The sequence below is a fragment of the Manis pentadactyla genome, chromosome 1 (genome assembly GCF_030020395.1).
Source record: "Manis pentadactyla isolate mManPen7 chromosome 1, mManPen7.hap1, whole genome shotgun sequence".
In the NCBI taxonomy this organism is placed as follows: Eukaryota; Metazoa; Chordata; class Mammalia; order Pholidota; family Manidae; genus Manis; species Manis pentadactyla.
In genome coordinates this window covers 217,296,283-217,584,640 of record NC_080019.1, presented here as the reverse complement: position 1 = coordinate 217,584,640, position 288,358 = coordinate 217,296,283, and the positions used below count along the sequence as shown (strand labels likewise).

Sequence of the window (288,358 nt, the reverse complement as noted above, 5' to 3'; positions counted from 1 at the left end):
TGACAAAACTTTCTTTCTAGGGAGGATTACAAGAAAAAGGCCTTTTGGAGCAGGGTTAAGAGCATGGCGGACCAAACTCTTCACCTATATCATAGGGTGGCCTGGGGCCTCCTGCTTCCAGGCTGAGGCTGGTGAAGATTGATTGATAAGAAAATCCCAGAGAGATGACAGAATGGTCAGAGAGGATTAACTCAGGGACACAGTGACAAGAGGAAAAACAAGGATCACCCATTAGTGACAAGACAGCCTTGGCAAAAGGCTAGCAGAAATTGGCGGCCAAAGGATGGAGAACTTGGAAGCCAGAGATGGAGCTCTCATACCCGGGAGGTGCAGCCCAAGGCAACCACCGGAGCCCTGACCTCTGGGTGCTCACATGGGGCAAGAGACTCGCTTCGGAAAAGTGGTGTGCAAATCAAACACTGGAAAATGGAGGCGTGTTATCAACCCAAAGCTAGGGATCACTGCACTGGTGTGGGTTCCCTGAGAAGCAGCCCCTGAGACAAGGATTCCCCTGGAAATGGGGTTTTAAAGGGGGGGGATATTTCTGCATTTCTAGTTACAGCCAGTGCACCTCTACCTGTAACCTGACGAAGCCAGATGTTTGCTGGGTCCCACAGACACATAGCCCATCTAAGTGCTCTCCGGGCCACCTGTTGTCACTCCAGGATGAGGGGCATCCTCTTGGTGTACCCCAGTCTATGCGTGGTATCTGGAGAGTCAGTCTGAGGCCATCGTGCCTTTCCCATCAGGCTGCAGTTTGGGGCCAAGCCTGGCAAGCTGAAGCCCTTTTGCCAAAGCCTAGTCAGGTGGAAACCTGGGTGACTGAGAGACTGTGGCAGATCCTATTGGGCAGGACCAACCTGATGGGCAGCCTGCTCAGTGTCAGTGAGGGGGCAGACACTCCCTCCTGAGAAACCCAAGCTGAGTACCCCCTGGGAGTTAGGGAAACGCCCGCTCCTTCACCATCCGGGGATGTAAAGTTCTTTCTTATTGGGTGGTGGCCATGGTGCTTTTGAATATTCCTACACAACCTGGGGGCTTGAATCATTTGAGGATCTTGGATGGTGAATTTGGAAGATGCAATATCCATTCCATGTGCACAAGCTACAAAGACTGAGGCGTACCCAGAAAGCAGGTCCAGTGCTCCTTGGCTCTTCTCCCACTAGGCCAAAGGTATCTTCCTTCATCCAGGTACCAGCCTCCTTGCTCCTTGGTCCCCTCCTCTCCCTCAGTGGCCAGTCCTACCTATCCCTTCTCCTCTTCATACAAATGCATCATCTCTTTCTCTTCTATAAAGCTTTGCAGCAGAGTTCACACTTTCTCAGTGCCTAGGATTTAGCTTGGCATTCATAGAAGAAAATGATCCAATCAACCAATTCATACTAAGTATTAATGAATAAGAACACCTTAATGTATTCAGCCAAAGGAATGAATCTCTAACAGCTGAGTTTTACCATTTGGTGGCAGGCCAGTAGGCCAGGTTTCTTTTGTTTTGCTTAATACCTGCCCAGAGAAAAAAATCCCAAACTAGATCACCTCACAGCTGGGAACGGAGTTCTCACCAACAAACTGCCAACCAGAATCTCATAGACATACAATCTACTCGAACTTTAAGGGAACTTCGAGACTACATAATAATAAAAGGAAACATGCACTGAGTAATTTTTATGCTATACAAAAATATGTTATCTTATTCAATCCATGCAACAACCTTACGAAGTAGCACTATTATAATCATTCCCACTTTATGGATGAAGAAACTGTGCTTGGAGAAGTTAAGTAATTTTCCTAAGGCTGCATTACAACAAAGGAAGCTAAGGTTTGAATCCTGAACTTCTGGCTTCAGGGTCTAAACTATTAAGCATTACTGTTTTCCACCTACTTTTTACAGACTAGGAAACCTGAGAGTGGAAAGGGGTTTGGGGGAAAAAGACCAATGAGTGAATGGCCAAGCTCAGAGCCTTGCCCCTTCCTGGTACTAGTCCTCTTTCGCCAGAAGCAGGAGGTGCAATTCTATGAGTCACAGAGGGCAGAAGAAGGCAGTGGAGACCCTGACAATTACTTCTAAACTAATTGGTACTCAAATATCTTTTAACCATGACAACCTTTGTTCAAATGAGATGCTACTTGCAAGTACAATATATCCTGCAGCTAAAAGTGAGCTGCTTTGCTTGAAGGTGGAAGGAGGGAGGCCCAATTCAAATCCTGACCCTATGGTGGCCCCTGAGGCTCTTCCAGGGAAGCCCTAGGCCTTGAAAAGCACTTTTAAAAATCACTCCCTGTTGTAGTCGACAAAAATGGCCAGAACTCTTCACAGACTTCCCATGAAGAGGTAAAGCCCATTTCTCTGCTCCTAGCACTAGAGCTAGACTTCTGACTTGCTTTGACCCATACGATGCTGTGGAAGTAAGGCCATGCCGATCCGGAGTCTAGGCCTCAGGAGACTGCACTCTGCTGCCCTTGCTCTTAGAATCCTTCCACCACCACGTGAGCAAGTTCCGGCTAGCCTGCTGGATGACAAGAGCCCACGGAGCCCCAGTCATCCCCGCTGAGACCATTCTAACCCAACCACCCACTGACTGTGCCCATCCAAGATCAGCCCGGCCCAGAAGGAGCACCCAGCTAAGGCATCCCAGATGGCTGACCTGCAAAATTGTGAGCTAAGTAAATGGTCTTGTGTTAAGCTACTGAGTTTTGGAGTGGTTTGGTACGCAGCACTAACTAATGGAGAGTTCCCTTTAGAAAAGTCTTTAAAGGATACCATGGCCTTCTACCCAGGCCTCAAACGTGGGGAAAGGGCACAATAAGTCGGCCCTCCCCAGAGCACACTCCACCTCTGGTCCTTCCCAAAGCCCTCACCAACCCACTGTGCCTTATGATGCAGTCGGCAAACAAGACACACGTCCCCGTCTGCCCTAATTTCAAACAGAATTACAATCAGAGAGAGAGGAGGAAAAGGACTCCATTATTGGACCCCAAGAGGGCCATACTTCCATCTGGAGAATTCCATTCAGAATCCACTGGTGTGGAGAGAGGGCCTGTTCCCGTTCCCCGCAGGCACCTCTGCCCAAGTGTTCTCAGGTGTGAGAAGAAGTGGCAGTGAGAAGAGAAGGTCTTAAAGGTTAAACCTAGCGCACTAGAGCTGCTCAGAAAATGACAAAAAATGTAAATGAAAATTCTCAGTCGCAGTGGGAGAAATCCAGGCCCAAGGCCCTGGGCTGATCTTTCGGGCTGCCGGGCACACGGCAAAGCTGCCTCCGTTTATTTCCTTCTAATTGAAAGCTGGCATGCCAAGGGTTACTCCACCCAGGCATGAAGTGTAGCCATCTGTGACAGATTTCCCAAGACCTCTCCCTTTGCAGAAGCATCCTTCATGGGCTTGAAAGGGAAAATGTCACAGGGACACTAAATTAAAACTCAGTTTTGTCTTTGAAAAATAGATGCAGTCCTCAGGAGGATGTGGTTGGAGAGATACCAGCATTAGCATAATTCATCAGTGCACTTTATAGGCCAATCGGGAAAAAAGGATGTTCAGAAATCTGCCAGCAAAAAGGTCTCTTGGGGGCCACACATGCTCATCCTAACAGACAGAGATGCTTGGGACTCAGAATTGACAATGGATGGTGCTCTCAGGGAGGTTTTACCTCTTATAGGGGTGGTTTTAACACAATTAGTCAGCTGGTGGTAAACACCGTCCAGGAAAAACAAACTGACTTGCTTTCAGATCGCTGGCTGTGGGCAGGTTCATTAGTTCACTCACTCACTCCCCTTGTTTATCCAACGAATGCTTATTGGGTCTCTTGGGTGAGTGAGGCATGGGGTTGGCTACTGGGCATACAACTGTGAACGAGATAGGCCCCCTAAAGCCTAGAGTGTGTCAGGAAAGAGAGACGGGCAAACAAGTCAGGACAGTCCTGCATTTACGTAAGGGCTCCCTCTGGATAACCTTCCATGAGTCATGTTTGGACACACACCAGAATCGCTTATAACCCTGGACCTTCTCAACAGGCGTCCATATGGCAGGAGTGGAGATATCCGAGCACACACAGGGCTGCCTGCTTAGGCTTCTGCCTTTCTTCTTAGGCAGACTTTACCATTGGCATTATAGAGGCAAAGAATGTGGGCACTGGAGTCAGGTTGACTGCAATGGGGTGTGGGGGGGACTCAATAATCAGGGTGAATGTAATAACCATATTATTCTTCTTGTGAAACCTTCATAAGAGTGTATATCAATAATACCTCAATAAAAATTTTAAAAATAAAAATAAATATATTTATAGAACATAAAAAAAAATGAGGACAACAGTGGCATTAGAGTGGAAACACCCACCTCATGGTCATTCACCACTTGTTTCTTAGTAACAGAGTCCTGGCATTACTGAGGGCTGCCATGAGCCCCGCTGAAAGACCACCTTGACCAGCCGTCCTTGCAGCTGGGTATGGCCACAGGAGCAATCTCTGGCCCATGAGATGTAATTGGAAGTTGGCAGGTGGGCTTTCCAGGAAAGTGCTGTAAAGCAAGGGCACAAAATGGGCTGGCACTTAAAATATATATATATCTTGGCTTTCCTTCTTTCTCTCACTGTCAGAAATGTAGACATAATGGCTGGAGCTACAGCAGCCATATTGGACCATGAGGTAACCTTGAAGCTGGAATTCCTGAACTAGGAAAGACAGAAGGGGCCTGAGACTCTGATGACCATGGAGCTCCTTCTAAGCCCATGGCTGCCAAGTTTTAGGCTTCTTTTAATGTGAGAAAAATTGTACCTTTTAAAATCACTGTTATTTCTGGTCTCTTTCTAGAAACTGAAGGCAATTCCTAATACAGGTAGCCATAAGTGTTATCATAAGAATTGAATGAGGCCATTCATTCTATAGAGCACTTAGAGTGTGGGCCATAGTGAGCTCTCAGTGAGCTCACACTGCCATTTCATATATGAAATATTTATATTGTCTTAGCTCAGGCTTCTATAGCAAAATACCATAGACTGGCTGGCTTAAACAACAGACATGAATTTGTCCCAGTGCTGGAGCCTGGGAAGTCCAAAGTCAAGGTGCTGACCAATCTGATTCTTGGTGAGGGTTTTTTCCTGGCTTGATGATGGCCAACTTTTCACTGTGTCCTCACATAGTAGAGAGAGGGAAAGAACGCTCCTCTTCTTCTTATATAGACACCATTCTCCAATCCCATCACAGGGGGCTCCACCCCATGACCCCATCTAAAACTAATTATTTCCCAAAGGCCTCAGGTCCAAATGCCATTACACTGGGAGTTAAGGCTTCAACATCAACATATGAATTTGGTGGATGTCAGTTCATAACCTACACACACACTAGTCCATGACATACACAGACCCTACTAGAAGCTTTCCTTACAGTTGGTTTGCATGAGTTAGATGAGCCAAGTAGAAAAACCTCCTCCATCATAGAGTCCTGAGGGTTATGAGAAGGGGAGGTCAGGATACCAGAGACACGCCAAGTCCAGTGTGATGACTGGGTATTGAAGAACCACGTCCATAAGCCATTCTTCCTAGCACCACTTAGATGGGAGGGCCAGTCATTCATCAAGGCCACTTGAAATTCATGAGAGTAAAACCACATCATCAGATTAAGAAAAGAAGACCTCAAACAATGAAATCAATGGCCAAACCACACATCCATCCTGTGTTTCACTCTTCGGTTCACAGATGAAGAAATACCAGCAGGCCGAGTGGAGGGCTTGCTGTGTGTCAGGCTCTGTCCCAAGCCTTGCCCTGGAGGGAATCAGCCAGGGCCAGCAGAAGCAGAGGGCGTGCCCAAACGGGGAGCTGGGAGGAGAGCTTAACACAGGAACAGTTCGCAAAGGCATGGGCAAGATGGAGACAAACCTCAGGGAGAGCGCAGCTCCTGGGCACCAGCAAGGCGGGGCTGCCACCCCGGGGCCTGGAGCCAGGAAGAGTTACCCAACTCTGTAGAAAAGGCCACTCAGGAAGAGCCAGGGCCTCTGATGGCAGCCCACAGCCAGCTCGCGCCGACCCTACGGGAGTGAGCCTGAACTCATTCCCCTCCTGCTCCAACCTCATGTTCCCCAGGGGCAGAAACCTTCCAGAAACCAGAAACCGGAAACCAGTACTGCCCACTAGGTCAGCCTCCAAGACACAGCAGGGTGGAGAACGGTGGAGAATGAATCTGGGAGGGTAATGGAAGGGCTGATTCTTTGAATCTTCCATAACCATCTTATGAGCCAGATTCATTCATCACCTCCATTTTACTGATGAGGAAACTGAAGCCCAGAGAGCAAGAGAGATTAAAGCATTCATATATTTATAAATATATATTTAAAACATGTAATTGTGTAAAGATGTACAATTCCAGATTCTCTGGAATGAGATGGTGAACTCCTGTTACCCAAGCTATTCAATGTAAGGTATGTCTGTTGAAATGCACACAGGTCTGTGTGAGAATTTAACAGAAATGATAGCTCCCACCCATATGATCATCTGATTATCTCTATTTTATTTTGAAGAAGCAGAAATGCAATGAAGTGGAACCAGGTAACCTTTAGGATCCTTTGAAACCAAAACAGTCTCTAATTTGGTGACTACTTAAACCATCATTCTTGATTTGTAAGAAGAAAACCACCAATTTCCCCACTGCCAGCAACAAAGATGTGTGCTGAAATTATAAAACTCCCTCCAGTAGAGTGTACCATTCCAGTAAATCCTTCTATTCAGGGACTGAGAAGTGGTGCACAGTGAGAATAGCACAGATGATCTAAATTCATGGGCAACTGTATTCTACTGCTCCCAGTTGTGTTTCTGGCCATTATGTCCATATTCCTTCTTGCATCCCTCTGCAGTCCACGACTTGTACTTGAGGAAAAAAAGGTTTCCCTAGAGCCACAAATTTCACAGTACCTTTGGCCATTGTTTTAGCTGGGATTTTACTGCTACAAATTAGACAAAATCCAAATCAAACTGCTAAAAAGGAAATCTATTGGCTCATCCCTAGGATAAGGCTGGCTTCAGGTATAGACTGATTCAGGGGTCAAAGGATGTCCCTAGGAACTGGCCTCCCTCTCTGTGTCTTGACCCTACTCCTTAGGGTGGGCCCTATTCCAAGCTGTGTGTACTTATAAAGTGACTGCCAACAGCTCCTCGGATGATACCCTTCCAGCACCAAATCCAACAGAAAAGCAGAATTCCTCTTCTTTAGTAAATCAAATGAAAATGCTAGAGTTGAGTCTTTTGGGCCCTGATTGGCATGGTTTGCATCATATCGTCACTGTGATGTAGCAGTTGGTCAGAGGTGGGTGGCCCCACCTACAATATGTGGGCTGAGGCCGGGCAGAGGATGACCCCATAGAAGCATCAGGGCTGCTGCTCAAAGAACGGGGAAAGGATGCAGCGGAAAGCAGTCCCTGGCCCCCAGAACCATCAATGCCATCACCAGCAAGATGGCTCAGGGAACTTCCGCAGCCCAGAAACTGGCTGCAGAAATCCCGAAGTTCTCCAAGCCACAGCGGGACTTGAGCACCTGTCTGTAAGCTCCTCTCTGCACCTCCCCCAGCTGTCCCCGCCTATCCCAACCTTCCTTCTAACTTGGGAAAGGGGCACAATGGTGGACTAAGTGCCTCCCAACACAATTGACTTCAGCTTTTCACTTGGTTCCTGGAGAATGCCTCCCCTTGTCCCTCAAGGCTGAGCCTTCTCCCTGAAGCCATCTCCAGTGAAATCCACCTTCCCCAAGAGTAAAACTCCTTTCTTCTAGGCCCTCGCAATAGTTTATACACACGTGACCTTCATTAGAGTGTTCTTCATATACTGAAATGATTTAGGTAGACACCAGTCCCTCATTTTCTACCCACATCCACACCACACTCACACCTAACCAGACAAGAAGCTGTTTGAGAGCAGAAATTTGCTTTTGTTCATTCTGAGTCTCTCACATGCTGCACACCATCTGGGATGGTCTTCAGAAAGGCTGGGTGAATGAATGAAAGGGTTCTCCACCTCCTGACCTTGGAATAGAAGTGGCAGCAGTCACTAGGCATTCAGCCAATCAACGGTATTTCATAAACTCTTGCTGCGTATACAGTAGGCACAAGCAAATTGTTGAAAACAAAATTAAATCGGTAAAGAGAAAAACAATAATATGCTTATTCTGCTTGCTTCAAAATAGAAAAAGCCTGAAATAAAAGTCAAGTGCATTGTCTATAGATTCCTGAAAGGAAGTCATATCACCAGGCAAGGAAAATTGACCCAAAAGCACTGGGAAGCCACAGTGCTTTCTGGGAATATATGTGCTGAGCTTTGTTCCTGCCGGAGCCAATGCCCAGCTGGTTAGAGAGCATACCTTAGAAAGGAGGCATCACGGAGCAGATCTAAGAGACAGAAAGCCCCAGGCTTGAGTCTTGACTCTACCCCTTCCGATGAGACCTCAGGCAGGTGATTTAAATCCTCTGGGCCTTTGTTTCTCAAGCTCTGTCCTTGTGGTCCTTCAGGTGTCAGCTCCCTGACCATCCATGCAGACTGAACAGGACTCAAGTCACCCTGCCACCTGTCTGTTTTATTGTCTTCATAACACTGATCACTACTTAAAACTATCTTCTTTGTTTGCTTAATTGCACATAAGCTAGAATGCGTGCTCCACAAATGGCGGGCTGTAATTTGTCGTAGTCACTACTGTGTCTCCAGATCCTAGAATAGTGCCTGACACATAATAAACAGTCAGTAAATGACTGATGAAGGAAAGGAGGGATGGATGGAGGGAGAGAGAGAAGGACCCTGTCCCTCAAAGGCTGATGATAAAGATGTCATAAATCGCTTGGTGCAACTACTTAGTACACGGTGATTATCACGCACTTATTAGCATAGAAAGACAGGCAACACACACACACACACGTGAGAAAGGAAAGCAACTTCCCCTCACTTTGCCTGGATTCACCTGGCTTCTGAGGAGAATATTCAAGGCCTCTGACTAAGTAACATCCACCCCCACTGGCTCCCCAGGAACTCATGCCTGAACCCAGGTCAGGCCCCAGGGGTTGGAGTTCATTTTCTTTTGGTGGACCGTCAGCTCTCCTCCGAGGGGAAAAAACAAAATACAGAAAGACACATAACATCTTGGAGATCCAACAGCTCTTGGAAAACTGCACTTTGATGAATGAGGGAATCAAAACCATATGGATTAAATTCCCCTCAACTCTCCTGAGGGGAAATGGGAGCAGGAGCAGAGTAAGGGCGGGGGTGGAGGCAAAATCCAGCACGGATTCTGCCGAACACAAAGCTAGTTCCTGAAGGACAGTCTGAGATGTATCAGGCCTGCGGAGCAGTTGGTTGGCCACGTGCCAGCTGACTCACAAGAGAAGGAAGTGGGAAAGTTTTTTTTTTACCACCCCTGTTTCTTCTGGTTTCTCCTCCCCGACGGGGCTGACGTCGGGGACTTGCCAGTGACCGGGAAAGGGTAGTGGCTGGATGCACCGTGTGTGTCACTTCTCCCAGAAAGCGAACTCCAAGGCCCTCCCTGAGGAAAGGGCCTGAGATATCGGCTGAAGCCCAGTATTTGTAATCAGGTACTTAGATGAGTGTCGTTCATTTTTTTTACGGTCCTGTATCTGCATTTTGCTGACATGGGCAAGTCACACAAGGCAGCCTCTGAAGAGACTGCATACAGCGGGATTCACACTGTCATTTGCTGTGAGAGGAAACCAAGGGGAACAAGTGCTTCCAACTTTTTGACCTAAAGCACAGAGAAACCTCAAAGGCTGTTTCCTCTCTCTCCTCCTCCTTGTCTCCTGAGAGCAGGTGGCACTGCTGGTCATCAGCCTGCCAGGTACACTGGCCATAGGCCACACATAGTATACACCCTGCCCGAGACCTAGAGCATCAGCTCATTTCATCCTCCCAAACCACTTCACAGGAGGTGCTCTTACAGTTCTCATTTTACAAATGAGGCGAGTGAGGCACAGAGAGGTTAAGCAACGTAACCAAGGTCACACAGCTCGTAATCAGCAAAGCTGCCATTTGAACCAAGGTTTTGGCAGTACCAGAGCCTCTACTTCTATTATTTCCCTCAAAACTTCCCACACTTTTGGAATTTGTCTCTTTGCTTTTGTTGTTTCACTCATTCATAAAGCCTTTCTCCCTACCCCTCCCTTTCCTCCCAGCAACCTGACAAAAGTCTTCCCACCCTCCAAGCTGTGTCTCAGATGTCCACGAAATCTTTCTGGAAACCCCCAAGTTGGCTGGGACTTCTCCCACCTCTGAACTCCAGGACACCTGGTGCCTCCGGGGCTGTCCAGCCCATTCTATGTCATAACACCAGTTCAGCATGACAATGGGTAGACACCCCAGCTTTAACTGAGACACACCTGCAGTTAATCCCCTGCTGGGACACTATAAACTTACAGACCACTCCAAGACTCAGATTCTTCACCTACAAAAGGGGGAAAATGAAGCTACCTGGTGTGAGTAGGCAACGAGCTGATATGTGCCAAGCGCACAGCAAGCACAAGAGCCACGGGGGCTACTATTTTCTAGTTCCGGGCCGCTGGTTCAAGCACCCCCACCTGACCGTAAATTCTCCAAGGAAATGTAATAGTCACTGATTTAGGCAGTGATTGGATTAGGCATTTCACTAACTGAGTTTGAAAAAGAAAGAAGGAGAGGGGGGCTGGAGGGGGCAGCAGATGGAAGCATGGCTCAGAGGGAAGGAGGGCAGCCGGTGCAGAGCGAGAGCCTGTCAGGTGACAGGGCTTCCAGAATTAATTCATTTAATCCTCACAGGCACCCTGGGAGGCAAATGCTGTTATAGTAACATCCTTTTATAAGATGAAGAAACTGAGGCCCAGGGAGGTTGCATGACCTGCCCACAGCCATATATTTGGTACGTCACAGAGTCAGTGCTCAAATCTGACGTTCTGGGGTCCAGAGTCCAAGGTCTTATCTGCTAAACTCAGCTGCCCCGTAAAAAAAGGGGATTGTAAAGCTTTCAAATAGCAATAAAACAAAAAGGCTGGGAGCATCCAAGCATCCAGTCTGTATTGGTGGGCATTTAACGGGTACAAATGTTGGGACAAACTCACCAGCACTTTCCTGGAAGTTTATCTAATGGAGAGAAGTGTTGGGACTTTTTGTTTGCACGTGGGCTTGATAATAAAACAGGGAGAATGCTGACTGAGGTGAGGAGCTTTTGGGAGGGATCCATATACCCATTTTTCCATGCTGTATATAATTTCATGTTTTTTCTTGAAGAACTTGATTTAACATATATTTCAAGTTAAGGTTCAGCACAGAAACTCAAGACTAGGGAAATGTTGAGAAATCAATATGATGGTGAAACATTTAAATTAGTCCTAAACAGGTGAGGATCAAGGAAGGCTTCTAGGAGGAAGAGGCGGCTAGACTCAGAGCAGTGGCTGAGTCAGTTGGTTTAATGAGGAAGACACTGAGGGTGGGCTCACTTAAGAGCCATTTGTGAACCTTTCTCCTTTATTGTCCTCCACTATAGAGGCTTGCAGAGCTAACAGATTCCCAGCCTCTCCTGCAAAAGGGTCTTCGTGACCAAGCTCAGCCAAAGAAACTCCAACAGAAATCTGCTAGAGGGTTTTCTGGGACAGAACTTTACTTTTCTCAAGAAAGGGACAGACATGGCAAGTTTAGCCCTTTCCCATTCTTCCTGCCACGAACAAGGATGTGATACCTGGAGCTGCAGTAGCTATCTTATGACCATGAGGCAGCAAGGCTGAGATATAAGTGAAGAAAATAGCACAGAACCAGTCTTATTATCTTCATGCTGCTGATGCAGTGCTAGCTGCTAGCTGCCTCTACATTTCTTGTTACGTGAACAAAATGAGCCATTATTTGAATCACGCTAAGTCCAAGTTTTTATTTTATTACTTGCAATGAAAAGCATTTCTAACTCATACACTAGGCAAAGTGGGAAAATAATTAGGAAAAAGAGACAAAAAAAAAAAAGGCCGAGGGTCTGATATGTGTAAAATCTGGAGGGGAGACCAACTGTAGCACATGTGAAGATGAGCGATTCAGTATAAGTGAAGCCCATGTTTCTGGGGCTCATCCTGGTAGCGGGTAGAGGTGGTAGGAGATGGCTGTGGTGAACAGTGAGACCGGAGAATCACCCAGGCTATAAGATGTAGTGCCTTGTATAGCTTGTAAGTTTAGAATTTGGACATTAAGATATTGGAGCGCCATAAAAAGCCCCATGTGTGTGCGTGTGCGTGTGTGTGTGTGTGTGTGTGTGTGTAATTAGGGGAGAAGCATGGATAAAGTTAAGTTCTAAAAAGACCCTCGTGGCCTGAGTTCACTCAATCAGTAAATACCTTAGGAGCATGGGAAAGTAAATTGGAGAACTGCAAGGATCTACTGAAACGAACCATCCACAACCCTAAAACCCAGCAATGCCACAGTGAAGTATACCCCCAAGAGAAATGAATGCACATGTCCACCAGAAGACAAGGCCAGGCATGTTCATAGCAGCTTTACCCACAACAGCCGCAAAGAGGTAGCACCCCTAAGTAATTTGTAGGCATCCTCTTCCAGTGGAATACTATGCAGCAATAAAGAAAAAGGATGAACTGCTGCCACATGCAACATAGAATCACAGACCTAGTTATGAGCAAAAGAAGCCTATACAGATGAAGAGACATTTGACTTAGTCTGTGTCCTCCAGGAAGGAGACACCATGGTTTAATGTCCACAAAATGATTAATGTCCCTCTGAGGGAAAACAGGGAGGTAGCCAGGAGAGGCTGGGATCCCTCAAAAATGCAGTGCCATCTGCTGCTTGTGAAGGAGGGCAGGAAGGAAGGAAGGACAGAAGGAAGGGAGGGAGGGAACATCTGAGCCCACTGTGCAGTTCCAACGAGCCCGGCAAAGCCAGTGGGGAGCCCTTGAGCAGTCACTGCCAGTCAGAGGAATTCCGCATCTCCCAGGAATGAGCCTGCACTAGTGTCCGGGCCATGCCCAGTCAAAGGCAGCCTCTGGGAAGCACAAAGCCGAGGCCCTCACACAGACGAGGCAATGGATTCAGAGCCCAGCAGAACTGGCTGGAAGTCAATCCCCACGGCCAGAGATCTAAGAGCTGTGTTTTCATGGCCACAACATGGAACAATGCCATAGAGGAAGGTCAAGAACAGGCATAGTCCATGTTCAGTGATAAAAGTCAGAATGGCGGTTACTTCCAGAACAGGCAGGGTTGGGGGTGTGACTGAGAAAGGGCCTGAGGAAGCCTCCCACTGTGGCTGGAAATGTTCGTTATCTTGATGGGAAGTGGGGATTGCATGGGTAAAAATCTTACAAAATACCACTTAGGGTTTGTACTCTTTGTGGAAAAAGTTAGTAAGTTCTTACTGAACAAGTGCTCTTTATAGAAGCTGTGTCCAGCCCTGGGCACAGGAGGGCCTAGAGCAGGGGGCTGCTGTCCCTAAGGGGCACGCAGCCAGAGGCATGGTCTGGGACATGACCAGGGCACTGGAGGGGGGGGTGCATCAGGAAGCCGGGTAGTGTCCCCTGAGGAGGCCAGTGGCAGTGAGCAGGGGCCATGCCAGACTGCATAGTCAAGCCCAAGAAGCATTTCGTCAAAGACTGTCCGAAAGCAAGCGTAAAGCAAAATGACTGACTTGCAAGAAACAGGACCTAGAGATATAAAAGCAAGTCAGGAACCATCAGAAGCGCTTACAAAGGGAAGTGCTTTTGGAGAGATCAGTGACAGGAACATTTGGTGTGACTGTCACCACTGGGACCTCAGGGAGCCCCGAGCCCGGGGAATGGCATCTCTCCTGCAGTCACTCATCCCCCTGTGCCCAGCAGTCAGTTCCCTTTGGTTTACAGAGATCCTCTGGGAAATTATGTCTGATATTTTTCAAAGCCAGGAAAGGATTTCACACCTTTGTGAGGACTGCTGGGAGGCAGGTAAGACGATGTAGCCCTGGGGGGGAAGGGTGCCAATTAGAGCCAATTAGAACTAAATCGACTTGTCATTTGGCAGAAATGCATAATGAAACTCACCCTGTTCTGGAAAACTGAGGATTTCTCTGGTGAGTTCATTTGCTCAGAGAAGTTCTCTATGGAAGAGGGTGTGTATTGATTATTCCTTAAGAAAAAAATTTTTTTAAAGCAAACTCATCCTAAGTGACCCATGTTTTCCCAGTGCTTCTATGATCAGTACTTAATTTCTGACTGTTTTCAACCTGAATCAGTGATGCCGACTGTCAGGCTCTGAAATAACACATATATGTGTGTGTGTGTTTGTATATTTACATATGTATATGCATATACATTTCATATATATATATATATATGTATATATACACGTGCACATTTCAAACCAGCATGCCCTCAAAATGTGAGCTTTCTATAGTTTTCCAGAAGGAAGAACTATAAATAGAGTATTTACACTTGTCCAACTTTTCTGAGGCTTTTTTTTTAAACTGTTCTATCTTTTCAGTCTGTGATAAATATCAAAAAAGAGTATTTATCCAATAATTTACTGTGCCGAGATGGCAGCATAATCAAGTCACCCAAGCCAAGCACTGTAAGAAAATTTCCATCCGGTGCCATCATGTTCTCTGGCCTAAGCTTTATTTAAACTCACTGGATCAATCTGAATCAATTTGACATGTACACACTTCAGGGCATGGTTAGTTTGAAATAAATCAAGCGCCTTATGACTTTATGATTAAGAATCCAAGGTTATAAAACATTAATGTAAAAATCACAAATTACAAAGTGAAAAGTAAAATCTCCACCTAATGTTTCATAGAAACCACCAGAATCATTATGTAAGCTTCATTAAACAAACAAGGTAAGAGTAATTAGGTGGTAAATTGAGTATAGTAGTTTCCAAAGGCTCTAATTGGGCCGGACCAACAGTTTAATGAAATGAGGAGGCCGGGATCTGGGGCAGCCTTGGGCGGCCTTGGAATCCAAAAGGACTCCTCAGAGGTCTGGTGTCCTTTGCAGGAGGAGCACAAAGTGCTGAGAAGAGGAGAGGGGCCTCTCGCCCTTCCTTCTCTGACCTTAGCAGCCTGCCGTGCGCACGGACACAAGATAAGGACCCACTCTGGGCAGGAGCCAGCAGGCAGCCACGAGAAAGCATTTTAAGGACTGTGATGAAATGTGACTCCCGACTTCTAGGCTTATGTGGAATTTTTCTCTCCTGTGTGGGGCTCCGGGAAAAGCAGCAAGGAGGAGCTGGAATTTACATTCAAAAAATAATACCGGCTTCCCAAGTGCCAGGCCCTTTGATAAGTCTCGTCTTCATCATTTGTCTTTACAACTTCCCATGAGGCTGAGGTGGGTTCTCTTCATTCTCAGCCTGCTTCAGAGACTGAAGCATAGAGAAGTTAGGTAACTTCCCTGATGGTCACACAGCAAGGAAGCCACAGAACCCAGGCCTGTGTGATTGGGAAGGGTGCATTCTTCACCTCCATGGGGTGGGGAGGCCTCCTGCTTCCATTGATTCCAAACCTACTGACTGGGGAGCCTTTGCTTCCTTTGTACCAAGTGTTCTAGGGGCTAAAGGCACAGTGTGAACCCAACAGCCAGGTCCCTGCCCTCATGGGGCTTTCATTCCAGTACTGAGAGACAAATGAGAAGCAAACAGTTAAACTAACAGCCAGAGAGGGACAATGCTCTGCAGAGAATGTTCAAAGGGGAATGTGGTAATGACTGGTGGCATATTCCATTGGATGCTCGCCTCTTACAGAAACGGCATATGAGCAAGATTTGAATGACAAGGTGCCAGCTGTCCCAAGATCAGGGAGAAGGGCATCCAGAGGAGGTGCAGAGACCCCAAGCGATGAATGAGCTGGTCACGTGTCAGTAACAGCAAGAAGGCAAGGGCCACGGATTCAAGATGGCCACAAATTCTTCGTCTGTTTTCCTCTCTGTGAATCTGAGTACATCTGTGACTTGCTTGAGCCTGTAGAATGTGAATCAAGTGACAAAGTTTCAGTTCTGGGCCTAGGATTCTGGCAATTTCCTATTTTACTCTCTTGGAGCCCTGAACTAACACATAAAGGAATCCAGTTACACGGCTGGAGAGTCTAGGTGGAGAAATAGATGCCCCGTAGCCCCCAGCTGAGGAGCCAGCTATGTGAACCATAAAGGCTCCAGCCCCAGCAGAGATCCCAGCCAAATGGGGCCGCACGAGGATCCCCAACTGACCCCCTAGTGGGACAGAGATGAGCCTCCCGGCTTAGGCCAGCTAACCCACAGAACTGTGAGACGTAACCCGTGGCTGCTCTTTGAAGCCATCAGGTTTCAGGCTGGTTGGTTTGGCAGCAATGGATCGTGGAAGCAGCTAACCGGACCTGAGGCAAGGGGAGCAAAGGGGAGTGGCAGAGAATGAAGCTGGAGATGATTCTCCAGCAAGGGCTAGATCAGGGAGGAGCCGCAGGCCAGGATTGAGCCGTTGAGATTTCATTGGAAGCAAGGTCAGGAGCCATCAGAAGGTTTAAGTGGCATAACATGATCGGATGATTTATGTATTTTTTAAACTTATTCTGGCTGTTGTGTGGGCAAGGAACTGTGGGAAGGGGTGGGGAGAGCAAGGAAGAAGCAGGGAGCATCAGGTAAGTGTCGGTAGTGGGAATGCTGGCCCAAGACGATGCAAACTGAGCCTCAGTGGCAGAAGGGGAAATTCAGGGCGCTGGTGTACGTTGCGTGTCGCAAACAGAGTCAGCAGTACAGGCCACAGGATGGAGTGTGTGGGTCTGACTGGGGATACCTGCTTGATCTTTGGCTTGAAGAACTCAGCTGATGGTGCACCGCTCTCAGACGGAGAAGACCAGGGAGCAGGAGCAGGTTTAGAGAAAGAAGACCAAGAGTTGTCTTAGCACACTGAGTCGGAGGCATCAGGAAGGTGCCCCAGTGGAAACATCAAACGGACAGCTGACTACAGGGACACGGTATTCGAAGGCAAGGCCACCCCTGCAGACCTTTGGGGATCATGGGCAATCATGGTATTCGAAGCAATGGGTCTACAGAGAATGTTTATACAGGCAAAAAAGCGGGGCTCTGGATTGAGCCCCAGGGCTCTTTGACATTTGGAGATGAGAGGAACAAAGGATTTAGCCACAGAGGCAAAGAAGGAGGAAAACCCAGAGCCTATGGGGTCAAAGGAGCCGGGAGAAGGAAGTTGTTAGGGGAGGAGGGAGTGAAGTCAAGTAGGAACAGGCAGGAGCATTGCTTCATGGGACCCAGAGAAGCCACTGCGGCTCATAAAGGACCCATCCAGAAGATAATGGCACAGAACAGACACTGGCTCCCACCTCCCAGTCAATGCCATGATAGTACTTAAACCCCTAAATCTTTGATCAGGGGAAGAAAGAGAATAAAAGAATCCTCAATTGACTAAGTTTAAACTTAATAAAGGAGTTTTCCCACAGAGGTGATCAGGAAGAATGAAAGCTCAAGCGGGAATATATAGAAACGAGTTATAAGAATAGGGAATATAAATATAAAGTAAGTTAAATTTGATATGCAGCTTAAATACATAGCTCAAAAAAATAATGCCTGCTCTAGCAGTACCCAGACCCTCCCAAGAGAAGGACCACCTTGGGTTTTGTAGGGTCAACAGCAGAGAAGGTCAGCTGGGGGCAATTCCCCCAAAAGATGTTTGGTAAAGTCTAGAGATGTTTGGGATTGTCACATTTAGTGGGGGGTGGGGTGTTACTTACATCTACTGGGTGGAGGCCAGGCAAGCTCTGACCACCTTACAATGTCCAGGATGGATTCCCCCCAACACAGAATCCTCTAGCCCCAAATGTCCATAGTGTTGATGTTGAGAGACCCTGGCCTATAGGAAGTTCTAGTTGTTCAGAAAAGAAGGAACCTATCACAGGTGCTAGTAAAGAAAAATAAGAGCTTGAATGCCCCCCTCATCGAGCTGACCACGTCCAGCTTGCCTCACCGTATTGGCTGGACTATGGAGTCAGGAGGCCAGGGGTCTGGTTCAGCCTCTTTCTGACCATCCACCTGTGTTCTCTCTGGGACCACAGCCTACACCCCAGGCTCAACAGACCTCACCCAGCACTAGAGGAGGCTGCGACCGTATTTCCAGTACCACTTCTAAAATGACTGTGAAAGAATTATCATTGCACCTTGTTAAAATGTCACAAGATAGTGTTAATGGTTAATGGAGTTTTTCCTGTTCTCTGAAATTTTTGCTAAGGCCCAAAGCTGAGGACCAAGGATATTAATGCCCATCTTCCAAGTTCAGACCTGACCTTTGAGAATCCACAGGACCGGCCACCTCCCATCAGGGCTTTCTTTGGGGTAACTGTTCAGCAAAATCACCATCTCCATCACTACCATTTCTACCATCATCTCAGCCATCACCACCACCTACAGCCACTGAGGAGAGAGGATGCCCCTTTGGGGGCAGTGCAGCATTTTTAAAGAAAGTTCCTTTTCTTTTCTTGTTTACCCTTGATGAGGAAGTGTGTTCCCACCTCCAAAGTCAGGAGAGGGAGACCCAGAGAGCTTTATCTCCTGGTGACTGGGGGTACCTGCAGGCAAGAGAGACTGGAATTCCATTTCTAAGTAGAGGACCTGCTGACATTGTTTAGTGAGACCAGAAAGCGGATGATAGAATTGGGGTCAGGTGCTTGGTGGAGTCTACCAGGAAGGAAAGGGGCTAGGAGAACTCCACTCCAAGTCCCTAGTTCTTGAGAAGCACAGAGGTTGGATTTCATCTGTGACCAGAGGCCCTGAAGTTAGCTGTGGAAGGTAGATGAGTGGCGACCCTTTGCCATCAGGACCAAGGGGTCCACACAGAAAGGATTATGGGGTCAGCTAGAAGGTGTGGCCAGGTGCAGGAAGGGGCCAACAGCACCCAGGGAGGTGCTTGGAAACAAGCCTTTGCAAGGCCCACTGCACAAAGCCCACAGAACTGCAGGGCCAACGGCAGCGCTGGGCCACCAGGAAGAAGTCTGCAAGCTCCCCAGGGCCAGGCAGGGGGCACAGCTGTGCTTCCTGTCCTTCCTGCTGCCCCTCTCCCTACCAGAGCCAATGCTGGGATGGGGTGTGGAGGGCAAAGGCACAAGAAAACATCCTTGCTTCCCCTCCAGGCCCTTAGAATCTTAGTTCAAGCCTCATCCAGGGCAAGAACAGGAGAAGAGCTTTTAATCTAAAATGAGACTCAAGCTTTAAAATGAGCAGGACAGAGCCTAAAACAAAAGCACTGGTGTTAGTAAGGGAATTGGTACACCACAGCATCGCACTCAACTTCTGAGGATGGGTTTCTGGATAGAAAATGTCATGTAGCTGGGTTGGGGGCAATGATTAGAAACAATGAAGTCATTTCCTATTTGCTCTGCCAATGAATGGAGACAACTTGAGAAAATAGGTTACAATGTACAGAGGAACAGCCCTGTGCCAGGCCGCAGCTGGGCATCTGGCGTGCATTGTCTTATGTCAGTCTTACGCCACCTCATATGGGAGGTGCCGTCAGTACAGGGCCAGTCAGCATCCATTAGCATTCTCATCCCTGTTTTACTGATAAGAAATTGAGGCTCACACCAAAGCCACAGAGCACCTAAATGGCAGAGTTAGGGTTCAAACCCAGGGTAGTGGGACTTGGAAATCTAATATTTTACCCAGGCCCCGATTCCTTCAGAATGCCTTGTTTAATCACAACAGCAGAATCCGGGCCAGTTATGCATGTAAATTTACAGACTGCAAACTCAACTGCAAAGGAATATTTCTCCATTGTTTTGTTTTGTTTTTTGACAACTAAAGTGCATTTGTCAGATCTCCGATCCTGGAGGTAGCAGAAACAAAATCTCTCTCTTTGGGGAATTTCTCAGACTCTCTCCCAGGCTGAATCCTAGTTCTGCGGGTCCTCAGGAGCGCCAAGGCACAGGCGGCAGGGGACATCACAGCCTCCTGGGGGCTTCCATGTCCTGTTCACACTCTCCCTGCCACCCTGACCCTTTCTCAGGTCCTTTCTGCCTGAGCTCACTGATTTACACCTAACTGGCCCCCGGGAAGCTGGGTATGGGAACCCTGGGGTCTGCCCACATCTACCCCGGAAATGACTGGACACCCAGGCTCTGGAGTCAGAGTAGTTATGTGACTCTGGACATATTACTTACGCAGTTTGTGCCTCAGTTTCCCTATTTGTAAAGTCAATGGTGTCATAGGGATGTTAGCAGATTAAAAAGGAGAATTCTGGTACAATGCTTACAACAGTGCCTGGCACGTCTTCAATACCTGACTGAAGTTAACAGTCATTATCTGGGGGCGGGGCAGAGGGAAACAATAATGCTCACTAAACAAGTCTTTTTCTTATGCTTGAACAGTAGCTTTAAAATTCAAATGCCAAAACTTAAACCTTTTGTTCCCTGGATTCCATAGCATCCTTTCTTTGCCTAGATAATAAAGGCACATAGTCTGGCTTCACAAAGTGGGATGTGGCTAATATCTCAAAATCCCTCCCTGCCCACTCCCAAGGGAGCCAGTTCTGTTAAGACGCTCTGAGTTGTCCAGCAGTAACTCTGCTATTCGCACCCACCCTCCCCACACACGCCCAGGGCCACCTCCATCAGCATTACCTACAGGCAGAATTCTCTTTCCTACAACAACTCACATGGTTTATCCTTAAGCCACATCCATTCAATGGACCCTTATCATGACCTTTGACAACAAAGTAAAAGCAGATTCAGACTCACGGACACAGAGGACAGACTGGTGGTTGCCAAGGGGCTGGGGAGAAGTGGATAAAGAAGTACAGTCTTCCAATTACAGTATAAACTAGCCACAGGGATGAAAGGACAGCATACAGAATACAGTCAACAATATTGTAATAACTTTGTATGGTGACAGAAGGTAACTACACTTAGCAAAGTGAGCATTTACTAATGTATATGGCTGTTAAGTCACTATGTTGTACACCTGGAACCAATATAATATTGTATATCAATGATACTTCAATTAAGAGAAAAGAAAAAGGAAAGTAGATTTGGTTCTCAGCCACCCTCTTTAACAAAAATGTTTGCATACTCACAAATTTGGTCATAACAGTAACACCTGATTATCCACCCTACAGAGGGATGTTAACAGATCAGAACAGAGTTCTGTCATGAATATCTCTTAGCCTCGTGTCTAACCCATAGACATACTACCACCATAATCAAATATGCTAACAAAAAAAGATTTTTTTTTGCATTTTGGAAAACCTCAAACAGGTACAGAAGTGGACTGGACAGGACCACAAATGCCCATCCCTCATCATTCTCAACTGGCGGCCAATCGGCTTCCTCTATCCATATATACCTGGAAGCAAATCCCAGAGATGGTGTCATTTCATCTGTAAATACCAGTATGTGTTTCTAAAGGCTCACAATGCTTCTTAAAAACACAACAGTATTGTTATCACAACTTTCTAAAAAACTAACAATGATGCGTCAGTATCATCAAAAAGCCCATCAGCGTGCAAAATTTTTAGCAGCATCCAATTTGATATGTCAGGGCTGGGGCGTACACCTAGCAAATTGTTTTAGGAAACAGCCTGAGGCTGTCCAGAATAATCCCATCCCTTCATTTCCTTCAGAGACACGAATGTCACAGCCAGATCCACTGCTGGTTTTGCCAAGAACTCCAAAAAGATAATCACATGTCCAATAACCATGGAGACGTAGTGACAAAAGGAACGTGTTTCTTGCTCCCCAGTTGAGACAGAGCAGTAGGAGAGGCTGGGTGTGGAGGGGGGAGGCAGGTGCTGCCTGGGGCACACAGCTGGCAGCCCCGCGGTGTGCAGGGTCAGCTGGCTCCCCGGCGGCCCGGAGTGCCCTCCGGGGCTCATCCAGGGCTCTCAGTGCTGGGGCTCAGCCTGTGCTTCGCTGCTCGGGAAGAACTGCGATCACCAGACCCTCCCTGTTAGTTTCTTCCAATGATTCAGCAGCACTTTTAACCTGAATCCAGCACAGAACTCATCTGAGTTGTTATTATTATTATTACTATTACGGTGGTGTCCCCGGGTTCCAATGCTGGCCATGTACATGATGAGCCTTGTGATATCATTGAACTAAGGCCAGCTCCAAGCCTGGTCTCTTGAAGTGACTGCAGTATTAGATTTGTGGCCCATCGCGGCTTTTTCCTGTAGACACTTTCCATAAATCAAGCTGCCAGGAAATCAAGAATGGAGTGGTACTATTTTTACTTTTAAAATATATATGCACAAAAATAGTCCCACGGCAGGAGCCCTAGCCTTGTTCCCCCGCGGAGCGTCTCTCTGCTCCAGGCCTTTCCAGGGCTGCAGGAGGTGGGCAGGCCTGGAGTCAGAAAGGTAGTGCCCTCAGTGTCACCAGTGAGAAGGTTAAAAGCCTGAGCTGGTGGACTGCGGGCCCCCGGGAATGTCCAGGGGGAACCCTGAGTGGCGGTCTGCAGCGCCCCCCGGAGGGCCCGACAGGCAGAGCCCCAGCGTCGGCAGAGCTAACCTGCTCACCGTCCGCTGCCCTCCTTGGCCCATCTCATTTCCCCATTCTTCGGGCAGTGCCCCTTGGTATCACTTCCCAACACAGGGTGACCAGCTTCATCCTGGGAAACACCCCAGTCCCAGACGAACCAGGGCAGTTGGTCACCTCACCTCCCAAACAAAACGCTTGTACTCAAATCCTAGCCTCAGGGTTGGCTCTGGCGTGCCTCAGCCCGAGGCAATCCATACGCGCAGAAGAGTCTGGAATGAGATGTGACTCTTAACTGGGCATCTTTTGTGCACACGGCCCTCTGGAGCTGGGCGGTGGGGCCGCGCTGGGCTCCTGGGTATTTGGGGATGGGAGGAAATGATGATGGGTTTCTCCCAAATCTGTATTTGATGTTTTTACAAAGAACATGCATCATTTGTCTATTTTGTTAAAAATGCATAACAAAAACTTGGGTTTAACATGAGCAGATATTTGTTTTATAATTTTTAAGGGGTCATTTTCATTTAAATTTTTTAAAAAGGAGGAGACTAGGTTCAAAAAAAAATTCTTTTTATGGTGTCTTAGACAATATGGTTTTCAAATTTTTTAAGCTTCCAAATCTTTCTGGAATCCTACATGGCTCCTCCAGTTACAACCAGATAGAAGGGAAGCTGCTGTGACTAAAACAAGGTCCTGGGGTACAAAGCCTCATCCATTCACCAGCCCCTGCAGCCTCCCGGCCGCTTCCCAGCTTTAGGTAACCACTAAGCACCCCCTGGGAACCCTGAGGTTTTCATTGGACCTAGTGTGGAAACTAGTGTTGTACCAGATCATTTAATGGTGTGAAATAATGTGAACTTTTTCCTTTAAAACATGTTAAAAAAAAGAAAAAGGGCAGCTCACAAACCAGCATGTACTATGCTATCTTGATTTTGTAGAGAAAAAAATAAATAACACCTGCATTCATGTATATTGAATAAAGACTGGAAGGAAATACATCAAAGATATTCATGGAGATTATCTCAGGAGGGCTGGACCCCCAGTGTCATTTTACTTCCTTTCTGTGCCCATGCTTTACTACCTCCATTTTTTAGACTAAATAGGAATTGTGTTTTCGGCAAATAAAAGCACAACACATGATCTTAAGGAGGGAAAAGGCAGGACACATTATTCCAAAGTCCCATGCAGACAACAGCAGCCTTGGCCTAGATTTTCATTGTTATTAGATACAGATCAGAAGAGCAGGGCCTCACTCACGGTTAGTGGGTTTAGCCACTGAAGACTGCATAACTCAAGTTCTAGCCTGTCATTTCTATGCTCAGTGAGGTCTTTGAAGTTTCCGATAATGATATATGAGCATCGCCTATAAAATAAGCAAAACAAGGGGTAACTCTGCCTCTGTTGCAGTTGACTGGTTCTGGCTGTTGATGTACGCAGTGCCTCCCACAAAAGTGGGTGCAGTTGGCCCAGACTCACGGCCAAGCGAGTCTCTGACGGGAGACTGAAGCTTTGCCAAACCTGAGGCTATAGAAGGCAATCACCGTGTTTCAGTCAGTCATTTCCCAACCTGGCTGCCCATCAGAGTTACCTGGGGAGCTTCTGGAAATTTGGTTCCGGGCCATACCCAGGATTCTGTGATCCTGTGATTCAGGAGGCATGGACTATACGCAGCCCCTGCGATTTTAACAGACATGCCAGGGGATTCTCATGAGATGACCTCATGAAGTCTATCACCACTGCTAGGCTGTAAGCTTTAAGAAATCTATATGCGCATTTGCTGCCCTAACCCGGACTCCCTGTGCAGAGCCCCTGACGCCCTGCAGATATTCAGGGAGGCAACTACTTATTGAAGGCCCGCTCAGTGCCCAGCATTTTGTTAAGAGGTTTTGAGTCCGTTCACCTCAATAACAATTCAAATGAAAATATTCTTACATCCATTTTGTAGATGATGAAACAGATTCAGAGAAGTTAAGAAAGTTGCCCAAGATCACTTAGAAGGAGAGGCAGCATTAGAATCCTGGTCTGAGGCTCAAACTCTAGCTCAGTCCATCTAGCCATGACACTTCTAGAAAGTTCCTTGGCTTTTCCTTTCTTTTCCTGGGAGAAAAATGGTAGCAGAATTCTCTACTTCCCTTCTTCATCTCCTATCCTCTACCTGCTCCTCTATTCATCTACACACACACACACACGTACCTTCTAAGTCTGACCTGCATCTAAGAGCACCAGAATTCCACCCAGGACATTTTACACAGAGCTTTATCCTTACACTTTTCTGACTTCCTGTCATAACACATCTTTCTTAAGCTAGAGGAAACCAGTGATTTCTTGATTCCATTGTAATTATCTTATTATTGAAAGCAGTTGTTGCAAACTTCCTAAGCAATTTGACTATTCAAATTACAAGGTGTTTGATAGTGGCTTTCTCATCCTCTAATCGTTAGAAGTCCATGAAGGCTACAGATTTTCACCTCTGACCTCCTCACCAGATGGTATGACACAAAGAGCCCATCTCGAACTCAATCCCACCAATAAGGAAACCGTTATTAGCAAGCAGGCACATACACGGCCCCACAACCCATTTTGTGAGCCTGGGGACATCTCATTTATCTGTCCTTTTAGACAATTTGACAGCATCTTCTGTGAAAAGTTCATTTGAAGCAGATATGGCAATACTGTCAGTGCAGTATTTAGCTAACCTAGCCAGGCAGGTGATAAAACCAACCCTTTCCTATCCAGATACAAGATGGGTGGGACTTCTGAGCTAAGAGCCTTTCCAAGAGAACAAGTAACTGGTCTCATCCAATTCATTTGCAAAGTTCATGCAAGGCAGACACATCCTGAAACATCCCTAGCCCTCTACCTTTCTTGAACGCCATTATTTTCATCAATGAAAAACCATTTTAGAAATCCATTACGTTAATTAACTCACCCGCGGGTGCTGAGCTAAGACAGATAATTGAAGCACTTAGGGTAACTTCCCCTGGAGTGCGGGGCTGTGACCTCTCAAGTGCTGTAGCTAACTGCCCCTACAATGTAGACAGAAGCTAACACACACACACACACAGCATATTATCTATATGTTAGCTTTGGAAGTAAATTATACACAACACATCAGCATAGCCGCCACCATTTAATGAGAACTTAATATATGCCAGGTACTGTGCTAAATGTCTGTCTAGAAAGAAAATTGATTTTATTTAATCCTCACTAAGGAAACTGAGGCCCCAGGAAACACAGCTAAGAAGGATGGGCTAGACTCTGGCTGACTTGAAAACTATAAATCTTAACCACTCTGGGAGACTGGTTGCCTGTAAGTTCTTCGAGGCCTCCTGGAATTCCCTGGTCATCATCAACCATAATTTTTCACTTTTGGTTCAAAACTTTGAACAGTAAATAAAACCCTGATCCCCAGAAATTATTCCACAGCATGACATCAGAGCAAAATTGGTTCTGAAGCAGGCTTGGGAAGTCCTCTGGGGTGACAACTGTGTTCTACCCAGAAACAAGCAGGGCAACTGGCTCCAAGAACTCCCAAGGCCAAGGGAGGCAGGAGCCTCAATTTCCCCCCATTCCTGGTTAGGCCTCTGTATGGAAGCTCCCTCTTCTGCCACCCTCTGCTTGATGGCTGCGTTTGAATAGATCGGTGGCCCAAGGGGTACGGGTATGGAAGCAAGAGGAGGCAGCCATCACAGCCCAGGAGCACCCTGCCTGGGAGGTGCAGGTGCCCTGATCACTTTAATCAACTACATGAGCTACCAGTGCAGAAAGGAAAAGGGATGACATGGTCAAAGTCTGGACACATTATGACGGAGAGTTGAAAGAATTTGCTGATGGATCAACATAGGGTCCACAAGGAGGAGCTGAGACTAACTTTGACATTTTCGACCAGAACCAAGAAATGGGCTGTCATTCAACAGATGGGGAAGACTGTGAGGAATGGGTTTTGGGGGAATAGCTGGTCATGTTAGGTTTGCGATGACTAGTAGGTAAGCACCTTGGAAACCCAGTAGGTAGGCGTCTTGGATCCCTAGCAGGTATCCAAGGTGCATTTGTTTTCTATTGCTGTGCAATAAATTGCCACTAATTTAGCAGCTTGAAACACCACCCATTAGCTCAGTTCTGCAGAGCGCAGTCCAGGCTAATTCAGCTGGGCTCTCTGCTCAGGGTATCAGAAAGCTAAAGTCAAGATGCTTACTGACCTGAGGTCTTGTCTGAGGCTCCAAGGAAGAATCCACTTGCAAGATCATTTTGCTGTTGGGAGAATTCAGTCACTGTGTCCTTGCCTCTGGTCCTGTGTCCTTGCTGCCTGACAGCTGATGGCCACTCTTAGCTTTAAGAAGCTGCCTGCATTCCTTGCTGAAGGATCCCGCCACCTTCAAGCAACAACAGCTGGGTCAACTCCTCCTACTTTGAATCTCTGGCTCGTTCTTCTGCCACCAGTCAGAGAAAACTGCCTTTAAAGGGCTCTTGTTATTAGATCAGGCCCACCTGGCTTCTCTCCCTTTCTGAAGGTCAGCTGTATCTATAACATAACCTAATCATGGGCGTAAAATCCATCATATTCTCAGTCCCAGGGATTCTGTGAGGAGTGCACCCTGGGGTGGCAGAGGGGGGCACCCACCCACTTGGGGGCTTTCTTAGAATCCTGCCTGGCACCCGAGTGGGAATGTGAAGGAGACAGTCTCCTTCAGGAACTTGCATGGCTGAAGGATGGGACAGGAGGGAGGCCATCTGGATCTCTTTAGCCCCTGGAACCTGAAGTGTTCAGGAAAGAGGGCTTGGCCCTTGGAGGCTGCCCCACAGAGCCACCCCCCCAGGGCCCCACAGCAGGCCTGCTCTGCCAAAGCCCCGGCACGGGCCCTGAGGCATCTTGGCTGCAGCGTCCCCGTGTCTGGCAGGTGAGTCAACATTTGGCTTCTCTCCTGGGCTTTCTTGGAAAGGGCTGTGTTCCAGGCTGGCAGCTGTGCTGGCTAGGAAGGATGCAGGAGAAAAGCCAAGTTCTGGGGGCCTTGCTGCCAGGCAGGACACCTGGGCCTTCTTCCCCTCTGCCACCGAAATGATGGGAGGAAATATTACTGTCACTCCAGGGAAGCCAAAGCAATAGTAAAGCAGGATGGTAAACTCTCAGGCAATGGAGTCCGATGGGTGACTTGGCTTCTCAATTTCCCCATAATGTAAAATGGGGAGAATCATGGAGATTTGTGGCAATTAAAGAGCACAATATATGTAAATCATTTAGTGCAGTGGGTGCCACATCGACAGCACAGATAAAGCCCACACAATGCATACTGTTAACTGAAGGAAAAAGAACTGGAAGATAGAGGTTGTTCCACCAGATGGAATTGAAAAGGAGGCAGAGATCAGATAAAGAGGTCAAGGGGATGGCCAACCCTTTTTATAAGAGACACTCATAATATTGGAAGGCAAGTTGGTTTCTGTTAAGATCTATGAGCACACGAAGGACAGCTGCTGACCCCAAAGCATGACATTTTGATTGGGCCACATGGTCCATCTGGGTATGATGTTCCCAAGACTCCTGGGTAGCCAGACATGGTTTCTACTTCCTGCGGAAATCCAGGGGGGAAGGAAGGGACAAGCGAGGGCAGACTACTGTGTTGGTACATTGCATGCCACATTTGGTTGTAAGGAACAGAAAGCCACCCAAGCTAGCAGGGTGGTGTAACCCAAGACTTCTGCATTCACCACAGTTCCTGACTGCACCCTGGGAACTTTTCCCCCCACCCCCACCCCCAATATAATTCAACAGGAATTATGGTGACTACTCCATAGGGGAACAAAGCAAATACCACTTATGCTCAGGACAGCACCGTGGGAGAAGGAAGAGGCCGGCCTCCACCAGCTTTGCCCCAAAGAACTGGGAGCTCCTTGAGCTGACATCAAGGCACCTCTTTTATTTGGCAACGGCCACCAAGCTCCACCCATTGTCCAATGTGCAGTAATGTGTCTCATGGAGAACACCCCTCTCCCACCCAGTGGCCAGAACAAAATGCTCTCAGGACAGAGGGACCCACCGGACACCACTGGACCCACTGAGGGCAGATGGTAGCATAAAAATAAGGCCTCATTCCTGACCAAGATACCTAAGCTAAGGTCAGTTTGGAATTCCCACTGTGTGGAAACTTCGAACATGCTTATTTAATAGGCAATTCCTTGGACATCTGTCAATAGGTAATCAAGGTAGCCAGGCCCTGCCCTGCTTGATTGCTACCTCACAACCCTTGCCACTCTCCAGACTGGCATGCTCTCTCTAAGCCTTGTTAAGAGAGTGTACGCTGCATTAGAGTCTCTGCCCCAACCTGGCTCTACATGTTGCAGCTCCAGCTGAGCTCTACATAATCAGTGTTATGTGTCTCTTAGCTCACATGTTCAACAGGTGGAAGCTGGTTGGCTCGTGGATCGAGCCTATGGATTGATACTTGGGTCAGGAGTTTACCTTTGATCCATCAGTGGTATAGGGGCATAGGAATGGCTGCTTAGACCCACCTTTTTCTTCCAGTGGGATTGTAGATGACTAGATTCTCGGAGGAGACACAGGGCTCGGCAGGCACTCCAAATGCATCCACCACAAGCCACCCCCAACCGGGTCAGATTTCACAAGTTCTCTCTGACACATCATTACAGAGTTCTTGATAGTTAATCTATTCCAGAACATTCCCAGATGGACCAGGAGGGGACTGATGCATCTTTGTGGCCCCCCCTTTCTTCCAGCATCAAATTTTCAGCGTTACTTTGAAACTATCTACAGAAACCCTATTTTGCCAAACAAAATCACTTGTGGTTAATGACATAATGATCTCCCATTTATCTTCTCAACAAGTCTCAGTTTTCACCGAGTGGGCCTGTTTAATGTGGGGGACACCCATAGGGGTATTTCTGGGGCAGCAGTGTGTCCAGGAACAAGCCAATTAATTACAGGAGAATTAATGACCTCGTCCAGGGTGATAGTAAAGCCGAGTGCCTCTTGTTCGGTCTTCAACTCTTCATTAACCCAAATCCCAGCTGTGACTTTCTGCAAGGGCTGTGAGTTCCGACTTCCCTTAATCCACCGGCTAGAAGCAGAGAATCAGCAGAGGCTGTAAATACTCTGTCAGCGCATGAAGAATAACAACAATAAGGCATTCATATTAGGAGAGGAGATGCATGCATCACGGTTTGTTTGCCCTCTCGACAATGCAGTAGATTTGGTGTCACTGTCTCCGGGGAAGCAGCTGGTGTAAGGCGATCAGATGGCAATGGAAAGAATGGGAGCTTTGCAGTTTATAGGGGCCTCATTTCAGATCCTGGCCAAGGCCCATCACTTCTCTGAGAGGGGCAAACCTGTATGGCAGCTCAGACTGGTCAGTGTCCACGGCCTACCCCTAGTTACTGAGTCGGAATGTCAACCTGCTTCTCTGGTCCTTCCTTTTACTGAAAAAATGGGGGAATAATGCCTACTTCATAGGCTGATGGTGAATATTCCATGAGATCACGTATCTGAAAGTACCTCCTGTCTAGTAGGTCCTTCCTGTATTTACCTCTTTCCCTTTATAACTGACTTTTCCAGGTTTGGGCTAATCTTCTATTGAGGTTTCTGAAAGCTTTCTTCTATGAAAGTTTCAGGACCGACTAACGCAAAACAAAGAAAACTAATGAGAAAAGCCAGCCTTGCTTCATTCTTATGAGAAAAAAAAAATCTCTCGCAGGTCAGTCCTGCCCTTAGCTTTGAATCCCATCCTCTTTTCCAGACCCTTCCTTCACTGGGGCAGCGGCTTCCCACTGTTCCCTAAAATCAGTCCTTCCTTAATTCTACAGTAATGGAATTCTCACACACACGCAAAGTTTAAGCTGAACATATGGCCAGAGAGAGAGAGAGAGGAGACAGACAGGCAGACAGACTGACATTTCCCTGCATCCTTTGAAGCTAGACATGACCATGTGACTAAGTTCTCATGAAACGGATGTGAGAGGAAGTGAACTGCACCATTATCATGCCTGATGGAGCCTCTCTTTCCCCTTTTCTACCAGCTGGAATGTGGATAAGGAGCTGGTGAACCAGCCTTGCCCACATGGATGAAGACAACACTCTGTGCGACAAGATAGAAGGAACCTGGGTCCCTGGACAAACTCATTCAGCAGAGCCGTCCTGAACCATTCACTTACCTCCAGACTGTTACATGAGAAAGACATGTGCTTCCACCTGGCTGTCAACACTGTTTTAGGGGGAGGGGTCTCTTTATTACATCAATGCCATCTACGCCTTAACGAATACATCCACCTTCCCTTATCAGAATTCATCTTTGGAGCTTACCTTGAGCAAGAATGGACTGGAGTCAAGATCAGATTTCATAATCTGGCTGCTTATAAACCAGATCCAGCCCACAGACATGCTTTGGTTGGCTCCTACTGCGTATTTAAAATTTTTTAGGTTTCTTGTCAACATTTACAAACTGAGAAATTTTACATAAAACTCTAAAAGTCCAGCCTTTCTTGAGGAATGAGATGGTCTGGCAACCCTGAGCCCACATTCTTGCTTGACGAAAGGCCTGCAAGCCTGCTTCAGTTCGCTATGGTCAATGCCCATAGCAGAAGCTCTTGTGTCCTCTCGTCTTGCCAATTTTGGGTCTAATGGCCTGACTTCCAGCCCCCAGAACCTATCCCCCTTTGCCTAAGGGCCTTCCCTGGCCTCCTGGAGCCTGCTCAGCCACAGAATTAAAGCATGACCACCAGTAAGAGCCCCCAACCAACAGCTGATGGAAGCTGATGTACAAATATCTCAGCTCCCCATTCATCCCATGGGATAGCTGAAGGGCACCTTTTTCACTGGCTCCCAGGTCCGAGTCCCGGCTGTCCCCACAGTGGTAACTCACTCCTCAATGCACCTTTGGTTGGCTGGCTGTCTTCCCTCCTCTGTCCTGGTTCCCAGTTCCCTCCCCAAATTTCCCAGATCACCTTCCAAATAAACTACTTACCCTCAAACCCAACTCCCAGAGTTTGCGGCTGTGGCAGCTAAGTCACCGTCCCCTTAGCTTTCCACGTGGCAGTTTTCCATTTATCATCATGCCACACTGCTGTTTTTCTCCTGGTAGAGAAAGATTTATCTGTGTTTGGACTTTATTAAAAATGAAAAGAAAAAGGAAAGATTGTTCGAGAAGACAATGTGTCTGAAAGAAACAGGTGAGAGTATATCTTTATGGGAGTAAGGAATAGCCCTGCAAGTTTAATGTGAAAATACTGGCCTGCTTGATGCACTGACATTATCTGCCTGACCCGCAGCCATTCATGTTTGTGATCCCCGGTTTAAGGCATTGAAAACTCTCACTAAAATCCAGGAGTCATTAACCCCTGACTTTGAATGGGGCTCTGAGGTTAGCTAGGCAGCTGACTGGGAGCATACTGAGGGAGGAGGAAGAAGACACGTAAGTTTCAGGAGGGGAAGGACCAGAGGAAATCTTGCAAGCTGGGAGCTCAAGGTGGCATCAGGGTAGGAGGCCTGAGGGAGCTGAAGAAGTTTCCTGATCTTGTGAAAATTCCTTCCCCCTTGCCAGTGTCAACGGGGGCTCTGTGTCCACTTTCCACGCAAGTTTGATTTTGCTTATACTCACACCCCTATGGCTGTGTCTCTCCAGACTTCACAGGAATTCCTCGTGGGTGGAAGCTATATAATCCCCAGTGCCTAGCAGAGGGTTTGCTGCATTGTGGGTGCCTAATAAAGGTTCGCCCTAAATTTCTGTGGGCCAGCTTGCCCTAGAGTGAGTGATCAGTGTGAGCCAGGGGGCACTGTAGTTCAATGTTCATTTCTCAGCTGGGGACCTGAAAACGTTTTTTAGCCTTTTGCTGCAGTAAGGAGTGTACAAGCTGGCCCCAGACCACTTAAAGCCAGGAACATGGGCTTTTTGGAAAAATTAGCTCTTACCTGGTTTCCAATCAACAGGTTTAAGAATGTGAGCTTTGGAGTCAAACTGCCCAGGTTTAAATCCCAGCACCCCCACTTATTAGCTGTGTGACCTTAGGCAAGTAACTTTACCTCTCTGTGCCTCCATAAAAGCTGGGAATTAAATGAGCGAATGCATGTAGAGTGTTTTGCACTGTGACTGCAGAGAAGAAGTACTTAAAACACATTAGCTATTATTGGCTCCAGTTGGGAACAACAGGATCCTGATTAAAAAAGAAAACCAGAGTAGAAAATTATCTAAAGGGATATTCCAGTCCCAGCATTCAAAGCCCCAAAACTAGGCTTTAGACACAAAGAGCCCACATGTTCCAGAGCAGGGCTTCTGACCTTTCCTGTGTTGGCATCTAATGAAGTAATGGACCCAGTTTCAGAATAATGGTTTTAAATGCCCAAGACAAAACACACAGGATTATAGAGAAAGCCAGTTATGTGGCTATCAAAATATTAAACGAATTTATGATACTGTAATACTGATCTTACTTTAGTAGCACATTAAAAAACAAGACTGAGCAGTGGGCCTAATCACTACTGTAGTTTTTAGAGCAAAATGTCACTTTCAAATATTCGTGACAACTGTAAGGTGGCATGAAAACATCTCTGACTCCCACTGATGACAAAGCCACAGGCACTAGTCACACTGTCATGTTAGGGGTTTGATGCCTACCGCGTGGGCAGAAAGAGACACCAATTTTCCTTTCGAGATTAGCGAACACAAAACATAAATGTTTTCCCATATAAGCTAAGAACCTCTTCCCTAAAGGAAGCCACGGAGGGGCAGTGAGTAATCCAGGCATATTAAGAGACACCCTAATTGGTGTGACCACCATTGCTTCCTTCCGTCCCTCCCTTCCACCTGTACAGACACGGGGCGCTCGCAGGAGGTGCTGGGCAGGTCTCCTTCACATCAAGGAGGAATGTTCCAGGAGAGTAGCTATAGAGACTGAGGGCACTAGCAGGAGGAGCCGGGCATCTCACTTGCTGGTTGGGGCCCCATGAATGACAGGAAGTTCCAAAGGGCCTATTTAAGAAGGGCCAGGAAAGAGCTGGAGCCGGCGAGCGGAGACGGGATGCAGGGAACCCTCCTACCACCAAGAGGGACAAGGCTCCTGTGGCTGTGGAGGACCCCACAAGCTTGAGTCTCAACCAGGACGGTGGCCCCCGGGCAAGAAGAGCCCAGGAGCCAGTGACCGGGAGGATTCTGCTCACAGGGAAGTGGGAAGAGGTCACAGGAGCGGTTCCTGAATGTCGGAGACCTGTGCATCGAGGAGAAGCCCTCACATCTCACTCTGCCCCCACAGGCCGAAATGTGCACAGGAGGGGTGTGGAGGTAAACCAGTGTTAGTGGAGAGAGGATGAGTAAAAACCAACGCGTTCCTCTTCTCTAGTCCTTTCTCCCTGTCCCAGAACAAAGGCCTCCCGCCAACTCCAGGAGCACCCTCACATTGTCTCTGTGTGGAGGTGCACAGAGCGGGGCCACAACACCAAAAGGGCTCCCTGGAGCTGACTGAAGGGAGGAGGGGAGGAACCAGAGGGAGGAGGGGTCCTCAGAGCAGATGTAGCTCCCTCCACATGCCAAATCCCTTGGGCCTGGGAGCACGTGAGTGGGGCAAAGGGAGGAGACGAGACGAGCATTCTGACCTGGACTTGGTATATGCAAGTACACAGAAACCTATGGGGTCCATCCGGGTGCCGCTAAGGGACCAGAAAAGGAGGCAGACCAATCAGAGAAAAATCATCAAATTCGTGTTGGCGGGTCCTCGTCTTCACACTCACCAATACGCAAAGTGTGCCCTGGGTGACTTCTGCTGTTAGGACCCTGCCCAAAGGAGGTCATGGGCCCAGGAAGTCATGGGGAGATGAATTCCTTCACCTTATCTGGGAACATCAACACTTTCCTCTCAAGAGTCTGATCCCCAGAGACAGAAACCATTGTAAAACTGCCCCGCTGAAGGTCCCTTTCTTTCTGGGGATCCAGGGGTCCCTCTGACAGAGGGACCCACAGGCTGAGGCCTGAAAAGGTAGCAAAACGCCTTTATAGTCAGAGGCTTAAAAGAAGGCCAAGAAATGAAGGAGGTCACACCCCAAAACACAATCCCAACTCCATGGAGCCAGGGATGTGTAACTGGCCGCAGCAAAAGTCTTTGTGCACAAGTCACGTGAGCTCAGAGAGTTCATGGATGTTTCCAGAACCCCACTTCTGGCGTTAGCTATGCTTGCCTCCAAAGCCAGGAAGGGCCACTGAGTTGCACAAACACAGAGAGACGTGCTGGGAAGTTGGTTTTCCCAGGGATTGGCACGGGGTTGGCAGTCGGTGAATAAATGCCCAGCCCCACCTCCCTCCAGCGGGACAACACAAAGCGACATTCCGTGTCTAGGGTTCCCCGCGTGGTACCCAGGGGGCGGCAACAGACAATAAGACACACACCTGAATGGCTTCAGGGCCCATAAAATGAAAGCCCCGGAGGAAAGCCAGGGAGTGTGGGGGTGGAGAAGAACCGTGGCAGGCGAGGAAAATCATTTGGAAATCATAAAATTAAGTAGCTTTAAAAAGAGCAGAAACCTGGTTGGGAAATCAGAAGAGCACAAATTGAAAAATGTGCTCACCAAGTTGAGAATCTGTCAACTGACAAGAAAGGGCTTTGTGAAGACAACGAAGCAGAGCGCGGTGTCAGGCTGACAGATTGGCCCAATTAAGGACGAGGGGAGGCTGGGGAGGGTGAGTGAGTTATCGCTCGGGCGCGGCCTGTGGGGGTTCCAGAGGAGCTGTTCCCAGCAGGAGAAAGGGGCCCAGAGGAGAGGAGGGCCAGGTCTTGGGGTCTCTATATGCTCTGTCCCCAATGTCAGGGATCCCTGAAGGAGCAGGACCAGACGCTGAGTCTCAGCGGACACGGAGGAGGGGAAAGGGCGTTGCAGACAGCTGTGTTTATAACTGCCCCTGGCACATATGGGTGCTTTGCTTCCTGGGTGAGCCTATTTAGCATTTCCTAAGCGTGCAGTCTGTGGAAAACGCATTGTGCAAGACTGGGAAGAAGGGGATGGGTTGGGTATTCTCTGGGAAGCCCCTCTTGGAGATTCATTCATTCAACAAGTGTTCATGGAGTCTGTTCCAGGCGTGGTGCTGGGCACCAGGATTGCAGTGGCAGATGGTGCAAATGACGCCCCAGGAACACTGCCGTCCTTTGGGCAAAAAAGCATGAAAGCCATCCGCTGTCACCCACTATATTGTGGGCACTGGTCTAAGCGCTGTGCATGTACCACCTCATTCAATCCTCACAACAACCCGTGTTGGGGGGGCTGCAGGATCATTATTTTAGAAATGAGGAAACAGGCCGAGAAAGGTAAGATAAATGGGCCAAGGTGACAACACTGGTAAGGTGTGCAGCCATGACCACTGCACGCTCCCACTCTGACCCTCTATAGTGGAGTGTCTTTTATATTAAAGGATCTGAAAAGTTCCACAGGCAGGACTAGCTATATAATTTGTAGGAGACAATGCAAAGTGAGAATCCACAGCTCTGGCTGGTGGGGAGATGTTGATCTCCTCTACCCATGGACACCCCATCCTACAGCAGGTGGGTGATCCCCAAGGTATTACAACGCCCCCAGAACCTGGGTCACAGTTAGGTGAGAGGCCCCTACCAGGCTGCCTGCCCAGCCCTGGGAAAGCTGCCCTGAGACACTGCAATGGGCGCTGGACCCCAGCCTTCTCCTTATATCCATCCAGGCCTGCAGGGGGCAGAGGTTGACAGTAGAATGGGGTCTTTCCCCCACTAGCCCCCACCAACATAAACCACTCTCTGTCCTGTATTCCATGATCTAGGCACCCCGGGACATAGTCTCTGAGTGGCCCAGGGAAGGGGAGCCACTGAGGCCCAAGGCACCAGGGGAGGGGAGCAGGCACCCGAAAGCCCACCCTAAGGAGGCCGTGAGAGGAAATTCCTGTGAGTCAGAACTCCAAGCTCCCGGCACATGCTCTATGGTCCCATCAAAATTCACTTATAAAACACAGCTTCCAAGAGAAAATTAATAAGAATTTCAAGACAGGAATTTCAAGAATTAGGCCCCAGGCCCTTCTGAGCATGGAGCTCCATGCAGCCACGCCGGTGGCATGCCCAAGCAGCTGGCTCTGCCTGCAGTCGGGGAAGGCAGGAGACAGTTGGACTCGGCCTACCATGGTTCTGCCCACTCATGTCAGCACAGAACCCCTTTTGGGGTTAACAGCCAGTGGCACTAGCATCCAATGGACCACCCTTTCGGAAATGCTACATCAGCTCATTCAAACTCAGTAACAGCCCTGTGAGTCAGGGAGGCCCAAGATTATTAGCACTTTTCCCAGAGGGAGAAACTGAGGCATGGAGAGGAAAGTGTTTTGCTCCAAGTGCAATGTTAGGTAAGAGGCCGAGCCAGACCTCAGATCTAAACATCCAGCCTCCAGGTCCAGAGTGCTTTCTTCCGTAATGCACCAACCTTCCCAGCCCTCCAAGATGCTCTACATATCCCCTGTTTGTTGCTCAGGAGAGGGCCGGAATGCTGGCAGGTTGCCAACCTGAAGCTAGTATTTATTAGGAAATCTCCAGACATGCCAGGAAATTACAGACCAGCAAATTAGTTTAGTCATTTCACTAGTTTAAGGAGCTCTTTGCAAGCTCTGAAAAAAGCTCTTTCAAGCATAAGTTGTTGGAAGGGGTGGGGTTTTTTTTTTTTTTTTGTACCTCAAAGATGGCATGTTACCCTGAATATCCAAAGGCTCCTTGGAGAAGAAATGCCCACCAGACAAAGAAAAAACTAATGATACTGAAGAATACCACTGTTTCTCTCCCAAGTGTGGCAGCCAACCTCCAAGGTGGCCCCCAAGGAGTCCTGCCTCCTGGTATCCACCCCCTTGCGTAGCCACCTCCCCCACTGAGTAGCACTGAACTGTTCAGCCGGTAGAAGATGACGTTTGTGACTTCCAAGACTTGGTCATAAAAGATACTGCTGCTTCCATCTTCCTTTCTCTCGGATCACTCATTCTGGGGGAAGCCAGCTGCCCTATCAGGAGGACACCCGAGCAGCCCTGGGGAGAGATTCCTGTGGCCAGGACCTAGTCCAATGGCCCTATGAGCGCGCCATCTTGGAAGAGGATCCTCCAGCCCCAGTCAAGCCTTCAGATGACAGCAGCCCTGGCTGATGGTTTGACTTCGGCCTCACAAGAGACCTTAAACTAGAACAACCCAGCAAAGCTCTTCCTACATCCCTGACCCACAGAAGCCATGAGATAATAAATGTTTGGTTGTTTTTAGCCACTAACTTTTTGGTCTTTTGTTACATAGTGATAGCTATCTAATACACTTTGTGAAAAAGATCTTGGGAAATTGGTTACTGTGGAGTAGGAAGGGGCTGGTCTTCTTGTAGGAGATCTAAAGACAGTCACATCCTTCAGGTCACTGTGTCCTCCAGTTGCTGCCAATGTCACTGTAAGAGAGCCTCCAAGAGACACAGGAGTCATAAATTCTGGAAGAAGATGGGGGAGGTAGGGGAGGGGGAACTTGAGTCACTCTGAGGCTTTTACACAGGATCACCGATGTTGCACGTAGCCCTGTGTGGAGCAATACGAGACTACACACCACACACAGCACCCGCCCTGGTTAATTGTTACTGAAACAATAATCGTAGTTAGTGTTTACTGAGTACTCTGCCTGCTGAGAACTTCATATTTGCTTTTGATACTTTACCTAAGTTAACCCTTACAATAACCCAGTGACATGATGCATCAGTCAGAACACACCCATTTTGTGAGTAACAAAACCCAACTCAAGTTGGCAAAAGCCAGAATGGGCGTTTATGGTTCATTAACTGAGAAGTCCAAGGGGTGTTCTGCATTTCAGGAACTGTTCCATCCAGGATCTTGAAATTCTCTCTCTCTCTCTCTCTCTCTCTCTCTCTCTTTTCTCTCCCTTCCCCACTCATCTCCCTGATTTCTTTTTCCAGGAAAACTGGACACCAGTAGCTCAAGTCTACACTCTTATAGTTCCTGATCTAAAACCAAGAGTGACCCTCTCCTCCAACAGCACCATATCAGGTCCCAGGGGTGGACTCTGATTGGCCCTGTTGGGCCACTCCCTTAGACCAAACCCTGGGAACAGGGAGACGGGGCACGATGATTGGCTGGGTGTGGATCATGTGCCCAATGTGTAGGTGGGGCATCGTGATTGTCAGTCCCACTAGAATCACATGCAATGGTCACTTCCTAATTGAGAAAAGGATAATAGGCAGCCCAAACCAACACATTTGGTACTATTATGTTCTTCATTTTACAGACAGGAAACAGGCTCAGAGAAGCTGCATACTTTCCCAGAGTCTCTTCGTTGGTGAAGAGCAAAGCCATATCTGCCTGACTCCAGGTCCAAAGCTCTTATCCACACTCAATCAGGCTCCTTCCACCTCTCTTAATCCATACGATGCTCTGACCCACACAGGAAGTCTGAAGACAGGATAAACTCCCTTCCCAGAAGCCAGACCAGCTACCTGACCCAGTCCAGGCCCTGGGACCACCACTGCACCTGAACCAATCTGTTCCTTCCCACTCTACCCTGTTCACCCAAGGCTAGAAAAGGCTCACCTACAGATCCTCCCATACCAATTCCGACTGCACCAAAGCCAAGCTGATTACACCATCTCCAGCCCTGGAGGAAACTCTCCAATGGCATCCCCTTGCCTTTGAAGTGAAGACCCTAACTCTTTCCTCAGGGAAGTGCCCCATATATCTGGCTCCTGCTAACCCCTGGCTCATTTTTTCTACTCTCTGTCCCAGCCACACTGTTCTTGTCAATTCTTATGGAAGTGCCTTGCTTCCTCTCACCCCAGGACCTTTGCATATTCTGTTCCCTCTGCTTGGAGTTTTCATTCCTCTTCTTCCCACAAAGAAAACTCACCCTTCAGGTCAGCTCCTCAAGGAAGCCTCAATGCCTCCACAGTTGGGGTCAGTCCCTCTGTTTAGATCCTCATGGAAATTCAGAGCTTTCACTGAGGTCATGAGGGTACATTTATGTGTGATTTATGGTAGAAATCTGTCTCTCCCACTGGACAGTAAGCTCATCAGAGCTGGGGTCACGTCCGTGTTTCTATCTACTATGTCTAATACTTAGCCCAGGGCCTAGCCCTGAAAAGACCCTCAAAAAGCATGTATTGAATAAGCGGAAGTTAGGAAGGAAGGGAAGAAGGGAGCGGGGAAGGGAGGGACTTTTCGTGTCTTGGATTCAGGTTCTGTGGAATAAATCACAAGTATTACAAAGATGTTGATTAAACTCTTAAACTGGGATGAACATGAAGAAAATGGAACTGTTACAAGCCTTAGAGGATTTATTGGCTGAGCCTGGCTAGTCTGCAGCGTAATTCCCCTCGTTCTCATTTCACTGGAAACACAGGGTGAAAGTCCTGAGCAGTGGGGGGTGTGGAGGAAAAGGAGAAAGAAACAAGAAAGGAAGGAAAGAGAGGAGGAAAGGCAGACAAGTGGGAAGGTAAATAAAGGGAGGGACGGAGGCAGGGAGGCCCCCCAAGCCTGATGATTCTAACCGAGGAGGGATAGGAAATACTGCCGCATGATTCTGGCAAGCCCAGCACTGGAGCACGGGGGCCCCAGCACAGCCAGGAGATGCCGCGCTCTGGAGCCATACGACGGCAGGCCACCCGACGGTAGCTGGACAGAAACTATGATCGTGGACTTGAAACCTTTAGCGGGGAGGCCTGCTCCAAAGCAGAAAGAAGGAAACCAAGATCAGGGCTGATGTGGGCAGGGAGGTGGAAAGAATTGAATGTGTTGCTCCCTTCCTCTGCTTTGGGTGACCCTCAGAGTCCCCTCGTCACTTGGGAGGTTTCTGGACCTCTGTTTCCCCTCTGGTGGTATTGACAGGATGAAGGGATGTTTATTGCTAATACAGCAAAACGTGGTCCCGCGGCCAGGAATCTCCCTGGCATGATTAATTCGTGAACAAATGAACCAGAGTTTGCACTGTGGGCATGGCTGCTGTATACATGGGGTGGTGGGGCGGGGACCTGGAATCTGGCATTGCTGTCCACAAGTCACTGGAGGCCCAGACACCACACACTGATGGAGTCCCGGTATTCCCCTGCCTCCCAACTTGCATTCTGGGAGCCTTTGCTATAAAAAATAATGAGCATGTTCATTGCCCCTGGGAGTGAAAGAGGGCCTCCAGCATGGCCTCGGTGCATCTCACATAGTTTCTAAGCAAGGACAGGTCTACAATAGTGTAGGAATACAGTGGAAACAATGAAAGGGATGACTGCAAAAAGGGGGAAATTCAAAAGCAGCAAGGTGAGTGAGATGTCTGGTGAAATGCCTGAGAGGAAATCAAGTAGACCTCCTCTGCCAACTCCACCCTAAACTCCCACATCCTGGCAGTTTGTTCCTGTTGGGACCATTCATTCAGCATGAGAACTCACACAGTCCTTTCTGACAGGCAAAAAACGGGGAATTTACTGGCTCATGTAACTGGAAAAATCCAGGGATGAAATGGCTTCAAGCATGGCTGTATCCAGGAGTGCAAGAATTGTCATCAATACTGTTTTTTCTTTCTCTGTCTCTGGATCTGCTTTCCTCTGTGCCAGCAGGCTGTCTCCATGTGGCAGCCACCCCTGCCTAAAGAGTGCATCTCTTTCCCAATAGTTTCCTAAAAATCTCAGGCCTGAGTGTTATTGGCCAGGTTTGAGACATATGCCACCCCTGAATCCAGGGATAAAGGGTCAGTCCCACCCAAACTGGGATGCTATTAATAATGATGATGAATGGCTACTGTGTAGACAAATGCAACAGATGTGACCCCAGAACTGTGTCGATAGCCACAAGATGACAGCACCCTTCCCCCATGAATTTAAATAAGAATACTTTTTGCTAGAGAGGGAGGGATGATGGGGACAGCCCACACATTGGTTATTTTCTGGGACAAAGAGCTGGGTGGAAAAAATTCCTCTTGGCTGGTCTTCTTTGGGAACTTACTTGGCAAATCTATCCTAGTGTCTCCAGAATTATAAGATCTGGAAGGAAGCATGAAAAGACTTTGCTAGAATGCTATCCATCCGTCTATCCACCCATCTACCCATCCATCCATCCAGTCATCCATCCACCCATCTATCCTTCCATCCACCCACCCATCCATCCATCCATCCATCCATCCATCCATCCATCCATCCATCCATCCATCCATCCAGTCATCACTCTCTTCCTCCTCTTTATCCCTTAACTCTCTGCCATCTGGCTTCCTCCTATATTTCTCAGGGGAACTGTCCTTATAAAAATGACCAATGACTTTTCTCTTGTTCAATCCTGTGGACAATGTCATTCCTTCTCTTCCTGGTTTCTCAGATGATTGGCTACTGTTAACTGCCTCCCTCTTGAAACCTGCCTCCTCCATGTCTCTCCCCTCATGCCTATCCTCCCCCTGTGAGCATCTACACATATATGGCTTCAGTCCGTCCATCTGTTCTCACCCCAGATGCACAGTCCAGACCACTAGGTTGCGTTTCAGTTCAGTGAACCTCCTGGAACCTCCCTTGGGCATCCCCCTGGCATCTCAGACTCAACATGTCCAAAGACCTCAACGCACAGCCCCACCCCAAGCCTACGCCTTCTCTGAGATTCCCTTGGGCCTGGTACCACCACCTACCCACTGCCTAAACCACAGACCAAGAGCTGGCCCAGGCCTGCTCTAATCACCACATTCATTCAGTCTGTGGGCCTCCTCAGAAATGCCCACCCCCCTCTCACCTCCCCCACCACTTTCTGGTTCACCTCTGTCCCCCAACATCTCGCATCAGGATCTCTGCCAACAATGTCGCACCTGGCCTTCCACATCCCACCTTGTTCCACTGATCCGTCATCCACCTGGCAGGCAGACAGGTCCTGATTGGGTCGCTTCCTTAGTGGCTTCCCACTGCTTTTAAGAAAAAGCAAACTCCTTGAGATGGCACCAAAGGCCTGGGTACAATCTGGGCCCTGCTTGTCCCTCCAGCCGCGCTTACCTTTTGTCCCTCTTCTCTCAAACTCTCCATGCCTGCCGCACTGAACTGCTTGCCTCTCCCTTTGCATAGGCTCTTCCCTCTGCCCGGAGTGCCCTTCCTCCTGCCTCTTCGCTGGCAGCTTCTTCTTGCTTATCCTTCAGGTCTCCTCTTATATCTGTGACCCACTCCAGGACAACTTCTCTGACCAGTCCCAACAGTAGGCTAAGTCCCTCTTCTACTGCCCCCAAGGGTGAACAGATGAATGAATGACTCAATCAATCAGTCAATCGATCAAATCTCTAGGAAAGATGGTGGCAGTGTTCAAGTTCTTGATGAAAAAGAAAGGTCACAAGAAGAGAAGGGAAACCTGTGAGTATATGTTTAGCCAATAAAGACTTTTTTTGACACTCATTTTCCAAACAAAAAATGTATTAAGTTCTTACCAAGTCAGCGGCGGCTGGGCTGACACTGAGATACACCAACCTAATAAGACATGTATGCCTTGCCCTTTAGAAAATTATAATCTAGCAGAAAAGACAGACACTAAATAAACAACTCAGCAAAACTGAATGTGTACCAGCCCTCACCCTCTTGTAGCAGAGTGCATTTTTCAAAGATAGCTGTCCCTATATATACTATATGTCCCATTTGAAATGCTATTTCAAGATGCAACTGACACTCTTCCATTGACTTATAGGGTCTATGTTCCCTTCATCTGAAACCAGGTGGACTTTGTAACTGCTTTGATCAACAGGATATTGTAAGGGTGACACTGAGTGACTTCGGTTCCCTAAAAAGCAACAGTTTCACTCTCCCTCCCTCTCTTGACTGTCCCCTTTGGGACCCAGCCCAGCATGCTGTGAGGAAGTGCAAGACCATGTGCAGAGGCCACACATGGATGCCCTAGCCCACATCTACAGCTAAGGTCTCGGTCAGCACACAACACCAGCCTCTACTCAGGTAAATGAACAAGACTTCAGATGAACCCAGCCCCAGATCTTTGGCAATCATAGCTGAGTCCCCCAGACACTGTGGAACAGAAGGAAGCCATCCTCATTGTACTCAATCAAATTTCCAATCTACAGAATCCCTGAGCATAACAAATGGTTGCTTTATGCACCAGGTTTTGGAACCTAGAGTTCTGCAGCTATGGTAACTGTATTACCTCTCTAGGATTATTTACAGGAAAGAAGCCTAGACTTAAAATAAAGAGGGAAATATATCACCATTTCTGTCTATTAAAAGCTGTTGATTCTTACTGGCTGTGTGAACTTGGACATGCCATTTCCCATCTCTGAGTTCTTGGTCTTCTCAAGTATAATATAAGGATGGGGCTGGATAATTTCTAAGACCCTAGGAAGCTTGAAGATTCTACTAACAAGACTCGTTTATGGGATGACCCAACCAAAACCATGTCAATTGATATGGCAAGAGGTAAACTTTTTAATTGAAATTCCTGATTTTTTTTTTAAATCTTTCTGGGAGATGAACTCAACTGAAGCCATTAGAAAAACAAAAGGATTCCTCTAATGCATAATTCATGGAAGGAGAGTGGGTTTGACCCAGCAGGTCATTTGGAATAAAAATGCCATAAAAATAAAATATGTTATCCCTCCCCATCTGCCCCCCACTGCACCCCTCACACTAGCTAATGGAGGGGGAAGAGTGAATTAAACTAGAGTTCAGGTCAAAGGTTTAGTTGATTCATTCTAGAATGGTCATTCCCTCCAGCCGCTCTGGTAATGACAGACACTGCAGATGTTCAGGAGGGTTTTGTCCCCACCCCAGGGCCCTGCGTCCTTCCCTGGGGAGATGACCTCACCTTCTAATGGCCTGCCCAATTAAGAGGCATATGAACCTGGCAAGAAGACACCCTGTCCGCTTCAAAAGTTTTGGGGAAATTCCCCGAGAGGCCAACCTGTTTCACAGAGGCAAAGGGAAAAAAAGTAGACAGCCTGTAATTAGTGTAATAACCTGTTCAGATTCCACCTGCCTGTGATTTCCCCAGCTTGTTCATCCATTCATGTATTCATTCACTCAGGCAACAAATATTTACAGAGCAGCTGTGATGTGCAAGCCTTGGTGATGCGACAGGTCCCCCAGAAGGAGCTAACGATTTGTGTGCAAGCGATTGATTAAGAAAGTGCTCCCAGGAGCCTCTGGTGGGGAATGGGGGGAGAGGGTGGAGAGAAGGACAGGGAAGGAGAAGACGCTGAGCAAAGGTTGATATCAAGCAAGTCCAAACTCAGCATGATCCTGCAGGGAGCTCTGGAGTGGAGAGTACACCTGAACACTGGTTCCAACTCAGAGCAAAGGAGCTGTGCTTTCACGCTTTTGTATCAGTCATTGGTAAGGGCTGCCCTGGTAGGTAAGTGCCACGTACTCTGGTGCTCTGCACATGCAGGCAAAGTGGCTCCAATAGCCCGTGGACAGTCCTTCCAAAAAAAGTCACAAGTGCAGGGCAGTAAAAATGAAACAGCACAGAAGCCAGGGGAAGACATTTTCCATTCTGCCATCCTCAGTATATCAGCACTATCTTACCTCATGGTTGCAAAATGGCTGCAGCAGCTCCAAACATGCTCAAAATTCAAATGCAAGATAGGATTGGAAGGGAGCTAGTCCCCACTACAGATATGATTTTTCAGGGATGAAATTTTCTCCCAGAAGTCTCCAGCACACTTTTACCATGTCCTATTTGCCAGAAATGAACCAATGCATACTTTTAAACGTATCATTACCAAAAGGGGATAGGATTACCATGAATGGTTCCCTGGATTGAAGAGGGGTCACTTTTCTTGACCACCTCCTTGATACCTGATGGGTTCGTGTTAGCAAGGAAAAAGAAGGAATGGCTTTTGGGTGGACAATGATCCAAGTGTGCTATACTGGCCAACCTGGGGGCACCATGCTTTCTGGAATACAGTGATTGGTTCATGGATAGGCACATTACTCAAGCCAAGTCAGAGTTAGTCCTGAGATTAACTTTAGTCACCAGGAAGAGGGGCTTACTCCTTCCTAAAAGAATCTTAGACAAGAGTTGTGGCAGCCATCTTGGCATCATGAGGAATAAAGGCATCATGAAAATAAAGCCAACACATGGAAGAAAATGAAGTGGAACCAAGGGTGGCAGAGAGAGCAAATGTGGATGACTTGTTTACATCCCCTGAATCCAGGCTTGCCCAAAGCTAATTCTAAACTCGGGCAGAAAAATGTCCTTTCTTGCTTAATCCAGCTTGGGTTGGGCCTTTTGTTCCTTGCAACCAAAAGATTCCCAAGTGATACAAGTGGCAAACAAGCAAGACCCAGCCTCTGCTCTTACAGAGGTCAGCCAAATGGGGAGGCAGATGCTGAGCAAAGAGTTACAAATGTAATCGGGGTTACAAGTAAGGTCAAGTGCGAGGACTCAAAGACCGCACAAGATGGAGAGGCCAGTCTGGTGTAGGGTCTGAGAAGGCTCCCTGGTGAGGCGTAGTTTAGCTGAGCCTGGGAGGGAAATGGCTCTGTTTTGCAATGTGAGACTGCAACTTTCCCCCCTGACTTCACAGACAGTGGGGAGGAGCCCTCACTTGGGGAGCCCACAGAGCTCATTCTTCTCTGACAGGCCCCACACTCTTTCATCCATTGCTCCAACCTTCTAATTGTTCAGAAGCTACCAAGAATGATCTTTATTTTTCTGCACTCCTTTAAAATTGTTTACTTCTGGAGAAAGACCATGATTTCTTCCATGTTCAGGAGTGTTTTCTTTTCTTAATTCTTTCATTCCCTGCATAAACGGGAGCAGTCAATGAAGTCATGAGTTAGGGAGGGACATAAAGAAGTCCCAGCTGAGTGTCCCTTAGGACAGCTAGCTGGACATTGCTGTACATGTGGAAGGCCTCCCAGAAATGTGGAACTTAGGCCTCCCCAAGTAGAAAAACCATTTGCGGCTCTCTCTTCATCTGACCCAGGGATGTTTGTTCTCTGGCACCACACTCTGACTCATTCTGAAGGGAGAGAAACCCTAGGTTCAAATGTCCCAGAGCCACGTCTCTTCCTCGCTATGTGGTCTCAAACAAAGCTCCAAGCTTTGGTTTCCTAATCTGTGCAATGAGAATAATACAATAAGACAGCCCAGAATCTCCGATCGACATTTTTGTCCTAATGACTTCAAGAGACTAAGTCCTTTCACAGCTGATATGGAGCAAATGGATCAGGTGTTTCTTAATCCAAAATCATGCAAGTGGTCCTGACATAAAAGGGTCTTTAGAGGAGCAGGACTTCCCATTAGTGTGCACACAGATTCACTGGGAGCTGGTTAAAAACCCAGGTCCCAGGGGCCCCCACACTCAGAGGGCAGTGACTGAGTTTGGGCTGGGAACCAAGAACAGGGCATGGAGTCCCCCTGGCCCCCAGCAGCCCTGTAACTTGGGGCACACCCATTAACCCCTCTGTGCCTCAGCCTTCTCATCTGGCAAGTGGGCATACTCATTTACCCAGCCTAGTGTGTGACCATAAAGTGAGTTTGTAAGGGGGAAGCCCTTAGCATGGTGGCTGGCACATAACATGCACTCATTGGTGTCAGTTCTTCTATATCAGGATGGAGTGCAGGAAGCTGTATTATGACAAGCAGCCCTGGGGGATCAGACACAGAAGGCCACCAGCCACACTTTGAGGACCTTGCCTATCCCGGCGCACAGACCAGCCTTCACCCCCGGCAGGAGACTCCTGTCCCTTTGGGAAGAAACAGAGGAGAAAGGCACTTTCGTGTCACCATGCCATCTGGGTGTCTGAAGAGGCAGCAGCTATTTTTTCCTCAAATGGAAATAGCTTGTTATTCCAATAAGACATGCAAACCATGCTAATTACCCCCCAAAATCAGAAAGGTCAGAGAGATGGAAGGGGAAAGAACTATAAATAATCCTCAAACCCATAGAAAACAACTAGTGATGTGTTGTTTCTATGCCTACACACACGCGCGCACACACACACACATACACATGCTCTCTCACAAAGAGATTATTTTTCTTTAACCATGATCAGCCTTTTCCCTTTAATAATGTGACAGGACTATCTTGCCATGTCAGTAAACTCAGCCCTGCGACATTCATGTTCATGGCGCTCAGTATTCCAAAGTAAGGGCATAATGGCGTTTAGCCAGACCCCAACTGGCAGGTACTCAGGTTACTTCCTTTCTGGCCGGGCCGATGACCAACAACGGCAGGACTACCCGGCTTAGGCATTCCCATGGAGCCCAAAACTGTTCCTTTAGTAATAATGAATATGTAGAGATTTTGCTCACTGTTCAGTTCACCTGGAACGCTGAAAGCTCTGGAAGGAAACGGTTTCGGGTTTGTGCTCTCAAATCAGATGCATTGCGTTCAAACGAGCTCTGTGCCTTTGGGCAGCTAATGAACCACTGCGTGAAAGGCCTTGGTTTCCTATCTATAAAATGGGGACCCTGAGCACTCTGGGTAGTAAGGTGGGGGAAGCCTTAGCAGGGGCCTGGCACCTAGGAAGCCTCAGCACATACCAGGCACTTATCAAATATTTAGTGAACAGAAATATCACTAAATATCTTTGCACCGGTCAAAACTCCTTAGGATAAGTTCCTAAGGTCAGAAGGGCTACACTTGCTAAAGACTTAATTTGTACTATCAAATTGCTCTCCGGAAACACCGTACCATCCGCACAATATAAGAATCCTGGTTTGTTTTCCCCTCACCAACACAGCTAGGTGCTTTGCGAGCTAATCTGTCCCGCTCTTGTGCTGGGAGGGAAGCCCTGGGGCCCTCAGAACAATTCCTTGAGGCCAGGGAGGTGAGGCCTGGTGAGTCACAGCCGTGTAAGGAAGCGTGAGATGGCTGGTGTCCCATGGGAACAGAGAAGCAGCCCCCCTCTCTCACTGTGTGACTAAATCGCATTAGACTTGCCTGGATGCTGGAGTCACATCTGCCAGAGTGTATCAGCAGGACACTCGGGCATCTCTATCCTGGGCCCTGCCCACGCTGCCAGGCCCCAGCCTCTCTCTCAGCCCTGCATGATGGCTCTTTGGGGTCTCCCAGCGGGGTGCAGCCCAGGCCTCCTCCCTCCCCCAGCTGCAACCAGCTGTGTCTGTTTTTCAGCCGCCAGGGTCTAATTCCAGGATTACACCTTCTATGTTGATGACATGTAATAGCCAGAGTGTAAAAGCTTTAGATGTGCTCCCAGCAGCGAAGCATGGGGCATTTCTCTGGGGGCTGAAGATCGCGTTTAGGCCACAGGAGACCATGGCCTGCTCCACCAACCCCTTCCATGACACACGGCCCCGTGACAGTGAGGGAAAGCTCTGGCCAAGACACAGGAACTTTATCATAACATGTTTTCAGTTCCTGAGGAATTGAGAAGTCTGCTCTCAGTCACGTTCTCTCAATGTGTGGAAAAAGGACAGAGAGGAAATTTCTTCCAGGTGGTGCCACATTCTCTCCCTACAGTTTCCCCCTCAGAGCAAATTTAGGAAAGGGGATTTGAGGATCAGAGAAAGGAAACACACATTTTCAAAAGAGAAAGCTATTTTTCATTCCTGCAGTGGTTGGGCACTTATCACAAAATAACTTCAACCCCCAGAAACACCTTTTTTAGGGCTGTTTTGTTTTTTCTAATTTCTTTCTTGCCTGAAGAATTATGATATTTTCCCCAGATTAAAAAAATGTAGGCATTCAGAGAAATCTAAGAAAAATATATTATTAGTAATAATAATAATAACCATGTTTATGAAGCACTGAACACGTTTTTTTTTTTAGGGATTGCATCTTTTGGTGCTTTTATTTATTTGTTTGTTTGTTTGTTTTGGTATCATTAATCTACAATTACATGAAGAACAATATGCTTACTAGGCTTCCTCCTTCACTAAGTCTCCCCCACATACCCTGTCACAGTCACTGTCCATCAGCGTAGTAAGATGCTGTAGAATCACTACTTGTCTTCTCTGTGTTGTACAGCCCTCCCCGTGATCCCACACACACTATACATGCTAATCGTAAAGCCCCCTTTCTTTTTCCCGCCCTTATCCCTCCCTTCCCACCCATCCTCCCCAGTCCCTTTCCCTTTGGTAACTGTTAGTCCATTCTTGGGTTCTGTGATTCTGCTACTGTTTTTGAACATGTTTTTGATAGTTCACTATAATGCTCAGATTCATTAAATTCATTTTAGTAATAACCCTAAGACAAAGCTATATTTAGTCATATTTACAGATAAGGAAACCAAGCCTAAAGAGGCAAAACAATTCGACCAAAGTTGGCTAACGGTTTTCCAACCCTTTATTAAAGTACGTATCAGAAAAATAAACACATTGTAAGTAACCTGCTGGGTGGATTTCGCCAAGTAAAGACAACCATGTAACCAGCATCTCAACCAAGACACGAAGGTCATCACCAGCCCCCTAGAGCACCACTCCTGTTCTTCCCACTCTCTAATCCCCAAGGGTAACCATTGCCTGACCTACACCATAAGCAGATTTTGCCTGTTTGGAAATGCACATAAATGGAATCGTGCAGTATTTACTCTTCTGTCCATAACTTACTTCCTGTAACCTGGCATCTGGAAGATCCCCCGGTGTTGTGTGTGCGCACTAATCCATGCTCTGTCACCACAGCACAACACTCTGTGGTATGGGTATCCATTCTGGAGTTGAACCTTTGGGTGCAACCAGTTGGTGGCCCTTAACGAATGGTGTGGCTGCGAACACTGTTGAGCACATTGTCTTCTGGTGCGCATCTATATTCAGTGCGCATCTCCATAAGCATGTGCTTCAGAGTGAAATGCTCGGCTTTAGCAGGGTCTACTTTCCAAAGTGGTTGGACCTGTTTACACTCCTGCCGGCAGCATAGGAGGGTTCCAGTTATTAATTGCCTCACTGAGCCTTGGTATGGTCCCTCGTTCTCATTCCAGATGTTGTGCTGGGTGGATGTCAGATCACTTTCAGGTGGAGGAGTTGAGCATCAGACCCAACATTCCAGAGCAGCGGTCCCTGGCACTTGGTGGGTGCTCGAGGGATATTTGTTGAATTAATTAATTAATGACCCCAATGTTCATGGTGTTTCTTCAGTGGTATCCTGGCATTGCCTCTTGTCAGTCCCAGACTCCCACATGTCACAGGTCCTGGCTTCTTCTCTGTAACCACAGAGGAAAACAGCCTGATGTAACAGCTTCGGTCTCTAAGACTGACAGTCAACAGTAATAGAAAGCCAAGGAAAGCCAGGAGCCATGGCCTCTGGGAAGCAGACCCTGGGTCCTTGGCTCCAGACCAAGGCCAACATCCAGGCACCCACCCGCAGCCAGCAGGTCAGCGGTGACTGTTGCCCTTGAAGAACAGTCCTGCAGCAAAGGGAAGAAGGAAAACAAGGAGGCCATGCCGTCAACTCCACCCATGTGCACTAACACATCACAGGGGATGAGGCGGGGGAGCTTTATGTGACCTAAGAACAGAGAGAGGGTCTTAATTCCCTTGCAAACTACAAGGGTTCATTAGGGTAACTCTCTTTCAGAGGAAATCCAATAAATGACTGTTTCCATTTTAAACACCCTCCTGAGAACAGGATTAAGTACGATTAAGACAATTCTATTCATTGGGAAAAACAGACGGCTGTGCCTTCAAATGCACATTGTCTGAGAGCTGGCTTCCTTTTGTCCCTTCTTTGTCATCCAGCAAAGTCTGGGAAAAGCATAACAACAGTAAACAGTGACCCCTTTTGAGCGCTCACCAGGTACTAGGTGCTGCCCCAAGCACTGTGCCGAGTTGTCTCTTAGATTTTCACTAAGATCCTACATGGCAGGGACTGCTCCTGTCCCCGTTTAAGGAGAGGGGACCGAAGCTTAGAGAGGTAATACCTGAAGATCAAACAGCTAGTTGGCAGGCAGGCTTTGAACCCTGGTGCTCCGGTTCTCTACTGCTGTGTAACAAGTCATCCCGAAACCCGACAGCTTAAAACCACCGCCACCTGGGCAGGGTGCCGCTCCATTCGGTGTTGACTGGGCTCACTTCGTGGTGCCGGTACTCAGCTGGCAGAGAGGTCTTTGGGAGGGTCTGAGATGATGGGTGCCTAGGCAGGGAGGCCGGGCGGCTCAGGTGGGACTGTCACCGGGAGGGAAGGGGTGCGAGTTCTACAGCACAGCTGCCTCAGAGTGACTGCGCTGCTGCAAGGCCACCCGGGGCCAGCAGACAAAGTGCCGAGGGCGCAAGCTGCCCAGGCTGGAGACCGCAGGCCGGCACAGCACTGCTTTGAGGCTGTCCAGGAGCACAGCCCGGTCAGGGGTGGCAGACTGACAGGCGTGAGGGAGGAGTATCAGATCATCTCTGTAACCCACTACATTCTGTTTCTGTTAGATTCCAGAGCCCTCCGTCATAACCAGGAACGTATACTGTTTCACTGGCTGCTGCTGAGTATCTCCCATGTGTTAGGCATTTCACACATTCATATACCCTGTTTTATTTAATGCTGAAAGGAAAAGAGAGAGAGAGAGAGAGAGAAAGGAGGGAAAAAGGAGGATGAAGAGGAGAAGGAAAGAAGAAAGACAGACAGGCAGACAGGGGAAGGGGAACTTAGCACATATTTCTCCCATTCTATAGATGAAGAGACCGAGGGTCAGGGAAGTGCAGTGCCTTGTCCAAGGTCATATGGCTAGTGAGGGTGAGTCAGGATTTGAAGCCCCCATTCCTTCCCTCCTTCCTTCACACTTTCTTCCCCCTGGCAGGTCAGCAGCCATACTTTTACTAGTTCCCAAATACAGCCCTGGGTGTAAGAGTCAGGGCATCCTTTGACCCTTCACTCTTGCTTAAAGAAACCCCAGTTTCCAGAACGTGATCCCCTAAACTGGATGCTCTAAAGTCTCCTTCCCCCTGTGGTAGCTGTCATTTATTCAAAGGGAGATGAGCCACTGCAGAGATCAGCTCCAATGGCAGGGATTCTCTTCCATCTGTCCACTTAGGGCCCAGTTCCCTCAGAATCCTTCCATGGAGATACTGAGTACAGATGCCATTCAGGGATAAAAATGTATTTATCCAAGTGGCTCTCCGCCAGTGAGTAGGCAGCTTTAAGGATGTGCCTGCGAGATCCAGAAAACAGCTGATGAAACCACAGGGCTTTCTGTGTGAGCTTCCTCATCCTTCACGTCCTGACATAACACAGGAGCCAGTGCTGTTTATTGCTGTGATGTGTCAGTGTGTGTAACAGAAAGCAGGCAAGGAAGGCTCAATTATAAAAAGGAATGTTTTCAAGACACTTTAATTCCCTCATTTTTTTTTCTTGCCCTGACAAGAACTCTCTCTCTCTCTCGCGCGCGCACACACACACACACACACACACACACACACACACACACAAATGTGAATCTAGCTTAATTTGGGGCTCTTAAAAATTACTGCTAATGTGATTTCTTAATACCCTTTGGTTCCATCTTAGAATTGCAAAAATTTCTAAGATTTTCTTTTGCTTATGTAGCAAGAAGGTTGAATGTGGGGCTTCCAGAGACACTCTGCCTGCCTCCAAGCCCGGAGCCCACCCTTCAGCAGCTGGGGGGCTATGGGCAACTCATTCCTGTGCCTCAGTTTCCTCATATCTCAAATAGAGAGTAGCAGACCTCCCTTTCAGTATTGCTATTATGTTAAAAGAGGCAAATACGAAGAGTCTAACACAGTACCTGGCACTTACATACTAAATGTTCATATTTATTAAATACTAGCTATTTCCATGTAATTAGTACTAAGCAGCCCAAAGTTCAAATATCTAAGAATCACGTACACCATGTGAATATGTGTGTGTCTCAGTGCAAAATGACCAAGGATATGTTCCTCTGTTAATCACTCTTAAACATTTGAATTATTATAAAAGCAATTTGCTTATTGTAGAAAGTTTTTTAAACATAGAAGAGTAGAAAAAGTAATCACCACCTATTCTCCAAGGACCTAAGGAAAATTTTTTTTTAACATTTTCACTATACACTTTTAGTAGTGTGCATAAATATATTTAAACTTTTTCTCATAAAGTACTTGCTTTCAGAAGAAATACAGATGGCAAAAAGTCACATGAAAAGACACTCCACATTTCTGATCATCAGGGAAATGCAAATTAGAATGACAATGAGATGCCACCTCACACCAGTTAGGATGGCCACCATCCGAAAGACAAGAAATAACAAATGCTGGCGAGGATGTGGAAAAATAGGAACCATCCTATACTATTGGTGGGAATGTAAATTGGTGCAACTGCTGTGGAAAGCAATATGGAGTTTCCTCAAAACACTAAAAATAGAAATACCATTTGACCCAGGAATTCCACTCCTAGGAATTTACCCAAAGAAAACAAGATCCTTAATTTGAAAAGACATATGCACCCCTATGTTTAGTGCTGCACTATTTGCAATAGCCAAGATATGGAAGCAACATAAGTGTCCATCGATAGATGAATGGATGAAGATGATGGATGAAGATGTGGTACATATACACAATGGAATATTATTCAGCCACAAAAAGAAAATAAATCTCCCATTTGCAACAACATTGATGGATCTAGAGGACATTATGCACAGTGAAATAAGCCAGGCAGAGAAAGACAAATACCAAATGATTTCACTTACTTGTGGTGTATAAAAACAAAGCAAAACAGAAGTAATGAAATAGCAGTAGGCCCATAGACACCGAGAAGGGTCTAAAAGTCACCAAGGGGGAAGGGTTGGGGTGGGGAGGGGAGGGTGAAGGGGATAAAGGGGCACAATAATTTGCAATCATGACATAGGTTGGTCACGGGTATGGTAGCACAGCACAGAGAATACAGTTAGTGATTCTGTAACATCTTACTATGTTGATAGGTAGTGACCACACAAGAGGGGGTGAGGATTTAATAATATGGGTAACTGTTGAACCACTGTTGTATATTTAAAACCAACATAAGATTGTATATCAACAATACTTTGATTTTAAAAAAGCACATGCTTTCTTATAACTTGCTTTAGTTACTTGTGATATAAAAATATTGTCATATTACTAAGTATACCTAGACAGCATCATATGTGTACATCTACATCTGCATAGTTTTTCCATCTCCTGAATATACTGCTATCATTTAACTGATCCCCTGCTGTTGGGCATGTAGGTTGCTTCCAACATTTTTACAGTATCAAAAACAACACTAAAATGAACATTCTTAGAAATAAACTATTGTGCACTTCCATGGTCTATTTCCTTAGGATAAATTCCTAGAAATAGAATTTCTAGGTCAAAATATCTGCACATTTTTAAGGTTACATATAGGACAACAGCACCCTTCAGAAAAGGTGCATCACTCCCTCCAGTGGTGAATGAATATTTATTTCCCCTATATTTACCACCTCTGAGAATTCCTTGCTCAATTCTTTCAAAAATTACTGAGCACCTACCATTTTCCACGCACTGTTAGAGATGACTAGAACAAGTCTTTTTTTCCCTATGGTCCATCTTCAAAGATTTCATATACTCAACTCTGAAGATCTGGTGTCAGTGTGGCCCCTTTATCTCTTTACTTGACTGTCAGAGAAACAGGATGATCTGACAAGTGGGACAGGGTTGGGGACAGAGCTTCAGTCTCCAGACCTGTGAAGAGCCCCTTCTTTGTGTCCCTCAGCCAGGGATGTGCCAGCTGTAATGCCCTCTCCTTACTGTTGTTGAATCCTCCGTGGCTTGGTCTGCTCCAAGCCTTCTCCCTAAATATGTGGCAAGAGCTTAAAACCAGACAGGAAGAGGGTTTCAATGCAAACACCAACACTAGCGGATGCATAGCGATGTCCCGGCTCTATGACTGAGGACTCTGAGCTGCTGGAGCTCACTGGAAAGAGGGTTGTGATTGACTAGTGATGTCTGCCACGGACATAGGAATGGAGAACAGTGGTATGTATACCTATAGATTCTGTGATTCACTCCATATCCAGGCTTTGACTGCCCATGGGACAGATCCTTTTGGATTCAAGTGACTTTTTCCCATACTTTTGCTTTCTTTTGTGCTTTTCTTCTTTTTCACTCTCCCTAGTACCACCTTCTTTCTTTTGTTTTTGTACTTCATACACATTTCTCATCTCTGTAAAGAGTGTCTTTCCTAACGCTCCATCCTTGTTGTCTTCAGCCTGCCAGGAATGCCCAGTGTTGTGCTTTCTCTCACTCCCTGGTCTTTTTTTCTTTCTCTGCCTCTCTCCTCCTACAGATCACCCATTCAGTTCACCCTCTCCATGTTACAGAAGCTGTTGGCAGTAAACCGTATTCCCCAGGCCAGTAATTTCATTCTTGATAGATTGACCATGGGAGGGGGGGCTGTTTCCCTCAGGAAGCCCCACCGTTTAGGCAGGATGGACTTGCTGATCTGACAGAGTCACCAGGAAGCCACCCTCACAGGAAACAGAGCACAGCATTTATGGTGCCTATTCACATCAAAGCATCCCCTGATGGTGCTTCACAAGCTCCTGGAGGTTGACTGGTAAAATGTGGCTCATACAGAGTCAAGTCCATGCTGCCCGGGCCTGTGCATAGCATGGAGACACTTAGCCTTATGGACTAACGGTCTTTGGGCATAATGCATGCCTCATTCACAGCCTCGCTTTACTGAGCTCTAACTATGCATCAGGCATTGTGCTAAAAGCTTACGTGCATTATCTTATTGATTCTCCCCACTAATCTAGAAGTTGGTTACCATTATTATCTCCATTTTATAGATGAGAAAACAGAGACCTAGGGATCTAAGTAACTTGCCTAAATCTCTCTGCTAGGGAGTAGAAGGGCCTCCATCTGGGTCTCTGCAGCTCCACACCATATATTAGTCAACACAGTACATTGTCCCTTATGTGGGGGCCAAGAGGTCCCACCTACCCAGCCTGCCACACCAAAGAACTTGGAAAGAAGGAAGATAGAATTGCCATCTGGGAATTAAGTCGTAAAATCCATAGTGGATCAGATCAGCAAACTGCAAGGTGTTTCTAAAGAAATATCCTGACTCCAAGGTCTAAGAATGAAGGTACTCACATACTTAAAGAGAAAAAAATGTGTCCCTCTGAAGAAAGCTGGGCCACCACTAGTGGAAGCCCTCCCAAATGGGATTTAAAGAATGCCCATCCAAGCACCACCGAGGAGAGAGGTGGGTACACCACGTCTACTCTGTCCAGAGGCACATCCCTGTAAGGCTATTCATTCATTAAACGATTATTTATACAGTACCTGCTATGTGCTTGCCACTGTGCTGGGCACTGTCCTGAAACTCAAGGAGCCTACATCCTGGTCAGGGGGCAGATTGATCATGAACTAATAAGTCTGAGCATCGGGACCCTCACCTGCCTGGACCCTTTCCAAGAGCCCTAATAGTAAGTTCATGTGTCACATGTTTCTGTGAAATTCGCCCATGTGAGAGACTCAACAGCCATCAGTTAAGGCCACCATCTCCACTTTTCTTTCCTCCCTGTATGTAAAATAAATATTCACTTTTGTGCTGATGTAATTAGGTTCCCCTGGAAGCAGCCCCCGGGACAAGGTCAGGAGTCTGCTTGGTTCATTCGGGTGTGCAGGCAACGCGGGCTGGCCAGTGCAGAAGGGAGACTGGGAAGGGCAGTCGGCCGGCAAGGTCTGCACCACCAAGCCAGCCCTGCCGTGGATGCCTGGGGCTTCATCCCATGGGGCTCTGGGGGACAGGGTGTCTTAACATATAGATCGTATTATTATTTAGGTATGACAAGGCCAACAGACCAGAAGACAACTGCCATTGAAAAGATAGCTTGTTACTCATGGTTCCCAAGAGGCAGGGTTCACCACGCTGTGAGGGGCCACCCTGGGAAGCACCAGGGTCGGGCAGGAGGCAGAGGACCGGGCAAAAAGCCTTTATTGTGGTTTCGGCGGGAGAGAACAGTGAGGCAGGGTAAGAGGGTTAGGATTGGCTGGCGGATGATTTTGGTGGCCTCTGGGGCATGGGGTGTCCCTAGTTGTCAGGTACCTGGCCTGATTAGGGCAGGTGGGCAGCGACCTGAAGTATCAGAGCCCAATAAAGGAGGTTGCTCGGGGCGTGGGCTCTGCACTGGTTGGTATGCCTTTGAAAGATACACCCCACAGGGAGTTTTCACTATCTCTGGGAATTGGCTGACGCAGAGGGGCACACCCGCCAGGGCCAGCAAGGCCCAGAGGTCAAGACAGGAGCAATACAGAAATAAAGATGCAGCGAATGCACAGGAAGAACCCACACCCCAGGGCGGGCCCATCCCCAGGCAAGGGAGACACTGGCTGAGGGCTTCTGGCAGGTGATGGGAGTTATTCCCCCAGCACTCCTGGTGGGCAAGAGGCTTCAGAGAAAGCAGGAGGTCCTCACAGCTCACGTGGCCAGAACACATGACCTGGGGGACACGGCTGGGCACCAACAGCTCGGCCCCCTGCACCTAATTTTACAGTCATAACTGCACATTCTTTTTTTACCAAGAAGGCCTCCCACATTGGGTAAGCCTCACAATCCACAACACTGGGTCTGCCTGTATGGGGAGACAACGTCTGACTGTTAGGGGCTGAAGAGTGTCCCCACCCAAATTTGTATGTCCTAACCCCCTGCCCCTCAGAATGTCCCTGTATTTGGAGAGAGAGTCTTTAAAGAGGTCCTGAAGTTAAAATGAGGTCATCAGGTTGGGCTCTGATCCAGGGTAACTGGTGCCCTTATAAGAAGAGGATGTTAGGACTCAGACATGCGTGCAGGGAGGTCCACGTGAAGATGCAGGGAGGAGGTGGCCATGTGCAAGCCACACAGAGGCTTCAGAAGATACCAGCCCTGCCAGCACGTTGACCTTGGGCTCCCAGCCTCTGGAGCCAGTTGTAAGCCGCCCAGTCTGCTGCTTTGTTATAGCAGCCCTAGCAGGCTAATGCGCTGATTGAGATCCGACGCACAGGTATCCTTACACACTGGTGTCCAAGGATCCCCCTTGGCGATCCTGCCCTCTGCAGCCTTGGGGTTGTCTGGTTTCCCACAGAGCAGGCCCCGGGCTGGGTGGGCGCAACCACACCCTGGTGGGCTCATGCTCCTTCTACAGAAGGCAGTGGTCCTCAGCGACTCTGCTCTGAGATCGTCTGGTTTCCCAAGAGAAGACAGAAATCTGCATTCTATATGAAAACTCCCTTTTTTTATAAGTTGGTAATGAATTCAAACATTTTCAAAAACACTCTCCAGGCCAAACAAAACTTTGCAGCTGGATTGGACTATAATCCACAGTTTGCAACTTCTCGCTGTATGTCTTCCTTACAGGCAGCTGCCAAATTCCCATCTGCTGGACATTTCTATTTCTTGTTGTCAAGGAATCACTTGGCATTGACTTGGGAGCCAGATAAACCTCAGTTAAAAATCCCAGATTATAACCACCTATAGCTGCAGGAGCGTGGGCAGGTCGCTTCGCCTCTCCTGCCTCAGTTTCCTCCTCTGGAAAGTGGCCATCACAGGGCAGACGGGTTGTGAGGGTCACAGCCATGCCCCGCAAAGGCCCAGGGTTCAGTAGGCGTCCAGAAAGTGAAAGCTCTTGACACCACCCTCACCGTTCCATTTCATTGGCTGGTGTCAGCCGCCCAGGAAGGCTACAACAGGCAGGACCGAGTTTCTGAGCCTGTGAATCGCGAGGTAACTATCTCCTGGTCATGACCTTGTCAGGCCGCCGACCGGTCCTGGGGAGGCCCTGACCTTGGGACGCATTCCTTGTCAATGCCGGCATGCTGAATTAAATCGCTGTTGGTTTGGCCTCAGAGAGTCCACAATAGTCAAAAGCGGGCCCTTTGTCCCTGATAAAAATCGCTCTTTAAAACACACAGCCTGACACTTCCCAGGCACTGGATCAGAGTCGATGGGCTCCAGAAGGAGGTCAGCTCCAAAGGCATCCCAGCTTCTGCCGTCAGACTCACCGCACCGCACATGTTCACTTTTAATTCCCTTCCAGCCACAGAAAGACAGCAAGACGCTGGCAAATATTGATCCTGGGAAATGAGACACAAATCAAGCTAATTCTGTCCACCCAGGTCCTGACAGAGCCTGCATCTCCCTTTTTTAAGATTTTTCATAAAGTAAACCTGACTCTCGGCCTGTGGATCAATGCAGGAACACAGGCCACAGCACAGCTGGGATGGGCAAGTTTTTCACAGATCTGGGGAATATTCTTGTGAGCATTTTGTCTGCTAGAAGGGAGACAGCAAAGCCAGGCTTTGAATTCAAGTGTCTCAGTCCTAGCTTGATTATTTCCTTGCTGTGTAAGGGCTTTAAGTAAACTACTTAACTTTCTGAGCCCTGGCTTTCTTCTGTGAGATGGGCAAACAGTAATGCCTATCTCATCTGGAAGGTAAGAGGAATAAAGGAGAGAATGTGAAATGCTCAGAGCTAGGATGCACTTGGTTGCTAGCATGTGCTCTGCCCCGAGCTAAGCACCTCACATGGATTAGCTAATTCAATCCTCTGGACACCCTATGCCCATGTTCTGTCATTAACCACACACACCACTGAGAAAATGGAGGCACAGAGAGGTGATGAAGGTCACACAGCAAGTAGATGGGAAAGCCTAGATTGGCACCCCAGGGTCTGATCTCAGCATGTACACTCTTAACCATAACAAGAAGGTGTTATTTTCATAAAATACCACAGACTTGTATTTGCTCAACAAATATTAAAATGAGAAATAACTTAAAGTGTATTGAATATTTCTTTTTAATATAAGTACTAGATATGCTGAGTGCCCCATCAAGGAAACCCAAAGGGACCTGGGGAGCCAGGAGAGATCTTTTTGGTCATGTACCTGCCAAGCTGAGATGAGAACAGAGATTTAGCTGGGATCCTGCTTCTGCATTTGATAATATTAGGATCCCCAGGAGGGTCTGTTAGACCCTGCCAGCTAGGCCCCAGCCCAGAGTCTGGGACTCAGTTGAGCTGGGTAGGGGCTGTGCATTGCATCTCTCCCTCTGCCCCCAACAAGCTGCTGGCGGCTGCCGCTGGTCTGGGGAGCACACTTGGAACAGAGGGACCAGAGCAGGGGACGAAGGAGGAGGAGGCTCAGGGAGAGGAAACCGCAAGGCAGAGGCCTCATGTCAGAGTTCACCTGATGCCCGAAGTTAGTGGCTGTGTTCTCCCCATCCGGCAAATGAGGAACTAGAGGCTTACAGCAAGGAATTAACTTGTCACAAAACTTCACAGCGGCAGAGGCAGGCTGCAAAACCCAGTGCAGGACTAACACAGAGCCTCCCAGACAGTCCCCAGGGGTGTCACGGTGAGGACTGTGGCATGGTGCTCAGGATTCCTGGGACTCCCCAGGACAAACAGCCTCACAGCCGACTTCACAGCTCCCCAAGAGAGGCAGGACTGGTGGGCAGAGCAGAAGAGAACTGGCTCTCTCCCCCACAGCCTCCTCTGCATCTGGGAGTAGCAGGCCCTGCCTTTGCTGGGGGGTGCTGGTGGGCTTGGAGGGAGGGTGCTCTGACTCTTTGGGGCTGTTTCCCTTCCTCTCTCTGGTTGATGAGGCTCCACAGAGAATGCAAACCTCTCTGCTTTTGCCCCAGAAGTGCCACGTTAAGAGTCCTTGTTTTTCAAAGCAGGACAGATCTAGTGGTCTAAGAGAAACCAAAATTTGGGGGAAGACAAGGTCATGGACAACATCACCTTTGATCCTTGCAGCCTTTTAATTCTACGCTTTCATGGAGAAGCCTCATGTTACTAAAATAATTACAGCAATTCAAAGATTTCAGCCCCCTTTAATAAAAATTACACGAAGCCACATAAACCATTTCCAGAACAATCAGATGCTAATGGGTAGTCTGGAGGTTCATTCAATCAATCACAAGGTTGCAGTCCGTTTACAGTTGCTGGTTTGGGGCATTTCTTAGACAGTGTGTTGAATATTTTTTCTTCACTATCTTGTTTAAACCTCATAGTAGTTCTCAGAGGGGGATGCTTTGTTATCCCCATTTTACAGAGGGAGAAACTGAAACTCACGGACCAGCTCACAGTGGCAGAGCCAGGCTGCCGAGTCATGCGAGGCTGATGCCAAGACCTTGCCCTAGTTTCCCGAGGCTGCGGAACCTTCCAAAGTCACCCTCCTTTTATACCACACCCCTCTTTGTTCTCTTCTCCTCTAAAGCTAAATGGCTAGGAGAGTGTTCACACGGGAATTAGCCCTGAGTTTGAACCCAGGCTCCTTGGGCACATATGAACTGTGTGACCTTGAATACACATCTTTGGATTAAGCCAAAAAGAGAATTTATTGGTAGTATAACTGAAGAATCCAGGGATATACTAGGTTTAGTTCTGGTCTTTCCAGGGCCTCAGATCTGCTTTCTCCCTCCCCATCTCTTATCCAGACTGGCTCTCCACTCACGTTGTTGGAGCCATTCTAGATGGGTTTCCCCCTCATGGAGGCAATGTGGCTGCCCCAGCTCTAGTCCACATCCTCCCAGTTTCCTGTCCATCAGGAAACTGTCGTGGTCCTAGCAGTCTGAGAAGAAGTTGTGTTGTGTTTCAGTGGCTCTAGTGGGGTTGCCACCCAGCCCTGAGTCAATCCTGGGATCAGAGGATCACGATGAGCTGACTAGCTTGCGCCAGGTCATGAGTTTTAAGTCTGAGCTGGAGACAGACTCACCTCCTAAGCACATGTGCTGACAGTGGGGAGAGGGGTGGTTTCTCAGGGAATTTAAGGAATACTTATCAGAAGTCTGAATAGATTCCACATGCACTTGACAAAAAAGCAGCTTCTCCATGCCTCAATTTCCCCTTCTGTAAAATGGAGATTATGACAGTATCTTAGATCTGGCTGTCATAGTAAAGTACAGAGTGGGAGGCTTAAACAAGTTTATTGTCCCACAGTTCTGGAGGTGCAAAGTCTACGATGAGGGTGTCAGCACGGCTGGGTTCCGGCGAAAGCTCTCCTCCTGGCTTGTGGATGGCCACCTCATTGTTTCCTCCCTGGGAGACAGAACAAGCTCTCTGCTGCCTCTTCATATGCAGGAATTAATCCCATCGGGGGGCCCCCTCTCATGACCTAAGAGAACCTTAATTGCCCCCGACAGACCCCGTTTCCAAAGACCATCACATTGGCAGGCTTCAACATATGAATCTGGGGGGAAACAATTCAGTCCACAGCCCTCATATCTACCCTCTTCAGTTAAGGTGAGAATTAAAAGAGACAATACTGTAAAGTTCTGGTAGTATTTGTCCCTTAGTAAGTACCAGTTAATAAACAGTAGCTTATAGATTACACATTCTGGATTTTTTGTTCTTTTTTTAACTGAAGCACAATAAAATCCACCTACTTGAAGTATAGAGCTTGATGAATTTGGGTAATTCTCGACACTGGTGCCTCCACCATGGAAGTTCTTTCAAGCTGGCCCCAGGCAACCCTAATCTGCTTTGCGTCACTATACTTCGGCCATTTTTTTGAAGTTCAGGTAAATGGAATCATACAGTATCTTTTGCCTTTTTGTTTGCCTTCCTGCACTTAGCATAGTGGTTCTGAAATTCATCCATGTTGTTGCTGTGCATTAATAATTTGTTTCCCTTATATTGCTGAGTGGTCTCCTGCTGCATGGCTGCACCTGTTTGTTGAGCCATTCATTAAGCTGGTCGATTGTTTCTACTTTTCAGTTATGATGAATAAGCTGCTATGAATGATAATGGGCAGTTCTTTCTGTGGACAATTGTCTCCTAGGCTATACGATTTTTATGGCAGGTTCTCTGGTGTATCTTACGATGGTGTATTCTACAGATGTTTAAAAAATTATTTCTTATATCAATACGTGCGGCAAAGTGGATGATCTTTGAAAACCTTACACTAAGTGAAGAGCCCAGTCACAAAAAAACACATAGAATATGATCGTAATGCGAAATGTTTAGAAGAGATGAATCTGTAGAGACAGAAAGTAGAGCCATGATTGCCTAGGGCTGAGATTTGGGGGGAAATGGAGAATGGCTGCTAAATAGGTATTAGGTTTCTTTTCGGGGTAATGCAATGTCCTAAAACTGTGCGGATAGTTTCACATCTCTATGAATATGCTAAAAACCGCTGAATTGTATACCTTAAATAGGTGAATTGTATGCTCTGTGGGTTATATTTCAACAAACTATTAAATATTATCTGTTGAATGAATCATTAAATAATTGGACAATCCCATGTATGAATGAATATTCTTGTTTCCTGGCGGTTTAATCACTCCAGTACCCTTTGGTATTTTATTTGTAATTCAAGGTACTGATAGGACAGCTATGAAATGCTAAATATGGTGCTAGGGGCTGGGGGTTTGAAGACAGAGGAGGCAAGAAATCTATCCTTTCAAGGACACACACCTGAGAGAGGAAAGCAGGCAGTATCTGCAGAAGCAAGAGCTGACACCAACATGTCACGGTGTGCCAAGCACTTACAGCTACCTAGAGCATCATTATATATATATATATTCTCTTCATTTAATCTTCATAGCAACCCTTGAGGAGGGCACTAGCATTATCTACACTATTTAGGTGGGAACAGAAAGGACTAGTAACTTGACTAAGGTTACCCAACTAGTAAATGGTGCAACTGGGGCTTGGAGCCCAGGAAGCCTGGCTCTGAATCCATGGCCTTGACTGCTGTGCTCCACTGAGCATTCAAGATGACGCTGCTCCAGAGGCACAAGTCCTGGAATGGCAAGGATGTGAGACCAGACCACTGTCACCTTTTCCCCTTGGGCTGGGACTCTCAGCCTGCAGGATCTGCCTTTCACTTTCTCCCTCTTCCCTCTTCTCCCTGCCTGGCCAGCCTCTGGCCCTGAACGGACTCCAGAGACCCCAGGAAACAACCGCCCCCACCAGCCTTGCCTCTGACATCCACCACTGCCTCGTCATTTCTGGTTCTCTTCCTCTCCCCCAACAGAGCAGGAACACACCTCATCATCAGTTATGGACTGAATCGTGTGCCCCTCACATTCATGTATCGAAGCCTTAACCTCCAAGCAGACTATGTTTGGAGACAGGGCCTCTAAAGAGGTAATTAAGGTGAAAAGAGGTTTCAAGGTCTGAGTCCTGATCTAATAGGGCTGGTGTCCCTCTAAGAAGAGGAAGAGACCCCAGGATTTTAGTGCACAGAGGAAAGGATGTGTGAGGACACAGCCGGAAGGTGGCTGCCTACAAGCCAGGAGGAGAGCCCTCATCAGAAACCAACCCTGCTGGCCTGCATCTTGGATTTCCAGCCTCCAGAACTGTGAGAAAATAAATTTCTGTTGTTTGTGCTGCTCAGTCTGTGGTAGCTTTTTATGGCAGCCCAAGCCAACCACTACACCACTCACTCTGCCCCTGTTCCCCTTAGAGAAGGAGGAGGCCTGGCCCTGGCTGGGGGAGACAGTGACTCCGGAGAGGGAAGCCCTGAAACATGGAACCCTTTTGGAAATCCTGGCTGACTGTGGGTCCTGGGTTGAACCTCTGCAAACCAGCAGCATGTCACAGCTAGCTCATGCACTCCTGAGAGCTGACTGTCAGACTTCCAAGAATTTTCCAAGCTGGTTAGCGAGCACATCCATTACTGAAAATTAAATTATATAAACTTCTATTGAATAAGTAGTTATACTAAAAGTAAAGGTAGTACATACTCAAAACTACACCTTTCTAAGTATTTTACAACACTTTAGTACAATGGGTGCTTTTGAGGTTATTCATATCTCCTGTACCTGTATAGTGGGTAAACCACATAATGGTGCACAACTTCTCTTCCCAAACCCACATGTGGTGACATCACATGGGCAGCTTAAAATGGGTCAAGGGAGGAGAATTTACACCACAGACACTGGCAAACATTATAAATCTGTACTTGATCTATTCTTTCATTGATTCTCTAGACTTAATGAAGTGATGGAGTAATTACCAATAATTAACCAGATCATACATCTACACAGTGGACCCTTGACCAACACAGGTTTGAACTGTGCAGGTCCACTTACCTGTGGATACTTTTCCAAAAATGTATTTGGAAAATATGTTAAATGGTTTGAAAAAATATTTTCTTTCCTCTAGTTTATTGTAAGAATATATAATACGTGTATCATGCAAAACATGTTAATTGACTGTGTTATCAATAAGGCTTCCAGTCAATAGTGGCCTTTTAATAGTTAAGTTTCTTGGGGGGGGCGTCAAAAGTTATATGTGGATTTTTGACTGCATGGGGTTTGGCACCTTGACGCCTCCCATTGTTCAAGGGTTGGCTGTAGTTATAACACGAATAGCACAAACATCAAGGAAATAGTCTTCCTGTATTCAAATACTGTTACCAACGGAGCAAAGAAGTCACTCATGCCACTGATGAATGCATAATGCCCTGACATATGTCTTCATTGTTTCACTTTCATCTTACTCTTTAACATATGCAAAAATATCAAGTAATATTCATATCAGAACCACATTCATTTGTTAGTTGCAACTGTTGCCTGGATAGCGATATATGGAAGTTGGGCAAAAATCAACAAAAGCATTTTATGAAAATCAATTGGCTGTGTGGAATGTATAATAGAGTACTGCATGTTTTATTGTTCTTAAATTGTGTACTGTACATCACTATTAGTAAAATGTACAATAAACATAAGCAAATGCATACAGACATAAATTTTGGAGAGGTGTTTATTAAGCAATGAAGATTCACTAGCATGCTGCTGCAGCAAATCCTCCCCATTTGAGGAGATTGGGGCCCAGGGAGCAGACAGCCTGCCCAAAGCCACACACACAGGGTCCTGACTTCCCCCAACCCTTTGCTGCAGCTGCCAACTCATCACCCTCCCCCTGTGGGCTTAGAGGACAACCTGGTGAGACAGGAAAAGTCCCTGGGATTCCACCATTTGTATTTGTTCCTGAAATCCTCTCGGTGTCATACAAATGGCTAAGCCATAAATCCTAAGAGGTGCATAATTTCATTTTTCTTATTATGCTTAATTAAAATAACACTGAGCCTGGGTTAGTGATTAACTTTCTCTCTACCTCCCTCAGCCTCCCAATAGGGTAATCTGTTTCTGAACCCTGTGAACAAACACAGGCCAGGCTTTTGTTTCTCCTCTGGGTATTTTGGTTACTTTTTGTGATTATTTTCTTACTCCCTGGGGGTGGGATTCCTCGAGATGGCCCTTACTTGAGAAAATGGGAAAGAATGAAGGGCAGACAGACCTTGGTTCAAACATGGTTCTGGGACACAGCTAAGAAAATGAAAAACAAGCCACATCCTGGGGGAGAAATATTCACATGATAAAAAAAAACTGCATATAAAGTAATAGTGTAAGGCCATACAGTATGTAATATCAGCAACTTTTATATATAAGTAATAAAGACTTCTTCAGTCTCAGTAATAAAACAATCCAATTAAAAATGGGCAAAAGATTTAAACAAATATGTCATCGAAGAAGATATACTACTGGCCAAGAGACATATGAAAACTGTTCAACATCATTAGTCATTTGGGAAATGAAAATTGAACCACAATGAGATAACACTAGACACCCGCTTGGATGTTGAAAGTTCAAAAGATTGACCATACTAAATATTAGAGAGCATACTGAAAAACTGCAACTCTCATACACTGCTGGTGGGCATGCAGAATGATACAAGCGCTTTGGGAAACTAGCCATTTCTCTTAAAGTTAAACACAGAACCACCATACGATGCAATTCCACCCCTAGGTATTTACCCAAGAGACATGAAGACACACATCCACACGAAACTTGTATATGAATGTTCACAGTAGCTTTATGTCTAATAGCCAAAACAACCCAAATGCCCACTGGCAGGCAAACAGATAAAGAAACTAAAAGAGGAATGAACTGTTGATACATCCAGCAACATGGTTGAATCTCCAATAATTACGCTGTGCAAAAGAGCTGGGCATAATGAATACTTGCTGTATAATTCCACTGTATATCACGTTCTAGAAAAGTCAGAAATATACAGATGGAGAACATTACAGGTTGCCCGGGGCTGGAGGGGACTGACTGTAGAGTAGTTTGGGTGATAGTTACATGGGTGCATCCACTTGTCAGCTGCACATTGAATATGGACACACAATTTATTATATGAAATTTATATCTCAACAAAATTGATGTTAAAAGTAGTAGTTGTGTAGAGAAAATAATCCTAAAATTTGTACGGGATCACAAAAGACCCTGAATATCCAAAGTAATTTTGAGAAAGAACAAAGCTGGGAGTATCATGCTCCTTGACTTCAAGCTATACTACAAAGCTACAGTAATCAAAGTGGCATGGTACTGGCACAAGAGCAGACACAGAGATCAATGGAACAGAACAGAGAGCCCGGAAGTAAACCCACACCTATATGGTCACTTACTACATGACCAGTAGTCAGAAGCCAGAAAGTACAAATGGGAAAAAGACAGTCTGTTCAATAAATGGTGGTAGGAAACCTGGATAGCTAGGTGCAAAAGGAGGAAACCGGTTCTGTCTTACACCATACACAAAAATAAACTCAAAATGGATTAAAGACCTAAATATAAGACCTGAAACCATAAAACACCTAGAAGAAAACATAAGCAGTATACTTTTGAAAATCAACCTTAGGAATTTTTTTCTGGATAAATCTCAAAAGCAAAACAAATGAAGAAATGAACAAATATGACTTTATCAAACTAAAAAGCTTCTGCACAGCAAAGGAAACCATCAACAAAACAAGAAGCAACCTACTATATAGGAGAATATATTTACAAGTGATATATCTGATAAGGGGCTAATATCTAAAATATATAAAGAACTTATACAACCCAACACCAAAAAAAATAATAATAAACAGACTAAAAAATGGGCAGAGAACCTGAATAGACATTTTTCCAAAGAAGACATACAGATGGTCAACAGGCACGTGAAAAGATGCTCCACGTTGCTAATAATCAGGGAAATGCAAATCAACACCACAGTGAGATATCATCTCACACCAGTCAGAATGGCCAATATCCAAAAGACAGGAAATAACAAGTGTTGGTGAGAAAGTGGAGAAATGGGAACCCTCCTGCACTGATGGTAAGAATGTAAATTGGTGCAGCAACTGTGAAAAACAATATGGAGGTTTCTCAAAAAACTAAAATTAGAAATACCATATAACCCAGTAAGTCCACTTTCAATTTACCCAAAGAAAACAAAATCACTAATTTGAAAAGGTATATGCACCCTTATGTTTATTGCAGCATTATTTACAATAGCCAAGATATGGAAGCAACCTAGGTGTCCATTGAAAGATAAATGGATAAAGAAGATGTGGTACATATACACAATGGAATATTATTCAGCTATAAAAACACAATGAAATCTTGCCATCTACAACAACATGGATAGACCTAGAGGGTATTATGCTAAGTGAAAAAGTCAGAGAAGCACAAATACCATACAATTGCATTACATATGGAATCTAAAAACAAATGAACAAAGAAACAAAACTGAAATAGACTCATAGAGAACAAACTGGTGGTTGCCATGGGGGAGAGGGTGGGGTTTGGGTGAAATAGGTGAAAAAAATTACTGAGAATGTTTGGTATCCTAAGGTGGGTGATGGTTACATGAGTGATACACATGTCAAAATGCACTGAGTTGTACGCTGATATTTGCGCATTTTATTGTATGTGCCTAAATTTTTTTGAATTTAAAAGCTATAAAATATTAAAAAATAAAAGTACTAGCTGTGCAACTTTGGACAAGTTTTTCTACTTTTCTGGGTCTCAGTCTCATCTGGAAAGTGGCGATAATGACAGTTGCTATATTATGAACATTAAAGAGGAAAATATAAGCAAACACGAAAAACACGGGTATTATGCACAACAATACTGGTTCACTTTCCTTGCTGGTTTTCATTAAACTATAAATGGTCATATGCTAGGCCTTCACTCAATAAACAGCTCTGTGGCACCTACTACATTCCAGATGCTGTTCTGAGCACTTGGGATACACTGGCAAACAACACAGACAAAGATGCGTGCCTTCTTGGTATTTGGAAATGCTAAGTACTTGGAAATTCTATTAGGGGAAGATAAACAGTAAATAATAAAGATGATAAATTATAGAGTTCATCAGAAGATAATAAATGCTACAAGAAAAAAAATGGAATAGGGTGGCAGACGAGTGTTTTGGGCTCAGGCAGCTTACAATTTTAAGTGGGAAGGCCGTGAGAGGTTTGACTGAGGAGGTGATGTTGACACACGCATGAGAGAAAGGAAGGAATACAGGCAGGGGCGAGGGCAGGAGGGGTCATAACTTCCCAATTAAATCATCTGTGCACGGCCTGAAGCTGAGCATTAACTCTGCAGGGTGGGGGGATAGGGGTGGTGATGTTCTTTCTACCATATCCTTTTGAATGATTTTATTCAAGTATAAACATTGAGAAAACGATGACTGAAGGGAAGAATGTGTACAAAACACAGGAAGGCATATTGGCACATTGAGTCCGAAACACCTAGATTCAAGTCACATCAGCCACCTACTAGCCATGTGACCTCTGCCAAGTCATTCAACCTTTAGAGCCTCAGTTTCCTACTGGAGGCAGGGTGATAATGGTCCCCTAAGAGTGCTGTGAGCATTAAAGCAAATAACACAGGCAGGGTTCTACCGTAAGTCCTGATGCCTTTCTTACCTGAGACCCCATTTGGATCTGTGGGGCTGTCCAGCCTGCATGTCCCCCTCATTCTGATCACCAAACACTCCGGAACGACAATTACCGGCCTGTTCTCTGCAGTCAGTCCCAACTGCTTCCCTGACGCACCAATTAGCTTGTGCAATTTCAACACTTCTCCAACTACATGATTTTACATTCATATTCAATAATTTATGGAAATGGATGCTGGTATTTTTGCCTTTTTTTTTAAAGCACTTTAAAGAGATGGCCCAATCTTCTGACACTTGACACAGTCGATGAGCAATCTGCCCAGTGGCGGATTGGTTCCACTTTTGTTAGAGCTGGGCCTCCTGGGGAGCTCCAAGAGAAGAGAACGCTTTCTAAAACATTTCAATTGTAAGTGCAGTTCATTAGTTTAGATCTCATTACAATAAATTATTATCCACTGCTTTAAATCTTAACAAAATGGACACTGCAATGATTAGAGTCCCTTATGTTTGTAGAAAAACCCTATAATAAACCTACACTTGATGATACAAACAGCCGATTGATCCTCAACCAAACCAGTTATTTGTCCCAAGAGGGAAAGCACCCCATTTAACAATCAAAATAGCGGACTGGGCCTCTTATTTTTCTCAGAAGAACAGTAAGATTGTGTCCACAGGCAAATTTGATCATAGCAGTTGCCTGCTTAAAACCCTTCACAGTTTCTCATCACGTTTAGGAAGAAGTTCTGTCAAAGAATAATGTTCAGAAGATAAAAACCCAAGTCATTTTCTCCAATATTATTGATCTATAATTGACACAGCATTGTATTAGTGTAAGGTGTACAACATAATGATTTGATGTATATACATGTATATATACATTGCAATATGATCACCACAGTAAGTTAATATCAGTCTCCAAAGTTAAAAAATTTTTTTCCTGTGCAGGAAAAAAAATCTCTCTCTTATCAACTTTTAAGATCTCTCTCTTAGCAACTTCCAGATATACAATACAGTATAGTTAACTACAGCCACCATGTTGTACATTACATCCCCAGGAATTATTTATCTTACAACTGGAAGTTTGTACCTTTCGACCACCTTCACCCACCAACCTGTTCTGTTTCTGTAAGTTTGGTTCTTTTAGATTCCACATATAAGAGAGACCATATGGTATGTGTCTTTCTCTGTCTGAATTATTTCACTTAGTATAATGCCCTCAAGGTCCACAGATATTGTCACAGATGGCAGGCTTTTCTTCCTTTTTATGGCTGCATACTATTCCATTGTGCATGCATGGGTCAGTGGACACATGTCTTGGTCACGTGAATAATCCTGCAGTGAACATGAGGGTGTAGGCATCTCTTCAAGATGGTGATTTCTGAAAATCCAGCTCTAATACTGACATAGAATAACTATGTGTCAGTATTTATTTAACTGAGTAATGAGAGAACCAGTCATAGGGAGAGCTGGTTCAAACAGTATTTGAGGACAGGAGTTTATACAGTTCTTCAGGAAAAGTGTATAAAAGTAAGTTTTAATTAATTTGTTCATTTTTTTAAGTTGGAAACAAAACAGACTGAAGGTGTGATAAAGCATAACCTTTCGGGTTTCTTCTCTACCAGGCAGAAAACACTGGTTTCTCTGCAAGAGGATAGCTATCATCTCCAAATATACATACAACTTCTCAGTGATCAGGCCCAATCAATAAATAGCAAAATCAAACAAAGGTACAATCCCATTTCCTCAAGGGAATTTTCCCAACTCCCTGAGCAGGCCAGCTCCTGGGAACGCTCCACAGCTGCCTTCTGTCGGCCTCCCTCGTGGCACTTCTCAGAACGTTAGCTTACTACCCATGGTGCAGTCATTTGCTGAAAAGTCTGGCCCCCTGACGGGAACATAAATCCCCCCAGAGCGGGGCAGATGTGTTTTATTCACCAGGGGATACCTGGGGCCTAGCACAAAGACTGAAACTGCGAGGAAAGGAGTGGCGTGGGGAGGCTGGGGCGCTCCAGGCTTCAAGGGCCTCTGGCTATGCCCAGTTCTAGCCAACAGCCTGGCTGAGCCATCCGCGTTCCAGGAAGTTCATGTGAGGGCAGGCTAACTGCTCCCGGGGACACCTAGGACCTCTTGCCAGATGGCTACTCAGGCAAATGGGAGGAACAAGTCTCACCTTTTTAGGCCCACGCCTCACTCTTATATTTGGGTTTTTGGGCAGAATCTCGGAAAGCACTGTATTCATCCTAGCACAAACGTGGGGTGAAGCTCGTCTGATCCGGACTCAGACAGACTGCACCAAGACCCCACAGGATGATTAAGGGCTTCCTCTAATCACACCAACTGATATAAATTACTACGTCGGCTGCTCTGAGCAGCATCTGTGGGATTTACACCTCATTACATCAGCGGTGCCAATTGAAGCCACAGGGTTCAGCCACCCCCTGCTCAGGAGCTGTGTCTGTTTTAGACAAACGTAAAGGGCGACCGGAAAGTGGAATCAAAAACCTTCAGTGAGCAACACCAACACTGCTGGAGGAAAAAGAAACTAAAATAGTCACAATTTTGTGTTTGGGGGTTTCTGATCTGAATCAGCTCTTTACGCTTCTGCCAAACTGTGGCCTCAGTTCTTCCTGGGGCTGCAGTTTAGCCTGAGAACCAGCAAAACCACAGGCCCAGGTGGTCCGGGAGGCTGAGGACGGCCACAGTTCGCAGGTTTAGGGATTCTGCAGAGGCAAGAATTCAGCTTTGTGGGGGCGATGCCGACAGTGGCTAGGGCCTCCCCATGATGTCCATGGCCACCTTCCATAAATAAAGCATGGAAGAGAAAGCGGTGGCTTGGGCGACAAACGAGGCTTCAAGACAAGCCCCAGGTGGCCAGCCGAGCCTGTGGCCACAGCAAGCCGCACTGCTGAGGTTTGGGCAGCTCCAGGCAGCCCCCTCCCACCCCTGCCAACCCTCCCGAGGCCTATAGGATAAAACCAGGAAGGTGGGGAGCCAGGAAACCTGGATTTCTTTATTGCCTTCCGAGGTGGAGGGGAGGAAGAGAAAGAGGCAGAAAATGAAGGAAGGCCACAGGAAATGGCACACCCATCAGAGGCAGAAGGATTCCAGACGTGATTATAAAGTCAGGGGCTGCATGTCATGATGGTGTTTCAGCAGCCATCATGGGGTTTTTTTTCCCAGAAGCATCCCATTTAGACCATGGGAGGACAACGTCACCAGTGCACACCGACATGCACATGTGCAGTCGATGAACGGGCGTGGGGCTGGGGACCAGGACACAGACAATCACGGGACAGAAGTCCTGGAGACGGTGTCAGGCTCACCTAGAGGCTTGCCTAGGGAGGACACTGCCCCCACCCTGCCAGGTGCCCTCCGCACACACCTGCGACCACAGCGGCTCATCCAAACAACTGTGACCCTGGGGGGCTTCCTGCAGCCTGGGAGCACACAGCCTGTGGCACGGCCAGCAGAGCAGCCCCCGCAGACAGCCCTGACGATGGCCAACGGGGCACTGGGAGGACTCGGGAAATGCTCTCTCCTGTCCCCACAGCTCCCCAGTGGGACTGGGTCTGGCTGTCCATCCTGATACACACGTGGATGGTTTTCACCCTTGCTCTGTCTTACTTCCCTACTACCTACCAGTGCTTCCTAGATCACCTTCCAGGCAAAAGACTCAGCCCCCCAGTGTATTTCCCTGGGTGTGCTTCCAGAAAACCCCAAACCAAAGCAGCGCCTTGGTGCAACTTATTAAGAGGCACCCGTCAGGGCTGCAGGGCTTGGCAAGCAACTTCTCTGGTCTGACTAAGTCTGACCAGGGCTCTGACAGGCAGGAGATACGTGGGCTGGATCGCAGCCCACCTGCCCCTCTGCTGGGCATCTCCGCCCTTCCTAGGCACCCCACAGCAGCCATCAATCAACCCCACCACCTCCTCTTCTTAGCTTCAGAAAGCAGCAAGTTCCCTGAAGAACAACTAGTCTATTTTTGAAGCACACCAGGAATTCCACCAACATACTCTTGAGAGTCCGATCATTCCTAGGAATTCAAGGAGCGAGCGGGTGTGGGAGAAATAGCGCAGGGCCTGAGTGAGAGTGCTCTGAGTTCAAATGCTGCCTCCGCCACTTGCTGGCTGTGTAACTTAGGGGAGGTCGTTTCAACTCTCTGGTGCTTCCATTTCTGCAGCTGAAAGAGGGCACACGATTGCTTGAAGCATACACTTAGGGAGTGATACCAAGCTTCCCAAAGGCTGAAGTGGCTGGTGATCAGAGGGTGGCCCCACTGGAACCCACAGACGTGAGTGTCTGAGGCCCCTGACGCTCAGAACCAGGTCAACCCATGCTGGTGTTGACTGCTTGCTGCTGAGTGCCAAGATATAAAATGTTAATGGAAAGGAGGCCATCGATCATGTGATGGTGGCAAAGCTCATGTCCCATCTGTTCTTTGGTTCTCCCACTCCAGGATGGGCCTGAAAACAACTCCCTGACTATTCCTTTGCTGAGTAAAATGCTGCAGGACAGAACAGCCCCGAGAGACCCCATGCCGGGTGAGGACACTGACCTTCTCTCTATTTCTTGACTCTTGTGCCCTGAGGATAATCTGCCCTCATGACTGTGTGTCATGATTGTCGCTGGACTTCTGAGCAGGGCCTCCTGGGCTGCCACCGTCCCAGGTTTTCCTCACCTGGAGATGCTGGTTTGAGCGTGAGTCACAGGCTCCCTTACCTAAACACCAACCCTGTCAAGCTTTTACTGCAATCAAGGCCAACAGCCAATAAGACCTGCAGAAATCAGACTTGAAGCCTAGAGACCCTGAGAGCACCTCCTCCCAGATCCCTAGCCGCACACCGGGCCCAGGCAAGCCTGGTTTATCCATTAGGGGACATACACGAGCACGCACACACCGAACACACACACACCCCATGTGGCTACACTTTCTGAGTCTCACAAGCATGTTAGAGACCCGGAGAAAATAAAAGATACTGGCTTGCATAATTTAAGGAAAAATCTGCAAAATCAAAAGGAATAAATGTTTAATGAAAAGTCTATAAACATGAAGTCCAATTTGTTAATTGTCAAGTTTAGTTTTCATTATATCTGAAAACAGTCAGTTGTTTCCCTTTCCCTGCTAGAACTTCTAAGTATGCATGACGATTGCTTAGAAAGTAGAGCCAATAGCAAGTGAAACGAGTTACTATTCATAGCCAAGTAAGTTCAAAAGCAAATGCTAAAAATTGTTTAAAATACATATATAAAAATATATATACATACATATATACATAGAGTGCATTATACTATATAATATGCATAGATGTGTCACACATATATATATATACACACACACATACATATGTATGGGTCCACTATGTTTGATATAATATATAATGTAGGGTGAAGTTCTAAAAGTAAGAGTAACTAAAATGACTGGCTGTCCAGCAAGCCATAATTGTTATTATAACTTTACTAGAATATACACGCTTCTCTGAAGAAGTCTTTATTTTTTTCCCCCCTGAAGATGCTGATTTGAAAGTCAGTCACTGGCCATGAAAGATGCACACAAATAATTCCCTGCTTATTATTTCAATGGAGAAAAAAATACCATTTTGTCCCTTAGAACTAAGCGACATTACGACCAGGAACCCACCTGCCTTCCTCCAGCCTTCTGCGCTACAGATTCGCTGCCACACCTATTTCTTCCAGCAATTTCCAGAACTGGTTGGGTTCATCAGCCACTTAACCTCTTCTGCAGATCTCTGAGCTCTTGCCGCCTTCCCCCGGGGGGAGCCCTGCAGTGCACTGGTCCTCCTGAACGACTGACCACCACTATGCCAGCTACGGCGGCCACCCGCATCTTCTAAGGGTCTTGGAGGCTGCGCCCTTTGGGTAAAGTCACCCCTGGAAGCCTCTGTTCCCCAGGAAGCCGCTTCTGCCCCATCACCACTTCAGCTGAGCTCTTGAGAAACGAGAGGTGTGAGGAGGCCATTAGCACAGGTCATTAACAGAGCTTGGGTGGGGGGGCACCAGGGAACTCCCCTCACAGCAGGCATGCCTTAGAGGTTTGTTTTCCTGCCACTTCAAGGAGCAAATTGATTTCAAATGCACACGTTAGAGCCTCTTGCTCACCCCATAATCTCTCCAATTAAGGTAAAAGGCTCCTGACAGCCGAGTCTTCATTATGAGGAAACCACAGGCAGGCCTGGGTTGGAGGTGCCCTGGGCAGCTTCTGGACCCAGGGGGGGTCCCAACAGTACCAACAGGAGACAGATGGGTGCTGGATTTGTCGATGCATAATTCACACCCTCTGAGAGCCCTACTGATACTTGACATCCAGGGATTCTCTCCAAGCCTGGCTGCTGTGCAGATGGGTGGAAGCACGCACGCAGAGAGTGGGACAAGCTGTGGAGGAGAAAGAGAGTGGGGGTGGAGCTGTGTCCACTCACAGCTCTTAGGCCCCTCATACTGCATCTCCAGCAACTGCCAGCCCCTCCCATGCTGGGCGGCGAGGGAAGTGTCCTCATCAACATTGCCAGCCCCTCGGCCTAGCTCCTGGAGGGCTATGGACTAGGACAAGAGTAGCTCTCTCCCCTCCTCCTTGCAAAGCTTTGCTGCTGGATCCCCTCCCCATCCTGCTCCCAGCCGGCCCTTAGGAAGCCACTGGTAGTCACACATCACAGAATCACAGCTCATCATGATAGAGAACTCAGTTCAAGAAACATGTCTTCGTTGTGCCAGGCACTGTTTGGATGCAGGGGATATAGCATGACCAAAATACCTTAAAACCCAAATTGTCATGGACTTGACATTCTTTTGGACAGAATCACTGGAAATCAATATGATCTAGTCTCCTCTGGTGGAACAGAAAGCAAAAGGGATGAGCTCCAACTGTGGGCCTAATGCTGCACCTGGAACTTCCTATTTCTCATTTAATTCTCTCCCCCAACCACCTTGAAAAAGTATCAACCCCATTCTACAGAAGAAGAAACTGAGGCACATGGAAGTTTCAGAAGATGCCCAGGGTCACAGAGCCAGTAAGTGATAAATCCCGCTCTGGCTTCAGAGCCAGTGAAGTGTGTCCTGCATGAAGCCTCCCTATCTCTCTAGCCCATGTTATTAGCTCCCCTTTAAAATAACAAGTTTAGTTGGTAATGCCAACATCTAATAACTCTGTGTGGTTGGGCAAGGGACTCGGTTTTCTCAACTGTAAAACAGGGCTGATGGCACCCATCTCCTGGGATTGTAATGAGGGGTAGAGATCAGGCCTATAAAGCCCTGGGCCCAGAGCCTGGCACTAGCTAAGTGTTCAGTTAGTAGTAGTAGTAGTAGTAGTATAGTAGTAATAATAGTACTCGCATTTTCATACTTGATATGAACAATCTCATATAAGGAGCAAACGGTAAATTACATTTAGCAAATCCTCCTTAAAAACAGAATCAAAGTACACTAAGTCAGGCCTAGAGAAAAACATGGTTGCTGTGAACATTACGAATATAGTAGGTGCTCAATATGTGCCTACCTTTTGACTCTTACTGTCGTAGTTTTAAGACACGACTAAGATGAATTCTACACTGTCAGATGTGTACCTGATCCCTCATTCTTGAGCCATATCTGTGCTGGCCGTGATGACGGCCGTGAACATTGCCCAGAATGGATGTTGAGTGGCAGCGTCAGGCACGGACCTCTCAGTGGGGTCCCCACCATGGTGGCTCTGCTCAGAATTCAGTTCAGTGTCATGGGCTCCTTGCTTAAATATTGGTGGTCTAGAGCTGGGGTTGGTTTAAGCTCAGCAATATGTCCATGTCAAAGCCCTGCTTTCCTTGGCTATTAAAAGCCACCAGGTGACACCTTCTGTAATAATTTTGGTACCTTTTGCCTGTGTATCAGCTTCTGCTGCCTCACAAACCAGCCCCAAAACTTATTGCTTTAAAACACCTCTCATTTATTTTGTTTGCAATTTTGTGGCTGCCAGTCTGCACGGGGCTCAGCAGAATGGTTCTTTGCTCCCACTGGACTCATTCTTATGGCTACGGGCAGCTTCCACAGCAGCTCAGATGGGTGGGTCTCGGGGGCCTCGCCGGGACAGCTCATCTGGGCTCCATGTATCTCTCATCACCTCACAGACTAGACAGGGCTTGTTCACGTGGCAGCAGAAGGGCTCCAAGAGCTGCCTGCCAGAGAGAGGGAAAACCCCACTGGGCCTGTATCACATGTGCAGACACCCCACTGGCTAAAGCCAGTTGCTCTAGGTCCAGGGTCAGAGTGAGAAATCACGTGGCAAGGGCTGCAGGGACCACGGGCAGGCACCAGATGCACCAAGGCTCCTAGTAACTCCCCATATGGGTCAGCATGTATTTGGATGCAACTAACAGAACCCTACCCAGCTCAGCTTAAGTTAAGAGAAAAAGAAAAGAAAGAGCAATTTTAACTGTCTTGGGCAACTGAAAGATCCAGGGTGGAACTAGCAGTGGGGGATGGCGAGATGCTGAGCCAAAACTGACGTCAGATCTCTCAGTCCCTCCCTTTGCTGCCTCATTCCTTCTCTCCACTTCTGCTTTCTTATATATGAGATGTTCTTTTCAGGAAGGCTTACCCCACATGATTACAGAGATATTCAGCAGCAGCTCCAAAACACCTTCCTCCCGCTTTACCAACTCTGGAAGAAAAAGCATCGTGTCTAATAGCTCTAGCCGAAGTTCTGATGAGGAATCTCACTGTCTGCCCTGAACCAGTCACTGTGGCTGGAAAAACAGGATACTCTGACTGACTGGCCAGACCTGGGCCGTGGTGGGATTGGAGGGGTGTGTCCGCCCTCAGAGAGACAGGGACTGTGTGGCACTACCATTGACAGGTCAGGAGTGGCTTACCTGGGAGGATGGAAGGCCACAAAAAGGCCTGCCCACTACGGCTCAGGTGCTCAGGTGATTATGGGAAGATGCTTTAGACGATGAGTTTTTTAAAATGCTCAAAGAAGATGACAAGAGAAGGCCCCCTGAGATAAAAGGCAATGTTCATGGTAGATGGAAAGATACCCCAAAGCAGGATAAGACCATGCTAGATGGCTATATATGTTATATGCTTGGGAAAGGTGTTTCTGGTGGGCTATTTACTTCTCGGTCAGAAACAATCACAAAGACAGGCTTGACCTGCCATGTCATCCATCTCTGGTATACAAAATCTCCCAGGTTACTGCACGCTGGGCTGGGCCTCATATTTTGTTCCTGCAGGATCACAAAAGGGCCACAGATGGAAAGAGTATCTTGAAGCAGAACTCCACCATTCCTCATCCCAGGAATGATGAGATAGATGTAAGTCACTCCACATCCTGGAAAAACAAGTATGCCCCTGGCTGGCCCCTGTGACAACTGCCAAGAGGTTCCCTGCAAAAGTAGCCTCTGTCCCCCTTCCATAGATTGCCTTCCCGCACTGGCATGCAGAAGTCTCATCATCTCATTCAGTTCCCTCAGAACCTCCCCCAGGAGGGCATGGAAAACCCTAGAAGACCTGGGCCAAGCTTCCAGAATGCTACTGGATAACTATCTATATTTCACTTCTCTGAACCTGGGGGTTTGGCAAACTTTTTCTGTACCAGACAAAATTGTAAAACATTTTAGGCCAAAAGGCAAACTCACACCAATTATGTAGGTATTCATAGAACTAGTGAGAAAACAAATTTCCGCAGGTTCTTTTCAATCACTTAAAAATATAAAAAACATACTCAGCTTGCAGGCTGTGGAACAGGCAGAGGGACGGATTCAGTGCTGGAGTTCCCGTTTGTCAACTCCTGCCCTCAACCACCCCAGCGGAGAGAGCCACAAGGCAAGTGGAATTTACATTGGAAGGGAGGACTGGCACTGGCTTGGGATCAAAATCATAGCCACAGAAAGGCAGGAGGATGGGTAGAAGGGGGAAATGTGTGAGGGCCGAGGCTAAAAGAGAAAGTGCAGAAGTTTGGAGGGCGAAAGGTCACTCTTTGGGGACAGTGACTATGATGAAAGTGATAGAAAGGGAGAAGTCTTTATATTTGCTGTGCTCTGCCATGAAACTCATCAGGGACTACAATAAATAGTCAATTACTTTGCAGTTATTGTGGATACTGGATTTTCTCTCTCTCTCTCTCTTGTTAATGTGACACAAAGCTGAGTCTGGGCCCACAAGCTGATGTGGCTAAGAGCTGCTTCCTATCCTCTAGCTGGCTAATTATCCCCCATCCGTCCCAGGCACCCTGAGCAGTCTGGGTCCCTTCCCCATCACCCCTCCACCTGGGGTATACTCTCCCCACCCCAATCTTCCTCTGTTGGGCGAACTCCTATTCACCCTTTCTCCAGAGATCTTCCACGACTCTCACTGACTAAGGCCTCGGCTCCCACTGCACCGTGTGCTCAACCTGGAAAAGTCTCTCAGGGTCACTCGATTAAATATGGAACCACTCCTGCCTGCCCCTGTTAAAAAAAGATGCAAGGTAGAAGAAAGCACTTTGCAAACTGTAAAGGGCTAAACACGTGGAAGCTGGCATTGTCATTTGGTTCCAAGGAGAGCCTTTTATTATTATTATTATGGTCTTCTCTATGCCATCTTCTCCAGGAGATACTTCCATGGGTCCCTTGAGCCAGGTCTCCACATGCACAGAAATATAGCGTTATCGGGAGAGGAAAGATCTGCTTGTGATTCAGGGATCTGCTTAACATTAAACAATTAAATCAGCTTTAGGGGAGCGGCAGTGGGCGCTCTGACTTATATATTAAAGCCTCCCCGTATTCCAGGTGATTATTTTTACATATCAGGAAATTCTGAGCGTGCCACCCCCCAAGTAAGGACGCAGGTGTCTCCCCTCCCCAGCAGCTTCCAGCGTGCTACCTTTCGGAGCTCCGCTCAGAACTCCATCTGAACCTGTCTCCTATAATTCTTAAATAAAACAGCCTCCTCAGTCGACTATAATTAAACATACACTCAGCCGCGGCGCGTTTGGCGTCCGCACCTGCCGCTGGGATCCCCTTTCTCCCGGCACCTGCGCTCGGAGGCCGCCCCGCCCCGCCCCCACCCGCGCGCACGCGCACCCGCGCCCGCCCGCCCGCCTCCCAGCGGCGCGCGAGGAACAGATGGAGCAATCATGCTCTTCATTCCGCCAGAAGGGCCCCGCTGCTCTGGGGGGAGTTATGTGGTTGTAAGACACATAATTAGACACGTCAATGGACAATGCGGCGGATTAGAGGGGGTGGGCTCGCATGACGGAGAGCAGGCTTTCTCATTGATCTGCGGCGCGCTGAGACGCGGGCGCTCCCACCCAGCCCGGCCCCCGGGGAGCAGGGGCAGGGCGCGCGCAGCCTGCTCGGTGGGCTCTCCCGGCGTCTCCACCGACATGACTTGGCTTTCTCTTTAAACACCGCGCTGGGGTGATTTCCGTGCAAAGGATGCCACTCCTGTCGACGCGTCACCTGTCAAGTCCCCACGCTCCACGTGGCAGTGGGTCCCGCAGCCCACGCGGTAGGACGCGCAGTGCCCATCTCAACCCATCCACCCACAGCCCGCGCCCCTGACCCCGAAGGGGTGAATGATTCAAAAAAAGCCCGCTGGAGTGGACACACGCTGGCACGCTGGAATTCATCCTCTCCTCCATCCCTCTCTTCTCCGCCCCAGGAGTCCGGTGACCTTGACTTGGCTCAGCCACCTCTCCAGGCTCTGCGGCACCTAATGCTGGTAAAGACCCGGGGGCTGCATAGAGGGGAAGATCAGGCTTGAAAGCCAGGGCTGCCCCTGTGCTGAGTCGGTGACATCAGGCACGTTCCTCTGCCTGGAGCCCTGGTCTCCTGTATAATGGGGAGAGTCTACCCCACAGACATTTGCGGGGCGGGGTGGGGCAAAGTGTTGGAGTTGAGCTCCTTTGTGAAAATTAGAGCCTCCTTCAGGGTCGCTGGGATAAGCAGGATGTGTCAGGCTGGGTCCTCGGGGAAGCAGAAGCCAAGATAGAATTACAAGAGCAACCTCTGTGAGGAGAGAGAAGAAGCCGGAGTAGGAGGGGACGGCCACAGACCTCGAGGACTGACACTTACACGAAGGGAGGGAAAGAAAGAAGAGCAGGCAGAGCCCCACACAGCTGCCGTGCAGCCTGACAGACTCTTGAAGGGCAGCAGCAAGTCCAGAGCAAAGAGCCTGGGTGAGGAGTCCCACCTTGGCAGGAACAGCCCAGCTCTCACACCTGCCAGTGGTGGGGGCAGCCTGAGAGGAGTGTGGCCCGGAGTGCACAGTGCAGTTCACAGAGGGAGGGAGAAGCTGTCAGCTCACCACCCGGCCAGGCTCTCTGGGGGAGAGCTGAGGGATGGGCGCATTTTCACGGCCACTCCCAGCTCCAGGGGTGCCGCCTAACTCAGCCAAAGCCAACCAGCACACTTCATTTCATTGGCCAATTGTGAATGCCTGACTTGGTTTACCTACACTGGTCCAACCAGTATGAATCTGAGGACTTTGCAGAGATGCTGGAACATGTGTAATCTCTTTTGTGAAGGATGTTAACAGGAAAGTAAGTAGCTGTAGAGGCTCCTGGCATCCACTTTGGGACACAAGAAGTGTTCAAATGGGGATGAAGTCAACACTTGAGGACAGCAGAGAAACAAGAAACAGCTTCAGTCACACTGGTGAGCTGCTGGGTTACACCTGAAATTCATTCTCCTGCTGGTCTTCTCAGTCTGTGAACTGGTCAACCCTCTTTACAATTTGAAGCAGTTGTGTCCGTTTCCTGAAAGGCCTCTGATTTGATCAGCAGTAAGGGAAAACGGATGCCTTCTGGACTCCATGAGTAAACACAGACAGAGTCAAATCTCATGGGATTGGGATGGCTGAAAGGTGGTGGAGGGCCCGGAGCCTGCTCTTGGGACCTCAGGGCAGAAATGTTTGAATTTCAGAGCGCTGTGACTTAACAACTCCATGTTTCTGCATCCTGCTGCGCCCAACCCCTCTCTTTTCCATGACCAACTGGTCTCTCCATCCTCTTCTCTGTATCCTTTTCTCCATTACATAGATCCTTTTAATTATATTTCTTTCCCTCCCTAGTTGTTTGCAAGACTGACTTCAGATCCACTTCATCACTTTTCTCTATGCATCTCTCACCCTCAACACCTGCTGCCAAGGGCCTGATCCTCTCTGCACATCCCGATTCAAATTTCTGAAAGCCCAGTGTGGTTATGCCAGCTCTTTCTTACCTGTTTAGACACCTGCAGAGATTCAGATTCCACTGTCTGCAAAGGAGGCTGGTATCACTATTCCTTTAAAATTTCTCAGATGCCGCAGGTGCACTGTCAGAGTTGACAACTGATTTACTAAAGTTTCCCAGGGCAGCAGACCCCCAGCCTGCCCTTGGGTCAAGTTCAACTCTTACCCAGTCAGCCAAGGGCAGAGCTACACAGTCTGCACATGCCCAATGCCTCCTCCAGGGGTGAGAACTGTGCCTATAGGAGGAATGACATGGACACAATCTCTGCCTGACATGCTCAGTACACGACAAGCCTAGCACAGAGTTTGGCACAATGCAGTGGCTCAAAAAGGTAGAGCTGTTATTTAAATCCGGTCTCATCTCTAATTCAAAGGTACCCTGTTTTTAAAATACATCAGGGTGCTACTATACCGCAACTGAGGAAGAGATGCTAAGGAAACACCTAGAGAATCTAGGTGTCCATGCTTGGCAAATTCACCACACAACAGGAGAAATCTGATTAAATTCAATTTATGTTTGAGGGTAATTTTTTCCATTGCAGTATGACTGCACCAATGCAGCTATGAGAAGTCCCATTTGGGAAGGCTATTCAATAACATGGAGAAATACTCACGACCTCATCTTAAGGGAGAGAAAGGAATCTGAAATTTATGTAGTTCATGATTCTAATATTGGTTTTTTTAAAATGCGGGCATGTATTTGTATAGAAAAGACTGAAAACACCCAAAAGGTAACCAGGGATCTCAGGTGAGAGAGGTTTTCCTAAAGCTAAATATGTTCAATTTAGAGGGCTAACTTTTATTCTGAAATGTCCTTTTACTTTTTTGATAGCATGCTTTTATGAAAGGATGGTTTCAGTAGAATATTGGCTGGGTGCTTATAAATGTACATGCAAAATTAAACATTGGCAGCTTTATGTCAGAGCCCTGTGTACCCCACCCTGGGTTTTTTTTATGTTCATTTTAGAGAAGTGTGAATACCAACTGCTCTAGGAGATGGCCTGGTGGGAATCTCACTTCTCTGCTCTGACCCCTTTGGCCTTCCTTGGATTCAAGACTCTCCCAGCTGGACCTGGCTTTGCTTCCATGGGAGTTCAAAGCAGGGAAATTATTTCCAGACAAGAAGAATGGTGGGTGACCTCCTGGAGGAGGTGGCATTTGAATGGAGCCATGAAGGATGGGTGAAATGTAAACTCGTGCAAGCTAATGGGGAGAAAAGACAGCAATGCATGAGGAAACACGCCACGGTGCGAAAACACAAAAGCATATGCAGGACACATAAATGCAGTAAATACAGTTGGCCTTTGAACAATGAAAGGGTTGGGGCATCCATCACCAGCACAATAAAAGAAATTTTCAAATTGTTGCAAATTTCCAAAACATTTTCCAATATATTTACTGAAAAATATCAGTGCATTAAACTGATCCATGCAGTTCATACCCATGTTGATCAAAAGTGGACTGTATTTAACTGTGTAGTGGGGGTGAGGCTTCATGAGGGGCACAAGGTTGCAATAGGGCTACTGTTCTCAGGGGGTTTCTGGGCTGGGGGTCAAACGGCTGGAACTTGAGGCCAGATGACTACAAGTAGGGCTTTTCAGTCATTCAGCCACCCCTGAAGCTTCTTCCCCTGAATGCTCACTCCGAGGAGAGCAGTTGGGAAACAGCTCCCTAGAAATAGTGTAAAAGACAACAGCATGCCACAGTGAACACTTAAAATACCAGAGGCAGAGCCCCAGCACATGGTCCCAGCTGGCCTGTGGCTTGCGTGGCGACAGCGGTGCTTCCAGCATGTTGGAGGGGAACAAGAGCAGATCTATGTAGCAGGATTCTTCCAGGACAGAAATTCTGTTTGTTTTTTCCAAGTGCTTAGGCATCCAATTCCACATTCATCCTTTCCCTCTAGCTTATCTTTCCATGACTTTGGAGAGCAGTCTTCCTTATCTAGGAAACAAATGGCCTCCACGAGAGCTCAAAACAGCAAAGTCATTTATCTGTTTGACATGTGTTTCCCTGTTTTGTTTTCTCTAGCCTTGAGACAAGAGTTGCGTCAACTGTGCATGGCTGTGTCCCAGTCACTTGAGAGGCATGAATCAATTTCCAGCTGCATTTATCACTTGCTGCCTTAAATCAATTCTAATCAATGCTTCCTTCATTTGGTATGGATTGAAACTATATACAACACACCAAAAACAGGCAGGAAACAGCAGATCACAAAAATTCCATCGGGGCCTTAGGTGGGAATGATGTAGATGGGGAACATTTGTAATCTTTGATTTGCTTTGATGGAGATGCCTGGCCAGAGGTTTGCATTTTGAAGCTTAACTTCTGTGTACCTGACACACGGCGGCAATGCACGACAGATTATTTTATACAAGAGGACTTTTGCATCTTGAAAGTTCTTACAGCACAATCTGAAGAGCTGATACATTTTTTGAGTAAGGTTTTAGTCCTATATGGTCTCCAACCCATTTCTATTTCTTTTACAGGTACTTGTCTCCACTGACTCTATGGACCAGTTTCTAGTAATCAGATAAATAATAAGTCTCTTTATAACAAAACAGATATCCAGGAGCTCCTCTGATTTAAAATAATTTTATAAAGTCTTACAACTGAGAAAACTTGCCCTCCCTTCCCCTTCCCCCAATTCTTGGTGATAGAATTTTATCCATACAACCAAAGTAGATGTTTCACTAGCAGGTGTGAAAACTGCACCCCCAGCTGTTCAACCAACTTAGAAGGTGGTAAGGAGCAGGCCTCATCTCATTTGTAAATTCATGCTGGGCCGGGGCAAAATGGTATCGGCTTAGTGACTGGCACCTAAAACCGATCATGCACACAGCAAGGTACTGCATTTTCTTCAAGGATAACAGGAGAGGAGAGACAGAACATATAAAAATAGACCAATGATAATGTAAACTCTGAAGATGAGGCAGTGCTGTGATTCACTGATAAAATTAATATTTCTACCTAATCTGCTGGGCTGTGTTGACTTTTACTGCTAGCGTGCCTCTGAAGCGATGACCGGGGCTGACTCATTTTCAGTGCTGGCTCTCCCAGTGACCTGTTGTCAGATAGCTGAAGAGAGCCCAGTTCAGCTCTGGGAAGACAGACAATAATAATAAACCCTTATGTTGGTCTACTACTTTCCAGTTGATAGGGTATTTTAACGTAGTTTCATCACCCTGTAAGATGAGCAAGAAAAACAGTCCTATTCCCATTTTCAAGAAGTAGGGTGAGGTTTGGAGGTCAGCAAACCCCCTACAGGATGGTCACACCTGCATGTGGCTCCGGAAAGCAACTCTTTGTCTCGCCAGTCCTAAAGGGTTGGACAGGCCCTTGAGTCTCCTTGTTCTTTCCCCAACTTATTATTTTTCCCATCCCCCAGGCTTCTTGGGAAATCATATGGTTATAGGAGATCCCTAGAGTTGCCTGGCAGGTTGTCTAGTTTAAAAAAAATAAAAGGCAGCACCTTTGCACTTGTTTTGGGTTACAGAAGTGGTATAGCATTAATTCGTCTTAAACAAAGACAGGGTAATGCGATACGGCAAAGCTCTCCCCCTCTGTGAACAAATGGTACAAGAAATACTGCAGACATGGAATCTAAACTCAAGGCGCTCACTCACATCTTTAATACTCATGAGAGTCTTTCATATGTGCCTTTGGTTTGGGGGTGTCCAGGAAGGATCAAGTTGGCGCATTTTTTTAGGAAAGGAGTAACGGGTTTTTTCACCCAAGACAAGTCTCTCACCAAAGTAGATCTTGTTTAAATTCCTAAGGACAGAAGTTGATGGAAGGAAGAATTTCCATGGCTTTAACCTTTTAGGCAAGAGTGGATTTGCTCAACTTGACATTAGTAGCAGTAAATGAATGGAGTAGCGGCTAATGTATTCTCAAACTGGCTGTAGGTAATGTGCTACTGAAGAGAAGTACATTTTCAATGGTCATAGGGATTTTGAAGCTCTCCAGGGAGCCTGAGAAAAATCGTGAACACATTCTGAAAAGCTGTTTCAGTGTTCAGGAGTTAACATGCGTGTCAAATGGCACAGTCACCCCGACCATCCTGTTAATACAAACTGGAATTTATATTGGAAATACAAATACTCACAACCTATACAGACTCGGAGTAAAAGGGATCATACCCTTTCTTGAAATAAAAAAATGCTACATATCAGATTTCATTTCATTTCCTCCCCAAAGCAAATTGGCTGATTTCATTTGTTCATTCACTCAACCGGTATTTATGGAGCGCTGAGACTCTGGGCACTGATGATTCGGTGGTAACCAGACACAACACAGAACCCACTCCCCAGGGGCTTACACTGAAGTGGGGAAATTCACGTTTAAAATATTAATGGAGACTTATGCTTCCAATCAAGATGGAGTAATAGGGACCAGATTTACTCTCCCATCTGACATAAGCAAAAAACAAAGAAATAATACAGGAAACAATGGTTTTTAAGACAATGGACATCAAGCAATGAAAGACAGTGATCCTGAGTCATGCAGAACAAACCTGGAGAGCTGTATGATCACGCTGAAGACTGGCCAGGATGCCCAGGGAGGGACCGCCTAGGCAGACCCCAGTGGGTTCAAGTTGAAGAGACAGAGCACAGGGCTTGGGGAGACCAAGGTAGCTAGAGTTTGCAAGACAGAGCACCAGGGAGGAGAGAGCTGTGGAGACCCCAGATACCTGGAGTGGGTCCCCCTCTAGTACTCAAGCATATTAATCCTGAGAGCATGTATGTGAGGCCACGGGAAGGAGCATCTCTGAGGATCAGAGGAACAGAGCTCAGCACTCACACAGGTGCCTGTGTCCACCACCCAGACTGGACAGCTCCCAAGTCACATGGTCTGGGAAAACCTTCCCTTGGTGCTGTGAAAGAGGTCATCCTAGACTGAGAACTGGTCCAGACCTGCTCAGAAGTTATACACGCCAGACCCCCAAGGATCCAACTATTTCCAGGTAACTCAATTACATCCCAGAGCAAAGCTAAAGAACATTTATAAGAATACACCCAGCAACCAACAAGGTAAAATTCACAACGTTTGGCATCCCAGGATGACAAGGCATGCTACAATGACTCGTAACTAGAACTTACATCCAGTAATTGTAAAGAACTCTTAGCACTCAAAAATAAGGAAACAACCCCACTTAGAAAAAAAATTGGCAGAAGATTTGAACCGATACTTCACTGATGGTATGCAGATGACAAATAAGCATACAATAAGATGCTCAACGTGGTAAATCTTTAAAAATGCAAATTAAAACCCCAATGAGACTGCTTCACACATGGTAAAATGATTAAGAATTTTTAAAAATGACCATATCAAGTAATGATGAGAATGGGAAAGAACAGGCCCACTCATACAGTACTGATAAACACGGAAAATGGTACAGCCCCTTTAGAAAATAAAACTGTTAAACATACACCTACTGTACGGCTCAGTCATTCCACTCCGAGATATTTACCTAGGAGAAATAAAAGTGTATGTCCACACAAAGACTGCACACAGATAATCAAAACACCTTTATTTGTAACCAGATTTCCAGCCAAAAGCTGGAAACTACACAAATGTCCATCAGTTGGTGAATGGATAAATCTATATGATGAAACAGTACTCAAATATGGAAAAATTTTTTTTTAAAAACCTTGCTATATGTTACATTGATAAAGCTCAAAATAATTATACAGAGTGAAAGAAGCCTGATAAAAAAGAGTATATACATTATTCTTGATTCAATGGAAGGCAGTAACAGACAAGGGGACGCTTGGAGGTGAGGAGAAAGGGCAGCATCCTGACGGCAGGAGTGACTTCACTTGGGACAGACATGTATCAGCACTTACCACACTGTATACTTTAAAGATACGCAGTTTATTGTATGTCAAATATACCTTGGTAAAGCTACTGAAAATATCAATGGGCTCCACATGCTAGAGATTCTGGCAGAACTAATTTTCATCTTCGAACATTAAATACACTTCCATAAAAATACTTCAGAACTTTTATTTTTTAAATTGCAACAGGAAACCAGCTGATATCAACATTAGTCCACTGGGAGACGATGATGTATACGCAAGAAAAAGTATTAAGTGAAAATGAAGAATTCTAATTCAGTAAATAAAACCAAGTCTGACCTAATTTTCAACAGTGAGTAAAACCACTCAGAGTGGGTCCTTAGGTGTCTGCTGGGCATGTCCACCCTGCACGCTGCTCTGGGGGCCAGCGGCGCCGCCCTCGGGGTTGGAAATGTGAACGGCAGCCCCCAGGTGTTCTCCAATCTCCTCTATCAGAGGTCCAGCAAGTCCTGGATCCTGGCGAGAGGACAGCGGCTTTCCTAGACTAATGTCAGTCCTGGGGAAGGCCAAGGTTCTACACGCCCCACCGTCATCGTAAAACAGGGCACTGCTTCCCTCCAGAAAGGGACCCCGCAGGGAACGGACCGTCTCAGACTCGCCATCTCTGGGCGCCTCTTGTTCTGGGTCTGAGTCTTCAGGCTCAGATGACGTCGTGCTGTCCGACTCCTCTGACTCACTGGCCTCAGGCCTGGGGGAAGGCACGTGCTGCCTGAAAGCGGAATGGGCGGCTTCTCCTGCACTTTCTTCCTCCTGGACAAGACGTGCGGCTGCTTCCAGTTCCTCCAGTTCTAAACCCAGCTGGGCCTTTGTCAGAGAGGCTTCCTTTAAGGCTTCTGCAAGAGCTGCCAACTTTTTGGACCTTGAAAACCATTTTAAGAAGAAATATTAGGACTATTCGTTAAGTGGCCTGGGGATAAGAAGTACACAGCTTAAAGACATGACAATATAAAGCAGGATCCACTCTTCACAGGACACACCACAATGAATCCCCAAACAGATGAAAGATATCAACCTAAAAAAGGAAGCTAGGCAAGCGATACAAGGATTTCCTCTATGACCCCTGAACAAGGAAGGCCTTTCTAACCATGACCCAGAATCCAGAAGCCACAAAACAAAAGCAAAGATTGATCAATTCAACTAGTAAAAGTCAACAACTTCTGTAAGGCAAAAGAACCCATCAAAAGCAAAGTCAAACGGTTCAGGCATAACTGAGAAAAATATTTGCAACTCGTATCACAGAGCAAGGCTTAAATCCCCCAGCACAGTTCTTTCACCATCCATCTGGAAAATGGGCAGAAGACAGGGCAGACAATTCTCACCAAAGGAAATACAAGTGCCTCTTAAATATATGATAAGATGTTCAGCTTCAGCCAAACAGGAGAAATACAAACCAAAGCCATACTGAGATATACACAGTATTTTCATTTACTAGGTTGGCGAAAATCCAAACATCTGGTAACGTGGTGAGCAAGGCTACAAGGAGGAAAAAACAACTTCATTCCCTCTGGGTGAGAGATTAAACGGGCTCCAGCCCTACGTAGGAGAGGTTGGCAATAACTTCCAAAATTGAAAATGTACATACCCTTGACCCAGCCATACCACATCTGGAAATTAACCACATATGCTACATGACACAGGCCCAAGGCTATTTACTATGACATTATTTTTTAATACCCAAAATGGGACACAACCAGATGCCCATCAATATGCGGCTATCAAATAAGTTACGGCACATCCATTCAGGGAGCCGCCTATGGCTGGCGTAGGAATGAAGCTCCCCGTGGCCCAAGCCGGACATACCATTTAATGACAACATAAGGCCTGCCATGTGTATATACTACCTTTTATGTTTAAGATTTTAAAAAGCCAAGAAATAAAAACATGTATTTGTATTTGCTTGTATACTTATCAATAAACTCTAAAGCTACAGAAAACACCAACCTATGTGGTGGGAGGGTGGTAAATGGAAAAATGGAGGACCACTGGGAGGGAGAATTTTTGCTGTACACTATTTATTTTTAAACCTATGTGAACGTAACACGTACTCAGAATTTTGTATGTACAAAAAAAAGAAAAAAGCAATAGTAGAGGGCACCATGGAGTGCTTTTTATTCTCATCAGAAATCATTTCATATCATTTCAGAGGCTTTCTAAATTTGTAACTTTGTTACACTGAATCAAGTTTTCCATTAGTTCTGATGCTCTTTTAGTTGTTTTCTGTTCTTGAAAACACAACAAAGCAAACTGCCATCCTCTAAAAACTATCTTCACTATGCTGTAGAGAAAAATCTGATGTGACAACTGAAAAGAGGTGGTGGTCAGTGAGAATGCTTAGCGTGCAGACGTGGCTTCGTGGCTTCTGGTCTCCCTAACTGTGAAGATTAAATGAGGATATGAAACATTTAGTGGCTCTGTCACAAACTGGATGAGGGCAAGTTCAGTAGATAATTCACTTGTAAAAGTGTGGTCCATCCTATAATATTGGGAAAATGACACTTCATTTCAATCGAGCTGACGTGCATGGGTAGTACAGTGGGAACTACTGAAAAAAGATGGTATTTTTCACCTAAGTGCCTACATGTATCTGAGATCATGACTTTGTGAGGGATGCGCCCCCAGCGTCTCCACAGGTGTAATGAGGACCCAGAAGTGCCGCTGCAGTCAGAGGCCAAGGGTGGGCGGGAGATAGGGTGGGGTGAATAGGACAAGGCCAACAGCCACCAGTGATGGACAACTTCCTCTTAAGCATGGAAAACACTGAGACTGAGGGCTGGAATTGCAGAGCTTAGACAAGGAAAGGTAGCTGGGGAAAGAGGAAAACTGAGGTGAGATCAGCCAGTCAGCTAATGGTTCACCAAAGGGCTCAAAGCTCTGGATAAGCTCAGGTCAGTCTGAGACCACCTCTCAAAGCACAGTTATGGAATAAGATGGTTGCGATACAATTTACATCATGTCCAAGACAGCTGTCCATGATGTCTGCCACATACTGTGAAACCTGGACCACCAGTGGTAAAGGACGCAGTCAGAGCTGGTGGCCCCATGTAAAGCCCCAGGCCCTAGCAGCCTGGCCACTAGCTCACTGCCACCTTTCTCACTGAATGAGGTCCTCTCTGGGTACCAACACACCGCGTTAGAGATGAAGAGCAATGAACTTGGTAAAAAAAAAAGCCATGCCTCTAATTAAAGTGTAATAGTAGAAATAAAAATTTAAAACAGAAGTTTTTACTTAGGTGCCCATACACATTTTTAATAGCCACGACAAATACGTGCGACAATATATGAAGGATGACGTTCCACAGACGTCACTGCACTTGCACCTAATGACCACCCCAGGAATCAGTGTCATTTTTTCCCAACAGTACCGATGAAACAGAAGCTTAGGGGAGTTAAGAGACCTGCTAAAGCTCATCCAGCTAACGAGGGGCAGATGAGATTTGGAACCCAGGCCTCAGAGCTCCAGTGTTCTTCCTACTCCACCTTAGGGCCTCTGTGAATATCAAGGCTCAGGAAAGTTCCACTATCTAAGACCACACTCTTACTCCTTCCCAATCCAAGCTCTTCTCCACCACCTTCCAAATGAGCAAGTTCTGACTTGCATAAGGCCCAGTATTTGCCAAAGAAGCTATGCCTGATGACTTCAGCTTACCAGTCTTCAATGAAATCTACATCTACACTTTCCTACAGAGATATGGAATTGGAGGAAAAATCTGAATGATTTCTGTGGATATTACTGAATATAATAGATACATTAACTCTTAAGTTGAAACTACTTGGATCTTTGCTATTGTTGACTATAAAAGATTGTATCTGTCATGTATAAAATATAAATATAGAATTTCAAAGCCCCACACCTGCAATCCTGGCTGTTTTCAGAAAGCATATCCCGCATTATCACAGGACTAAAAAGTATCAACTCTAACAGGCAAGAAGGCGGCAAGGATGAGCCATGTGGCCCAAACAGAAACCTGGGCCTGTTATGGGCTGATGGGAGTTTTTATCCTTCACTCTGTAAAGTGGGAAACAAAGTGTAAAATATGTAAATATTTTTTACATGTTCATTTTTTATTCTTTACTATGTTGATTCATCTCTGGGTCTTATTATCCCACTTTTACTACCTGGCTAGTTCCCTAAATTAATATTAAAGTTCTGATAGAAACTTTAAGTTAATGGAAGCAGCATTCTGAACTCTCCCCCTAAAGAATGCGAGGGTAAGAAGTAATGGAAAATGTCACTGTGTCATTGGTATAGAATGTGACCTAATGCACTGACGAAGGAAAGCTGGGTTTGTTTCTATTTAATGGCTTTATTTCTATACAGATAACTCAGCAAGCACTGCTAAAAAAGAAAGAAAAATTATTCCTTCGGAGAAAAAGATTAAGCCATGGAAAAAGTAGCTTTTTTGTTCTTTCAACCATGGGGACACTTAGAGTTGGTTCTAAGTTTGCCACTCCTTGTAAACTTCTCACCCTGCAGTGGCCCTTCCAGTTCAGAAAGCACCTCATTTAATGTAGCTCAGTGGTTTTTCACTGTCACACTCAAAACAGACCAGGCCAGTTCATGTTAAAAGCCTCGTCAGATGACATTATTATGACATTATTAGTTAACCCGAATGCTTACAATAACCAGGCACATTCTGATTTAACTTAATGAAAACACTCTGTAAGTTACTAGTTGCGCTTACAGCATATATTTTCTATCTCAGTGGAGAACACCTACTGGTTAAGATTCTATTACACAGTGAAGAGATTCAGCATTTAAAAGAAACAGGACAATCGGATGATACTAATATCACATTCTAATAAAATTATACTCAAAACAGGTTTTTCTTAGAAAGTTATTAGAAATGTAATCTTGCCCTGTAACTTTTTTTTAAAAAACCCTTCATTCTAAAAAAAAAAAAAAAAAAAACCTTCATTCTGTGCACACATGTGAAATAATATCCTATTTGGAGGTCGTCTTTTAGTTAAAATCTGCTCTCTGACAAGTTACAGTAAATATAACTACCATGAAAGACTAATAGTAGCAGCTGAAAGTGCATGCCTTTGCCGTGGCTAAGCTAATATAGAATTTCCTTCGTCCTTTTATATTTGGTGACTGAGGGGGAAAAAAAAAAAGATCCACAGCTTTATGAAACAGCCAAACCACAGTGCAAAAAAAAAGAAGCCCTGAAATGTAGGGAAAAGAAAACTGAGTATAAATAGAAAGCATACATCCTGGTTCTTGCTGTACAGTTTTGTCTCAAACTATCAATCAACTTTTCACCACTTCCTGCAATACAAGGTCTACTATAAATCTTGTAGCAACTGACTAGGTTTCATTTCCTCTGCCAAAACCGGCTAACCTGCCAGGCATGACACACTGACACTAGAGCCAGGAACTGATAATGTGGGACAGGACTCCAGTGGGGCAAAAATTCAAGGGACATTTCATACTGGGTGATGGAATACACTAACTTGGCCTTTTAAGCCGAAGGGTGAGCACACATGCACACACACACACACAGAGCAAGGATTCTATCTGGGAACAAACAATAGATCAACTTTCTTTTTAAAGGGGCACTGATGATGCTGATGACATATAATCATAATTCCTCTCAATGGAAAATAACTAGTTCCAAATTTTGAAATCCCCTTTCCCAAACACCTTCATGCTGCCCAACCTAAAAGGTGATGCATTAGCTTGAGCAGAAGTTGCTGGTGAGACCCTTCTCTGAAAGTTGCCATGAAAAACAAATACCAACCGATGCACAGTTGGACACAGAACTGTCTGTAGTCTGCAGCAGTGAAAACCGTCTCCAACTTGGTCATTAACAGAAACAATCCATATCTTTAAACAAGAAACTATGAATTTATTCAGAAAATCCTGCAAGTTACTTAAGCCATACTGCATTTGGGTCAATGAGGTAACTTTTTGTCTTATTTCCAACTTTTCTCCACTACCACTGTGGGCCTGGGCTCTGCACGTTCACATGCAGTCCGTGGATCAACAGGCCAATTTTCTGAAAATTGCCTACAGGAGTTTCCTAGGGCTGCCAAAACAAACTACCACAAATGGGTGGCTTGACACAGGAGGAATTTATTCTCTCACAGTTCCAGAGGCTACAAGTCCTAAGTTAAGATATTGGCAGGGCTGGTTCCTTCTGTGGGCGAGGGACGAATCTGCCCCAGGCCTCTCTCTTCGCTTCTGCGTCGGCAGTCCGTGTGTGCTCCTCAGCTGGCAGACACATCACTCTAAGCGCTGCCTCCGTCATCACGTGGCACACGGTGTCTGTTCCCTCCCATGCTGTCTGCCCTCTGGGGGCGTCTCTGTGTCTCCTCTCCTCTCCTTATAAGGACACCACTCATAATGGATTAAGGGGTCATCCTCCTCCAGCCTGACCTCTTAACAATCGATTACATCTGCAACAACTGTATTTCCAAATAGGGTCACATTCTGGGGTCCCGGGAAGGACATGCATTTTGAGGGGAAACTCCGATACCATACACCCCCTACAGCTGTAACAAAGAGTGGAGATGCTCATGAATGGAGAATTAAGACCCCAAAAGGTCCAAGTAAATCAACAGAAAATAGAGGCCAAAATTTAATAGTAAATAGTGATAAAAGAGGTTAAGATTTCACCTGGAAACAAAATCACAAGTTTAGAAAATATTTGACAAGGTCAGTTTGTGGGTTATAAGTGCAACTGAGCACTGATTCTCAAAATGAACAAAGGGTGAACTGAACAGCGTATTTGTAATTGCAACTGTTCTAACAATTATATTACAGTACTAACTGACATTCATCACTTCAGGTTGGTGTTTTAGAGCACAATCAGGGTAATTTTTACAAATCATCATTAGGCACCATCAGTTTTCTCAAGGGCCTCTCCATCATGTGGTGCTCAAATCAATCCTTTGCTATTTAAAATACAGACTTCCCACTAATGTCATTATTACTGTAGCGTTTTCTTCTTCAGTGGGTAGCTTACCCCACACTCCCAAGCCTCACTGTCAGGGGCTCTATGTGTAGTTCAAGCATGGCTCTTACATTACTTCTGCTGCCTTTGTGAAATCTTGCTCTTTTGCTCCACCTGTAATTTACATACACTGTGTATTATCAATGATCAATGAGAGGTCAAACAACGAGAATACTGGCAGGATCGATGAAGAAGATGCTAGGAAGGAAACAACATGCTAGAATGGGGTCTATATTTATTAAGTGGTCTGAGCATTAGTAAGTATTTTTGTTTTGACTATCATCACTTTTCTTGTAACTTTCTAACTATAGAAACTCGAATAATGAATGTTCAGAAATAAGGACACCCCCCAATCCCCCGCATGACATATTATGTGACTGTACTAGATAAATACACACACACACACACACACACACACACATTTTTTTTAAAGCAAAGTAAATGAGTTTCTGCAGTAACAAAAGAAAATTGCTATGGCAATCCTACATATTGAAGAGCATGCCTCTTGTAGGTGAAGGTTTATACAAATCCAGAAAACCTATCATTTGCTTCTTCACTGACATCCATCTAAGAAGTGGAAAGATAAGGGTGATAAATAGGTCAAGAAAGGTACAATGTTCATAAAGAACTGTTGGAAAGAAATGCACTCCATCCATTCTACAAACAATTTTGCGTTTGTGCCAGACCGAATCAAATTAGCAGAGATGAAAATGTGAGTCTCATAAATTTGCCATATTTCTTTCCCTCTACTCCCCGCTACAACCCCGCGGAACTACTTTTGTGATATGTGCTTCACTGTGATCCCCAAAGCTGTGTTCAGAGCCAGTTTCAACACTGGCCCCATGAAACTCTTAGAATTGTGCAAACCAAAGTCTCCCCGTCCATGCTGGCTATTAGGAAATTCAAATCCGTGACCCACCTGGCATGACAGAACATACGTAGAACACCTTCCTTCTACCCTTTTCATTTTGCTGCTACTTGGTTTTCCTTCTTCTTTTGCCCACAGCCTTAATTAATGCCATCTTGTTTTACACATACACGTGCATATACAGAGAAATGCTTTAAATACTTTGTTACAAGGCCAGGAATATATTGATTTGAGTGAAACCAAATAGCTGGTTAAGTAAAAAATACACAAAAACAAAACAAAAACATCAACAAAAGACCTTTGTAGGATAGAAAAGGATATGAGGAAATGGGGACTAGGGGTCCAAGGCAGAGACAGACACATCTTTTCGATCCATTGTCTTATCTAAAATTATTCCATGAAGCACACTATTTTGGATATATTGGACTTAAACAATTCTGACAAAACTTTCCATATTTCCCTCTACTCCCCACTACAACCCAGCGCACATTTCACCTATGTGAAAAGGGCACTCAGTATTGTTTAATGACAGTGTTTAAAGACAGAGGTGTAGTATTTTCACCTATTAACGGTTCAGATGAAGTAGCCATTTGGATTCCGTTAAACTAGGTGAAGGTCACCCAGCAAGATGGAGAAGGCACTGCAATGAGGGTGGCGGCAGAAGAGAGGGCTAAAATGCATCCCCCACAGACATATGTTCAAGTCCTAACCCCCAGGACCTGCCAGTGGGACCTGAGTTGGGAGGAGGGTCTTTGCAGATGTAGTCAAAATAAAGTCATACCAGACAGGGGAGGTCCACAAACCCAGTGACTCAAGGGGGCCTGGTGTCCTTGTAAGAATACCATGTGAAGACACAGGCACACAAAAGGCCATGTGATGCTAGGGGCAGAGGCTGCAAGTACAGGCCAAGGAACCTCAAGGATGGCCAGCAACCACCAGAAGATCCGAGAGAGGATCAGACTCTCTCACACCTGTGGAGGGAACCAAGCCTCCTGACACCCTGGCTGGACTTCAGGCCTCAGGCACTGTGAGAGCACTCACTCCTGTTGTTTCACTGCGCCGAGTTTGTGGTCATTTGTTACAGCAGCCCTAGGAAACTCATACAGAGGGATCTATAGGGATCCAGGTCTACACAGGTCAACAGATGGGAGAAGGCATCTCATACAAGTTCCTGATTTTACAAAAGGAAAAAAAGACACCACCAAAAATATCCTCAGCGGTAAGGCACAGAAAAGACTCTTTCACATAATACAATGCAGAGAGTGGATCAGTCTGTTCCTAATTCCCCTCTGGGTCTAAGAAACTATGGTTTTACACTTCTATATTATGATCATGATGATTCTCTGTTTAAAAAGCCAGCAGTGGAAACTTCCCAGAACACTCCGAATAAAACCTGAACTCCCTGCGGGGCACAAGCCCTGCAGATCTGGCCTGGGCCCTTTCCCCTTAGTGAGGTCACCTGCCATACGCGAGCAGGTAGTCGTGCTCCCGCTCCACTCACTGCCCTCTCTCCCTCCCAAGGACATGCTAATGCTTTCAAATCTCAAGGCCTTTGCACTTAGTTGTCCCCTCCTTCTGGAACATTCTTTCTTCCCCAAGTCTTCCGTATTGGCTCCCACCCACTGAGTAGTCAGCTAACCTTCTACCTCAGAGTCTTATAAGAGCCGTCTATTTAAAGCAACGTTTCTCCTAAGCTGTTTCACATCAGGAAGACACAGAAAATGGTGTTTGCCTGGCATGGCACAGGGGTACCCTGGCCCGTGTGGCCCGACACCTACCTGCCACCCTGATGGGTGATGGGGCCGATGTCTCCATTCCTCTGAAACCCATCTGTGGTGCCGTGGACCACCAGCTGGGACACTCTTTCTCTTACCCTCCAACTTCTTAAACCAAGACTACCTATTAAGAAAAACTACTAGGGTAGTTTTGAGGTCTACAGAAGTGAAAATTCTTGCTAAATTTTCAAATATGTCCCTTTTGTCTCCATTTTGCCATCTTGAAAACAGAATGGAAATGCTGCTTCCAAATTTCCTGGCATACTCTAAGAAAGAAAGACTGGGTCAAATGATTAAACATGTTTATTTCTTTGTATGCTTGTTCAAAACGCCAGAATTTTCCTTGGTTACAAAATACAGTCAATGTGCTATGCTGCTTTCACAATACCGAGACAGAAAAATACTCAAGTGTTGGTATGGTTACTATGTGCACAGGCTGAAGCATGCAGCTCTCCAAATTATGACGGGAGTCCAAAAGTTTCAAAATTCAAAATATTTATCCATTCACTGGTATGATGCACAGTGAAATGTCATTTTAAGTGCATACTGCAATGGCATCAATCACCTGAACCAGAACCATTGTTCCCAAGTGACAATCCTGCTGTAGAAAACGAATGACCACAACGCACTGCCTGTTCACTAGCTGGAGGTTTTCTGGGATCACTAAATGTCTGACACATCACATAAGCTCGCCTCTACCCCTCACTCTGAATCACGGCTAATGTGCTATCTAAAAAAAATCTGGAACCTTTCTTTCCTAGGGGGGAAACAGGGACAACATGAAAGACACAGGTTGGGGACAGCCTGCGCCTCACAAGGGCCAGTCAACAATGCTAACTGGCCACCTTTGGGGGGCAGGCCAGCTTATGTTCATCTATTCTTACACAAAACAACTCCATGCCGGCCAATCAGGACAGCTCACCAATATAAGGGCAGCGATGTGACCCTTCTGCGCCCGGGAACCGCAGCCTTCAGGGCTCAGCAACTCCTAAGTGCAGGTGCACTTGGGTGTAGATGGCGGTACCCTGTCAGGGAGTCTGGCAGGCATCTTGGAACAGCAAAGGCAAACAAGAAAGTGCTCAGAAAATATGTCCGCCTATAATCTATTCCATTTTCCTGCTCACACTGCCAGCACAGCTACATCAGCAGTGGTGCACCTTTTTAGGATTTAATGCTTCAGACCAGTCTGCCAGGGGATTTCTTAAAAAGATGTCCCAAAGAGACCTTTCAGATAGATGTTGAGTTAGAATCCTCACAAGAATAGTGCTGAATGAATGAAGCCAGATAACAAAGAGTATACACTGTATTAGTTCATCAAAGTTCTAAGACAGGCAAAGTAATAGATGGTGAAAGAAGTCAGGAGAGTGGTTACAGGGTGGGGGTGAGGGGTAAGGGTGCATAAAGGGGCTGCGGGCAGCCTCAAGGGAACAATTTCTGACTTGGGTGGTAGTGACACAGGTGTTTCACTTTATCAGAATTCATTATTTGTATACTTATAATCTGTGCATTCTTCCACAAAACTCAGCCTAAAGAGACCCCATGAGTCCAGGAAAAGAAGTCTCAGCTTCTGAACATTTGCTCTGGAAAGGGGGATGGAGCCAGAGAGGAAGATATCTTGGTCGGGGGACGGGATCCCAGCGACAGCTCCGATTTCCTCTGGGCAAACCGTCAGGACTTCTACAACAACATTCCTCATCACCAACTGCTTTTTAAAAGGCACGGCACGTTCTACCAAACACAAAAAGAGTCTCAAAATACGCCTTGAGAAAGATCCATTCGTCATCTCTTTCACCTGCATCCTGTACACAGCAAGTTGTTCTCTGCAGAAGCCCACAGTTCCTTGCTCTGAAGGTTACTCCCGGGGCAGTGGTGAAAGTGCTGGCTGTGGGTCATTTCAAATATTATTTGTAAAGACATCTGACATACTCCTGCCCCAGGACATCTCATCTACAAACCAACCTTAGTGCCTTCTGCTATATAAAACAATAATGTCTAATAATTTTCCTTTTAGTTCTGCTTCCAAGCTTCTAATCCTCCATCTTACGTAACAGAAACCTGAAAACAAGCCACCCAGGAGTTTCTATACCACTTGTGTGAATATTTTACTCAAAGTGAGTGATTTTTATCTAATTTGTGTATTAGAGAAAAAGGCTTACTTTCTTAAAACAGATAGCTTTTTTTTAATGAGCATAAAGGTTTCTGAGGCCCCATCCTCTATCTGTAATGCCAATTAAAATTTGTACAGTAACAAAAGAAAGCCTTCCCCTTAAAGAGAAGAAGCAAAAGACCACTAGATCAACTTGTCCGGCGCTTCGTTTATTATTATAATTGTCATTAGTACTGTTACTGTACAGTGAACCGGATGGGGAAAACACTTCGCTTGATCTCAGTTGCTTGGGAGTCTTTTGATTCAATTTTGACTTTTTTTTTTTTTTTTAACAGAAGAGTATGTTTACTGACACATTTCTCTGTGAAATGACAGTTGATTTGGACATTATGGCCAGACTTTCCAAATAAATTCTGAAATTCAAGGGGTCTCTTTTTCTAATACACTCTACCCACGTACCTGCTGATGATACCTGCACATACAGACTAACAAAGACTCAAAGCGAACAGTTTTCATATTTATGATACAGTCTTCAGATTCATCAGCTCCTTCACCTCCATCAGTTCGGCTCCTAGTCACAAAAGGAACTACCCCTTGCGCTCTTCATACCCCAGGGCTTTCCTCTACATGCTCCCCCTCACGAGGTATACCATCAGATTATGTCACTCACCTTTCCTCTCATCAGCCAGAGACTAGAGCGGGTTATGCCTCTGGCTAATTCACTTCTAACTAAATTATCAGTTTCCTCAAATAAAATTGCTACAGAAAACCCCTAAATTCTACTAAGGTCTGCAGTGCCTTATCTGAAACCCTTGGACCTAGATGAGTTTAGAAATTCCCATTAGTTTATTTGTTTTGCATTTCAGAAAGGCAGTTTTGGGTATATACTGTTACACCAGCTATTACCTACTACTCCCAGCAGCAACCTTATCATCAAATATTCTAATATCTCTGCATCAAATACATGAGTGTCTCTGGTATGGCTAGTCACTTCCAGGGGGATAAGTAAAAACTGTAAAGAGCCTCATGTCCTCACATGAGTTCAGGTCAGCCAGGTTTTGCTGCCAATTGCCCTAAAAACACTTCTGCTTTCAGAATTTTCTGGATTTCAGAATTAGGGCCAAGGGGTTGTAGACCAGGAACAGAAGGAAGTAGACAAAACTGTTGCTTTTCAGCTCAAGTGCCCAGGTCCGAGGTCAGTCTTTTTTTGTTGTTTTTTTTGAGGTCAGTCTTTTGACAAATATTTATTGATCATGCTTCTATATGCCAGGTTTGGTGGGTGTAATGGTGAATAAAAAACAGAGGCTCTGATCAGAAGAGGAGGCCACCTCAGTGCACAGTGACAAAAAGGATCCGCACAGGGCGCCCTGGGCAGAGCCAGCTCTGGGGCTCTGGAAGTCCTGGAGCCTCTCACACATAATTCTATGCAAAATCTTCTGTATCTTAAAATGAGGGCAACATCCACCAAAAGCCTTATTCTGTGCCAGGTGACTACTGCAATGCTGTTCTTGAAATTTCTAAGATCAAATTCTCTGAGGGAGGAAACATCTATTTCATCTTTTCTGACCTTATTGTGTCAGTCCCCATACAAATTTGGTGTGTCTATAAAGTACAGCCCACCTTCATTACATGCGGATCCTGTATCTGCGAAGTCACTTACTCACTAAAATTTATTCGTAGCCTCAAAACCAGTACTACTTGGCATTTAAGTGCACAAAGGCTGTAATGTGTCTTACGAAGAAAATACTTGTGATTCGATGAGCTTTGTTCAGGCCTGAGTTACAGTGCTGCTGGCTGTGGATTCACTACTAATGAATCAACCATATACATATATCTACGAATAAGGTATCTTATTCATATATAAACAGAAATGTATATAAAACAAGGATATAGATGGTGGATGAAGATGTTGTGACCAGAGGCTTGCAGAAACCAGACCCTGTATTTCCCCTAGGAACGATGGTTGTGTTTGCTAAGTCCATGCTTGCAGCAACTTTACAGAACATAACTACTTTGAATAATGAGAAGTGACTGTAATTTGGTACCAGCCATGAGACCACAGGGGAGGGGCAGCCATTGCAAGGTTGGAACAGTGAGAAGGCGGAAAGGGCAGAGGAGGCTTCCTACCAAAAGCATCATCGAAGCAAACTTTCTTAAGGACTATGAGGAGCTGTCTAGGTGAGAAAAGGGGGAAGGAGGTTCCAGTGATGAGGGAACCAAGGAGTCACAGTATGAGAGCAACACCATTAGGTCCTGGCTGCATTCTCAGAGTGCAAGACAGACTGACTACATTCCGGAAGGACTTGCAACTCTATCTTGGAATGTGGCAGGAAAGAGATATGCATGTAAGATCATCTATTTCCAAGAGATCTTGACTATCAGACACAGATTCCAACATGCCTGTGGCGTACATTCCTTTTTTCCCCATTGATCTTCTAGGACAGTGATTTTTATAAAGGCAAGGTCAGCCTTCAGAGTGACTCAGGCACTGCCAGCTTCCCCATACCAGGAGAACAGCCTTCTCCAAACTTCCATCCAGGCCCAATAGGACCAGCGTGATCGCTGCTCAGCACGTACATGCCCCACTTACTGGCAACAACCTCCTCTCACATGCAGAAGTCCTCTAAGGCCTGGAGTAGTCCATGACTGCCTCAGGAACCTTGGAATGGAAAGCCAGACTTGACAGCAGTGCTGACAAGTGTTCAACTATAAAAAAGCACAGTTGGGAAAGGCTAGTTTTCTTAATGTTTGCTTACACTCTCTCCAAAACTACTTAAACTGAAATGAAAAGCATCTCTCTATCAGAACATCCTTAAATGTCAGACCCTGGCCTATTCAAAGGAAACTTCTAAATATTTTAATAAAGGCAACTGTTATCAATGACTAATACTTAGTTCCTCTCCTTAATAAAGCCTTCCTACTTGCAGTGTAACCCCTCGACCAGCAGCAGCATTCCAGAATGTGTTAGAACTGCAAAATGCCAGGCCCCACCCACGACCTCTTTATCAGGGTCTACATTTTAACAAGGTCCCCAGGGCGTTTGTATGAAGTGTGAGAAGAACTGCTCCAGACAGTTGTGACCACATAGCAGTGATGATTAACACCACCTGACACTTTTATGTCTCGAAACTGCTGCCTCCCAAACAGCCAAACACCTAGGAGGGGGCAGGAGTGGCGCAGGGCTCCCTCCCGTCTCTGGGTCCACGGGAGGGACAGGACTGATGCGAGGTTCTCTCCTACCCCTGGATAGACGCTGGAGGGCTAAGCATTTGCTCACACTGCACACCTTCTATAATGGACAGATGGACTCTGCCGCAGCCCTCTCACCCACAGCATGAGTATGAACCCCATTTACCAATCTTGGCTCCAGGTAAAAAGGTGCAAGGGGGCCTTATGCTAATGGGGCTCTGGTTCAAGAGTCTTCTCCCTGGCCTCTCTTCTAGGTCACTTGATCCTGTGACTCATTCTCAGATGGTTTATCTATAGATTTGCATTTTTCATTTACCCTTCTGTAAGTATTTATTAAAAATACTGTATGTCCAAGCACTTAACAAAACAAACAAGAATTCTTGTGCTCATGGAGCTTATAGTCTTGTGTAGGAAAAGATGAACCACAAATAAAAACTAAGTACAGTATAGAGTGTGCTAGATGGTGTTAAGTGCTATGAAAGACAAAAATAGCTGAAAAGACGGCCAAAGAGTACTGTGGACAGGGGGCTTCAATTTTTTATGATGCCTCAGGAAGGCCTCATGGAAAGGTGACAGAAGGGACCCAATATGTGTGACTAGCCTGAAAAGCAGAGCCCAGCTTTATCCTTTTTTTACCCTTTTCATGCTTCCTGGCTTCAATCTCTAGCCTATTACCTTAGCAGAACCAACACATCCTCACTCCTGTTACCAGTCCTAAACGCTGCTTGCATGTTGAGTCCTGCGCAACTGTTTCTCATCTCCAGATCAGGTATCCAAGCCTGGACAACCACTTCCTGTTCCTTTTATCTGCCTGAGCCTGACACCCAACCTATGTGGTCCACGTTCATGGAAAATGACAACAGGCTGCCTTGTTTCTAAAAAGACAGACGCAGAAGTCTAGTAAGAGAGGAGAAAAATCTAGGCCAAGTGAGAATTTCACATTATTTCCTATTATAAATATAAACTAGATAAAACCTAGGGCTTGAGAATGTATCATTCTACAAGTAACTTACCTCTTCTAAGAAACTGCAGAAGATGACATGGGGAGGCCTCCTGCTCAGCCAGCAGGGAAAAAGGAGTAAAGATTTTAGCACATCAAGCAGATATGTGGGCGGGGGTCAGTGGGGCAATAAAGGCACAATTAATTCTCCTTTACAGACTGAGTAAGCCACTTTGTTGGAGTATACACGCTCCGAGATTGGAAGAAATCAGAGAGATTATTGAGTCCAGAGTTGTCTAGTAGAGCTTTACCTCATGATGGAATATTCTATCTGTGCTGTGTAATGCACATGGCTATTGAGTACTTGAAATGTCGCCAGGGTGACTGAGGAATTGAATCTTAGATTTTATTTCATTTTAATTAATTTAAATTGCAATAGCCTCATATGGCTCTGAGTATAAAACAGGACCTCACAGATCTAATCTAAAGCCCTAATTTTCTGTGACAAAGATGAGGCCTAGACATAGCTAAGACCACAGGGCTAACCACAACCTTGAGTACTAATCTTTCACACTGGCCTCAGACTGGAGGGTTTCTGAATTGTTTTCATGTACATGATCCCTTCGATCCTTCCTCGGCCACCTGGGCTAATAAGCAGGTATGAATAACTGTCCACATTTCACCGATGCTCAGAGGCAAGCCTTTGCCTAATGCCAGGGGGTTAATCCCAGGAAAGGCCCGAGTTTCTGACGTGCAGACCCATTATGTGCTGGCTTCCACTGAAGCAGGGACCCCATCTGGGTAATCAGAAAGTTTATTAACTACAGGAAACAAGATGCTGGCACATGACACTTTCCAATAGAATCATTAAAGAATCTTTCATATGTCATAGGATCCAATCCTCCACAAAACATTTATGCAAAGTCAGTCTGTTAGGATAGTTTTATCAGGATGAGAACTAGAGTTTTTCCGAATTTTAAGGGAGTGACCATGACTCTCAAAAATTACGACTGTTGACTACTCTTTAAAATCCTACATTCACTTTATCATCAAGGCCTACACGCAAAAACTCTTCTATAATTAGAACTGGAGAGTTGCCAAAATGCCCCAATCAGACCCAAATTGCTACCTACAAAAATTACAGATTACTAAAAATAAGAATGAAAAAGTGGCTCAAAGATATTATTTGACTAAACATAGGAACACACATTCCAACTTAAACCTCCAGTTAGATGGCGGCTAGGACCACACCTGTTGGCTCAACAGCATTTCATATTCCTACAAGAACTAGATGCAAAAGCCTAATTACGATCTGATTCAAATGATGTTATCAAAACGCTGCCTGCACACGGTGAGAGACAGAAGTACTTCCACCTTTCATTCCTTGTCAGAGCATCTGGAGGGGTTTGCTTGGAGCCACCTCACTCCACAACAAATCCAGCCTCATGATGAGCAGTTTACGAAAAACCAGGGACCAGAGCCGGCAGGAGCCGGGCGGGTGGCTTTGATCACAGCTGTGGTTCCCACCTGCTTAAAAAGGCAACATAGCTCTTCACTCCCTTGCTCAAAAACACAAGAAACCAGCAGAGATAAGCTGACAGGGAAAACATTACGCAGACCGCTGACCCTGCTGCAGGCAGAGAAGAGATGCCTTTGCTGGGCTTTGATTTTCCAGACTCGGAGCCCGAGGGGAGAGGCCGTTTGACTTTCTTCTTTCTTAGTGCTCCTGATGGCAAGATGCATTCAGATGGAGCCCCAAGGAATAAACACCAAGTGCAGAAGAAAGGGAAATAAATAAATAAACAAAACAAGAACACAGCCTAAACCCTGGCAGAGAGCTGCCATCCGCAGCCAGGAAGAAAGATCACATCCCCAGTTAAAAGCAAATAGGTTTCCTAGGTTTTTGCTAAATCTTTGTCATGCTGTTGCCCTGCTGAGTGAGGCAAATAAGTCTGAGCCGCAAACCTTACTTATAGGGTTTTCTATTCCTATTGTTTAGTATGTGTCCAAAGAAAACAACAGCGTAGCTATCCCTGTTCAGGAATGGAGCTGCAAAAGGAACAAGGCAGGACCTGCAGTTTTTTCCTGGACACACATAAAAACTGTTCTCTACTTTAGAAACAGCCTTTTTGCTACTTAATGGTTATCCAGAGTTTGCCATAAAAAGGGGGTTCAAAATGAACTACCTGGATGACTAGTGTGTGTCTCATCAGTCTGTTTTCTCTTAAGTATTCTAGACACCTGCTGCAAATTCTGAAATTGATTCTACTACACTGTTGTCCCCGCTGCCATCCAGATGCCAGTTTATGGAGTGCCAATGTTTGTGGGACATTTGCCTGGCCCTGGTGTAGAGCAGTGCATGAGCAAAGAATGGCCCCTGCTTGCATGGAGCTTACAGAGCAGCAGGAAGCATGTACAGGATCCTCCAACCTAGTATCAGAGCCCTTCTCCATTAGGCCAAGATCACAAACTCTGCCACTCTCACAAGCCATGCAGATGGAGCCTCCCAGAGGCGGCAGGACCTGTGGCACAGCAGAGAGCCCTTGTCCCGCATAACGGAGACAGCTGGACTCAGCTCCAGCCAATTGTTACCGTGTGGGGATGTGGGCTCAGCACCTGCCAGACCTTCCGTTATTTCTAGAGCAGCTGTAAATCCAGAGTTCTACATAAAATCTTCCAGTTTTTAAGTGCTGACACCCAATTCATAGCTTTTAAAAATTCACTAAGAGCCAAATGTGACCCAAGGGCCACTAGGCTGCAACTTCACATTCTGCAGGCTTAGTTCCATCTCTCCAATTCACTAACTTACTCTACCTACCCCAGCGCACACCCGCACCTGTGTGACCTGTGTCACCGCTCCCACATCCAGCACAACTATTTTAACTTTGGCATCTGCCTAAAGTTGTGCTCCTGCCTAGTACACCTCTCTGCTTTCTGTGCCTGGTCAAGATCTTGGCCCATCGCTAGTTCCTAATTCAAAACACCTACTCCAGTAAGCCTTGTGAAACACCCCAAGTCCCCCTTCTCTGAATCATAGCTTCCTTATGACTGTGCCACTGGCAATGAGGTGGGGGTTCACTCTGCAGTCCTCTAATTCTGCCACCTGCATATCTTATCTCCCCAAACAGAAGAAATGCTCAATCAGAGACCACTTGGCATTTCTCAACAGAGCATGCGCTGTTAATGGGAGGTGGGGCGGGGGCGTCACATGCTCTGGAAGATGACAGGGGACTGACTAACACAGCAAGGTGGTTAAGAACTCAGGCTCTGAAGACAAACAGGCCTGGCTTACTTCATCTCTCTGAGCCTCAGTTTCCATATTTGTAACCTGGAGCTATAACTAAATGGAGACATATCCCAAATTCATATGGAACCTGTGAAAGCAAGCAAGATGATGACTGTAAAGCACTTGGTACAATGCTCGCGTGCAGTAAGATATTATTTTCATGGACTGACTGCCTGATTCAGCCAGTATTACTGTTATGCAAGTAATGCATCACTGGGGCTCTGTTGTCTGCAAGCCATTTACCGACTACTTTTGCTTTGTGAACATGCTCTAATCACACTGCACGTGATAGCTAATCTAATTTTTTTTAATTTCCCCAGTTTACAAATAGCTGAAGCAGAGAGAGTTTAAACGACTTGTCCAAGGCCATATAGATAAAGCAGAGATCTGAAGCTGGCTAAGTGGCTCCCATACTCTTTTTTTTTGAGAGGGCATCTCTCATATTTATTGATCAAATGGTTGTTAACAACAATAAAATTCTGTATAGGGGACTCAATGCACAATCATTAATCAACCCCAAGCCTAATTCTCTACAGTCTCCAATCTTCTGATGGCTCCCATACTCTTAACCATGACACTCTATGGTCTCTACATTTCTAATGGCAAGGGACAACTTTCTAACCTCGACCTTCCCAAATGAAAAGCTGAATGTGGCTTTGTGGGCCATGGCTGAAGATGTCAGAATGATCAGGCCCAGCTCGGGCCGGAATGCATCTCAGAAGCTCCAAAATGGAATCTGCTTGCCTGTCAGTTTGATGGAGGGCGTCGGTTTGTTCAATAAACTGAGGATGATGAGGAAAAGAAAGTACCATATAATTACAGCTAATATGCTAGGCAAAAGCTGTGATGCAGATTAATACTAATAGAAAAGGTATTTTGCTAATCACAGTAAAAATAACTGGAGAGGGAATCAAAACAAATGTTCCCAGTCTCCAACATCCATCCAGAACACAGTAAAGAGGCAAATACATCTTGCCTAACTTCCAAAAGGGTGAAGAAGGGAAGTGGTGAAACCATAGACAGTGAACTCTGAATCCATGAACTGTCGGGAGTTAAGAAGTGGTGACTCCCAGGAGCTGGCGTGGGTTCATGAAAACTATGTCATCCCTTGGACTAGCCTGAGCCTGGAAGTCCAGTCCAAAGACTGTGCCTGGGCTTTAAGAAGGCATATGACAGTGTTCCATGGCTTCTTTAGGGGCAACACACAGACAATTGCTGTATGAGGATAAAGCTGACTGGATACACATTTGACCTTAGAGGTGAGATTGATTTCATCAGTATCTAGTAGAAGACTGCTAAGTTCCTTTTTTTAGTTAGTTGAAGTATAGTTGATACACATATTATATTGATTTCAAGTACACAACACAGTATGGTTGGACAGCTGTACCCATTAAGTCCTCACCCCCACTAGTGCAGTTACTATCTGTCAACACAGGAAGACATTACAGAACCATAGGTAATGTTCTCCATGCTGTACTACCATCCCATGACCACTTATATTATGATTGGGATTTCTGTGCTCCTTTAAGGACTGCGAAGTTCTAATGTCAGATGTCCTCACTCAACATTTAACGCACTGCCCTAGGTGAGAACACACAATGATCATTCTAATCCCCCCAGGGCAGAAGCCTTACCTAATCCCTCTTGAGCTCCCCAGTGCCTCTCCTCCTGCCTAGCACCCAGTAAGTGCTCCCAAAAGGATTACTGATTGGATTTCAAGAGTCAAGTTTACAAAGACAAAGAGCTCAGGACAAGATCAGGAAATGGCTAGGATGACAGATTTTTTAAATCTAGAAAGATTTAAAGAGGTGGATGGGATAAACTACATCCAACAAGGTAAGAAGGACCACGGACAAATACAAAGTTCTGCAGTAGCTGATAGAGAAAAGGAATTCCAGTTAAACACTAATGTCTGACACAAAAAAATGTAAGCATTTTGGCTAAAGGCAAACTAAGAATTAGCACGTTGAGGTTTCCAATGTTAAGTAGATGAGCTCCTGGGAAAAACAGCCCCTCTCTACTTTCTGGACAGAATTAAAGTATTATATTTAACCTGAAGGATACTTTAAAAGGGATTGACCCCAAAAAAAGTGGTGGATGGTAGGGAAGGCACAGAGTATGGTTTGCCTGAAGAGATCAGGGAGGGCAAAGAATTGGACATTTGAGATCTATAACAATAATTTTTTTTTAATTTTGGTATCATTATCTACAATTACATGAGGAATATTATGTTTATTAGACTTCCCCCATCACCAAGTCCCCCCTCATACCCTATATTACAGTCACTGTCCATCAGCGTAGTAAGATGTTATAGAATCACTACTTGTCCTGTGTTCTACAACCCTCCCCATGCCCCCCCCTACATTATGTCTGCTAATAGTAATGCCCCCCCTCTTTTCTACCCCTTATCCCACCCTTCACACCCATCCTTCCCAGTCCCTTTCCCTTTGGTAACTGTCAGTCCATTTTTGCGTTCTGTGAGTCTGCTGCTGTTTTGTTCCTTCAGTTTTTTCTTTGTTCTTATACTCCACAGATGAGTGAAATCATCTGGTACTTGTCTTTCTCCGCCTGGCTTATTTCACTGAGCATAATACCCTCTAGCTCCATCCATGTTGTTGCAAATGGTAGGATCTGTTTTCTTCTTATGGCTGAATTGTGTATATGTACCACACCTTCTTTATCCATTCATCTACTGATGGACACTTAGGGTGCTTCCATTTCTTAGCTATTGTAAATAGTGCTGGGATAAACATAGGGGTGCATCTGTCTTTTTCAAACTGGACTGCTGCACTCTTAGGGTAAATACCTAGGGGTGGATTCCTGGGTCAAACGGTATTTCTATTTTTAGTTTTTTGAGGAACCTCCATACTGCTTTCCACAATGGTTGAACTAATTTACATTCCCACCAGTAGTGTAGGAGGGTTCCCCTTTCTCCACATCCTTGCCAACATTTGTTGTTGTTTGTCTTTTGGTTGGTGGCAATTCTTACTGGTGTGAGGGGATATCTCATTGTGGTTTTAATTTGCATTTCTCTGATGATTAGCGATATGGAGCATCTGTTCATGTGTCTGTTGGCTATCTGAATTTCTTCTTGGGAGAACTGTCTTTTCAGCTCCTCTGCCCATTTTTTAATTGGGTTATTTGCTTTTTGTTTGTTGAGGAGTGTGAGCTCTTTATATATTTTGGATGTTAACCCTTTATCGGATATGTCATTTATGAATATATTCTCCCATACTGTAGGATGCCTTTTTGTTCTATTGGTGGTGCCCTTTGCTGTACAGAAGCTTTTCAGCTTGATAAAGTCCCAGTTGTTCATTTTTGCTTTTCTTTCCCTTGCCCGGGGAGATATGTTCATCAAGAAGTCTCTCATGTTTATGTCCAAGAGATTTTTGCCTATGTTTTTTTCTAAGAGTTTTACGGTTTCATGACTTACATTCAGGTCTTTGATCCATTTCAAATTTACTTTTCTGTATGGGGTTGGACAATGATCCAGTTTCATTCTCTTACATGTAGCTGTCCAGTTTTGCCAACACCAGCTGTTGAAGAGGCTGTCATTTCCCCACTGTATGTCCATGGCTCCTTTATCGTATATTAATTGACCATATATGTTTGGGTTAATCTCTGGAGATTCTATTCTGTTCCATTGGTCTGTGGCTCTGTTCTTGTGCCAATACCAAACTGTCTTGATTACTGTGGCTTTGTAGTAGAACTTGAAGTTGGGGAGCGAGATCCCCCCCGACTTTATTCTTCCTTCTCAGGATTGCTTTGGCTATTCGGGGTCTTTTGTGGTTCCATATGAATTTGAACTATTTCTTCCAGTTCACTGAAGAATGCTGTTGGTAATTTGATAGGGATTGCATCGAATCTGTATATTGCTTTGGGCAGGATGGCCATTTTGAAGATATTAATTCTTCCTAACCAGAAGCATGGGATGAGTTTCCATTCATTAGTGTCCTCTTTAATTTCTCTTAAGAATGTCTTGTAGTTTTCGGGGTATAGTTCTTTCACTTCCTTGGTTAGGTTTATTCCTAGGTATTTTATTCTTTTTGATGCAATTGTGAATGGAATTGTTTTCCTGATTTCTCTTTCTGCTAGTTCATCGTTAGTGTATAGGAATGCAACAGATTTCTGTGTATTAATTTTATATCCTGCAACTTTGCTGAATTCAGATATTTGTTCTAGTAGTTTTGGAGTGGAATCTTTAGGGTTTTTTTATGTACAATATCATGTCATCTATTAAATAGTGACAGTTTGACTTCTTCTTTACCAATCTGGATGCCTTGTATTTCTTTGTTTTGTCTGATTGCCATGGCTAGGACCTCCAGTACTATGTTGAATAACAGTGGGGAGGATGGGCATCCCTGTCTTGTTCCCGATCTTAGGTGAAAAGCTTTCAGCTTCTCGCTGTTAAGTATGATATTGGCTGTGGGTTTGTCATATATGGCCTTTATTATGTTGAGGTACTTTGCCCTCTTTACCCATTTTGTTGAGAGTTTTTATCATGAATGGATGTTGAATTTTGTCAAATGCTTTTTCAGCATCTATGGAGATGATCATGTGGTTTTTGTCCTTGTTTTTGTTGATGTGGTGGATGATGCTGATGGATTTTTTAATTTTGTACCATCCTTGCATCCCTGTGATGAATCCCACTTGATCATGGTGTATGATCCTCTTGATGTATTTTTGAATTTGGTTTGCTAATATTTTGTAGAGTATTTTTGCATGTATGTTCATCAGGGATATTGGTCTGTAATTTTCTTTTTTTGTGGGGTCTTTGCCTGGTTTTGGTATTACAGTGATGCTGGCTTCATAGAATGAGTTTGGAAGTATTGCCTCCTCTTCTACTTTTTGGAAAACTTTAAGGAGAATGGGTATTATGTCTTCTCTGTATGTCTGATAAAATTCGCCAGTGAATCCATCTGGACCGGAGGTTTTGTTCTTGGGTAGTTTTTTGATTACCGATTCAATTTCATTGCTGGTAATTGGGCTGTCTAGATTTTCTGTTTCTTCCTTGGTCAGTCTTGGAAGGTTGTATTTTTCTAGGAAGTTGTCCATTTCTTCTAGGTTTTCCAGCTTGTTAGCATATAGATTTTCATAGTATTCTGTAATAATTATTTGTATTTCTGTGGTGTCCGTTGTGATTTTTCCCTTCTCATTTCTGATTCTGTTGATGTGTGTAGATTCTCTTTTTCTCTTAGTAAGTCTGGCTAGGGGCTTATCTATTTTTTTTTATTTTCCCAAAGAACCAGCTTTTGGTTTCATTGATTTTTTCAATTATTTTATTCTTCTCAATTTTATTTATTTCTTCTCTGATCTTTATTATGTCCCTCCTTCTGTTGACTTTGGGCCTCATTTGTTCTTCTTTTTCCAGTTTCAATAATTTTGACTTTAGACCACTCATTTGGGATTGTTCATCCTTCTTTAAATAGGCCTGGATTGCTATATACTTTCCTTCGCTGCATCTCACAGAAGTTGGGGCTTTGTGCTGTTGTTGTCATTGGTCTCCATATATTGCTTGATCTCTTTTTTTATTTGGTCATTGATTCATTGATTATGTAGGAGCATGTTGTTAAGCCTCCATGTGTTTGTGAGCCTTTTTGCTTTCTTTGTACAGTTTATTTATTTAGTTTTATACCTTTGTGGTCTGAGAAGTTGGTTGGTAGAATTTCAATCTTTTTTAATTTACTGAGGCTCTTTTTGTGGCCTAGTATGTGGTCTATTCTGGAAAATGTTCCATGTGCACTTGAGAAGAATGTGTATTCTGCTGCTTTTGGGTGTAGAGTTCTGTAGATGTCCTTTAGGTCCATCTGTTCTAGTGTGTTGTTCAGTGCCTCTGTGTCCTTACTTATTTTCTGTCTGGTGGATCTGTCCTTTGGAGTGAGTGGTGTGTTGAAGTCTCCTAGAACGATTGCATTGCATTCTATTTCCTCCTTTAATTCTGTTAGTATTTGTTTCACATATGTTGGTGCTCCTGCATTGGGTGCATATATATTTATAATGGTTATATCCTCTTGTTGGACTGACCCCTTTATCATTATGTAATGTCCTTCTTTATTTCTTGTTACTTTCTTTGTTTTGAGGTCTATTTTGTCTAATACAAGTACTGCAACACCTGCTTTTTTCTCCCTGTTGTTTGCATGAAATATCTTTTTCCATCCCTTGACTTTTAGTCTGTGTATGTCTTTGGGTTTGAGGTGAGTCTCATGTAAGCAGCATATAGATGGGTCTTGCTGTTTTGTCCATTCTATACTCTGTGTCTTTTGATTGGTGCATTCAGTCCATTTACATTTAGGGTGATTATTAAAAGATATGTACTCATTGCCATTGCAGGCTTTAGATTCATGGTTACCAAAGGTTCAAGGGTAGCTTCTTTACTATCTAACCGTCTAATTTCACTCACTTATTAAGCTATTATAAGCACAGTCTGATGATTCTTTATTTATTTCCCTTCTTATTCTTCCCCCTCCATTCTTTATATGTTAGGTGTTTTATTCTGTATTCTTTTGTTTCCTTTGACTGCTTTTGTGAATAGGTGATTTTATTTTTTGCCTTTAGTTATTATTTGGTTCGTCTGCTTTCTTTGCTGTGATTTTATTTTCTTTGGTGACATCTATTTAGCCTTAGGAGTGCTTCCATCTAGAGCAGTTCCTTTAAAATACCCTGTAGAGGTGGTTTGTGGGAGGCAAATTCCCTCAACTTTTGCTTGTCTGGGAATTGTTTAATCCCACCATCATATTTAAATGATAGTCGTGTTGGATACAGTATTCTTGGTTCAAGGCCCTTCTGTTTCGTTGCATTAAATATATCATGCCATTCTCTTCTGGCCTGTAAGGTTTCTGTTGAGAAGTCTGATGATAGCCTGATGGGTTTTCCTATAAAAGGTGATCTTTTTTCTCTCTGTGGCTGCCTTTAATACTCTGTCCTTGTCTTTGATCTTTGCCATTTTAATTATTATGTGTCTTGGGGTTGTCCTCCTTGGGTCCCTTGTGTTGGGAGATCTGTGGGCTTCCATGGTCTGAGAAACTATTTCCTCCTCCAGTTTGGGGAAGTTTTCAGCAATTATTTCTTCAAAGACACTTTCTATACCTTTTTCTCTCTCTTCTTCTTCTGGTACCCCTATGATGCGGATATTGTTCCATTTGGATTGGTCACACAGTTCTCTTAATATTCTTTCATTCCTGGAGATCCTTTTATCTCTCTCTGCCTCAGCTTCTCTGTATTCCTGTTCTCTGATTTCTATTCCATTAACCGTCTCTTGTACCTTATCCAGTCTCCTCTTAAGTCCTTCCAGAGATTGTTTCATTTCTGTAATCTCCCTCCTGACTTCATCCCTTAGCTCTTGCATATTTCTCTGCAGGTCCATCAGCATGGTTATGACCTTTATTTTGACTTCTTTTTCAGGAAGATTGGTTATATCTATCTCCCCAGGCCCTCTCTCAGGGGTTGTCTAGGTTGATTCTCAACTGGACCAAATTCTTCTGCCTTTTCATGGCGATAGAGGTTGTCATAGGCAGGTGGTGAGTGTGTCATCTGGGAGAACAAAGTCCCTTACTGCTTGCTGGTTGTCTTGCCCTTCTCCGCTGCCTGAGTCGGTTACCTGCGCATCGGGAGCAGCCTCCGGGTTACTCCCGTGAGCTGCCACGTGCAGGGCAGCTCTCTGGGCAGCCCAGAGCCCTGTGGGGATTGGCAGGTGTGCCAGGTGTGCTCTCCTGTGAGAACAGCGGCCCTTCACACCTTGCCCCAGCCTCTTCTGACTGCACCGGGCAGCTGTGCACCAGCGGCAGCCTCTGGGTCTGGCCCAGGTGGCTGTGCACTGGGAGGAGACTCTGGGCAGTTGCTGTGGGTGCAGCTGCTCTCCGGCTGCTCTTCCGCTGTGGCGGGGCCATGCCAGCCAGAGGGAAAGACTGGCAGGCTGCTTATTGCCATGAGGGGCTTCAGAGCTGCGTTGCTGCCCAGGGGGCTGGGGCACCTGAAGTCCCTCAGGATTCCCGCCCTGCTGGGTTGAGTGTGTTCGGATGATTCCGTCCAGCTGTGAAGCCCCTGCCCCTTTAAGACTTTAAAGAAGCACTCGCTTTTCTTCTTTCCCAGGGGAGCCGGCTGTGGGGACCCGCTCGCAGATTTTACTTTTCCATTTCTCTAACATCCAGAGCACCATGCAATGTGTGTCTGTGCTCTCAGTGCAGGTTACTAGGGCTGGGTATTTAGCAGTCCTGCACTTCCACTCCCTCCCCACTCTGACTCCTTTCCTCCTGCCGAGAGCTGGGGTGGAGGGAGCACTTGGGTCCCACCGGGTCACGGCTTTGTACCTTACCCCCTTCGTGAGATGCTGGGTTCTCACAGGTGTAGATGTAGCCTGGCTGGTGTACTGTATCTTCTGGTCTCTCAGTTAGGCGTAGTTGTATTTGTCGTATTTTCAAAAATATATATGGTTTTGGGAGGAGATTTCTGCTGCCCTACTCATACCGCCATCTTGGCTCCTCCCCACTATAACAATAATTTAAAGGCTGAAGAGGTTTATCTGAATGGATACAAGAGCAATTCTCTACATATAGTTGAAGACAGATATTTGAAGAGACAATGGACTTATTCTAAATGGGTTCAGAATTAAAACTAATGTGAGAAAGTAAATTTCAGTCCATTTAAAGAAGAACTTTTAAGCAATCTAAGGTGCTTCTGGGTAGAACAGGTTCCCTCCTTCATTAGTGAGTTTCCAGCCACTGGAGTCGTTCATGACAAGGCCAAGCAGTCATACAGTGGCAACAGGGCTGAGGGTCAGGTGACCCACAAAACAAAGGCTTGCAAAGAGCAAGGTTTTGCCAGATATTTCAACCCTATAACTGACTAAATTATAGATGATCATCACCAAGAAAAGCTATGTCAGTGTTGGGACTTTGTGTCAGAGACATTAGAGAACGCATCAGGCAAAATATAACATTTCTGGTAGAGGAAATGAAATGCACAAAGGCAATGGAAAGCTTAAGTTCATGGCAAATTTGAGATATGGTGAGTCTATCTGTTTTCCAATCAGTAGGAAAGAGGGATAAAACATAAAAAGATGAGGAAGAGGGTGCAAGGGTCTTGATCCCTGCTCGGGTATTTAGGCTTTTAAACAGTTGGCAAGAGGGAGTCATTAAGAACTTCTGGACAGCCATGATCCAAATGTCATTTCAGAATGATCAGACTGGCACTGCTGTAGGAAAAAACAAGAGGGGTGGGGAGGCTCCTGTGGCGTGGAAAAGAGGACACCGTGTTAGGAGTGAGAAAATACGGGCCTGAATTCAAGGAGAGGAGGTGAGATCAATAAGAGGAATTTAAATGGAAGAGACTGTACAGGAAGAACTGAAAGGCTTTGGTGACTGATTCAGTGTGGAGTAGAGGGTGAGCCGGACACACTCAAATCAGGGAACCCAGATATGTCAGTCTATAAAACCAAAACCCCAAAACACCTAAGTCACAACCCACTCCCAGATTACTGGTTCATAACAGATTTGTATCATATATTGCAGAGTATGTTTTCACAGACAAAAAAGGGGATTTTGTAGTTATCTTTGGATTTGAAACTAGGCACCAAAAGTTTATTGAAACAATATCCATAAAAACAAACTCCTCCAAGAAGGAAGTTATTGCAGGCAAATACTTACCAAAGGAAAGCTGGGTTATCAGACAAAATAAATTAAGGCAAAAAAAGTATTGTTAGTGATAAAAAAGGTCACTATATAATAAGCACTTCAATTCACTGGGGAGATATAACAATTATAAGCTATAACATTGAGTAACATAACTCAAACTACTAAGTAATAATTGACTACTGGTCTACAGGATGAAAATGACAAGACCACTAAAATAGTAAAAGATTTTCAAATGCATCCTCCAACTCCAAAATTGAGATGAAACTGACAAAATACATTAGTAAGGATATAAAACACTTAAAAGCCCAATCGACAAGTTTCATCCAATAGACAGACATAGACAGCAGCTAACAATTAGAGAATACACATTACTTTCAAGCTTTAAAACTTATTAACACAACTACATGTCAGGCATAAAATTATCTCCACAATTTTCAAAGGAATGGTAGACTTCTCTGACAAAAATGCAATGAAGTTAGAAATCAGTAACAAAGATGTCACTAAAGAAACCCATATACTTGGAAAGGAGAAACATACTTCTAAACACTTCATGAGTAAAATCAGGAAATATTTGGAATCGAATAATAATGAAAATTTAGGAAATTTCAAAACCTGTGAGATGCATACGAAATGAGTACTTACGGGAAAATGTATAGTCTTAAATGAAGAAGGCTCAAAGTTAATGAGTTAGGCACCTACAAAAGAAGTCAGAGGGAAAAAAAGCATAACAAGCTCCCAGAATAGGAGGAATAAAATGATACAAATAAAGGGAAAAAGCAATGAAAGAGAAGACACACAAAAATAGAGAAGATCAAGAAAGCAAAATACTGGTTCTTTGATAAACTTACCAAACATGCTTTTATGCAAGATTAATGAAAGAAACAAAAGAGATAAAGCACAAATATTAGGAATGTACAATGAGACAATTACAGATGCTACAGAAAACAGATCAGAAAAAATAAGAACATGTCAGAAAATGTTTTAATTTTAAAAGAAATGCACACATTTCTAGAAAAACACAATGCATCAAAACTGACTCAAGGAGAACAGAGAATCAGAAGAGTCCTGTAACAATTATAAGATTTGAATGAATAGTTTAAAAATCCTCTCAAAAAAGAAAAAAGTCAAGATGGCTTTTTTAGTGGATTTTACTGAAGAATCAGGAAGTGGTCATTTCAACCTTATGTAAACTATTTCAGAGACCAAAAAAGGCACAGCTCCTCAGACTCATTTTATCAGACTGCCACAACCTTGACAACAAATCTAGGAAAAGATACACAAGAATGGAAAATTAAGGGCTAACCTCCCCTTCTTTCTTCCTTTCTCTCCCTCCTCCTTCCTTTCCTGTCTCTCTGACTCTCTGTTTCTCTCTCTCAGTGTGTGACACACACACACACAGTCAGCAAACAAAGTCCAGCATCATATTTAAATAATACATCATAGTCAAGATGGGTCTATCCCAGGAATGGGAAGGCCTGACTGCAGTAGTTTTATAAATGCCATTCATTACGTTAACAGATTGAAGGGGAAAAAAACCTTAAGATCATCTCAAAAGAGGAGAGAAAATGCACAAAAAAATTCGATGACCATGTGGGGTAAAAAAATATTTGCAAGCTAAGCATAACAGGAATCTTTCTTAACTTGATAAAGGCTAGCTACAAAAGCCTGCAGCAAACATCACCAAGATAAAGAACAAGTTAGGGACGTACATTACCATCGTATCTATTCAGCCAGGTACTGGAGGGTCTAGACAGTAATATAAAATGAAGAAGAAAAAAGAAAAAGAAGAGAGAAATAAAGAATATAAAGACTAGAAAAGAAACCAAACTGTCATTATTTTCATTCCTGTTGCCTATACAGAAAACTGGAGAGAATCTATACATAAGAGTTAACAATAGAGTTTGGTAAGGTAGCTGGATACAAAAATCAATTAGAAAAAAGTGAATTAACATTTTGATATATCCTATACAAACAGCTCAAAAGTAACTCTTTAGAAAACACAATTTACAATAGCAACAGAACATACAGTGCAGTAAAACAAAAGATGTACAAAGTTTTTAAGGAAAATATTGCAAAATTGTATTGAAAGACTTTAAAAAAAACTTAACAGAGTGCCATACATACCATGTTACTAGAAAGAGACAAAATATTTTAGTCTCCCCAAACTGATTTTAACAGATTCAAAGCAATTCCAACCAAAATGTTTTCATGGGACTGGACAAGCTGATTCTAAGATATAAAGCTACGGTAATTAAGAGTGTATGGTACTAGCAGATAACAGACAAGTAAATCAATGGAACTGAATGGAACTGAATAAACAACCCCAAACAGATCCATGTATATATGGAAACTTGATGTTATGACAGAGTGTGGAGGATGAGGAAAGGATGCATTTAGTTTAATGCATATTTAATAAATAAAGCTGGGATAAGGTTATCCACATGAGAAAAAATGAAAACGGATCCTGTATCTCATAAAATGCACACAAACCAGTTCCAGGTTAATGAAAGACCTGGATGCTAAACGAAAAGGAAGGAAAATTTTAGAAGATACTGTGTGAGAATATCTTTATGACATCCAAATCATAAAAACTTAAGTAAGAAACAAAATGCACACCCATAAAGGACCATATTGATAAATTCTACAACATTAAAATTAAAAACTTATGTTTCTGAAGATGCTACAAGAAGACTGAAAGATAGATTACAAACAGGGAGAAAATGTTTGCAATGTATTTAAGCAATAAAGAGCTAGTGTCCAAAAGACCAGAAGAATCCTAAAACTCAAAAAGTAAAAGATAACCCAATGAAAAATAGGCAATACAGCAGAAAAATGTTTTCACAGAAGAGGCACATGAAGAGCTCATAAATAGAAGATGAGGTGTCATCAGTTATCAAGAAAATGAAAGAGAAAATTTTAAACTAAGTTATTTCGAATTCTTGCAGACTGTCAAATCTTGAAGTCTGAACAATACAAGTGTTGGCATGAAAGGTGAACCAGGGAATTGTCATACACTGCTGATAGGGGTATAAATTGAAATAAAGGAGGAAAAACAATTTTTTTTTAATGGGTACAACTACTTTGGAAAACAGGTTGCCATTTACCCAGTTAAGTCTAACCTAAACCATTCCCAGCAATTTCATTCCTAGGCATAGAGCTTATCCAAAAGGTTGCCCAAGTCCACCCCGAAGCACAAACAAGATTTCAGGAGCAGTATTTTCCTAACATCCCAAACCAGAAACCATTCATCAACAATACAATCTAGAGAACAATAAACACATTGCAATATACTCAGATGATGGGGTAGTAAACAGCAGGAAAACATAAACCACAATTCTGTGCATCATCATGGATAAATATTATAGAAAGAAAGAATATTATGTGAAAGAAGCAAGTAACAGAAGAGCATGCCCAGTATGATTCCACTTACATAGAGTTCAGAAGCAAGCAAAGCTCAAACTAGCTTCAGGAGGCACACACAGATGACAAAAACATCAGGCAAAGCAAGGTAATGATTAACACAAATGGCAGGGGTGTGGTTACCAGAGGGAAGGAGGAACCAGACCCATAAAGAAGCTCTAGGAAACTGGTGGTACTCCACCTCTTAAGATCGGTGGTAGCTATATTCATGTTCAGCTTACTGCTAATTCTTTAAATAGTACATACATATTTTATATATTCTTGTATATATTTTCTACTTCCTAAGAAAATACTTTAAGAAACTCTTTGAACTCACAAAAAAGGCAGATCAAAGGTAACCTTCAATAGATAATGGAGGCCACTGGTAACTGTAGACCCTGATTCATTCATTCTAGAAATATCTGGAAGGGGCACAAGCACCTACATGTTCACATGTTTATGGTGAGTATGTTCCTAAGAATGGAAAGCCAGGAAACTTTGTACTTATTTTATACAGTTAGCATAACCTTAAAACTACATGCACTGGTATTTTCTTAAGATCATAAAGTCTTTACTAAGAAGAGTTCGTCCTAATAAAAAAATGCAGTTCAGTGTTAGGAAAATAATACAGTTCAATCATAATTGATTCAAGGAGATAAACAGTTTTTTCTGTAGATGACAGAAGGTATTTTATGACCTGCTTTTAAGATCTGAAAAACTAAGCCTACAACACACTTTCTTACTGTTCTTTCTTACTGTAGAGAGGGGAATGTCTCTCTAACTAATAATCAACATCACACTTAAATGGTGAAACACTTGAGAGAGTCCCACTAATTCTGGCATGAGGAAATGTGAGCCTGTTACTTTTTAAACACTATTCTGGAACATGTAGCCAATAAACTGAAGAAAGGATGGGTGGGTGGATAAATGGAAGTAAGACAAATATTAGCAAGAAGGGGCCTGAGTCATGAATATATATAGATATAATTGTCAACCCAGAAGGCCAAAAGTGTGGGGAAATGGGTATTCTTAAACAGTGATTACTAGAGTATAAATTGTACCTGGATAAATAAATGTTACTGGTTCCTGATAAAGGAACCAGTAACAAAGGCTAAGAAAGAAAACGAGCTGTTACCCAGGACTGTGAGCTGCAGTACAGATTACTCAGAGGCTAAATTCCGTAAAAAGAATTTCTCTAAAAATCAACAGCCTAAGAATTTTTTCCCAAATTAGGTCTCACCAACCTTTCAGCTATGTAAGCCACAAAGCCAGCATCAGCCTCCACATGGCCCTCCCCCTCCCCCTGCAAATCCTTTTCAGTTCCTCCTTGTAACCTCACAGGGACCTTTCTACTTGGTCTAAGGTGCAATTCACACTACAACCCAATGATATTGGGGTTCCCCTAACATATGCCTAAAATCCTTTACTGGTTTCCTGCTGCTCTTAGGATAAAGATAAAAATTGTGAACCTTGCTTAGAAGGTTCATCACCAGCTTCATCCTGACCCCTCCCTACCCCACATACCTTTTCTTTGTTTCAATCATCCTGGCTCAACACCCTATGTTCTTTCAATTTCTTGAACTCTGTACCAATTTCCTCCTGCCACGGGGCCTTTGCACATGGTAGAGCTACTACATCTTCCTGAAGTCCATCTCTCTTAAATTAACTCCTACATGTACTTCAGTACTCAAAGCAAACATTTCCTCAGGTAAATGTCCCCTGACATATCTCCTCCCTGCTTCTATCCCTCTTCTCCCCTCACACCCCACAGCAGACTAGGTCAGCTATAACATGCTGTCATAGCAGCATGAACCTTTTCTTTTGAGGCACTTTCAAAGGTTTTGATTTTTTGTGTGTATGTGATTATTTGATTAGCTTCTCTCTTCCCTTAGACGATGAGTTCCATGAGGGCAGGGACCAGGTCTGGTTTTGCTTCCCTTCATAGGCTGAGAACCATAGTGTGGAATGCTGCATAGAGTCAGATGTCATAACTATTTGGTGAATGAGAGGAAGAACAGATGCTCAAGCCTAAAGCAGTCGTAACTTAAAAACCACCATTACCACCAATTAGGGTGACAAGCCCTGAAAAGATGTGAAACAAAGGAGATATTTGGCCTCACCTCTCACTCCCAAGCCCCGAGGGGAGAGACCATCTTATCCAGGCAGGTGATCCTTGAAAAAGTACAATCAACTGAAACATGTTAACCTTGTCCTGGACAAATGATGACAAGATCTGTGTAGCTTTCATTTAAAAACCAAACCAAACACGTTCTCATACAAATACAAAGCACAACTGGGTCTTTCTGATAAAAAGGTAAAATAAACTCAGTATTTACCTTGTAAACATTTTAGATTTGAAATTTCCATCTGATACCATGGATTATCAAAAAGCTTTTAAAACATTAGGTATGTATAATGCAGTTGTGTTCAGAACACAAGCTTCACAACTTGAGTTTTGAAAGCTTAGTTTTTATAATTAATCCGATATTTAATAAAATGGAGATCCTTTGCCAATAGTTTTATTCAGAAGGCTTCACCTTACATAGCTTAAGTGAAATCCTTTTAACTCTTGTGTCCATTAAAACAAGTTTATAGGGCATATGTTGACAACTATGATTTGAAACATCATGTTGAAAATGAAGTCGATTTCTTCCCATAAGAACTAAACCCTTATTTTCCTGAAGCATTAGGATACTCTACGATAGAATAAAATCTATTTCGCTGGCAACTTTACTTGGAATGGCACAAGGGAATTTAATACTGGATGTGAGAAGGTGCTTTATTCTTTGCTCAAAGAAAGTATCTTTGGGTTCTAGCAGGGTATCAAAAGTGACACCCCCAAAAAACAACGCTGGGCCTGTATGTGGCCTGAGGTTACAGGGCAAGAAAGAGTTTGGAGAAAATAAGATTATCAGAACAGACATCACTTTTCACATTTCGCTCTGTCACTTAAAACACACCACATAGTTATAAACCTGTGATGTAACATGATCTTTCATCCATCATAAGACTAACAACAGTTCAACCAAACAAAAGCAAATATGATCTTAAGGGGATATTAAGAGATACATTCTGATACTAAGAGGTATATTCCATTGCTCAGTGTTTTGTTGTAAAACCAAGATCACAGGCAGTGTAGATGTCTAATGGTAAGGTATCTTTCTGCTTTGTAATTTTACATAAGTGATAAAATAGTAAGCCTAAACAATGAGAGAAACTCCACATTTGTAAATAATGTTAAATTACTCCTTGATTTATATGCTGAGTTCATATCTGAGAAATCTCAAACAAGCACTGATGGGTTATCTAACATGTTTATTTCGTTTCATTCGGAGCATGAGGGCTTTCTTTTTTCATTCATTGACTTAGTCGGGCCTTGAGTGCAGATCACCATGCTTTTTGGTTTATTCAGTTTTGTAATATTGTTAACACTTGAAAAAAATTAGAACAAACCATTTGTATCACCCTTGTTAATTGCCTAAAATGCATATCTGGAGGAAAAAAATACATGTTCACTGTAAACAAATAAAAAAGTTAAGCATGAAATAGAAAAGGGATCCATGAATCCACAAACCAGAGATAATTTTTTATCAACATAAATATGCTACCATCTAGGATTTTTGTTCTATGAATATACATGTTTCAATGTGATTGTGCCATCTCAGCATTCTACAGCTTTATATATGCTGCTTTTTCCTCTTGGTTTTCCAGTTATGCTTTTTCATGACAGTCAAGTATTGCTAACCCTCTAGATGAGAGGGCTCCTTGACACAGAAATCTTGACCTTGAGTTTATCCCCAGGACTAAGTACGAAGCTGGCCACACATCAGGTGCTCAAAAAATTTTGGATTCAATCAGACTCTAAACTTATCTACAACAAATGAACCACAAAGAACAGAAATATGTCATTATAAATAATCATAGTTAATAATTAAATAATCATTATAAATAATAAGCTATTAATATTTATAAACAATGATAAATATTTCCGATAAATGCAGTTTGAGCTAAGAAACTCAGTGTTCATAGGTAACTCCCTATGGGAAACAGGATTAAATTGAAAGGCTATACATGATATCCTTCAGTGCCATCACACATCACTCAATCTGTCTCCTGCTCAAATGCATAATCTGGAAATGATGACCTGGGGAACACCTGGGAACTGATGGCTGGAGTATCTTCTGCCGTCTCAACGAGCTCACACTCTGTCTCTAGACACGGGGACAGCACGTGGGTGCAGATCCTGGGATGGTCAATGCTTGAGGCTGACTCCCTGGGGCAATCCCGACCCCGCACTCTGGGTCAATACTGCTCAACCATAAGTAGGTGGCACGCAGGGGATCCAAACACCCACACGCTACCTCTGTCTCTTACATACTTCCAACCTATTTTGACTTTCTCATACTTAAGTAAATAAACTTACATGATTCCTCTGTCATTTACCTGCATACACAACACCTGTGTAGGTAAGTGCATGTATATCCTTGTTTTGTGATAAGGTATAAAGGTAGGACACACACTGAAGTTTCTAGGAGAGACAGGTTTAGCACTGTGTCAGGAGAAAGTAAAACTGCTTCTTCTCATTGAAGCTTTTTACTGAATTCCAAAGAAAATTTTCAGTTCAAAGTGCATTTACTGAGAGTCATTAATAAGCATCAGGCATTGGCTGACTGCCAGGATACCAAGTTGAATAAGCCCTTTGCCCTTTCGGACATTCACAGTCCAGAGATCCCTCTGGGACCTTGTTCCTTGGACCAGTAATTAACAGTGAAATCATAAAATCATTCCTCCTAGAATCATCCATCTTGGGGTTAAACCTATTATCATGCCACATTCCCAAATGATTGTCTATTTCAAACTTCATTCTTTTTCTCTCAAAATGATAGTTGGCTTTTTGTTCTTTAATGTTTTAAATGAACACATAAGAATCCCAAAAGCAAAGACTAACTAAGGCCAAGCTGTCTGTGCCCAGGACTATGTGCCGCATCCTGATGAGGGCCCTGCATTCAGGAGTCAGGCTTCTTTCCCTTCCCCGGGCAAACAGAACAGATAGCTGAGGCTGGGAGTGAACTTTTACATCTGGCATAAAATCTCAAGCTCTAACAGTTGAGTTTCTACATCTTCAACTCAGTTTAAGCAACAGGCAAGGACTGACTAGAGGCCCTGATCTCTGGCTCCAGTTTCCTAGGCGACACAAATGCTGCCCCTGCCATAACTCAGGCTCTGAGAATAAATATATGTGATGTTCTCTGGAAATAAGAAAGACTGTTCCTCCAAACTTCTCAACAACTACCCCATGACTAAAAAATGTTTAGAACCCACAGAACATGATTTTTGTCATCAACCCATAAATTAAATATTTGTGAAAATTTCTTTCTTAAAAAATAAACAGATAGGGCTGCTATAGTCTTCTTGCACTCAAAAAAGATTGTTTTATATCCTCCATGGGATAAATGCACCTCACTTTGGAGACCACTGCAATAAAAGATCTGGAAAGTGAATGTATAAACTGATGGCACAATTTTATACTATAAAATTCTCCAGGAAAAGGAGGTAGGACAAACATAAAATAAAAATAGGAAACACAGTCTGCTTTATGAAAGTACTAATTCATCATTTTAAATTTAACAAAAGCACAGAGCTTCTATGAGGAAAAGACACTCCAGTAACAGGTAACATTTTCTTTCATTTAAACCTCCCAAAAGGCCAAAGTGAAAACATCTAAAAACAAATCAGAAAGTTGCTGATATCCATCCATTTAAAATCCAATCTGTGAAATTCTTCCAACATTCTGTTAATAGCTGTATTATTTTTAAAATAAAAACTATTGCCTGGAAAGCTGTTTAAATTAAGAATATAGCAAGTGAATAATCAATGATGAAATTATCTAAAATAAATATCATATATCACTTAAACGCTGGACCCATACCAAACGGAGGCCCTTTCCTAACATCTCCGTCCCTGCCCCAGGAGCAACAATGTACTCTCTTGCTCAATTTACTATTTTCTCAGCTTCTATTTATTCAGAAAAGTAGAGCAGGAAATGGGACAAGTCAAATGATCACAATCAATCTCATCACCTTCATGACATGCTGTGAATGTAATTAATCCTCTATTTATTTAGAGGACTTCACACCCCTAACATTAAGGCAGCAACTCCCTGCTGACTGCAGTTGAGATAATTATGTTATAACAAGGATTGGGTTTCAATCATACTCGGCAGAAGAAAAAGGAAATTGTACTTGAAGTTGTCAGTTTTTTAAAAAAGCTTTCTTGTGACTCCATTCAAAGGACGCTCTTGACAAAGCTCTCCTTAAACAGGGCACTTTCGAAGTCTGATAACCACACATTCGCCACATTAATCAATGTAAGCCTCTTCTCTGAATGAGATGTGAAGACAATCCAAGCACTGTGAAAATTCTATGTGAAGAAGAATCCTGGTTTACAAAATCAATCCCCACCTGAACTCACTTGATCCTGCAGGTCTCCTCTGACAAGGCTCCTTCAAAGACCTCTGATGGCTGAAAATACCCAGGACAGAGGGGAAGGAAAACACCAATTTGCTCACGTGGTAGCTAATTAGACCCTGCAAAAGGCCGTGGCTCCAGGAAGGCAAAGCCAAGGATTTGAGATGTCTGGAGCCCAGCACCTGGGACCAAAACAAGTGAGGACAGAGACAAAACCGAACACAGCCACCCAGCCACAGCTCCAAAATGGGCCTGACACATGCTGGTTTCCGTGTAACCGTAAGTGCAGCGTGCTTTCCAGTAAGGCAGCTGCCTTTTCACGTCTGAACTTCTTTACCTTTTTTACAAGAACCCCTATTCACGCTTTCTCCTTTAACCTATAGCTCCTTAAGAAAATTGTTATGAAAATATAAATGCTTGCTCACTCTATTTTTACAAACCTTCCTCTATTTTTTATTAATACATCATAATCGTGATGCCCACAGTACATGTATAAGTAAAAAGGATAAATCGGTGATGCTGCCAAATTTCTAAAAAATCTCAAATATGCCAAACCATAATTTTCAAGGTCTGGATTCATGATGACAGAATGTTTGTACATATTAAGCCCTTTAGGTATCTTAATATCTAAATAATATTTCACTACCTCTCAATAGCACTTAAGCACTTGGATAAGCAAAAATGCCCAAGAAACTGAGCATTACTGATTTGATTTCCAGTTTTTAGTAAAAACAAAACAAAACATGGTATCCTGGAATAGGAAAAGGACATTAGATTATAAAGTAGGGAAACCTAAATAAGTTATGGAGTTTAGTTAATAATACTGTATTAATAATGGTTCACTTAATTGTGACAAATATACCATACCAACATAAGATGTTAAATAACAGGAAACTGAGGGTGGAATACCTGGGGATTCTATCCTGTCTTCACAATTTCTCTACAAATCTGAAATTATTCTAAAATAAGTTTACCTTAAAAAAAGTACGATCAAAGTTACAAAAAAGAAAATATAATAAGCAAAAAGAACAACAAAAAAACCCCCCCACAAAACCTTAACATTCAGATATGTAATTCTTTTGCTAGTTTTCTCAATACACAGGGAACATTCATAGCTTTACAAAGGGCTATTTTAGTCTGAAATGTGTAGGAACACTCATAATCCTATGATTTATTGGCACATTTCTTGTAAGGAAAGTCTAATGAAGAGTAACCATCCCAGTGAGCCCTCCTGAGCTCCTGGTGATAAGGTAAAGGACCATTAAATAAATCCCTTCTATATGAAGCCACACTGAAGGGATCCACGTGAATGAATATTGGCATGTACTAATCTTTTCTTATGGAGATAAAACCCACTCCCATCCAGGATGAATTTGTGGATTTAATTAAAAATAAACAGTAAAACTAAAGAGCAACTTGACATGCCAGAAGAAGCACCTTACCAAGAATGATTTCAATTCAACGGAGGTTTAACTTGCTTGAAATTATGCACAACTGTTTCTTGAAATTTCTATAGGCTATTCATTAGCAGCTTATGTAACGCTGAACGTTTTAGCAGTTGTCAGAGAAGTAACTTCCCCTGGAAAAGTAAAACCACCTAGAGTGGCTGATGAACTTTTGGTATGCCTAATGTAACAGACCCCTAAAATCACCTTTAATACTCTGTATTTGCATTATGAATAGGTGATGGTGAGCTGTCAGGCTTCTCCTTCAGCTATGGCTCAGAATAGTGTCCTAGATTACAGCAGTGTCTGCATGCCCCACATGTACCCTTCTTTGAGAAATGCAACTCACTAGTGACAAAGTAGCCCTGGAGGCATGTGTGTACAACTTCAGCCTCCAAAGAAAGCTCCCGTTTTTATGATAAAAGTCTGAGGGGGTTTCTCTTAGGTAACCAACTGATTCCCAAGTCAAGAACACTGACACAGTCTTCAGCACCTAGAACGGAGAAAAAAAGGATTTCCGATTTGGCCCTGTTACTAAAACATCACGACCCTCGCTTACTGTAAACTCTCTTACTCAGTAATTCAGGGTTACTCCAAGGCAAGATAAAACCGTGATCCAAATGCAAAAAAGCCTCACATCCGTTCTGCCCTCCCAACACAACACAGCTACAACCAGGAAATCTGTTCACCATGTTGCTTACACGTTTCACTTGTCTGCTCCTCTGCATGATGTTAGTGTCCCAGCCTGGAACGCATGCACTCCTGATAATTCTTATATTCATATGGGCAACAGTGCTAGGCAACCAGATACCATTTTTTATGTTTTGCTATTAATTCATATCCCCTCTTTGTCCCATACATCTTTTCCAGTTGTGATCCAAATGTTCCTGACTGTTTCTTTCTGGATATTCCTTAGAGACTTCAAATTGACATTTCTAAAACTGAACTCCTCACCTTCCCTCCCTCTCTCTTCTTTTCCAATCTACACCCTCTCTAATACTAGTTAATTTCAGCAAATGCACCTCCAAAGGTCCAGGTCACCGGCCAAATCACAATCTCGATCTCATCTTTGATTCTTCCCCTCCTCACACTCCCCTAGCATCCTGCCAATCACTAAATCCTGTCTCGTCTACCTCTCAAGTGGGACCACCTGTCTCCTTCCCCACTCTCACTACCCTGGCTCAGGCTAGACTGCCTTTTGCCTGGATCACCTGCCTCCTAACTCGCCTTTCAGTCTTCAGTCTGAACTCTGCCCAAGTCCAATTCCTTCCCCACGATGTGACCTGATGGCTCTTCCAGAATCTAAATGCTACCACGTTGCCCCCCCAGACACTCCATAGCTTAAACTCTTCAGCTGCCCCACACTCTCCCAGGACGATGTCCAAACAGCTTTAAGTAGCCCAAGCTCTCCATGAACTCTTGGGCCTCATCTCTTCCCTCCCATTCCTGAAGTGTGATCCATCCATCCTGAGCTTTGAGCTCTTCTGTCCCTACTGTCTGCAATACTCTTCACCCCTGCATCCCCACCTGCAGCTGATCAACTCTTCCTGATCATTCAGCATGCAGCTTCAACTCTCCTTCCAGAAGCTAATTTCTATACCCCAAGACTAGACACAGGGCCTCCTTAGGGCTTCCACACCCCTACTGTCCCATCACTGCAGCCACCAGCAGGCTTCAGCACGGTATTTCCCTTATATCTGTATCCCCACTTGAAGAGACCAGTTTAACATGGTGTATCTCCTGTTCACCAGAATATCTCTATCACCTAACTCAGTACCTGGCACATAGTAAGGCTCAATAATCAGTGGTTGAAAAGTAAGTAATTCCACTTTCACGTTCAGTGCTGATATTTTATCTCTCTGCGTGAGTTACCCTCACTCCCGTGGCTCCTGGCAAATAAACCAGAAATGAGAGCCAAAAGAGAGCTATGCTCTTCTCAGGAGCATAACCCTGTCTGCTACCCAGGCATGTACACAGATGAAACAATGATGAGGGCCTAAGTTCTCCAAAATGTTAAGATTTGAGTGCTGAAATGGCTTATGTTCATTCACAGTTTGAGGAAACCAAGGCCTACGATTTATTAAATGAGATGTAACTATTCAGCAATGGAGCTGTTTCCACTACAAACTTTCCACATTAGCATCCAAAGTCACAGAATAAGATTTCACTAAGTGAAAAAGCAGTGAAAAAAATAACTGCACTAAATGTATTGATCAAAGTAAACTCAGTTCAATGTAAAAATGTTCAACACTGCAAAGACGTATTTTTTTCTTTTTCCCCCACAACTACCTATCTTAAAAAACTAGAGAGAAAAAGTGTGACTTAAAGCCTTTATGACAAGCTCAGACCCATACTGAAAATAGCCAGGAATTTGATTTTAATTTCATTAAAAAAAAAAATTCACATAGCAAAAACAAAATAATACTCTACTTGATCCCTTCTCATTTTAAAATACACCATGCATTAAAACCATACAGTATCAAATTATCTTCAGTAGGCATATGTTTCTTTAATAATGAATAACAAATTATTTTTTTAAAATACTGTGATATGGTTATTGTTATAAAGGAAAATGATTTATAGGGTACTATCCTAAGTATAAAACAAGTTAGAAAATGATATGTGCAATATTATTTCCATTGGCTTAAAAAATCACTGGAAAATGAGATGAAATATTAAAATACTAATACTAGCTGCATTAGATGAAGAGATCAAGTGATTTGCTAAAAATCTTATGGCCAATGAGAGGCACAGCAGTTCATGATTTCCCATCCCAGCTTATGTAACAGGGTATAACTTTCAGAGGGTTAGAACTACCCCTGCTACTGATGGGTGCCACCAGCCCACTGGTAAAGAGGTCAGGGGAGGGGCAAAATCTTACGACTATAATTTTTAGCTGAAATCTTCAATTAAAGTAACAGCTGCTTTTATTTTTTTTAATACACAATGGGAAATGCTCCTTCAACCTAATTAAACAGAAATTTACTGTGCTCATGAGAGTTGGGATGGACCCAGAGAGGTGCTCGTTCACATGGACTTTAAAATTTTAGACAGGGAAAGAGATAGGTACTTAAATTACTACAATATGAGGCAGGCAATACAAAATGATCTCTAAGCCAAGTGTTATGGGAACATCCAAGAGGAAGATAAAGGAATTCTTTGTTTCTCTTCCTTTTCTTTTGTTTTGTTTTTTCCCCACATACCATGGGTAAACACAACAGGTTGTCTATCCCCCAAAAATATAAAATCTAGATGCAGAAGACCTGAGACTATTAAACCTAACCCTTATAAGATATATGACTGCAAGCAAATCACCCCCACATGCTGCCACTCAGGGAACATTTGCTGCAATGGCCACCACCCCCAGCACTTCCTGTAAAGCTTCCTATGAAGAATGGCAGGGAGCATTCCTTTTCAGAAAAATAATCTGCAGGGTCTGTCACTCAGAATGAGAATAGAAGAGCTTCAGTTTTTGAGAGCTACAAATATGCTCTACTGAGACAAAGATATCACAAGAAAAAGTAGTTACATAGTATACAGCAAAACTCACCATAACTGTTGCCCGATCTGTGTTAATTAATATTTGAAAGGCTTTGCTACCCAGTATTCCAACCGGTTTTTGCCAAAGTAAACTGTCTGTAAAAACAGACTGCTATTCTTTGCGCTAGTCAAAATTCAGCACTTGTCTTGTATTTCAAATGAAAGTACAGCCTTTATTATTATAATCAGAAGCATCAAATAGAGAAGGAAAATATAGAACTATTTTACAACATAAAAATGAGGTGCTAGAATATAATGCGCAGTCACAATATAGGTAGGTCACAGGGAAGGCAGTACAGCATGGAGAAGACAAGTAATGACTCTATAGCATCTTACTATGCTGATTGACAGCAACTGCAATGGGGTCGGGGGGGACTTGATAATATGGGTGAATGTTGAAACCACAATGTAGTTTATGTGAAACCTTCTTAAGATTGTATATCAGAAGACAACATAGGCAAACATCTCCTGAATATAAGCATGAGCAACTTCTTCCTGAACTCATCTCCTCGAGCAAGGAAAACAAAAGCAAAAATGAACTCATGGGACTACATCAAACTAAAAAGTTTCTGTACAGCAAAGGACACCATCAACAGAACAAAAAGGCATCCTACAGAATGGGAGAATATATTTGTAAATGACATATCCGACAAGGGGTAAACATCCAAAATATATAAAGAACTTACATGCCTCAACCCAAAAAGCAAATAAACCAATTAAAAAATGGGCAGAGGATATGAAGAGACAGTTCTCCAAAGAAGAAATTCAGATGGCCAACACACACATGAAAAGATGCTTCTCATCACTAATCATCAGGGAAATGCAAATTAAAACCACAATGAGATATCACCTCACACCAGTAAGGATGGCCAGCATAGAAAAGACTAAGAACAACAAATGCTGGTGAGGATGAGGAGAAAGGGGAACCTCCTACACTGCTGGTGGAAATGTAAGCTAGTTCAACCATTGTGGAAAGCAATATGGAGGTTCCTCAAAAAAACTAAAAATAGAAATACCATTTGACCCGGGAATCCCACTCCTTGGAATTTACCCAAAGAATAAAACTTCTCAGATTCAAAAAGACATATGCAACCCTATGTTTACCACAGCACTTTTTACAATAGCCAAGATATGGAAGCAACCTAAGTGTCCATCAGTAGCTGAATGGATAAAGAAGATGTGGTACATATATACAATGGAATACTATTCGGCCGTAAGAAAGAAACAAATTCTACAATTTGCAACAACATGGATGGAGCTGGAGGACATTATGCTCAGTGAAATAAGACAGGTGGAGAAAGACAAATGCCAAATGATTTTTCTCATTTGTGGAGTATAAGAACAAAGGAAAACTGAAGGAACAAAATGGCAGCAGACTCAGAGACTCCAAGAATGAACTAGTGGTTACCAAAGGGGAGGGGTGTGGGAGGGAGGGTGGGGAGGGAGGGAGAAGGGGACTGAGGGGTATTATGTTCAGTACACATGGTGTGGGGGATCACGGGGAGAACAGTGTAGCACAGAGAAGGGACACAGTGGATCTGTGGCAACTTGCTGCACTGATGGACAGTGACTGCATTGGGGTATGGGGGGGACTTGATAATATGGGTGAATGTAGTAACCACATTGTTTTTTCATGTGAAACCTTCATAAGAGGGTATATCAATCATACCTTAATAAAAAAATTTTTTAAAAAAGATTGTATATCAGTGATACTTTAATAAAACAACAAAAACAAAAACCGAGGTGCTAGATTTCACTGGTGAACCATATGAAAGAGAGAAACCAGAAGGTAAAGGGGAAGGAAGAAATTAGTCATGAAATCATGGACATTTGCTATAGTATAGTTTATTCAGAGCCAGGAAAGTTCACAATAAAGACAATACCGGAAAGCTCAATTATGTTGCATTTGAAAAGTTAAGTTTGAAAATTGGAAAAATTAATAAAAATTAGGTGAATGAACAAATGTCTTATTTCAAGGGGACAAAAAAATTACTGGGGTAGACTAGAGTTAAAATTTCACACACAAGTGACAACAATATGCTTTATTTAGGAAAAGGAAAGTTATGTACAAATTGGTAAGGTTGGAACATTTTTTCCCAAAATAATTTGAAGAGTTCCTGCTCATTTTTTCTCTCTCCTGTCTCACTTCCCAATACATTAGCACTTTTTAAAAAAAATTACTATTACCACAGCAATTATTAGGAACCTAAGACTTTCATTTCATTTCCTGCAACTTAAGACCAAGGGAAAAAGAATTTTTAAGCCCAAGGAAGTCTGGTAATCTGCACACCAATTTGAGGACATCCACCCTTCTACTCTAATGAAATATGATCTCTCTTATTAATAATAAGGTATGATAAGGTATGCCACAAAGAGAGATAGGAGGAACTCGTCAAAATGGGATCCCAGCACAAGCCTCAGTGCTCATTACATGTTTAAAACATCCTCACCTGAACGAGGAAAAGAAAAATCTAAACCCACATGGATAAAACTAGTTCAATGTAATTTTATTATGAAAACAACAGGAAACGGCAACAGGGTATGCGATAAGCTTAATTAGCAGGAGGATCAAATGAAGTGCTGACATGCCATTATGACCTCAGGGGTGAAAGATGCAATTTTCCATCTGGTGAAATCGAGATTTCCAACACAAATGCTGGCACCACCTGCTGTCTGCGATCAGGCATTATCTCCTGCAGTCTCTCTAAGCATTTTCCATGTAACAGGTACAGTGAGTTTCTGTGTTTTTTTTTTATTTCACTCTGTAATATAATTGCTTCTCCATGAACAGAAATCAGAAATAAATTCTATATCATGGCTCCCTCAAAATAGGCATGAGAGCCATACTAAAGCATTCATTTACCAATCACAGTAATGATAAAAATTTCATGTTTTTTTTTGTTTGGAAACAAATATTTTGTTTCCAAGTCACAAATGATATTTTGCCATCATTTTCTACAGCACTTAAGAATCATTCCAGTCAAGAGCTTTCTTTGTATGTTCTCAATTAATAGTCTTTTACTAATGAAGTAGATAATTTGGGCATGTCTCATAAGAACCAGGTCTACAGAAGAACCCCCTTGCAAAATAACCTCAGAAAAAGAGTCACTGCATTTTTTTGTGTGTAAAATTTTTGAGTGATTTTAGTTTAATTTAGTTGTTTGATGCTTTTGTTTTCTTAAAATAACTTGATTTTCTTATTTTTATTACACAAGTAATAGAGCACTTATAGCAAAAAAAAAATCACAAAGTACAATTAACTAAAACAGACTAAATCATCCATAATCCCCAAACCTAGAGATAAACACTGATACATTTTACACATTAATTATACATTTCTACATCCTCAAATTTACAATGTTTTAAGACGCATTTTCTTAGTCTGGTATATTTTTTGATTTCTCAGTCTATGTCAGAAATACACATTTTCAACATTGATGGCTACATGGTATTTATGTATGTGAACACAATACAATTCTGTGAGATGCTTGATAGCCAGAGTCACTGCATTTTTTAACTTACTATGGTTCCTTGAGTGAGACAGTGCTAAACAATTATTAAAAAATTTTACAGGTCAAGTACAAGAAGCCTATTTGTGAGTTATCAGGCTCTGAGGTACCTATGTTCCCAAGAATCATGTTACTAGGTTCTGAAGGTTGTATTTTACAGCGTGAATAATGGGTTCTGTACGCCAGAGGTTTAGCCAATGAATGCATAGCTCTTGTGTGATTAGAACATGATCACTGATCTCGTTGTGATTAGCTTTCTGTCCTATGATGTTTACCCATGGGCCTGCGTGCATGTGCACACACACTCCCACCCCACAGTAAGGTAACTAGAGACACACGTTTGGTACCCAGTCTTGAGGATTCATGTTGATGTTGGACAGTCAATAGCATAGCAATGAATACTCGTAACTGTCTATTTAAACACCCATTTTTCTGGGCTATATCAATTTTTTCTACTAAAATTAACTTTCCGTCACCTGCACCTCCTCCGTAAGCAAATTCACCAAGCTCCCCAGGTGCTCCAGCGACTTCAAGTGTTTGGTAGCTATGGCGGGAGGGGTCTCTTTTATTACAACTTATCCCCCAGGTTATTTCGCCTCCTTCCACCTGGATAAGTATGTGTTCCAGAAATGGGAGCGTGTAAAATTCATAAGTAACTCAAAACTTACTTGGCTTTCTGAATCCACACACAGTAGTCTGAGATGTAGAGGTCGTTTAGGATGTAAGCTGGGTCGTTTTCCCGAAAAATTTTGTGAATATCCAGTAGACACTTTAAAACTGCACTTTTACCTGAAGGAAATTTGAAAAATAATAATAAATCATCCTTAAAAAAAAAACATCTGATTTTTTAAACTGAGAAATTCAAATACTGAAAGGTAGTATATTTACAGCAGTTCAGTCTTAACCATTCTTTTATAGAACATTTTAAATATTTTTTGTGAGAAATCCTACTAGTACTATAAGGCCCAAACCTGTTTCTTTCCTTAAGAATTATGAATAATCCTTATCCCCTATTTTTATAGCTGATTGTTACCATAAAAACACTATGAATCACAACTAGGGTAACATTAAATGAAAGAGACTGAAGCTTTTCTAACTAAAAGAATACTTAAATGCATCACAATTTTAATGAAATAATGCTCTTTTAATTCAAGCTCTCAAAATGCCATGGGAAATTGTATTTTAGCTTTTCAACTTATTTATTTCTTACGGCAACACTTTTTGTCAAGGAATATTCTAGGACTAACTTACATTTTTTCACCTGAAAGAATAGAAGAAAACTCAAACTAAAAACTAAAATATCATAGCACTCATTCAGAAATAAGCAAACAAAATCACTTGGAGAAAAAGCCTGGTTGTTAAAGGAACCTAACTTTAATCCCAACCAAAGCCTACAAAAGGAACCTTTCACAACTCAACCACCACCTCCTAGGTGTTCCAAACTTCGTGACAGTCCCTGAAATTTAATAACTAGAAGGCAAAATTCCTAAATCTACAGTAGCACCAATTCCTTTGATCAGTAAAACACAGCATTTTCAGTTAGACTGTTTCATTTGTATCTTGACAGTCTTGAAACATGAAAATACTACATACTGACTCAGGAAGATACTGGGTATTTTTTCATCAACATTTCCTGCTTGACTCTGAGATATGATAAAACAATCAGGAGCTAGATAATGACACCTCAAGATGCCAAAAGTGCTGCCACTAAATTTTCAACACAACAGTAGAAAAGGAAGCTTCAGAAGAGCAGGGATTTCTGTTTTATTTGGTGATTGATTAATCACCAATATTACTCCTCAATAGCTAGAACAGAACTTGCAGCAGGTTTCCAATTTCAGTATTTTAAGAATGAATGAATGGCACACTAACCGCCCGCTATAAACCCATTCAATATCTTTCACCCATAGCCTCACACGCCAAGTTCTGAGGACTGCTCCTTGGAAATGCCCCTTGTAGCTGCTCCTTCCCCACCACCTCCTGTACACCTATCTTCCCTCAGATTCCCATCATTTCACGGATGGTAAGATTCTTCCTCATCCCTCAGATTCCAGGCTCTCTCCTACCCTGACACGTGTCTTATGCATTGCTTTCTCCCAGTCCCCTCCCTGCACACGTTTTCAAGGCTTTATGGACTTGTCCATGTCCTTTGCTCAGCTGCTTCTCCACAACTGGAGTGCCCTTTCTTCACTCCACCTACCTGCATCTTAATCTGCCTTCAGGGAGTAGCCCAAGTCTTCATCCCCAGGAAGCCTGGCCTGCCTCCTAGTCATCAGAGCTCTTTACAGAACCCTAAAAAGGGAAGTGGAAAGGGAACTCAGCTGACCTTCCCTATAACCTCACCTGCTCAGTTCACAGCAGCAGAATCTGAGGCTCAAGGTCGGTTAAGATATTCTCAGTGCCACTGAGGTGAAGGCCCAGGATTCAAACTGATCTTTCTGGGGGCAGAGGCCAGCCGCTGTGCTGTGCTACCCGTATGTTCTCAGCCCATTCAGTCTGGAGCACAACATCTTTATTATTCCAGAGTTAAGTAGTTAGTAAGTTCAAAGCAAGGGCCATGCCATTTTCAAAAACTGTTAACTATTTATGTGGCTTCCTCATATGCAGGTGAGAAGAATGCCAATAAAAGCCCCTCTGCTTGACTGGTTAAGAGAATTAAATACTTAGAAGGCCTAAAATTATATTTGGTTAAGTCTAAGTCAAGGTGGTTAAGATGGTGGCCTATCAGAGCAGCTCAGGTTAACTGTATCAAGTGTTTAATGTGGATCCTTCACTGCAGGTTTATTTTAATTACAAACTACGTAATGTTCATGGCACAGTTTGATGACAGGAGGAGAAAGTACAATCAAAACTCACAGAAGTGATGGAACCAAGTTGGCCACGATATTCAAGCAGAAAAACACCATGTGATAACTAACTGAACTGTAAGAAGTTCTTGGCACTTTCAACTACCACACAGAAGAAAATGTCAGGGCAAGGGTACATCAATTTCTCACTTCTTCTCTTTTTTGGAGGGTCGGGGGGTGGGGTCCAGGGAGAAGGAGTTTAGTTTTATAACTACCAACTTAAAGTTTTAAAAGTCTACCATAAAAAAAAAAAAGTCTACCATAGGTCTTCACCAAAAAAACCAACTATTCATTTGAAACTGTGTAAGTTCCTCTATGGTGTGATGCCCCAAAACACAGCCTCTCAAAATCATGCACCTTACTAATACAAACAGGTTAACAAAAAATGCAAGGTTTGGAGTAGCACCTCATGGCAAATTATTCAGGGAGTTATACAAGGGGAGCTATGCCAGCCTGAAATGCTGGAATGGCATGAAAAGGAGGAAGGTGGTCCTTACAGTGGGGTGGACTCAGGGAACAACAGGGACAGATCATCTGACTGCAGCAGGCAGTTCTAGTAGGGAAATGAAGGGGGGGAGTGAGTAGGTGAGTTTGGTAGAAGTCAGGCTGTGACAAGGACGAGGGGACGAACGTGACCAGTCAGGGCTGAGGTAAGAAGTTCTGAACAATGTGGAGGCAGCAGGGATAAGAGACCCTCCTCCAGAGATTTGTAAGGGTATGAAATCAGGGTCACACATTTAACAAGAACCCACAGCAAGTGTTACCAAATGAAACTAGATAGCGTCATTTAGCAGGTATGTCTAGAGGGGCTGCCCGCTTGCCACAGGCAAAGTGAAATTAGTTATCATAAAAGAGAAGTAAAAAACAATCAATTTTTTTAATTTAAAGAGAAACTATGTTAAGTTTGCATTTTTTGAGCCCTATTTTCTTTTTTAAAAATGCATGGAAAAAAGCCCTTAAACATCTATATACCCAAATGATACTAATAGTATTTGTCTTGACATTCATTGACTGAGTATGTGAGTACCTGATGTGTGCCGGGCATTGTTGTTAATGTGGGATTACAGGTGTTTATTCTTCTTTGCACCTTCCCCTATTTTCACACTTCTCCACAGTCAACATTACTTAACAAGAAGTTAGACATACTTAACCACATAGCCAACTCCTGAAATACTGACAAAGAATGTTTAACATTTTAAATTCATAAATTTCCTTTAAATTGTATTTCTGAACAATTGAGAAGCAATATTTAGATCAGGTAATTTTAGAAAATCACATGCAAGGCAGTCTCGAAAGCTACGCACTCTTCAAAAGCTGTGTTTTCACTGTAAGTCTTACGCGAGCTATTTTCACAGTATGCTATGTGACAACCGAAGGGAAAAGTAGGCTACTGGCAGCTGACAATCTAGAACAAAAGTACATTAAAACCATCCTCCCTTCCAACAATGTGTCCTGTTACCCAAAGGTCATACTTGAGTTCTTTTGTTCCCACTAAATCGCGGTAGATGATTACAGCCACATAGCCAAGAGAGTCGGCTTTTTTTTTTTTTCAAGTCTCTTTTGTACTGACCGCTCCTTCTCTCAGGGTGTCAACCATTATCTAACAACCACCAGAAAAGAGAAAAACTGGCCCTCGTCCAGGCTCCCACATGGCCAGTGGCCAGAAGCCTCTGGGGACTCAAGGACCAAGCTCCTGTGGGGCTTTCTCCAGCCATGGATTCGTGGCACATCACATGGGCATAAAAACCTGCTCAAGAGAAAAGTTATTTCTGCTCCAAGCCACTGAGTAAAGTGACCATTTTCAGCGGGTTCACTGATTGCACAAATAACCACGGTTTGTTCTGTGCAGCAATGCGCGAACAGGCCTCTCCAGGATGTGAGACCTCCGGAGGGAGGGGCTCCCTATGACCAACCTGGCCTTCACTTAAGCCAGCCCAATCCATGGAAGAAAGGCTTGATTCCAGAATCTCCTTCCTGTTTACTCTTGAGGACAGTTTACCACTGGGATGCTGGTTTTATAAATGACAAGTGCCATGAAGGCTTTACCTGAGGGAAAATGACTGTCTACTGCCAACCCAGAGAAAGAGAATGACAACATAAAGAAAATATGGGTGACAATCCCAGGCAGGTGGGCAATGAATTTCACATGCTCTCTGGCCGCTCACTCTGAAGCCAAAGGGAATCTCAGAGCAGAGTGCTTTTTCCTGTTCTGGGCAAATGTGGTATCTCGGGTTAATACATCTGAAAATGGAGACAAGATTGAGCTGTTCTACATTAGAATCCACTGGCTATTTGAAATGATCCTCTTAGCAGACCAGGTTTGGCAATAATCCCTCACTGACAGACCAGCCCATGGTTGGAGGCACTTAAGAAATGGCTCCCATCGCTAGATTATCAGAGTAGTGGATGTTTTTACTGGCTAAACATTGGCATAAGAAAAATAATATAAACTGCTAACTCTATACAGGAAGAGCTAAGTTTCTCTTCAACTACTAATACATTATAACTGCTATGTGACTGGGGTTTTCTGGGTATGTAGTTCTGCCTTTAAAGTATGAACTACATAAAACTCAAAAAAAGTAGAGGAAGAAGTGATTATTTAGAATACCTGAAGGAAAATAACGAATTTATCCCAAGGCTGCTTTTTGCCTTTTCTGCTTTAACAACCCCTGCACTGTGTGGTCTCTATTTGTAAAATCACCTCAAAATAAAAGCCAACATGTCTATCTTCTTCAAGTGTGTAAGTTAGTAGATCTGACTAGAATCCCAGGATTTTGGTTAAGACCACATCATTGGGAGATATAACGTACAAACTATTTTTAACATTTTCCAGTGACCATAAAAAGAGACGACAGAAGAACTGAATCAAATGAATCACAAGAGAATCAAAGAGTGGTAATTTGCGTCCACACTAGGCCCTATTAGGAAGTAGCATGAAGTCAAGTCCCTAACAATGAACACACACATACACTCAATTTAGCTTTATAAATGCTTCTCAATCCAATCCATTGTTTTTTATCTCAAATTCTATGGATGGCCATTTAAACTCTTCTACTTCTGAGCTGTAATAAGAAACATACACTTGAAGAAATAAGAGTTACTCTGTTGAGCACAAATTTACAGCCCTATATCAATTTTTTAAATATGCTTTGTTACTAAAATTACATGTATTATCTTAGAGCCAGAAACGAAATCAACACAAACCAAACATATGCTTTGTAGATGTTCCCTTTGTCTGGAATACCTAAACCCCAATCTGACCCTAATTCACCATGGAGTCTCTACTTGGGCATTATTTCCTCTAGGAACCAGGTTTCAGCACCCCCTGGGCTGGTTTTGGTTCCTTCATAATACCCGGCACATGCCTCTATTGTGGGTTAGAAGCTACCCACCTGCTCTGTACCAACTACTCTCCACATATCATTAGCCCTAACAGTTAGGTGCTTGCTCACTTCATAAATGAGAAACCTGAGGCTGGAGGGCATGAAGGAGTTGGCCAAGATCACAGCAAAGCAGCAACAGCAGGATTTGAGAAGAACTGCAGATACCTCCCAACAGTAAGTGCATGTCAGTGTTTATCACCTTGCGCAGCCAACTCCTTGACGGGAAAGGGCGTGGCTTGTCATCTTTCTTTGCTGGTCTACAACAATACCTAGCAAACTGCTCAATAAAAGCTGGTTGTTAATGTGTTCTGGAGGACACAGACTCTAAGTTTAGAAAGACCTGTTCTAACTGCTTGGTAGCATGTTGAGTATAACACCTCGATGACCTGTAGATTTCCGTCATTGTGTCATGACAAATGTGGGCTAGACAGATGGTTTGTGTCTTCCTTTATCGATTGCCTGGCAATAGAAGAATGTAGCTGTGCCAACTTTCTTACATCACTACACCATCAGAAGTTCAAATAATGAATTTATCTCAAGGCTGCATTTGGCCTTTTTTGCTTTAACAACCCCTGCAAGGTTTGCTGGTTTGGAAGGGCAGCCTTGACATCAACTCTACCATTCACTTCAAGTCACCTGTCAAAGGGGTGGTGGTTTGAGTTTAGAAATATATAGACCAATAAAATCAGAATTACATAATGGCAGAATGACTAATTTCAATTTCTTCCAACAGTTAAGAGTGAGACATACAAGTCAAGGTAGAACATGAAAGAAAAACAAACCCACATCTATACACTAAATACAAAGGCAGAAAGACATAAGCTGAAGATACATGGAAAAAAGCCCTTGAAACTGCTGCAATCTAAACATGAATTGTTTTTTTTTTTTTTACAATCCGTAATCATCTAAAACTTCTTAATTCTGTGGGTGAAATTTGATTTCAACTGTCCTACCTTGTGACTGCACCATGTAGCTCAATGCCCGGTAGCTAATTTTAAATACATTATTTTTGTTGTTTTAATTAAGACTGTTAAGTTTCATTTTACCAATTAATATTATTTAATATTCAGAGTTCTGGCTCATTCTTTGGAATGACTTTAGTTTCAAATTGGGAAATTGTGCATAAAGTCAGAAAGGCGAAACACAGGAAGAAACAACTGGATTCCCCAAATGGCTCATCCAGGGAAAGAACAAACCCGGTGGGACCAGACTTAGGAGTCCCTTTTTGGTCTGAAATACTGATGAGTATGTCAAGGCAGAAGGACCCAAACTCATTTAAAACCCTCTCTGGATCCCAGTGAGAGGATCTGCTTATTGCTGAATTATCTGCACACTGGTAGAACTGAGATATGCTTCTTTACATTTTAATCAATGTGTGGCAAATATAATGCAGTAAAAATGATTAGGTATCTATACCGACATGCAAGTTTCATGCATATTAAAAGGTTACATGAGAATTTTGATTATGAAATTAAGAACTTGGAATTCTGGTCACAAATTCTAAAAGGCTAAGGGAAGATCATTAAAAAGCTACACAGAAATAACCCTGTACAGTCCTCAGCTCTTTTCTCTACCAAGTGAAGGTGATAACCATTGTAACTCCCACTGTGAAACGGCTGTGTAGCCCAGAATTTACTTGCTCTTGGGGTCATTTCTTAGCTGTTCAGTACTTAATCTGAATGTTTCTCCATGTGTAAACTGAGAGGGGAAAGCTTTCAGAACTGCTGTAGGAATGAAATGAGATAGGAACATGTGAACACTTTACAGATGACAAGGGGAGGAGGACAATAGGTCATACGGGATCAAGGGCCCTGGGACACCCTCTACTTGCTCCCCCTCAACCACCTGTGAAACATCTGCCCTGTAATCCTTCCTGCTCCACACCGGTGCTGACACTCCAGTTCATAGCCTGTTACCTGCCCCCAACCTTCTTGGCTTCAGATAAGAGCAGTGGTCTCCCCTCTTCTCTGTGCCACTCATCTCAGCCCCTCTGATGACTATCCTCGATGTTACTGACATGTGAATCTGACTTCCTGACTCACTTGCCAGTAGTCGCTCTCTGAATAAAACCATTTCAAGCCACTGCAGGCTCTCTACAATCCTGTCTCAACACACTGTTCCCACCTTTTTCCCAAAACTCCTCTTCACATTCAAGCCTCCAGACAACCTAGAGTTTTTTTCATGGACAAAGGACTCTATTTTCCTCTCCCTGGTTTTCTCTACCTTCTATTTTCTCAGGGAATAGCTTCCTCCACTCGAATTCCTACACGTTGTCTGAGTAATAAGTACCATTCCAGCCCACTCACCAGGCCTGTGCTGTTTGCTTCTTCCTTGTCAAGGCCCTTCCCTCGCCCCTACTCAAAAGCACCCAACTGGTGGCAGTGAGCATGACCCTGGAATCCTGTGACTCATCCCTTCCACCCTGAACGAGGCCCTGGCTCACAAGAGTAACAACATGAAATAAATGGAAAGAGAAGTGAAGGATCTGCGCTTCTCTTTTTTGTTAAGGTTTCTGATCATAACTATTTAGAGAATGCAAGACATCCCCTACCTCCTTCCCCCATCTACTCTTCAAAATATCAGGGTTGAAACTCAGTTTCGAGCTGGGACTGAGGGAAGAAACCTGGTATAAAGCCCTCACTGCAGCGGGAAACTGGCAGACCCAAGAGGGTGTGAGAAAGACAGGCTGGCACGTAGCTTGCTTTAGAGTCGAAATCAAAAACTCAAGGCCCACACAGGCTGATTTGGGCTCTCAGATATGCCGTGGCTCTCATTGTATTAAAATCTTTACTTCATTGTTCATGTTCAACCTTTCAATATTTTTATATTAAAGATCATTGCTTTCTGCTTCCTTTTAAGACCCCCAAACTGGCAATACCACACAGACACACGGCAATAGCAGCTACAAATTGGGCATGTATATCTCCAGTTCACATAGGCCTCATTACTCCTGATTTTCTTAATCCCTGCCTACCTCATTCATTCACCTGCTTGGCCAAGAAGGTATCTCAGTTTGCCTTTCCTAACACTGAGGGACCTACTCTGGGACGGAAGGCAGCTGAAGACTTTGGCTCACCCCAAAAGGGCCCCCCTCCAACCTTGTCTATATACCTATAAAAAACGTAGGCATACTTTTTCTTAAAGAGCCAGAAAGTAAGTATTTTGGCTTTGCAGGCCACATGATCAGCTGCAACTAGTTGGCTCTGCCCTTATATAGCAAAAGCAGCCAGAAACAGTGTGGCAGGGAGTGAGAGCATGACTGCAGTCTAATAAAGCTTTATTTCTGGGCACTAAAATTTCAATTTCATACAATTTGTATGTGTCATGAAATACTATTTTGATTTTCTTCCCCAAAATTTCAAGATGTAAAAAGCATTTTTACCTGACAGGCCATATGGGACAGATTTGGGTGGCAGTTATTATTTTAAAGGACTTTCTTCTTTGTGTCTTATAAATACTTCTATTTCTTACCTTCCCTTTTATCTTCTCATTCCTGTGAATAATAAACTCCTTAGGAGCAAACACCAAGTCATATATATCCTTATAACCCTTGGCTGATTCTGTTCTAATGTCCTGCATACAGAAGGGGTGTGATTTATGTCTGTTGAATAAATTTCTGCTGCTTGCTATTTTTCAGTATTAATTCCTATTTAAAGGAGCTCTAAATTGTGAAACTGTAATTTTTTGATATTTTCCAGATAAAATATAAAATATTATCCAATTTATTCACCTAGGTCTCAGTATTACAATGTAACAGGACCTCAATTGATTAGGGTCAAATAAAAATGTTTTCTTTTCGTGCTCCCAAATCTGCCTTAAACTTTCTGCCTTTATCAATTCTTTCTTAAAGGAGGTAGACTTAACGTTACTTCCTTAAAAATCCAAATCAGTAAAAACAACCTCAAAACCAATTTTAGAATTATTAAAGGAGACACAAACTATACCAATTTTTAAGCCATAAGTTAAACCACATAACTGATCTGGTTTACTACATTGCTCAGCTCAAAAACTGAAGAAATCAACAAAACTTACCTTAAATAAATAGTGTAGGGAATACAGTGTAGGTTGAAATTGGATCTATATAAGCATGTATTTAAGAGGTCAGCTGTTTTGAGCTCTTACCCACCAGTAAGCATTACTATGTAGCTCAAACTTGCAAAGAAAATAACACTTAGAAATATTTTAAGTGATTTTTTTTTTGTAGCAGAATAACCATGAACTTCTAACCATCTTTGGCAATTAAAAGGCAACTTGTTATTTGTAAACTATTCAGGAAATGCTGCCCCCTACACAGTATGTTAAAGGAACAAAGAATGTTCTATTTAAATATAACCCAACAGGAGCAATTTTTTAAAATTTTAGTGATTAATAATATGTATTGACTAACAGTGTTATGAGAGGAAAAATGGATTCTATGGAGATGACTGGAATTTGATTTTCCTCCCATTGATGTTTACGCTCATGTACAATATCCTTTTATACAAAAGTGTATGTATCAACCCACAAATGTTCCAAGGCTAAATAATGTAGCTAAATAGAAGAATGTGCCAATTTAAGTGACTGGGAACATAGATTTGGGCTCTGAGGAAGTGAGGGAAGTAGAAGGAATTTGCTTGGTCCTGGCAGAGTCCAGAGAGAGCGAGACGAAGGGCTGGCTCAGTGCTCACTCCCACTCCGTGCGAGGGCCCCTCCTTTCTGAGATTAGCTGGTGTGCAAGTGGTCAGCAAAAACAAGGTACCAACAGTACTTCACCAGAGGATTTGAATTCTGTGCTGTTTGGGCTTCCTGAAAGCACTATGATTGTTCCATTCTTGGAAACTTTTTAATTGCAATGGGGAATTGACTGGGACATAAAAAGCTCAAGAACAATGTAGAATGAGGAAGAAAAGAGAAAAGTGAGAATTCTTACCTCCTGAGTGGGGAGAAGGGAATTAGGTGATAATATTGAAGAAGTAATCAATTCTGATGACCAGTTAACTCAAATAGGAGGCAACAATTAAGTAGTTTTAAGGCTGCAGGGCAAATCATAGGTATATCAGACAGCGTATCAGCTCCAAATTTTCACTGATGAAACTACGCTGTTCTATGAACTGCCCACTGCTCTTCACTTACAATAATGTCCCTCCATCCTTCAACGTCTAAATACTACCTATTTTTCAAATCTCAATTCAAATTTCACATCCTAAATGAAGCTCTCTCTGAACCCTGGTAAAATATCACCTCTTCCTTTCTTGAACTACTTGGTCTGCATTTCATGTAAGGTACTTACCTCTGTCTACTGTTTTGATAAACATCTCAGCCCCACTACTAGCACACATGCTCCCAAATACAGGACATGAGTCTAATTCATCTTCCTGCAAAATGGGTAAAGTTCCTTATACTTACAGGGTACTTTGCACATAATAAGTAGTGTTTTCATAGGCATTAACAAAATACCTGTTGAATGAATAAGTTAATAGATGAATTCACCAACCAAGTATCAAGTGCTTTAGAGTGAGAGGAAATTGCAGTAAATGCTGAGAATCAGAAGTCAAATAGGCAGAGGATCTCCTCTGTAGGTCAGTTTATAAATGACTTAAAGGTAAGTCAGTTTCCCTGGCTTTTATATTTTCACTCACTGTGTATCTCCTTGGAGTTACTCATCATGAATGCAATTTTTTTTAACCTGGTAGTTGTGTAATTCTCTGCCCCCTACTAGAATTTTAATCTCCCCAAAGCACAAATCACAGCCCTCCTGTTCACGACTGTACCTCCAAATCCAGCTCAGCACCTTGTCTTAAATGCTCAACAATCACTGATGAGTAACTCTCAAGATCATTTCACATAATGTCCTTAAGGTGTACAGATGAAAAGGTTCAACAAGTCTTTAAAATGTCTGTAACTGGGAACTCATAAAAATTAAACATAGATAAATGTCACCATGGAAAAATGCTTTTTTAATCTTTCAGTTTTCAAATTTGGGGTAATCTTTACAATTCAATAAAAAGAAGCATTTGCTAAACTGACTGTGGACAGATCGAATTTAAATGCTAAAAACAAATTCCTCTTCAAGGTTGTATCAGAATTCAGAGCTCACACAATACACCTGCCATACCTCAATTTCTTTAACATTTTTCTTCACAATCAGCCCCGAGCCCTGTGCTATGACTCTTCTTTCCTTTCACAATGATTGTGTCACTAGATCTATCTACAGAAGGTTAGTAAAGCAGTCATTTCTGCAAAATTGACTGAGCCCAGAAATGACTGATGTGTAAGGGCCATTAATTCTATGAAATAAAACCAGCTTTCAGTTGGTAACAATAACTAATCTTCTGATGGCTGTTTCTTGGACTATTGCCTGCCATATAGCTACTGGTCATAAGACCTCAAATGCTTATAGGAAGATAGGTTTCTATTAGCTTTAAAGACAAACCAGAACTTTAGGAGACTGATTTTATTAGCTGCCACCAATTTTTTATATAACTGCCTGAACAAAACTAACAATGTTTTCCACAAAATAGTAAATAAATTTAAATTTGAAACACTGAAGTATAGTGGTTGACAGCCCAGATTTAAAATACAAAAGAAAACCTCATCATAAAGGAAATCAGACAAATGGAGAGTGACCTCTGTGTACTCAGCCAGGACTGACTCGATGCCAACCCTGCTTCATCTGCACCCTGCCCACTTTCCCCAAGCGCAGTCTGCATTATTTTGAAGTAAATCCCAAGCTTCATATAATTTCACTTTTAACTATATGACACTTCAGGGACACAGACGCTGACTGAGTCAGCTCCCCCAGTGCCTGGCTGTGTGACGGTGGACAAGTAACTGAAGTTCTCTATCTGCAAAATGGGAATAATAAATGCTACTTCTCAGCATTACAGTATGGATGGAAGGGAGATGAGGCAGCTAAGGAGCGGAGCACCTAACACGGGCACCCAGAGGGTACCTGAAATGGTCACCGGGCTTACTGTTACTGTAAGAGCATATTAGACTATGACTCTTTCTGACTCATTTCCAATGAGGCTCACAAAGCAAACAACAGCCACCAAGTTTTCTCATGTTTTTAGAAGAGATGCTAAATGCTCTCTATGCTAAGCTTGTAGAGAAATTAAGAATTAAAAAAAAAAAACCTGATTGTTTATTACTCCTTAGCCTAATATTTACCTCTCGGAGTTTAAGAATAAAGAGGTCCAGAAAAAACTCTCTGAATAAAGTTGTTGTGGGGCTGTGGGGTTTCCACCATCCTTCACAAGGGAGAGGAGAAAGTACTTTCCTATCTCCTAAACCAAGAGAGAGGGTTTTGGGTGGGTGGGGGGGTGGAGCGGCTAAAGAATATAACCTACTTGCCTTGGAAACGGTGGGTGTCAAGCCTGGTATCTGCTCACACCTGATAAAAGGAGCAGGATGGAGCCGGGTGTGGCGGCTGAGCGGAGGGCCTCAGAGCAGGAGGTGGAAGCCAGCACCTCCTGCAACAGCCGAGGGGCCCCTATCCTAAAGGCTGGCTTCCCAACTTCAGGCAGGCTTGAGCAGGGGAAGGCAAGATTTATTTTTTTCATCAAGTTCAAAAGGAAAATTTTTAAGACTGAAAAAAAGACCCCTTTTATAATCTAAGTGGCAGAAAAAGTTACAGGATATTTATCATGTGTGTGTGTGTGTGTGAGAGAGAGAGAGAGAGAGAGAAATGATATTTATAGGATGGATCTTCAATCCAGAAACAATAAAAGAAACAGAGGAATGAGCTCAAAGGGGGAACTGAGCGAAAAATGAAGTTGTTGCATCCCTTTCACCCCATGATGCTCAGCCTCTTCAATATAACAGCTACACGATACGTTCAACAGCTGAGCCAGAGTATAAAAGAGCGAGGAATGCCTTTATAAAGATTAATGAACTATAGACAGTCCACATAGTAAACTGTACAAACAGTGTATAATCAAATACTAAACTATGCCTTTCTAAATATAATAAAAGTTCTGAAGACATATTAGAAAAACCGCTCGCTTTTTATCCTTTTTATCCTTTTTCATTTCTTTTCAGTGAGTAACAGCAGCTAAATGATGCTTCCATAAAAGATTCTACCCACTCTTCCCAAAAGAATGGAACGAGGAGGAGGAAGCAAAAGTTGCTGAAGAGACAAGAACAGAGGGGAAAAAAAGAGGGTGATCATTTGCCCCACGGGTACTGGGCAAGGGAGAGCAACTCCACGGACAAGGCCCAGCACTAGGTACTACAGTCCTTAGCAGGACAGGCCAGTTTTCTGTCCTTAAAGGATCTGGACTAGACATACAGCAACAATGTGAGATTAATGTAGTCTTTTGGAGGTGGGAGAGGGTGGCGAAGAAATATGATACTGAAAACAGCCAAAGGCCCAGTAAAGAATCCTGGTAAAGGCCACTGTGGAGTTGGGTTAAGCAAATTTGTGGCTCTTTTTGTTTTTTATTTATTTTTTTTTTTATTAAGGTATTATTGATATACACTCTTATGAAGGTTTCACATAAAAAAACAATGTGGTTACTATATTCACCCATATTATCATGTCCCCCCCCATACCCCATTGCAGTCACTGTCATGGCTCTTTTTAAATGCAGATCTACTCAGTCAGTTAAAATGAAATATTCTATAGCTTCTGAAGCCTCCCAACACTGGTTTTGGAAACTTGTTCCATTTAAGATCAATATTTCCTTGGAGGAAAGAAATATTCATTACGTTCAACTATGGAATCACTAACCTGACCTTTATAATAAAAGGTATGATCACTGTCATTGCATTTTGAACTGGAGTAGGCACGAATTCACTCTTGGAAAATATTAAATGTCAAACCAGAGATACCCCACTCAAATTATGGGGTGTCCAAAGATATGAAACTCTTCACTGGGGCAATAATGACATCCCATACAATCCACCTGTACAAACGGAGGTTACAACCCCCATCCACAGACTGACATCCCTGTACTTATGGTGAGAGTCCTAGACCATACAGTTCCTGTTTCAGCACCAACTAGCCACAAGCCAAATTAGCCACAGGACATACTACGTACACTTTAAGGAGGGGGGATGAGACTCATTTTCAGCACACAGGCCTCCAGTGCATCAGATCATATTTTCTGTTGCTATCCTGACATAGCTGATAAGACTATTTCCAGTCAGATTGGTGATGACAAAAAAGTTAGGTCTAAATTTCAATTCTCACCTACTAAAACTGTTAGAGTAACTGATTACCATGTAAGTCAAGGCAATCAAATTTGTTTTTGGTTATGCAATCAGAGAACTGATTACTTTTCAAATGAAAATCCAGAGAACTAGATTGCTTTCCAGAATAAAAAAATAGCAACTGTGTGTGCGCATATGTGTGTACGTGCATGCACACAGGCACGGGGGTTTTGCCAGTTTTCCATCTGGAAGCCATGATGTAACAGCATAATCGCAAACTGCATTCTGTTTAAATCTATGACTAACATGCAGATAATCTAGCATGACTTAAGCAAGAAATTTAATTGTGACGTGTACTGCAAGTTCAACAATCAGTCATTTATAGTAGGTTGATCTTTCAAGGTATGTTTTGCAATTCAAGAAATATCTTGGATGGCAGGCAAGACGAAATTACATGCAAAAAAACAAAGCAGTTTGCTTCCCACTGTTAAGTTAAAAAAGATAAATTTCTCGAAGGTAGGTAAGGTGCTCTCCTATCCTCCGATCAACAACCCTTTGAGATAAAATACAGCTAGTCTAAACCAACTAGATAAATAAAAAGGCATTTTTCACTTACTATGATTCATTTTTACAATTAGTGTCTTCTTTAAAAGCATCTACTTCAAATGTGACCTTTTCCCCCAGGGCAAAAACACTATAGGTTACACAGAAGTCAAAGAAAAACCTAGGCACACCTTCAGGAGAGAAAAACCATTAGATGTGATTCTTCCCTTGAAGTCAATGAAGCCACCTAGGTGTAAAGAGAAGAACTTCCTTTCTTCCCCCTATCCCAAGTCTGAAAACTAAGCCCCCAGAAGCACCTGTATCTAAGGACAGAGCAAGGACGAGATTCCCCAGAGAAGAATATAAGAAATGGCCATGAAGTATACAAAGTGACTTTTAAATAAACATGTCAGGACTAATCCAGTCAAATGGATGTTGCCCCCTTTGAAGTCATACCTTAGAAATTTTACATTTAATCCAAAGATGCTGTTACAGGAACTTTGGAATATGTTTCAGGGCTTGCAATTTCCCACATCCCTAAAGCTAGCAAATATTTGTCTTTTCAGACTGGATTTAGCAATAGTCAGAAGTCTTCAGAGGAGCTGTGCTTTTCTTTGGAAAGCCATTCCTCACCTCCCAAGTCCAGGTTCCATGCCCCCTCCATGTGATGGCCGTAGGTCCCCCAGCAGAGGGTTTTTCACACCATATTGGAACGGCTTGCTTATTTATCATTTGGCAACCTGGCAAAACTGTAAATTTCCTAGGAGCAGGGACTCCATCTTATTATTATTATACCTACAATCCTAGCATAGTGCCTAGAAAATTACAGGCATCCAAGAAATAATGAATGATGCAATCGACTATAATACAAAATGGTTTGGAATACTGTGTGTACCTTCTCTATCTACCCTCTCCATTCCTCTCATAAAAGAGTACCACAATCTTCCATGTTATGATTTATCTGTAAAGAGGGACTACTACTTTATATAAACAGAAGGAAAAGTGGTTGGATTACATGATTTCCATTACCTATTATATACAGAAAAATAAAATCATGATTACATCCTCACACTAAAAACTTAGAAAACATTTTCACTCTTAAATCTGCAAGCATAGTTTCTTACCTAGTTGCAGTATCTTTATAGTGTCTCTGTAGGCTTTCATCACCAGTTTGAAATGGCGATACAGTGGGTAGCACAAAACTCTTCTTCCAAAAGACACCAGGATTTCATGAACATCAGTCCAAGTCTGTGAAGCATCGTTTAAATAAGTAAGCATTTCTCTATTACACAAAAAACACACAACGAAATATGAAACTATTAGCTATTAACAACTCTAGGCCTGGATCATCATTAAGCCAAGTAGAGGACAAATAATAACTGTGAAATGAGACTCCTTCTATATACCTTACAGTAAAATGCTGAATTGCAGTCTTTGTACTTCTTCATATCAACATACTAAAAATGCTCCTTAAAAATCACATATGTAGCAGGAAAGCTTTAAAAAGTCTTTTAAGAATTAAAATAGGAACCTAAAACACATGGCACTAACAAAATACAGATGTACATAAAAGACATTTCTAAATGATACATATTTCATGTTTTATAAGATGGTGTAGATAAAAGATGTAGAGCTCTTTAGTGAAATGTGTTCAGTCTCCCTCTTTTTTTGTTGCCTTTGAGCATGACCGATACATGGTATTTACTTCAGTAATTTGCTGTTACTCTTCAAAGAGAAAACTACCGATTTCTGGAAAAAATGTGTTTTATCTTGAATAGTGCCAAACTGGCACCACTGGTAATTCAAAACACTAGACAAAGCCAATTTTATATGAAATTGTTTTTTAATTGGGTTTTATTTTTAAAATGCATAAAAAAGATGACCTATATAAAATTTCAAGTATAAAAGTAAAACTAAGGGGCCATCATAATTTCCATGAATGTTAATCTGTGACAAATGAGAGATCTGATTAAGAATACCGAGAATCTGACAAAGAATAATTTATATCTAAGAACAATTATGGGCTTTTTAATTTAAAGATTCTAGCAAAAATTGAAATACTTAAAAAAGTTTCACATAGCTATTAACATGTCTGGCAATTATAGGTTATCTCAAAACCAATAAAAATTTCGAAATGAAATCATAAATAGATGAATTTATTCATGTAGATTTTAATAACTGACTATGACATTACCTAGCTAACAACCTTTGTTTTCAACCTAAGTTACCATGCAATTATTACAAAAACCAGTTTGTCCAAATGCTGATTATGACAATAAGTAGAACTCCAATGAAGTCCAGATAATGGTGTTTCTTCATCTTTAGTATGTATAAAATCCCTGGCGATTTTGCTACAGATTCTGATTCAGTGGTTTTGGATTGAGATTCTATCTTTCGAACAAGCTCCCAGCCAAGGACTGGTCAAGCTGTTAGTTCATGGACCATTCTTTGGAGTAACAAGATTCTCTGATTAAGTGTTTCAGTTCTTGTTCATATCTTATCTATTACTTGAATAAAGTGATGCCATGAAAAAAACATGACTTTACAACTTAAAATGCACTGTATGTAGGGTTTAAACAGAAAAAAACCCAAAACCTTAATTGATGATGCAATTATCAACTGACACTTTTTTGAAGTTTCTACTTTTAATTACTGCTTTGGTGTGTTCAGAACCAGTTTTCTCAGAACCAGTAAGTTTAAAGATATCATTTTTGGGTATTTTTGGTAAGATCTACACAATTATTTTCTAGAAAATAGATATAGAAACAGATATTATCATACTAGAAGAGTTGTCAGCTCTAACCACGCTAATTGCAGAAACTGGGATAAGAAATTTAAGCTATATATGATCTAAGTTCCCTCATCTGTAAAATACCGTACTACTTCTCTCACAGACTTATTAGAAGGAACAGGTGAGGTAATACATACAAAAGACACAGCTCAGTTCCTGGAGTTCAATGAGTGGCAGTTTAGTGTTATCAGCTAGAAAGTTTGCTTCCCATTTCTGAGCTTCGAGCCCCAATATCTGTCAACTTACAAAGATGCTTCAAAAACTGCACCCCTCATGCTCCCCCACAGACCATGTGCCCATTCTTTCTCCGAAGTATGTTCTTCCTCTCCCAACTTCCAAAATACCTTACCTGGCTTCATTTATATCCTATGCTTAGAGTAAGGATAAGAAATGAACCAGAGTTTCATCAAAAATATGGGGAAAATGTACAATAAAGCTTCTGCTTTTAAAAGGTCAACAAATTGTTTGTATTACCCAAATGAACACATGACAACAGAAGAATAACTGTCTGAACAATTGGAACTGAAAAATCATACCTCAAACCAGCACAGCGTAGAACTCAGTTTTCGGATATTCCATGCAGATTCAACCTTTATTTGTTTTGGGTAAAAGAGTACTGTCATGTTAGAGGTAACATCATTCAAAACCAAAGCAAATATATCCATGTACTCATTTAATAGTGTCTGAGTAGCACTGACATAGATAAGGACTAAGAAGTGTCTATGACTGTGGAAAAATAATTGCTCTGCAGAGGCTCTCAAAGGCAAGTTTCTGTCTCCTTTCCTTGGGGTTTTATAAAGTAAAGCTTTTCCACCGATGAGTACCAGAACACAAGAGCAAATAAGGAGCTTTGAAACTAAAAATTAAAGCAAAGTGATGCTTGCTCAATTTCTGTCCTTCTCAGCTATGTTACTTGTCTCCCAAACATTGTATAAATGACCTACCAAAGGACTCAAAAGATAATGCTCAAGTGCTGTCTGTGGCACTTAAAAAGCCACTCAAGAATTTGGCCTTTCAGAGAATGCTTCTGAGAATAAGTGCTTTCTAGGGAAGGTCTTGAATCTGCAAGACTTCATTGTTTCAAGTAGGGAAATACAAAAATGATAAATTTTATTAAATATAACTAAACACTCTCATTGATCTTCTCAAACAATAATTTGAAGCATTTTTTTGTCAAAGAAAACATTTTCTCCAATTATAGTACCCTTAAAAGATAAGTAGAAACAGACACCATTTTCAGCTATAGTATGCCCTTGATAAACTCATTAATACTCATTCTGGAATCAAATGCAAATCTCAAGAGTCACCTTTGAAATGTTCGGAATCATAAAAAAATCTGGCACATATCTAATTGCAACCCCAATCCTGTGTTAATGCTATGATGTGGAGTGACAAAAGCAGATTAAACAAAGGAATATACATTATGACCCAATGTAAATATATATACATACATGTGCCCAAAGAAGACTGGAAGAAATACATCACCTTGGCTATTTTTGATGGCTGAAATTATAGGAAGTCTTACTATTTTCTTCATGTGTGTATTTTCCTTTACAATGATATGAATTACTTGCATAATTTAAAAAATGGAAAGCATATGATCAGCTCAAAAATATCCTTTGAGCAAGGACAATTATAAACAGCTGCAGGGGAGCATTAGCTGGAAAGACTTTTTTTTTTGGTTTTCCAGGTGTTTTTTTAAATATACAATCTGATATAGGTGAGAAATTTAGGTCTTTGTTTACAAAATCAAATGTAGCGTAAGAAAAGATACAATAAGATCTGTTATTTAATCTATTATTAAAAAAGATAATTTAAGAAATAATGCACTTTACAAAAGGATTTACTTTTACAATAGGATTTCTCTAAAGAGCAAAAAAGAATTCAGGTTTTTAAAAATCTGATCTACATATATTTCAGAAGCATGCATACTATATAAATTGAGGGACACCTGCAGATAAATGTTCAGATCCAGGTTTTTGTAAAATTCTGTATCTTGACAGCTCCGAGAAAGAATACACATGGTTCTGGTAACGTTTATCCCTTGCCAATGTCAAGTGTCAGGTGGCAACAGCCCTTTTACTTGGCCAAGTCATCTCCTAAAGAGATGAGATCTCAGGATATCCTCTTTTTTTTAACCCTCAGGTTCACTCCCCTGCTCTGCTTTGGTGTATAGTCTGATGCCCAGAGAGAAGAGGAAAAGATGAATAAGCAGTATGCTTTCATGTTGGTACCCACCACCAACCCACACACGCACGCCTGCCTGAAGCACCTCCTAAATAACTCAACACAACAGGTTTGGCTCTTGACAGGAGGTCTGACGCCTTTATACAGCTTACTGAGTACAGAGTCGTCTGTGCCAACATGCACAGGCACATGTGCACTTACATTCTGCTCCCCTTCGGTGACTCGAGTTTCATAGCAATATGCCAGGAGGATATCAATCAAACTGTAGTATACATGACGATGGGCTCCCTTGTCCAGCAAGTAAGATTTATTGACAAATTTTCGCAGCTGATATTTCTCTTCTTCAGAAAAAGACACTAGAAGAAAATGTATTTAAATATTACATGTTCCATTCAGTTTTGTGGAAGATTTTTCAGAACTTTGGTTATTATAGAAACTGAAAAAGCAACTCTCTAACTCTGAATATAGAAATAACTTTTTAACTGGACTTCACAAGTGTATAAAGGCTATGCATTTGCTCAAACTCTGTAGAGCTAAATAAAGGAGAAATGTCTAAACAATACCTACATTTTTTTTTAACCCTTATGTCTAGATTGCCTACTTTTTTTGCTACACTATTCTGTAATCAAGGCATCTAAATGCTACTTAATTGACTTTAAAATTAAGATAATACATTTTGACAACAGAAAACACATAATGGCTAAACAAAGCATTCTATAGATATTCATTACCCATTTTTAAAGTTCTATACAAAAAAATGGGAATATTCCCATGTATTAGTCAATTTTAAGGGCACTGGATTTATTTTTTAATATTTTTTACACAAAGAAACAAAGTTTTACCTAAATACACAAATGTGACCACATCACACTTATCAGACTGTGAACAGAGGATGTTTCTTTTCGAGAGTCTATTTTCCTTCTTTTGCTTGTCACCCTCGATTTTCAACTAGTCGCCCCCTCCTTAAAAATCTAATAAATATCATTTCAGATTTTTCTCTACAACCATGTAATATAATACAGACAAGCAAACATACATACAAGGGAGCTTATACCTTTTCCCCCCAAAGAATTAGATGATTTTTGTCCATCTACCCTATCTCACTCAACACTGGCAAATCCCTCTAAGTCAATTGGTACTTAGCTGATTTTTATAAAGGAGTAGAATATTCCACGGTGTAGCATGCCCTGTCCAACCACTCCCCCTACTGATGGGCATTCGCTTTGCTTCCAGCTTTCTGCCACCGTTAATAATGCTGCAGTAAATGTCCTTGTCATATGTTTTTGGATACTAGAGATGTTATTTCCATAAAATGGATTTCCAAAAACAAATTTACTGGGTTGAAAAGTTTATCTGTTTTCTAAAAGGTTAAAGGCTACAACCCTCCTTTCTAAGGATCATGAATAGAAGTTTTGTTTCCCACACATCTCTCACCCCTTCCCAGCAATAAATATAATAGCAGATATTTTTTTTTATGGTTTCCAGTTTAATGGACAGGAAGTGACTTGGGAGGAAGGTTCTAAGATGACTCCCCCAGTGAGCCACATCATGTGAGTGTGAGCAGAACCTGTGACTTGGTCTCTCCAGAAGACTACAGACACAGTGATTGTACAGTCACTGTCGTGGTTATGGTCCACTGTGAGCCGACTGGAGCCAGAGACTCACCTGCTGGTTCTGAAGAAATAAGATGCCAAGAAATAAGAGGTAAGAGGACCACATGGCAGGGAAATGGGGGGCCGCTAAGATCTGAGGGTATCCCCACCTGACAGCCAGCAAGAATGCAGCGGGTTCTATGTTCTACAGATGTAGCAATGGAATTCTGCAAACCCTCATATTAGTCTGGAAAAGGACTCTGAGCTCCAGAAAGGAACATAGCTACCAATACCTATTTTAAAAAAGAAAAAGAAAAGAAAGATTGTCATATTTGTCTACAGCCTTGGAGGACCCCGAGCAGAGGACCCAGATAAGTCATGCCTGACTCTGATACAATGACATATCACTGTTACTTCGGCTGATGTTTCTCTAATTGCTGACCTTTGAGCATTATTTCATAGGGATGCTGGCAATTTGGATTTACTCTTCTGAACATTACCCATTTAAATGTGTTCTGCCCAGTTTTTTCTATTGGATGGCTTGTCTTATCCAATTTTTAAGAAAGCTGTCTATATGAACTCTAGGGCATCTCTTCAAATCCACTGACTCTCTATTGACTTTGTTTATGGGATCTTTTGCTACTGAAATACTTATTCTTTTGTGTAGCCAAATTTGTTTTTTTTTTTTTAACACACTCTGGACTTAACAGGCTCTGATAGGTTTCACCAACTCCCAAATTGTACATGAAGTCTCTCAGCATTGCTTTAAGATTTACTGTTTCTTTTTTTAAATTTTAAGTCTTTACTCCATCTGGAAGTTATTTTTCCGTATGTTTTAAGATTTCATTTAATTCCAGATGAAGAGTTAATTGTGCCAGCACAGTTTGTTCAGTGATCCATCTTTCCCCACTGTATTGAACCACCAACTTTGTCAAATAGATCTGTTGCTTTTCTTGCTAAAAATTACTTCCAAACGTTTTGTTTTTGCCACTGGCAAATACAATATTTTTCCCCACTTGTAACAAGTTATTGACAGGAGAGAGAAAAGTATTTTTTTGTATCTATCAACCACCTTACCAAATGTTGGCTAGCCAGACACAAAAAGCTAAAATACTTAAATGCTACTGATTAAAAAAAACAACTTTGTGTCTACATGGGTAAGGTGTAAGACTATAGTTCCTTCTCAGTTTCCTTGATGTCTACAATTTACAAATTACATGCTATGCTAAAGTATACATCTTCTCACATTAACAAGAGCATTATCAGTTCCTCATTACCATACTAGGTATGTAAAATACATATACAGTCAAATCTTGTTTTAAAGCAAGATTTACAGGAAGAGAAACAGCTAACAACACAGATGTATTCAGTTCTCAGCTAGTATAAGTAAAACATGGCCTACTACTTGAGAGCGATTTTTAAAGAAACTTAAGCATCTACATATATTAAGTGACCTCTAAACAAGTGTTCTGTCTCTTACCTTCAAAGTAATCCTTCATTCTCCATGCCCTGTCAATAACTTTCAAATTCATTTACAAAGATTTTAAGCCTAGTAGAGAGGAGCATTCAGCTTCCAGTTCTAATACTTCATATCGAAGGAATGACAAAATTACTTTCAAGCCTTTTTCTCAAGGTTTTAGAACTATTTGCTATATTTAAATGATATATATAAATAATACAGTTAAACTGTTGTCACAACCAGACCCCCAAATACAGTGGCTTAAATAAAAGAGAAGTTTCTCCCACACGCTACCATCTTGAGGGACGATGCAGACCAGGCAGCGCATCAGCATCTCCATCCTAGGATTCCATCTATGGGTCCATCACAGCAGCTCCACATTTTAGCCATTTTGTAACCAATGGGAAAAAGGAGTAAGAGGGCAGCAAGAACCTTCTTTCTAAAGATTTGATCCAGAAAGTGTACATAACACGTCCACTCACTTCCCATCATCCAGGACTCAGTCCCATGGCCATACCCAGTGGCATAGAAGGAAAGGAAATGTAGTCACCAGCTAAGTGCTCAGGTGCCCAGCTCTAACTCAGGAAGCCTCTTAAGGGAGAAAGACTTAAAAAAAAGACACCTGCTGCCTTTGACACCTTTTCAGAGACCAAAAATTATTAAAATGCCTTTTTAATATTCCCAAAGTACTTTCTAGATAGCTAGCTACCCAGCCTCTTTCCATCCCTGCTCAACAAAAGACAGCCCTTCTGCTCATCACAACTGGACCAAAGCCAGAAGGAAGACACATGATTACTCACACCTGATGGCTCCTTTTCACATAGTTTCCCAACTCACTTCTGGCCTCTCTTAGGAGACTTAAGCTTTATTTTTGTTTCAAAGCTTTCCTTCCAGCAGTTCTGCAGCCTGTCCTCTAGGAGAAAAAAATCTTAAATACACTAATTTGAAATTACTAAAAGCAATAATCCATTATCATTAAAATATACTTAGGACAAAAAAATAGGTTTTGAAATTTATTTATATAATAATTTTTTCAACTATGTTAGAAATCCTACATTTAGAAAAATATGAGAAGAACAAAGACATGTATTTGCACAAGTACTGCTTACATAAACAACAACTATGGAAATGCATTTATTGAATTTGCTGGCCAGCAAAATAAAAAAATGTGTACATTTTTAAACTTAACTGCAGGTAGGTGTCGGATGAAGCATTCTTTAAAGACTGACATTTAAAACTGAAATTAACAGGACAGATAAACTGGGTGTTGACTACCTCATTAAAGGGCTCCTATGAAGATCCCCTTAATTTAAACAGAAGCTCTCAGTTCACCTAAAGGGATCTGATTTAAGGAAAGTGTAAGAATTAAGATACTTATTCCATGAAGAAAAGTGTACCTAACAGAGTATTTTAAGACCCAGTATTTAGGAAGAAGGTTTGAGACAGGATCCCCCTAGGTACAGTTTTTGAGATGTTCGTTAATTTACCTAATAGCAAAGTGCCAGGTGTTCATGATGATATTATCTCACTAGAGGAAAGCCTTTACGTCCTAGTTGACTAATAAAGACTTCTGCTTCCACATAATTCTAAATCACAAGATAAGCATGCCAGAACCGTTTAACAACACACCAGCTCAACTATATGTTTATCCCTTCATATTTAAGTGATCACACCCATACACATAGAATGGTTTGTAAAGGCTGGCCTGGGAGCTCTGCGTTGTGATGTTACATTATCCACAAGTAAACGCTTCCACTAAGACACTTTCCAGGGTTGTATGTATACATAAGAAAAGCTGACCTGAATGTACTCCTAGAGCCCCGAGCCATTCTTTGAAACACCACCACCTTTTTCTGAGTATTTTTAAGTTTCATTTTGGCCTAAGTAGTTTGCTAATAATAGACAAACATATTTCAATTCTGAAATTCAAGCAAAGAAACCAGAGATGAGAAATAACAATAACAACAAACCCGGAAATCACTAAAGAAACCAAAAGTCTGAGCTCCCCAAGGCCTTTAGCATTAGAGCTGTAAATCATATCACCCAAAGGGGAACTTGGGGTCGTTTGCACACAATCAGGTCTAACCCAGCAGCAGCACCAGAAATAACTACAGAGGCAGGGCCAACAATACTTGGAGGACTGCCACCACGAGTAACATTTGTCAAGCATTTGTATGACTTAGCTACACTACCAAGCAGCTTTGCTATACAGTTCACAACATTTCGGTTAATTATGCTTCCATAAATAATCTACAGCCAAACAAAGCCTGTGGAAAGCTCAATTCATTTGGGGAAGAAACTGGTGCCCTAGCATTGACACAAATGGCCCAGGACCACCCCCCAACATGAAAAACTCCATCGATAACGCTGAAGGACCGCAAATGGGCTGCCATGAAAATGGCAAGTGACTGTCTCACTTGGTACATTTTTTACTTTTGTTACTTTTCCATCTTCCCTTCTCTCTAAATTCCCCTCCCAAATATCCCTGTCTTCTGTGGGTCAACAATTAAATCAGCCCTCATCGGGCTGCTCTCAGAGGAATGCAAATCTGCCTATGACATTGTATACTTTCTGGAACCAGATGAAGGTAACCAGAAGAAAAGGCTCTGCATTCAAACCTTCGGCCTCAGTGGGTAGCCCTGCAGTGCTATGACTTCCAAAGCTGACATTGGCATTTGGCTCTACAAACACTGACGAGCTCACTCATGCCCAACAGGACGTCCCTGCTAGGAAGTTCAATGCCTGTTAAGTGTTATGTGGCATCACACCAAGCAATTATGTGCCAAGACTCTCGGGCTGAGACTGACCACTGGAAGACGACATGGGAGATGTGCTGAGTCCATCCCCATGAGACCGAGCACGGGGGAGCACAGCACTTAACACTTCCACTTAAAAGCCTCTGGGGAGAAATTATGGGATCATCACAAAACTGAAGATGTCAATCAAAGTCTCCATGTTGTAACTCAGGACTACAATAAAAATGACAAGAATCATAACCAAGGCAAAGAAGGGAAGAAAGTGCACCATCTGTATTCAAAACAATCCAGCTTAGTATCTTATAATGAGAATATATCAAAGGTGTCCCTCGCCTGCCCTGTACTATCTGCCTGGCCACGTTGGATGAGGGAGCATGAAAGGAGCCCATACCCCACTGTGGTGACACAGCCAGGAAGGAGGGAGAGGAGGGCAAATTACAGCAGCAGTGAGCTCCTTGAGTAAACAGGATTTTAACATGTATTTCTCGCTTTACTTCTTCTCGCCCATATTCTATTCTGGTTCGACACACTTCAATTTATTCCTTCAATTGTGGGTGTCTCAAATATTTGAACAAGAAGAAACACAAAAACGAAAGAAAGAAAAATCTTGTTAACAAAGAACTTCCCCTTAAAGCTTGGCTAATGCACAAAATTTTTCATTTCACAGACAAGCCATTCAGTTCCTGGCTCGAATGCTATTGATTTTACTCCAGAATAATAATTTCTAACATTTACAATATGCTAGGGATTTTGAGTTCATCATCCCATTCAATCAGCACAACTGTGAGGCAGGTATGGGGGATCCACGGCAACCCAGCAAAGCTGCAAGATCACACCGCTAGCCTGTGGCAAAGCACGCTGTTAAACCCTGAGCCCCATATTCAGCTTATATCCTGTCCTTAACCCTACATACTTGGCACATTTAGAAGAGGTACTTTCTACACAACACAGAGCTCAAGTTCTCCTGCCCAGGACCACATGCCTTTGCTATTTTTAAAGGTGATTTTTAGAATGAATCACCATACTAGCTGTGCTATGTTCCGGAAGCCCCAATCTGATAAATGCCATGGGTCATGTGAAGATGAAGGGTCAGGAGGGCCAGTGGTTACAGGGATGGCCTAGCTGAATCTTCCGTTAAAATTCTACACAAAGAACCTGCTCAGAGCATGGCTCTCACAGAAAACAGGACCTGGAACAAGCTACAAGTGATCAAAGTGCCACAAGTCAGAATTTAAATCAAAGGCAATGCCTTCCCTTGATTTTTAGGGCAACTAGCTCACCCTGGTGGACAGAAAACTTTACACAACCACCAATTTCTTCCCTCACCACCTCATTAAAGTAGCATACTAAATTGGGAAGACCGCTTCAACCCACTAGTTAGCCTGGGTAACTTAAGTTCGTGCAAACTTTCTGAGCAGATCTACATGGCAAATGCAGTTAACTATCTAAATTGTGTTACCCATCCCTACCTGAGACTGTCTAGATCATGTAGGAAGGATGAAAGATTCTTAAACCAAAATGAAATAGGATTTGCTGAAAACAATGTAACAAGAGTTATTATTTATAAGTGAGTATTGTACCATACAGTCAATTCTTAAAGATTACAGCAGCTATTTTTCAATCCAGTGGAAATCATCAAAACTGTAAGTATAAAAATATTGACTGTAATATTATTCATTCTATGAACATTTATTGAGTAGTTATAGACCAGGCACTATGCTAGACACTGGAAACAGAGCAAATGATGACTTACTGCACTGCTTTGCAGTAAGAGATTTTATGCAGTAGAGAGATGTCACTACTTCAGATTGAGTGGTCAAGGAAGGCAACTGCAGGAAATGAAGCGACCCCAATGTTCATCAGGAATAAACAGCCCCAGTGTCCATCAGTCATGATACAAACACACAACAGAATACTAGGCAGTCATTAAAAGTTCAGGTAGAGCCTCATATGCTGATATAGAGGACATACAACACCTACTACAAAAGCAACTTAAGAACAGAGTGTATATGAATCTATAGGTATAAATTTCTCATGGCAAATAATCAGATGTAGGTACATGCAGTAAAAATACCCCAAAAGTGTTAATAGTGATTACTTGCAGGAAGAGAAATCTGTGGTGTGGTGAGTCTTACTCCATGTAATGTATGAAGGTATATGTGTGTGCATGTGTGTATTCTTTTCCTTTAAACACTGAAATTTTATTTTTAATATAGAAATAAAAGCCAAATCAGGATGACAGAAAACACAGGCCTTCTATACTTCATCCATCTGCACACGGTTGTAATTCTAATTTACAGACTTAATACACAGACCTCCCATTTAGAGAAGGTGTACTCAAATGACCACGTAAGAAAGGACTCTTTATGGATAACATTTGGCTGAATGTAAAATATGGTACAGTCATTTCCTGTGGCTCATAAAACCCCTAGCTCATCTTTCATTGGTAAAAACTGGTCCACCTGCTCTCTGTAAGGTACAAGGAAACAGATAAAAGGATAACTATTCCAGCTTCCACCTAAACCACTTGTGAAAAAACTAAAGAGGATACATCACATTCATTCACCACACAAAGGGAATGAAAACGGGGACTTTTCCCACCACTGTGAATACTCAAATAGGTTTACTGCAGAGAATGTTCAGATCGCTCAGGCAGATTATTCAACAGCTACAGAGTCCTGAGTGCTAACATCCCTAAATTTACTAAAAAATAAATAAATAATTTAAAAAGGACCCCAATGGTTCAGAAGTAAAACATACGTCAGAAGATATTTCCAAGATAAGTAAGTCTAATTATTGAGTGGTGTTTTCTAGTCCGGGAGGAACACCTCATTTCCAGTTATTAGCAAACCATACTTCACTCCATGAGGCAATTACACCTGTGTGCTTAATAACAAGGAGACAATAAGCAAATGCACCTCATTTTGAGTTTCTTACCTAACGCAGCAGGATTTTCTTGCTCCTGACTCTTTCCCAAAGAGGCCATCATTTTCGAATGGATATCAGTCCACCAAGGATTATACTTCAAAACCTGTTCAACGGCCTCATCTTCAAAAAAGTCAGCTCTGGGATGGGGGGAAAAAGATTGAATGGGCTAGTTACATAGAAGTGGGCTGGTTTTCATTTTTTTTAATGTCATCTTAACTCATTACATTTGCACTAGAAATACAGATTGTTGATTCAAAGTTTATTTCCAGGAGAGAGTGAGCAGTGTTCTACTTCCCTTGTGGTTACTAATCACCATAAAATGATAAGCAAGCATCTGGCTACAGGGCTATGAACAATTCTCATCTTTTTAAGCAGAAGGTACAGAGAAGATCAGCCCTCTCCTAAAGCCCCACCCCATGTATTACAGTGCATGCAAAGAACCAAGTTTGAATACACAGTGGACTGGAGCCCAGCACTTGGGCTATATTTCTAAACACCACAGATTTTGGAAAGGTTACAATAAAGGGAAGAATCTTCTAACAACACCAGGAAAGAAAAATAAGCACGTGAATAGGAAAATTTAGGATACAGCATATCCAGCAAAGAGGCTACACAAGACACATCACTTTTTAGCATGTGCAACTCATACTATCTACCGAGATACAATTTAATTTAGCTATGCCAATCTAAATAGCCCCTTAACTTAAAACTACTGGAAGAGAGAAAACTAACCTTTGCAGAGAACAGAAAATATATTTTCCTCTCCTTTCTCAGTTTTAACTTGAATTACTGCTACATTCAAAACATACTGTTGTGGGACACTCATTGGAAATTAAAGGACACATTCAGGTATTATGCTATCATGCATTCGAAGCTGGAAACTGTGTTCTTGGGAAAAGAATGACAGAAAGTATACCTCACGGTGAAAAACTCTTCAATATTTCCGTGAATTAGACAGTCAAGGAATTTGTTGTTTTGATAAACTGGACTTTCCGCCCGACAGTTTTATGGCATTCCTTTCACACTACGTGCTTTCCATCCATTATTTCCTTGCATCCTCACAGCAGCCCCACGAGCAGGGGATACTATTAATACTCCTATTTTACATGGGTGGAAACTGAGGGTCAGAAAAGTTGTGTATTACGGGCAAAGTCAAAGAACCACTAGGAAGTATGGCCAGGATTTGGACCCACATAAATCTTACTCCAGAACCCAAGCTATTCACCAGTATAAACACTCCATTTTTAAGCTTGAGGAAATAAAATACATATTGGACAAAACTGAACAGCAATTATCTTGAAATAGTAATTCTCAGTATTAATTTTTGTCAGGTGCACCAAGCATGTAAGACTAGGATGAAGCAGTTATTTTATAAATTAATCCTGCTAAGTCTCTTTTATTAGCTCTCTCTTTCCCTTTAAAAGGAAAACTCTTCTGAGTTGAGTTTCTCCTATAACCTTTCCTCCACAAATTGGGATGTGAACTTTTTGTAGGACATAAATTTCAAAACTGATCATCAACAAGAGTAAATGGCTATAAATACTAAAGAGGTCAATGAAAAGTACTGACTTTGTGCCGCGTTCCCAGCTCCACGTTGGGCACTGGGTCACGCTACTGACAAGGCACAGTCCTAGAGCAACGGAACATCCAGTCTCGTGGGAGAGCCAAAGAATTACAGTATGATGTAGGTGCTCTGATGTACCAGTACAAGAATCCGCAGTGAAACAAAATTGGGGTGACAGGGAAGATAAGATCCCTGGAGTGAAGAGCCAGGGCAACACTTGAATGGTAAGTAAGAGTTATTTAGGTTAATAGGGGTGGGAGAGAGCATTCTGGGTCGGAAGAATAGTTAGCAAAGGCTAGGAAACTAGAAGACACATTTAAGAAAAGAAAAAAAAAAAGTTGAGAACCAGTTGAAAATGATGTTGTGGTGATAACCTTATAAGCCCTGTTTAAAAAAATCTAGTTGATTTTTATTCCTAAGAACAACTGAATGTTTAAAAGCTTTTACATAAAAGACACATCGAACATCACTCTCACTGGAAAGCAGTTTAAAGGAACAAGCCTGAAGGAACAAAAATAGTGGTGTCCTAGAAAAGGACAAGTCGCCGTGGACACAGAGCAAAGTGGATGGATCTGACCTGCAGTTAGAAGCTAGAATACCCAGGATGTAGGAGTCAAGGAAGCCGAACAGGAGTCAAGGCCGATGCCCAAGATCAACAATTCAGGGGAAAACAGTGCCCTTTGTTGAAACAGGAACACAGGACGCCAAAATGACTAGACATATAATGGCTTCTGCTCAAAACAGGCTGAGGTGGAAGTGTCCCTGTAGGACACACAAACAGAGACCTGTCCAATAGGCAGTTAGACATACAAATCTGACACTCAAGAGAGACACATGGGGGTCGTGAGCATTTAGACAGTTACTGAGGCCAGAGAAAAGGACAGAATCACCCAGGGAGAACTGGCAAAACAAGAGAAAAGGGCCTTGGGCACAGGAGCACCGGGGGTATTTAAGGCAAGGGAAAAAGAGCCCATGTGAAAACACACTGGTTTTTTCCCCAGGAGGAAAGGGATGGGAAAAAACATGTCTTTGTAAAATGTTATCTCACCACCTCCAAGCCTTCTCCCCGACCTCAAAATCTCAACATATTTAAGTGATTCTCTTGGGTAAAATCTCACTGCCACAGTCCCAGAAATCTAAATTGTGAGGGCTTATTGTTTACACTGTGCACAATTTAAGAGTTTTGTGAATAAGATCTGAGGCTGACTTATGTTCTACTTTACAGATAAGTTATTTTCAATAAATTCTTTTCAAGTTTTTAAGGGCCATTAATTCAACGAACAATTAAATGAATGTCCTCTGCATACAGCACAAGGGAGATAAAGACCAGTAGGACTCACCCCTTGCCCTTCAGGACTCCATGGTTAAACTGGAGCCACAGACACAAACACAGAACTACGTAGAGACCAGATGAGCTATGACCTGGGAGCACTGAGCAGGGCTTCCTCTGCCACCCTGGGAGGGAGGGTGCCAGGGGTGACAGTGGAGCCCAGTCACAGAAGAGGAGTGAAAGTTATTCAAGCAAGGTAGGACAGGGGAGAAAACAGCTGGCAAAGGAACATCATAGGTAAAAAGTGTGTGAGCAACTGTGTGGTACAGGTGGACAACTGCTGCAGTAGAAAACGTGGGTGGGGAATGGCAAAAAAAGCTACAGTGGCAGGCAGGGTCAAGATCACAGAGAACTTTCTATGCCACACTAACGAGAATCTGGTAAAGTTTTAAGATGTTCACCTTCACTATTAAGACATCATCCTGGTGGTGTTATGGCTGATGAATATGCAGAAGTCCAGGCTGGAGGAAGAGATGGAAATGAAGCAGTTAGGACACTGCCACATGACGCCAGATGCACAAGAGGGCCAGAAATCGATGGAAATAGTTCAGAGAGGGTACAACAGAGACCTGTCCAATAGGCAGTTAGACATACAAATCTGACTGGAAGTGTGGAATAAGAAAGAAGTCAAAGATGAGCTCCAAGTTTCTAATGTACAAACAAGAGATCTGTCCAATAGGCAGCTAGACATTATTTGATGCTCAAAAGAGACACATGGGGGTCGGGAGCACTTTGACAGTTACTGGGTAAAAAATGAGGCACTCTGCCAAGTAGGAAATTGAGAAAAACTTTACAAGTAACATAAGAAGTTTGATATTGTACATAATGAAACTGAGGAGTCGGGAGAGTCCAGTCGCTCCTCAAACCCTTCACAACCTGGCTTTTCTTCCCAGCACTCATCCAAATCGAGCTCCTGGGGAAACATGAGAAGCGCAGCAGCCTCGTCACACTCACCACGCTATCTTCATCATCTGCAACACTGCCTGGCACACGGTTCATTCAAACACGTATTTATTTGGTGAACAAATAAGTACATACATGGAAGGAGGAATAAATGAAATGTTATTAATGCTTTTTCCTAAGCTTGCTGTTTTGAGCACAGATGGCAGCAAATGATCTTCTCAGCCTCATAAATATTACCTGTTGTCTTAGCAGCTCCTCAGTGAATCCACAAGCCCATCAGTATAACAACCCCTTTAACAAATTCACAGCACTGAGAAGTTGCAAGTTAAAATGGCACCTCAAATCCCTTACAATCACTTTTGTCCCTTTTCTTATCTCACAGGTATTCATAATGTTCACTAAATTCTTTGGTAGTCTCCCAAAGAAGGAAATAAGCAAGATTTTATAAACTGATTAAGGTAAAAAAATATGCCAACAATTAAAAAACAATTTGCCTGGGAAGGGAAAAAAAAAAAACGCTCTCAGCAAGAGAAATATGAAAACTTAGCTATAATAAGCAAAAAAGGAAAGACTACTCAATATTTCAAGATGCCGTCAACACATTTGGAGTGTAAAGTAATATCCAAAAGGAATTATAGGTGGCAAAAATGGATAATCAAAAACACTAAATGTTTGTGAATCATATATTACATATAGACTTTACAACAATGAATTGAAAAAAAATAATACTGAAAAGTCACTTCTACGTGGCTTTGAAATATATCCATTTTTCTATATAATCAATTTACCTCACTTTGTTCTACTTCAGGGTGACATTAAAATTCATTTTCCTTAAGCTCCCAAAAAACCTGACAACATGAGGACAGCATGAGGACATGTTGTCAGCACGTCAAACAACTTGAAAATGTCATATATTATATGACTGCACTATATAATGTAATTATAAAATGTAATAAAGAATGTGTATATTACATTGATATATATGAATGTATAATACATGCAATGTGTTGTCCACATGGCAGGTAAGAATTTAAAGTAAACCTTTCCTTCTTCTGCGATAACCATTAAAAACAAGAAAAGCACTGAACTAAAAAAATGCTTAATTGAAAATTTAAGAATTTTACTTGCACTTCATTTAACATTAACATTTTCAGGTATGTCCGCTTATATAAATAATAAGGAATGAGCAACACAAAAATTACAATTAGCCAAAGTCTTACCACTACCAGAAAAGTTACAAAGAGCCTCCACCTCATAAATCCCACTCTCTGACCTGCCCATGACCAAATGTTAAATCCCTCCCGTGAGAAGACCTAGCTCTTCCTTGAGAAATGGAAAGAACAGCTCATGCGTGCTGTTAGAGAAAATGAGCTTCTGGAAAACAGAGATGACGGAGAAACATGAGGGCTGCATGTAATATCTCACTGCTAACTATAAATTCCAATTTCCAAATTCTCTCAGGCCATGGAGTTATTCTTCCAGTTGCAGAAGAGAAAAGATAGGCAGTTGTTCTGATTAAGCTCCCTCCCTCTTCAAATTTCAGCCTTGTAAAATAAAGCTCTTTCTGTTTTCATGCTTGCCCAAGAAATTTGCTGACAATGAAATTCCCACTTTAAATATTCAGCATGACTTTAAATAGGTTTCTTCAAATTACTCTTCAGTGGACCTTTAAAACTGCAACTGGAGATACATAGGTAATTAGAAATGGCAATGTAAATGGACTTGAATCTCTCAGATGTCCTCCAAAATATAACATACTCTGCCCCTACCCCCACCTCTCCCTTAGGATGTTAAATAGTTCAACCATTTATCACTGCACATCACTCGATGCATTTGCACATTATAAGATATATTTCTGTCATTCCAATTAGTCTCCCACTGTGTAACAGGAGATAGAATATTAATCACAAGAGCAACAGCAGTTAAACTCAAATAGTGTACATGAAAAGGAAATACAAAATGACAAATGGAAAGACTCTTTTCAAATCCGGGACAAGCCACTTAGTAGCAGTGTGAACTTGTGCAAGTCCCTTAACCTCCTTTCTTCAGCTGTTGTGAAAACTGAATTAAATAATTACAGGAGAGCACTTGATAAACTGAAAGCACTATATAAATATAAGGGAATATGATGATTATAGCTGCATATATAACAGTTTCAAAATTGTTGACCCAGAGCTCAGAAGGAACACTAATCGAGGTCTACCACAGCGTGTGACTCACATACTCTGAGAACCAAGTATCCACAGAGGCCAGGGGACAACAGCTTCCTTGAAAGACGTGCCATTGTCCTGGTCAATGAGCAACATCAAAATCCCCCTTAAGGGATTATCTACCTATCCAATAATTACGTAACTTCCTTTGGGCAAATATAAGCCTGAGAGAGATGCATTATGGCTGAAGACACAATTAATGCAGGTGGGAAATACAGTTAAAACTTAAAATCAATTTCATTTATACCCTACTGTAATGAATAATTAATTGTTAATTGGAAAGAGATCCTTGATGAGGGATGCTAGTGGATGAAGACTGTTGGGAAAACCCTGGGTCTGTACATGTACATTTAGTACATGTAGATTCAAATTCTTAAAGAAACTGAAACAGATTTCCATTTATATATGCCATTAACCACATTTATCACAACAAAAAAAACCTACTGAAAAGAACTGTTAATATTCTCACGAATGCACTGTTGTGTTGTTAAGCCTGGCAAGAAAAAAAAACTCAAAGAAGTATATTAAAAGAGTTATCCATTGCTGGAATGACTACTAAGAAGCAATATCTAAAAAGATCACAAAGGTATAACAATTAACAAATGTTAATTCAAATATCAGTTAAGGTTTTGAACCATCACTGATTTTCAGAGTCCAAAACGCACACACCTAGCATAGTTTAAAAGACATTTTTAAAATAAATGTCAAGTAAATTATATAATCCTCAAAAAACTCAAATACTTACAGATAATGATCAGGATCAAATTTGTCCAGCTCTGCAGCCAGGCGCTTCTGCCTTCGTTCAGCTGCAGGGGTGAAATCTGGATCCTTAACATCAATAACATCACTCAATTCATCCTAAGAACACCCAGAAAAGAAAGAACAGCTGCTATCTCCTATTTCAGCATTCAAAAATCGAATTTTGCACAAAATGACAAAACACAGAAGAATCTAATGAACCAGTAAGCCATAATACTACCTGTGAACACTTACATTCAAATCCAACAAATCACCTATTACTTGCCAGGCCCCATAGAAAGCTTTTACATAAATTACCTTATTTAAGATGCAGAAAAAGGGGAACCCTCCTACACTGTTGGTGGGAATATAAATTAGTTCAACGATTGTGGAAATCAATATGGAGGTTCCTCAAAAAACTAAAAATAGAAATACCATTTGACCCAGTAACTCCACTCCCAGGAATTTGCCCAAAGAAAACAAGATACCGAATTCAAAGAAACATATGCACCCCGATGTTTATCACAGCACTATTTAAAATAGACAAGATACGGAAGCAACTTAAGTGTCCATCAGTAGATGAATGGATAAAGAGAGGTGATACATATACAGAATGGCATATTATTCAGCCATAAGAAGAAAACAAATCCTACCATTTGCAACAACATGGATGGAGCTAGAGGGTATTATGCTCAGTGAAATATGCCAGGCAGAAAAAGACAAGTACTAAATGATTTCACTCATTTGTGGAGTATAACAACAAAGCAAAACTGAAGGAACAAAACAGCAGCAGACTCACAGACTCCAAGAAGGGACTAGCAGTTACCAAAGGGAAGGAAGTTGGGGAGGGAAAAGGGGCTAAGAGGCATTATAATTAGCAATCACAATATAGGTAGATAACGGGGAAGGCAGTAGAGCACAGACAAGTAACGACTCTATAGTATCTTACTATGCTGATGGACAGTGACTGCAATGGGGTGTGGGGTGGGGGGGACTTGATAATATGGGTGAATGTAGTAACCACAATATTGCTCATGTGAAACCTTCATAAGATTATATCTCAATAATACCTTAATAAAAGAATAATAATTTTAAAAAGAATAAATTACCTCATCTAATCCCTACAACAAATTGATTAACATATATTAAGACTATAAAAATTAACATAAAAAACAGAACAGAATAAACCCTTGCAAGCAAACAGGAACACTTAATTCTCTACCCACTCCCCATTTACCCTAGAGACTGGAAAGTTATTAAATGCATGTTGAAATAAATTTCTAGACCCAAGATGGAGCTGCTCCTGCCTGGCATACCACATCAGCAAACCAAAACTTAGGTAACTTCATATCCCTATAAATGCTCTGCTTGACCAAAAATGCAGTATATCTAGTCAGCCAGTCCACAGAGGCCAAGCCAAACTTAGGCTCTACACTTACTTCCTCATTCCATCTCAGCCCATGTGGCCCTAGACAATCAGATACTTTCTATTTTTCTTGTTCTTGTTCTTTATCCCATAAAAGCTTCCTGCCTTCCTCCTCATTTTGCAATTCTCCAAATGAAGACTGTCTACAACATGAAGTGTTAGTTTGTTTGCATCACCTAAACTGTCTTCTTTCTTCACCTGCTAGCAAGTAAAGTGGTTTCAGTATCAGACATCTACACACAGACTTGCCTTTTGTTTCTTCCCATGGTCTAGCTCAGCTGGTCTCAGATAAAGATTACCATATAAAACACACAAAACTTTACATTCTACTTCATGAGCAGATTTTGATGTATATGACTTTCCATTTACAAATTTAAAAATCTAATCCTAAGTAATATTCAACTTAACTGTAATCACCTTCCTTAGACATACACATACTGCTATAGAGCGCATTTCCTAAACAGAATCCTACAGAAAACAGGTGTGTCAGGAAAATGGCCTAGGATACCACATGGTCTGTTTTCTTTTGATTGGAATTAGGAAGCAAAGAAAACTACAATGCAGAATTTTCCCAAAAGTGTTACCTATTTTACTTTCCTCATCCTCCCATAAGCAAGAAATACGGAAACCGGGAGAAGTTTAAAGAATATCAACTGAAAAGAAATCCAGGGAAATTACTTGGTAGAGAGTTGTGGAGGCAAGTTGTTCAGACAGATCTATATATGGAACGACAGGTTAGTGCCAAATAATCAGGCTCGAAGGGCACAGCAGTGAGACAAAGATCACTACAGTGAAATGAGCCAAGCTGAACTGGCCACGGAGAGTCAAGGATACACACTCCTCACACAAACTTTCTGCACTGAAAAAAAATTCTCTCATCCCTACCACAATCTAGTTAGCTCAAGTACTATCAACAACATTCAATCCAAGGCATTCTTATACAACACAAAAGCCCAGAGACCTTTCTGGAAGTCCCATCCAGAACATCTTAATACTTCGAAGTACTAACAGTTCTAGGCAAATTCCAGACTACTGGCTGTCCCCATACCAACAAAAGTTCTTTTATAATTTACTTTTGGGAGACTTAGGTATTTCCCTCCAGAAACACTATTATAAATAGTAGTTAGATTCTCAGGACAGCCTACAAGTTTATTCAACTCATAATCAACTTGAAATAGAGTACTCACGAAACAAAGGGATTAACACGCATGCAGCAATGTTTCCATGGGAAAATACTTTCAGAGTTCCAGTTTAATCCACCACAAACACTCTTCTCGGAGCAATGACCTGGGCTCTTCCACTCCTCCCCACTTCCTCACCTGCCTAAAATCAGCTCCTCTTGCCACAGACATGGGAAAGGGAGTTGAGGTAGCCCTTGGGGGAGAGGGTAACTTGTAGTGTATCTCCCAGGCTTACCCAAGCCAGATGAAAACCGTGACAGCCGTTGCCTGCTGTGGAGCCCAAGTCCCTCCCCCCAGAACCCTTGTGTCACCCACTCCTTCCTCCTCCTAGCCCCTAGGAGTTCCCTACACCTACACACACACACACACACACACACACACACACACACACACACACACACACACACCACACACACACACACACACACACACACACACACACACACACACACCACACACACACACACACACACACACACACACACACACACACCACACACACACACACACACACACACACACACACACACACACACACACACACACACACACACACACACACACCCTTCTGACAGCAACTTGTGTAGAAGTGTGACTTGGAAGTTAGACAAACCTGAATTTAAAACCCAATCCCACTGAGCTATGCAACATCCCTGAACTGCAACTTCTTTACTGTGAATTGAGTCTAGAAACATCTCCATCACAGCACTGGGTACCAGTTTCCCTTGCTGCTCTATCAAGTTACCACAAACTTAGAGGCTTACCACAACCCAGACGCATTCTCTCACAGTTCTGGAGTGCAGAAGCCCAAAGTCAGTCTCACTGGGCTAAAATGAAGGTGAAGGCAGGGCTGGTCCCGCTCTGGAGGTCCTAGGAGAGAACCTGTTTCTTTGCCCCTCCTGTCTCAGGCCAGCTGTCCTCATTCCTTGGCTGGCAGCCCCACGTCACACACCTCTCCTCCCCCGGCATCCGGCATCACACGGCCTTCCCTCATTCACTTTGCCCCTCTTACCTCCCTCTTATAAGGGTCCTGTGACCTGGATAATCCAGGACAACCTCCACGACAAGACCCTTAACTCAATCACACATGTGAAGTCCCTTTTGTCATGTACAGTAACATTTCCACATGTTCCACGGATTAGCACGTGGACGTCACGGGCAGGGGAGGCATCGTTCTGACGGCCACAGGCTGCAGTGAGGAGTAAGTGAAACAATACGAGCAAGGCATCCAGCTCAGGGACCCATCCACGCAGGCACGTGTGCTTCCTGTCTGTCTGTCTCCTGATGCCACTGCTGTTCCCTGTCACACACCGGACGACTTCGTATTGAATGTACATATTTTCCCCACTCTTCATTTTCCTCACTTGCCAGTAGCAACAAAAGGGAAAAAAATAGGGATTAATAGATGCCACTGGGTTAGTTCACCTGGACCAGACGTGAGGTTGCTAATGGGGAACTGTCTGTGAGTCTCTGTAGATAACTCCACACTCACAGGACAAATGGACTGAAGTAACCACAGGCATTTCAGAACACCAACTGCAGGATAAACCCAGACTCCCATCACAGCCCAAAACTCTCATAACCTGCCTCTGTGCTCTTCAGCTTCACCTCTGACCTCCCTCTTCTGGCTCAAACATGCACCAGACTGCCTGCAGTTCTGCAACTCTCAGTCTCTGCATCTAGAGGACCTTCTCATCATTCGGGGCTCTGTGCAAATGCCACCTCCTCAAGGGCCTTCTCTGGGCATTGCAGGCAAAGCACTACCTCCAGTCTCTCCCTTCACCCACCCTTCACCTTCACCGTCACTATCTGAAATTACCTTGTTTATTTGTGGTTTACATGATTACTATCTATCTCCTCTATATATTCCACGAGAATATTCCATGAGGGCAGGGGTCTGGTCTATCTTCTTCTGCATGGGATCCCCAGCACTGTGCCTGGCATTCGGTATTAAATCATTCATTCAGCAAGTAGTGTGTGAGGCCTGCTCTGGGCTAGATGCTGTTCTAGAGGCTAGAGATGCAGAAATAAACTCACAGACAAGGTCCCTGCTCCCACGGGAATACGTGTTCAACAGGAAGATACAGCAATCCTTCCTCTTCCCCTCCCCTGCCCCCAGACCCAGGGCCTTGACGTTCAGCTGTGCAACACCCCCCCCGCAGAACGCTAACGCACACAGTAGCACAAGCCCGGCCTGCCTCATCCTGTGCAGCCGCGCACAATGGCCCTGTTCACACTGCAGCCTCAAGAGGAACCGGAGCAAGCTGGCATGGGGTGGAGAAACCTGTCCACGGCATCACTCGACCAAAGGGAAGGGAATAAAAGAGGGTAAGAAATGTTCATGACAGAAGGACAAAAGGGAGTCCTTTTCTAAAGTGTTGCTATGGCCACTGTTACTGGAGCCATTTAAAGATGGGCACTGCCAAGAAAAGGTCATGTAGGACTTAAATCAGGCTTAGGTTAAGTTTCGGCACAGGCTATCCAGACAGAAAATGAACTGCGTGCACATCTGGCCAGGACGTCTCCCAGAAACAACGGTTTCAGGTCCCTGGTGCAGCTGAGGGAGGGCAGGGCCAGCAAGCCAGCATCCTGTGGCTCTTGGCAGTAGTGGTCCCAGGAGCTGGCTGGGCCGGTGCCCAGAGACTCCAGGATTGTTGTTCCTGGCAGCCGCTGAGGCCAGAAGCTTGTTGTGAAGCCCTGACTTTGAGCAGCCAGGGCAGTTTTCCAAAGGCGCCCTGGTGGCTGGCAGCAACGGCAGAAAGGAAAGAATGACGTGTGTGTGTATGTGTATGGGGGGAGGGCGGGGCAGGGATGTTGAAAGAGAATTTGTTTCAGCAAAAATACTTTTATTTTCTTCTCATTATCAGTATAAAATACAAAAGTTCACAAGAAAATCCTATGTAAATGGTTGGAGGGGGATATAAATATGAAAGAGTATGCCTCCCCCCATAAAGGGTTGAATTATTCAATTAAGAGAAGGTACTGGGTATTGGAATTATGGATGATGTTTTACTTTTTGTGTTATGTTTTTATAATGAATATATATTGCTCTTATCATCACAGAAAATAAAGCTATTTTTCAATTAAGGGGGAAAAAGGAGACTATAAAAATGCTAGTAAAATGTGAATAGTTAACAAAATTTTATGGATCTTTTCTCATCCATTGGCAGAACTTAGAGAACCTCTAAAGCTGTGAGAAAACATTATCTGAGGAAAATGGTAACGTTTCTTAAGTACATCATTTTACAATAGAAGAGATGTTCTCAAAGCTCTTCTTTATACAATAGTCACTTCTATTTCTTTTAGCAGCTTTACTAGCAGAAAGAGGGTCATGTTAATCTTACGGGATCACTGTCTTTAACTACAATGGTATGAATGTCACAGAGCAGTTAGAAATGCAAATGAACTCTACAAGTAATATACCAATTATATAAGATTTTTGTGGCACTCTCTCATAAAACATTTACCTTAATGCCCCAAAGAGGGTGTCCTCTAATTCCCTGCATCTTGGTTCACATAGAATTTTTCAAAGTTCTACTATTTCCTAATTATCATGAAGGAATTTAATTCAAATTTAATTCACATAAGAAAACATCATAGTCTTTAAAAGACTACATTTGTCTATTGCTTTGTCCGCTGGTAAAATGGGCACACAGAACAGCAACGATGCCAAGATGGAATAGTAATATACACACACACACGTGCCCAACATGGTGCCTGGGACACGGACATACTCAATAGCTGTGAGCAGTCACTGTGCAGACAATGGAGGTCCACACCTGTTACCCAAATCCCCTGGAGAGGGGTGGACTTCAGGATTCAGACTCTTAGAAGAGTTTAGAAGAGTAATGTGGTATACATATACACCATATTTGATTTAACCCCCTCTCAGAAGTCTGGGGCAGCACCCTGTATGCAAATACATTACTATTACTATTTCTACAACAAAATTTGTGTACACACTAAGTAGGATTAAAAACATATATATATATATTAAAAGACATCAGTTCAGATCAGGTTATGCCACCAAACTAAACACAAAAACACTTTTAGTTTCGGCAGTTTTTGTCATCTCAGTATTGCACACATGGTATTATAAACCCAACCAACCAATTTTACTATTTACAATGATCTCTTCAAGTTCTCTCACGTGCACAGCTTTTTTTCCCCTACATTGAGGAAAACATACATTCAAAATTGTTTAGAATAGCAATGCTCATTCAATTAAAATTTGAGGAACAATGTAATGATTTTAGATAATTAAACTAAATGCTTAGGAATAATAACCATTAAATTAGTGATCTGTTTCTGAGAGGGGAAAGAGAGGAATACCTTCAGGAAGGGATATGCAGGGCCCCAATCTGCTAGTAATGTTTTATTTCTTAAGCTGGGTGACAGGTATCTTGGGATTTGGTGCATTAGTTAAGACATTCAAAGAGATATAAGGAAATTTATACTAACTTTTTTCTTAAATCAACCTAAATTACTTATTAGTGAAAACCTTCAATAGATACAAGAACTTCAAACCTGACTGGAACTTGGCCTAGCTCCCATTAGGGCATTCCTGCATCTTCTCAGAAACCTGGCAGAAATCCTCTGAAAGCATCTTCCCTCAACAGCAGCAGCAATTAAGAAACCAAATTCCCTGACCTCAGAAAGCACTTCCAATTCAAATGTACAATTTGTATATATACTACCCTGCATGACCTTTACTATCACTCATTTATAACTCTAGATAAGCAAGCTCAAAACAGACTGACAGCAAACTAGCTCTCCGCCAAACAACTGAGGCCCATTTGCTATAGTTTTTGTCATAGACAAAACAGTCTCTATTCTGACTACAGTGGAGCTGACTGGAGAAATGTGATTAGAGACAGAGAATACAGAGATATCACAATTCAGCAGAAAAGCATATAAGATTCTTGAAGGAAGTATCTCATCAGCGTTATTTGCTCCTAAGTAAATCCCAACTTTTTTTCTTTTTAAGGAGTCTTGAGAGTATTCTTTATTTTTCAAGAACAGAGGTCCTTTTAGCACCTGATTTTTTTTTTGTAAAGAGTTTTCACAATGTAGCATCTCCTTATGTTTTCTGATTGGTCTTACAAAGTAGGTGAACAAATTTATCCCTTTTTTACATGAAAATAAAATGAAACTTCTTTGTGGTCAACTGGCATGGTGTCCCAAATCTAAACAGAGGTAGAAGTGGCACTAATATATAAGCCCTTTCCTTTTCTTTAGTAGATTAAATTGTGTCTTACTATAATAAACCACATTCAACAAGTTTAACATCCTCTACCCAGACAGGAATGAAACATAAAATGCAACACTGTCCTTGGCTGTTTCTTTCATTTAAAAAAACTAAGGCCCCAAGTTAGTTGTTCACATACATTTTCATCACGTAACATTCTAAGGATGTGTTTTCTATAAAACAACATAAACACAAAATAATCCAAAATCTCTCCTTTCCATTTCATTCATTTCAATCACCCTAGCCTAAAATGAACTGGAATTTCCTATATTTCTGAAGGAGAAAAAGTGATGTCATTCCTTGTCAGCCTAAGTGACAAGTGGTCCCGCTTTCACAAAAGATTACACTCAACCCCTTCAGGAGTAAACAGACAAAAGTAGGCCAAGAACTAAACAATTTGATCAAAGACACAAACTATTCTCACTGGAACCTTCTGTCTCATTTATATATGAAACAGAAGAGACACCATGCCAGAAGTACATGATTTTCATTTTTCAGGAGTATAACACAAAAAGCTTTCCTAAAGCCTTCCAAAAAAAGTAAAGGACGTCTCACACCTGCCGGCGCAACAAGGATGGGTAGAACAGCCGAGGCGATGGGAGGGAGCAAATACCTATGCAAGGAGCTGCACTGTGCGCGCTGAAGAGCTCACCTCCTCTGTCTTCATAAAAATGCCCAAGTATGAGCACAAGAGAAATTAAATTATCCAAACGGAGAAACCCTATATGCCGAGGTCTTTTAGAAGGACAACATACCTGTAACCTCTGAAACACGCCTGATCGCAAGTTTCCAAACCCATAGCGGCACTGTGGATGCAAAGCACCTTCTGACACTTCTTCATAGGGGGACTGTTCAATTTCCCAATCAAATTCCTCATTGTCATCTTCCACTCCTTCCTCAGAAACCTCAGAAGCACCTAAATGTGTTAAATGTTAACTTGTTAAAGTATTGGGTTTCCTAGGTACAGGTTGGGGCAGAAAGAGATAGGAAAAAAACAGCTGGCCATGTGCACAAAAAGACATGTCTGAGAATAGAGAACCCCACTCTTCTGAACAGCCAGAAAATGGGACCAACCCAAAAGTACATCAGTCAATAGTAGGGTGTATAACAAAGAAATGCAATGAAAGCAAAAGGACCTCAGCTATTTATGGATAAACCTTACAAAAATATTGTGAGAAAAGCTAGACAAAAAGAACACATAGTGTATAAATTATATATACAATTCAAAACAGGCAAACTGAGGGGAGTGGTGACCCTGGAGAGGAAAGAGGGAGAAGTGACCATTAGGAGACACAGGGTAGGATTCCAGGGTGTTGTAAATGTTCCATTTCTTGACCTAGGTTGTGTTCATTTTATGAACTTCACTGAACTGTATACTTCCGATCTTTGCTCAAGAGGCCAATATTTTGGCAAAGACAAGAGACATTGTTTCAATCGGTCCAAAAATATGACCAACCTACTGGTTCAATGGAGTTCTTTATGTCTTTAAATTATAAGACACCAAAATGGGCTATTTGCAACGTTTGCACATGACCACCTTATCTTGTCACCTGAAGTATGTTCTCTAGTTTGCTGTTTGCTATATCCCTTCTCCCCTAGAAGGAGATAGCATTCCAAATACTCTGTTTACCTTTATTTCCTCCCAACTGTAATAAACATACCTATTTCCTCCACAAGCGGTTTTGCAGTCCTGGATTTTCTGGGTGCCAGAAGAGCCGTTAACATGTTCAGCCCCTCAAAATGCTGGCCAGGTATTTCTTTGGGCAGTCGGATGGTAAAAGTTCCTTCAAGATTAATTTGTTTTATGCTTAGTTAGATTTAAAAATTCAAAGGCTTCACAACTATATCTAAGAAATAGACATAAAAATAAGACACAATTCTATTTTATAGGGCCTAAAATTATGCCATTATATACTTAATGAATAAAATGGCTTAGTGTTTCTTAGAACCACTGATTCAGCTGTCACCTCTAAGAAATTAATCTGTTAAAACTGCAGAAGGCTGTAGTATAACAGTGTCACCTTAACTTCTTGATAATTTTTAAAGTCCAAGTCAAAAATCTCTAAATCTCAATGGCCTAAGAAGGTAATAGCTTACAACTAGCCAGTAGCTACTTGTAAGATTTATTTCTGAACTAAGGAGGAAAAAAATCAGGATATCTAATCCAATGAAGAGTAGCAGCACTTTCCAAAAATATGCAAAATCTTAAATAAGCAATTACAGATTAATAAAGTTCTCTGATATCTCAAGAGATACATCCCCGAAGCCTAAGGCAGCCTCAAGTACCATCTCTGTACTTCTTCTCTTCCCTTGACTAGGTTTATCAACTTCATCTAGGCTTCTCTATGAACTTACTACTCTACTAACTACTCTTTATCTTTTAAAACATCTTATCAGTGTACTTAATGATATTCTAAAATACCAAATGCAACTAAATCTGAATAGTTTCACGTACACAACCTTCCTAAGCCCGTGTACTTTCAAATTTTAGTAACTGTTTCAATATGCAACTTACCTGTTATTAAAAGCAGACTTTACTAGGTAGACAGGCGGTTTCTTTACACTTCATTACCACAGTAATCATACTGTATTACAGGTAGAATTTTGCCATTTAACTCATTCACCCCATTTTCCCTCCCTTACCCTAGTTCACTGAGATCAATAAATATTCACTGAATAAATTACATCAAGAGTAAGCAAGGTATTCTTATGCCAGATCAGTGACAAAGGAAAATCCAGTGACTTACATAAAAGGAAAGTAAATGGTTTCAAGGCTGGCTGAAATGAAGGGCTTATCAATCATGAGAAAATTCAATCAGCCTTTAAATGCCATCTATGGACACTTTTCTCTCTCACCTACATGTTATTAAATTTTAAGTTGTAAAACTGTACAAGAAAAATTTGATTCATAGCTTACAAAAATCATTCACACCTTTTCTAATCAATCAGCTCGCACAATCTCACTTTCACTTTTTGAACACTTACTAAGTGTTGGGGAAGTAGAAAATAAATATCTAGAAAGCAGAACCAGAGTATTTAACTAATTTAACTTTACAGAACATTTAAAGGACTGAGGAGATTTTAACTGTTCAGAAATCCATGAATAACAGACACTGGACACTAAAAACAATAAAGAATGATAGGGACAGATCGCACTTGTAATACATCTGAAGATTCCCATAGTATCTTCAAAGATTAGCATGCAGTTACTCTAACATGAAGAATCCAAAATAAAAACTAACACAGATTCCAAAGACAATACCTTTATCTGCATCATAGGCTCCTTGCTCACTTCCATTTTCTACAATTCTTCCTGGAAGGATTAATCTGCAGATTTAATATAAGGTCTCATGAAGTCCTTAAATTACAAAGTATTGTTAAATGACCATCAGTGATAGCATACATTGACCACTGGAACCTACCACCATTTCCAAAGGGAATTCCTCAGCATCTCTTTAACATTTTACAAACTAAATAACTTTTATTTAGTTTTTTAGAAAGTTTTTATTTAGTATTCAGAAAGAAGTGACTCTTCTTTCTGTTTGAATACTCCCCTCCCCATCACCAATAAAGTAAATATTTAAAAAGAAAAGCCACCGTAAATATTAGTTCACCGTAAATATTAGATCACCACTGTTACGGTGCTTTCCCCTTCCTAATGAATAGGAGAGTTATTTACATACCTGGTGCCTGATACAGCAGGGGCTTGATGAAAGTATACTAACCAATTTCAAAAAACGGGAAACAGTAAAGAAACAACAAAACCAATTGTTTATACTGGGAAAATAACTACTTTAAAGAAAGGCAGAAAGTAAAAGTGTTTTTCTCAAATCTCGTTATTACTATATGGGGATTTCCCCTTTCATACTAAAGGAAATGAAGGGATTTCCCGGTTTCCAGTTTAACCCTGGTTCAGTTGCTCTTCCACTGAGGCCCCCCAAAATGTTACTAAAACAGAAATTTGATTGTCACTTTTCTATTGAAAAAGCTTCTGTGGCTGCCTGACACTGTCTAGATAATTTAAACTCGTCAGCACCACACGGCAGGCCAGCTCCATTCCATTCCAAACTTAAAATCTGAATCGCTTTTCCTCCCATTCCCACTCCCTTGGCCTCCTATTCTAACATAATTATAATAATTTTTAAAAACTTGACAGACTTCAAAAACCCAATGATTCACAACCTAGTTAACTCTGATGTTTCCTGGAGCTACACTGCATTTTTCAAACCAAAATCCCTTCTAAACCCAGCATAAGGATAAGGAGTCAGTTTATGGATAAATTAGTTTGTCATAATGACTACGAACACTACCTTCACTATCAGCATCTGAATTGAATACCAGCTCTGCCATTTACCAGCTCTATAACTTTCTTCATACAAATCAATTAACCTCAAGGCTCCTATTTCTCATCTGTAAAAAGGGAAAATAACAGAATCTATTCCAGGGTTACCTGAAAAGGATATGATAATACAAAGAGCTTAGTGGCTGGTACAGTAGGTAAGCATTCAGAAGATGTACACTATTATTTTCAACTCTCTTCTCCTAAACTCTTTCTAAGTATAAATTATTACTGCATAATAGTGAAACCGTATTTGTACACAGATCTGCCTGCCCTGCTAGATTCTCATTCCTCAAAGAGAGGGACAAGGTTTTATTCATCTTTGGTACACTATAGCAAACTGTATTGTAAAAGATGACCCATACTACATCACTCATCCCAACAATGGAGTCAATGTCCCCTCCCCATTAAATGTAGTGGGCCTCTGAAACTGTCTTACCCAGTACATAAAGCAGAGAGGTTACTGGATTTTTGAGGTGAGGTCATAAAAGACGGTATGGATTCTGCCTTGCTCTCCAGAATACTTGCTCTTGAACCTTTAGCTACCATGTTAGTGGTTCAATTCCCCAAAGGAATCACAAATGAGACCATGTGAAGAGGCCACAAAAGGAGGACCAGTGACTCCAGGAAAAGAGGTGCGCTCCCTGGGACATCCCACCAGTCCCCTGCTGCCAGGTCCCTTGCCATTCCAGGCACAACCACCACGTGACTGTAACTGAACTAAAGACCTGAAGCTAGAACAGCCCAGACAACCCCTTACCAAATTCCTGACACACCAAACCAGGGCAGGGAGTTAAATGACTGTTGTTTTACACCATTAAGTTTAAATGGTTATGTGGCAACAGATAACTGGAATAGCAGGCTCTTAATTAATAATAATATCAACTACTTATTGACTACATGATTACTAGGCATGGTAATAAGGACTATGCATGTATTAGGTCAATCTTGACATTAACTCTTTAAGAGCACTCCATTAGTTCCATTTTACAGATTAGGAAACTGAGGCTATGAATAACTTGCCAAAGTCACAGAACTGTAAGTGTGCTGAGGCCTAGGTTGCCCCACTCCCAAGCCTCTGCTATCCAAGGAATGGGTGAATATGTGTGAAAAGTACCCTTTAAATTGTTTCACACATAACCTTTTATTCTGTCTTTATTAAAATCCTTAAGCAATTAGTTTTTATTTTTACATTTTTATTTTATTGTATCTATTTTACAATCATGTCTCATTTATGATCTTTCTGCCAAGCCTATGATCCTTTGTCTGTAACATGGGTAAATAACAGAGCCTACTTTGTAAGACTGTCCTAAAATCAGATGAGACAATCCACATAAAGCACTAACCTGGAGAAAAACTTAATAAATTTTTACTACCACCATCATCATCACCTTCCCATCTCTTTCATGTCTTATCTTTAAAAAAAGCCTTCGGAAAGGCTTTCCCTGGCCACTTCATATGAACAGACCTCCCTTTTATTCTCTATCAGTACACCTTATTTCCCTTCACAGTACTTACCACGATTTGCAGTCCTATGTTTACTTCTTTATTGTTCTTCCCTCCCCACTAGGACATAAACCACAGGAGGCGCCGCTGCATCCCCAATACTGAAAACAGAACCTGGCCTATACCATGAGTTCGATAAGTAAATCAAAGGTACAAATGAATAGAAAAAAAGAAAATGCAGCATATACAAGCAGATGGGTTAAATTAGGGTCTAATAGAAATCTGAGCAAAACTGCTGCATGTCCAGGGAAGGAACCAGCTTGACTCAAGGAGAAGGTTCACGTTAGGAAAGTATTTGGACAGAATAGGTGGGCCGGAGCTTCACAGAAGGAGAAACGTTAGGAGAATGGATTTTATCCAGCAGGAAAGGGGAGGACAAAGGGCTGACAATGTTTTAGCAAGAACAATCTGGCAGCGTCCTCTGTAAAATGGGTCTAATGATAACGACTATCTCCAAGGTTAAATGAGACAATACACAAAAAGCACCTAATGCATTGCTTACCACTGCAAGGAAGCTGAGCAGTGCTAGCGGTTATTTCTGTTCATAAGGTTCTGCAAGGAGAAAATGCAAGCTGACAAGTGCTAACGCGCCCTGAGACCTGAGGGACGAATCACAATTAAATGGCAAAATCAGAGAAGTTGCAGACGAGGAGGAGAAGGCAAACGAGACCAATTTGCTGTCAAGGGAGACAAAGAAGAAAAGTTCAGAAAGCAGGGAGCTGTTAGACCAAAAAGTCGAAAACAGAACGTGGACTGAGAGAAGTCAAAGGGACCCGTCTGGGCGCAGGGGCGCTAACGCGGAGCGAAAAGAAAGCAGAGAAAGGAAAGGACGAGAACTAGGGCTACAGAACAAACTGCAAACACGGTGCCAAACGCCACGCTTTTAAGTAGCCCCAAATTTCCTTAACGTGGGGCTTAAGAAGAGAATGAGCTTCTGCTGCTTGTAGAACGCACGCCTGGAAGACGTCGCTTCTCAGCACCGAAAGCAGCTAGGGAATCTGGAGAAAGGCAAATCGTTAAATTGAGAAACGCTCCTTCGCTCTTTCCTTCTCCCTCGAGAAGCAGTTATCTAATGAGCGAGGGAATGTGTGAACCAATGAATCAACTAGTCCATCCCCATATTACGCTCTTTCCAGGGCCAGACACCGGGAACTCGCCTGAGGAAGTACGGCTTGGCGAAGAACTTGAAGTCGACCCCCTCGAAGTAGACATCGAACTCGGAGACTCGGGCGTAGGGCACGCGAATGGCGATGGTCAGGAAGTCGGGGTCCTGGCTCAGGTCGAACGCTGGAGTCAGCATCCCCGCGCCAGACTCAGATACCGGAGCCGATCCCTCTCACAGCCGCTGCCTTCCCGCCGCTCAAACTCCGCAATTAAATTCCCACGCGGCTGCACGCCTAATGTTTAGCCAGGGTGCTTCCGGTCCGAAACGGAAGTGCTCGTGCGTGGGACAGGAAGTCCCACCTCACGCCGATCTCCATAGAGACAGGACGCTCTTAGTGAAGAAAGGGCGTGGAAAAGCGGGGTTTTCTCCGCAGGAATTGAACTGAGGGGATAAGTTGAAAGAACCCAGACAAGAATCACCTAAGACCTACCAAGTCTCCTTCGAGGTTCTAAGAGATGGTTTTTACAAGCACTGGCTTTGCTGGTGAACAGACCTGCGTTTGAACCCCTTCTCGGCCACTTCCCAGCTGTAAGACCTTAGGAAAGTTACAAAACCTCTCTATGCCTCAGGTATCTTTTCTGTACAATGAGGATAATACTAGAACCTAGCCCCACAAAGATGTTGTGAAGATAACATGAAACTATGCACGTGCAGCTCTAACCATGTACCTGGTAAATTGCCAACGCTCGATGTGTTGAAGCAGCCACCGCAGTAGCGACAGCCACCTCCTTACCACTGTGGTTTTCCTTAGTGCTCACCTGCCTCGTCAACAATTCCCCTTTCTCCGTCTCCGTCTTTCTCGGCTGACTTCTCTTCGCCTCTCTCTACCCCTCCTTTCCCCCCTCCCCCTACTGCTTCCCCTCTTTTACTGCCACTTACGCTCCCCTTCCTAATTCCTTGAGTTTCCTCATTTACAGAGCGTCCATCTCACTAATCTGTTACTCTGCTTTGTGAACTCCGAAGAACACGACTCAGAGAGGTTAAGTAATATATATTATAGCCGTTCATTCTGTGATTACCAGAACGCAAACTGTCTCTTAAGCCCCGGTAGTGCCTGCATTAGTGAATTGCCGTCCCTCTAACAAATTGTACTTTCCCCCTTTCCCTTTTCTCATTTTTCTCCATACACTTATTGGAGGTCCTCTTTTCTGTCTCTTTTTGCCTTCTCTTCCTTGTATTTCCCTGTGCCCTTCATACTGTCCCAATGCCTGTCCCACTAGTCTCATTCTTTCCCTACATATGCCCTTGGCCTTCCCTCTCATTTTATTTCCTGTTATTCTACTAGTAGTTTGAAAAGTCCAGGAAATAGTACTTATTTCCTGGTTTTAAATGTTAATGGCAATGGGGTGAAAGTCATCTCCTAGGATGGTGGACCATATAAACCTCAAAAGCCTTTTCAACCTCCAATTGTTTATGAATCTTGAAAATTAATTAGGACTAGGGAAAAATATTAATAGGGAGCAAATAAAATAAAAATTTCAAAATAAAAACCACTCTGCTTAAGTCTGGGAGTTTTGATAAAGACAAAATAAGACTTTATGTATGAAACAATTTAAAGAGTATTCTTCACACATTCGCCCTTCCTTGGGTAACAGAGGTTTTTTTAACTGAGTCACTTGAATACTGTCTATGTGCCAGCACCCCACTAAATCATTTTTAGAGATCTCATTTTCCTCTCCTGACAGCTCTATGAAATAGGCATTATATATGCCTGTGACTTGCACAGGATCACACAGCCAGTGAATGGTGCAATTGGGATTGAACCCCAATTACATTCAATTGGGCCTTGGCTCTAAAATAATATAGACTTGACACCCTCTAATATTACCACTGACCCAATTTGTTTCATATTCTGACTCCAAGCCTGCCTGCTTTAGACCATACTGAGCCTCACAAATAATTGGCACTCAATATTGAAAATGAATTGATGCAAAGTTGGAATTAGTAAAGCCCTCAAAAAGCCCCTTGAGATAGGCCTTTGGCTGGATCATTCCAAATTAGCTTCTCTAAAAAGAATCATTACATCTATCAGGGGACTTCATTCCTGTAAGACACAAGCATTAATATTTTTAAATTATTAATGCCAGAGAATTAACTGCAACTGAAGCTCTATCTAGGAGGAAACTCTAATTGAAAGCACTTTACAAAGTAAAGTTCTGCATTTTCTAGATACTTTATTCTGAGTTGGGCAACATAGACACTCTCTCACACACACACACACACACACAGGATTAAAACACAGACTATATGGTTCATTGCAGCTGCTAATTATAAGAAATTTATATTGCATCTGCTATATCACAAAATACTGATAGTTGCAACTGTGTAACAGGGTTTTGTTGCTTTTTTTGCAAACAGTAGTTCACTGTATTTTTGTATTTCTAATTAATGATAAAAAACACAAGTTATAAATTCATTCTCTTTTTTAAAAAAACACGTTATTACAGATGAATGTCCCTTGACTGCCATCCAATTTTGGTCCTCACTCTCTTCCCCAGAAGTATTCTCTCTAACTACCCTTGCAGAACTTTTTACATTTCTGTAAATGTTTCTAGGTACCCTGCTACTCTATGTTTGTGGGTGCATGGGTACCACATACTATAAATATAAGTCTGCAACATTATTTTTTTTTCACATTTATCATTTATGTCCGTTTTAGTCCTTGTCATATTACTTTTTCCCACTCCTTATATCATAAAGGAGTTCATTCCCATTACTTTCTAGACCCTGCATTTTTTCTTTCCCTCTTTTTCTTTCTTCCCTCCTGCCTTTTTCCTTTTTTTAAAATTTATGTTTAATAGGCTCTCCCCTACCCCAAGTCCCCCCCACAAACCCCATTACAGTCACTCTCCATCAGCATAGTAAGATGTTGTAGAATCACTACTTGTCTTCTCTGTGTGCAACATTATTTAATTTTTTTACTTCACTACTACTTTTTTTTCAGCAAATCTACAGTGACTCTTAGATCCAGTTGAGCTCATGTCTAGATACAGACATTACTTGAAAATAAATTATTTCAACATTTCATACTAACTCTGGTTTAAAAGAAAAACAAACATGAATGAAACACATTTTGTCATTTTCTTAGTTATTCAAAGGTTATAGTGTTCATTTTTGTTTTTCCATTTCCATAAGGCTTACTTTTGGATAGCCTTTCAGTGTCATAAAAATAGTTTTTCCATGGCCAATTTATTGAGGGCAAGTATATCATACCATATCTGATTACATCAAATTAACCCCTCTTGTAACCGACTTAATTGTAATCCACAAGAATTGAAATTAAGTGTTAAATAAATATCGTCCGTAAATAATTCCAATTTCAGCCTTATGATGAAGTTCTATTGTTAGAAATCTTTTAATGGTGAAATGCTCCTTGTTTCCAGAAGGTGGCATGCATATTGACAATTAAGACAATGTTACCACAAAGAACAGTTTTAACCTATGTGGAAAACAGCTTCCTAAATAAGCACTTTATAACTCTAGACCAATCTCTGAGCCATTTTTTGGAAGTGGTGGGAGCTTACACAGAACTTGCAAGCTACATCTTAATATTTTAGTAAACATGATTTTAGACTCTTATTCTAGTCATAATAGTGTAGAAAACATTTTAAACACAAATGGTATCATACTCTGTATTTTCATTTTTTCACCCAACATAGCATTAGAGTATTTTCATTTGGCTATTTTGTTTGCCAAGAGCATTGTACCATAATTGAACCCATCTTATTTATCAGTGTTAATATTGTAACTCTTCAGAAATGAACAAGGTGATGATTGGTTTTGAAAAAGGAAAACCAGTAGAATCATAAACATAAATCACAGAAATTAGAATAAAAATACAAAAGCTAGAATATAAACTAGAAAACACATTTTGAAGTTTGAAAAAATATCCTTTTATATAACAGTGTAAATACAATAGGACTAAATTGCTTGAATTTTGCAATTCCCAGTTATAAATTGCTTCCAAGAGAGCTTGGATGAATTCATGGATAACTACAGATAAATACTGGATTGTAAAAGAGATTTAAGGCATTGTTCCAACAGGATATAGACAGAGCAGACCCTTAGTCTGACTCTAGTGATATCTGCCATGTTTTGAAACCCCTTTATAGTTAAGCACAATTCTCTTTGATTCTTGCACCAATCCTTCAGCGCATTCAAATTAGAGCTGTTAAAAGAGCACTGGCAATAACTTAGTGCGGCAATGGGTATTTCAGGTAGGATTTAGTCCAATTCCAATTTTATACAACCCAACAAAGCTCTGAAGAAAATCTAAAACAGCTACAGCTGACACAAGTAAGATGTTTGACAACATTTTTTTTGCAGTGTGCAGTTAAGGGCTTAGCAACTTGTATGTCAACATGCTAATCCCATTCCATTAGATAAAATGCAGATCACATAGGAATGCTAACTGAACAGCATTTGGAGCTTCCTTCATTGTTTAACATCATATATCTAAAAGACTCCACAGAAGGTACTGTTCTGATGTCCTCCCTAGATGCCCTTGATGGAACCAGGGAGCCCATCTGTCACGAGCAGCTAGTGTTGTTAATGGCTTGCCACTGACCCTTCTCCAAAGAACTAACTGCCCTAGACCTGGGTCTCTCCACCTCAAGCCTTTGGGACTAGATAATTCTTTGTGTCAAAGACTGTCCTGTGCATTTTAGGATATATTTTTTTTTGTAGATAATTATTTTTTATTGAAGGGTAGTTGACACACAGTATTACATTACATTAGTTTCAGGTGTACAACATAGTGATTCAACATTTATATACATGACAATTCTAGGTACCAGCTATCACCATACCAAGCTGTTACAATATCTTGACTATATTCCTTATGCTATACATTACATCCCGGTTACTTATTTATTTTACCATTGGAAGTGTGTACTTTTTTTTTTCTTTTTTTTTTGTGAGGGCATCTCTCATATTTATTGACCAAATGGTTGTTAACAACAATAAAATTCTGTATAGGGGAGTCAATGCTCAATGCACAATCATTAATCCACCCCAAGCCTAATCTTCGTCAGTGCATTTTAGGATATTTAGCAGCATCCCTGGCCTCTAACTTCACAATGCCAGTACCAGCCCTGCTGTTGTGACCATAGATACTGCCAGACCTTGCCAAATGTCTCCTAGGGGACAAAATTGCCCGCAGTTAAGAATGACTGCTCTGGATGGATGGGAGGCTCCAGGAAGTGATTACTATCACCACCACCCCCAACCCCACAACCATGAGGACTGATATAGGGTACAGAAGGCTCAAAGGGACAGATGACTCTGGTGCAGCTTATGTGTGTTTATGGGATAAGGCCAATGTAGATTCTCCCCAAGCCCTCATCCTTTGTCAGTTCTTCCCCTTCCCCTGTTCTCCTTCACTTACTTCCTTAAAGGTTTCTCCTGAGAATGGCTTCTCAATAAGTCACATTCACCCAAATCCTTATCTCAGGCTCTACTTCTACAGAATAAGTCCAGGGCACCTGACCTATGAGGAAACCCTTAACATTCTTCACACTCCTGCAAACTAGTGGAGAAAAGTATCTATACAGAATAAAGAAGATAACTTTTTATTTTACTTTTTAATTTTCATAATCGACTTACCCTTAACTTAACTAATCTTTTCCTGGTTTCAGAGTGAACATGTTTATTTCTTCACCTTTAAAAATTTTTGGCAGTATTTACTAAAGCTAAACATATATATATACACCCTAACAACTCACAATTCCTCTTTTTAATATATAACAGAAATGGATGGTAACTGTCTATCAAGAGACATGCATAAGAATATTTATAGATACTGGTTTTGCATAGTAGCCAAACTGGATACAATTCAAGTGCCCATGGAGAGTGCAATAGTTAAATTGTGGCGTATTCACTCAATACTGCAACACCCCAATAAGAAAGAATGAACTACTATATACAACGTGCATGAATCACATATACATGTTACGTCCAACAGGTCAGATCCAAAACAGTTCATACTAGGTGTTTCCATTTAAATGAACCTTGAAACTGGCAAAAGTAACCCATGGTCATAGTTGTGAGAATAGTGATGACCTTTGTGGGGATGGTTATTCTGCAAGAGGGCATGAGAAAGCTTGCTGGCTGCTGAACATTTAATCTTTGTCTTGATTTGGGTGGGGATTATGTGGATATACACATATGTAAAAATTCATAGAGCTATATATTTAAGATGAGTGTATTTTACTCTATGTACTATCTCAATAAAAAAGAGATTCTGTGCATTACTAGAAACAATCAGAAGACCTGGATCAGCCCTGGATGCTGAGAATAAAGGCTGCTGTTGTCTCACTGCTGTGTTCCTCACAGGGAATTGCCCTCGACTGCAGGGAAGTGGCTTGTCCAAAGTTACCCCTCTCCAGAAGACTAATGTTGAATACAAAGGCCTGGCTTCCTGCCTCATTCAGGACAACTGAAATCCATCCCATCTCCAGAGCTCTCTATAGAACTGGTGTAGGCCTTGGTTGCAATTTCACGGTGGGTCTCTGTCCAGTACCACTTTCCTCTTCTTAATCACGGGTCACCCAAAAGCACCCCACCCCTCCCCCACCGACAAATCATCTGCACTCACCTGTCATTCATACCCATTTGCAGGAGCACTAATCTAAGATGCCATCTGTGCTACAGGTCTAGCCTTCCAAATAGACTGGGATGTTAGCTTTCCTCTCAATATTGAAATTCCCAACATTAACTCTACGGCATCCCTCTTGATTTTTCTGCAGTGTCATTCATTTCCTGGCATTTCTCACTGAGGGATCATAAAGCCATGATGTTGTCTATATTTTGAAAACACTATTGCCAGAGCTCTCTGCCTTTCTGAATGCCTTTTGATTATAGCTGCCACCCAGAAGGAAACCAATCTTGTGAAGAAAAAACAGAACTATGAGCTCTGAGGAGGAGAAAAATAGGTCCCCTGCAATTCAAGATAGTTTCTGTTGATTATACGTATTGTAAACTCATTACAGGCCTGTCTCTATAAAGTTAAAATAGCATAACTGGATCGTTTTATATTGTTTTCTCAGAGGAGTTTACATTAGTCACTTTTTTCTAAGTAAGAATAAATCTTTACAATGAGATGTTTAAAATCTGGATAGTAATGATGTTATTATCAATTGTACATTATCGAGACATAGCTTGGGATCCTTCTTCTAATTTCCTTTTGCTTTGCTCCATTCTGCAATCTGGTTTGTACACATTCTCGGCTAAGTGTTCATTCATCCCGCAATTTATTTATGCTTCTTTTCCTACATTCGCATTTTCTTTGTTTCATATCAATTTTTTTCCTTCTGGATTTTGTTTATTTATACTTGTTTTTTTCTTGGTCATTTCAATACTTAATAACCTTTTTATTGTGATTTTTAAAAATGAAACTCATAGCCAGTTAGATATATATTCTCTTTAGGTAACATGTGAAGAAACAAGAAAATGTAAACTCTCTTCAGGGCATCGGAAGTCTCCAGCCAATGGGACAGAGCCTAAGTAGACACTGTAAAGCCAGTTGCCTCCATTATCATAGTATATGGAAATTTTTTTCATTCTGGAAAATAATGTTTGGATTCTTCCCTTTTCCTATGGGCAGTACTGCTCCCAAATTACCATAAATTTAATGAACAGTAGTGGCTGGTATTTATTGTTTGCTTTTTGTATGCTGGCCATTTTTCCAAGTGATTTGCACACAATATCACTGTTTCATCCCCAGATTAGCTCTATCTCTATGAGGGAAGAGCTATTATATCACCACCATCATCATTATAGATGAGGAAACTTGGACCTGGAAAAGTCCAAGTTGAGTGACTGCTCAGTTTCCCTGGTTTATGACTGACACAGCCAGGATAAGGATCCCTGAGCTTTCCATGCTTCAGTCCACTGTCTACAAAACACATGTTTCTGTTCTTGATGCTCTGAGAGAAAAAAAGAAGGACAGAGTGAAGATAATAAAAGATTTAAAAAATGCTTCCTGACTTCAAATAGTTTAGACTTTATAAAATAAAACACAGAGGATTAGCAACTGCAATAGCCAGTTTCTAAAGATACCTCATCGGACAATGAGCCACTGCTCCGCTAATCACACTCCTGGGATTCCCTTCCCAGTGAATCTGGGTTGGCCCTGTATAGCCAATAGAATCCAACAGAGGTGACACTGTGTGACTTCTGAAAGCTAGGTCATAAAAGGCCTTGCCACTTCCCCCTTGACTCTCGGAACTCATGCTCCAGGAGAAGCTAGCCATGGCATAAGAAATCCAGCTGCCATGAGACTCCTGTGCTGTGGGGAAGCCCAATCTAGCCATGTGGAGAGTCCATGTGGCCACACTGGCTGCCTCAGCCATCCCAGCTCAGGCACCACTCAGCTGAGTGAAGAAGGCTTACCTTAGACATTTGAGCCCCTGCAGACACCACATGGAAAACAGGGGGTCTTTCTGTTGGCCAGAAACAAGGCTCCAGGCTCCTGGCCCCATATTACCCTCCTCTAGTCCTTTGAGCCTCCCCAACTAAGGGCCCAGTTTTGTCAGAGGAGAGACAAGCCATCGGCACTGTGCCAACCTATTTCCTAAGTCGCACAATTATGAGCATAATAAAATGGTTGTTGTTTTAAGTTGGTAGGTTTTCTGGGAGTTTGCAATGCAGCAGTTGATAAATGGAACCACAGTGAGTCAACAAAGAATAGACAAATGAAGTCAGAGACTACCAGAGAGAGAGAGAACTGCTTGGGTTAGAACAATCAGAAAAATCTCATTTCTGATAAGAAAGTCTGGGTCCCGAGCAAAGACTCCAGGAAGAAAAAGTGCAGATATGTGGGCGGAACCAGGTCATCTTATCTGATGTGAAGACTAGGAGAATGAAGCAATAAGCAGCAGGGTTGGAAAAGAGTCAAGGCCAATTGGTGAGGGTGGTAGATGCCAGGGAAAATAATTCCACAGCTGAACAGGCTGTAAAAATGATCTAGTACAATCCACTTTTCTCTTTTTCCTCTTTACATAGACAGAAACTTAAACTTAGAGAAGTGAAGTGATTTGGGGAGTAAAGGGACATGAAGCTGGTTGGTCACAGAAGTTAATACTCGAGGCCACAGCATATGGCGTCTTTCCTCCAGAACCCACCGTTGATCACGGAAATAGAAACACTGTTCTGTGTCTAAGACCAGGTATGCTTTCTCCGCTGGCATCAAAAAGACCATGTATATCCAATCCTAAGTATTTGGACAGACACTGTAGTGTAGTGTTTAAAGCCAGCCTCTTTAATCATAATTATAAAGTCCCTAATTGTTCTTTCCTCATATCCCTTCACATTAAAAATAAAACAAAACCAAAAAACAAGATGGCAGAGTAGGAAAGCAGGTGGAAATGTCCTCCCAAACACACACAAACATACGCACCAAGGAAGCAAGTACAGCAAATACAACTAACCCTGAAAATGACCTGAAGATGGCCGGACAGACCCCCTTACACCTGGGGAGGAAGAGAAGGCCACACAGAGAAGGGTAAAGCGGCAGAGTGGTGACCACGCAGGACCCAAGCCCTTCCCCTATACCAGCCGGCTGGTGGGAGGAAGAGAAAAAGAATGGGAAGGTGATGGGCACCCAGGAACTGTGCACACCTGGCCCTGGAGATACTTGTGCTCTGGGAACATGAGTCCACATTGCACTGGGTTCTGGTGATTAGCAGGACTGGACACCAGGGACAGGTGGAACACTCTTCGGGGCTGAGACACCAGCCGCCTGTGGAGGACAAGAATGCTCTGCAGGTCCCAGAGGCAGCAGTTTCAAAGATTTGCCAGCAGTGGGAGGGGTACCAGAGGGGCCAGGGTTGGATGGCGCTCTCACCACAGGGGAAAAGACAGGTGGACAACACTTTCCCAGCCCTCCTTCAGCCCAACAGGTTGGGCACTCACGGAAGCCCCAGATGCTCCATCCCCCTCACTAGCAGCTCAGTCACGAGGCACTTCCCTGTCGACCTGCCTGCTCACTTGGCCCAGCAATGTCAAACTTTGCTTCTGGTAGGCAGAGGGAGGCTTTCCCAGCTTTCTCAACCCTGTTTCAGCCCAACTGAGGAAGCCCCTGCAAACGCCAGCTCCGAGCCAGCGCTCCTTCCTCCCGCAGGGCAACCCAGCCTGGTGGTGTATGCCTTGTTGCCACCAGGGGGCACCAGCGCGGCAGCCATGCTCCTATGCACCCTGCCACAGCTGTGCCACATGCCAGTACCCCTCACCCATGTCCCCTGCAGCCTCGCAACCGTTCTCAATTTGCTGTAACCGGCACCTGACCAGAGCCCACGCAATTGCCTCACTCACCCCATTAGCGCAGCAGCTCTGACATTGCTGCAGGGAAGGCAGAGAGGGTGGCCTCACCCACAGCGATACCAGCAGAAGTCACTGCTCTGATTACAAAGAACCAGCTGAGACAAACTGCCAGCTGCACTGGACTGCGATGAACCACTGCTGGCAGACAGACAGGCCACTCCACCCATTGCCCACCAGTAGCAACAGGGGCTCCACTGCAAAGAGAACCAGGCATTACAGACAAAAGAGTTTTGAACTTCTGGGCACCACAGGACACCTTCTTCATAAAGACACTACTTGTTAAACCAGGAAGCTGGCAGATTCTTCTAATACAAAAGAAGAAACACAGAAACTCTGACAAAATGAGGAGGAAGAGGAGTATGTTCCAAACAAAACTACAGGATAAGACACCAGAAAGAAGTCTAAATGAAATGGTGATCACCAATCTTCTTCATAAAGATTTCAAAGTAGCAATCATAAATATGTTCACTGATCTGCTGAAAAGTATTGATGATTTCAGGGAGGACTTCAACACAGAGATACTAGAGCTGAAAAAGAGCCACTCACAGCTGAAGAATATAGTAACTGAAATGATTGCTGCAAGTAGAGGAGACAATCAATGAGAGGAAAATTATAGAATAGGAATTCAATGAAGCTGAGGAACAGTGAGAAAAAAGAATTTCTAGAAATGAAATAATGATAAGAGAGCTCTGTGACCAATCCAAATGAAACAATATTCACATAATAGGAATACCTGAAGGTGAAGAGAGACACAAAGGGATAGAGAGCCTCTGTGAAGAAATAATTGTTGAAAACTTCCCCAATCTGGGTAAGGAAATAGACACTCAGGTCATGGAAGCACAGAGAGCCCCTAACAAAAGGAACCCCAGGAAGACAATACCAAGACATATAATAATTAAAATGATATAGATTAAAGATAAGGAAAGAGTATTGAAAGCAACCAGAGAGAGAAAAAAGATTACTGATAAGGGAAACCCCATCAGGCTATCAGCAGACTTGTCAGCAGAAACTTTGCAGACCAAAAAGGACTAGCATGAAATATTTTATGTATTGAAACAGAAGGACCATCAACCAAGAATCCTCTGCTCAGGAAGATTAGCATTCAAATTTGAAGGGGAGATCAAACATTTCCTTGATGAATGTTGGATCAAGGAATTTATAACCACTAAAGCAGCACTACAGGATATGTTAAAGGGACTGCTGTAGATGGAAATGTTCCTAAGGCTAAAAGTTTCACCAGTGAAAATAAACCCACAGTAAAGGTTGTAAATTAATTAATTACCAAGTAAGTACAAGATTAGATCAAAAGTAGTAAAATCAACTATAAACAAGTCAGTCAAGGGACACACAAAAAGTGCAGATTATGACATTTAATACATAAAGTGTGGAGGAGCAAGAAAAAAAAGTACTTTTAGATTGTGTTTGAAATAAAGCAATCATCAATTTAATATAGACTCTTATATAGTTAGAATGTTATCCTCAAAACTTATGGTAACCACAAACCTAAAGCCTGTAACAGATACACAAAAAGTTAAAAGAGAAATACAATACAACAATGAAGAAAAACATCAAATAACAAGAGAAGAATATAGGAGAGGAATAAAGGAATAGAGAGGAGGTATAAAAGCAACCAGAAAACAATTAATAGAATGGCAATAAGTACATACCTATTAATAATTACCTTAAATGTAAATGGACTGAATGCACCAATCAAAAGACATAGAGTAGCAGATGATAAAGAAACAAGACCCATCTATATGCTGCCTGCAAAAGACTCATTTCAGACCCAAAGATATATACAGATTAAAAGTGAAGGAATGAAAAAAGATATTTCATGAGAATAAGAGGGGGAAAAAAGCAGGAGTAGCAGTACTTACATCAGGCAAAATTGATTTCAAAAGAAAGAAAGTAACAAGAGACAAAAAAGGACATTGCATAATCATAAAAGGGTCAGTCCAACAAGAGGATATAACCATTATAAATATCTATCCACCCAACATAGGAGCAGCTAAATATGTAAAACAAACACTAACATAGTTAAAGGGGAAAATAGATTGCAACACATTCATTTTAGGAGACTTTAACACAACACTTACATCAACAGACAGATCAAGCAGACAGAAAATAAGTAAGGGAACAGAAGCACTGAACAATACATTAGATCAAATGGACTTAACAGACAGCTATAGAACATTGCACCCAGAAGCAGCAGGATACACTTTTTTCTCAAGTGTACATGGAATGCTCTCCAGAATAGATCACATACTAGGACACAAAAAGAGCCACATTAAATTTAAAAAGATTGAAATTATATCAAGCAACTTCTAAGGACCACAGTGGTATGAAATTAGAAATAAATTACACAACAAAATAAAAAAGCCTACAGACATATGGAGGCTAAACAACATGCTTCTAAATAATCAAAGGATCAGTGAACAAAGTAGAGCAGAAATCAAGTAATACTTGGAGGCAAAGGAAAACAAAAATTCAACAGTCCAAAATTTGTGGTATGCCACAAAAGCAGTTCTAAGAGGGAAATACATAGCTGTCCAGGCCTACCTCAAGAAACAAGAACAATCCCAAATAAGCAGTCTAAACTCCAATTAAAGCAACTAGAAAAATAAGAACAAGTGAAACACAGAGTTAGTAGAAGGAGGGACATAATAAAGATCAGAGCAGAAATAAATAAAATAGAGAAGAATAAAATAATAGAAAAAAATCAATTAAACCAAGACCTGGTTCTTTGAGAAAATAAACAGAAATAGATAAACCCCTAGAAAAAAATCAATTAAACCAAGACCTGGTTCTTTGAGAAAATAAACAGAAATAGATAAACCCCTAGCCAGACTTATCAAGAAAAAGAAAATATGTAAACAAACAAAATCAGAAACGAACAAGAAATAGTCACAACAGATACTATGGAAATACTAAAAATTCTTAGAGAATTCTATGAAAAATTATATGCCAATAAATTGGACAACCTAGAATAAATGGATAAATTCCTAGAAAAGTACAACCTTTCAAGACTGACCCAGGAAGAAAAGAAAATCTGGACAGACCAATTATCAGTAATGAAATTGAATTGATAATCAAAAAACTTCCAACAAACAAAAGTCCATAACCAGATGGCCTCACAGCTGAATTCTACCAAATATTTAACAAAGAGCTAATACCCTTTCTTCTTAAAGTATTCCAAAAAGTATAAGAGGAGGGAATACTTCCAAACTCATTCTATGAGGCCAGCATCACTCTAATACCAAAACCAAAGACACTGCAAAAAAAAAAAAATTATAGACCCTGATGAACATAGATGCAAAAATCCTCAACAAAATATTGGCAAACTGAGTTCAAAAATACATAAAAGTTCATCCATCACAACCAAGTGGAATTTAATCCAGGGAAGCAAGGATAGTATAATATTTATAACTCAATCAACATCATACACCTCATTAACAAAAAGGATAAAAACCACATGATCATCTCAATAGATGTTAAAAAAGCATTTGATAAAATTCAACATCCATGCATAATAAAAACTCTCAACAAAATGGGTATAGAGGGTACATACCTCTACATAATTAAGGCCATATATGACAAACCTACAGCTAACATCACTTAATGGTGAAAAGCTGAAAACTTTTCCTCTAGGATCAGGAACAAGACAGGGATGCCCACTCTCACCACTTTTATTCAACATAGTACTGGAAGTTTTAGCCAAGGCAATCAGACAACACAAAGAGACAGAAGGCATCCAAATTGATAAGGAAGAAGTTAAACTGCCACTATTTGCAGATGACATGATATCATACACAGAAAACCCTAAAGACCCCACCAAAAACTATTAGAACCAATAACTGGATTCAGAAGAGTTGTGGAATACAAAATTAATACACAGAAATCTGTTGCATTCCTATATACTAACAAAGAATAGCAGAAAATGAAATCAGAAAAACAATTCCACTTACAATTGCATCAGAAAGAATAAAATACCTAGGATTAAACCTAACCAAGGAGGTGAAAGACCAATACTCTGAAAACTATAAGACACTCATGAAAGAAATTTTTTTAAAAAACACAAATAAATGGAAATCTATCCTATAATCATGGAAAGGAAGAATTAATATTGTCAAAATGGCCATCCTGCTCAAAGCAATTTACAGATTCAATGCAATCCCTACCAAAATACCAACAGCACTTTTCAATGACCTAGAACAAATAGTTCTAAAATTCAAATGGAACCACAAAATACCCCAAACAGCCAAACCCATCTTGCGAAAGATGAACAAAGCTATGGGTATTATACTCCCTGACTTCAAGCTATACTACAAAGCTGTGGTAATTAAAACAGTATGATACTGGCACAAGAACAATGTAGCAGAATAGAAAGCCCAGATAAAAACCCATCCATATATGGTCAATTAATACACAATAAAGGAGCCATGAATATACAATGGGGAAAAGACAGCCTCTTCAATAACTGGTATTGGGAAAACTGAACAACTATATACAAGTGAATGAAATTGGAGAACTGTCTAACTCCATACATAAAAGTAAACTCAAAATAGATCAAAGACCTGAATGTAAGACATGAAACCATAAAACACTTAGAAGAAAACATAGGCAAAAATCTCTTAAATATAAGCATGAGCAATTTTTTCCTGGTCACATCGCCTCGGGCAAGGGAAACAAAATAAAAAATGAACAAGTGGGACTACATCAAACTAAAGGCTTCTGTATAGCACAGGACACTATCAGAAGAACAAAAAGGCATTCTACAGTATGGGAGAGTATATTCATAAATGACATATCTGATAAGGAGTTAACATCCAAAATATATAAAGAATTCAAATACCTCAACACCCAAAAAACAAATAACTCCATTAAAAATGGGCAGAGAATGTAAATAGATATTTCTCCAAAAATGACACACAGATGACCAGCAGACACATGAAAAGATGCCCACGTCACTAATCATCAGGGAAATGTGAATTAAAACCACAGTGAGATATCACCTCTCACCAGTTAGAGTGGCCACTATCCAAAAGATAAGAAATAACACGTGTTGGCAAGGATGTAGAGAAATGGGAACCCTCCTACACTGTCAGTGGGAATGTAAATTGGTACAGCCACTGTGGAAAGCAGAGGTTCCTGAAAAAACTAAAAATAGAAATACTATAAGATCAAATAATTCCACTTCTAGGAATTTACCCAAAGAAAACAAAATCTCTGATCAGAAAAGATATATGCACCCCTATGTTTATCACAACACTATTTACAATAACCAAGACATGGAAGCAACCTAAAGGTCCCTCAGTAGATGAATGGATAAAGAAGATGTGGTAAATATACACAATGGAATATTATTCAGTCACAAATAAAAAGAGATCCTGCCATTTGCAACAACATGGATGGATCTAAAGGGTATTATGCTCAGCGAAATATGCCAGGCAGATAAAGAGAAATACGATATGATTTCACTTATTTGTGGAATATAAAAACAGAGCAAAACAGAATGCAGAAAACAGCAGTAGACTAATAGACACTGAGATGTGACTAGGGGTTACCATGGGGGAGGGGTTGGGGTGGGTGAGGGTAATAAAGGGGCACAAAAATTCTCAATCATAATGTAAGTTGGTCATGGGGATAACAGTACAACATGGAGAATATAAGCAATGATTCTGTAACATCTTTCTATGTTGACAGATAGTAACCACACTAGTGGGGGTGAGGATTTAATAATATGGGTAACTGTTGAATCATTGTGTTGCATATTTGAAACCAATATAAGACTGTATATCATCGATACTTGAGAAAAAACCCTCTAAACCTCTAAACTGTCACCAAATTCTCCATTAAGTTTTTTAACAATTTTATTGAGGTTTAATTTACATTTCATAAAATTTGCTCTATTCTAAGTGCACTCTTCAGTGATGTTAGTATTGAGTTGTGCAATCATCAATATAATCCAGTTTCAGAGTATTTCCTTTGCCCCAATAAAATCTCCCTACCCATTTACAGTTAATCCTTATCCCCACCTAAGCCACAGGCAAGAAATACTTTACTTTCTGTCTCCAGAGGGTTGCCTTTTCTAGACATTTCAGATGAATGAGACTGTACATTCAGTGGTCTTTTGTGTCTGGCTTCTTTCACATCAAATAATGTTTTTGAGGTTTATCCATGCTATAACATACATCAGTAGATCATTCCCTTTTACTGCTAATAGTATTACTTTTACAGATGTATCGTATTTTGTGTATCCTCTTATCAGTTAATGGACTTTATAGGTACTGTCAATAAGGCTATTTCCATTAAGTTTTAAAAGTAGTAAGGATTGCTTAGTATAGAGAAATCACAGAAACTTTGCTGGTTTTGAGGGGATTGCTTATTAAGATAAGCTCAGTGTATCTCAACAGGGCCCCCATGTTGGCATTTGACCCAGGACAATTCTTTGTTGTGTTGGAGTGTCCTGAGCATTGCAGGAGGTTTAGCATATGTCAGTGAGACCTGTCAGTCATTGTGACAACCCAAAACATCCTTCCCACAATTCCAGATGCTTCCTAGCATGACGTTTTCTCACCCTCATTGAGAACCCATGGATGGTGTTGGTTCACCTGCAACACCACAGCCCACACCCTGTGAGCATAGAGATCACATCCTGCTGTTCCCCAGATGCCTGCTTGGTAAGTGGTTCCAGGTTATTAAATATTCTCATTTCTAGAACGCTAAATACAATGGGTTCTCAAATAATTACAATATAATGCTGAGACAATGATTCAGAACATACCTGTAGTTTAAATGATTTATAAGGCAACGTGAAATCTGGCAGAAACTCAAGAGACATGGTTATAACTGGTGTTCTTCATTTTGTGGCCATGCTATAAAAAGAGGTTTTAGAATGTCAGCTCTCAGTTCATGGATAATAGTAAGAGGATGTGTCCTAATCAGATTTGGGATTGGGGGTGTCTTGGAAGGCTAGTTGGGAAATTCTGGAACTTCGATTTGGTGACTAGCTGTTAAAATCTCAGAAGAATCCATTCCTACACTGGTTTGGGAAGTTATTGCTCTATCTTAAATCCATGTCAAAAAGAAAAACACATATGCATTTATGTATATGTGATAAGCTACATTTTATTGTCCTGATTATCAAAGAGCTTTTACTGGGCACCTATTGTGAGCCAGGCACTGTGCTAGTTTCTTTGAATGCATTAATTTAACGCCCACAAAATACTGTGGAGAGCAGTATTATCATTCCCAGTTTGCATGTCCAGAAATGAAGACAAGAAAGTTGTGGCAGCTTGCTCACAGACAGGCCTCTGGAGTGGTTTTATCCAACAGATACCACCAAGTGCCAGGCTCTTGGGCACAGGCAAACAGGGTGGGGATGTCCCTGCCTGACTGGATGTACGGATAGGTGCGCGGATGGATGGATAAAAATAAACGACGGAGGCAATGCGTGCAAGAATGAGGGAATCAGACGGAGAGAGGATAGAATGGAAGGGTAAGCGAATGGGGGACTGAATGAGGAAGTAAAGAAGGGAATGGAGTGAAATGGGAGGGAATGACTGAATGGATGGATGGATGGATGGATGGATGGATGGATGGATGGATGGATGAATGAATGAATGAATGAATGAATGAATGAATGAATGAATGAACGTACGAACGAACGAACGAACTTAGAAGTGAGAGGTCTGGAGGCTCCGCTCCCTGCAGCCCAGCGCGGGGCGGCCGGCGGGTGCGCGGACGGGCGGCTACTCCACACAGTACGGTAGGCGCGCGGCTCCTCCTCAGGCCCCTCGCGCCTCCTCCCGCCTCCTCCGCCGCCGCCCGCCCGCCCGCCGGCCGCCCGGACCCCAGTCCCCGGCGGGCGGGCGGGGTAGCCGCCGCGCGCCGCTGCGCTCGCCCCGCCGCCGCCGCCGCCCGGCGCGCCGCGATGCGCAGAGGGGCCGCGCGGCACCATGAAGCTCCGCAGCAAGGCGGCGGCGCTGCTCCTCCTGGCGCTGGCCGCGCTGCTGCTCGCGCTGCTGTCCCTGCGCGCCGGCCGCGCCGAGCCACCCGCGCCGGCCGCGCGCCCCGCGCCCGCCCCGCAGCGCCCCCCCGCGCGCCCCCCGGGCCCGGGCGTTCTCCCGGGGGCCGGCCCGGGCGTTCGGGGGCGCCGGCCCCTGCGTCCGCGCCCGCGAGCCGGTCGCCGGGGCGCCCCGAGCCGGGAGAAGTTGGCGAGGTGAGTCGCGGCCGCCCCGAAATCCCAGCAGGGGACCCCGTCTCACTCCTCCGCCTGGGCCGGGTCCGCGGGAGGCTTTGGGCTGGAGGGACAGCCTCCAAGTTCACCCACGGGCCACCCACTCCCACAGCTCACCCCGCTGGAAGTGCAGAACACCTTGGTGGAGTCCCCGCCTGGGGCTAATGATCACGACCGTCCTTGGAAATGAAGTGTCGGGGAAAGCGGTTTCTGTGTTACAGGTTTTAACTGTTAAGGCAAGGCGTCTGTTTTCACTCTTGCAAACATGCCCTTTGTTTAATTTTTCAAAAACCATCACGACGCAAGAATGCTTTATCTAATTCTCGTGTTTTACTGGAGAATTTTTACTAAAAACTTAGATCTGATCGAACTGGAAAAGTTTTTTTTACCAAAGACTGACTACCTCTCAGTGAACCTTGAATCTCTTAGGCACTCGACCTACGTTTATTAAAAAGAAGTTTCTCCTTAGGAGGAGTGGTGCGTGGCACGGCAACGAGAAAGTGGGGGTTTCCCTGGTCCTGACTCAAGTATGAGTCTGTTTCAGACTCCAGTATGGTCAGAGTCCCACAAGAAGACATCCTAACCTTGGACATGACGTTTGATTCTTTCTTACCCCGAGGCCTAACCCGCCACAGCTTTGCTTCAGAGCCTTTTATCTTTCCCGTGGGGTTGCTGGAACGCCCGCAGGTTAGGGATTTGCGTTCATTTCCTTTGTTGTGGAGAGCTTTTTAACAATCCCCTCGTCTGGTAGCGGCTCTGTTTCCTATACCCTTTTGAAGCTGTAATGTTTCCAACTGCTGTTAACAGCATCCCCGTTTGCCTGGGCTCCTTGATTACATGAAATGAGTTGAAGAATCCTTTTTGACCGTAATGACTACATCTATTTTGGCGCTTTTACTGTAACTGAGAGAAATGACAGAAAACCTCCAGAAGTTAGGTATGTCAGCTTTAGTTTCTCTTCTGCCTCATAATAAATGTACAGATGGGTAGTGACAAGTTTTAGGAGGGGGAAAAAACCAATGATCTATGGCATCACTTTTAAATATTTAGAACCACTTACAACCCCTTATGAATGGATAGCTCTTTAAAAGGATATTTGTATTAGGAACTCAATGGGATTTTCCCTCCTATATACTGAGGTTTCTTACAATGGATTATATTATGGTTCAACTGCAAGTTTACTATGATTTGTAAACTGACAGGCCAACTTGTAATACCTGACACCTTTTAACATAGGTAACCCTTTGCCAAGCATAGTACTAACAGCAGTACATAAAAATAGTCCTCGTTAATATTTACATTATGCATATTATCCAGGTCATCTGCATGTAATCCTACAATAGCGGTTCTCAAAGTGTGGTCTTTAAACAGGCAGCATCAGTGTCACTTGGGGCCTTGTTAGAAATGCAGGTTCTCAGGCCCCATCCCAGCCCCACTAAATCAGAAACCATAGGGTGAGGTTAGTAATCTGTGTTTTAACAAGCCCTCCCATCGTTTCTAATGCACCCCGAAGTTTGAGAGCCTGCTCTGTGAAGCAAGAACTAATACTATCCCCGTTTGACAGATGAGGAAAGTAATGTACAAGGTTTAACCATTTGCTCAAGGTTCTTAGATAACATGTGGTAGATAAAGATAAAGATAAAGCAGTCTGGGCCCAGGTTGAGCTCTTACCTGGTAGGCTGATGTCATACACTAGTCTTTCCCGCATTTCATAATTCTTCTGAGATTGTTCTAAAGAAATATCACAAATTTTTGCAACTACCTCATTCTTCAAGGTGTTGGGAACGCTGGGGCAGCATCTTCTTGTCTCCATCTGAACAAATTGGCTCTGACTAGGAAGAGATCATGAACAGAATCCAAATGGATATTTTAGGGAAGGACTATTTCCATGAGCAACAGTACCTCCTGAAGCCATTTTTCTTTTGAACATATCTCTTATATTATCGTGGAAATCATGGCCAACACCATAGGAATAAAAAACAAATTTAAAAACTCAGGAAAGAGGGAAACCAAGAAAGCCACCGAAAGTGTCAAGTTCAAATGCATGAGCATGCATGGCGGGTGTCCTCTGGATAGGACATTTTCTGGGGACTTATTAATGTTCCTTTTACTACCTAGACAGAAATGGCGACAAAAGAGTCTGAAGCAGTGAGGAAGCAGGAGGAGAGATCTCTGCACGGACTCCTTTATTGCTTTCCTAATCCTGCCTGGGTTAAATTTTTGTGGTTGAGGAGGAATTTCATTTTAGGGAGGAAAAAGAGAGCCTCGTGTTTTCAGAAAACGAGTGCTTTAATCTCTTAACGTGGCTAGAATCCAGAGGAGATGAAGGCTACGTGATCTCATTTCGCAGGCCTGGGGAGTAGTCAGCTGAAAGCTTGGAGTTGGATGTGACACAGTCCACCACCTGCTGACCATCCGTGGAGGGGCTGCCTCCCCCAGGGTAGGGCTGTAAATGAAGTTCTGCCACGTCAGCGCAGGAAACATAGTACTCTCCTTCCACATCTTGTTTTCATTTTGGAGAAGTTTCCAGGGACTTGCCTAGTTAGCAGTCAGACCCTACAATTTTATAACTAGTCATTTGTATGCAATCTGTTCTGTGGTGGCCTCCCCTCTCTGCAAATATAAAGCCAGGATTTAAGGTCTGAGCTTTTAGGTCAAGGGTGGGATCTGAAAATGGACACCACACTCTAAGAAGCAGTTCCAGTGCACAAGAGAAACAAAATCTTCCTTCTATTTTGGTTTATTGGTGATTTATACCTGGCTGACTTCCAAAAAGAATTTGAGATGACTTATAGTAAAAAACACATATACAATAGGGCCATTGAAATAGTTATAAAAAATGGAAAGTCATAAAGAAGAGGGGGAAATAAGTACTGTGTGTCAAAAACTGAGGCCACTATTGTTATGAGGATTAAGTGTTAAATTTAACCCTAAGCTTCCTGGCAGCCATGTCAAAAAGAGAACTGTGATGTGCTACCTCCTTTTCACTGAATGATGAGAGGAAAAGATTTTCAAGAGAGATGATTTGGTTTTCATTTTCAATTGAATTCCAAAGAAGAATTTTACTTGGGAATTAACTTCGCACTTTAGAAAACTCTTTCCAGCTTGCTTCTGAAAACTCTTCTTTAAGCCTACAAATAGAAAAGGAAGTTCACTATCACTGCCAATCAGGGAAATATAAAAAAATAATTTGACATCTGCAGTCCAGAGAATTGGGTTCCACTGCCAAACCGTTTTACCTTAATTTCCTCATCTGTAAAATGAGCAAATCAATCCAAAAGTTTTCTGAGGTCTCTTCCAGCTCTGACATCTCACAATCTTGTGATGAGATCATCAAGGTTAGCTGCAAACTCCCAGCAATGACTACTGCTTACCCCTTCGTGCTGTCTCTTGCAGAATCACTGCTTCTTATTTATTGGCTCAAGTCTAGAACTCTTACTGGTCACACAACCTCAACCCTCTCCTCAACTTTATTCTTTTTCTTCTGTGTTGGCCTGGATATTGCTGTTTTCTGTTAAAATACGGTTTCTAAGGGAGACTTAGGCTACCTCTAAGCTCTGTGGTGCTCCTCTGCCAATTCATTCCACAGTCATTCAGCAAATGTTTATTGCATATATTCTGGGCCAGGCATTCATTGTTCAATGGTGAATGGAGTTGCCGCCCTCCCAGAATTTGGAGGCAAAGAGAAGACAATACAGAAACACGTTACACTTGGCAGCCTCCCCATCTGCCCCAAAGAGAGGAAGCGAGCATACTTGCCCATCAAGGGACACCATTTCCTGCAGTTCCCTTTGCTCATTGAGATAAGTCTTCTCAGAAGGTTCAAGACAGAACAAAGATCTCACTAAAGAGGGATGATGTTACATAGCAAAATGCCAAGTCTGTGATCATCCTATAAGTAGCTGGTAGCATATTAAAGCACATTAGAGCACATTAATGTTCTCCAGATTTGGGGTAGCATTTATGATATTCTGTCCTGAGTCCTGATTCTAATCACATTTATTTTTGTTGATTAGTCCGTGAGTCTCCTCTTTCACCCTCTGCACATGCTGGATGAGCACACCCTATTGGTTCTGTCTCAAAGTACATGCCCACTCCTGGCAGTTCTACCACTTCCATGGTTACCCCTGAGCTTCTAAACACCATCTTTTTGCACCTGGACAACTGCAGTAGCCGGCTGTCTGGTTTGCATGGCTCCATTCTAGCGCCCTCTACCGTCCATTTTCTGTACAACTGCTGGAATAACCTTAAATACAATGTAGACTCCATCAGGTCTTTGCTAGTTAAAGCCCTACAGTGACAGCCTTCACACGCCCTTGCCTGATCTCAGCCCCATTTAGCTCTCTGACCTCCTGTCCTACCACTACTCACTTCACTCACTCTGCTTCAGCGACACTGGCGTCCAGATACACTGAGCGCATGCCTACGTCAGCGCTTTGTACTTGTTCCTTGTGCTGGAACGTTCTTTGCTAACATCTTTGCATGCCTAGCTTTTTCTCTTCTTTCAGATCTGTGCTTTCAGATTTTCTCCTCACAGAGTCTTCCCACCTGCTCTAGAAAAACAGAACCCTCCCATCATTCTCTACCCCTCATCCTGTTTAGTGAATTTTTTTTTAACAGCACTGATCATTATATAACATTGTATTTTATATACTCATCTCTCCTCATGTACATGTCATGTCTTACTAATCATTGTACTGCTGACATCTAGAACAGAGATGATCTCATAGTGGGTACTCAATAAATATTTTTCGAATGAACTAATAAATAGATGAAGGATTCACCTGTGCCAGAACTATGCTTAGACTTTACTTGTATTATTAAATCACTTATTATTTAATAATACCAAAACAATCCCATTCCCTTTAGAAGAATCATTAGGACCTTTGATAGTAACATCCTTAAAAGGGAGGGAATCTTTTTTCTTTGTAATAGATTCTAATTTTCAAAATAGTTATACATTTTTAAAAAAGAAAAAAATGAGAAAGTAGTAGGTATAGTTTCTCTATACCCTGCAACCAATTTCCTCTATTATTAAAATCTTACACAAAAAGTATGACACATTTGTTACAGTTAATGAACTAATCCTGTACATTATCACTAATGCTTAGTTTATTCAGATTTCCTTAGTTTTTACCCAATACCCTTTTTCTATTTCAGGATCCCATCCAGGATCCCACATTACATTGAATTGTCAAGTCTCCCAAGGCCCCTCTGGGCTGTGGGACTTTCTCAAACGTCTCTGGTGTCCGACCACCTTGAGAGTTTCGAAGAGCACTGGTTAGCTGTTTTGTAGGCTGCCCCACCACTGGAGTGTGTGTGATGTTTTCCTCTTGATAATACCGAGGTTTTGGATTATTGGGAGGAAAGCCACAAGCGGTTAAGTGCCATTTTCATCGCCTCATACCAAGTATATAGACTATCGGCGTGACATCTGACTGCTAACATTGGCCTTGGTCTCCTGGCTGAGGTAGTGTTTGTCTGGTTTCTCCACTGTAGGCTTCCTCTCTTCCCCCATCTCCACACTGTACACTTTAGAAGGAGGTCACCGTGCATAGCCCACACCTCAGGTGTGACGAGTTATGCTCTCTCTCCACAGGGGGAGTATCTGTGTAAATTACTTGAGATTCTTCTGCATGGGAGGTTTGATGCTTCTGCCCCATTTATTAGTTTATATGGACTATGGATATTTGTTTTACACTTTGAGTTACCATCTAATATGACTTTATTTGTTGCTGCAGTTCTTTCTGTTTGGGCCATTAGGAGCTCTTTCAGTTGGCTTCTGCATTCCTCTGACATACCTTTCCCCTCAATGTGTTTTTCGGGGTTTTGTTTTCATTTTTATTTTTTTGAGCTCTCCCCTACTCGCTGGCACTACAGGATGCTCCAGGATGCTCATCTTGTATGTTTCTTGCCATTTCTTCAAGGAGCCCTGACCCCTCTGTGAGTAGACTACACCTCCAGGACCCGGTTGAAGCCAGCCATGATAACCCCATCCTTGCATAGTGTAAGCTTTGCGTATCCAGGATGAAAACATTCAAAACATTCATTACTCTGGTGACAGAGCATTGGTCTGCGGATGTTACAGGCCCCAATTTGGTCCAATAAATCCAAAAGGAAGGACTTATTTTATATTATTGGACACAAGACTCCATCTGCTGGGTATGAACTAGGAAATAAATAGCCCCAGTTACTCCCATGGTCCTTAGAGAACCAGCTGTAGGATAAAACCTTCACTCCGAGCAGCAAAGTAGAGAAAGAAGGGGATTCCTGAGAACATTACTGAGCCCAGGAGTCAACACACCCTGAGGTCTGCCCTACTTGGGCCCTACATGCATTGCTGGCGAGGTTTCTGTTATTTCTGCATCCAACATCTTCTTAAGCAAATCAACTGCTTCCCTAAATCAACATCTCAGTACTGTCAGTGGAGAGGAAGAGAACCCACAGGAAGTAAATATCTGCCAACCCAGGAGCAGCCAATTTAGGCACTTGACCTTGACCCAGGGGCAGGTGAGTCAAGCGCTGGGTCCTGAGCCCAGTTAGAGCCTTTTTTTAAAGGATTTGGCACATTGAGATTAGAGACAGTATAAGGGCAAACAGTTTCTAGTGGCTGAGACTCAAGGTCTGCAGCGTAGGAATTGGCAGCCGTGTTTCTGCCAGGTGGAGAAAGCTGGTCTGCATTGAGAGTCCCTGACCCCAAGGTGACGTGCGGAGATGAGAAGCAATGCAGAGCAGCAGGGAAGCTGGTGTTGGGGCGGGTCCTGGTGTCCATCCCAAGGTCAGCTTCTGCCCTTCGCTGGCTGGGCGGTTTCTCCCCTTTCCTACACTCCATGAATTGCGTTTCTGTCACTCACCACCAAAGAATCCTGGCTAATTTGGGTATACAGCACCTGCTTTTAGCACCTTTACTAAATTCAGTTAATAGAAGCCATATGGACACTTATCTCCATACTTTCAAACTCAGAGGTGAAAGTCCTTGGGAGAAAATTTTAAAACAGGTTTCTTTCCCTTAGAAATATTTGTTTTCACATTATAATTCACTGTAAGAAAATTAGAGATGAAGTTTTATGGCATATATATTTTACCATCATTTAGAACATTTTTAAAATGAAAATAAGAGACTATCATTGAAGATGGAATTGATTTTACATTCCTCTCCAAATCCTCTCCAGCACTTGATTTATTTCAGATTGTGAAATTCTGAAAACTGTCTCTAGAAGAGGAATTTCTTGACTTTATTCAAACTGTGATTTTTGTACCAGCAGAGCGCCTTTGTGTATTTGAAGGTGACTTTTCGATGACCACCTGTGCCCCCTGCCCTCACCCTCTTTCAGCAAAACCAAAGACTGTAATTTTCTAGTCAGAATTCATCATGGCACAATTTAGAACCCAAGCTTTACATAAGTAAGAGACAGTAGGGAACACAGAATCCAAAATATGACTTCATTTCGTGGTGGGGGGAGGGAGGGAGGTCCAAAGAGATAAGATAATAATAATGTGCATAGAGCGCCTAGAACAGGACTGGCTCATGGCGGTCACTCGACAAATGATTTGCTCTCCTGAGCACTATCATCTGCTGTTGCTTTGTTAGTTAGGAACAGAATCATCACTAGACCCAGCTACCTGGCTGCGTGGCTTTGAATTAGTCAGTCCTTAGCAAATCTTGGCTTTCTCCTGAGTTCAATGATGAAATGAAATAATACAGGTAAAATGTGCACACAGTGTGTGCCACACAAGAAACTGTCAGCAATTGTTAGCTGGGGCTCAGCTGCAAATTCAGGCAGGCTTTACTTGGGTTATGACTTGAGGGAAATCAAGACTCAACTTCCATATGTAATAAGTGATACACCAACCCCAGTCTCCTCGTCCTCAGTTAAAGCTGGAGGAGCAGATGAAGGAGAACCCTTTGGACTAGTTCTTGGGTGATGGGCTATTCTGGGGAGTTTCAAGCCCAGAATTCTGGCTGTCTGTGGCTTTGATGTCTACTCATGAGCAGACAGCTATTGCTCTCCAGCTTAGGAAAGCAGAGGGTGAGTGAAGAGTTTTGAGGAATTAGGAGGCATTCTCAGGGAACCGAAATGCAGAATTTTGTCCACAGACCCTGCTATGAGGTTTGCGTCTGTGTTTGGGCTTGAAAATGCTCCGCATTTTCCTCCTCCCAGTTTTGTGAGAATGATGAGGACCCTGCTTGTCTGACCACTGGCCCCAAAGTTACAAGCCTTGGTGTTCAAGTATCAGATTTCATCCCTCAGGGAGAATGGGTTATTGGAAATTGGTGTTGTAGAACAAACGCAAGAGAAGTTGTATACACAATGGGAATTGATGTTTTAGAGGACCCTTCTAGAGAAGTTTAAAAAGTGTGCACATCTGGTTTGCAATAAGATAGGGTATTGGTACTTATTAATATGTGCTTTTTGCTGCTCTGCCTAGCCATTTTTGGCATGGATATAAAGTATGTAGAGAAAATTGAAGGCTTCTGATGCATTTCAAGTTAGTATTTAATAATAATGATGGTAATAACAACTAATATTTAATGTGACTTAAAATATGCCAGGTACAGTATGAGGCACTTCACCACACTATTTCATTTAATCTTCATAACTGCCTAGGAGATAGGTGCTATTCAAAACTCTTTCAGTTGCACTTGATAGGATCTCATCTCATTAAGCTTATCTCAACCATAAAAGGACACTTCCTGGCACATTTACTGTAAAGTACAGAGGAGATAATGCTTGCATCATAGGTGTATGCAGGTATCTACCCATGATGCCTCCGTCTTTCATCTCTGCTTCCTTCTTTGTGGGCCACACTCTCATATGAGTTTCCTCCACGTTGTAATTCCAGCCGGCCTGGGCTTGCATTCTCCTCCCTTAGTAACTGGTAAGGGAAAAGCTTAACTCCTGGACCAGTCCCAGGACTGCCCCTCTGTTGCCTTGACTTGGGTCACAGGCATAGCCAATCACTGCCAGCCATACCCTGGGGGAGGATGCCTCAGCCATCCAAACGTCATAGAACAGAAGAGGAATAGTTGGTTTCCCCCAAAAGAAAATTGAGGTGCTCTTACTAGAAGCTCATAGAAATGGGTGCTACCAAGAGACACCAAAGTCAAAACCAGATGTCCTCTATAATCGATATGCTCATTTTACAGGTGGCAAAACTGAGGGTTAGGGGTAGTTAAAGCATTTGCTCAAGTTGGGACAGCCAAGTGGCAGACCTAGAATTTGAAGCCAGGTCTATGTGCTTCTAGAGCCAAATTGCTTACGACTATCCTGTACTTGGGCACAAATCTTGAAATTTGAGCTGTGTGATTGCCATCTAGAATCCATTTGAAGAAGAGCCCTTTGATAAATTCTTTTTTTGTATTTTCATGTTTTCCATATTTGTAGAGGAAAAAATAGGCTATAAAAATTTTGCCCTTTTTATAAGAGTTTTTATACACATACACATTTATATACACACACCCACATACACTGCATAAAAGTCTGGAAGTTTAAGCCATCTGGAAGATTATACCAAAATGTTAGCAGTGGTTATGGAGTTGGAATTAGGGGCACCCTCCTTTGGCTTGTCTGCATCTAAAATTTTTTTCTATGATAAATGTATGCATTACTTGTATAATTTATAAAACAAAGTATATAAGTTATCATAAAAATTAAAAACCCCTTATTGGCCTGAGGCATAGGAGGATGGAAATTAGTTGGGGAGATCATTTTTCTCCCTTTACATCTTTCACGTTCTTTTTCGGGAAATGAGATAGAAGTGTCCATTTGTAGAATATGTGATGCTCATTCTTCTCCCTCGCATGTCACCAGCCATTTATTTCACACTAGCACTGCTAGTTCATATTTTAACATCTCAATAACATCTTAATTTGAAAGGAAGAGGGAGATGGAGAAATACATTCTACTGTGCGTCAGGAGCAATCCTAAGGGAAAAAATAAAAATGTGAATTAGTCCAGGCAGCATCATAGAGTTTTGGAGGGAGAAGAATTATAAACACAGTTGTGTGGTGACCTCAACTAATGGCGAATGGATGGATTACACAGGTTAGAGTTGCTGAAGGTCATAGGGCTGAAAGCTGGTTCAAGCTCAGATGGCTAAGCCAGGAGCCCTGAGTAAGATAAAGGGTTCATATGCCCAGAATGGACTCCTTTTCTAACTCACTTGTGCATGGCTCCAAATATAGCACAGTGATTCAAAGCATGAGCTCTGAAGTCCAGCTTCCTGGGTTCGACTTTTTGCTCTGCTACTTACTAATCATGAGGCTTGTGTATGTGTATAATGATGTCTAAAAGCAGGCACATACACATATAGACACAGACAAAATTACCAACTTTAGGCATTAAACATCTACTATGCATTAGACGTAGACTTTGTTTAGGAACACAGCCATATTTCAAATATCATGATCCAAACTAAATATATAATATTCATAACTGGATGCACTTACCAAATTGTGGTGTTAAGCACACTCCCCACCCCTCCCCTTGGCAGTTTTTTGGCACAGTCTTGACACCATTCATACAATACCATGACTTCAAGGCAAATGTCAGCTTCTCTGGCTATCTTGGAAGATTAATGATACTTGATTTAACTCCAAACCACGGGTCATTAAAAGTGATTTAACTGTTAGCACAGTCCTTAGCGTCATGTCTGGGTTTCTAGGTGAAGCCTCTACTCACAGCGTCAGGGGGGAAATTTTTTGGCAGGGCATTGCTGCGTCCCCAAAGCTCTGGTTTGCAGGGAACTTTATTAGTGCCTCTTGCAGCCAACACTTACTGTGGATTTAATTACTCATCACCAGACTCTCCTTCTAGAGCCATATCAAGATGTTTCTGCTTCCTAAACTGCCACTCTGGCCTCATTTGCAGACCTTCTCCATGTTTGAATAACTATGACTTCTTCTTGTAAAAGATTCCACTGGGGAGGAGGGTTTCTGTTACCCTGTTCTTCCTTAAGGTGAGCGTGCTCAACTTCTTAAAATTCATCTTCTACCCTTTTCCCCCCACAGATTGCTATGTTTCCTTCCTGATTAAAACTAGTTATCAGCAGCACTGTTTTAGGCTGTATTTGAAAGAGCTGCAATTTTCCATCCAGCTGACACTGGCCGTATGTATCACTGCATCTGCCTGAGTTAATTTAGCTTGTCAGTTGCAGAGCAGCTCTGATAAGAGAAGAAGCAGGGGACGGCAGGAAAGAGGGGCTGAGTAGAGCCAATTACTCACTTTAATAATTCAGTGTGTTTTGCAGTAATAGGTTACAAAGTAAATAGCACTACACATAAATGCCCTATTTCATTATTTATACACTCCAGAAATTGAAGTTTAATTAAGTCACACTCTTGAGACTTTTAAGCGATTAAGGAGATGCCTCATCTCGGACAGAGTGGAGCCTCTAAGGTTATTCTGAATATCACTTTACATTTGCACAGGGAAGGCTGGAGCTGGGACACTTGGGGCAGCATTTTCCAAACATCAGTCATCCCCACATCAGCGCCACCATTCTTATTATATGGCTACATTACCATTGCTAACTTAAAGAAACGTTTTGCTTAATCTATCCTTGTTATAAACCTAAGTGCATGTATTGATTTACTTATTTATTTAATAACAGCTTTATTGCAATGTAGAATATCCTTTGAAGATGTACAGCACAGGGGTTGTTACTTTATTCACAGAGTTGTGCTACCATCCCAACATCTAAGTTCAGAACATTTTCAAGAACCAACATTTTCAAGTTCCAATAAAGAAGTTTCAAGAACCAATAAAGAAATCCTGTACCCATTAAGCAGTCAATCTGCAATTGCCCCTTCCCCTAGCCCCTAGTAACCACTAATCTGCCTTATGTCTCAGTGGATTTTCCTATTCTGGACTCCTTATATATATATGGAATCATGAAATACGTGATCTTTTGTATTTCCATGAGGTTCATAGTTCACTGTTTTTAAGGTTCGTGCATGCGGTAGCATATATCAGCCCTTTATCCCTTTTTATTGCCAAATAGTATTCCATTGTGTGGATATACCACATTTTATTTATCCCTTCATAAGTCGATGGCCATTTGGGTTGGACTTTTTGGCTATTGTGAATCAGGCTGCTATGAACATTTGTGTGCAAGTGTCTGTGTGGACCTATGTTTTCATTCCTCTTGGGTATACCTAGAGGTGGAACTGCTGGGCCATGTTCTATACTTAACCTTCTGAGAAACTGTCAAACTATTTTCTAATGTGGCTGCACCATTTTACAATCCTACAATAATGTTTGAGGGTTCTGATTTCTCCATGTTCTAAGCAGATTTATTTTTAAGGGAAACTTTCTGTCACTGCCATAAATTGTCAGCAGTAACATAAATAGAAGGTGATGGGCAAATCAAACACTAGGAAAACTGAACAATGTTGTTCATTTCTAGCTTGGTACTCTGCTGAATGTTCTGTATCTGCGATCTGCTGCCTTTTCAGTTGAAAGAGAGGATTAGGCAACATTAAAAAGGTGTTCGAGGTACAGCGGCACCAAATTGAGACTTTCTTATTGACATTGTTGAAGAAGAACTGAAAATGGAATGACTTTCTCACTATGAGACTCAATGTCATTTGAGTCTAAATGACAGTGTCTGCAGAGAAGACAAGCAGTGACTCTGTGGCAGTGACACTGACCACTACACTGATGGACAGTGACTTAGTGGGGTGTGGGGGGACTTGATAATATGGATGAATGTAGTAACCACAATGTTTTTCATGTGAAACCTTCATAAGAGTGTATATCAATGATACCGTAATAAAAATAAAATTAAAAAATAAATAAATGACAGTGTCTGAATGGCAACTGCAACTTATGCATCACCCTTCTGGAACACACGCATGTGGAGGCACTGACGCCATATGCAAGCTTGTTGCATTTTATCAGTCAGCTCTGTGGTTACATCCTATAGGTAACTCAGGTGACTTGGGTAGTGTTAGTGATGTTGGGTTTTTGGGTTCTTTTCCTCATGGTCTGATGTTTTGAGAGCTCTTGGGTTAATTTGAGAAACTCAAAATTACCACATTCTTGTTTGGGTAACAGCTATTAACGCAGTAATTCCACTTTTGGGAATTAGTCTAAGGAAATAATGCAAAAGAAGGAAAAATTGTTGGCCCACATGTGTTTAATGCAAGCTTTTTTCTTTTTAAATAACTGAGAACAATTTGAAACAACCAAAAAGAAGGAAATGATATAAACTACAGTGTTTTAGTTGGATGTAATAGTACATAGCCAGTTAGAATGATGGTTATGAAGACTTCAAAAGTAATAAGAAAAATAAAAGAGTCAGATAAAAAAGAATATAAAATTATATGTACGCTATTAGTACAGCAACAAAAATATATTCAGTGGAATAAAGACAAGAATATTACATGCCCCACCAAAAAAAAAAAAGTTTCATGGAGCAAGATTTTTTTTCCATTTATGGACTTTGATATTTCAGTACATAGTATTTTATATTGTTTTATTTGGGATTGCACATTGTATTTTCATTCTGATCTTTTCTCTAAAATTAGAGATTTTTGTGTATTTACATTGTCTTCTATTGGTTGTATATAATGTTATTTACATGATATAAGTTACAATGAGAGAATATGTGATCACCAGCTGACTTAAGCTTTTCAAAGGAAATAGCAAAGACCATGACAGAATAAAGCAAGAGGATGCTCCTTCAGTGAGGTGGTCAGGGAAGGCTATTCTGCTGTCCAAACGAGAAGGAGGTGGCTGTGCAAGGAGGCAGGGTTGGAAGAATATTTCAGGCAGAGGACACAGTTTGTGTAAAGGTCCAAGGGTATGAGCACAGCACTGGTGTCTCAGGTACAAAGACAGAAAAGGTGGTGGGTGTGGAGGTCACAAAACTGAAGAGTTCAGGATTCTGGAAGCATCTCCCTAATAGCAGTTGAATCCCTAAGAATGATGACAGGAATTGAAACGGGGAGGAATACCACGAGTGAGAAGCTGAACTTGTCAGTGAATGAAGAGGAGTAACCAGGGAGCTGAGAGATGGTGTTAACAAAGACAGGGAGAAGGTGGGAGACAGTTGGCTGTGATGATAGGTCCCATATCTGGGTGTGGTGGTGAAGAGCAAGAAAGACACCCTTCTATTGCCCTGAAGCTTCTGGGGCAGGAGAGGAAAGACATTCTCCACTTCAGAGGTCTGGCCAGGCAGCCTCGCTTTCATTAAGGCAAGAGGTGAAGGGAATACCCTGAGGAAAGGCTAAGGGTAGAAGCGGTTTTCCTGGGGACTTGGGAGAGAGGAAAAGTGAGAGATGAGCTCAGATCCTTAGTTCCTGGTTTTAGCTCAACTACAGGTGGTTATAGTACAGGTGTGTTAATTTGAAAACTCCAGGGTCTCACCCAAGAGATTATAAAATTGGAAGAATGATGGAGATTTGGATCCTAGCAGTGAACAAAAGGAAAGGAATGGATTCAAAGAGCACTTCAAAAGATGACTCCAGGTGAGACTGTGAGAGAGACTTAGCTAGTCAGTGGTGATCAGAAACATTTTTAAGCCCTATGTTAGGACTCTCCTTTGATTGCTGAGTTTTGAGTTTGTTTCCAACTAACTGACTTAAGGAAAAGGACATTTATTGGCTTAAAAATTGAACTGTCCACAGTTAAGGTCAGGCACACCTAGACCCAGGGACTCAAATAATGCCACCAGAGATCTGAACCCACCACCTTTTGGCTCTGCTTTCCATTGTGTTAAGTTGATACCCATTCAGGCTCTACCAGTGTGGTGGCCAAGAGGCTTGTCCAGCCTTAGCAATGGGTCTTTAAGAATCCCGGTCCACTCCAGTCCTCCTTTCATAGAGTGTAAGTAAGAACATAGTTAGCCGTCAGTCAGAGCAAGGCTGCAATTCCCCATCACCCATTCCCCACCAAAACTGGTGATTCAAGGGGTTAAGAAGTCCTAAGCTCACAGATTGGACTTCTCTTGGTCCTTGCAGAGTCACAAGTGACATTTGAGAGGTTCCGAGTGTGCCACTGGTAGGAGCGATGAAAGGCACACCATTTCAGCGCCCTTAAACTTGATTGTTTATCGTGACTGCCCAACACAAACGCTTATTACCTGAAGCCTGAGAGTTTTTAATGTAATGTGAGAGGTAGTAGAGTGGGGGCAGTAAAGGTCTCATTAAATCCCAACTGCTGATACTTGAACTGCCACCAGGAGAGGCCTTTCGTTTTTAGTACCTGTCACCAGACACCAAGAAAGATTGCAGTTCCTAGCCCCTGCTTTTTGTACCATGCAGTCCCAAATCACAGGAACCTGCAAAGAAGAGAAGTGGCTTGCAATGCTGGAAAGGAGGGCAATGCCTGTTTACTTTTACTACATAGGTGTGAACAACACACAGTGCTGTTTTGGTTGGGGTTTTTTGTTTGTTTTTGTTTTGTTTTGCTTTGCTTGTTTTAAGCTTCATCTAAAGGTTATCATTCTACAATTGTCCTCCTGCAAATTGTGTTTTTCCTCTTTGGCCAAAAAGCGTATTGATATGTGACATTCCAGTTTGCCCATTTTTCTCTGCTCTGAAGTATCCGCTTGAACATTATCAAATATATTCATGATTCTCCTGGGCATGGACAGCAAAGTTATTTCCAGTTTTCAGCATCATCACAGGGCTTCTGTGGGCATTCTTGCCTGGGTCTTCTGCAAAGGTGCAAGAGTTTCTTCAAGTTATACATGTAGGCATTGCACTGGAGGAGTGGAAGTTGTATGTGCATCTTCAGTCCTGCTACATGTTGCCAACTGGCTCTCAAAATGTTTGAACCAACTTGCACTGCGCCTAGCAGTGCTGAGCTGTCTCCTGTGTCCATACCCACTCCAATGCTTGGATGGTCCAACTTTGTTTTAATTCCTTAATTTTTGCCAGTCTGAAAATAAGATGGAATCACTTTATGGTTTGAATGTGTCTTTCCCTGATTACAAAGTTTCAAGCTTTTTATTTGTGTAGAAGTGCACTATGTAGAGCTAAAAGAGGCAGTTTTTCTGTTTGGGGGACAGGGGAATGGTTCACATTTAAGATATCTAAGCAGTGGCATTTCTTGGTTTAGTATGTTTGGATGGCACCTGTGTTCCTTAATATTGAGCATAATTTTAAGCAAATGAGTTTGCGTTAAATCTCTTTTGTGGCTTGTTTTGGCTAGTCTTTTGACTGTGATTTTTTGAATTGACTGTGATTTTAGCATTAACTGTGACATGTACTTCCTAATCCTGTGCGTAAGATAATTGAGAGTTGGCTTTAACAGCAGGTATGAAAAACCCACCCATAGACATCTGAGTCCTGATGTCAGGGGTCCTCAAATTCCCTAGGCATGCTCCTGATTTAGCACCTTAGCTCTGACTGTCTGCTCTGCCGGGAATCCTCACCCAGGAGCATTATGACTCACTCCCACACCTCCTTCATGTTGTCATCAGATCTGACCTTCTCTGTGAGGACTTTGTACTCTGTAATATGTACCAGGCCACAGCTCCTCCTGTATCCCTCCCTCCTTAATTATATATTCCTGCGTAGCCCCGATCACTGGAAAACTTTCTGTGGAAATTACTTAGTTACCATTTGCATGCCTATTATTTCTTTCTTTGTGTTTCCCCTGCCACCTGTAGAATGTCACATCTGCAAGGGCAGGCATCTTAGTCTGTTTTGTTCACCACGGTCATCCTGGTGCCTAGAATAGTGCCTGGCACATAGTAGGTACTCAGTGTAGTTTTGTTGATTAATAAATGGGCTGGAATTAGCGAGAAAAAGCACAGAAGAGCATTTTTGAAAGAGAGAGATAATGCATGTGCCAGGACCTAGAGACAGCCCAGCATGTCTCATGACTAGAAATGAGGTGAAGAGTATGAGTACCTGTGAGACTATGTCTATGACTATGAATGGCTGTCCACCCAGACTGGGAGTGCTAGAGGCAGATGCAAGGCATGTAAGTGGGAGCCACGATTAGCAGTTTAGATTTGACCTTGAGGGCAGTCGGAAGGCATTACATGATTTTTACTGAGGGACTAACACAATCGTATTTGCATTTTAGAAGACCCTCACTCTGGCAGTAGCAAGGACAAATCATGCAGTGGTGGGGTGAAGATAGGATTGGAGGCAGGCAGAGCATCTAGGGAGCTGTCCCAGGGATTGAGGTGAGGGAAGATGGTGGCCTTGGCAGGTAGCAGTGGGGGGATGAAGAGATGTGGATTAATGTGGGAGATGCTTAGGAGAGCTCCACTGTCTTTCCCCACGATCCCCGAGATAAGCAGAACCCAAGGAACTCTCCATGTCAGGCTTCGCTGAGCCCAGAGCCCGTGCTTCTACCAAGCATGCTCATAACTAATCAGATTGGAAAGCTTTCCAAAGTGCTCCACCCACATCTTCAACTTTCCTCCTGGTGAAAGAAATCTGGAGCAAGCCTGCCATTATTCAATTGTGCAGAAAAATGGAGGGGCACACTGAGTGAACTTGAAGTTTTTGGAAGGAAGGTAGCATTCGACGTCCAAGTTCCCCTGGTCTCCAAATCTTTTGTGCAAGTAAATTAGTTTCATTTGTCTCAGGGCACCTTTTTCCAGGCCAACTTCTTCCAACTTGCCTGCCAATGTTTCTCAGTGGTGTGTTTGAGGCTTGGCTGCATCTCCTTGTCTGGAACAAATCTTTTATTATGAGGAAATAGCTAGATGATGATTCTGCACTCTTGGACCCTATTCCCTTCTCAGCTGTTGACTCAGTATTTGATACCTTGGTAGTTTTCAGCATAACCTGCCTCCCCTTCTGCCTGTTTCTTATTACTGTGAGTTACATCCTGGAAGCTGAATGTTAAACCCACCACCTCAGCAATCTTGAGCAAGACAGGATTACCACCTGTTTCCTCAAGTCTCTCCCGAGATGTAATGGAGGCACATATGTTATTTTCATTGCACACCTCCTGGACTTGCGTGATTTTCCCTTGGTCCAGTGGTCACGCCTTCCACCACAACCTAAAACCATCCAGATGATGGGAATATCATGTTGCTTGTTTCACATGGGAAAGCCACAGCCCACCCTCCTCTTGTTCAAGTTGCATTCAAATCTGATTTCCATGGCCCATGTGAGTGGGAGCTCCACAGCCCTCTGTCAGCTGTTGAAGTTTAGCAATACTATTTCCAAACATGGGCCAGGAGGCAGCCAGCAGGCACTAGACAGCTGAGTGCTGGCAGAAGAAGTCTCAGACACCTATGGCAGTCCAAACAGTGACTCATCCTGCTATTGCCAGCATAAATATGGGAATAAATGGTATTTTTCTCTGAGCAGGAAGAATTGTCAAAATGCTTATCACTTTATAAAATATAACAGATTGTGCCTGTTCATGTTTTGAAATGTTCCAACCATTCACTAGCTGTTTTTTTTTTTTTAATTGTATGAGTTCAGTAATAGCTTTAACTTGTTTTTCTGCTTTCTAGGAGGCCTGGAGAACCCAGGAGTTTCCAAGCAGTGCTTCCTCCTGAATTCTGGATCCACCTGGCCGTGGTGGCCTGTGGCAATCGGCTGGAGGAGACGCTAGTCATGCTCAAATCAGCTGTGCTGTTCAGCCATAGGAAGATCCAATTTCATATCTTCACGGAAGACTCTCTGAAGCCAGAGTTTGATAAGCAGGTAAATTTGCAGAGTGTGGCATAATATTTACTGCGTGAGACAGACTGCATTTGGGGACATGCATATCCTGTTCACTAATGTATTTTGCTGCATACTCAACTGTGTGAACTCTTGACTTGGAGCCTTCCTGTTCTCATGTACAATACAAGGATGACTGCACCTGCCTTACAGAAATATTGGGAAGGTTTAATGGGGTGATGCACTTAAATCACTTCACCTGGGGCTAAAGCCCCCATTGGTGTTACTAACATTGTTCTCATTTGGGAGACAGGTAACTTATTTTTATCTATTTATGTATGTTTTTTGAATGACGAGTAACATGTGTTCCCTAAAATAAATTCAAATAACATTGATGTTATAAATTAAAGGGTGGAAATCCTTGCTACCCTTCAGTTCCACACAAGAAACTATCAGAGTTAACAATTTTGACTGATTCTTCCATATACAAATGTGTGTATGTTTATCTATCCATGTGAGCTGTATACATGTGTGTATACATGTATACTTGTAGACACATACATGTATAACATATGCAATTGTATGCACACAGATTAAAACGTATTATGAAATTAAGATTATTCTCTATGTGTTGTTCTAGAACTTGCTTTTTGTCACTTAATACCATATCATCAGCATCATCCCAGGTCAAGATCATACATTCTTACCTCATACATTTTGATGACAACATAGTATTTTATTGTGTATCTGGATCATCACTTATTTTACTATTTGTATACTGAGGGACAAGAATTGATTTTTTACCTACACAAGGAGAGCTTTGGAAATACCTCTTCTCCCCAGTCTAGGTACACAAGTGACTCTGCAGATCAAGCTTTGTTTTTCTTGAAGTTTCTCTTGTGGGAAGTTCTTGCATGCTGGCAGAGCGAGCACTGGCTTTCGTATCTGCCTTCTTGGGTCAATAGTGCTGCGTCCTGCCACCTGGTTAGCTGAGCTAATGAGAAATGTCAAAGAGGCAGATTGGGCAGAAAAAGGCTAATAACAGAAAGCTAGGAACGGTGTTATGTTTTCTTAAGAGAAAAATCTCTTTGACATCTTCACCAAGAGAATCCAGGGAATGAATGGTCTTGGGGCTTTGAAATTGATTGGAAAATGGCTTGGAAAAAAATCTGAGTCAAGGGGAAAGAGAAAGACAAAGGTTGAAACACGCATAGTTAGCTGCTCTGAAGCTATGTGTAGGGGAAATGAGGAGGATGATGATAAATACCATTTATCAAGGGCTTCTGGTTTATAATTTACTCTTCTTTAATCCTCTCAACAGTCCTTTGAAGCAGGTAACAATAGTGTTCCTATTCACAAACTGAGATCTTCCAGGCTTAGACTTTGAGTGCTCACCAGGTGTCAGCTCAAGGTTACTGACTCAAACCCCCATGCATTTACTTATTTTTTTCCAGGATGATCTCACTTTTTAAATGAAGGTATCATTGATATACAATCTCATGAAGTTTCACATGAGCAACATTGTGGTTACTACATTCACCCACATTATCAAGTTCCCCCCACCCCACACCCCATTGCAGTCACTGTTCATCAGTGTAGTAAGATGCCATAGAGTCACTGCTTGTCTTCTCTGTGCTATACTGCCTTCCCCGTGACCCCCCTACTTTGTGTGTGCTAATCGTAATGCCCTTTAATCCCCTTCTCCCTCCCGCCCCTCCCCACCCTCCCCATCCCCTTTCCCTTTGGTAACTGCTGGTCCCTTCTTGGAGTCTGTGAGTCTGCTGCTGTTTTGTTCCTTCAGTTTTGCTTCATTGTTATACTCCACAAATGAGTGAAATCATTTGGTCCTTGTCTTTCTCCCCCTGGTTTGTTTCACTGAGCATAATTCCCTTCAGCTCCATCCATGTTGTTGCAAATGTTAGGATTTGTTTTCATCTTATGGCTGAATAATACTCCACTGTGTATATGTAGCACATGTTCTTTATTCATCTGCTGATGGACACTTAGGTTGCTTCCATATCACAGCTATTGTAAATAGTGCTGTGATAAACATAGGGGAGCATATGTCTGTTTGAATCTGGGATCTTGTTTTCTTTGGGTAAATTCCTAGGAGTGGAATTCCTGGGTCAAATAAACCCCCATGCATTTAACCACTATACGTACCACCTCCCGAACTAGTAGACAAAGACTCAACTTCAAAACTCAGCTCCACTGTTAACTTGTGGTGTAATCTCTGGCAAGTCTTGCAGCCCTTTTGAGCTTTAGTTTCCCCGTCTACAACTGGAGCTAGCAGGGCTGATCAAAGAGATGATGATCTGCAATCAGAATAGGCCAGGTCAGGCTGCAGTAACAACTCAAAGCTAAAATAATTTCCACACATGCTACATGTCTCACACAGGCAGTGGGCTCTGTCTACACAGCCTCTTAGGTCTGGGACCAAAGTTGACAAAGACTACTCATGCTTCTAGTTGCACCTGCTGGAACACTTGGCCCCTAAAGTTCTTGGGATGCCATGCAGGAAAGAGAGAGACAAGTGGATCATGACTGTGCTTTTACCCCCTCAGCTTGACCATGGCACAGGTGTTTTCTGCTCACATGGAACTGTCTAGAAGTAGCCCATAAGGCCCACCCAACTGCAAGTGGCTGAGAAGTGCTCTGTGTGCAGGAATGGAGGAATTCTGGCTCTGGGCAAACACTAGCAGTAATGTCTTGTGCTATTACCATCTAACAAGTATTTATTGAGTACTTACTGCATGCCAGAAGCTGGGTCATGAGATTGAAGTGGAACAAAACACAGACATGGACTTTTAAAAAGCTAAGGGGAAGGAAGATGTGTATGTATGACTATCTATGCATAACAGGTTGCATTTTCCAAAGAGGAAATACCAGTGGCCCCACCTCCTGTCATCCACACCCTTGTGTACTTCCCTCCTGCACTGTCCCAGGGCTGGTCTGTGTGACCAAAGCATAGAGAAGAAGTGGTGCTGTGTCACATCTGAGATTAGGTTAAAAAGGCACTGCACCTTCCCTCTTAGTTAACTTTCCTGATCTTTCTCTCTACAATCATTCGCTCTGGGGGAAGCCAGCCTTCATGTCAGAGCAGCCCTTGCAGAGGCCCATTTGTTAAGGAATGAAGGCCTCTTGGCGATACTCATGTGAGCGAGCTTAGGGACAGAACCTGCAGCCCCATCAAGCCTTCAGGTGACAGTAGTCCCAGTGGGCTGCATCCTCAGGAGATGGCCGGAGCCACAACAACTCAGCTTGCAGTTTCCAGACCCTAAGAAAGTACATGACATGATGTTTGTGGGTTTGACCTACTAAGTTTTCAGGTATTTGTTATAAGGCCACAGCTAATACCTTCGCACCTACACATATGATATGTATGGTTATATGTAATAGAGTGTTATACTATGTTGTACTAGCCAAATGTCATACTATATGACATCTGAGACAAGGTCATAGAAAGGATGCAGCTTCCGCCTGCCTCCTTCTGCCTGGCCACCATGCTGTGAGGAAGCCCAGACTTGCCTGTACCGTGAAATCCCTTGGGGAGCCCTCCCCAGAGAGGAGCTGAGGGTCCAACCGACAGCTAGCCTCAGTCTCCAGCCCTGAGTGGTGAGCCTTGGAGTGATTCCAGCCCCCAGCCTTCCAGGCTTCCCACTGAGGCCCCAGACATCATGGGGGCAGAATCAAACCATTCCTCCGGTGCCTTGTCTGAATTCCCAATGCATGGAATCTATGAGCATATACTAAATGGTTGCTTTACACTGCTGAGTTTTGGGGTAATTTGCTGTGAGACATACTTAACTGGATATTATAAATTCAGAGCTAAGTCAAATGGGAAAATCATTGTAGATACCTGTAAAGTTGTGCCATGTTTTGAATTGCCTGATGGCTTTAGCCTTTGATGGCTCATTTCCTCAGGTCTTTGTTGAGTCCAGTGAAGCTCATCTGACAAGGGAAATGATAACAGGATATCAAAAGCTAGGCAGGGCACAGGGCGGCACCCCTTTCTTTTCCATGCAGGGATTATGGTGCCAGTTTAGACTTAAACCTTATCTCTTACATAAGTCACAGAACTTCTTTGAGTCTGAATTGCTTCATCTGTTTCAAGGGCCAAATGATTCTTGCTCTATTACTGCAGAGTGTAATTGTGAGGCTGTATCAGGTCATCTGTTTGTTCTTTCATTCCCCCAAAGAACGTCTCCTACATGTTGCGTACTTTATTAGCCCTAAAGTAGTCAGTCAGTAGCAGTTGGTTTCTGTTTAGCCCTAGGAGGTGCTGGGGAAGAAGAGCAGGTGGTTCCAGCCTTCCCAAGGCTGTCAGTCCCAACACCGCCGCATTGTGAGAATGTCCAGAGTTTCTTGTGATAACTTCCGGGGAAGCTCAGGGCCATATGCCCCAGGGTAAAGACAAAACACACAAAAATGCCAATTGCCAAGATGATTTCTATGGGTAAATTCTCTCTATTTAAGTGGACATTTTTATTTTTAAGCTGCAGAAGTACAATATGTCTGGTGGTATTTACCATCTACATTGTAGATACGTAACATCTTAAAGTTTCAGTTATTTTTGTCATCTCTCAACATACAAACAGGAAACGCCAGCCGGTTGATTTCCCAGCCTTTCCAGGCATCTTGGAAGCAAACATTTGCTTTAGGTTTGGCTAATCTGTGCTCTTGTCCCAGATTCAGACTCAAGTTAAAGTGGGACACAGAAGAGGGGATGGCCACCAGCCCACTCTCATGATAGGTGGGCCCAGTGGGGCAGCAGCATCCTTTGTGCATTGTGGCTCTGTCAGAAGTGTCAACAGGATCTTCCAGTGGCTGGAGTCAGTATATTTTTCAAATATATTCATAGTAAGAAATGTAAATAGACTGAACATTCCAGCTAAAAGACATAGATTGGCAAAGGCACATAAACTGTTCTAGAAGATAGGATACCAAAGATCAAAAGGTCAAGGAAAACAATACACAGAACCTTCCTGTTCTCCTTCCAGGGCTTATGTGGGCTGTCGTGCTGTGGCACAATTATACTGGCTATTTGTGCCCCGTGTGCATTCTGATTGTCAGAACTGTTGCACTGGGTATCTATGCCCAGCGTCTGTTTGACTGGCCAGTCAATTTTACAGAGTATTTGTGCCTGGTGTGGGTTTGGATTTTGTAAATACTTTGACTGTCATTCCTACTCTTTCTCACCCTGAGATTTCTCTCCCATCTGTCTCAAAATTGCAAATTTGAAGTGTTCTGAATAGTAAGTTTCTTCAAAAACTTTCATGTGATTATGTAAGCAGTATATGTACACTGTAAAAAAAAAAAACAGTCATAAAGTCATCAGTAGATAAAAAAAAGCAACCATCCAACTAATGCTCAGAGCAACAATTTTGGTATATCTACTTAAATTCTTTTGCTTTTCATGTGGACATCAGACATGGGATCATATCCTATATTCTCTTTTTTATCACTGACATATTACTGAATTTCTCCTGAAACAGGGGTTGGCCAACTTTTTCTGTGAATGACCAGATAGTAACTACTTTAGGCTTTGCAGGCTGTATGGCCTCACGGCTACTCAGCTGTGCTGTTTAAGAATAGTCATGGAAATGTGTAAACAAATGGGTGTGGCTGTGCTCTAATAAACCTTTTATTTATGGACACAAAATTAAATTTCATGTGATTTTAGATTTCATGTTACAAAATATTACTCTTGTTTTTATTTTTTATTTTCCAACTATTTGACAGTGTCTAATCATTCTTGGCTTGTGTGCTTTTTGTAGCCAGCTGCATTTGGCCCTTGCACTGCCATAGTTTGTCAACCTTCCTTTTACAACACTGGCTATGTAGTATTCTGTTATGTCAACATGCCCCAGAGCCTATTTAATCAATCTCTTATTTAGTTTGGTTCCATTTTTCATTATTACAAACAACACTGTGATAAACAGCCCTGCAATAAGTGTGTGTTCGCTTTTGGACTTTTTCCTTGAATAAATTCTTAGAAGTAGAATTTTTGTAGCAATGGGAAGGCATTAACTCAAAAAGTTAAGAAGATACACAGATGGTAGCTAAGCATATGAAAGGATGTTCAACCTACTATGTCATTAGGGAAATGACTTGCAAATTAAAGCAACAGTGGGGTACCACTGCAGGCCTTTTAGAATGGCCACAATCCACAACACTGACCACCCATAATGCTGATGAGGATGAGGAAGGATAGGAAGTCTCTTGCGTTACTAGTGGGAATGCAGAATGGTGCAGCTGCTTTAGAAGGCAGTTTGGCAATTTCTTAGCTAAATGTAGGCTGACTGTACAGCTCAGCAATCGCACTCCTTTATCCAAATGAAATGAAAAACCGTCCACACAAAAACCTGCCCATGAATGTGTATAGCAGCTTTATTCATAATCACCCAAAACTGGAAGCAGCCAAGATGTCCTTCTATAGGTAAATGGCTAAACACACTGTGGTATATGCATACAGTGGAATATTACTCAGTGATAAAAAAGTAAACAAGCCATCAATCCACAAAAAGACACAGAGGGAACTTAACTGCATATTGCTGAGTGGAAGAAGCCAATCTGAAAAGGTCAAATACTGTGCAATTCCAACTATATCACATTCTGGAAAAACAAAACTAAGATAGTAAAGAAATCAGTAGTTGCAAGAGATCCTGGGGAGGGAAGGAGAAAGGGATGAACAGGTGGAACAGAAGGGCTTTTTAGGGAATGAAACTATTCTGCATGATATTTTAATGGGGGATACATGACACTGAGCATTTGCTAAAACCCACAGAGCTGTCCAACACAGAATGAACCCTGATATAAACTGTGGACTTCACTTACTCACGCACTGCTACTGGTTCGTCACTTGTATCACACGTAACAACTAAAGCAAGATGTTAATAATAGGGGAACCTGTGGGGGGGAGGGGAGGGAGAGGAAATAAGGGAACCCTGTGCTTCCTGCTCAATTTTTCTATAATCATAAAAATGCTCTAAAAAAATAAAGTCTATGGAACCCCAAAAGACCCCGAATAGCTAAAGCAATCCTGAGAAGGAAGAATAAAGCAGGGGGCATCTTGCTTCCCAACTTTAAGCTCTACTACAAAGCCACAGTAATCAAGACAATTTGGTACTGGCACAAGAACAAACCCACAGACTAGTGGAACCAAATAGAGAGTCCAGATATTAACCCAAACATATACGGTCAATTAATATACAATAAAGGAGCCATGGACATACAATGGGGAAATGCAGCCTCTTCAACAGCTGGTGTTGGCAAAACTGGACAGCTACATGTTAGAGAATGAAACTGGATCATTATCTAACCCCAAACACAAAAGTAAATTCAAAATGGATCAAAGACCTGAATGTAAGCCATGAAACATAAAACTCTTAGAAAAAAACATAGGCAAAAATCTCTTGGACATAAACATGAGCGACTTCTTCATGAACCTATCTTCCCAGGCAAGGGAAACAAAAGCAAAATGAACAGCTGGGACTACATCAAACTGAAAAGCTTCTGTACAGCAAAGGACACACCACCAATAGAACAAAAAGGCATCCTACAGTATGGGAGAATATATTCATAAATGACAGATCCGATAAAGGGTTGACATCCAAAATATATAAAGAGCACATGCACCTCAACAAACAAAAAGCAAATAATCCAATCAAAAAATGACCAGAGGAACTGAACAGACAGTTTTCCAAAGAAGAAATTCAGATGGCCAACAGGCACATGAAAAGATGCTCCACATCACTAGTCATCAGAGAAATGCAAATTAAAACCACAATGAGGTATCACCTCACACCAGTAAGATCGCCACCATCCAAAAGACAAACAACAACAAATGTTGGTGAGGATGTTGAGAAAGGGGAATCGTCCTACACTGCTGGTGGGAATGTAAATTAGTTCAACCATTGTGGAAAGCAGTATGGAGATTCCTCAAAAAACTCAAAATAGAAATACCATTTGATCCAGGAATTCCACTCCTAGGAATTTACCCTAAGAATGCAGCAGCCCAGTTTGAAAAAGACATATGCACCCCTATGCTTATCGCGGCACTATTTACAATAGCCAAGAAATGGAAGCAACCTAAGTTCCATCAGTAGATGAATGGATAAAGAAGATGTGGTACATATACACAATCATATTCAGCCATAAGAAGAAAACAAATCCTACCATTTGCAACAACATGGATGGAGCTAGAGGGTATTATGCTCAGTGAAATAAGCCAGGCAGAGAAAGACAAGTACCAAATGATTTCACTCATCTGTGGAGTTTAAGAACAAAGGAAAAACTGAAGAAGCAAAACAACAGCAGACTCACAGAACCCAAGAATGGACTAACAGTTAGCAAAGGGAAAGGGACTGGGGAGGATGGGTGGGAAGGGAGGGATAAAGGCGGGGGGAGAAAGGGGGCATCACGATTAGCATGCAAAATTTGGTGGGGGCATAAATTGGGGGGGAAGGCTGTACAGCACAGAGAGGACAGGTAGTGATTCTACAGCATCTTACTACGCTGATGGACAGTGACTGTAATGGGGTATGTGGGGGGAACTTGGTGATGGGGGGAGTCTAGTAAACATAATGTTCCTCATGTAATTGTAGATTAATGATACCAAAATAAATAAATAAAGTCTATTTATTAAAATAATTTTGTTAAAAAATTAATATATGCAAAGAAAGTAACATATACTCACTTGTAAAACTTCTAAAGGATGTAGAAATATAAACCTGGGAAGTGCAACCATCATCACCCTCTCCTCCACAGGTGCCCACTTTTAACAATGTGGGGCATATCTGTCCAGATTTTCATCTACATATAAAATATATATGCATATATTTTTCCCCTTTAAAATAGAACCATATTATAAGGGTTTTTTGTGCATTTTGCCTTTTCTAAAACCTAACTATATGTCATAACCGTTTTTCCATGTCTATGCATAAAAACCTACTTTATTTCTGAATACTCTGTTTCATAGTTCTATCCTAATTAATTGTCCCAATTCCTTATAATTGAGCATTTAGTTTGTTCCCAAGTTTTTTTTAAATCACAAACTAGCTTGCATTGAAAGTTGTTGTTCCTCAATCTTTTGAGGTTTATTCTTACCAAATTACAAATTACCTTCTTAGAAGTATGTTCAAATCTATACTCCCCTTGCAGTGCTTATGTGCCAATCTCCAAATAATCTTGTGCAATTCTGGATGCTGTTTTTTAAATCCTAGCAATGGTCTTTCATCCACCGAGCAGTAGTGGTGGTGAAGTTAGACTTTCTATGTACGTTGCCTGAATGATTTCCATTTGACTGTTGGGAAGCTTTTGGTGTTTTCCGTTTATCTGGGGGCTAATCACCCTCCTGTGTCTCCCATGTTTTTCAGTTACGACAGTGGCCTGACTCATATACAAAGAAGTTTGAGCACAGAATCTATCCCATCACATTTTCAGCTGGAAACCCTCAGGAATGGAAGAAATTATTCAAACCCTGCGCTGCCCAGAGACTCTTTCTTCCGGTAGGAATGCCTGCTTTTAACGAGAATTGCTCCTGGAAACATGGTAAAATCAACTGGCTTATGCTTAGAGATATTTTACTTATAACTGACAGTGTGTTTCTCAGATTCTGTGGTTGAGGCTCTCAGTCTTCAGGGGATAGGGTCAGGGACCCTGTGTTCTAGAAACTGTCTTTTCCAAAGCATCTGTGATTGTGGTTCCACCATTTGCCAGCTGTGCAAACCTTAGTAAATCCCCACTTCTCCTAAGCCTCATTTCCCTCCGTAGGCTTGGCCCATAGTTGGCCCTCAATAAATGTTAGCTTTGATTATTATCATTTGTCTTATAACAGTAATTACTACCAGATGTAACCATGCTGGGATAATTCAGAAAAAGGTCCAGAGTTCTGGTTCAGCCTTTCAGTTGTGAGTTTTTTGATTGAATATTTTTGTCTCCTTTTTAAATAGAAAAATCACTGAGGATGTATTAAAACTGGACTATCATGAAGCAAAGATGGCAACCTTGAATTGTGAATTGCAACCTTGACATCCATAAGGGATTCGTGCTTTCAGCAAACTTACACTGAATGTCCACTGGGTGGTAGGCCTTGGCTTAGTGATGGCAGCTTAGTGATGGCCCAGCATGGCAGCTGTGGTCTTGCCCCCTTGGAGTCTGGGTCTAGCAGCACCTCGTACAGGGAATTAGAAGTATGATCCGTGAGGAGGTGGAGAACAGAGTCTCATGGACGTGTGTAGCATGACCTCCTGCGAGGGGCTGGGAGGGGTCATAGAAAGTTCTTCTGAAGCATGGCATTTATGCTGAGACATGAACAAAGGAGAAGTTGGGATCCCTGAGTGATAAGGGTCTCAGGGGTAAAGAGAGAGAAGAGGGTTCCAGGCAGATGGAGCAGTACGTACAAAAAACTCTTGAGTTGGGAAGGAGTGTATTTGAGAAAAATAAAAGAAAGTACAATAACTAGAAAATAGATGGAGATGGGATTGAAGAGGTCAGCAGGGGTGGGAGCTTGCAGCCTCTGTAAGCCATGTTGGCCTTGGTCTCTGTGTTAAGGGCAATGAGAAGTTGTTGATTGATTTGTACTGTGGGAGTGAGATGGCCTGACCTGGCTTCTGTGTGGACAGTGGAATTACCGAGTGATCACGGATGACTTGGGCTCTGCTGGTTGCCTTGCAGGGTGGATTCAGAACCTGCCTGAGAAACAGAATTTATCAGTCCTCATGGGTGGCTGGTTATAAGAACTGAAGTGGAGTGAGGTTCACCCACGGAATAAGGGGAATAAGGATTTCACCCAGGTTTCTGAACTGAATGACTACCCAGGGTGATCTGTTTGAAATCACCAACATTCAGCTCTCTGTGACCTACAAGAAGGCAATTTCTTGTGGTTCAACTCACTAAATGGATGGTGGTGCTATTAAGAGATAGAAAAGATGGGAGGAAAACTAATTTTGTTAAGGTGGGAGGAGTGTAATTTGGGTGATATTTTGATTTTGAGGTGCCTGGGAGACAGGCACACAGGGAAGTCTTACCATCTGTTGGTCTGCAACCCTAAATGGCAAGTGGCAAATTTAACATTTCCTGCACAGAACAGAACCTGTAAGAACAAAGCCTGGTGTACTATTGGCGCAGAGCTGCTGCTCAAGCTCGCTCACTCATTAAATGACCTATTTTTCACGTGTCACAGCCCTTTGTACATGTTGAGAAGGGGTTAATTGCATAAAAATAGGGTAAGAAAAGACTACCTCAAATGGGAACTAAAATCTCTAGGTTGGTGATATAAAAACGAATTACCATTTCAGATGAGAAAAAAATGTCAGATTTCTGTTTTTTTGTCTCTGCTTTAGGGGGAAAAGGTATTAGAAAGCCAAAGTTACTGTTGGAAAATTGCCTCTCTAATCTATCCAAAAAATATTAGCAACCCAGTGGAACCACCTCTGAATTTTCTCTGTCCTTGAATTGTGACTTTATTTTATTCACCACTGTTGTTATAAAAACAACCCCACCAACATGATGGTTTTCAATCATTCCCAGCTAAGTAAGTGTTTCATTTTGAATGACAAATGGGTGCTGGCATTCCTTATCTGCTTTTGATAATGGAAACTAGACTTCCTTAAATAATAATAAAGATTGTGGTTGACAGGACATTTACCTTTCCTGAGTTATATATTATAACAGCAGATTATGAACATGGCATTTTTGGGGCATCACTGAGATGTATTGATCCTCAGGATAACTTGAAATAAAGTCTAGGGGATGTTTTCCTTGGAATTCGTCTCTATAAAACCAAATGAAGTGTGCTGCTAGGGCAACACAGAGAAGACAGAGAGATTCAAAAAAGCTAACACTCTAGCAGGTGGTTGGGCAATTGACCGAAAACCACATAATCAAAAAGGGTGTCGTCTGCCCTAAACCCATAGAGGAAATCCTTTCTCACATAAGATTTTACTGTCAGAATAATTAATATCAGAGCACAAGTTCATGTAGCTCAAGCCTGTTAGATTCTCAAGTATAATTAGTGGAATTCAGATCCCATAAACTCATGATTTATGAAGTCTTAAAAATTAGTTGGTATTTACTTTTCTATTTCTGTGAATAATGGTCCTAAAAGCAGGGCCATTATTACTACAAAAGAAACTGCAGATGGCTTGATTAAGCTCTCTGAGATGCAACCGCTTCCAGGTAATTCAGAAGCTAAAGTATTTAAAACAATATGCCACTTACAAATAAATCAAATCTGTTCATTAAAATGGATCCTGGAGGACTTTTCCCTTTTTCCAGAAGGCTTGTACTCATGAAGAATAGTTGAATTTCATGACTTCATTATCACCTTTCCACTGTTTAATTGGAATTAGTAAGATTTTATAATGGATCTATAACTTTGTTATACATATGCCTCTTTGATTTCAAAAACCCGTCTCCTCAATAACTGTGGTCCCCTGGAGAGCCTGAAGATTTTTAAAACATGACAGAGATCACTGGATTGCAGAATCTTGAAGACTTCATTGGCAAGTGGCACCCCATATGGAAATGTGAGGGAGGTTAAGTCACTTTCCAGGCCTCACCCAGGGAGAAATTCTCCTAAAACCAAGTTTTAATAAGTTCCAAGTTTATAATAATGTCTGATGTCTTTCTTGTGCCCAACACTTGCCATGAGTGTCCATATTAGAAGTAGTTAGGGAAGAATATTGTCAAGAGAGGCAGGATGAAATTGTTTACAACCTTAATCTGTAAATTCATCCTGAGAGTTTTCTGATTCTGTTTCTAACAAACTTATCCCCTTCTTTAATATTTCAAAGAAGTATGATGCCAAATAACCACAGAAATTAGTCTACCTACATTTTCTATATCACGTGATGAGCAACAAATATTCCCCTTCTCCACCTATAGTTTGTTAGAGCGGTCTGTGACTGGTTCCAATATTTGCAAAACTGTTTACTTATCAGAGATACTCCAATGAATTAGCTGTAGGCTATGGAAAAAGGGGGCTTATGTGGCTAATTAGATCTTTTTATAATTTAGGCCAGGCCTCTATATTATTATTGATATTGTAGAAATGAACATTGAGGTTTTCTTGAAACCAACCCTTTGGATATCACCAAACATTGACAAACCTGTAGGACTCTATTAAAAATCCTTACTAAGAGGAATATCAATTGGAATCACCATAAATCATGTCCACATATTTCATTAAGCACCAAAATGCCATAAATTTCAGGATGAGATTAGCTACCAAAAAGATCACAGGAAAATGACCCTAGTCACCAATTTTATTGAACAAGCTTTCCACAGGACCTATCGTTTACTACCAAATTATTAAAGGTTTGACATTCAGGATGAGTTACAACTCTTGGTTACATGTGAGAGAAATTCAACTCCAACTAGCTAAGCAAAGAAGGAAATGTATTGGCTTATCTGACTGTGAAGTCCAGATGATAGGGCTGATCCCAAGCATGGCTATATCCAGGGGCCCCCAGTGTCATCTAGGCTCCGACTGTCTCTCCCTCAGTCCCTTGCAAGTCTCACTCCATGAGCATAAAGATTGCTTGAAGCAGCCTGAGACCCAAATTCTAGAGCTTAGTTACTGCAACAGAAAAAAGAGCATGGTAGGGGGGCCGCTTCCTACATGGGGGCATGAGCTGCTCTGTGGAATGGCTCCCCAGGAAAACGAGCATCGCTGGTGGAAATTATTTTTCAATCAACCATCTGGAGTCTTTGGAAAGTGTCTAAGGGTTGAAGCAAATGAAGAAACAGATTTGTTAGTCAAGGAAATCTACTAAAACTTGGTAAAAAAAAATAGTGAGATTCTGTGACATTTGAACCACAACCTTCTCCCTCCCTTCCCCCTTCCAGCTCAGCATGACAGAAATTCAACTCCATCAGTTTCATCAAGAACACAGGGATTCTTTTCTCCTCAGCTTCCAGTTGAGGGATATGGTATTTCCTTGGGAGAGGCAAGTCATCAGCATTTGTCATCTCTGCCAGCTATGTGTTGAGGAGCTTAAGTTCCAGGCAAGTGTGGCCAAGGATTCAGAGGCTCCCTTAGTTAAGAGGAAGCTGGTAGCTTCATGAGAGCAGCAAGCTAAACGTTAGGCCAGTTAGCTTGCAAGGGAGAAACAGGGAGAGAGACAGAAAAAAAGTGTGCCTTCCTGGTGTCAGCACAAAGTTTCGAAGACTGGCTTCAAAACCTATCCCCACAGGGGGCCTCAAATAGATCTAACTAGGAACAATTTATGCCTCATGCCATTGTCAAAAACAATAAAGCAATCAGCTGGAAATTAGTGGTGGCTAATAGCTGGGTGTAATACCAGCAGAAGTGGACAACTTAAACAGAAAGTTTAGAGAAAATGTCGAAGAGAACTCTAATAAAACCACCGTCATACCAGGGTGACTGTACACATGCCCAAGGCTGCCCACACTGAGGAACATCACAGGCTTCAAACAGTGGGTGAAATGGACTTCACTACAATCATCCAATCAAGATACTATACCCATAAATAAGCAAGCAGCATCAACAAGCTCTGTAGGTTTTGGGGGGGTAACTAGTATCCAGAATTACCACAGTATATTATCTAGAACCTCCTAAAATATATTATCATGCTACAACACATCAACATGAGAAATATATGATCTAACTTTTTTCAAAGAAAATGTTATGAATCATGCAAAGGAACAGGAAAATGTGACTCACTCGTGGAACAGAAACTGCCTGTGTGAGGACCCTGTTGTCAGATTTAGTGGGAAAAAGACTTCAAAGCAGCCATTGTAAATATGTTCAAGGAACAAAAAGAAACTATAGTTAAGTAAAATAAAATATGAGCACAATGTCTTATAAAATCAAGAATATCTATAAAGAGAGAAAAGTGATGATTTTTTTTTTTAGAGCCCAATGGAAGTACTGGAGTTGAAAGTTTCAATAACTGAAATTGAAAAATCATTAGAGAGGCTCATAGCAGATTTGAACTTAAAGTAGAAAGAATCTATAACTTGAAGATAAATCAATAAAGATTATGCAATCTGAAGAACAGAAGGAAAATGATGAATAAAAGTGAACAGAGGCAGAGAAAGGTGAAACATCATCAGGCACACCAGCATATACACTGTGGGAGGGAGCACCAAGAGAGGAGAGGAGAAAGGAATAGAAAAAATATTTGAAGAAATAATGGTTGAAAACTTGCAAACTCGATGAGCAACAATCTACCTGTCAAAGTTCAAAGAACTTCAAGTAAGATAAGAGATCTCTCAGAGAGATCTGCATATAGATAAATCATAATAGAAATCCTAAATGAAAAAGACAAAGTCTTAAAAGCAGCAAGAGAAAAACAACTTGTCTTATACAAGGGTGCTCCAGTAAGATTAACAGCTGACCTTCCGTTAGAAAGTCATGGGATGACATATTTGAAGTGCCGAAGGTTGGGGAGGTAGGGGACTATCATCCAAAAATATTATATCCAGCAAAACCATTTTAAAAATGAAGGTGAAATAAAGTCATTGCCAAGTAAACAAAAACTGAGAATTGCTACCAAAACCACCTTATAAGCAATGCTGAAGGAAGTTTTTCTGGCGGAAAGCAAGTGACCTGACAGTAATTCAAAATCACATTTGAAAAAAAAAGGGGGCAGCAGTGCAGGCTATTATGCAGAAGACATTACAAATGAATATTTCTTATTCTTTGTTTGCTTAACTGATTTTTAAAAATTGTATAAAACAATATGTATATAACCAATATTGCTAGGCCTATAACATAGAAATGTAATTTATTTAACAATAATAGCACAAAGGAGGTCGTAGTGGAGAAAGTGGTATGGAATAAGAAAATGATGCCAGGTAGTAACTTGAATCCACAAGAACAAGTGAAGAAAACCAGAAATGGTCTATATGATGGTAAACAACAAATTCTGTAAATATATACTTGTTCTCCTTCCTCTCACCTTCCTTGAAGCACATTAGGTCATATGAAGTAGCGATTATAATCATATATTATTGGGTTGGTAATATGGGTGGCTGTAATCTGTGCAACAATGATGGCATAATATGAAGATGAAGGAGAGAGCTATAGGACTAACATTTGTATATGTCAGTGGAGTTAATACAAATCTGAAATGTATTCTGATGAGATGTACATGGGAAGCCCTAGAACAGTCTCTGAGGACATATCTCAAAGAATATGGTAGAAGAATCCAGTAAAAGAATATGATACTTTAGAAAATATTCAGTCATTGCAAAAGAAAGCTGTAAAGGAAGACTAGAAGAACAAAAAAAGACATGAGACATATCGAAAACAAAAAGGAAAATGGCAGACATAAATTCAACTTATAGAACATTTTCTAGGATAGACCATATGTTAGGCCATAAATAAAGAAGCCTCAATAAACTTCAAAGGAGTGGAATCATGCAGAGTGTGTTTTCTGACCACATGAAATGAAATCAGAAGTCAGTAAAAGAAAGGAATTTGAGAAGTTCACAAATATATAGAAATTAAACGACATCCTTCTAAATAACCAATAGGCCAAAGAAGAAATTACACAGGAATGGATTAAAATGAAGGTTACAACATACCAACACATCCAGGAGGCAGCTAAGGCAGGACTTAGATTGAAACTGATAGTTGTAAACTGCTTCATTGCAAATGAAATAGATTTCAAACCATAACTTACCTTCTACCTTAAGACTCTTCAAAAAGGTAAAGAAACTAAATCCAAGTAAACAGAAGGAAGGAAATACTAAAGATAAGAGTAAAAAATAATGAAATAGTTGGGGTGGATTAATGATTGTGCATTGAGCATTGACTCCCCTATACAGAATTTTATTGTTGTTAACAACCATTTGATCAATAAAAATGAGAGATGCCCTAACAACAACAACCAAGAAAAAGTACACACTTCCAATTGTAAAATAAATAAGCAACCGGGATGTAATGTATAGCATAAGGAATATAGTCAAAATATTGTAACAACTTGGTATGGTGATAGCTGGTACTTAGAATTATCATGTATATAAATGTTGAATCACTGTGTTGTACACCTGAAACTAATGTAATGTAATACTGTGTGTCAACTACCCTTCAATAAAAAATAATTATCTAAAAAAAAAAAAAAAAAAAAAAAAAAAATATAATCTGTATTACAAAAAAAAAAAAAAAAAAAAAATAATGAAATAGAGACTAGAAAAATAATAGAAGATAACAAAACTTAGTCGATTCTCTGAAAAAATCAACAAAATTGATAAACCCGTAGCTAGACTAAGAGGAAAAAAAGGATTCAAATTACTAAAATCAGGAATCAAAGAGGCGATACGACTACCAAATTAGTTATAAAAAGAACTGTAAGACCATACTATAAATAACTATATGCTAATAAGTTAGATAAATGAAATGGACAGATTTGACTTAGTAAATTTTTTTAAAGCCCACAAAGAAAAGCTCAGGACTAGATGGCTTCATTGGTGAATTTTAACAAAAATTAATACCAATTCTTCCTAATCTCTTTTTTGAAAAACAGAAGAGAACATTTCCCAACTGATTCTATTAATGCAGGTATCAACCTGATACCAAAACCAGAGACTGACATCAAAGAACACTACAGACCAACTATTCATGAATGTAGATGGAATAATCCTCAACAAATACAAATAGAATCCAGCAACTCAGAAAAGGATTAGCTCCTATTATGTATTTCCAAGTGGGATTTATCCCAGGAAATCAAAGTTGGTTTAACATCTAAAAGTCAAGTAAAGTGATATAGTATTAATAGAATGAAGAACAATAAACAATGATCATCTCAACAGATGCAGGAAAAAAATTGACAAAATGTTGGATATAATACCCTTTCATGATAAAAACATGCAATAAACTAGGAATATAAGGGAACTTAACCTAATGAAAGACATCTATAAAACCACCACAATTAACATCAATCAATATGATCTCCATTAATATTTAAGAGCTGTACCTGGTGGGGAATTGTCAGCTGTGTGCTTTAGTGTAGGATGCTCCTGCTGGCCCACCTGAATGGGGAATCCTTTGATGTCAGTGTCCTTCAGTCTCCACTTCAGTCATAATTTACCTTGCAAAGTTCTGAGAACTATGTGGGAGAAAAGGGTCTGAGGTCTCAACGTTTATAGGTAAGAAGCATTGGATTCTATAAAAAGTGAAACACAGGATAAAATGAAAACTATTATAAATCAAAAATGTAACAGAAATGAACAACTCAGTCGAAGAACTGCAAAAAAAAGCTGAGGATTGTAACAGCATGGATGGACCTAGAGGGTATTATGCTCAGTGAAATAAGCCAGGAGGAGACAAATTCCATATAATTTCACTTACTTGTGGAATATAAAAACAAAACAAAAGAAAATGAAAAATATTGTAAACTAATCCATTGACACTGAGAAGTGACTGGTGGTTACCATGGAGGAAGGGCTGGGGTGTGGAGGGGAGAGGGTGAGGGGGATAAAAGGGCACAAAAATTCTCAATCATAATATAAGTTGGTCACAGGGATGGTAGTACACATGGAGAATATAGCCAATGATTCTGTAATGTCTTCCTATGTTGACAACTGGTGGTGAGGGTTTAATAATATGGGAACTGTTGAACCACTGTATTGTATACTTGAGACCAGTACAAGATTATATATCAATGACACTTCAATTAAAAAAAAGAAAGTTGAGGAAATGTTCTGAAAGTAGAGTAAAAACAATACAAACCAATGAGATGGAGAATAACAATGAAATGATCAGAAAGTTAGAGGACAGATCCAACATCTGAACAGTAGTCACTCTGGGAAGAGAAAACAGAACATAAAGAGTAGGAAATCAACAGTGAAATTAGTATAAGAGAATATCCCAGAACAAGAAGAAGTAAGTTCCCAGAATGAGGAAACCCACCAAAAGATTATCACATTAGATGAAAAAGACTCACAGCATCAGGCAGATTAGCTTGAACTGCAGGGTTTCAGTCCAGATGCCAACACAAGAGCCTCCTGAATTCACCTCCTTATTTGGAAACACCAAATCTACAGCTACAGGTGGAGCAATTCCTTCTGAAAGAAACCCGGAAAGTAGCTAAGTGCCTCCTACATATTGCACAAATGAGAAAATACTCATGTTGCTCACATTGAAATGATGTTTTGGGCACACCCTCATCTACTAGGAGCCACCGTGAACAAAGATGGCAACATGGATAATCAAAAAAGTTTGAGAGACAGCCTAGAGCCTGGGGTAGGCTGATTAAAAAGTTCATCTCCTGTACAGACTACTCTCAATACTGGGAGAGATGGCTGTTTTCTTAAATGCACAGAAACCAACACACAGTCAAGGAAAAGGAAGAAACAGAGGAATATGTTCCAAAGAAAAGAACAAGGTAAAACTCCAGAAACAGACCTTAATGAAATAGAGATAAGTGATTCACCTAATAATGAGTCCAAAGTAACAGTCATAAAATGCCCACCAAGGTCAGGAGAACAATGCATGGACAAAGTAATAATTTCAACAAAGAGGTAGAAAAGACATAAGAGAGCACCAAACAGAAATCAAAGAGCCGAAGAATACAATACTGGACTGAAAAAATCAAAAGAGGGGTTCAGCAGCAAACTAGATCTAATGGAAGAAAGGACTTGAACTTTCAGAATAAAGAGAGAAAGATCATATTGGGTGCAATTAAGGGTAAGGGGAGAGGGGAGGTTCACATCCAAAGGATCAGAAATCAGAAAAGCTTCAGATTTCTCAACAGCAATATTAGAATTGCTAAATTATTGGAGCAATGCCTTTAAAATTCAGAGACAACATGGTATCCAACCTAGAATTGCATACCCAACCAAACTACCAGTCAAGCATATGGGTAGAATCAAGACATTTTCAGATGTGCACAGTTTTGAAATATTTACCTCTTCTGGGTCTTCTCTCAGGGAGCTACTGGGTATATGCTCCACCAAAATAAAAGGGTACATCAAGAAAGAGGAAGACAGTGGAATCCCAAAAGTAGGGAATCCCACCCAAAAGAGACATAAAAGGAGTCTGAGGGGACGGAGATGCATGCACAGTATCCTGATTGGAGCAAATCAGGGAGCTGTGGAAAACTATAGAAACTAAGCAAAAGTCAGAACAACAAAAAAGACAAGAATTAATTACAGGGAAAATAAAAATGTATAGAAAGGGAAAGTATCATGGTTCACTCCATGGCTTAATTAGAAAGAGTATTTACATGGCCATCATAAGATAATTTCATATATTGATCTAAACAATATTTTAACATCACTGGATGGGGGATGAGAAAGGTGTATTTGAGAAGTGTGGTGGGGTTTAGAATTTACATGAAGAAAGCTAACTTCTTTTGTTCCAGGGTAAAAGTCAATAGATAAGGCATATATGACATAATAAGAAATATATATTTGGTTTCTGCCCCTGGGTCCTGACACATATCTCCTAAAACCATTGTAGTTTTCTGAGTGATAAGGGTTCCTGGAGCTTCTTTTGTTCTAATGTTTGCTCTTTAACCCTGTTCCTCAAACAGAGCTCCTAACAAACCTTGTAATTTCCTGAGTAATGTAGGTGATTTGAGCATCTCACACAGAGATGCTAAATTCCTTGGAATTTCCTGGATGATAGGAGTGTCTTTTGCTTTAATTCAGGTGAATCTTAGTAGGCTCCTGGATGGGGTCTGTGTACTAGAAACCCCAAGCCATGATTAGAAGCTTGAAACTCTCCACCCCACTCCCCCATCCATCCTCTGGGAAGGGAAGAGGAGATGGGAGATTGAGTTAGTCATCTATCATGCCTATGTGACGAAGCCTCTATTAAAATCTGTACACTATGGGATTTGGAGAGATTCCAGGCTGGTGAACACATCGATGTGCTGAGATGATACTGTACCCCAAACTTCATGGGGACTGAAGCTCCTGAGCTTGGGACCCTTTTGGACCTCGCCCTGTGTACGTCTATGTACCTATGTCCCTCTTCATCTGTATCCTTTGTTATATCCTTTATAATAAACATGTAGAAATAAGTGTTTCCATGAGTCCTGTGAGCTTTATAGCAAATCACTGAACTTGAGGAGGGAACCATGGGAAAGCCCAATTTGTAGCCCAAACAAATAGAAGTATGGGTACTCTGGTGACTTGCTCCTTCTGATTAGCATCTGAAATGGGGGGCAGTTTTGGGGGACTAGACCCTTATCTTGTGGGGTCTGAAGGTACTCAGTATCATAATTGAAGTGTAGGACACCCAGTTGGCGTCCAGACTGTTGGGGAGTTTGTTGGTGTGGAAAAAAGCCCACACATTTGGTGTCAGAAATGCTGTGAATCCGAATACATTTTAATTTTAGTATGTTAATTAGAAGCATGAAGGTACGTATCCAAACAATCAGTTTAAAGAATTGAAATTGGTTGTTAGCTATGAAACTAAGAAATGTGGTGGGAGACATTGAAAACATTTTTTATTTGTGCATTTGTCTGTTTGTCTATCTTATTTAATTATCTACCAAGCCTTTGTTAACTCAACCTTTTTTATTTCTCAAATTGTGGGAAATTGCCCACTAGTAACTCTTGAAATAAGCTTAGTGGATTCTGACCAGCTTTTAAAAAATTAAGTAAAGCAGAATAGATTAGAAAAATGAACTCACATTGCGTATACTAAGGCCAGGTACTGTTTTTGAACTTTTTGTTTCTGTTTCATATATTTATGTAAACACGTACTAGAATCAAGGTGTAAATGCATTTCTTACTATAAGATACAGGTGAAGATAGTTTGAATATATCTTTGAAATGGGAATATAAAATATGTCTTCAGGACATACCATTGAAAGAAGAGGAATGTACGGTGGGTGGTCAAAGACCATAGAGCGTCTGCTACACTTAACACATGCTAGGATCTTTAGGTTTATGATTTCATCAACTCTTCGCAACTCTTTGAAAAATGTACTGACTTGTATCCTTTATAAAAATGAAGAAATTGAAGTTTAGGGAAGTTTACTCATTTTCCTGGGCTGAAGTTTCTTCTCTAGGACAGCCCTTCTGCCCCATTTCTTCCAGTTTCTAAAGGCCTGTGTTTTCTCCTGTGATTATAGAACACATTACTGCCTTTGGAAGACTCCCCTGAACCTCCTGTTCACCACCCATTAAATGGGTCTAAAAATAGTACAGATGTCTTTGCTCAGATCCATCTACTTCATGAGTATTTAAAATTTATATTTAAATACAACAGTATTTAAAATTGCTCCCCTCCTTGCTTTATGTTTCCCTATCCTGCTGTCTTTAGAGTTAGAGAACTACATCATTTACCTATTGGTTTGGTTTTTTGGCTTCTCTTGCTAGCATGTAAGCCCTGTTAGGGGAGAGATCTTTACTTCCAGTGTCTCCAGCAGGGCATGGCACATATTAGCAGAACGCACTGCGTAAAACAATTTAGGTGGATGGATGGGTAGAAGGAAGGCGGGGAGGATAGAAGGGTGGATGCGTGCGTGAGTGGACTCATAACAAGGTCTTTAACAAGTACTTCAAAGGAGCTTGAGGAGGACTTGAAAACGTAACACTTACAGAAGTGTTCTGATCCCATTATATAATCAGTAAATGTTGGTTGGATTTGATTCTCAAATATAAGGAAAGGGAACACATTCTTTGAAAGCCAGTCCAATTGTAGTGGAGAGCTACAGTTCCTTGCGACCCAGTGGACCTGTTTTCAGCAACTCCCTAGGAGAGATCACATTCTCCGGGGAGGCACCATCTAAGAAACTAGACTCTGTTTTGAATGACAGTTGCCATGGCTAACAGGATGTCTACAGCCAACAAGGAAAGATAGTGTGTGCTCGCTGGCTGGGATTGCAACACCTGATAACAGGAGGAAGCAAGCCAGCAGCTATGGAAGCAGATGGAAGATCTGAGAGAGCCGTTACCTCAGAATGCACCAGAGAAACCAGACACCTTCAGAAATGCAAGGCTTATGGAAAGCATCCTGCATGCGGATACAACAGTTGGCCACACAGCTGAGACGATGGAATCAAAGACCAAATACAAGTTTGAGGAGCCAGAATTTTAGGAGAACCATCCTAAACAAAACCATCATTGATTTGCCCAACTCAGAGGCAATCTGAATCTTGTTTGGATGGAGACCAAAGATTAATCTTGTTGCATGGAGAGAAAAGTCTTTGTTGAAGAAACTTGTGCATGTAGGTATGTAGCCATCACATTAGTAGGCACTGCTCTTTTTTAAAAGTCACAAAAATAAGTATGTAAGTTATATATAATTCCACAAGGGGGCACAATAGAAGCAAAAATAAAAATAGATACACTTTCGAAAAAATTTATCCTGTATCACCGCATTTTAAGCTAGTAATTTAGTGAACAACCTTAGAATCTCAAAACAGTTAAGATGGTGGATCACTAGTTAATCAATAAGGGATATTAATTTTTTCCACGAAGTCCCAGTGTATTCTTTTTAAACAGGAAAAAAAGCACTGGACAGGAATGAAACTTTCCGAGTGTTCATTCTTCCCATTATTTAAGTTTAAAATCTTAAACTATTTTAACATTATCAAAGAGGATATTTGAGAATATACAGCACTGAACAGAAAGTCCTTTGTTCTGTGCACATCCAAAAGGGAAATACCTCCAAGTAGACAATTAGGAAATGTGTATAGTATGATTCTATTGGTATTTCTAAAAATCTGGAAGTATATGTGTGGGGGTTTTTTTTTGTGTGTGTGTATTTGTGTGTATATACATACACACAAATACACACACACACATTTACACACACAGCCATTCACCCAACAGTATTTACTGAGTGCCAACCATATGAGTGGCCCTGGAAATATGATTGTGAACAAGAAAACCAAATTTCCTGCTCTCATAAAGCTTACATCCAAGTCAGGGAAGAATGACCTCAAAAGTCAGTTGTGAGTTAATTTCAGGTAGTAATAAGAATTATGGGGAGACATTTAAGAGTTTGAAGAGCGATGGGGAGTGGGGATCTCTGAGGAGGGAACAGCTGGGTTGAGGTCTGAATTCCCGGTGATACAAAGGCCACACAAATAGATAAATGTGTAGAAACAGTCTGGGGTGACTTCAATGAACTGTTAACATTAGTGAGTTCTAGTGAGAGGAGAGGGGGTCATGGGGGCTTGGAGTGGTGGTGTGGAAAGATAGGCAGGAAAAGAGCAACCTGAATTTCTCACTGAGACCCCTGAATTGCCCATGCATTTTTGTAGCACACAAGCATGCCTTTCTGTGTTGAGTAACCGACAATTTTTTAAATGGCAAACCAATAAGAAAGAGGAGGAAACAAGAACATCAAAGCTTTTTATAATGCATAAAAGCTATCTTGAACAGGACATACAGACACACCAGAATTATGGAGCAATTGAGGGTACAGGCCTCTTTCTGACCAGGGGTTCTGGAATTGGCTGTATTTACATTAATAGAAAAAATAAAGGTGGTCATTATAATAGAGAAAAGAGTGGTTGTGCTGACCTGTTTGCTCATCTCCCTGCCATTTGTATCCCTTTCCTGCTGCATGTCACACCTGGATTTTTGGTTTTTGAATGCTATTCTCATCATGTGAATTCTGAGCTCAGAAATTTCCCAGAGTCCCTATTTCCTCACAGGCTCAAGTCCAGATCCCTCAGTCTAGTGTTCAGGGGCCTTTGCATTCGGATCAAGGTCGTTAATATTTCAGTGTTATTCCAAATCACGATTTCCCACTCCAGCCAGGCTGGTCTGCCCCTGTCCTCCCAGGGTGCTGCATATATTATCCTTCTGCATACCATTGCTGGGGCAATACCCTGGCCACTCCACTCCCCCACATCCCACCTCACTTATTAAAATCATACTTTTAAATAGGTAGGTAGATAATTATAGATATGTGTGTATACACTGTTTAGTATACATATGTGTATTTCCTACCTCTATACACTGAGAGAGGCTAGAAGTGTTTTATGGTGCTAGAAAGATGTGCTAAAAAAAAAAATGGATGAGTTAATGAATGAATCAGTGAATGGAGGGGAGTCATATACTGAAAGAGTATAGGAGCCAATCTGAAAGGGCTCCAAGTAACCAGAGTTGGAACAGCTTGAGCACCAAAATAAATAATGACTGTACTGATTTTATAACCCCTCAAATAAAATAATTTGCCCTAAGTCCATGCTAACATAAATAAATGAGTGGGGAGAAATGACAAGTCTTCCTTATAGAAGAATTCCAGTTCACACATGTAAAAAGAATGAGGGAAATAACAAATTATCATTAGAACACCACAGTACTAGTTACTCCAGGTACCATCTACCAGTGAGTGCTAAAATTAAGGGGTGAAAGTTAAACCAGAAACAGGATATTTGTGTGGTGTCAAAGTACCTCCTCTGAAATATTTGGTAATTACAAAGGGGGAAATAATAGGTTTACCGTGGAGAACACTGGCAGACAGCACCTTAGCCAAGTGACCAAAGTTCAGCATCAAGTATGCCCAGATGTCATAGCTGAGCAGGGCACCTTACCTCTGCAGTGTTCTTCTCAACAGTGCCTAAACTCAACCTAAGCATGAGAAAACACCAGACACCTGCTTCAAGGCATTTTACAGAATAACTGACCGGTATTCTTCAAAGGTGTCAAGATCGTAAAAAGAAAAGAGAAGATTGAGAAATTGTCACAGATTGGCAGACACCAAGAAGATATGATAGCTCAGTACAACGGGAGATCCTTGATTGGAGTTTGGAACAGCAAAAGGGCATTGATGGGAAAAACTGGTGAAATCAGAGTAAATTCTATAGGCCAGTTGATAGTGTTTTAGCAAGGTTAATTCCATTGTTTTAATAAATGTTTGGTGGTTATGTAAGAAGTTAACATCTGGACTCTTTTTGCAACTCTTCTGTCAGTCTAAAATGATCTCAAACATTTCAAAACACATACATACATACATACATACAAACAGACACACATGCACATACATATGTGCAGGTTCTGGGAACCCCTGATGGACGTCAGAATTCAGAATCTGAAGGCAGGGCCTGAGAATCTGCATTTTAAACAAGTTTCTTAGATGATTCTTCTATGAAGTTTAAGAACACCTGCTCTCTCACTATGTCCATCATTCACATTGTAAAGGTATGGGTGGCAGTTGGTGGCCATCAGCATGGCGCAGCAGAAGGAGCATGACTAAAGCATCACGGGCTGCACGAGCATTTCTCAGTCCATAAAGATCGATTTGAAGCATGTTTGAGGATGTTGTTTCACCTCGGATGTCGTGAACTTAGGGAGTAAAGACAGACCATCTCAAAAGATGATTCCTTTGCTAAGTGAGAAATTCGTAGTTTCAGTTTTATGTTTTCCTGAAAGAGGGGACTTATCTGTTAGTTCCTACTCATGCCAAGACTTAAGAGCATCTCTGACTGAGGAAACCCTGGCTGTTGGGAGCAAGGGAAATAGGAGCTCATTGGCTCCCTGCTAAGTTCATTTTGCTCCCTACCCTCTGCTGGCTTAGACAGCAACAGAGCAGTAAGAAAACTTAAGGCCCTGAAGCCAGAAAAAAACTTAGGTTGTTCTGGGGGATGAAGGAACACCAGTGATGGAAGGCGAGGTTGGAGAGGTGGACAGAGCATGTCCATCCTGCAGAGCCTTTCACGGGCCGTGGTACATGTGTGAATGAAGTGCAGTGATGCAAGGATGTGATATAAGGACCCTCCATCAGGACTATGTAACCCTCAACATGAGTGGGACCCTAATAACAGAGCTTCCCCATCTACAAAGCAGAAATCTACTTAAACAAATAGATAAATCCACAACAGTCCTCTTTTGATAATTAACTATATTAGTGTGAAATTAATGATGTTCCCCAAATCATATTTGTTGATGTAAATGAGTTTTTTCACAATCGCCCCTTCCTGCCCCTCTTTTTTTTAGAATCTGGAGATTAAACTCCATGGAGTGCCTGTGGTTATAAATAAACAAATGGACAGAAAAACAGTCAGGACATGGAAGTCCTCAAAAGCACTGTAAACCCCGTGACCTAATCGACAGCTATAGAATTTATAGACTGCGCCAACCAACAACTGCAGAATAAACATTCTCTTCAAAGGTACAGGAACATTCAACGAGATAGACCATATGCTGGGCCATAGAACAAGTCTTGATTGATTTGAGATCATGCAGAGTATGCTCCTTGAACTCCAAGGGAATTAAATCAGAAATGGATTTTTTAAAAATCTGGAAATTCCCAAATATTTGGATATCAAACAGCACACTTGTAAATAACCAATGGGTCAAAGAAGAAATCACCCTGGAGGTTAAAAATCCCTCTGGCAGCTCTGTGAGGACTAGACCACAGGGGGGCAAGTGTGGACACAGGGAGGCCAGTGAACAGACCTTCCCAGAATTGTGGAGAAGCTGTCATGGTGCCTTGGACTCAGGGTGAGCCAGGGAGAGGGAGAGGAGTGGGCAGAGTCACAGGTACTTGGAGGCAGAGTGGGTGGGATTTGCTGCGCACTGGATGTGGGTGACGTGGCTGGGAGAGGAGGCATCCAACCTCGGGCTTTCCCTGTCAAGTCTTTTGACATCTCATTGCTCTGGGGATCAAGTCTAAATTTGTCAGCATAGGTCCTTTTCGGGCCCTGCCCACTTTGCCGGCCTAATCTCTTGCCATGCCTGACTCTCCTGCTGTAAACCCCAGCCCCACCAAGCAATTTGCCATCTTCCCATGGGCCATATTCTTTTTTGGTCACTGAGCCTTTTCACATGATGTTCCATTTAACTTCAGTACTCTTTGCCGAGGTCTTCACTTACTTACCTCTCAGTGGAGGTGTCACTTCTTCTGGGAAGCCTTCCTTGCTTTCACTGCAGACTGGTTCAGGGACTCAGCTGTGTGCACCTGTGCTGCTCCTGTCATCCCCCGTACCTCACTTTGCTTTGCCTCTTGGCTGTCTCCCCATTGAGTCTCCCTGCAAACAGAGAATATGCCTCATTCTTTCATTATTGCTACCATATCTCTTGCTACTGCTTGTTACCTGGGCTATGAGTCAACGAATGTAGCCCTCATGACAGGGGGATAGTAATATTATCGTATAGCATTGACTGAGTCCTCACCATGTGTCTGCCAGGCTCTTCGTACTCATTATCCTATTTAATCATCTCAGCAGTCTGTGAAATGGGTTACCAGTCCCGCTAAAAAGATGAGGAAACAGGCTTAGAAGGCTTAAGCATCTTGCCCAAGACCACCCAGTTAGCAATGGAAACAGAATCTCATCACAGGAATGGTGCCCTCCCCCATCCATGGGATCGATTCCCACGGATTCAGTTACCCGCAGTCAAGCGCAGTCTGGAAGCAGATGGCCCTCCTTCTGGCTATCATCAGTAGGTCAGTAGTAGCCTACCACTACGTCTCAGTGCCTGTATCCTTCACCTCACTTCATCTCATCACGTAGGTATTTTATGGTCTCACGTGACAAGAAGGCTGAATACAGTACAATACAGCCAGATATTTTGAGATAGAGAAATCAGATTCACGTAACTTTTATTACAAGGTAGTGTTATCTTTATGTTATTATTACTGTTGTTAATCTCTTACGGTGCCTAATGTATAAATTAAACTTTATCATAGGTATGTACGGTGCCTAATTTATATAAATTAAACTTTATCGTAGGTATATACGTATAGGAAAAAAACAGTATATACAGGGTTTGGTAGTACCTGTGATTTCAGGCATCCACAGGGGTGTTGTGTGTCTTGGAATATATACCCCGCAGGTATGGGGGACCCAGTGCAGTTTGATTTCAAGCCGCAGACTTTCAACCACCAAGTTGTACTGTCACGGTCGGTGGGTGGTAATAAGCTTGCTGCCTGTGGCCAGCCTTTGGGCCTCAGCACCACCAGCCGGCAGGTTTCACTGAGGGCAGCTGCCTGGGTCGGGGCGGCGACTAGAGCAGGGACAGGAACACCCGTCAGAACCAGCAGCACCATGTACAAATAGCTATTGTGTGCCGCCTTTTCTCCCTGACTTTTCTAAAAAAACAACAACAAAGGGTTCATTCCTAGTGCTGACTAATTTCCATAAGGGAATTAGGATGGCTGATTTTATATGCTTTCACTCTGTATGTCAGTATTCCTCTTCCCATTATCACATGGGCAAGTGATCCTCTTCAAATTAATCCCAGCAATAATTGCTGTACAATTAGCATCCACAGACACCATGTTATATAGGAAGCGTGGGTTATTTTTTCCTGGCTTTATGTTTTTTCAGGTAAAGATGAAAAGGCCTTATTTGCCCGTTTTCAGTCAAGGTAATAAGTGGATTATGATGTCAGAAAGCTTAAAGATTTCATTTCTTCTCTGCTTGACTCTGACTATCAAAAAGGCTTTTCGTGGTCGACACACACGTTTTGAAGTGTTGTGAGCATTGATGGGAATAGTAACTAATTGCATTTGACCTTTTTAAAGGGGAAAACAGAGCCTTCTTACAGTGACAACACTGTTACTGAATACTTACTATTTTATTCATATTTAGTTTAAAAACTGCAGTTTAAAGAAGTTTGAAAAGGAAGGAAATAATGAACTAAAATGAACTGTTAGGCTAGGATCCTCTGGCATGCGTCCTTGGTGGCCCGAATCCTTAAGTCTCATCATATACTACGCTGGTGAAGGGCAGAGCAGGGCCCCCTCTTTTTGCTGGTGGGAGTCTAAATCGGTCCACTGCTGGGGAGGTAGTTTGGCAATATTTATCATATTTACAAATGCATGTGTTCTTTGACTAAGGAATGATATTTTAATGAGTTTAGACTACAAATAAACTCACATATGTTTGAAATGAATTAAAATGAGGTTTTTTGTCATGATACTGTTTATAACGACAAAAGCCTGAGGATAATGTAGTAGTTCTACAGTAGGTGGCTAGATAAATTATGGTAGAGTCACATAATGCAGTGCTGCACAGGCATGAAACAAAATAATACATAAATCCTTTATGTTGCTGGTATGTAAAGTTCTACATTATTTCGTTTAAAAAAAGGTAAGTGAGCTGATGATGTGGTGCATATGCTATGCTGTCATTTGGAGCATAAAAGGGGGAAATTGTATATGTATCATTATTTATTCTTACATGCATAAAATATCTTTGACACAATGCAGAGAAATCCAGTAATACTCGTTACCCCTAAGAAGAGGACCTAGTCAGTGTAGCACAGAGAAGACAAGCAGTGACTCTATAGCATCTTACTATGCTGATGGACAGTGACTATAATCAGGCATGTGTGGGGGACTTGATAATATGGATGGATATTGTAACCACAGTGTTGCTCATGTGAAGCCTTCATGAGATTGTCTATCAGTGATACCTGAATAAGAAAAAAGAAAGTAAGAAAGAAGACCTAGTGACAAAAGGACAAGGAAGAAAAATTTGTCAATAATTTAATATAGTTCTGTTTTTTAACCATAGTCAATATTTACTAAGTTAAAAACATAAAGAAACGCCATATTTCGTGTTTAGAAATTCCTCTAAAAAGACACCCCTTGCAGTGCTGTTTATCATACTAAAAAGGGGGAGCAATCTGCATGTCAAATAACAGGATATTGGTTAAATAAAAACTTATCCTATTTAATATTGTTCTGATTTTATAAAGTTCTGATATACCTTTGTTGCCTTTTTCTTTCCTGATGAAAGATGCTGCCTGATCATGATGGGATACCTCCATCCTTCACATCTTTTTGGTGTTCCTTTTCTAGACCTTCCTCAACTGTTTATGTTTTCCTTTCTTGCTTCAATGAGGGGTGGTAACACTTTTATTTTATTGGAGAAAGTAATGATGACTTTCACAGTAACACTAATTTAGGGCCAAGAAAAAAATAAGGGTAATCAAGTCAGTGAGCTTGAATCTTTTGGGGACATGTCTGCAGAACCCTTAATTGATTAAAACGTTAATATGATAGGCTGTTATTCAGGCCTTATTAGATAATCAGCCATAAAGAGAAATGTGTACTATTTTATATGGGTTGAAATAGCTTTTTTCTTCTCTGATTCTATAATTCTAAATTAGTTTTTTATTGGAATATACCATATAGTCCCTTGATCCCTTAAATGCATTCTAGAAAGTGACTTTATCTTGCTATATTGTTATTAGCCAAAGTCCAGCAATCATTAGTGTTATTTGACACATGAACTTGGACAGAACATGTTCCTATGCTTTATCTTCACAGTTTTTCTTCCCACTAAAATAAGATAGCAGGACATCGAGCCCTTGGAATGGTCTTGGGCATGCAAAACATCATAATTATATTTGCATGTGATACATAATTTGTATCTTACCATGCATTTACTAATACTATTGTAGCGTTTGCCTTACCTCCATAGTATTCTGGAGTTGTGATGAAAAATTTTAAAAGTCAGCAGACTAGTGCTGATCTGTGGTAAAGTTTTTACCTTTCTATGGCAACATAAGAGGAAAAAATAAAGAAAATGTAGGGGATTGTTTTTTTAAGTTTGTGTATTGAATTTAAGGGATTCATCCTAATTCTGAAATTAGGACCTTCCATTTTTAAGATGAATGTCATGACAATCTTCTTCATTGAAATTGTAGATGATCAGATTTCTAATTTCGTGTTACAGGTTTGTAAAATCTATTCCTCTAGCAGATGAGGGAAGAAAGATAAATCTGTCACTAATCATGATAGCTTTGAAATTATTCAAGACTGGACTCACCATGATGCCTGTAACATACAACACCTGTGTCCATCAATTTTAAATATTGGGGATCCCAATAGATTGTTGTCTTAGCTCAGGCTGTCATAACAAAATACCATAGGCTGAGGGGCTTAAGCCACAGACATTTACTTTCCAGTTCTAGACGCTGGAAGTCCAAGGTCAGGGTGCCAGCCTGCTTGGGTTCTATGAAGGCCCTCTTTCTGAACTGCAGACAGTCTCCTTGTTTCCTTACATGGTAGAGAGAGAGAAAGCAAGTTCTCTGTGTCTCTTCATATAAGGGCACTAATTCCATCTCATGACTTAATTGAACCCTTATTATCTCCTACAGACCCCATCTCCAAATACCATCACAGTGGGTGTTAGGACTGTAACATACGAATTTTGGAAGGACACAGACATCCAGTCCATAGCAACGGTTGTTACGGGATTAGGATGATGTTAGGCCAGGGATCCAGGAAGATTCAAATCCGTTCTTGGTTAAGGCTACCCCTAAATTTGGGGAACAATGGAAAAACAATACAAATATCACTATTACTAACTGAGGTTTTGAAGGCTCAAACCCCAGGATAAAACTGATAAGCGAAGCAGTTAGCGCAGGAGAACTCATTTACTTAAGTTGGCTGGCTTGAATGATCTGCAACAGAGGTTTAAAAACCACAGCCCTTGAGCCAAGAATGTCTATTACATTTCAAAGGGTTGAAACATATCGACAGAAGATTTAGTAACATTTGGAAATTATATGAAATTCACATTTTAGTGTTCCTTCATAAAGTTTTATTGGGACACAGCCATGCTCATTATGTACACATTGTCAACAGCTGCTTTCACACTACAATAGCAGAGTTGAATAGTGGCAACAAAGCCTAAAATATTTACTATCTGACCCTTTAAAGAAAAAGTTTGCCAAAGCCTAGTCCACAAGCAAAGCTGGCCAATGACTTGCTCTGCCTATTCCCAAGACTAAATCTTAGCTGAAAATATCATATCAGAAAGATGGAGGCTCATACCCATCAACACTAGAAGATATGTATTCAGAGACAGAGTGTTTACCCCAAAGTCTGGCATGAGCTGGTCTAGTGATTGTCCACTTCATGTTGTCTAATGCCAGACCTAGCTGTTCCAAGAAAAAAAAAAACCAAGTGAGAAAGACAGATGGCTTTATTGCAGATGGAAGTAGGAGAAAGAGCCTCAGTTCATTTGCTGATGTTTCATCACTTCATCCCTTACAAATAGAGTCCAGAGTCCTGGGACTGGACCCGTCTAGATCAAGATTTGTCTTCCTTTGAGTCTTTACCCCTTGATTAATATTTCTCTCTCAAGTCAAAGGAGAAGGGAGGAATGGAAGCTAAGAGTGGTACCCTTTCTAGAATTTAACATTAAATGGTGACATTGGCTGCACTGTTGTATCAGGCCACTTCCTTTGTTTCTGACTTGGTCTCGTTTTGTTTTCTCCCTCCATCCAAATACACACAAAGGTCATTTTAAAGGATGTGGACTCACTTCTCTACGTGGACACTGACGTTCTCTTTCTGAGACCTGTCGATGACATCTGGAAGCTTCTGAGGCAATTTAATTCCACCCAGCTTGCAGCCATGGCCCCTGAGCATGAAATCCCCAAGATTGGCTGGTATAGCCGCTTTGCCAGGCACCCTTTCTACGGCTCTGCAGGAGTTAATTCGGGAGTCATGTTAATGAATTTAACTCGTATAAGAAGTGCCCAGTTCAAGGTAAGGAAGTACTTAATATTTCTTTGTTAAAAAGCTGGGACTTTGCCTTTTCAGCAGTGACCTTCCTGAAGTGTCAGTGTGGTGATTTTGGAAGTAGAGGAACCAGGAAAGAGAAATGTATTTGGGAAGTTATGAAATATTTGTTTGTTCAGGAAAAGCCCAGGTGGTAATGGAATTTAAAGCTTCAGTAGAGTTACCATTCAAGAATATTATGTTACATTGCTCATTTCCATAATGTTTGAACTCTGTGTGTATCCAAGACTTCAAAAACCATGGAAAATTTCTTGGAATTACCCGAGGGATATATTTACATAAGTACACAGAGATATTTGTACAAGGCTGTTCATGGCCTCATCTTTTATCCTAATAAAGAACTGGAAAGAATGTAAATGAACGTCAGTAGAGAAGCAGTCAAAAAAGAAAAAAGGATTCTCCTATTAAGAAGAATTAAGTCAGTCTGTAAGTGAGACACACAAGATATCTTAAAAATATTAGTGAAAAACTTAAAATGTAGCAAAGCACGATACCATAAGGCACAAGAGTGTGAGTGATCCTTTGTGTGCCTTAGAAATTCCCAGAAGAATACCTAAGAGACCATTAATTGTTAACTGTGGCTACCTCTGGGTGAAGGGGGGATGGGAATGGTAGGAAGATAGAGAGTATTTCTACTTTTTTATTTTATACCTTTGTGTGCTGTTAGAATATTTAGTCTGTGAACAGGTTGCTTTTACTTTAAAATAAGTATTTTAAAACAAGGAGAAAGTGTTTTTCCTTAAGATACCTTAATTCTGCTATCTGTATTTTGTTCCTTCACTTCAGAGGCAATAATGGAGCATAAAGTAGAGAGAGGTTCAATTCTAGGTATGGATTTCTGAGTGGAAACCATAGCCCCCTCTACCTGTTCCTGGTCCATCTGGCATCCGTGGGCACATGGGGCTAACCTCAACAATTTACAGCTCTAGTCTGTTTCGTCCTCTGCCTTGAGTCCAGCAGGACCCCCCACTCTTTGCTTCCTTCCTGGGGGTTTTGGGAGAGCCAGTTCTCTACATTGCTTTGCAGTGGACCAGATGTATTTGCTTTGCCTCAGCTGCTCTGATGGTGTTCTCTTTTCCAGAACAGCATGATTCCAACCGGCTTGGCTTGGGAGAACATGTTGTACCCTCTGTACCAGAAGTACAAGGATGCCATCACCTGGGGAGACCAGGATTTATTAAATATCATTTTTTATTTCAATCCAGGTAGGTTCTCTTTGGAGAATGCCGTTCGTGTAGTAGTACACCCACCTCACCCCACAGAGCACATTCCGGCCTGGTCTGCTACTGACCACACTGAATGGTGTCTGTGTCCCTGTAAAGTGGGCCCTTTCCTCCGCCCCCCAGGCATCTCACGGAGGCGGGGCCTCACGCTGCGGACACAAAAGGCCAAGTGTTGAAACCTCCAACACTGGACTCCAGTTTTCAACAAAATCTTTTAGATGTTGCAATTTTAGATGACATTCTTCTAAGAAGTACAATCAAACTAATGGGAGGCACAGAACTAAATGAAAACATTATAATCCAGGCATGAGGCCCTCCAGACCTGACAGTTGCTAGATTGAGGGAACTGATTCTTGGGGTCCTTGCAGTGAAGTGACTTGTTCAGGTTAGAGCCTAGAATAAGGACTGTGACTCCCAAGTCCCTTTTTATGTTCATCTGGGGCAAAGGAGATTCTTCTTATATTAAGCTAGTGATTTGATAGTGTTGAGGGAAGAAGGGAGGTGAAGCTTTCTGGTCTGTATTTTTATATCGACATCTAAAACAACTGAAAAGTCCTTCTTTTCCTTCTTCTTTGCAAAACCTTATTCATGTCATCTGAATCAAAACCATGTCTTCTTCCCAAGAGAGATGTTGGGGAAAAAGCAGTCCTCATGCCAACTGACTGAGGCCTTTCCTTTGTCTCTAAAAAGCTGTGAAGTAGAGACTCCTCTTTGTAAAGACTTCCACCTGTGATTGCATGTTAACCTGGAAGCACCTACTATGTACCCTTTTTCTCCCCCAAAACTCTGTAATAAAACCTAATCTCATGTCTTTGCATCCAAAAGAAAATCCTGGGGGAAAAAAAAAGGTTCAGGCAGAGTTTCTGGGAGAAATTCCCAGGACTCATTCATCAAGTGAAGGGACTATCTTGGCTGTTCACTTGTGGCGTGTTTTAATCTGTTTTGTTCCGATAGTAACAGGAAATTTAAAGTCTGTCTGCCTCTTTTTGATTCTTAAGCAGATTTCTTCTTTTTTCTAGATGTAGATGTATAGGTTAGGACACTTGGCTGAAAACAGAAGAGTCCCGGGGTTAGTCCAAGCACAAAGAATATGCTTTTATAAGCAAACAGGTATCCTGTAGACACAAGGACAGGAAGGCCACCAGGCTCAGCCCAGGACCTGAAGCAGGACAGGGAAAATGACAAGGACCCCAGGCTGGACTTGCTTTCTCCCACTGAGGCTGTTTATTTTTCCCTTTGTAGACTCTGTTTCTCTGCTCCTCAGGTCTCGAAGCAAAGTATTGAGGCTTCATCCACTAGGTCCAGCCACACGAAAAGACTAGCTCCACCCCAATTCCAGACTCCCAGGGGAAGAATCAAATGGTTCCTGCATCTGTCAGCTAGACCAGAGTGTGGAGCTAGCAAAAAGGGCGGACCTCTCTTCTTTACTAAGTGCCAGGAGCTGTTCTAAATATAATCTTATTTAATCCCCACAACAACTGAGAATATAATCCCCATTTTATAGACATAGATACCACAGGACAGAGAATTAAAGACTTTGTAGCACTGCTAACGAGCACCTGAGCAGGGAGCAAATCCAGGCAGCTGCACCTCCAGCCCTATGTATTTGGACAAGTGGGGAAGCTCTTGGGGGATACCCTAGAGACCGGGCAGACACCCCAAAATGTGTATCTCGCCACTGCATTATTTCTATCCTTTAAATATAGCATTTTCCTCTCTGTTGTGTGGCTAGTACGAGCTCCCATAGCCTCTATCTGTCCATATTCTCAAACTGAGAAATTCAAAAGATTCACACATTTGCCTCCCCAGAAATCCTCTCAGCCTGTTGCAGATTATTTGAGGACATGAACGGTGAGTAAATAATACTCAGAGGCAGTCATAAGCAGCTTTGCAATTAGACGTGAGCCTCTTGTCTTCAACTGGTGCTGAAACCAGCTGAATTTAATGGCCTCTGCACCCCCCATCTCAGATCCATTGAGTATAAGAATACCCTAAAATAATGACGAAGTTGTCCTAAATCCTGGTTCTGAGCAGTACCAAGTGAATAACCAAGTTTTCTAGCTTTTGATGATCTACATAGGGAAGCCCCTTGATTGTTCTTTGTGTGGCATACGTTTGATATTCCTTTTTCATACATTATCCAGATACTTGATTAAATGTAAGATCTTTGAACTGAAATCCAGTGCTGTCTGTCACACTGAAAGTTTTTACTTTGTTCATAGTGACTGTGAGCATTTTCTGTAAACCAGAAAACTATTTTTGAAAAAAAGATTGGTCACCTCTGTCTCTGGAAAGGAGAGGAAGACTGGCCCCCTACACAGGAGATAACATGCTTCTTGTGACGGGTCTTGGCGTTGCCACTGGTGAAGCAATGCACATAAGACCTGAGCACATGCCTGGAATGTTGTTATGAGAGCCTCCTGTATCCAGTAACGCCGCTTTTAAAAATGTGTTTGAAAGTCATTAGGATACAAATGTTTTTAAACTCATGCTCTGATGAAATAGTAAAGGCATGTGGGTGTGTAATTGCAGTGCGGGGTAACAGACTGACTCAAGAGGAGACAGCTAAAGCCCACAGGTAGCTCAGCACTCAGGACATTTCCTGGCAGATGAGCCAGCATAGCTTCTTCAAGGGGTGGAAGCCTGAACTCATATCTTTACAGGTGAGTTGGAGTCAAGAGCAGAGTTCTATAGAAAGGGTGAATATGACAAGGGTCATAAGAGATCCCTATGGAGAAAGAAGTGCTTTGATCAATGTGTTTAAGGTTTTTAGGGAATAAAATCTCACTCAGGCCAACTAAGTAAAGAACCAGAGGGTGGTCCCATGAACATGTGTCAGATCACACCAGGCCTCATGAGAACTAGCTCTGGAAAGCTGCTGAGGGCCAAAGCTGATTTCTGCATCCCTCAGGGCCCCGTGATCTCTGTCATCTTTGCTTTTCTCCATGCCTATCTGATTCCACTCTCAGCTTTCTCTGTATGCACATGGCCTACCCCTGAGTCAACACAGCCTTACAAGCCCCTAGCCAATGATGATGCATGTTTGGTAACAGGCCCATATGTTTCCTAATTCAATTTATTGCAAAAAAGAGAGAAAGAGAGAGAGTGTATGCAATTGGTCTGGCCCAGCCTATGAAGCCCAGCTATAAATCAGTTCTCTTTGGAGAGGGAGAATAACCTTGATGCAATCTTCAGGGGCCAGAGGAACAAGTCATGTCATTTCCTTCCTTGCCCACAGCCCACTTTTATAGAAATTGCCCCTGAAGAAAGGAAATGAAACCAGCCAAGTATAGATGACAAGTCAGGGCATCGAGCAGGAATAGAAACAGTAGGATTCCATCCACAGGGAGAGAAAAGAGCTGAATGCCCATGGCATATGCATAGATTGCCTGCAGACTATACATATGGCATGATACTAGGGGCTTGAGAGGGGCTTGATGGGGCCCCAGGGAGCAGGACACACAGTTACATGGGACAAGCCTCTTCAGTGGCCCGGTCAGGGCCTTGCTGTCATCCTGCCGGGCCCCCTGGAGCTCTGCGCTTGCGTGTGCAACCCTGTATACTCAGCCCACCCAAAGCACCCAGCAGCTGGCAGTCATGAGTGTGAGTGGGGTTGATGGACCCAATTATTTGATATTAGCACTGTTCTGGGAAACTGCTAACAAATCACTGTTTTGGGAATCTGGGAAGTTCATGAGCTCAGACATAAGGCATAAGAATGAAGACTGTGGTATCCTTTGGAGAAGGGGTTGTGTCACAGCACAAGGCTTTACTGCCTTAAATGGAGTTGGTCTTCAGAGGTGTTGATTGGTTGAATGAATGGAATTCAGAGAATGAAGTGGAAGAGGAAGACCACAGCAAGCAAAGTAGGGAGAGAAAGGAGAAAGCAGAAAGATACATGTGGTGGAATAAGCCGTAAGGTTTCATTCACGTGTTCATTCAGCAGATATTTCAGTGCACCTAATATATGCCAGCCACAGACAGAATAGACAAAGTTCCTATTTTCATGAAACCTGCTGTTTATTTGGAAGAGGTAGACTTCCAAAGCATAGCACCTAGTCATTCAAAATCACGGATTGTGATGAATGCTATGAAGGAACATGAAGGGTTAAGAAAGATGATCAAGGCTTGAAGGAGAGGACAGCTTCTTTAGACTGTGTGATCAGGGAAGTCTTCTTAGAAGAATTAATTGCCTTTTTCTGGAACAAGGTGCATTATGAAAAGAGGAAGAAGAGGATGCTGGGAAAACTCATTTCCAGAATAAGACATTAAAAAACAAACAAACAGAGACTATTGATAATGCAATCAAACAGCTTCCATTCTGTTGACACATTATTGCAAGCAAGTAGCAAGCCTGTTGCATCATGAAGTTAAAATGATCAGGCATAATCTTAGAGATCCCCAACAGTATAAAATAATCAGGAATGCAAGAAGCAATCATTTCATACAGTACTTTACAAATAGTTAGGAGGGTCTGGAAATAAATGTAGACTCCTGAAGGGATCACTGAGAGATTTCAGACACATAGATAGTCAGTTAATGAGCTTCTTTATCTATGTAAAATGCAGAAAAACAGCAACTACCCAGGTCTGAAGAGAGGTTGGGTTGAAAAAACATTCTACAATAAATTGCAGTGGTTTGAGGCTTTGGAGATTTGGAATTTTAAGACCACTCACTGTATTATTTCCTCAAAAGCAGAAAAATAGCCTGAACATTTCACCAGGCTGTCATTTTTAAACTTCAGATTTTGACAGCTCTGATAATCTTGCTTAAAATAGATCCATTGATCATGTGCCAAATAACCACCATTCATCCACTGTTCCTGTTCATCACCTGATCTGCAAAGATTGGCCGTGTTCAGCCCACCCCATGATGTTTGTTTAGCCCCTCTCCTGCTCCTTCTCCCGTTACCCAAATGGATAACCATACAAAATGGATCTGGGAAGACACATGTGCTATTTGAAGCTGCTCACACCTGATTTCCCAATTCTTTTGGTAGGGGCACCCCAGCTTTCTCAGGCGATTGATTCTTCCCTTATTGCAATGCCCCAACTTCTGCAAAACCAGTCACACTGTGTCCTGGGAACCTGAGTCAGGGAATCCAAGAGCAGAAAGTAGCCAAGCCTGGTTCATCCTGGCAGTAGTGTTGAAAAGCTGCCATTAATTAGTCTCCACCCCCTGGATTCCAAGAGCTGCCCTGCTTCCTGCCCCAGTTCAGCTTTACCTCTGATCTTATGAGCTACCTGTCTCTTTCCAAATGGAAGAAATTTTTCTTTCTTTTTCCCTTTTTTTGGCTTCCCAGGCTAGAATCAAAGTTGGATTACTTGCAAGCTAATACAGATTTGTGTGTCTTGAATATTTTAGGTCAGAGCAGTCTATTTATATGACAGTTTTGCTACCCTTCTCTCACCCTTTGAAGAGACTGAATTTGCCCCAGCAAAATCACACGGCTTATCTTTTCTAAAACACGCTCTGATTTCCAAACTCTTCCCCATCATCAGGCCTTTTTCTCCTCCACGAATGCTCTTCGAGGCCTCTCTTTCTGACTGTCAAAATCCCATCCTTACCGTCTAAGGCTGAGCTTGAGTGGCACTTCATTGAAATGCCCTCCTTTCTATGAACACTGATAAAACTTATTCATTTTGACTGCCCTTTACACCATCTCCTGTACAGGAGTATTGGTTCACCGAGGACAGGAACAGTGCCTTATCATCCGGTGACCCCAGTGCCTTGCATGGTGGTGAACAGATACTTGCTCCGTTACATGCCCAATGTGTTTTACATTTCTTCCTCTGGCCACTCTGAAGGAGAGTGTAAAGATGTGCACTGATTTTGTCAGGAATCCAATTTCATATTCAAGTTTCAACAGCTGGGGTTCTTGGCTGGTCTTTTGGAGATCTGTAAATCCCTAAACTTGCAGGCAAATATTCTTATATCTACCCAGTTTTATTTTTCCAAAGATGGATTCTGAAGCTTTCGTGAGATTCTCAGAGAGATCTATGATCCGTGAAAGGTGAAGAATGACTGGGACAAAAAAAAAAAAAGAAAAAAAGAATGACTGGCCACCAGCGTGTCTTGAAGCAGTTGGAGTAAAACATTTATCACCCATGTGTAGTACATCAAGACCTCTATTGGGCCTGTTTAATTTTATGTGATCACGTTTTATTCTTCCAGCAACCTTAATGACTAGTTCTTATTATAATCATAACAATAAGAATAATTCGTACTGCTTACATTCATTGTGTGCTTTCTACCTGTCAGTTACTTATATTTATGAACCAAGTACTTATGTATATGAACTCATTTGATACTCCCCAAAATCCTCTTGGACAAGTGATATGTACAATTCTCCCCTACTTTACAGATGATAAAACTGAGGCCCAGAAAAATTATGTAATTTTCTTGAATCCATGCAGCTAGTGGCAACGTTCCTTCAGACCCAACAGGTTGACTACGGAGCTTGCTCTCTTTAGCACTCTGCTATTAGGCCTCAGCTCACATGTAGTAAAGCTGGAATTCAAACCTAGGTAATGAACAGTTGTTGATTCACTCAGTGTATTTATAATCCCAGAGATGGGTTCTTGGCTAATTCATTCAGCAGAGAACAGTAGCAGGTCTTTAAGCCAGGACTGCAAATACAAATACTCATGCAGGTGTCATAAATGAGCTGTGTGACCCATGGGGTGACAAAAGGCAGAAACTGATCTGGAATCAGACACAATTCAAAAGCACAAAAGGACTTTCAGATATTTTCACTTGTATAATATTCACATCCACCCTCTGCACTTACGTGCAGAAAGTCCCATAGCTAATACAGCAGTTGGGATTCAAACCTAGAGCACTATGCTCTCCTATGGAGTATGTATATATTATGTATCTCCAAAGCTATGGATTAGGTACATGCAAGTGTGGAGGTGAACGCAAATAAGAGAAACATCAGGGTGGGATGGAGTCCTCCTGAGAAAAGAAAGATCTTCTCGTGTTGTGAATGGTTAGGGATTAGAAGGTTCCTGGATGTCACTGTGGCCTGTAATGACTGAGTGGAAGAAATGGTAAACACAGTCGGTCAGAGGGGATGCATGCTAATCTGTTTATTCTTTGTGACCTACTTATACTTTGCCTTCCATCTTGAAGCTTTCTGTGAGTTAATCGCTAAGCCCTGATCCTTTCCATGAAAAGGGCTGCCATCAACCAAACCAACAAGCACAGCTTTAAGGCGCTTTTCCAACCAGGGTAACAGATTTGCTCTCACATCTTGCTGTGCCCTCCCGCAGGGCCCTTGGCCTGATCACGGCATATTCACAAAGACCTTTGATGGACACTCCTCAAACTCAGGCACTTAAAGGCATCAAGCTAAGGTGCCAGAAAGCTCAGGGAAGGAGGGGGGGTCATGGACTTACCGCTAAATCTGTAACCCTAGTCACCGAAAGCTAATTTTCTGAGTTCAACAGGATGAGAGCAGAGTTTCTGGACTTCGGCACAAGTACTATGGGGCCATCCTGTCCACTGTAGGATGTTTGGAATATTCCTGGTGTCTGTCTACCCACTAGATGCCAGTAGCAGCCTCCCCCATATGTGACAACCAAGGTCTCCCTCCAAACATAGCCAGATGGCCCCGTGGGGAGGGGGTAACATCAGCCAGCTGGGAACCACTGGACTAGAGATACAAATACACACAAGTACTGCACATGCTCCCTAGTGTATATGGTCTCCTTGAAACAGGGTCTTTTCTCTTTGCTTTATTTTTTCCCTTGGGTTTTTCCCTTTTGCCATTGTAGTTTTGTGTTTGTTTGTTTTTTCTTTCGTTTTGATTTTGTTGGTTGGTTGGTTTTGAATCCAAAGAGGAATCTTTGCTTCAATCCTGACTCCTATTTTTCAAGTCTGTCCATTTTGCAAAACCTTCCCAAGGAGCTGATTGTAACTGCTAATACTCTTGACTGCCACCATTGTGCTCTGGCATTCTGCGAAGCATTTTACATGTGTTTTTAAAACTTAATCATCAAAATAAAAAGGAGGTCCTCTAAGTCCCGTCTTCCAGATGAGGGCAGTGAAGCCCAGAGTGGCTGAGTCACGGGACCTAGGGTGTAATGATTTTGAGTGAGAGAGCTGGGATTCAGACCCACGCTGTTTGCTGTCCTTGGTTGCCTTCTTGTCCATGATGCTATATGCCCTCCCTTTTTTGGGGTGGAACCTATAACATCATTCATGTGTGCCCGTTCACTTCCTGATCTCAGAATACTGACAAATGTGGTGAAATCGGGGCCATGAGCCACAATGGCACTCACATGCATTGTAATCCTGTGTGGTGTGCAGTTAATGGAGACCTGGTTTGATCATCAGCGGTACAGACAAGAGCTGACTCTGACTGTGGACATGTCTTTCTCCTGTCACTGCTAGAGCGTCTGTACGTGTTCCCCTGCCAGTGGAACTACCGTCCCGACCACTGCATGTACGGAAGCAACTGCAGAGAAGCTGAGCGTGAAGGTGTGTCTGTTCTGCACGGGAACCGAGGCGTCTACCATGACAATAAGCAGCCGGTTTTCAAAGCACTCTATGAAGCAATACGTGACGTAAGTGTGTCCTTGCCACCATCCAGCAGACACAGGCTTATCCGCATGAAGCAGTTCAGGCGCTTTGGTCGCCTGTCCCTTTGAAGTCTGAGTAAGTCCCAGAAGCACTGAGTTACAGAGTTTCCCCCAAACTCAGTCACTCTATTTCACCAAACCCACTTGCCCTCCAATACTCTACCTTATCCACTCTTTACTTAATACTCCCAAGTAAGTCACTCAATTTTTTTTTGTCCTTAAATAAATTCCCCTAAGGAGGAATTCCATATCAGAATGAGAAACCCTGGGCCATCTGCCTTCATAGAGGGTAGAGTGCTGGGGTAAAGATAATACAAGAACAACACGATACCATTCAGCTCAAGTTTGGTGTCCTGTCCAGTTGCCAGCTCCACCCTGTCAAACAATCAGATGGGGAAGTAGTCAAGTGGGGCCAGGAATCAAACCCAAAGTAACAACCAAGTCTTTATTTATGTACAGCAACAGCATAAGCAAGAGGCAAAAAGAGGCACCAGCTCCCCCCATGTGCATTTTTACCCCCCAAAGGGTGCTAGGTGAGGGTCAAGGGGATGCAGCACAGAGGCAGGAATCATCTCGAGGCTCCTGCATCTAGGCCAGGAGAAGGGGCAGGAGGGAGAAGAGAGGAGTGCAGAGGGATCTCTCTCTCCCCCCGGAGGCGCCTGGGAAGGGAATGCAGGTAGGCTTAAAGGGCGGAGCTCAAGGCCTTGCTACAGCTCCCTGGTGTGCGAGGGGGCAGCTGCTCCGGAGAGGCCTGCCAGGAGCCTGGCGGCTGCCTAGGCTTGAGTCTGAAACATGCACATAGGATTCTGGCCTCATGGACTCAGGCCTTTCTCACTACTCTGAGGAGACTGATGAGCAAGTTTTAAGAAGCTGAAGACAGTTGTGAACTGCCTTGTAGCTATTAAATGGGAAGGTGAAAGGCCCTTACTTTGTGGTCCACCACCTAAAATCATGTCAAGTAGTGCTTGCTCGTACGCTGCACCCCATACTTCAGGAAACACTGCATTGCACACTGCCTTTTACCTTGGAGATGCTGGGTGAAAGTTAGAAACCATCACTTTTAGGGATTTCCCTTTTGAAATGGTAATTCCAAGACACAGAGCAGGGGTGGGCAAACTTGGACCCAATCTGGCTTGCGGCTTGTTTCTGGAAGACTCGTGGACTAAGAATGGTTTTTTAAGTATTTGGAAAAAAATGAAAAGAAGAGGAATATTTTGTGACATGAGAAAGTTACATGAAATTCAGATTTTAGCATTCATACATAAAATCTTACGGAGACACAGAGACACCCATTCATATGCAGTGTGTGTGGTTGCTTTCAAGCCACAATGAAAGAGTCGTTGTGACAGACTGTATTGCCCACAAAGTCTAAAATATTTACTTCTAGCTTTTTACAGAAAACAATGCTGACCCAGACATAAAGTATGTAGACTTTGTTAGAGGTTTTCTTTTAAGACTAAAAACCTTACAGTCTCATGAATGGGCTTTGGTGGGAGTGAGGGAGGTAGTGTGACATAGTAATTCCTGTTCGTGCATATGATAATGAGCCTTTTGCTGAGGAGAGTTCCAGAGAATTCCAACACTGGAATTTCTGAAATTGTCTTCTGTTCAGGAAAAGAGTTTAGCAGCCGTGTAAGTTAACATCTCTTTCTTCTGCATTGCCCGCTGTTGGTATTCAAAGGCTAAGTGGTTTAATTACATGGAAAATTTGTTCTGTACTTAGTGATACCTTCACATTTTGATATTCAAACACTGACTTGCAGAGGCAAACGCATTCAAGGAGTACAAATGTAAGTTAAATAAACCTGGGCAGGTATATGTACCTAAGGGCCACTCTTGGGCTTCTTTTGTGATCGTCAGCCCTGGTTTGGAATTGACCAACTGCCGATTCTTGAATTACAATGCATTCTGTTTCTTTCTGGGGGATCAGAAGGAAGGCCAAGTAACTGTTTCATAACGATCCTGCCTAATACACTTAATGATGTTCCTCAGTTGGGCCTAAAAAGACAATTTTTGTTCAAATGTTTCCATCAGCGCTGGCACTAACCCCATCCTGACACATGAGTAAGTGGGGACAGACTCCATCCCACCTTCCACAGCCCTGGCCCACGGTGCGGGAGTCACGGCTTGCCTGTGGGGATCAGCAGACCTGGGTTCAGGTGCTAGCTGTGTCCCTTTCTGGTAGTTAGTCATTAACTCTGTTGTCTTGCCTTACTGGGCCTACATTTACTCATCTTAAACTGAAGATAATAATAATACCTACCTCATAAAAGTGTTGTGAGAATTCAACAAAACGATGATTGTTAAACTTTTAGTCCAGCGCCTGACATATGGTTGTACTCAATAATTAGTAGAAGTTGTTTTGATGGTAACAGTTTCACACCCGTGTCTTTCCTCACTTGCCCGCATTTTCTTAACTTGCTCTCTGTCTACATATATTTTCTCTCTCACAATATATTTTTCTTTCTCCGTTCATCTCTCTCTGAAAATGTTCTCCCTTTCCCCATCCATTCCCTCTCCACCTCTCCCTCCTTCTCTCTCGGGCAAACACACCTGTGTATGTGTTTGTCTCCTTCCATGACAACCCGGAGAAAGCCACCTGTCAGGCAGACATTCTGTCCATAATTCTCTCACCATTATCCATGAAGAGCCTGTTTAATGCAGGAACAATTCAAAGTTGAAGGAACTCAGAAGTTAACAAGACTGACAAAGCTCGGTCCTCATGAAGCACATACGCTGGGTGGGGAAGCCAGATGATACGTAAACAGAGAAAGAAAGAAAAATCCTGTCAGATAGTGAAAGATGTTAAAAGGGGACCAGAGCAGGGCGATGGCTGAGAGTCACAGGGAGAGAATGGCATTTATGAGGGTGGGTCCTGGGGTAGGCCTCCGAAAGCCTGGGACGTGATGGATGGAGGTGAGGGCTGTGGGGGTGCCTGGGGAGACCTGCTAAGTGGGAGGACTCACCTCAGGAAAGTCGTTGAGGCAGGAATGAGTTTGGTTTGCCCCTAGGACAGGGTAGAAGCCACGGTGGCCAGAGCGGGAATCTTATTTGCTTGCTGTGGGAAGTCCCTGCAGGAAAATGAAATGCTCTGATTTACGCTTTAAAAATATCACCTTGGTAACTCGGTGCAAGGCAGGCATGTAAAACACAAAGGCTGTTGATGAGACTTATTGTCACCTACCAGGTGCAAGATGGGGCTGGCACTCAGCTGGGTGGTAGCAGAAAGATGGGAAGAAGTGGCCACACTCAGGATGTGTTGTGGGGACAGACTTGACGGCACTTGATGGATTGGATCAAGGATGTGGGGGAGAGCGAGCGTCAGGAGGACTGCACGGTTTTGACCTATTCTGTTCCTATCACTGGGGATACGTGGTGACAGTGGATACCATGATCTACATTGTGCTTTACAAAAAAATGTGTCCCAAGCATGGTCTTGGACAGAACCTTCTTGTATTACGTAATGCATACTCTTCTTCTGGGAAGAAGCCTGCATTTTGGATAAACATGGTTAAGCAATATTTCTGATGAACTTTTAAAGGGATTAAGACTTGTTCTAGGAAAACAGACACTTATCCACTTTGCTGTCAGGCAAGAGTAGACTGACCATTTACCATTCTTTTTTTCCCCTTTTTCCCCCCTCTACTCGTTTTGTATAGAATATCCTTACCAGCAATGAATCTTTGACCTAATAGAGACCTTCTCCCTTTCAACAAGATTATAATAAAACTTTGACACATGCTCATAACTAGGTGGTCTGAAAGATTACTATACTGCTCATAGACTCATTCCATGAGAATACAAGGGAATTAAACAAAACGCAAAGAGGGCACCGATATTAAGTGGGAAAAAAACAACTACCAATATTTGGTACCTGAATTATTAAAATAAAGTTCATGGATGATAAATTTCACTAGCAGTCGCTCAACTCTGGACTTCATGAGATGACCACAGATACACTCTAAAGTTTCTTCAATAAGATGGCAGCAAAGAAAAAAAATATGAAGAATTCAGTGTCTTATTGCAGTACTTCTACTCAGCAAGAGCATGTTATCTGTAGAATATATCCTGTCCTTGGAGGTACACTTTGGTCTCAGATTGTAAGAGCTTTAGGGACCCAAATCAGTCATCCATTTTTTTCTTTTAGAGGTAAAGAAATCAAGGCCCAGAGAGGTTAAGAGATCTGGGATTGCACAGGATTGAACCAAGATTTGAACCTCGGTCCTCGGAGGTCCTCTGCACTGTGTCTAAGAACATACAAAACTGTGCCTGCATGCTTACAGTAATTCCCTGTTTCATTTCTTAGTAAAAGTTACTTGGATTTTAAATGGCATTTCAGTAACTAAACTTTTTCTTTTTTTTTTTTTAATCCTCTTTCAGTTTCCCTTTCAAGACAATCTCTTTCAGTCCATGTATTACCCACTTCAGCTGAAGTTTTTGGAGACTGTGCACACTTTATGTGGACGGATCCCACAAGTGTTTCTGAAGCAAATTGAGAAAACAATGAAAAGGGCTTATGAGAAACATGTCATCATCCATGTCGGCCCCAACCAGATGCACTAAATGTTTCATATTGCTGCAAGTCATTCAGGCATCTCACAAACAAGGAAGTACTCATCTTTAAGCAGCCTGGATCTCTTTTGTGTGAATATTTAATGGTGCTCTATGACAATTGAGTTTGAAAACCCAGTTAAATGTTGCTAAATTAGTTGCCTCTGAAAGAAACATGCTTTAATATTTTTCTAAAATGCTATTTATCTCTCTCTAGGTTACATTATTATTCATTTAACATTGTTCAAGCAGGTTGAGCTAGCTGTGAAAAGGAACTTTTGTGAGCCTTCCAATTCTTGTTAAGTGTCTGAGACAATGTTGGTGGCATCTGGCATGGTATTTTTTTAATCTAGTATTTCTGAGACTCTATGCAATTGATTCCCCCATACCCATGTTATAAAAGTAATATATGCTTGTAAAACAAATTTTAAAGACTTCTGGAGAATATAGGTCAGTGGACCAAAATCAAGGTTAGATTAGCCATAATAATCCTACCAACCAGTGAAAAAGATTTTTATTTTAATATAGCTCCTTCCAGCCCTTTCCCCCCACATCTGTATTTATTTTGCTGATTGCCTTTTCCATTGTAAACACATATCTAAAATGGGTAGTTTGTATAAAAGCTGGCCCTTACGCTGAGATTTTTATGTAGGAAACTAAAAAGTTAGTACTTCATTTGAAATATGTCTCATTCAGATTTCAGCAATTGGGCAGTGTTAAAGGATGAAGTACATCTGGGTGTGTTTTTAAGAAAAATAATTTAGATTTGTGGAAGACTAAATCATAAGAAATGTCAGTTTAACCATAGCTTCTGAAAGGAAAGTCAGTAATTGTGTTAAACTAAGGGGTCTGTTTAGCAAAGAGATGTGATTTTCTGTTTAACCACAGGCAAAACCGTTTTATCTCTTACCTGAGTAGCTATGCCATCTCCTTTAAACTCTTGGGCAATAGGTGGAAATTAATCCACCTGCTTTTGGCCAACTTCGAAATTAGTGTGTACAAAATAGATAGTTCAGCTCATTTCATTGGCAAGAATATTAAGCTTCTTACCAGCCATAGAAAGGTCTCTAATTTTTTTTTTTCTTCTCTAAGGTTACCCAGAGGTTAGCCAAGGAACCAGGCAGGTCTTATCACCTGGCTACAGTAGAGGAAGTTCTATATTCTTGTCCCCCAAGGGATCTGACTTAATCTCTAGTTGCTTATGTAGCTGGTATCAGCATAAGGGCATTTTGCATAATGCTTTATTTATCTCAAAAAACTTGTTCATAAATGATCTCCTTGATGTTTGCAACTGCATAGTGAACTTAGTAGGGGCCTGCTATCATCTCCATTGGGCAAATAAGGAAACTGGAGCACCAAGAATCAAACATACCCCATAGAATTGCTGTTCTATAAGACATACAGGTATGTATAAGGTGTGCAGTGTTTCACAGAGAAATTTTGGAAACAAAACTATTAAATACTTTTCATCATATATGGACAGCAATATGAAAGGATAAAATGAAAAATATCATTTTGTTAATGCAAATACAGTATCCTGCATATTGGAATCCAGTAGAATATCATAGATTATTTATCAGCAGAAAAAGTCTTACCCTGAAAAAACATGGGAAAACCTCAGTGCTAAAAATAAATATGCAGATATCAATATTGGTATGTAGCACCATTATGGTAGTAACAAATTTAAATCTAAAATATTAGACTTTCTTTTTGATAAGTTGAGTGGCCTATGGTTTGTTATTTTTGTTAAGGAAGTTGTCATTATGATGTGAAAGTCTTTGCTATTTTATATTTCTTCATTTCACCACTAAAGGTGACATCATTATTTTATATCTAAAGACTGTCAGACAATTGTTGGATTGTCTTTTGGGAAGGGGAAAATGCATCCTATACACCTACAAATAGGGTTTTGGTGAAAGGTGAAGGATGTGAATATGATTCCCTGATTTCTATTCCAGTTTCCTTTCTGCTTGTTCAGCATGGCCAGTAAACCCCACAATGCCCTCAGATTTGTTAGTGGTTCACAGACCTACGGAAGTGTCCCATTCCTGCGCCCCTGCAAACTCCCCCCAAAAAATATGCTGTAAACACCTTGAATACAACAGCTCCTTTTCTTTTGTGACACCAGGTTTACCCACAACTCTCAACTATTGGTTCTGATCCGAATATGCACAAAAGGATTCCCAGCAAAGGTCAGTGATAGAACTCTAGAACATTCTAAAATGAAGCATTACAAAAATGTGAAGATTAGAATATGGTGTGGTTTTCTGCCTGGGGATTTCTTTACTGTATCCTGAAACTCTAGGTGAATGTAGTGGAGAATTTAGAGAAATTTGCTCTTCCAATCCCTGCTGCCTGATAATGGGTATTTTTCTATAGTTAGGATGTTACCATGAGGCAGTATTTTCTCTGCCTCTGGTAATTTCTGGAGAACTACTATACTAATGCCTTGAAATCTGGGGACCACAAATTTTAATTCAGTGGACTCCTACAAGGTGCAGCTGTGGTCTGAGGTTTGCCAGAAGTTGTATTGTTCTGTATGGCACATTGAATCTATATGGGAAGAATACAGTTCTCTCCTTCCTCCAATCCTGTCCTGTTCTCTCCTCTTCCTCCTTTTTTAAAAAAATTCTGTTTAATGCATATGACTACAGAGTTCCCATGAAAAATGAAATAACACTTCCTTATATGCAAAATGTGGCAATATTTTCATATATATTGAGAGGGAAGCTTTCAATAACTGGGTCACTAGAAATGCTGATGCTATTTTTCTTGCTGAGTTGTTTTTTTTTCCCCAATATAAATCACAAATTGTGACTTACCTAGAAAATTCCAATGTTTAAAAAATTAACTGGCTCCATAATCAGCTCCCGTTTTTCTTCAACTTCCAAAATGACAATTTAGCATTTAGGATATAACATGCCCAAGTTTACTATTTATTTAAAATTTCTGTTACATATTCAGTGCTTCCATTGCAAACTGTTGTGACCTTTACTGAAGTTGCTATTGAAACGGATATTTATAAGGACTCATGAAAGTTTGAGAGTATTTATCTTATTGCAATTGTGGTGTTCATAAGGCAAGCAAACTGCACAAAACTTTATTCACAGTCGCAAAATTGTGATCCAAAAATGAAATAATCACTCCAACCCACCCTGAAGACAGGACAGCATTTGCAAATCTAGGATTATGTGTACATATTGCCTGACATTTATACAAAAAGAGATAAATTGCCTGTGTTGGATAAACCGGCATGAACATGATTTCATAACTGAATTCAGAAATATGTTTAATATCATGTGCGTACAAATCTTTATAGCCTCATTGATAGTATGGTAAGCAATCCTCCTTACGTTTTTCTGTGTCTTGACTACTTTTTCTTCATGCTCCTTTCCATTGTTGCCTCTCCCTTCCTGTCTTTGATGTAAGCTTCTGAATGGTACCAAGAGGTTGGGCATGGGTGGCAGAGTGACAGAACGTGGGGATCTCTGTGCAGGTAGAAATAAGTTCTAATCCTTAGGTTGAATCTTTAGGATAAGAATTTTCCAAACATTAAAAAAAAATCACACAACGGACAGACACATACACACACACACACACACATGCACATATTTACACATCCCATATACCTTTTAAAGAGCGAGCCAGCACTTACTGTGTTCTGTGAACTGAAGAATTATAGCTAGTGACATCCTAGGTCACATTATTTTGCAATCGCAGTGCTCGTATTTAAACCTGATGAGATAGATCTCCCTGGTAAACAAATTTATCCTAGTTTTTGTCTGTCCCAGGTCAAAAGTGGAAGTATTCTCTTGAGTCTTCAAGATAAAGCCCTTGTGTTTGTCTCACCATGTGCATGAGCATGTAAGAATCAGGTGCAATTTCTGCTTCCTCAGTTTTACATGTTTGTGTGGTCACTGAGAAGTGTACCCATTGTTTATTGCTCCCAGGGAGACCCAAAGGTATTTTTCATGTCAGAAAAGTTATTTTTTAGTCATTTTTCTTTGGGAAGAAATGAGCATAAAAAAGAATTCCCCAAAGAAAAGAAATTACTACAGCAAATTAAAAGGGATATAAGTATTATGATTTAATTATTATCGTGTTTTTTAAAATGCCATCTCTTGTACTTTTTTTTACATTAAAAGCTTTAAAAAAAGATGTGTCTTTTGGTGTTATTTTGGGAATGTGTTTTTTATAAGATTTCTAGTTTAAAAGTTTATAATATTAAATAATATCTAATTTCTTGCAACTGGTTAAGAAATATTTGGTTTAACAAGTAACTTAGCCTGTTTTTTTAAATCATTAAAAATTTGTTTATAAAAATGCCAGACTATAAATTATGCCATTTGATTTTAATGGGGTTTTGTGTTTGAGATACAAAGAAGAGAATTTGGGGAATATGAAAATTAGTTCTCCACATTCCTACATTTTATTTAGTGAAATTGAAACTGACTTGTTAGCTAGTAACACATATCAGAAATAACTGAGCTGTACCAAGAGTTTTGGGTGTGTATAAAGGGTTTTGCCCCTAATCATTAGTCTTTTTAAAATCAGCACAAGGTACTCCATTTATCTATAGTCCTGAGTTTCCTTATTATATTTTAAAACATTTCAGACTTCCTACTTCCTTGCATAAGGCTGACTATGACCCTCCTGATAGATTGTTGCAGGAGTAAACACAAAAGCACAAAATTTCAAAAATGTTTAAAATCTGTGTTTGTGCTCCCTTACCTCCACTAAATAAATGGCTAATAGGGTTTTTTTCTTTCCTTTTCTTTTTGGAAGTATAGTTGATATACAATATGATATTGGTTTCAAGTATACAACATAGTGGTTCAACAGTTATCAACATTATAAAATGCTCACTAATGGATTTTTAAAGACTATCACTTTAAAGGCACGGCAACTTATTAGTCTGCCAAGGTGTCAGATGTTTACTTCCTAGAAGTTGTAAGTCCAGAGAAAGGAAATCCTGGGGCAAAATACCTCTAAAAAACAAAATCAGTCATAGGGAGAAATAAAGTTTAAAATTCGTTTATTGCTTAAAAACTGCAATCCAGGGCTTTCTCTCTTTCCTGCTCCAGCAGAAGCAAAACCCACCCTTTCTCTCACCTCTCAGGTACGGATAAGCCCTCCCTTGCCCAGGTAATTACCCATTGATATGGAGATGAACTTCTCTCCACCCCTGAGGAATTATGCAAATGCCCTAAAGCCATACTTCTCTCTATCTGAATGCCTATTGATATGCATTCAGGAGAGATATTCTGGAAATATTAGAATTTTACCAACAGGCCACCCCTCCAGAAATCTCACCTTACAATTTACTCGTTCCCCCTCTTCCGACCAAACTAATGACATACAATGGCAACAACAATAAAATCATGATAATCCCCAAGCCAGAGGATTCAGCCTATGCAGATTAAGTAAATGTACTTTACAGCACAATGCATCACTAAGCACAGAATAATGTTTCTACACTTGTTTACTCATTCCTAACAGCCATGCTACATTACTGACAAAACTTTTCCCAAACATTAGACAAAGTCAAGCCTCTCTTTAAGCATTTTTTTACTGACAACAGCAATACAGTCATGATAATTCGCAAGCCAGAGGATTTGGCTAGGTTCAAAGTCCCATGCAGATTAAGTCCAAAGCTCGTCCATTCCAGTCATCATACAGCAGCTGCAGCCAGGGGGGCACATCCAGGACACAAGGACTGTAGAAGCACATAACCGTGATTTTGGGGTGTCACTTTGCTGTTATTCCAGGAATACACAGGAGGCCAGCTTCTAGGCCTTTTCCCCACAGTGCCAGAAGAGCCAGCCATCTCTGGTCCATATGTCGAAATATCCAGGGCCACGTCCATTTTATTCCTAATAGCTGCACCCATCCTTGTAACGCATGTTCAATAAAGTGTGTGCCTTGATCACTCTCAATCACCAGCGACCTTTCATAGGCTGCAAGAGATGCTCTAGGCCCCTCTTGGTGGTTTGCCGATCTGCCCAACGTGCAGGGCACTCCTTCCAGGCTTGGCTGACTTCTTCAAAAGTCAATGGCAAGCCCCACTGATGGGCCCACGTTGTCTTTTGCCCCACATGCAACAAACACTGATATAGCCATTGGGCCACATCAGAGGCAGGCTTTCCTTCTAGCCAGTGCACCTGGGCCAGTGCATCCTCTTCATTATTCCCTGGGATGCCAAAGGCAAATGGCCAGTCCCATGATATACGGTAGGTGTCTGTGCCACACCACTCCGTGGCCTTTGGGTCCAGTCTCTCACCCACCCCACAATGGGATAGGTGGTTATTACCTTGGTCAGAGCTGTTCCGGCGATGGGCTCCGTAGCCAGCAAGGCGTGGTTCACAGCGGCCAGTTGCTTCTCTATCAAGGTGACCCGGACCTCTGCCCCTTTCCATGGTTGTAACCAGGCTCTGTCCGGCAGCAGGAGCAGCAGCAGTGGCAGAAGCAGTAGCCTTAGGCTCGGGCCACGGGCTGGGGTTAACGCGGCCAGCAGTGGTGGTGGTGCCTCCACGACCACACGAGTGTAGACACGTTTCCCTTGGCATGAGTGCCACTTCTCCCCATCATTTCTAGGGGAAGCCCTCCCCAAAGTCGCACCCATTATGACAGATTTCAGGTTCAGAGGAATCCTGTCAACTAAAGCCAGATTTAAGTCTGGAGGGAGAAAAATCCCAGGGCAAAATACCTCTAAAAACCAAATCAGTCAAAGGGAGAAGTTTAAAATCCATTTATTGCTTACAAATGCAGTCGGGGCCTTCTCTCTTTCCCACTCCAGCAGAAACAAAACCGGCCCTCCCCCTCACCTCTCAGGTACGGATAAGCCCTCCGTTGCCCAGGTAATTACCCATTGATATGGAGATGAATTTCTCTCCACCTCTGAATGACTATTGATATGCAGATGTACTAAAGCAGGCGAGATTATCTGGAAATATTACAATTCTACCCACAGAAGTATATTCAACCTTCCTTGTGGATTTAGAAGAACATAGGTGGAAAAGATGGAGAACCCCTGGCCTGGGTACTTTCACCATTCCCAAAGCAATCCTGTTTCTGTTTGCTTCTTTATCAAATCCTTCAGCTCAAAGAGTAGCTCTCCTGTCCCTTGTCATAATCTCATAATATTCCTTCTCCTTCTCCGTTGTTCTGTTAGTCAGTAAATGCCACCGACATCCACCTCTTGCCTTATTCCAGTCACCTGGCCATTGCTCGTCTACTCCTTCTTCCTGATGACAAGTCACCCTCATCACTAAATCATCACTACCCTGATAAAACATCCCATTCCTGGTACCTATTTCTGTAGCAGTAAAAGCCTTCAAATTCCAAGCGGCAGCACCCATAACTCAAACTAATACAGAAAAAAAGTGAGTGTGTTGCTTCTACTTCCAGAATATTAATTGCATCAGCTTCCTCTGTTTATCTTCACTGTTGCCTCCACTCAAACCATTGCTCTCTGAGTTCCTGGCAACTCTGGCCTGGAATGCTGTTTTAATGCCTCTCTTATTTCTCTGCATTCACTCTGGCCCCCTCCAAATCATAACCCACTCCACCCTGTGGAATGCCCTTCAGTGGTTCCCCTTTGCTCCTAGGATAATGTCCAAGCTCCTTTCCAAACTTCAGAAAGCCCCCTGTGTGATCTACCTCCAGCCTATCTTCCTGGCCTCATTTGAGTTATTCTTCCCCACACCACTAATTTTCACTTACCCTGGTTTGTCTTCTGTCCCTTTAAGAAGCCAAGCTCCTTCTCATCAAGGGGGTTTATATGTGCCGGGAATCCTCCACCCAGCAAGTTCCCCTGGCAAATTTCTACTATCCTTCAGGTCTCAATTTAAGTATTTTCTCATGAAAGCCTCCTTGAAGCCCTGACATTAAGGGCTAGTCTTCCTCCTATCTTTACTCATATCACCTCATACTTTGCTTTGCAGTATGGATGGTAACAAAAACAATAGTTATTTGGGTAAAACTATTAGTTGATTGACTGCCTTCCCCACTAGACACAAAGTTCCTTGAAGGTACATTCGTTCCTGATCTTCTTTCCTGTTCTATGAACTCAATGACTAATATGTTTCTAGTGCTCAAAAAATATTTACTGAAAATAAATGAAGCAACTTAGCTACTTCATGACCTGGGACCAATTCCTATAAGCAAAGCTTCATACCACATCCTATTGATGTTGAGCGTTGTTCTCAAAACTATTTTTTCCTGTAAATGTTCTGGGTGCTGGGTTATAATAACCCATCCTCTAAAGTCTCATTAATTGAAAGTATATTGATTCATTTAATTTCTTGGCAATTTATTTACTTGCCCATAAAATGGCATGGTTGAGTCAGATGATATTTAATTCCTTTCTATTTAAATGTTCTGTGTTTCTATAATCTGTTCTTTATAGCTCTGTTGTGGACATTTGTGGGATATTGGCTGCCTTAGAAACTGCTCCACTCCTGGCACCAATTTATGGATTAGTTTAAACTCTAAATTGCAAGTGACAGCAAACACAATTTAAATTCAAACTAATACATGCACAGAGGGAGAGAAAGAAAGAGAAAATGAAAAGTCCAGAAATAGCTCTGGATCCAATAGCTTAAATGATGTTAAGGGAAATGTATCATTGTAAGAATGCTTTTTTGTTGTTGTTAGTATTTTATTGAAAACCACACATCCTACTAGGATTCCAGACATAAATTTTTCAAGTCATTTCAATAGAATCATTCCATCTTTGGAAAAATACATTGTCTCGCTGTCCAGCTGAAAAATGGTATTGTCTACCTAGCTCAAAACATCAAGACAATTGTTCTCCTGGTGTATGTTTTAAAACAATTCTACTATATCTTCTCCCTCTCATTGAGAACCATCATTAACCAAATAAAGCCCTCATAGCAGAAATGATTCAGTAATATAATAGGAATGGATGATTTTTGGTTGGGGGCGGGGATGCATTCTCACAAACTGTTAGCATGAGTGTCTACCATTCCTGAACTCAACAGCCTCCATGGACTCCTGGAAGTGGTAGTCGAAATCATGTGCATAGATGTACCTTCTTAGGCTATGATTATAAAGAGACTTCTGGGAATGCCTGTGATGGTCTCTTTATGAGCATTTCAGTCTTATAAAAATAATAGCACTTGTTTTTTTAGAATTGCTACTTTGGATCTAGTGACAAAGCAAGACTAAATGTCATATTAGGAAACTGAATTGTCTTGCATTTTTATTATTGTTATTAGAAAGGACTGCACGCATACAGAGTAGAAGGAAAAATAAAAGGGGTGAAACTGTATATCAATGATACTTCAATTAAAAAGAAAAAGAAAAGGTTGATACCAGCTTTGGTATATTAAGTGTTTAAAACTGGTTAGTTGTTTTTAATGGTTCCCCTGGTATTCTGCTATTATTTTCATATGTATGGTGGCATAAGAGAGAGTTAACATAAAACTGAGATTGCACTCAAACGAGAGGAAATTTAGATAAGGTCAAGAACTAATTAAGAAAGTAGCTGGTGTATTATTGTGCATTGAGATTTAAGCCTTTTAAGGTGGCCCTCTGTCCATGTAGTCCCCACAGTATCTGGCATTAATGGATGACCAGCACAGCATGTCCCACCTGATTCCCCTAACATGCACTATTTCTGTGCATTCCAATTCAAAATCTAATTTCCAGTCCCTGTGACTCTTTGCCTGAAGGCTCTTTTTTTCCACTGCAGTCCGTTCTGCTTGCCTATGGGGGGGCTGGAAGTGTTAGAAAATTAACTCCTGGGAGTAGCCCTCAACCACTGAACGGCAGGAATTGGTGGATAAATAACCCGGCTCCCTCTCCTCTCTGGTGCAACAACTCCTAGTTGTCTGTTCCAGAATTCTGTCTCAGATTTAGCCAATGGGAACAAGCTTGAACTGCCCACAATAGTAACTTCTTTGATAATATCTTTGTTGTTGGCTTCCTTTCCTTCTTGTCCTGCTTCCCTACTCTTCTACCAGTTATTCCTCGGATTTGGTCCCCAGATTTTTTTAAACCATTTGTGCTCAAATCTTAGTCTCAGCATCTGCAACTAATAATTTTTTATGGGAGTAAAAAATTTAATGTAAATATTTATGATCTTATTTGGCTTATTATGAGAATAATTGTTTTTCTTGTCTTTCTTCTCTTCTCTTCCCCCTTCTTCATCTCTGTTTCCATTTTGGAAAATTCAAATTAAAGTACCTGCACAAAATATTTGGGAATTAGCACTCTTATACACCCTCCCGTCTACCCTTTTCCCATCACGAGGTTTAATTGGCTCTTCTTATTCTACATATTCAAGGTTTATAACATTTATACTCCAGTAGCATGGAGTGTAGCATGGCTATTATTTTAATTGTGTTTAAAAACTAACATAGTTGGGTGATTCATATTATTGATCTCTACAGATCCCCAAATGCTTTGAGTTCTGGTATCCCTTTTTCCCCCTTTTAAGATATGCATTTATATTTTAGACTAGGGTTTATATTTTCATTTTGTATTTATGACTTGTGTTTATAAAGCTAGTCATTAATACTTTTGACCAACTTTGTTAAGCTGTAACTAAAACATAATAAACTTGTCATATTTCAAAAGGTACCATTTGATTGGTTGTAACTTTCATATGCTCCCTTGAAACCATCTCTATAATCAAGATAACAAATATTTCCATCACCCCTCATAGTCTCTTCATACACCTTTCAATCTGTTCCTCCTTCCATTCCATGCCCAGCTAACCACTGCTACTATACATGAGTTTGCATGTTCTAGGATTTTATATAAATGAAAGTATACATATATACTCTTTTTTGCTTGGTTTCTTTCATTCAGCATAATTGAGATTCATCCATATTGCTGCATGTATCAATAGTTCATTCATTTTTATTGTTGAGTAATATTTCTTTCAGAGGATTAACCATAATTTGTTTATTCAGTCTCCTGTTGAATGAATTGCTTGTCTCCAATTTTTGACTATTACAAATAAAGCAGGTATGGACATTGATGAAGAAGTCTATGGTCATATTTTTCCATTTCTCTTGGGTAAAAACTGGAATGGGTGGGTAGTATGGTAGGTGTATGTTTAACTTTTCAAGAAAATGCTAAACTGTTCTACAAGTTGGTTGTACATTTATGTTTGGCAATAGTTCTTGTTGTTACACATTCTTGCCAAGATTGTTTGGGTGATCTTTTTAATCTAGGATTTATGAAGTGGTATCTCATTGCAGTTTTAAGTTGCATTTTCCTAGTCACTAATGATGCTGAGCATAATGTCCTGTGTTTATCTGACACTCGTATGCCTTCCTTGGTAAAATGTCTGTTCAAACGTTTTGTGCATTTTTAAAAAACTGGGTTGTTTATGTCTTTTTACTGAATTTTGTGAGTCTTTACCTATTATGAATACAAGACCTTTCATATACTTGTTGCAAATATTTTTCTTAGCCTGTGCCTTGCTTTTTTCATTTTCTTAATACTTTCTTTCCAAGACTGAAAGTTTTTAAGTTGGTAAAGCCGAGTTTATCAACATTTTCTTTCTTTTTTTATGCTTTGTTTTAAGAAATGATTGCCTATCCCAAGTTGCAAAGATTTTTCTCCTTTGTGTTTTTCCAGAAATTTTGTAGTTTTAAGTTTTATACTATTACAGACAGAATGTTTGTGTCCCTCAGCCTGCAAACTCATATGTTGAAATCCTAACTTTCAATACGATGGTATCAGGAGGCAAGGCCTTTGGAGGTGATTACATCATAAGTACATATTAATACCTTATAAAAAGAAACATGAGGGACATGATTTCTCTCTCAGCCATCTGAGGATCCATTATCCATTTTGAGCTAATTTTTCTGTATGGCAAAATATAAGGGGAGACATTCACTGATTTCCACATGAGTATTCAGCTGATTCAACTGACTTGTATTTACCTAGACATCAACATTTGGATCAATATTGAATAAGGACAATCAAAACCAATAGGCCTTTGTATTCATTCATTCAATAGATATTTATTATCTATTAAGTAGTAAAGTCCCCTGGCTTTGAACATGGCATGAATAAGATACAAACCCAACCTTCAAATCTGTTACTTTTTTTTTTTGGTATCGTTATTGTACAATTATTTGAACAACATTGTGGTTACTAGACATCCCCCATTATCAAGTCCCCACCACATATCCCATTACAGTCACTGTCCATCAGTGTAGAAAGATGCTATAGAATCATTACTTGTCTTCTCTGTGTATATTGCCTTTCCTGTGTGCCCCTCTGGCTACATTATGTGCGCTAATCGTGATGCCCCTTTATTCCCCTTATCCCTCCCTTCCCACCCATCCTCCCCAGTCCCTTTCCCTTTGGTAACTGTTAGTCCATTCTTGGGTTCTGTGATTCTACTGCTGTTTTGTTCCTTCAGTGTTCACTTTGTTCTTATACTCCACATATGAGTAAAATCATTTGATACTTGTCTTTCTCTGCCTGGCTCATTTCACTGAGCATAATACCCTCTAGCTCCATCCATGTTATTGCAAATGGTAGGATCTGTTTTCTTCTTATGGATGAATTCTGTATATGTATCACACCTTCTTTATCTATTCATCTACTGATGGACACTTAGGTTGCTTCCATTTCTTGGCTATTGTAAATAGTGTTGTGATAAACATAGGGGTGCATATGTCTTTTTGAATCTGAGAACTTGTATTCTTTAGGAAAATTCCTAGGAGTGGGATTCCTGGGTCAAATGATGTTTCTATTTTCAGGTTTTGGGGAACCTCCATACTGCTTTCCACAATGGTTGAACTAATTTACATTCCCACCAGCAGTGTGGGAGGGTTCCCCGTTCTCCACATCCTTGCCAACATTTGCTGTTGTTTGTCTTTTGGATGTTGGCCATCCTAACTGATGTGAGGTGACAACTCATTGTGGTTTTAATTTGCATTTCTCTGATGATTAGTGATGTGGAGCATCTTTTCATGTGCCTGTTGGCCATCTGAATTTCTTCTTTGGAGAAGTGTCTGTTCAGCTCCTCGGCCCATTTTTTAATTGGCTTATTTGTATTCATTTGTTGAGGTGTGTGAGCTCTTTATATAATTGGGATGTCAACCCCTTATCAGATATGTCATTTATGAATATATTCTCCCATACTGTGGGATGTCTTTTTGTTCTACTGATGGTGTTCTTTGCTGTACAGAAGATTTTTAGTTTGATGTAGTCCCACTTGTTCATTTTTGCTTTTGTTTCCCTTGCCCGGGGAGATATGTTCATGAAGAAGTTGCTCATGTTTATGTCCAAGAGATTTTTGTCTGTTTTTTTCTAAGAGTTTTATGGTTTCATGACTTACATTCAGGTCTTTGATCCATTTTCAATTTACTTTTGTGCATGGAGTTAGACAATAATTCAGTTTCAGTCTCATACATGTAGCTGTCCAGTTTTGCCAACATCAGCTGTTGAAGAGGCTGTCATTTCCCCATTGTATGTCCATGGCTCTTTTATCATATATTAAATGACCATATATGCTTGGGTTTATATCTGGGCTCTCTAATCTGTTCCACTGGTCTATGGGTCTGTTCTTGTGCCAGTACCAAATTGTCTTGATTACTGTGGCTTGGTAGGAGAGCTTGAAGTCAGGGAGCGTAATCCCCCCAGCTTTATTCTTCCTTCTTAGGATTGCTTTGCCTATTCAGGGTCTTTTGTGGTTCCATATGAATTTTAGAACTATTTGTTCCAGTTCATTGAAGAACGCTGTTGGTATTTTGATAGGGATTGCATCGAATCTATAGATTGCTTTAGGCAGGATGGCCATTTTGACAACATTAATTCTTCCTAGCCAAGAGCATGGGATGAGTTTCCATTTGTTAGTATCCTCTTTAATTTCTCTTAAGATTGTCTTGTAGTTTTCAGGGTATACGTCTTTCACTTCCTTGGCTAGGTTTATTCCTAGGTATTTTATTCTTTTTGATGCAATTGTGAATGGAATTGTTTTCCTGATTTCTCTTTCTGCTAGTTCATCATTAGTGTATAGGAATGCAACAGATTTCTGTGTATTAATTTTATATTGTGCAACTTTGCTGAATTCAGATATTTGTTCTAGTAGTTTTGGAGTGGATTCTTTAGGGTTTTTTATGTACAATATCATGTCATCTGCAAATAGTGACAGTTTGACTTCTTCCTTGCCAATCTGGATGCCTTTTATTTCTTTGTGTTGTCTGATTGCCATGGCTAGGACCTCCAGAACTATGTTGAATAAAAGCAGTGAGAGTGGGCATCCTTGTCTTGTCCCCGATCTTATGTGAAAAGCTTTCATCTTCCTGCTGTTAAGTTGGCTGTGGGTTTGTCATATATGGCCTTTATTATGTTGAGGTACTTGCCCTCAATACCCAATTTTGTTGAGAAATTTTATCATGAATGGATGTTGAATTTTGTCAAATGCTTTTTCAGCATCTATGGAGATGACCATGTAGTTTTTGTCCTTCTTTTTGTTGATGTAATGGATTATGTTGATGGATTTTTGAATGTTGTACCATCCTTGCATCCCTGGGATGAATCTTACTTGATCATGATGGATGATCTTTTTGATGTATTTTTGAATTCGGTTTGCTAATATTTTGTTGAGTATTTTTGCATCTATGTTCATCAGGGATATTGGTCCGTAATTTTCTTTTTTTGTGGTGTCTTTGCCTGGTTATGGTAGTAGTTATGTTGGCCTTGTAGAATGAGTTTGGGAGTATTCCCTCCTCTTCTACTTTTTGGAAAACTTTAAGGAGGATGGGTATTAGGTCTTCACTAAATATTTGATAGCATTCAACAGTAAAACCATCTGTTCCAGGAATTTTGTTCTTAGGTACTTTTTTGATTACCAGCTTAATTTCTTTGCTGGTAATTGGTCTATTCAGATTTTCTTTTTCTTCCTAGGTCAGCCTTGGATGGTAGTATTTTTGTAGAAAGTTGTCCATTTCTTCTAGGTTATCCTGTTTGTTTCCATAAAATTTTTCATAGTATTCTCTCATAATTCTTTGTATTTCTCAAATATTTTACATTTTAATAAAGGAGATAAATATAAAAATGATTAGAATGTGATATGAGAAAAGTATACTAGCGCTGTGTGATTCCTACTACAGTTAATTTAAAATGTCACAGCCAGCATTAAAAAAAAAAGAAATAGCACATGTTAAGTATTGTTTTATGAAATCTTAATTTTGTATATCAGTATATCGGCACTCGGCACAGAAAGGATGACATTTGAGCATAGCGGGAATGGTGGACGAAGGGCATTTCAAGTAAAAGGAACAGTATGGGCAAAGGCATGGAAGTATGCATAGTCATGACAAATACCAGGAATGGTGAGAAGTTTTCTGTGCGAAAAGCAAAGAATACTTGTGGGTGGCCCAGGGCAGAGAATGGGTGGAACAAGATAAGGCCAGAAAAATAGGCTGGGAAGACACTGTGAAGGACCTTTACACCATACAGGGAAGAGCAGCTTTAGTTCCTGGGTGTTTTTCTCAAAGTGTGGTCCCAGGGATCACTTCTATTAGAATCACTGTGGGCAACAGTTCCTAAAGTGTGGTTCCTAAACAAGTAGCATCAGTGTCACCTGGGAGCCTGTTAGAAATGGAAATTCTTGGGCCCCACCTCAGATCTAACTGAATCAGAAATTTTGGGGATGGGGCCCAGTAATCTGTATTTTAATAATCCCGCCAGATAATTCTGATGCAGACTGAAGTCTGAGAACCACTGTCTTAGTTAGGAGCTTGCTAAAATTGGGATTCCTGGCTCCCACCTCAGACTGCTACATCAGAATCTCTGGAGTAAGGACCTAGAACACTCATGGTGATCAAGCTCCCCAAGCGATTCTCATTCACTCGAAAATTTGAAAACAGCAGCTCTAGCAGCATGTTATCACTATAGATTTTAGGATGCTACAGGAAGTGATGGAATTGGGGCATCACTGGAAGAGAAGGGCGTGTCATCAGAACTCCTAGAAAGGGAGACTGAAGAAGAGACCGTTGTGTCTTTGACAAAAGTAATTCGGATCATGCCATTCCTTTGCTTAAAACATTCTGTTGTCAACCAATATATATTGTATATCAACTATACTTCAATTAAAAAAAAATCATCCTTCTTCCTATCA

General features: G+C 42.3%; 2 protein-coding genes across 5 annotated transcripts; one reads left to right on the top strand and one right to left on the bottom strand.

The window, feature by feature from the left end:
- Positions 1-88,628: 88,628 nt before the first annotated feature.
- SHQ1 (SHQ1, H/ACA ribonucleoprotein assembly factor) lies at positions 88,629-187,588 on the bottom strand. 2 transcript variants are annotated; one of them, XM_036878011.2, is made up of 11 exons: positions 187,303-187,588; positions 183,563-183,627; positions 181,962-182,084; positions 181,056-181,216; positions 172,453-172,565; positions 165,710-165,837; positions 157,167-157,321; positions 155,315-155,368; positions 153,112-153,235; positions 136,752-136,872; positions 88,629-89,832 (listed from the first exon to the last, which is right to left on the bottom strand). In XM_036878011.2, exons 1-11 carry the CDS (start codon positions 187,443-187,445, stop codon positions 89,280-89,282), a joined length of 1,740 nt encoding a protein of 579 aa, XP_036733906.2. In that variant the 5' UTR covers positions 187,446-187,588; the 3' UTR covers positions 88,629-89,279. The 2 variants fall into 2 exon arrangements, with proteins under 2 accessions (XP_036733906.2, XP_036733907.2); XM_036878012.2 differs by lacking the exon at positions 187,303-187,588 and having other exon boundaries at positions 181,962-182,147; positions 183,563-183,630.
- Positions 187,589-205,468: 17,880 nt separating this feature from the next.
- On the top strand, positions 205,469-276,444 carry GXYLT2 (glucoside xylosyltransferase 2). Of its 3 annotated transcripts, XR_008999234.1 has the most exons (8): positions 205,469-205,851; positions 224,305-224,497; positions 233,833-233,964; positions 257,598-257,849; positions 258,964-259,087; positions 267,503-267,675; positions 271,838-271,972; positions 272,071-272,173. XR_008999234.1 is itself a non-coding variant. In XM_036878153.2 (7 exons), exons 1-7 carry the CDS (start codon positions 205,589-205,591, stop codon positions 272,251-272,253), a joined length of 1,320 nt encoding a protein of 439 aa, XP_036734048.1. In that variant the 5' UTR covers positions 205,469-205,588; the 3' UTR covers positions 272,254-276,444. The 3 variants fall into 3 exon arrangements, 2 of the variants coding, with proteins under 2 accessions (XP_036734048.1, XP_057363302.1); XM_036878153.2 differs by lacking the exon at positions 271,838-271,972 and having other exon boundaries at positions 272,071-276,444; XM_057507319.1 differs by lacking the exon at positions 271,838-271,972 and having other exon boundaries at positions 267,503-267,766; positions 272,071-272,183.
- The last annotated feature ends 11,914 nt before the right edge of the window (positions 276,445-288,358 follow it).

What these genes read in the sequence shown, in the direction of transcription:
- GXYLT2 (XM_036878153.2), top strand. Translation starts at nt 205,589, where the DNA reads ATGAAGCTCCGCAGCAAGGCGGCGGCGCTGCTCCTCCTGGCGCTGGCC. An exon ending in AGCCGGGAGAAGTTGGCGAG is followed by an intron (nt 205,852 to 224,304) that starts GTGAGTCGCGGC and finishes TCTGCTTTCTAG; the next exon opens with GAGGCCTGGAGAACCCAGGA. An exon ending in AGCCAGAGTTTGATAAGCAG is followed by an intron (nt 224,498 to 233,832) that starts GTAAATTTGCAG and finishes CATGTTTTTCAG; the next exon opens with TTACGACAGTGGCCTGACTC.
- SHQ1 (XM_036878011.2), bottom strand. Translation starts at nt 187,445, where the DNA reads ATGCTGACTCCAGCGTTCGACCTGAGCCAGGACCCCGACTTCCTGACC. An exon ending in GCGTGTTTCAGAGGTTACAG is followed by an intron (nt 172,566 to 181,055) that starts GTATGTTGTCCT and finishes GGGTGTTCTTAG; the next exon opens with GATGAATTGAGTGATGTTAT. An exon ending in CTACGCTGTGCTGGTTTGAG is followed by an intron (nt 153,236 to 155,314) that starts GTATGATTTTTC and finishes GATGCTTCACAG; the next exon opens with ACTTGGACTGATGTTCATGA.